Below are 288358 nucleotides of genomic sequence, written 5' to 3'. Positions count from 1 at the left end.
GCATGATCTGGTGGGCAGGAGCCCTGCCCATGACACTGGTTTTAAACTGGGTGGGCTTTAAGGTCCCCTCCAACCCAAACCATTCTGTGTTTCTATGATCTGTCTGTAAAAAGCTGCTGACAAGTTGAAGGTTTTTTCAGGTTACTTTAAGCTGACATAGTGCAGGGAAAAAAAAATGCTTTTTGCACCTATGGATATGCCAGAGATTCATTATATGTTAAATCATATTAAGTAAATAGTTGGGAGGTGAGAGCTGAAGCTGAAAGCTCACGCACTGAGGAAGGGATTGTGTAAGGTATTTTTCATTAACATTAATGGGGCAGCATGCTGGGTATTATCTGTGAATTTAATTCTATATTTATTCAAAATATTAAAGTCTAGTATATGATAATGCTGTCATTTTTTACTTTTTTTATCACTCCAAAACTATGATGCATACAATAGTAACACAGAAAGGATATTGCTCAAAAGTTTTGGCTTAGCTAAAAATGAAATATGTATGCAGGCTATGCATGCTGGGCTGGTAAGCCAAAATTATGTCTGGTGTAAGCTATTTCTGTACATTTAGCTTTAATGCTGATGCATATTTAATTGCTTGGCCTGCTTTCCCCACAGCAAGATGTGGCTGTCTTCCACTGAAGTCAGCGCCGGAGTTCTGCAGCGGCCCAGTTTGGTGCCTGTGCTTTGCTGCCGCAGACAGCAGCGCGATTCATTTGGAGAAAACCAGAAAACCCCTCTGCTTTTAGAGAGGTGTTCCTGTGCAGGGGTCCTCTGTGGGACTGTAAATGGGGGAATTTATAGTTTCAGTGGCTGTGGCTGTAATTTCTGTTCTGTGCTGGAAATGGGGTTATACTGTGTTTTTCTCTTGGGTATGTGGTCTTCAACACATTAGTTTTACATTGCTTATCTACTTAAACAAGCATAGAAGAGCATTTCCTTAGTGTATTAAATTGTTTCGTAGTTAATCACTTGATTTTTAGATTTGGATTTTTGGGCTTTTCTTTCAGCGTAAAGGTAAGAGCAAGCAGACATGCACTGATTCCCGCTGTTCTGTTTATACTGCCCTTTCAACTAAAGCAATATTTTGATGCTTTGACAGTTGGACTACATGATCTTCAAGGTCTTCTCCAACCTTGGTGATCCTATGATTTCATGCTTGAGATACCAGAAGATCTTACTATTCTATTGGACTTACATCTGGTTGTGGTAATTTGTATAATACTATAAGTTCTTATTGCTTTATCAAAGGATAGCAGATTGTTTTCGTTTTACATGAAGAAATCCCTTCAGATTAAACATTTTCTGCTCAGCTGCAGATTAACAGAGGGTTTTTTTCCAGTCACAATTGTAGGGTATATCGCCAGAAGACAATCTGTTCCCTGTATGTCTCAGTCATGCTTATTACCTTTATTTTATTATATACATTGAGCCTGTGAGATGATTTCTTAGCTGCACTTAGAGATAATTTGTGTAGCCAGCAAAATTACTGTTCCCGCCCTCAGGATCAATTCATAACTTCCTTTTATGTACATATTACGTGCCATACTTTGATATTGTTCACAGTCCAGAAGATATGTGCATTGATGAGACTTAAGAAGCATGATGGAAACATGGAGTATGGAATTTGAAGGAAAAGGTACTTCATTAGCCATGAGCTCATGCTGCTGTCCTTTCTTTGGCAAGATTGCCAATGCCTGAAAAGCTTATTTTTGTGAGAGGGAAATTCTGGTTTTAGTACAGACGTTTATGAAATGTGTTCTACTTTTCAGGGGAGAGAGCAGTCATAAAATAGGCATTTTGTAAACCTGGACTAGCAATTAAAAAAGCAAGAAACCAAAACCACTGATAAGAAAGACTCACAGGAGAGGGAATGAGAGAATAAGATGAGAAGCTGGAGATTTTGGTGCATATTCAGTGAAAGAGGCAAAGAAAGGGAAAACATACTGACGTGATCTTAAAGAAAGTAGGAGGAAAGAAGAAAGGAAGGAAGGAAAGGTCAGAATACAGAACAAAATGAATTGCTCTTTTCTTTTTCCTGTAACCTATGCCAGAGAACTAGTCTACTAGAATGAGATCATGAAAGAACTGAACGTTGCACCTCAGAGGTGTCTTAACATCTTTATGTCATCTGCTTATATACATTTAGTTGGATTACCAAGGAGATACTCACATGCACTTAGTTATTTCATTACTATCTTTCAGCTTTACACTGAGTAAAACTGTCATCAGAGCCTCAGCAGTGCAGTAATATAGAAGTGAGGAGAGGGGGTGTGCTGAGAGAAACCTGATGTCTGATAGCCCTGTTATTGGGTTGCCATGCACCATTCCTGCCTCACTTTTTCCTGTATCTTTTCGCTGTGCCTGCTGAGTGGGTGTCAGATTTTGAAGCATTGGCATATGGGAGCATCAGCCTTTACTACCTGAGCTAGGCAAACTTTTGTAGGTGCTGTAGCCAGAATCTAGAGGGATAAGCACAGCACTGCACACTGCCAAATAATGGTTCAAAATAAGATACAGTGGAAAATTTTAAGTATTCATGTGTTGCTCCAGGGGAGGTTCAGGTTGAATTTCTTCTCTGGCAGACTGGTGAGGAGTGGCACAGGCTGCCCAGGGGGGTGGTGAAGTCACCATCCCTGGAGGTGTTTCAGAACTGTGTGAATGTGGCTTTGGGGGACATGGTTGGTGAACGTGGTGGGAATGGGTTGGTGGTTAGACTAGATGGTCTTAGAGGTATTTTCCAACTGTAAAGAATCTACAATTCTGTGTGTTTTGTTTTTTTTGTTTTGTTTTGTTTTGTTTTTGTTATCATTAGCTTTCTTACGAATAAAAACGATTTTTCAGTATTGCATTTGAGAAATAAACAAGATCTCCAAGGCCTCATTTGTTAATAATAAAATTGCAGTATGTTTTTTTTATCCATGTGACTTTTCTTCCAGTTACTTTTAGATGCTATAGCACAGACTTCAAGACAGTCTCACCCAGTGCTCTAACAGATACAAGGGAGCCTTAAAGTCATTAAAAGTTCCACTCCTTAATGCCTGCTGGAATGATACGAAATCTGTGTTGTTCGGTACTGTTACTCCCACTAGCCTTATAAATATTTGTGGCTTTGATTTCTGTTTAATGTAAAGATTCCTTATACTTCTTGGCAGCATAAATGAGCCTTTAACTAGGTGCGATTGTAACTTGAACCTTGAAAGCATATAACAGAGGCCCTCGGGTAGGATCAGAGCTGCTGTGCAGATCTGGGTTGGGCAGCATTTTGTGGGCAGCTTGAGTGAGTTCTGGTCTGCATTGGCCCAGCCCAGATTCTTTTCTTCTTTCTGCTTCTTTTTGTTGGGCGTGAGGATCATGTTTGTTCAGATTCAGGAGGTGCTGTGTTTGGTTGGATCAGATGTGTCACCACATGCGGGAACCTTAAAAAAGCAGTGGCCAGTCCTGGGCACCTCTATACTCTCCATCTGCTGGGCTTCCCACTGCTGCCATGGGGTGAGCTCTGCTCCTCCTCAGCTCTCTGGGGTTCTCTGCTGTAAGACACAGACTATCTGTAGATATATTGCACCCATTATAATTGGTTTAATTCTTTGGATTTGAGATAACATCCTTTAGCCTGGTGATTACACTTTGAGATGCTTGGTATAACTTGCTTTTTAAATAATGCTCCCTTTTTGTTAACAGATATGTATATTTTGTTATGCTATCAGGTAGAACATGGTCTGTGTTATGAAGAGTAATTTGTTCAAATAGATGGAATTTTGCCTTCCAATGGACTGAAGACAAAAGGAAGGAGAACTCACAGATTTGAAACAAATCAGTGTTTCAGTCCCTTGAACAAAATCATGGAATCATAGGGGTTGGAAGGGGTTGATCTCTCTAAAGATCATCCATCCCAACCCCCAGCCACAGCAGGTTCCCTATAGCAGGTTGCACTGGGAGGCGTTCAGATGAGTCTTGAATATCTTCAGAGAAGGAAACTCCACCACCTGTCTGTGCAGCCTGTTTGAGTGCTCCATCATTGTGACAGTAAAAAAGTTCTTCCCTGTATTTGTACGGAGCTTTCTTTGTTCCACGTTCTCTTTGTTGACTCTTGTTATATTGCTGCTCACCATTAAAAAGGGTCTAAATGTACAGTCATAGTAGAGTGCTGATAGTTTCCCAGTAAACTAGCTTTCTCTGTGCTAAATACTGCACACTTGCTTCACAGTACATTTAGGACTGAGACTTGTTGCAGTTTATTAAAAATTGCTTCCACCCTTGGTACCTGTCCTGCAACGCACGTGGTTCACTGCTATTTAGTGTTCTACACGCTTCAAAACCTACATATTTGTTCTCATTATGGTAGTCTTCGGTGAATGTCTTGTTGACCCATCAGTCCCATTCAGAATATTCAGTGTATTTTTGTCTGAAATCTTTGAGATTAATATTTCATTTTAACTGTGAGTTTTCAAAGAACTTGAATCTTTGAGTTAGTACTTTGCTTTTAAAAACCAGTACAGGACGTTTGTAATGCATCCAGAAAGTGCTTTACTGGAACTTTCAGGCAATGAGCTATTGTAGCTCATTGAGTAAGACTTTTTTTTCTTCAAATTTGTGTTTTAAAATGAAGTCTTCTTCTAGGTTGGTCAAGATTTCTCTTTCCTGTAAAACTGCGTAGAGCCCAGTCCTCTTGCATGGGTACAGAGCCGTTCGCTCTCATTTCTTTCTCTGGAAAATGAGGACAAGAGCAACTAGAAGGATGGATGAACAGGAGGATGGGAAGCCAGGACAGAATAGGCAGGCAGAGTTGGTGCCCACTGGAGCCTATAATAGCTGTGTGCTCTGTGAGGAGGTCCACATACACAGTCTGCCTGGGACGCATCTCCTTCCCATCTGGTTATGGTCACTGACTGCAGTCACCTATCAGAAGATTCTGCATTGAAACTAAAGAATCAGCATAGCTACTGGCCAAGGTGATAGAATAGATTTGATAGAAATTCTGTTTGTCATTTAAAAAAATCAAGAAAATATATCAGAAAATAAAATACCAGAAGGGCACTGTCAGCTGAGATTATAAAGTTAAATGCTAAGAAATAAGAAAATACCAGATTTAAGATATCAGCAACTTGATACTGGTTGCAGCTGTAACAAGTAATAACTTGTTAAAATACCCAATGGACTGGATGCTTCACTGTAGTTCAGAATATTCAGAGTATTTTTGTCACTTCAGCTTCCCTAGCAGAACTCCACCTTGCTTATGCTCCTGTATTTCATCAGTGGAAAAGGCTTCAGCTGCTGGCAGCACGTGGACACTTAGCAGGTTTTGGTACCTGTAGGTGTGAAGTTAGGAACTGAATTGACAGACGTTCTGGTAACTAACAAATGCTCCTGAATGGGCACAAAGAAGGCACACAGACAGCCACACAGGGGCTTCTGCAGATCCCCCAGTTTTGGCGTGGGGAGAAATGCTATACTCTGCCATACCTGTCAGCTTTTTTTTTTTTTTTTTTGGCTTCTGTAATTAATTTATAATAACGTTAGCTTAATTTATAAGGATCCCGCCATGCTGAGCTTTAAAATAACTCTGGGGTTATCTTATTGGCAGGCTATTTTTGTAGATATAGATTCAGAAATACACTGCTTCTACCACACAGCAGAATTCCCATATGCAGAACTGTACCTAATTGGATACCATTCATATGTTTTTGTTGATTTTCTTTATTCTGGATAGATTTACAGATGCCATGCATAAGCACACCAAGCTGTAAGGTTTGGTATGGACTAAGGTGTGTGAAGAAGGTAAATTTTTTCAGAGGTTTGTTACAACCCAAATGCTGAATTTGCAAGGAAGACTACACAGCTGCAGGATCAGCCTTTACTGTTGTTAGTGCGTAAGTGAAGCACCAGACTGTAAAGTCTGCTTCTTGACTGAAGTCCCCCGGCATCTTGGTAATAACAATAAATAAATAATAACAGCTGTAGGGTGGTGTGGAGATGGGGGATCATGTGTGTGTTTGTGTATTTATGTGCATGATAAAATCTGTGTATTCAAAGATTGACTTGTCCGTTGAGGCTCTTTTTTTTTTTTTTTTTTTTTTTTTTTTTTTTTTTTTTTTTTGTCTGAAACAAGCCTTCGATTTCTTGTGGAAATCCAAAATTAATCCAGTGTTTCCTTTTCAACGTGAGGTGTGAGTTTAAAAGGTGATTACACATGTTGAAGTAAAATAATCCCACTTATGCACAGGAACCAAAAAAGCTGTTTTTTGAGCATTCCGAAATCCATTGGCCAATCTCTGTACCACAGACTTAGTTTGGTTTCCTTTAATAATGACATATTCCAGTTTCTTATAATATTTTATACCTAAACACAATTTGTGAAAACTGAATGCAATCACTCAGTAACAGTGTTAAATATCAAACAAATGTGAACAGTTTAATATATTTAAATATTAAATACCTCAGCCAGGGTGCAAACTTGCAGTGATGTGTACTTACTGCAGTAAATTGATCTATTTTGAATGGTTCTTGTTGTTCATCAGTGAACAGTGGAGGAAGTGTTGAGTGTTTATGTGAGGACTGGTTAAGCCATAGACATTTTAAAAGCAAGTATGTATTTAACTACTGGGTGAATGACATTTTTTGAAATAGCAAAACAGAGGCTGCCCAGTTTATAGGAATAGAAAGTCAATTTAACAAGGTCTGTGTGTCTTGCCTTTTCTTGTAAGAAATGTGAATTATGTTCTTGCGTATCTCATTTGTGACTCTGGTTTGATGAATGACCGTTGATGAATTAAAACCCGGGTGTATTTAGTTGTAAATCATCTTCTAGGGAGCCTTGACCAGCAGAGGGCTTCTGTCCCTGGGAAACGATCCCATCCGGGCAGCGCGAGTGCCGGCGCTCCGAGCGGTCACATGCAGTGCTGGGTTCTGTCCCGTGCTCCTGCACAATGTGTGGTTCTGTGCACCCTCCGGTGTACATATTGCATGGTGACCTTTGTGGGGCTGGGAAATGCAGTTTGTCTGCAGGGGCCCAGCTGTAGTGCTGCAGAGGTGTAAATGTGGGGGCAAGGCGGGAGGGAGAGATGCTTCTAGGATGTTTGGAGCCTATGCTGTGGGATAAATGGCAATATTGGAGCCTGTGCTGTGGGATAAATTGCAGTATTGAGGGGTGGTTACAAAGAAATCTCTCTGGTTTTATTCTGTTCTTCCTGCTGTGGCACAGAGCAGCATCTGATAAATTCTGGCTTAGTTATAATGTGGGTCTTCAGCCCTGTGGGAGGTTTGTGAACATGGTTGCGCTCGGGCACGTTTCTTTCATGACAGGAGAACTGATCTTATTTGCCTGTAGAAATGTATTTTGAATCCATCTTGCTGCCTCATTACAGAATATGCTTCCTGACACATTGTTTGGTGTTTTACCTGGCAGGCATTAGTTTTTTCTCTCGACTACGTTTTGCATTCCTTTTACCTGCTTTATCTAGACGATGCCACGAGGCATCAAGCAGCCCTAAGTCAAATATTGCCACGTCTCCCCCTCTCCTCCAAGCGCCGTTATCCCAGCTGGGCGCCGTGAGCCACCCGCTCAGAACCAGGCCTTTCTGCGGGGTGACTGGCAGCATATGGAAGGACAGCCCCTTTTGGACGCGTTTGGTTAAAAAGATAGTGTTTGTTCTGCGTTTCCATGTTCAGCAGTGCCTTTCATTTCCTCGGCAGAATTGGAAGATAATAGGATTTTAAAGGGTGAGTAATTGACTGACGACCACATCCAGCCGCAGCATTTTTCTTCATACTGTGTGGCCTCTGTGCTGAGGTGAGGCGCAGCCGCGCTTCTGATTTCCACAGCTCAGTGCTCCGAATCCCCCGGTGGTGCGGGGGGAACAGGGGTGCAAACATTTGGGTGGCTCTTCTTCTTTACCTGCACCCTATGTCAGAAGGATGGACTGTGCAGTCCGTCCTAAAGTTGCACAGAGTAAATGCAAATTTGTATTTGCTTCCAGCACTGACTTGGAATTTGTTGAGAATCCCAAATGTTTTCTTATTATCTCATTTTGGGTTTTTTTTTCCTTCTTTTTAATTTTTGCAGATACTGGCGTTAATTGCTGGTGACTGCACTGCAGGAGAATTAAGGCTGGAGGTTACAGAGGCTCAGGAGCACACGGCCGAATGTGGGCTTTTACTGCCAAGGAAGGCTTGGGGACTTGCAGGGAAGATGGCAGTAACAGTTTAAAGCTTTGGTCATCACAGGAGAGGGTTTGCAAGAAAGAGTCAAACGTTTTAATCACTCAGGAGGGAGCAGAAGAATACTAGTCTTCTCCGTTTTTTTTATGAGCATCTATTTTTTATTAGACAGTAGTGGCTGTTTTCCTGTTCTCATTTCATCCTTTTCACTTTCTAGCTTTTTCTCCCCCCCAAGCTTCCCTTTTTCTCTTCCTCCTCTCCATTGCTTCTCACTTGGGGCTCTCACAGACGGTGTCCGTTTGATGAGCCTTTCCTTACCACCGCCCTTCTGATTCACCAGGAGGGCTCTGGGGGCAGTGGTTCACCTCTTGTCTCCATGGGCTTTGGGATGCGCATGCCTGTAGTGGCTGTTGTGCAGCCTTGGACAAAGGGCTCATTTATGGAGAAACAGGAGAGCTGGGGACCCCAGCACCAAATGACCTTTGAGTGTGCAAAGGATGTGCAAATGTGTAGCAGTTCTGGTGCCTAAACTTTTTAGAAACTGTCCTCAGATCTAGGTTAGATATTGAGACGGAATTCTTTGCTCAGAGGACAGTGAGGCCCTGGCATTCAAGGCCAGGTTGGATGGGGCCCTGGGCCAAGGCCCAGATGGGTCCCACCTGGTGGGTGGCAGTCCTGCCCGCAGCGAGGATGGTGGGACTGGGTGGGCTTTAAGACCCCTTCCAACCCAAACCATTCTATGATTCCTCCTTAATCAGGTGTGGTTTTTAAAGATCGTAGTGGTGGTGTATGCATTAGTGTTACGTAATGCATTTGCATATTAAATACAATATGAATAGACTATGCCTCTTCGGAAGTAATATACAATAAACAAAAGCACTTGTGGCAAAATATTTTGGTGTTTTGGTAGAAAAGGACCTGAAAACACGTTTTTTGTAAAAATGCATGATAATGAATGAAGTTTGTTCTCTTTGCGTCCCTTACTTCGGTGAGTAACTTGCTTAGTTTAAAAGGTCAAATAAATTAAAGGACAAATTAATGTTAACATGTTGGTGAACTACTTACTGGCTTTAATTGTAACTGTAAAAGCAGACACCCAGAGGCAGATTGAAGCAGGAGCAACTAACATTGTTATGATAGCCTCAGGAAGCAAGTGTAACAGACAGGATGTTTTGTAATAAAACTGTAAAACAATTAAAATAGCTGCACAGAGCGTGCTGCTTTTTAGCTGTCCAAAGGAAAGGCTGTGAAGGGAGTGTCAGCCAGCCACAGCATCACAGTTGTTATAAATTGCCATCTACTTTTGGAAGGGGCAAAAGATGGATAACAAAGTCGACAAGTAAATACATGCTACATAAATATGCATAAATCCATTACCATCTGCCACATTGTCCAATTTGACTGGGTTGTCTTTCTGTGTCTACCACATAAATCAGTTTAAAGCAGTTTCCCTCAAGCAATATTTTCAGTAATGAATGGGTGAAAGATCTGCATTCTTGGGTAGTGACTGTAGTTCTGGTGTATAACATAGAAAATACCTTATTTACAATTTTCTCAAATAAAAAAAAAAAAAGCTGCAGTCAAAAGATTTATTTGGCAATGCAGCTACTAAACTTTGCATGAGCCTTTGGAAGCCAAGCCAGGACGTTAAATTTTCAGGCAGTTTGCTTGGCTAGGAATTTTTACTGTTTTGTTTTACGCAGTCACTACTGCAGACAGTAAGTAACGATTAGAAACGTCAGTCTCGAAAAGTACTGTTTTTGTGCCCTAGTATTATGAGCATTTAAAATAAGTTTTTTGTGAAGTTTCATTTCTTGCTAGGTAAGCAGACATAGCTCACAGCTAACTGTTTATTCTTTGTGTCACTGCTGTGATATGTCTCAGTTTAAGTCTGAAGTAATTTTATTTTTCTGCCCGGTCCATGTGTAGCACACTAGCATTTAATCTTAAATCCAGATGTGGCCTCTGTCTTTTTAGATACAACTTGTACAATTTTCCTACATCCTGTTCTGGATTTCTCCTAATAGCTATGCGTATAGCATCACTGTGCTCTGCTGCACATTCGTCTGGACTTCGTTTCTGCTGCACAGGGTCTGCCTTACACTGTTCTGGCAATGAAATGGGGCCTCGGTGAGAATGAGACTAAAGACTCAGCTGTCTTTCTTTTTATGACTTACCAAATAGATTGCATTCAGGATGGATTATTATTACTTTTTTTAATGTAAGAAATGTGCATTATAATTTGCTTGATTGTTCAGCTATTTATAGATTCAATCTCTACTTAAAAAAGAAGGGAATCTTTTAACATGTATTTACATACCTTTTGTTTTCTTTTTTTTTTTCTTTCCCCTGCAATTTAAAGATTTGTAATTGCTATTGGAAGGGATGCCTGATTAAGGATATATGTTAAGACTTTACATCAAGATAATCTTTCTGGTAAGAAGTTTTACTATTAAAGTGCTCATTCAGGATGGGAAAAAGACAAGATGGGTTTTCTTTAGCATTCTTAAAATCAGCTGGCACAAATTTAAATACGAAACAATCAGATAACCCATCTTCTCTCTGTGGGTATTTGCCTCCAGTAAGTCAAAGGTGAAAAATCTAAAACATGTGCTGGGTACTTCTGTGGAGCTTTGTACGTCCCTTCCATGTTTTTAAAACTATTTGGTTAGGAGTGCTTTAGTTGGTTAGAAATTTAACTGTGGACAGGTTTGCAGTTTCATTTTATTAGTGCATTGTTAGTGAAAGGAATGTGTAGGTAGTACTGAAGGAATTTTTCCTTATGGTAAAGATTTTTTAGCATTAGAAAAATGGTTCCTAACAAAACAAACAAACAAACAAACAAAAAAAAAAACCAGCTTTACCTCTGAATTCATCTCATGGAAGAAATTTAATGTTAAAGCTACAAGGAAATCCACTTGGAAAAGTGAGTGTGAGTTGAGCTTGCTTTACTTTGCATTAGCTTCTAAGCACTAGGCATCTCCCACAGGCTGGTTGCCCGGCCTTTAGCTTTGTCACTGAGGGAAAGGGCTCCCCAGGGAAGGAATCATTGCATCTCAAGAAAAGTGTCTGGGAAAAATTGGGATGCATTTCCCATTGGTGGCATCCTGGCTGGACTGGCTGCAGTGGGAACCAGCATTTTTGATTAACTTGTAGTTAGGTAGCATCAAATTGAATGAATCCTGTCCTGAACAGTAAGAGCCTCCATACCGGTGTTCCGCTTTTTTTTCTTTTCTGTGTGACCTTTGTGATCTGTGTGATGTTTGTGAGGCAGAGAGAACAGTGTGCTTATAATTTTTAAAATGTGCTTTTAGTACCGCTGGGTCTTCTGTTTTCCTTATCGAGCCACTGGTACATGAAATAATAGACACTAGCATAAAGGTTTACTTGAGGATGGCCCTTTCCTGGTCTAAGACTGCTCTTTCATCAGTATGTTAGCGGGCTTCCTTTAGCATGTCGTGTGCATTTGGAGGAGAGGAGATAGACTTGCATATCTGGGCAGGAAACCTTCATTCTATTTCCAGATCTGCAACAGGCTTCCTGTACAGCTGAGGAACTGATCCCACTGACCTGAGCTGAGTTGTTAGGTTTGGATTTTGTGGGTTGTTTTTGTTTTTTACAGTAAATTAAAAAAAAAAAAAAAAAAAAAAAAAAAGTAGTTTTCATGTGATGCAGTGCTTTTGTTACCAGTGTTCTTGTCCTAAAGATCAGTACTTACCTTTATAGCAAGGTCTTTAATGGGTTAAATTTTTGACTGGCTACAGGTATTCTCATGTAGGATGCTGTATGCATCTGGAAAATATTTCTTACCTGTTACTGCACTATTAATCCTGGAGCAAGACTTGAGGAAATTTGTTCAGGGTACCTGCCTCCAGACCTCTGAAGCTGTCATGCTCCCTGGCCTTGATAACGAAGTAAAGAGGTAAAACCCTCCCTAGAAATGAGGTGATTTGTTATTATTTTCCAGTGGCGGTGGCAGGAAATAGGAACAAAACGATCGCTCTGAAAACAATTTGAATGTTGCTCCAGACAAATAAAAGACTGAGGCAGTGGCTGACCTCTCCTGACAAACAACTGGAGCCAAAAATGGCCACCAAGTTGTCGCTTAAGGACTTAATGGAGGAGATCTTTCAAATCAGAGAAACAGTAAACAAGGTAGATGGAGCTTTTACAGAGGTTAAAATTGAGATAGCTCAAATGAAAGCCAGGCTAAATGAAATTAAAGAAAAGGTGAATCAACAGCTCCGCGTGTGTGAGGATGAATTGCTTACGTTAAAAGAGACTTCTAATCAAATCAAGTTTCTGGAATGATCTTGGAAGAATCAAGAGAATAAAAGGAGGAAAATCAAATTTGCGACTGGGTACCTAGAAAAGGCTTGAGGGACATCACCCAGAGGGGGGTTTTGAAAATATTGCACAGGAGCTGATAAAAGTGAGCGCTGAGAGGCCTTTGAAGTGGAAAGGTTACACCTGTGTTTCCTTGGATGTGTGCAGTAGATGTCAGCCTTTTATATTCAGAATGTTGCTCTCTTCTCATCTGCTGCAGATGATAGTGGTAAAGTTTCCTGCTGTTAGTTTTCAGATCATTCTCACTAGATCTTAGCTTGACGCAGGCTATCCGCAACTGACAGTTTTACAGCCTCCGTGAGTGCGGGACCTGATTTATAACGCCCTCATAAAATGGGGAGAGGTTATTGAATGACAATGCAGCAATAACAGGATGGGCCAGTCAGGCAGTACCATTTCCCTACCTACCAGACGTGAATGCAAAGGCGTTTTGTTTTGCAGAAGCACGCTGGCTTCTAAAACGCGGTGACCTACTTAGGAATTACTTGATCGATAGGCTAGATTATCTGTGTGCTATTTCAAGAAATACTGGGAAAAAGTATGCAGGAGGATATTCCTCTGGTAATTTTCCAGATTTGGTGCTGATTCTGCCAATGAGGTGAAATATGGACTAGGAGTTTGTTCTAGAATTGAGCCTGAAGTGCTTAGTTTGCAACTAAATAGGACAAATGCACCAATGACGAGAATGGGTATGAGCATTTTTTGCAATGCTGCAGAAATTCTGATGGTATTGAAGGCAAGAAAAAGGTGTGGTGAAAGTGTAAAATTAAGGTGAAATTAGCATCTGTGTTGTTAATTTGAATTCATCACCAGTTGCCATCCTGCTAAGGATACATAATTCGGGATAGAGGAGTTTAACATGAGTGTTTTGTGGTTTTGTTTTACTCCTTATAGATTTCTGAATGTATGCAAGATGCTGTTATTCCCCCATTTCTGATGTGTTTCCTTTTAAATATTCTCTTCAACCATTTTTGCTGGTATTTACAGCAGGAATTTTTTATTTTTTTTTACTTTTCTACCAGTTTGAACTGGAGTGGGTGAACTGGTTAAGAAAAAGCAAGTAGTGATTAAAACTTCTAGCAGTAGCAATCAAAATTATGAATATTTCATTATCGTGCTTTCAGTTCTTGTGTTCATCTTTCCTTCTCGTGGCTGAAGTCTGACAGTTCTTTAGAAAATCTATAATCATCTTACTTTTAGTGACTGCAGATTCCATCAGATTTTGAGTACTGAGGTAGATGAAATACTTGAATTTCTTGGTGCTGGCTAATCACTTGCAGCTAAATTGGGTTCTTGGTAGTATTTTAGCCATTGAGAAGAGAAAGTCCTCATGTGGCAAAGAATGCAAAAAGCAACAATCTGGGAGGAGCTGATACTTTCCCTGTTTCTCTTTTTACAGTCTTTATTGTGTCTGCTTACAAACTGCTAAGAGTAATGAGACCTTTTAGTGCCACTGCTGAACAGGAACCTACAGGGAAAGTTTTTCCCCACTGAATCTAATCGAGAGCATAGCTTGGGGATTAACAGTTGGGAGATCTGTTGTTGGTAAATGTGCCAATTTGAATGGCTAAGTGAGAGTTTACTCCTTCTTTACAGAACCCCAATCAATTAATTTGGTTAATATGAGGGTTGTAAATATTCTCTGGTGGAGATTCTGATGGGCTTTTGTGTTACGCAGCTGGAACCCTGAAGAAGTTGAGTGAGGCATCAGAATTTTCCTTTCAGCATCTTCTGATAAGAATGTACCTTTGAAGGTTAACTGCGGTGAAATTGAACTGTGAGACTGAAGAAAGTAGTCTTCAAATGTTTGTCTAGATTGGTTTGTTTCAGTGAACAGCTACAAAGTGTACTGTGTTTTTTGGGGAGTGCACTAAAATCTTATGTTTACAAAACCAAAGACTTCACAAACTTCACTCTTTTAAAAGGGTCACAGGAAAGATCAGTGCATTTCTAGGTCTGCTTTTGTAGGAATGGTCTTGTAATAGTTTTTCTGTTTGTATCCTTCCCTCTGCTCTTACTTGCAGAGCATGCAGTCTCTTGAGTGCCTTCAGAATCAGCTTCAATCAAAATGTTTTTCTTTGCAGTTAATTGACTTCCAGGTTAGTGTTCCATCTTAAGCCAGAAATAGATTTAGGAGTATCTCTTTGATTTACAGAGTTCTGGTTGTGTACCTTAGTTGAAATATTGCAAGACGGTTCAGTTTTCTGAAAATAAAATAATGGTGTAGGATTTCTTCACCTCAGTCTTGACTATAACAGATGAAACATGATTTCATGGTAGACAGAAATTTGCCATTCTGGTTCCACTCTAACTTTGCAGGCAAATTACCCTGCATCTACCTGTCTGTGAGGTATGTGAGAGAGTGCATACAAAGCCGGGCAAAATACATGTCTATGTTACATAGTCTTTATTAATGCTAGGATTATAGCTAAATTGTGGGAACTATTGTGGCCAAGAGTGTAAGAGGCTAGATGGTGGTGTTAGCCAGGTTTTGCTTCTCTTTTTACTAGCCATTGCCATGAAAACAGCAACTCTACAATATTCAGATCTTCATATCAATGAATTAAATGCAGTATTTTTAACTTGGATAAATTATATTCAGGCTACGTTACTGTACATACAGTAATTTCTGTTGGCTATATTCTAGAGCATTTGGGGAGGCACTGTTACAGTGGCTAGGTCAGTTTTTGAAATGAAATTCCTAGGTTTCATTCAGTGTCACAGTGGTTCCCATTTGGTGTAGTTATGCCCAGGAAAATAATGCATTCATGAGCAGTTGGTGTGGAAATGTTTTTCATTGTGTGGTTCGAGTTGCAAGGTGAGTTATATCAAAGGTGCCTTCTTTAGGAGTGTTGCAGCTGATGTTTGCCAATTCTATGCAGACGGTTGGAGCAATCTCCCATATTTTTCTAGTTCCTTGCTGTGAGCTGTGGTTAACCATAGCTCAGGAGGTAATCACAGGCTTCAGTGATTCAGCTGTGCACCGATAGTCCTGGAATAATGATGTGATGAGAAAAGATGGCTCTTCTTCACAGCCAAAAAAGAAGAGTTTTCTTCTAACACTCAAACACTGTAAGACCACGAGATAAAGCCTCAGATATGGTCTTGGCATTACCTTCATAAGGCACGTCTTAACAACAGGTCTCTCCATCACCGATGCTCTGGAGAAAATCCTGGGTGAACTGCACCCTTGGCACCAGCAGTTCGAATGCCTTCAGTCTAAGAGCCTCTGAAAGCCCCATCAGTTCTCGATGGAAAATGCAAGTGGAATCTGACAGCCACTTACGAACAGCGAGTGATTTCTTATTTTATGTCACTGACTTAATTTCTATCTGGTGTATGGGCAGAATGTTAGTGGAGGAACCATGCTGATGAAGGAACCATGCTGTTGAAAGTGCCGTGTGCCAGTTGTCCCACCTGTAGTGGTCATGAGGGCTCCTCAAATATGGATATACCCCAATAGATACAGTTTTTCCAAAGTAATTAACTAATTTTCACCCAGATATACCAACAAGAGCATCTACATGGACAGCAGATCTTAAGAAAACTGAATGTGTAGCTGTTTTTTTGTTGTGTTCTTTTCAGTGGTACAACTGACTCATTTTGTGGCCCAACCAATATGATGTACAGGAGACATTTTAAAATTATGTTTAATGTACTGTTCATGTGTAATGAGTGTGTAAACTTTAAAACAAAAAATATTTATTTTCTTCTTTAGAATGTTGCAAAATGACTGCTTGGAAAGTATTTCTTTTGTGGGGGGTGTATTAAGGGCTTTCAGGAAAAGACAATAACTGCTTGTGTTGGAGGACGTTGCTGCATTATGTCTTATGCCAAGATAAGGGGAATCATATTTAAGCATGGATACTGTAGAAGTAGAGGTTAAAAAAAATAGAGTTGAAAGCACACTGTCACGAGGGAACGACTGCTGTTACATTTTTTGATTTTGCTTCAGATAGATGGTCTAGTTTTGCACATATAGATGAAGTGCCAAATTCATTGAAGAAGAGATGAATTTAAAATATTTTTTAAAGTCTTCTATAATATTTTACAGTGTCGAACTGAATAGAGGAATCCTGTCAAAGCATACAGGAATGTGTTTCTGTGTTGTTTTTTTTTTTAAAGCAGACTTTATTTGTGTTTCAAATTCACACTGTAATTTTTTGTTTTTCGAGTCCTGCTTTTCAGTATGGCACCATTGCTAGGTACTTCACACTGTAGAGACAACAGCTGTGTTAATTAAGTAGATATGTCACAGCACTGAAGCCAGTGCCTGCTGCCATTGTGCATAGGCAGCCAAGAGCTACAGCAAATAGAGCTTCGCAGCAGGATCAGCAATGTAATACCAATTGTAGTAAAAACAAACAAAGAAGTTACGGTATAAAAAATAGGACAAAAGATTATGCTTTAAAGACATTAATTGCAAGTAAATGCAAAAGATGTGAATGGTGCATTCATGATACCACGAAGCAGTTATTACTGATTATGATAAATCAATAAACAGCATTGCAGGTAGATGTCAGCAGTCTCACTGCAGGATTTGTGGAAGATTTTCTTTCCTTGTTACTCTGTAGAGCTCCCTTCCCCCCCCCGTCTCCTTTTTTTTTTTTTTTTTTTTTAATCTGCTATTGAGATGTTCAGTATGTGATCAAAAAGATCCTTTATTATTTTCATAAGGCAACTTGTTAATCATCTCTAGTGTCTGGACCAAAGTTGGAGATACAGTCTTTGGGGCATCCTGTCTGTGGAAGGTTCCTAATGGATTGTACACAGCCCCTACTTCCTCCCCAAACTGCAGACAGAAGTTGCTGTGTGTGTCACATCTGCTGTGCTCTTCTCAAAACTGTGTATATTTCAGTGACTGGTGAAGTACTGCTTTTTCTTTTTTCTTTTTTCTTTTTTAATGTGGGACTTGCTTTTACAAGGTTCACGTTAGCTGTAACTACTGAGGGCAAAGTGTTCTTCTATGGCCTAGGTTCATTTCAGACCCAGCGATGCAGAAGTGCTGTAGCAGTGGAGGCGAGGTGATCTTTGTGAGTATAGTGGAAATTGTTGGTAGAATGCAGTTGTTTTTTCCCACAAAAGGATCAAAGCTTTGCCTACAGCTGCTGGGAGGGCTACTGAGGACAGCAGTAAAAACCAAACCTCTAGAAAGGATGGGAACGGAGTAAATCCCAACACAAGCTTCTCTGTGGTTATGAGGCTGACTGGCAGGTTTCCAGGTAGCAGATGGTGCCAGCAACATTTTGTTGTTTGTTTGTGAGCCACTTGCAGCATTGCAGAGGAAAGGCAGTGTGTGGCTGTTCAAAATGGCAGTGCCGCCGTGGCAGAAAATGGAAAGAGCTGTGGCTTCTCCACAGCAGTCACTGCGACATTACATCTTAAAAATAATTCTTGGCACTTACTGTTTGAACTAGCGTTAACCTGCTTGTCTTAGAAGGTAATGAAAAAGCTATATAAACATCATTAATTCTGTAATAAATTGTTCAGAGCTGTACAATAATATGGAGCTATTATTTTAAAATCAAACCCTACTGTGTGTGATGTGGGGATTCCTGAAGCATGTGGAGCTGTCAAACACCAAATCTCCAGATACTTTTAGAGAATCTCTGTATGGAAAGCCAAATTACAAATCTGATCGCTGAGTCTTCTTAGCTGCGGAGCTGTGTGGGTTGGCAAAAAACATTACGTTTGATTTTACAAAGTACCTGGAAGTCATGACTTTTTGGGATACTTTTCCTACAAAATGGGATGAAAAGCAGAGGGTGAGAGAGAAGAATTCTTTCACCAGGCTTCTGGGTGCAGAGCATTGTTCTTGTGCAAGGTCACTACATCTCTGATAATTGTAATAATAGTTCTCTGCTGACTCACTGTCTCATTTTCATTTATGTACCACGTCTTTGGTTTAGAGTGTGAAAAGCATAAAAGTGCAAAGAATGCTCTCTTTAATTAGCTGCAGAAACACATGCACTCACCTCTGTTTTGAGGTGCAGAATAATCTTGTTGCTGTCACTTTTGTGTTCTGCTTGGGGATTTCTTGTTTTTGCCGTAGTTCCTATCATACTTAAGCTGCAAGCTCTGCATAGGTGACTGTGTGTTATGCAAAAGAGCCTTTAAAGTTTCTTTCAGCTGCTAAGGCAGATTATGTGTTTTCTCTAGCAAAAAGAGCCATGTAAGGCAAGCCAGCCTTTAGCTGGTTCTCATGTCTTGCGGACACAATCCTGCTATGCTCTAATTCAATGTCATAATTAATTTTTAGCAGTTACCATTTATGATTACTTTTTCCAAGAACATAAGAGGTCTTTGCCTTTCTCTTACCTTTACAGCTGCTTTATTGGGAGATACTCTTGAATTTCTTTGACGTATAACACAGTTTGAGGTTATATGAAGTTGGATAGGGCGAGGAGAGAAAGAGAAGAGGCAGGTGTTCTGTATCTGTGAGAATTTCTATTTCTGGAGAACGGCAGCATTTTAAATTAAAATTTTCTAACATGGGCTTTAGTATTATTGCAGGCATTGTAGATTTCACTGAGCTTCAAGTTTATCTTTTTTTTTTCTCACCCTCAGTTCAGATCTATAGCAAACTTTAGTGTACTGTCCTACACGTTATACTGAGTTGTGCCTTTGGAGATGTGATACAGCTGGAGATTATTCAGTGTGACAACACTTAACCTAACATAATTCAGTTCAGTGCACTGAGAAGAAGAATGATGTATGTATTTTTTTTCCTAGAATGGGTACCCATCCATTGTCACTCTAGTTACTGTAGATTATCAGATAGAAACATGAGAATATAGAAGTTGCTGTGCCAGATCAAACCAGTGGTCTATCTAAGTTGTTGTGCTTTCTCTCCAGATGGACTGGAAGCTGGGCATTTCAGTCAAAAGTGTAGAGTCCTGCAATAAACTTTGAAGCATCTTTCACATTGCAGAATCTTCTCAATCCTGTTGATTAGACTTCGATCTGCACCATGAGGCAAGATGACTTAAATCCCTTCTGTTTTTTAAGTCCCCTCTGATATAGCACTTGATTTTCAAGTTATCTGCCTAAACCTTATCTGAATCCTGCTGTTCTTTTGATGTTAGTGTGGTGTGGTAGCAATGAATTCCACAAATTAATTATACGTTATAAATAGGAATGTTGAATGTATCTTGTCTTGTTTTGCAAACCTCAGACATGCCTTCTAGGAGGCATCTCATCTTCAAACTAAAAAGATTCCCATCAGCATCTCCAGTCTCTGCAGGACTCTTTCTGTTCCTCTGTTAAGTCCAGCAACTTTTCATCTATATATCTTGCTTTTGTCACAACAATAGATCGCAGTATTTCATATATAGTGTGTAAGATCATTTTGTATGAAAGCAATACTTTTTTAACACTTCAATGTTGATACGAGAAATTAAGGGAAAAAGAGAGGTGCTTACACTCCTAATTATCTTTTTAATGTGATAAAATTAATTTAATTTGATTTCAGATACCTGAAAAAGGAGCTAGAGTCATTACTGCAGTGAGGGATTGGTTCTTAAACGCATGTCAAGCCTACGCAGCATTACAGAGAGTCCCTTTCATTTTTGCCTTTTGAGTTAGGATTTCCATATTAGATTAATTTGTGCACTCCCTAAATTAAGACTTTTTCTTCCTGCTCTTAATCAACTCAGTGAAGTTCATACAGGATTGAAAACTGTACTTACTGTAAACCTGACTGAGTAGTTTGCTTCTTCAGCAAGCTCAGCGGGTATGCTTTTGTAAGAATTATGGGTCTGTGCTTTTGTCTCTTGAAGTTTCCTCCACCCAAAGGTTTTCAGCAAATAGTGCTCTGTAGATTTTTCTTCTACCCCTCTTTCGTTTGTCTCACGAGCCTGCATTTTCTAAAATTAATCAAGAACTGGTAGTCTGCTATTCATCTGCATGTATACTGAGATGCCATTCGTCAGAATGTCTGGAGATAGCAGGAACACCTTATGGTAAGGCTTCAATCTGGTAATTGATAGTAGCGCCCTTGAATGCAGCTACACCAGTGTGGGGAGCTCTTAAATTCACTGCGTGTGCTCAGCATTGTAGTGTAAGGCCTAAAGCAATCACATGAGTAACAGTATGCAGACTTTTAACAAAAGTATTCAGTTTATGATGAGCCACGATGAATTCATTTGTTGGCAGTAGATGGTTTATTTTGTAATGAAATGTTTGACCTGTAAATCTGGCTGCAACTTTGCCGTGTTCTTTCTCCACAAAAGCGGCAGCATCCACTGTCCACTTTCTTAGACTCTGAAATAAATAATGAAAACAACCATAAACACAGGATTTGATATTGATTTTCTGGAGTTTAAGATAATCTGAGGTCTTTGGAGATCAGTATCCTTTACTGTGTCATACACAAATGTATGCTGCTGCTATAAAAATAAATAACTGAAGCTCTTTAAGGTCTAGTTTGTGAAAAAGATGAAACATTTATTGGCCACTATATTTTGAACATTGTATTTCTGAAGCTGAATTTGATACTTTGCGTCCCATAAAATAAAAATGATGAGATTGAAGTCAGTAATCAAAAGAAAAGGGCTCTGTGTGCCAGTCTGTCGCTAGAATACATGAGGCTGGTTGAGCTGAGCTTTACTTCTAATATACTTTTATAAATTTTTAATGGTAGCTAATGAATCAAAAGTTGAGAGACCTTGGAGATGAGACATTTATCAGAGATTTTTTTTTTCCATTTTGGCGCGCATCTCCTGGATCCCTCTGCTCACAGCCCGCCTGTGAGATGTGGCATGGAGCTGCCTGTCCTCCGCACAGCATTTTTCAGTACACACTTGGGTAGGGTTCGGTGCTGCTCGTTCTGCACTTTTCACATCGCCAGATGTTACGAAGACACACGGGAACAAAACGCTGCTGCTTTTTGTTTTGTTAGGAGCAGCGGGGAGCTCCCAGCGAGGCAGAGCCTTGCAGCCCCGCTCGCTCAGCCCGGAGCCGTCCCACCAGGTGCCGCTGTAAGGCAGAGCTGTGGCGAGACAGACGTACAGAGGACACACGACTCCTGATTAATGCAAAGAAAAAGGCAAAGGAAATTGCAGCCTGCACCCTGTGACCTGACCGAGCCATTGTAAGTCATCGAGGAAGCCTTGATGAATCAGGAGCAATCTCCTAAATATCAGAGGGCGACGTGGCTTTGCAGAATATCATACGTAAACTGAGATACGGATTTCTGCAGTGTGGCTGTATTACAGCATCAATCTGAAAGGAGAGGGAAAGGGAACTTAGGAGTCAAACTGCAGAAATAAAAATGATTCAGAGGGAAGCGGCTGAACAGCTTACAGTTAGTTTTGCCTCTCCAAGTAGCTGGTGGATGCCAGCAGGCGTGTCTGCACGTAGGGTTCCTGCCTGCCCCGAGCACGGTGGTCCCCTTACACAACAGGCCCTGCTGGTGGCACCTTGGAGTGGCATTTTGGCAAGAAGGGAAATACGTAAGGGAAAATCATGATTTAAGTGGAAAGTGAGCTTTCTGTCAGCCACCCAAATGGAAGCAATTGGGCTATGAATTAGGTAACTCCTGCTGGTGGATCCTACAAGTCAGCAAGCTGTGTAGCAGAACAGAACAGGATTGTATGATGCTTCTTGGAACAGCATGCAGGTACAAAGTGTGAGAGGGAAATCTCCCAGTGCAAGATTTAAATGGCCACATATAAGAAAAAAAGAAGATAGCAAGTGTATTTTAAGAATTAGCTATTCTTCCATATTGCTTATGGATTGCCAGGTTGTTCCCACACCCTTTCAGTTGAATGGTGTCTAATGAAGTAACAAGAAGTAAGGCAACAGATATTAGTGGACCCCAACTCAGTACCAGGGCTCATATTTCCTTACACATAAATATTTCAGCTTCTATTCCTGGAGAATTTAGAAAGAATTAGATTCCTGTTGGTAAAGATAACATGTTTAGGGCAAAACCTCTCAATTTCCCCAACTTTCACCTCTGTATCCCACCTGAAGATGTAAAGATACAGTATTGTCTTTGACTCCTATGTAAGACTGATTTCATGACTGTGTCGAGCACTCTGCTTCTTCTTTTCAACATAGTTTATAACGACGTGGGGCTTATTGTGCACAGTAGAAGAACCAAAACTTAAGAGGGGATTATGTGAAAACTCACCTAGACTTGTCAGTTAGATCCATCAGCTATTCTTACGCTACAGTGTTCTGTTGTTGGGGTGTGTTTGTATAATTCTTCTCAAATCCTTGTTACAAGATACTGCTGTAGTTCTTTGAAGAATAGAAGGGCATGATTCAAGTGGTATGGAAACAGGATTTGAGAAAGATAATTGTTGAACTCATTCTTCATTGATGGATCTAAAAGGCAGAAAGTGCTTGAAAGATTGTGTTGGGATGGAAGAATCTGTAGGCAGAACAACTTTCTAATACTTGTTTTTTCAGGCTGCTTTTCTCTTCCCAGACAGAAATAGTAGAGCCACAATAATAGCAGTCTTGGAATATTGTTGCTGGGGATCTGTTAGAAAAAATATTTTTCAGATGTTACAGAAGACATTTTAGAGCCACCTCTTCCGTTCATTTATCTTATCTGACAAAGAAATAAAAGGTATTTGATTTCATCTTTCAAAATAAGTTATACAGACTAGCTAATAATAGCATCTTCACAAATCACTTGTATGCTAAATGAAACAAGAAAATCTACTCTTACTGCGTTTATTTATTCCAAATGGCTTCAAATGTTAGAGAGCACTATGTTGCAGGGGATAATACTCAGTCCCAGTATTGTTTTCTTTTATGTCTTTTAAACTGACATACACTACTAGCGCTGTATGCTAGCGTGGCCTGTGTGCACTGTATGTGCCAGACAATCGAGGCTGCAAGCCTACATGTTACATTTCTTCTGGCAATTATATTTGAAACATAGTATTTTGACAAAATTATTCATGATGTTCAACCCTATCAGTACATTCCTGGCTGCCTGGGTGTAAACAGTTTACATTCATGGAGTTGGAAGGTCTAACATAGTATAAGTAATTGGATTGTTGAATGGTTGAAATAGCTCTGACTGGGATTTTTGGGCCAGATCTTCTTTTGACTGACTTAGCACAATATTCAGATCATTGCATTTCAGTAGGCACACTGTGCATGAAAGTGTGCAGTATACATGAATGAGGGAAGTCTTGTGAGTAAACTTCATTAAACTTTATCCTGGAAAGTTGATGGTGAAAGCTGGCTGAAGTTAAAAGTGAGCTTTGTAGCCCAAAGCAAAACTACTTTGAGTCTAAATATATCTGATAGATTCTGATTAGCAGTTGAGATTTATAGGATATTTTAATCTACTAATTATAATTAAAGTGTTATTTTTTTTTTAACTTAACAACAACTGGAACAGCTTCTTTAGCATTTTCTACTCTTCTAGCAGTGGCAAAATACACTGAAATTGGGAATTCATGGCTGCGCCCAGACATCTGGAGCCAGAGGGTCAGCTGGCATGAGGTGAATCCAAACAGACTTCTTGAAGTCAGTGGAGTTACTCTGATTTACACCTTCTGAGGATCTTCCCTATGAGATCAGTGGCTCTTCAGACTTACGTATTCTGGGTCAAATTTACTGAACCTGGGAGAGTGAGAGGGCTTTAAAGGAAAGTATTGTTTCTTTTAAAGGTAGATCAGGCCTTACTCTATGTTGAGTGCTCCCCATAGTCTATTTAGTGGGGGGCATTCATTACATAGTTCTGGGATTAATTCAATTTTGCTTTCAACTCTGAGTTTTTTCTTCTAAGAAATCAGATGGCTTTATAGTAATTCCCTGCTGACCTCTAAATCCTTAAATCTCCTTCCTGTTTCTCACTTCTTTAAAGTATTAAATGTTACTCAATAAAGTAGAAGTTAGCATGTCTGGGTCTCTGTGTTTAATTTCACTGTGTTGAGCCTAAACAATTTTAAAATCTTTGTATTTCAAAACAGCTGTATTTTGCATAGTACACTACCAGACATAGTGGTAAGGTAGGTTGAGATTTGTTGGCTTCCAGCTACATCGAGTACTTGAAATATCATAACCCAAATGTAAAATTGCATCTTCCTGCAATACTGCAGAAGCACGGCCATGGAGAATCTCCACGCTAATGAACTTTGTCTGAGGATATTTGCTTTTCCAGCTGCTGAACGTGAAAATTGAAAGTGTGAGCTCCTAGTATATAGGTCCCTAACCCATAGTAAACCACCCTTATAATCCAGGCAGACAAAGGGAGAACACGGTAATGCCTGTAGCACATTGCTTGTACAGTATGTGTGCTGTACTTTGTGGGGCCATAGACTTGCTTAAGAGTCTCACATGAGATTAACTTGTGGTGCTGTGTTTTAGCACATGCAGCTGCATCCATTTAGGACTTACACAGCTGCAATATGGCCAAGTACCAGGCAAAAGTAAAAGTTCATGTGTCTGGGGCAGAGCCTCGCTTTATTACAGAGGATCTGTAGTGGACAAAGTCAGGAACTTTCTGCATCTTGTGTATTAAACTTGGTAGCCACTCACTGGTGTGCTTTTGGGAGAAGTTGAGAGAGTCATCATTGGATCCGTTGGTCTCAGATATACTGTCTGAGGTCATGGAAAGGATTATCTGCTCTGAACAGCATCTCTTATTTTTTCTACCAATTAACTTAGGCTGTGTGAAAAAGTGAGTTAAAGGCCCTTGCTTAGAACAAAAGGAGAAGAGCTTTGTTTTAAATGGGTATATTTTCTTAGAAACCTCATGGGAGTTTTAACATTGGCAAGGCTATTGAGCATACACATGAAATTGTTTTTTTTTTAAACACTTACATATGAAGCTGACAATGTCTCTGTCTTCTGAGCTCATGAGTCTGAACTATCTGTTATGTTATGGGATATGTCATACAGTTTAAACTAAGCAATCTAATAGGGTATTTACTGGGAAATGCGTGTTAGTGGGAACATTAATGTGCTCTTAATATTGAAACCAGGTTTGACAATGTTTATGTAGCCCATGGGCTGAACAATGGTGCTGGTATGAAAGAGGCAGATTGTTGAGCTGAAAGGATAGTTAGAGCTCATCAAGTTTGTACTGCTGACATTAATGTTTCATGTGCTCAGTGTTTCTAGGACTGCAGCTCGATGTAGGATTATGACCATTCTTGATCATTTGTATTTTTGCAAGAAAATAAAACTGCATAAAGTAGCTAAAATGCAAGGTAGCTCTTCATTGCATAGTGACCAATTAGAACGTAGTTTATTGCCCACCAGAGATTTGAAAAGACAAATGTTCCAATAAAAAGATTCTTGATCAACAAAATGTGAAAGCATTTCACAAAATTGTGAAAGCAATGTTAGTTCACTAGGATTTGGCTAATGTAACTGTCCTCATTTCAGAGCCAGGCGTAAATTCTTTACATCGAGGTACAGGCTTCAGTTTCTGTTGCACGAAGACATCTCGTTTGGGTGGGGAAGCAAAGCGTTGCCCTGCAAGAGGAGTGTGGATCTTCCTGTGCTCAGCTGTGCCTGCCTCTGGTGAGGGAGGAAGAGCACTCTGATGAGCCTGGAGGAAGGGCAGCAGCACAGATGCTTTGCAATTGCTTCACTCCCTTGATCATAAAACCATAGAGAGGAAAATAAGAGAAGTAAGGGAAGGTTTGGACACCGTAGTTACTACTGATTTGACTAACCGCCATGACTTGATTCCATTATCAGACTTTTGCACTGGTTTGTTTATTTGTTTCTTTTTCCCCAAGGCAGAAATGTCTTCTACTGAATTTATTTGCAACGTTTTGTTTTGAAACGGTAAAACTGATCTCATTTATGATTTTTATCTTGGCCACCAGTCATGTCAGAGCCCAGCCCAGCTCTTTAAAACAAATTCAGCATAGCTTGCTCTATTGATTGCTGTAAGAGTTTCATCCTTCTCTCGTTCGAGCATGTTTATTTTGCAATTTAAAGATGAAACTTGGGAGAACTAGGTTTACTTATTATAAAACAATAATTTTCCTGTGTTGTTTATTTTTTTACACGCTAAAAATTCTGAATGAATATTCTAAAATAACGTGCATGACAGTGATGAGAAATAGGAATCCAAGAGTCTGGGAGCTCCTTTTGTTTCCCACCCACTCCCCCAGCACCAGAGTGACACAAATTCATTTATGCACACACACATTTACACACAAATAAACGGATGAATAGATAGTGTAGATGGAATGAAAGAACCCTGCTATTTCAGATTGAAGTGCCTGCCACTGACATTAATTTAGATGTAGTATTAGGGAGCCTCTTAAAGGTCAGGTTTCCCCTGGAGCGTTAGTTTACCCTGGACGTTTTTACAGATGATGTGCTAAAGATGTAATGCATCTAATAACTACATCTTGGCTTCATCTACTTGATTCATCAAATACCTTCTTGTTCAATACTGAATTTTCAATGACATGTTATATATGAAATATTAGAAGACATGTTGATATTGTGTCAATTACAACAGAATATTTTGTTTGGAGGTATGTAAAAAGAGGAGGGGGAGAACACAGCTCATTTATTGCACGATGTTAGTGCTGAAAGTACGTTGTTTGATTAAGGGAAGATGGTTATGAATGGCAGCTGCCCTTTTCTGAGGAGGTGGCAAGATCGGATGCCTGCTGCTTAGTGCTTCTACTCTGAGAACAGCATAGTTGCTACCCATGGAGGTGGGTTTATCAAGTTGTCTGTAAAACCTGCTGTACACCCCCAGATAATATTTCCTGGATTCATGCAAAGCGGTAGTTAGGTAAATTGTTATCACAGAGTTGGAGCCTAATTTTTGAAGTTACATTGCAATCTCCTGATAATACACACATTTGATCCAATTTAAGGGTCTTTTAACTTGATTGAGAAGATAGTAGTTGACCAGAAGTGAAACTAGCCCTGAAGTTAATACCTTTGTCCTTCCTATTCAGTACATATATTTTTGCAGTGTAATGCTTGCATTGATATGTATGCCCTGCTCTTGTCATTTGGTACATTATACAAAGTTGAGAAGGGCAAAAGATGATTTTTAGAAACAAACTGCATTTGGAATTAGTGTATTAGAGTGGCATGTGCCAAAGGGCAGGGCAGTGGTGCAGTTGCGGAGTCATGCATTCACGTCTCTGTCACTGTGGTAAGTTGCCCGTCTCTATAATGGCTTTCTAGGGCAGCTTAGGTTTGACAACATACAAACAAACAAATGGAAAATGCGCCCACCCAGCTTTGAAATCTTTATATGAAAATGAAACGCAGGTGTGATATATTCCTGCTTCACCACAAGAAATTGTTTTTTCTGTGTAACAGTGCTATGCTGTGAGTTTCTGCGATGCTGGCCAGGGTGTGAGGCTGCCAAGGTGCTAGAGCAGCGCTGGGTGAGGAAGAGGATTGCATTTGGAGCTGTTGGTGAATGGGCTTTCTGTTCTTCTGAATTGTGGGTCTGTTACTCAGTTAGGAACCCTATCCCTTAACGGGGCTTGCTTTTTTGTACGAAGCTCCCACTAGCCATCTGATTTTCCTTGCACCCAGGAGCGGTGGCATAATGTGGAATTATGGTCTAGTGCTCAAAAAAGTACCCAAACCAGATACATTTACTTTAGTTTGAATTGAAGACTAGGCTGTGTGTTCTTTGTCCAAACTTTGTTCTTAAACTCAGAAGTAAAGCACAGCCTCGCCTTTGTGGCTTTTTTTTTTCTTTTTCCTAGAACTGCCTCTTGTATGTACTGGCAGAAAAATGGCATTGCTCTTAAGGATCTTAAAGTCAATTCTGCTTCTGCAGCTTGGGAGCTGCTGTTACATTAAAGAAAAAAAGCATTTAAATATTGAAACAGTTTCTAAAGTAAAGAGGTTTGAATTTATGATTGATTTCGAAGTGATCTGTGTTTAAACTTTGAATGGGAATAAAATAGTGTCTTGTTCAAATATTGAACTAGCTTTAAAGTTAAATGGCTCGAACACAGAACTCTCTCATGGGAAATGGTATTCTTGTTTCTGCCTCTAAGTTCTCTTGCACATTGTCCTATATCTCCCTGTACTCATACTTGAGCATTTGCCTGGGCTGCACTGAGAAGCGTTCTGGTATGACTTTATTAGTGGATTAAAAAAAAAGCTACCTGCAAAATACGCTGAACAAAATGAACAGCAGCAAATATTTTTTCAGAATGCTGGAAATTGAGCAGAGCAATGTAAGTGAAGACTTAGGATAGCTTTTTAAAGCAGAACAACAGAGAGAGAAAAGAATTAAAAGACATTGATGTAGAGATGTGGTCACTGAGGTATGGCATGATGAGAACTATGTAATTGGGGGAGATAGTCTCTGGAGCTTGGCTGATAAACAGATGAACAAACCATTAGCTATTATTGCTCACTGCTCTTAATTTTGGGGGGGACAGTTATTCCTTATTGACTAGCATGCTTCAGTAGTTATTATTTTGTGACTCATAGGAGAGGCCCATGGTCATATTTTATAGCACATGCTGTCATCTCCTTAATTTGGCTGTGTGTTTGGATGTATTTGGTTCTCTGGCTTGGCTTTCACATTTGGCCATATAATGCCTAATGAAAATCTTACATCAGGAGCACTGAGAGCTGCATTCAAGGACTAGATAAATCGTGGCATGAGTAATGTGTGTGCCGTTGTCTTACTGACCATAACGTTAGGGTTTGTTGTATATTTTATAGCTAAAATGGCGTTTCAGTTTTCTAACACTTGAGGGCATAATTACTTCAAGTGACTAATTGAGTTGATAGCCACTTTTGCCTATTCTCAGAGCACATTTTTCCTTATTGTGGGGTCACACAGTGGGTTGATGTATTGCTGGTACTGCTGTTAGCTTGACCCAGTCTGCTCGCAGTTTGTTGTCGTTTGAGGAGAAGCTGCAGATGAGCTGCCATTGCTGCTGTTTCCATTCCAGTAGAACCCATGGAGCAGGAACCTGATTTATGATATCTGGAGATTTCCTGTAGCTAGGAATTCTCAATGGCAAAACCAGTTCATTATGCATATGTATTCGTATGGTTGCAAATAGGGGAGGTTAAAGGTAAACCATGTGTGCAGGTAGTAGTGTGACAAATGACAAGTGTTTATCCAGGTTTCATGAACACACAGTGGAATGTGATTTTTTTCTTCTTTTTTTTTCTTTTTCTTAATTTTTTTAATGCTGTTGTGAAGTTAATCCCCTGACAGAAAACCTACATTTTTCAGTGAGTAAGATGTTCTTTTTTTATTTGGTTGGTTGGTTGATTGCTTGGTTTGTTTTTTTTTTGCGGAGGAAAAAGATGGACAGTGGTATTAGAGGAATAGCTCTTTCAATAATATCATTTCATAAATCAACCAACAAGTCTTAAGGACTTAGAACGATGCTTTTTTTTGAATATTACTGTTTTCACAAAACCACCAGAGAATCTGCAGAGGTTTTTCTGGAACTGAAATTGATGCAGATATAACTGAGGAATGATGATAAGTGTAGAAATAAGGATAACTGATATATTCCAACAGGTAAATGAATTACAGTTGGTGGAGACTATCTAATCAAACACTACTGTTTGGGAGCCCCTTACTCCCAAATTTTAGTGAACAAGAGATATGGATGCAAGATAGCAAGAGTCATGTGCTGCACAGTGATGTCAGTTTCTCCTCTTTATGAGTCAAGAGGCATTTCAACTTGGCTAGCTGGGGTTTTGGGGGCAGGATGGGAAGAAAAAGAGTTTGGCCCCATAGGATGGTTGGTAATTACTGCTACATGATAAATAGAAATTTTCTTCAGGCTTCAGTTTTCTGCATTAGAGCTACATTTTCTCATGCTGTTGGCATTGAATGGCACTTTTCTGAAGACAGTTTTCTGTATAGTCATTAAAGGAGAAAAGGAAAAAAAACAGTAGAAGACCAACAAATGGTTGGCTGGATAGCTAAATTCCTGTGTGAAAAAATACCACAAACGGTTAAGAAGCTTAAATCAGTTCTGAATTTTTGCATTTTCTTGCTCTGTTCGATAAGAACTTTAAAAAAGAGATTTTGGTAGAAGGCAAGGGAAGAGAGAGACCAAATTCTGTCTTTTTGCTTGTTCACCAATGAAGGCTTGTAGTAAAAGAGGGGCCTGTGATAACTGATAGACAATGTCAGGTGCAGAAATTTTGGATTTCTTCTTTGGTTTTTCAGATCCTGCTTTTCCTACTGCAGATAGCATTTCCTCTAGTTCTTTGGTGGTCAGGACCTTGCCCAGCTCTCATCTTGGGTGTGTGACTTTTATCTTCCCTTTGACTCCTTTTTGCATGAACTCTGGTGCACTCAGGGTAAGCTTAGCTGCAGCTCAAAAATGAGGATTATGGCTTCTCCTCCTGGCAGTTTTGTAAGATCAGCAAGGGAGGCTTTGCCAATGTAGGCTCTCTTGGGTAAGTGCCTCCACCTAGCTGTGAATGATGTGGAACGTCCTCACATGTAGGAAAATGCTGGTGTTTGGCTCCTAAACTCAGGAGCAGGACTGCATCCAGATGAGGTCAGAGATGAGTTGGCCTGCAAGGAACTTGGCACTGGCACTACAGTGTCTTGATTTTTCCAGTAGGTTTGCATCACACGAGTGCTTTTTCATTGGATTGGAGAATAGTAGTCACTGGAACAAAAAATGCTGTTCTTATTGTTATTTCATGTGCTTTTTTCTTTTTTTAATTGTGAAGGACCTTGGAAATATTCACCTTTATTATGTTCTGGAGACTCTGAAAGAGTCGCTGGGCCATAAACCATAGTTACTGTTCCTAGGTTTTGTTATCTGTTGTAGCTTCCATTGAATTCAGTGAAACTTATCCCTTGCAGAGTTGACTTGAGCGGTGTGTATGTTTGCACATCTGTATGTATATGCACATGTATGTGCGTGTAGCACGTGGGCACCAGATAGTGCGTGTGAACACACTCGTATGTATTTGGAAGTAGACATGTATTGAGAAAGACACGGTGTCTGGAAGACTCTTAAATATATGAAGAGTAACGTGAGACTCCCACAAGATTCCCACTGGGGAGATTCTACAAAAAAAGTCAGCGCAGCAGTTTTTGAAAGCAGATCGGCTATGCTGAGCATTCTCATGAAGCCCAGAGAGTGCTCCTGAGCCACGCACAGCCATGCCACATATGTCATTGGGTGTTTTTGGAGTCCTTTCCTGGCTGAGAATCAAATTTGGAAAAACAAATCCATTTGAGATAAAGATGGTGGAAAATTGCTTTAATGAAGTCTCAAAAAGGAAAGCAAAAACTTAGAAATATGATGACAAAAATGATGTATAGTTTATGCAACCTTAATTTCACCTTAGTTAAGCTTTTCTTTTTCTTTTTTTTTTTTTACGGGACGGGATATATAAAATAAAGTATTGTATGGATGAGTGTAATCCACTGAATGGTTTACGGACACACTCCTCCAGGGAGTGTTATAAGTTCACCACTGAGTGCTAGATTTTGCATTTGGGTCTCTGATTTAACTGCTAGAGGTGTAAAAACCGATGCATCAAGCCAACTCCCTACTGGTTACACATCTGAGACTCAAGTGCTTCATTTGTTACTTTTAAAGCTGTAGTAAATAATTTTAAACGCACAAGATCAGTTCATTGGGTTGTATTTTGTTTGTTTGTTTGTTTGTTTTTGTTGGGTTTTTGGGGGGGAATGATTATTGTTTTCAATAAATGATGACAAATCTAAACCAAATAAAACATTGTGATATCAGCAGAAATTATTATATTGGCTCCAAACCCATTTGTTTGGAACAGAAGCCGTAAGGGACTTGTGTATTTTGGTAACTTTACTGACTTTTGTTTTTCTGTTTTTTTGGGGGGGTCAGCCATCACAAATGCAGAAGCTATGCAGATCTGGAGATATGGTGCTTTTTGTTGGATGAGGAGGATGGGTTAAATTAATAACCTAATATGTGGGCTGTTGGCAGCACCTTTGGTGCTTCAGCAGAATCACAGTGCAGCTGCAAAAGCAGAACAGATTCTAGTGTTTGAGGCCAGTGATAGTGATTGGTGTTAGCTATCATTATTGACAAAAATATTTGGTTTTTTTTTTTGCTGCATCCTACAGCGTGGCTCATTCTTCACTAGAAGATCGTACATCCTAGACCTAGGAAGTGTGTAGTGTAAGTGACCAGCCTGATGCACAGGTGAGGGGAGAACATGGTGCCAGAGGAAGAGCTTTGATGGAGACAAGGTAGTAAGGAGTATATATGCAGAATAAACGTAGTTATTTACTTATTTATGTGTCTTAAAATAATGTTTTAGTTTAAGATGTTTGGGGGCAGGTGTGTGAGGAAGTGCAGTGCTGCAGGTTGGGTGTGTGGAGACCTCCTGAGTCTGAGAATATGTGATAACAAAGATTAAAGTGAAGTCAAATTTGTGGGGGAATAAGGCTTATGTTTACTGTCATCACCTGGGTGGAAGAAAATGCATGAACAGTGAAAAAAATCTCCCTCTTTGGCTGGAGATTGGATTAGAGATGCATGAAGGTAGGTCAGCACAGTGCTGGAAGCTTGTGCTTCACGGAGCATCCCTTCTCTTACAGGGCACTGAAATCTAATGAATTTCTCAGCACCCACTGTAGATCAGTTTTCCTCCTTCCAGTCCCATGGGATGGCTGCTGCAGCACTTCACCCTTTGGAATGTTAAAGATGTGCCTGTAAATTCTAGTCTAAATGGATTTGTGGCCAATTCTTAATCATCTGTTCTTATGCCAAAATTGTCTTTCAACTCAAATGACTTCTCTGCTTCTGCGTTGCTTATTTCCTCTCCAATCCCCTTACAATTACACAGAAATTACATTCCTTCAAAATAGGTTATAAAACCTTGCATAATATTTGGGCCAGACTGACAGCCTAGCAGCTCACTAGTAGGTTCCTCCCCCATTCTTAAATACAGTCATCACGTTAGCTGCTTCAGTAGTCATTCATGGAATCTGACTGAAGAGATTTATTAAAGCTAAGTTTCCAGTAAGTTGAAGTAAGAGTACAAATCTTGTTGCAGTCTCTCAGTTCTCATGCATATACAATTTGAATTTTAGATCACTATGTTTTGTTCAGTTTGCATCCTTTCTCTGGAAACACAGAGAAGATCTTAGAAAATCTGCATTCGGGGCCATTGTTTTTCTCAAGTTGTTTGGTGACAGCTGACATTCAGTGTTAAGGCTTAGCTTGAAAAGGAGGAGTGTTTCTCAGCTTCATGTGGGGATGCTCCTCTGAACTTTGGCGAAGGTAAGGAACTGAAGGAAGGCAGGGGAAATCTGTGGAGTAGAAAGCAAACATCAAGGGAAATAACACCAAGAAAGTTGAAGAAAACAATCATTACATATTATGATTTTCTGAAACATTTTTAATTCCCACAACTGCAAATAGTGATAAGAAAATTCCCTCTCGTCTTCTACTGAGAAAAAGCCAGAATTATAACTCTGAACATTTATACGTAAATTGAACTGCAGGTGCACTTTTGCACGGGGAAAAGAAAACAAACAGAAAATTCTGTGGAGACAACACAACACTGATATATTTTCCTGAAGTAGTGTGGGTTAACTCCTCAGGTCATCTTTTCATCTAAACGATAGTTATTCAGTTTTCCCAAGTGAAGAACACTTTGATTCTGCTGGCCATGTGTCGCATGCAAAACAATTGATTAGGATATAGTTTCCAATTTTTTTTTTTTTTTTTTTTTCTGCAGTGAGAGTATTTTTTTCCCAATGCCCTGGAAGATTACTGAATAGAGGTATTATTGCAGTCAGTGTGTCATTTTACTGTACTTCAGTTCATTTAGTCCCAGGTGTACTATGTGTGTGTTCAGTCCAAGGGAGGGCATGGGAGCCTTGCCAAGCCCTTCAGTTATTCTTGGCTCATAGCCTAAGCACTACATTTTTCTAACTTATGAAATGAATTTCAACTTGTAACCTGTGGCACTTTCAAGGTCATGATTGGAAGGTGTCAGGTGTGCTTTAAGAATAGCTCAGCAAGGAAAGGATCTATTTTAAAAGTTTCTTCTTTTCTTTTCTTTTTTTTTTTCTTAAATAATTGCTGGCTAACAAATAGCCCAGAAAGCAAACTAGCCTGAACTCTTCAACACCTCTCCAAATTCAACAAAACTGACATTTATAGCTTTATTGTAGCAGAGACATGGCATTTGGATTCAGATTGTTTGGACTGCAGAGTGTCAGTATAAATAGCTATGATTGACTTTTGTATGGAGCACATCTGGAAGCAATTTATGGCATTCCAGCTAGATTAAAGCATGTTTTAAAGGCATTTCACCAGTCTTTTTTCCCTTTTTTTTTTCTGGCTATGGTGAATAAAGTTTCAAAGACGATTTAGCTGCTGTTTCTGTTAATGTGGACCATAGTTGAAGTCAAGTTAAGGGCAACTGGCGAAAATGGCACTTTTGTTTGTTTTTGTTTGTTTTTCTTTGTTTCCCAGAATAGAAAAACACTGAAGTGAGTGTTACTGGAACTGCATTCTCCTCTGGAAGGTAAGATGAGGCATTTGACACCAGGCAGCTTGCACAATGAAAGTCAGTGAGTTCCAGTTAAGGCACTGGAAGTACTGACTTAGGAGAACAAATGTGAAAGGCTTAAATATTTGCTTATGGTGACTGAAGTGATGGGACACAAGAACCAGCTAGCTGTTTCTGACACATGTAGATGCCAAAAAAAGAGAAGAGAAAACCAATTTAGCATTGACCTATTGAGACAGAATTGGGATAATCTGAGCAAATTGAACATATGGAACACGAAGCTGGATGGGAAAAGTTCACCTAAAAAGGCTGTTGCACTGTGACACAGAGGTGAACCCAGTGCTAAGTGAGCTTGTGCTGCGAGGTGTGCCTTTGTTAGCTGCGTTTCTAACTGTCTCAGCAGTAGACCTGCTTGCTCACTAGAGCTTTCCTGGTTGCAGTCATGATGAATTGGGTTAAATATTGAAGTGTGGTGTCTCAGACCTCTGCTATTGCAGGGTTGGCCATTGTTTGGATGTATTGTTGGGAAAAGCAAATTGAGGAGCAGCAAAAGAATGAAAACTGCTACTGATGACTGCCACCACAGAGTATTGATCCCGGTTGGTGAAGTCGGCTTCTCGTGTCTTTATACTTTAGGAGTTCTCCCCTGTGCTTTAAGGGATGAGTGGATACTGTTCATTTGTTTTCATTTTGATTAACAGACTGAGATCAATTATTCCATTTCTTTAGTTGATGTTTTTAGTGTGGGTTTTTTTTTTTATTTTTTTATTTTTGTCTTTTTTTGGTATTTTTTTGGCAGAGCAGTACTAATATCAGATGTGTTGGCTGAATTTATACCTGTACTGTAGTCAGAGATGTGGCTTCAGCACAAGTACACAAAGCACGTGTAGCCTGTGTGTTCTAGCCTGAGATACCGCGAGACTGATTCTGCGAGAGTGGAATAGCATGGACTTGAGCATGGAATCACCTATCTGCAGGCAAACCAGTGTCTGTACTGCTCCATTGTCATTGCTGTCAGCACCTGAGCTTGCTCACCTAAACTTGATCTGGACGCGTGTCTCACCTCTGGTTGCTTTCCAGATATTCCATAAGTAATAACTCCTTAGACCACATTTCCTTGCTCTTGCAGGTGAAGGAGACAGTACACACTCTGAATCAATCCCTTGTATCTTTGACCACTGCTATGAAAGTAGGAACCGCTTTGAGACCAGCTTGAAAGAAGTATGTAGGATGATAAAAAGGGGAAACAAAAAAATTGGCTCTGAAGCCCCTGGTAGATTAAATATAGTTTTAGATGAATGTAGGGGAAGAGGAAGAGCATGAAGGTGCATGATGTGTTGGTAGGAGCTATCTGGTGTGAGGATAAATCAAGAAAAGAAAAGAATTGTAGAAGTCACAGAGGTGGGGTATTAGTTTGGCAGCAAACTCGGTGACAAAAGTGCTTGGTAGATAATTTTTTTTTAAATGCTGTAACTTAATTTTTTACTACACTTCTGGCCTGCCTTATGGCAAATACAGGGCAACATATATTATGACAAATTTTATTTTATTTTACTTTATTTCATTCTAGTCTTAATAAATCCCACTTCTAATTAGACCATATGAGTCTTGAACTGCCCTCTAGGAATTTTATGCAGACTACAGGGGAGAGGTTAAACAATACTCAGCCTTCAAGACGTGGCAATGAAAATGAGCTCCTGGAGCTTAACCCACTTGGATTATTTCCCAGTCAAGACAGGACACAGACAAAATGCAGGAAGGGATTCCCCTGCTGCAGGAGGGTTGGCGGTCTGGCAGGTGTGTGGTTCTGGTAGGACTGAGCCTAAGTTCACTGAAATATTGCATATATGTAAAGAGCATGAGTTCGTGTTTTTGGTATGTACATAGAAAAGCAGCCTTTAGAAAAGCAAAAGTATTTTGAAATACATCTTCTAAGAATCCATCTGTTTTTGAAGACACAAAGCAGGTGGACTTTCTTTCCGCTCTGGTTTTGCTGTTAAGCAAAGAGTATCTATGCCATTTTGAGCATTACTTTGGCTCGCATTTGTGTTTAGGAGCAGAAGCCCAAACTGCTTGAGATTTTGCATCTGAATAATTTGCTGTGAAGTTCTGTGCTGTGACAGTGTGCCTTGTGCTTCAGAATCTGAACTTTATTTGTTAAAGTGAATGTCTTTCTGGCTCACTTACTTGCAAAGACAAACACAATGCTTGAAGCCAGAGGTGCTAAACTAACGAGCCGCGTTCCTGGCTTTTCACACAGCCTGGAGCTCCTGGCTTCAGCTGCTCTGTCCCTGTTCACGTGGAAGCTCACGGTTGGTGATGCTGATGGTTGTGCTGCTTGTTGCATGTAGTCAGTGGAAACATCATCAGTATTGAGGGCTTTCCTCAGGCACATGAAATGGTGGCTTTTCAGGTGCTCCCCTTGGAGGTGTGTTGCAGAGGGAAAGTACACTGGTGTGTACCCAGACAAATACAGGGGAGAGTCACATCACCTTGCTGTAGCTTGTCATGTTGGTGCTGCTATGGTTGTAGCATTAGAAGAATACCTTTTTTCTTTTTTCCTCCCTCCCTCTCCTTGAGAGGAGATAAATACTTTTTGGACAAGGGCAGAACGTTCTTATAGAAAAAAAGAGATGTTAATTCATGAGAAATACTCATTATTTTTAGTCTGAGGGCATGCATATAACCTGGCATACTTCATGGCCCCAGTGTGCTAATGGTGGGGCTGGGGATTGGGCTAAAGCTGTGATTTCCTGGAGCTATGCACAAAACTAACTTTCTGTTGCTGGTCAAAGGAAGAAGACAGATGCATTGCAGCTGTATGGTGCCCAGTAGAGTGCAGGTGCCTGCAAAAAGTCCTGGCTCTCTGAGGTAAGCTGTTGCAATCAGCCTGATGTGCCTCCCGCACTGCCACATTTGATGTTTAGTTACTGGTAGTAACAACATAATCCTGCAGATACTTTGCTTGGTCACTCCTGACAGCTAGGAGGAGGCTGGCTGACTTGCAGACCTGTCCAGCTGCGTGAAGTTTTCACCACTGTATCTCCCAAAGTGCCTGCAAACCTTGGGTTTTATGTAGAGATGTTGGCATCTATCCTGCCTCAGTACACTGAAGCTTCTGCGAACCTGACTTCTTCCTTCTACTGACTTCAAGGTTTGAAGTGAAACAAGCTCTGCCCACCGTGGCAGTCTGTGCCGCTACAGGTCCTACAAATCCCATCACTGTGGTGGGAGACTAGTTAACAGAAAGCCACAAGCATTTAAAAAAGTGTTTTGCTCCTCTTCTCAGCCATGCTGCTTTCACCCACAGCCCTTCCAGGCAGCCTGCAGGGATGAGCTATGTGGCTAGAGCTGTATTTGGGCCCAGGCTCCGACAGAAAACACGCAGAAAATGACTGTAATTGGTTTATGCTGCTTGATTAATTTATTACTTATTTCCTGACAAGTTCATTGAAATGTAATTTTCTGAGTGGTGATAATATCCACAGAATAAAATATGGAGGATGAACAAGTTCAGAATACTAAATCACAAGCGGTATTGTTGCAGTGAGACTTTGTTAGGCTTTTCATTAGAGATTGCATTCTGTTATTATATGGCATCATTAGTTATGCTGATTGAGGCAGGGAAACTTTAATGACTGCTGCGTTAGGCCTTGGAAACATATTTTAACTTAGTGATGTAGAGTACAGAAAGTAATTGCTGGAGCTGTATTAGCAGGATTGATAGAGGCACCTTCGGCTCTATTGCTCCCGTATGTGGAGAGCCTGGAGATTGTTCTTATTATGGGCTGTAGTTGACTTTCCTGGTGTTTTTGTTTCTGAAGGTTTAGAGCATACACTTTTGATTCTTCCCGATAGCTTTCTTCTTTTACTGCTCAATTCACACGCTACCTGGCGAGCGCACTGTGTCATTACTAGCTGTCCTGGAACGTTCACAAGCTGTCATTGTGTAATGTAATTATTTAGCAGTCTCATAAAATGTGTATCTGGTCATCTCTTATCAGGCTCATTTAAACAAAGATATTTAAAATTGACATTCTTCCACAAGTGTCCAATTTACAAATAGCAATAAACAGCCCAGGCAGTGTGCCAGAGACACCTCGGAGGCTGTAACCTGACGCTGCGTGGAGCGGATGAGGACTGTGACAACTCCGTGCTTTTTTAATAATTAAAGCACTGCGCTGCCCTTGTTCCTGATCCAAACCAGTGTTGGTGGTGAGTAGGAGTTTTGTCACTGACTGATCTTTAAATCAGACTCTTCACAGCCGCAGAGCCAACTGAGACCTGGTGTCAGCGCACCAGCAGCATCCGAACCATTTCCTGCTTGTGTTTTCTTCATAGTAACTTTCTTTGGGATTGGAATTGATGTGCCCAATCTATGTTATTTTATACATGCCTGAGTCAACAGGAAGTATTATTTAGTGTGTATTACTGGAGCAGCAACATTTATAAATGTAAACTTTGTTTGTTCACCACTAAAAAGTGTAATGCAAATTAGAAGCAACATTTTATAAGGAAATAGTTGACAAGAGGTATGGAAATTCGCTTAATAACAGACAGATTGTGTTTTTTTTCAGTATTTCAAAGAGACTGTTTGTAATGTCAGCCAAAAAGTGGGAGGCAATAGACTTACAGCAGAGAGCAGTATGAATTACAGCGAGGATGATGATTACCCATTTCACTGACAGGCGTGGGTAATGTTTTATTTGTGTTTGAACTGAAGAAGTTTGATGGTGTATTTTAGAAATAGATAATGAAGAATTAATTGTTTCTTTATTAATATTAGTGACGTTTAATGGTAATATATCCTCTCGCTATTAGAATGGATGTGTGGGTGACATTGTTCAGAAGTGCTTTCCAATTATTTTAACAGAAACCATATGTACAGAGGGGAGGCGAAGTGCAGGATATCAAGTCTAGGTAATTGATGCTATGCAGACTTTATAGACTTTCTCATTTTGTTTTTAATTAAAGTTTCAGTGCAATAGAATCCTTTAAAGTAAATTAAAATTAATCATTGGTAGGTAAAGCTGCACAGTGGAGAGCATAAAGCCGCCGAAACTGTTTTTCATATTGTGCATATACTGATCGATCAGTCAATATTAATTGATTTCTGTGTAAGCCTGCCATGAGAACTATTTGTGAAACTTAAATGCTAGATGTGGATCCTATTAGGGCAACAGTTATTTTGTCATGGGTATCAATCAATAAATACTTAAGTGGATTACAGATTTAAGATTATTGTCCCAGTTCAACTCTGTGATTGCATTTCAAAAACGGTGTTGTTATCTTTAAAAAGAAATTTTATGCCCTTTACTTTTTGTTAATGTTTCACCATTCCTTTCTGCAGTCATGAACTCCGAGATCATATTAAATGCTACATGAAAATTAATCTTAAAAAATTCTTTTCATACACATGTATGAAATTTCGTGTCTAGTACGTATTTATTTGTTGTTAACAATCTTTATTTTCCTCTGGATGAGATTCCCTTTAAATGTAGTAGTGAAACAAGTTAATTTTTTGGTAATTTAGTGGTATGTGATAAAATATTGTGACATGCTATGAAAGAAGAGTCTCAGATTTTATTTAGATATAAATCCTAATGACATTAGAAGATGAAATCCTGATACTGTTGAAATCATTGTAAAATATCCTGTTGAGTTCAATGGCATTAGCAGTTTCACCTTAGGAGTTTTGTTGACAGTAAGGGTAACATGTTAGGAATTAAGATAAGGCAATCAGGGCATTAAACTTCCTTAGAACCTTTTGTAAATCCAAACCATATTTCTTCAGCTTCAGCTCTCTGGATGTAAAATGGGCATGATAATTTCTTACATCATAGGAGAAAAGTTACGAATGAAAAGCCAACAGCTTTTTTGGGGAGTCATGTGAGTTCAAAATCATGCAAGTATGTAGGTGGATTCAACAACTACCCTCTGTTTGATACCAAGATGTTGTAGAAATCGCACATGTCATCTGGATCACTGCGTAGTTGTTTGAAAACAAGAAGGGGAAAAAAAAAAGAATTAACTTCCTACCTAGGAAATTGTCATGATGTTCACTGAGTGACATAATTTAAGTATGTAGTGAGACATAGTAAATACTTGCTAGGTGACAGCACCTTCTGTGTATTTTTCACATTTGTTCTCTCTGCTGACAAGAAAGGTGAACAGCTGATGAGCTGGTTCAAGTATGTGCTAAACTTCAAGCCTGTACCTAAGCTGTGCATTTGATGGCATATTTGTCTGATCTGAGAGCCGGCAGCCATGGTCAGTGAGCAGGAACTAAAGAGAACCAAAACAAGAAGGCATAAGGACTTACCAGGCCACCCTTTTCCACAGAAGACCTAAGTTGTAAGGTAAAACAAAATTTCACTATGTGAGCCTATGGTTTTTCTTTGTCATATTTATAAAGATCTCCCCGGGAATAGTAAAATACCTCCTTTTTGTTCATGCACCTGTGAGAGTTTTAGCTCAGGATAGACAGCCTGAGAGCTGTGGGGGTTTCAGGTTTTGTGGTAATGAAAAACAGATAATCTGCCTAGTTTTGTACAAACATGAAGGGCACGCAGATGGCGTGTGAATGAGCAAGTTGGGCCGACGGTATTTTAAATGACACAAAAAGAATAAAATAATCTTTTACTTTCTCTTGTCAAGCGTTTATTGGGCACTAAGAACAATTAAATATGGGAAATAAAATCTATTGGCCTTTTAAGTAATCGATGTGAACTTCTGTACTAAATTAGCAAAGAATAAAAATATACTGTGTCATCAGTCTTTAAATACCTCCCTCATTAAAAGGTTGTGCACCAACCTCTGATCCCTTATCCTCTGGATTATTAGTATTACTTTCTTTTTTTTCTTTTCCATTTTTTATTGGACAGTGGAAGTCTGTTTCCACATCCATCAAATTAGTGCACGGTCTTAAGAAAACAAGCTAGATAACTCTCTTAGTTCAAAGCAAAAAGGAACATGATCCTTTCTTTCTACATTGACTCTGTGTCACATGCCTGGATGTTTAATATTTTAAGTGGTTTTATTTAAAGAGGAAGTTTTTCCACCCTGACTTTCTCAGTGTGTCAGATGCCCATCAGAACAAGGTTATGAATCCAGGTTTGACCCCATTCCCCTGTCTCCAGGAAGCTGGGAGCAGAGGAGTTGGTTGCTTCACTGGTCACAGAGGGGAGTTCGGGAACTGGAGCAGCCATCTCAGCAAGAGGTTTTCCATCCCATGTGCATCTGCTGCTGCGTGACCCAGCTACTTGGATCCTCAGTGAACTATGGGATGATGGGTCACAGCACTGCAAGGAGCAAATCTTCAGCCTGACTGAGATCTAGGTGACTTGCAAGTATGGTGCTGCTGGCTGGTTGAAATGATGTTTTTCAAGCCAACAGCTTGCTTCAAGTTGTTGTTGGTTGTTTTTTTTTGCACTGGCTGCAGCTGAGTGTTGCTTAAATACTATGTAGCTTTCCATGTCTGTTTCTATCCAGTTATCCTATTTCAGCAGTGATGTTAGCAGAGTGGGCTGATCAGTGCATGCCTCTTGCGCTGTGCCATGGCACGGAGCTGCTCTGCAGAGGGGTTTGGGAGAGATCACTGTCTCCTCAAAAAAACCCCTTTATTTGTGCAACCACCTAAGTGGCAAGGGGAGTCTTCTGTAGTACAGGAAACCGATTTTCACCGTAGTGAACAGTAGAGGAGAGCAGAGTGCACCTCTGGGATAGGCATGACAGAATGTAAATCCACTTGTATTTCTGGCTTCCAGAAAGGAAATGCTGGTGATGGCATTTTTAGAGACCTGTGTGCTGTCCATACCCATGTCAGCCTGTCTTTGGGCTATGTGTATAAGATTTGAGCTATAGCCCTAAGTTTGTCCTTGAGTTCATTTTTCTGGGGAGCTGGGATTCGTAACCCTTCTGCTGTCTGCCTTGGTCCCCAACCATTTTTGTGCCCATCACTTATGTCCCTTTTCACCAGTGAGCATTCTTCACTCCAATAGATATTGAGCTTGGCAGCCATGAACCAGGTCCTGCTATGTAAGTGTCTTTTTAGCAACTGCAGTGGGCTTTGTGATGGGCTGATGCTGAGATGCTCTGCAGTAATTGCTCAGAATTCGTCAATCCATCTGGTATTTATTGTGGTGCCTTCAACAATGCTGATCTCATGTCAGATTTACATGACTGTTCATACAAACTTCTCTATAGGCATTGCACTGTAATTTGTAATTGTTTAAAAGGAGCATTGCCCAAAAACTATTTTGCTCAGATGGAAATCTGGAATTGTCTTACCACTGTTTTAAGAATAGCAGGTTTGTCTGTCAGGAAGATTCTTCACTGAAGTACTGACCTTGATGTGAGAAGCAGATGTCCTAATTGGAAATCAGACTATGAAGGAAAAGAAGTTTGGTTGTGGCGTCTAAGAAGAGAAAAAGTAGGAGACAAACTATTTCAAAGGTTGTTTAAAGATGCTAGTGGAATAGTCATAAATCCATATAATTCATTTCTAAAAGATATCTCACTTACTTATCATCCAAGTTCTGAATTATAATGTAAGACATTCATTACCTTACTTTTCTACCTTCTGGTATTTCTGTAGGTCAGTGACTTGGTAAGTAATATTTCAGAAATTTTGCAGGCTAAGAGGCTAAGCAGTTGTAATGCCTGTCACAACTTCCCCTTCTATTTTACTTTCCTTTTAATGACAATAAATTGTTTCAATTTTGCTTATGAGAGATTTAAATGAAATATTCTAAGAATTCTCTAATAATACACACAGTAATGTTTTCATGTTATTTTCTAGACCATTTTTAAACACATGCGAGGCACTCTTGGAAATTCAAAACTGACCCTTTTCCTGTTGCTCGTGCTTTTAGCCATTTATATGGAAATTTGTAATTCACGTGTTACATTACCCAAGTATCATTCCTCTAAGTCTTTTGGGCTGTATATTGCTTATTTCACTTTTTCATTTAACTCACATTTGGGAACACAGTCTGTGGACAGTATGCACTGCCTGGGGAGAGCTTGGTGCTGGTATAACCAGAGAGAAAATCCCAGCTGACCTGAGCTGAATCAGGATGCTTCCGTCTCTCCTTGTCCCTCATACAGTGGAGTCTTAAATAGGGCCTGACACGAAGTCTCCTAAAGTCAATTCAGAGGCTAACATTGACTTGAGTATGCTTTCATCAGACCAATAATGGACTGTTTGTTTTAGGCTCTTTCTCCCCTTCATGCAAGCATCACTATAAATGGATTTTTTCTATAAATAGAAGTATTACCTGCCTGATATGCTTTTTCCTTGTAGTTTGACAGCCTTGTGTTATAGAACAACGCAGAGCCCAGTGGTTTCTATTGTGTGATGTCTATTTTTCTTCATTTTCCACTGTCTGAAGTGCTCCAGTGTCCTTTGTGTTATGTTGCTTGTGCTTTAATTTTCTCCAAAATAATTGTTATAGAAAACAAAAGGTGTGCTTTTAGAGGAGAGTTACTACAGATTTGGGTGTCTCTTCTCTGAAATTCTGTTCGGATCTTATTTGAAAGTCTCCCAGTGGCAAACATTTTTCTGCTTCGCTGTTGTTTTTTTGCGTGTCTGATTTCTGCCCATTGCCCCTTTGCTTGGGGATGCCTTTTTTCCCAGGGCTGTTCTGCACATGGAGACTTTCATCACTCCATGTTCCACTACAGAAGAATCTACCATCCATCACTGGTCTCCAGTAGGGTGACCCAGAGGTCCAGACTCGCATTGCGTGTGTGTTGTGCCCTCCCAGCCAAATCTTTTCTTTCTCTCTTGCTTGGTGATAAAGAAGAGAGGTAGTAAAATTGCAGTTGTGTGTTAAGATCTTGGTGTGCAGTATACCATCAGCTACATAAATCACATGTAGTTGATGGTAAATTTCTTTTTTCCTGAACTTTGAGATAGAGCACAGAGGCACAGGTATGTTTCAGACATAATTATACATAACACTGTTTGCTGTAGGTGGGCTTTAGGTGGACTGTTGTGCCACCTGAAAGCCTTGACTTCATCTCTGTCTCTAAGGACTTCCCATGCCATGGGCCTGAGCTGAAGTTGCTGTATGGTCTCTGTGAGCAGGTTTGCTTGCAAATCTGCAAGTACCTCGATTTCTTCTGGTCCAGTCACGCTGTAGTCAAGGGCTGTTACTGAAAATCACATCAGTTTTTCCCCAGGCAAGTTACTTAAGCTGCTTTTGGTGTGCAATTAAACACTGCTAAAATCAAGTGATGTGATATTTATATTATGCTGCTCTTGTGCTGCTACTAACTATAAATCATCTTAAACATGGTTTACATACGAAAATTATCTAAAAGAGCATTTCTAGAGCTGCTAAGTAATGCTAGAATTTGTGTTTGTAACGAAGATAAATAGCCCCGTGCTGATTAAAACACTGAATGTACGTGTTAGCAAGGGCTGAGACATTGCAGCTCGAGCCTCTCAATGGCACGATTCAGTACTTAGTATTCCCCCATGCATGTGGTGGGGTTGTGAAAGTCACTTTTCCCAAAAGCTCGACAAATACTTGTAGCCACCACTGTTGTTATTGGAGTTGACAGGAAGTAGAAACTTTTCAAATACTAAATATTTTAGGTGTTTTTAATTTGTCCCCATTTCTTAGAAAGGCTAGAGAAGCTGACAAATGATGCACGTGTTAACGCTTCATCCAGAGTCCAGGAGAAAACCAGTACAAGCTGTAGGCTGGCTTACATGTGCTCAGTTGCAGGAGAGGCTGTTCCCTGCATTAGCAGTCCTCAGCTCAACTCCCCTGGCTCCTGCCTCAGCAGTAAGTCATTGCTGTGATGATGTGCCTCAGTGATTTTACTGTCTATGAAATAGAGACCATCTTCATATGAACCTCTAGGGGTTCTTTGTAATAATATTGTATTTTTTAAAAATGGCAGTACCACTCTACATAATCTCCACTAATCGGTACATAAACCCTGTTTGGCAGTTTAAACTGTATGCACAAAATATGAGATTTGGCTCTGCTTATTCCAATAGTTAAAAGCTTTACTGTGGTGCAGAATGCTTACTTAATTGTTTTTAAGTGCAGCACATAGGCTTGCCTCTTTGTATGCCAGATACATGGTTTTGTGTCGTGGTGTCTCTGAGCAAGCAAAACCTTGGCTAAATGAAAGGATTACTTTCTGAAATAAAGCCTTGTTCCAGAGAGTTTGCATAAACTAATCTCCTCTGTCCTTTGGAGTTGATCGAATACAAATTCTGTATCCATTATTCTAGCATTTTCACCAAGTAATCTTGTGTCTGGAGCCAGTTTTCATCTATTATTAATATAGCCTTGATGGATGGGTTTATTTTCTACCGATGTATGTCAAAAATGTATTGTTTTAAGCAAGTTACCCTGCTCCTTCTTTCCCCATAAACAAAAGCACCTTCATTAATCTGCTTTGAGAAGCCTGAAATGAGAAGTTTCTCTTCCTGTGACCAAGTAATTATAGGTGGACTGTGGATTAAATAACCCACTGGAAAACTTCCTTTCCTCCATAGCATGTCTGAGAAGGACTGTGAGAATGAGTCTTGTGTATTCAAGTCTTTGTGCTATGGGAAAATGTAAAAAAGCCAGAGGGAGGTTGCAAAAAGAAGTTATTCTTCACTGCTTGGCCATTTTTGCTCTCTGTGTTGTCAATGGCATTCGTAGTGGAGGAGGGAGTTGCATGGTGCCACTGCTACGTACAGCAGTTCTTCTAGCTTCGGGATTTTAGTTCCATATTTCAAATATCTTTAAGTAAAATATAACATTAAAAGCACCAGCTTCTTTACTATGAGAGAGAAAAGTAGCCCTCCAAAGTTTCCACCATTCTCCTTCAGAAATGAGGATTACCAGAGGCTTTCTTTTTTAGAACATGTTTGTATTTTCTAGAAACTGATTTTACTACCTTTTCATCAGCTCTTTTTCACCTGACTTTTTTGACTGGAAGGTGTACAGAAGTTTTTCCTGGTGGTGGTTTTTTCCCCACGGAAGCAGGGTTACATAAAGGCAGCTGCCTCCCATCTCCTGAGAGGCCAGCTGCCCCCACTTACTGTACCTTACCCAGGCACTATTCATGTTATGAACACTCACTTTTATCAGTGTGCTCTCATCATGCTGCCCTGTCTGATGCATCTCAGGGCTTGCTCACTCCCAGGTGACCCCAATGGTGTCAGACCTGACGTGGCTGAAGGTGGAGCTGCGTTCCTTCTTGTTCAAGAAGTATCATTACAGTAAACATAAGTTGTTCATGGCGACTTTAATGTGGCCTTCAGGCTAATTTGATACAGAACCTCAGAATTTCTACCATAAAACCAGATCAGATGTTAGACTTGAACTTGTATTGAAGTAAACATGATTATGGTATTGTGAGTTCACAGCCCACCAATCTAACTCTATAGGAGAGCACCTGGATAACCACTACAGGGAATAATGGAGAAGGAAACCAGCCCCTTCAGTCATTGTGTTCCAGAATGAACCATTAGTTTTACTCCTGATTGAAGAAGATGCTGTTCCCACAAGGGAAACTAGCTTAAAATGTAAGACACGTGCCTGTGGCATGATGCTAGGATGTTCTGGGGAGAGATATGTGCCACCTCACGTAAAGATGTTAGCACTGACTCCTGAACTGATGAGGTTTCAGTCCACTTTCTTAAACAGCTGAGCCTGCAAGAGATAACTCAGAGCACCTGAAATGTAGGCAGTAGTGGGACTTTTTACCCGGAGTGCTCAGGACAGCTTTCTAAAAGCACACACACCTCTTTCCACCCACTAGGTAGAGAGGCAGTGTTCTTAACTGTGACACTGAAGTCATACAGATGTTATCATCACTTCCTAATGACTGCAGTGTGATACCTCTGTGCAGGGCTTGGTATCCCAGGTTTGATTCTGATGATTGACCAAGATGTGGTAAACAGTGCTTTGATATCACTGAGAGCAAATCTGCTTTTCCCTCTTTGGACCCTTTCCATGAATGGCTGCTTTCCTGATAATTACTGTGTGTTTTGCTCCTTGATTTGTGGTATGCTGTTAGTGTGCACAGCTGTAGCTTTTGTAGATGATCCTTTCTGTATCAAATCTTACAATTTTCCACAATGAAAATTCTGTTTTTATTGAAGATATTGTGCATTGACATGTGGTCTGGCTGGCAAATAGCAAACCTTCAGAGAGAAAACAAAAAATGTTTTGGTGTCCTTCCCTCATCTGCCCTGGATGAGCCAATGTCTTTGGATTAATTCCATATATATGCTGCACATCTGTGAATTACCAGACTCTTAACAGTTACCTGTCCAGTACTGTGTCATGCCAGTAATTCAGATGGAGTGAGCAAGTATGTGTAAAAATAATTAATTGCTCTGTTGATTCCTCTTCTGAGTGATGACACTACAGAATAAGGCTAAGTAGAACTTGCTTTTTGTCCTACCTCCTCAGATGATTTACGCTACAAGGCAATTCTCATTAAGGAAGTCAATCAAATAGCTCCGTTTATAGAAAGCTCACTCGCAGCTGGTAAGGATTATGCACAGAACAAAACCCAGTGGTTGTCTTCGTGTGTTTAGATCTCTAAAAGCCATTAAAATGACTTAAACTATGTTCTGGATGTTCTCCTTGTAGTTAATACATGATACAGATAGCAATAGAAATAAAGGACCGCTCATCTTGCTGTAACAACTGTTCATGGCAATGCGATCACCATGAAGCATTTCCAGTCTTATATGTAGAAACTGGGACTGGCCTTGCAGCACGCTTGAAGCACTCACAAGTGGTGAGCTGGATAGCCAAGGATCTGATGGATCCCTACATTGAGACTGGAAGGGAGAACATCCTGTCAGCAGCTCTATCTGCTTCACGCTGAGAGATTTCTGGCTCAGGACTGTTGACTGGTTGCGTGGAAGGGACTGAGGGTGAAAAGCAGCCAGAAGAGAAGGAAAGAGGAACAACAGTGCTACAGCTGCTCAGCAAAAGAGCATGATATTTTGTTTGAAAATTTCCTGGCAGCCAGCACAGGAGCAGCTTCAGTGCAGCTGGGGTTGCACCTGAAACACGGACACTGTGAGCAGCAGCCCTCTGCTCTTCTGTGCAGGTGTGTGGCAGCAAGTCTGGTGCTGGGTGGTGAGGAACAGCTGCAGTGAAGTTTGTATGGGAAAGAGAGCATTATGACACACCTGTGGAAAAAAAAGTTGGTTCTGATGGTTCTTGGGCATTGTGGAGCAGTGTCATCCCACCTTGTTTTGTAACTGTGTATGAAGTGACTACACAGTGGTTCTGAAGGTGTTTTCCCAACCCAAATCTTGGCGCTGTTTTGTTTAGTCCAAATCTGTCACCGCGGTCATCATCCACTCCTCAACTGTATGTGTTAGAAGTTTTACTGTGATTTTTTTTTTTCCTAATGGAAATACATTTTACAGAGATGCAGTTCAACATATAATGCCTCTTTAGCCAAGGGTTCAGCGATAGAAAAGAATCCTTTTTGGGTGAGTCCAAATGAGAATCCTTAGAGGTTGGATTATATTGAGTGGGAATTATTATGTAGAAGTGAGATCTACCTTTGGAGTATGCATTTCTCCTTGGAGGTATTAAACAAGCACGAGTATATTAGCGCTTATTTCAAATTCATGCAGGGAGGGAAGGAAGGGCTATAAATGACAATTAATAAAGTAGAGAGAAAACTATTTTTCCCACAAATATTATTAACTGATAATTAAAGTTCAAAGGTTTTGATTTACGGCACCTGGTGGCTAAGACACTTGTTTTTCTTTACTAAAGTATAAACTGCTTTCCTTGCTTGAGAAGCATCCTGTTTTCTTCAAGCTGAAGTATGTTTCGAACTTGTTTTCACCCTGAGGATTCACTCTGCCTTCATAAATCCTGTTCTGCACCAGCTGCAGGTGTTGAGGTTGGTGTCACAGCAGTGTCTCTTTGCCATTCAAGCTTCTATGTTTTATTTTTAAGCCCTTCCTTTTTTGTATTTTCTGCAGGGGAGAAATGACCACCTCCCTTGCAAAATTCTGTTTTCACACTGCTTTGTGAATCTGTGTTATTATTTTTTTATTGTACACTGTGAAAATACTGCAGACATTTTCTTACAGAAGATGACAAACTCCTATCCTAGATGACCTCTCTTCTTGTCCAACACAAGGCTACCTTGCTATGTGATTTTCTGTGGATGAGGAAGATGAATATCAATGAAATGAATATGAATGAAAACAATACAGGAGAGATCTTTTTGTCTAGCATTTTCATTTAACACCAGCTACTCTTTGGAACAGTGTACATGAGTGAAAATTAGGTTTCACTTTTTAACAGTATGTGGGGAGGGGCACAAAAACGAAATGATGCCAAAACCCATTTGGGGTCTGTCCTGTGCCTTGCAGGGCGGGTCGAGCTGGTTCGTGCAGAAGCTGACTACTTGCATCTGTAAATGCGGATGCCCAGGTATGCACCCATCGGGGATGGACTGGGCTTAAATCTTCATACCAGCAGACAAATAAATAAACCTGTGGTTGACAGCTAAATGTCTTAGATGTCTGTTAGCTAAGGCTGAAAACACAGGCTGGATTCCCTCTTTTGGAACGATGTTGGGAATGGTGCAATATGCCTGTACTTGAGCGTTCTGTTTGTGTGCTAAATACTACTCACATCTGTTGTGGCTGCAGTTACAGCAAGTTGTTAGATTGTTTAGAAAGCCTAAAAAAAGAGAGGATGTTGGTTTCCTTTGGATGATCTGCATTGAAAATAGTAGTGTCCCTACACTGATTCTGTTTTTAGTACAGAAATTCTTCTATTACAGAAGGGCCTTTTGTGCCAGGCAGTGTACAAACATCATAGCAAATAGCCTCTATGCTCAGAGATTCCATTCTCAATAGACAAGGCACGCTTTGGAAGAAGGAAGTCGCATGGAACAAATACGTGATGGCAACCTTACTGGGGCAGTTATTTTTTACTTAGGTTTTGAGGGTTTTTTGAGTTTGCAGTTATATTGCAACAAAGAGAAAAAAAAGTGAAATTTGGAGAAGCAACTGTGAAAGCATCACATCTTGACAGATGGAGAAAGTCCTGGGGCAGCGTGCTGGGAAGTTGGGAGAGGACAGAGAAGGGCAGGAGAAGAGAGAGCGAGCAAATTGATTAGGAAGGCAGCGGGCAGGGGGAAAGGGAGGGAGAGGGAAAGCAGAGGTGAACTTGTCTTGAACAGAAGAAGATCAAGAGTTTTATTTCATACTTTGCAGGATTCATATTCAGGGGGGTACTTTGCTGTATGCAAGGTACAACTTTTTTCGTTTAAATAATGATTTACTGATCACTAAAACTAATGCTTAAACAAAACTAATCCCAGTAAGTGAAATCCATTATTAGAGTACATCTACATTGATTGTCATGCTAGATCTTTATCCTCTCCCAAGTGTAGGATGGCACATTATCTCAGCCTTCTTCAGACTGATGGTTAATCCATAGTCTTTTGCTGCCTCAGCACACAGGTTGGTGATGAACTTGAGGTAGATGGGAATATTGAAGTTGAGTTCTCTATATAAAGAAGCTTATGTTGGTTAGCTCTGTGGAGGCTTTTAATTTTCTTAAGTGAAAATAGCTTGCCAAATGTTTGATAGAAATATTCCTGGCATCTATACTGCAAAAAGAAGCCCAAGCAGAGGCCAAAACACAACAGTGTGTATTAAGCAATAAAAAAGGAAGCATTATCACAGTTATCCCATTGGGCCTGCAATATTTCGTAATCCATCTCATTCTGTAAATAGATTTAGAAAAATAAAATGCTGACCACAAAGCATGCTACCAGGATTGTTGATCTGTGAGCAGATGGCTTGCATGACTTTCTTCAGACGTAGCTTTCCATAATTCATGTAGACTTCCAGTAGCTGCTAAAAAGTGTGTAGATGCATCTTCTTTTCTTGTCATATCACTTGTTCTGAACACCAAATATAACATTGTTCTGTAGATACTTTGAGCTAGCTTATATGGAAAGCCAAAAGTGATGTTTCCAGCATTTCAGCATCATGAAATTTGTCCAGTGAGATTTTTTTGATGTTTTCTTCCATTTACATTTAGTAATGCTAGCAATGCAGTTGAGAACGTACTGCCCAGGAAGAGGTATGCTGACAGTTGTATTTATTTGGCATTGTGGTCTTGTGGTGCTTCTGCTTTTAGTTTTCTCCAGAATCGGTCAGTAGTACAATCACAAATAGTCATCTGTGGAGGACTTTGTTCCAGTTGTTTGTTAGGAATTTAAGTAAGCAAAGAGCTAAATTTTCCTTTGAGGCAAGATGGGATTTCAGTGGACCATTACTGTAAGTAAGAGAAGAATTTGCCTGGATACACTCAGGGGAAGAGTTTGTTGTCAGTACCATTACTAAATCTGTAGAAAACAGTGTCAGCGTAGTGGCGGTCTACTAAATCTACTGAGTATTAAGTACGTGTAAATGTAACATCAGTAGTGGTAGGTGTGTATGCAGGAGTACCTTTGTTCCATAATTCTTGTAACTTTTCTCAAGGCCTTGTAGGAAGCTTTGAATCTGCAGACTCAAACAGTGTTGTTTGGTGTTTTGGTGTTTGCAAATAGAATTAAATTCTATTGTGCTGTTGAAGTAAATTCTCAAGGATGCTCTTGTAATTGTCTGTCTGAGACACTGTATACTGCACCTTAACAGCACTGTTCCTTTAAAAATATTTAGGGTAAGTTTCAGTGTGAAGGTAGTTTATAATATGAAGTTGGAAAAATGGTTACACTTCACATTTGATTTTTGCATGTTTTCCATCCTCAGATAATGAGGCGATGCTTCATTAAAATGAAGTCAGATTATCTAGACATTAGGTGTAAATGCTTGCAATATGTTTAAATAGCATTTTAGCTTAGAAGGATACAATATTTCAGCAGAAGACTGAGTTGCTGTCTCTGCTGTTATCAGTTATCTGTAAGTACATTTAGCCCTTATAAGACACTGTACTTGAATATAACTCACCCTTCTTTTAGTCAAATCAATGTGAAATAATGTGAAATAATCCATTTTCAGTGAACTAATGTAGAAAGAGAGCTTAGTGCTGACTGAGGATGAGAGTATTTGAGAAGGTTTAGAACATGTACGTGGGATAGCTTCACGCCTGCTCTTGATCTTGCTGGAGATCAGAGAATATAGAGTAGAAAACAAAAGGGATGGCCTAGACCAACCAAAATTATGGGTGCTGTTGTAAACAAATGTCACTGAAAATTGTGCCGCGGAAAATAATGGCAGCCCCTGTTTTCTCTGCTACTGGGAAAGAGCTTTGTTGTGATGGATGGGAATCTGATTCGGATGGATTATGCTGATGGTCTGGTCATCAACTTTTTTGTTGTTGTTGCTTGTAAAGTACAGATCAGCATTTTACTGTATAAGCTACTCAGAAACAGCTTGACACGCACTCATATTTAGTGCTATCAAAATGACACTTCGGCTTATGTAAACTTACATGCTTATTACTTATGTCTCCCAAGATAATTGTTCGCTAAACAAGGCAAATGTAAACAGGAGGCTATTTTTTCAGAAAGTTGCTCCTTCAGCTTCCTGTCCATCCCAAAGGTCAAATCCTTTTTTGTGAGACCAAAAACAGCTGCTGACGCAGTGGTGACAGTGAAGAACGACAATATTATGATCTATGACATGGTTAAGAACTTGAAGTTAAAGGTTGTAACAGAGAAACATCCTTTCAGCATGTTTCTGCAAACGTTAATAAGTAGCAAAAGAAAAGGCTTTTGGAATACACGCTCAGAAAGAGGTTTAGAATCCTTTTTTCTTTGTATTTTATTCTTCAATCGCTCTTTCCCATGGAGTTCTGTATGTGATAGCATTCAGTTGTATTGCTCACATTTTACAAAATGTCTGAAATATTTAATAAAGCTGTGCAGCCGCAGAATCTGAGCTGCTGAGCAGTGTTATCTTTAGTTCTGTTCATAACACCACTGTGGGGTGCAAAGAGCGATTAACATTTTGCAGCATGCAGAGGCATGCAAATGCTTGCTAGAGTGCTGATGGTGGCGGAGGGATTGAGCCCAGGTCTGAGCCTGTGATGATCCCACACCAGCTTCATCCTTCAGCTTTGCTGCTCGGAGAGATTCCCAGCTGTGGGAGGATCTGGGATGGAAGCCCGTGTTGATGGAAAGGTGGCCAAGGTGCAACTCTGTTTTTTGATCTAGTGGCAGGAGTATGGGGGAGGAGCAGAGGGGCAGCAGTGATCTCTGCTCTCTGGTGACAGTGACAGGACCCAAGGGAAAGGCATGGAGCTGTGTGAGGGGAGGGTGAGGTTGGGTGTTAGGAATAGGTTCTCCATGGAAGGAGGTCAGGCAGTGCGGCAGGCTCCCCAGAGCTGTCATGCTGCTGGAGTTCAAGGAGCATTTGGACAACACTGTCAAGTGTAGTGTTTGACTGTTACATGGTCCTGCATGGAGCCAGGACTTGATGATGCTTGTGGGTCCCTTCCAATTGGGATATTCTGTAATTCTATCAAAAGTCTTAGTAGCAACGTTGTGAGGAAGGCAGCTGAGGAAATAAAATCACACAGCAAGAGCTCTTCATTGATGAGGTCTGGCCAGAGATCTTCCAAACTGACTGTGGAGCAGATACTTGTGGTGCTCGAGCTTCAGTGTCTGCACTGTGGTCATCCCCAGCTCTCAAATTAATTTATCACTTGCATGGGAGAACTGTACCAATTTCTTGTGTTTACTCATAGCTGTCTGCTTGTTCTTTTGTTGTGGAGCTGAAGGAAGTTTGTTAAGCATCGGGATTATTTTTGTTTTTAACTACTGATGGCCTGGGTGCCACAATTGTAGACCATTCACTGGGCAGTTTGTGTTGGGTTTTAAAAATCCTTTAATTAATTCTCTCCAGCTTCCCTTCCATCTTGTCCCTTTTATTTCTTTTCATTTTTTGAATTTCAAAGATGTTTGTCTGATTTTACGATTCTGTGATTCTATGAACAGATCATTAATTAATTAATTAATTAGAACAAAAATAGCTTCTTCAGTGTGTTGATTTTTTTTGGTAAGAGATAAGACAAAGAGGGTGACCTGCCAGGCACTGGAAAGAGAGTCAGTTTTGCTAGAGGAAATCAGAAGCTGTTTTCATCTCATGGTAAAATCTTGTGTTGTTATACATAGCTCTAAGTGGAGAATGCTGAGCACTCCTGGCATTTTAGACAGGGAGGAAAGGGATGCTCGCAGGTAGCTGAGGGAAACAGGTAAATGGCTCTATTACAGTGCTCCTGTTCAAGGACAAGAGGGAGCCTTGCTAAAGGAGCAGTTTTTTTCCCCCGGACAAGAAATACGTTAGTTTTACTTAAAGAAGAAAGCAGATAAAAGAGAACAGGAACCTATGTAAGAAATAACTGTGTCGGAAAAGAAAAATATGAAGCTGTTGGGAGAACTTAGTTACAGAACTGTTACAGGAAGAAAGACAGCAAATTTGTAGATGATATTTCCTTTTACTTTTCCAAGTTATTTGTAAGTGTGCTCTTTTTGACAAAGTCAGCTGAATTTTCTGGTGCTAAACCAATATTTAAGACTCAAAGACTGACTACAGCCGAACCTTTTGAAGTAGGGAAGCAGCTAGTGATACAGCTGCCTCAGTGAGGTGTGCTGCTAAGGCTAGAGGAGCTCAAAAGAAAGAATCAGCTAATTCTCAGTAGAGGGTAGCAATGGCAGGTATAAACATTGTCAGTTAAAACATATTTTATCATGATTACCGCAGAACTCATTATTATGATTAAAGATGTTCTAGCCATGACATGCCAGCTCCATGCTGGTAGCAGAAAATACCTGCTGTTTGTAGGTTATTATCAACCTCCTTTGAAGAAAATCAGTCTTTACATTTGCAATGCAATGAAACCCCAGGCATTTCTTTCCATCTTTAATTTAAGCATGTTTTTCAAATGCAGATACCCAGCTGCAGTAAGCAGCATAATACTCGTCTCACCAGCACATGGGTAGGCGGGTTTACCGTGCTTTATGGCATCCTACAAAGCAAAAATGGAGTGTTTTGTTGTTGATGATGTGTTTTTTTTAAATGAATCTGCATGTGGGCATTTTGGGCTTTTTGTAATACCTGTTGAAACTCTAGTATTTTACAGACCAAGAAAAAAAAAAAAAGGAAGAAAAATTGATAATGGTGCTTCCCAGAATACTCCGTGATATTTTGAACCGTAATTGTAAATACCATTTCAAATGTTACATGGTACAATAAATAACATTAGGGGAAATCGTTACCCTGAAAAAAGTCAGCAACGTTGTTTCAAAGTCATTGGTTTTAAACTGCAGTTTACTTATTATGGAGTGTCATGGGCAAATGACAAAAATGCAAGTAAGATGCAGGTTCAGCTATAACTAGACCCATTCCAGAAAAAAAGTTTATTGTAAGTGTTTGAAGCAGTTATTTTCATGGAGAAATGTATGTTAAACACTAGCTTCAATAATCTCAAGTTACTTGCATAGATGGATACTGTGCAAATACTAAAATAACTGCTTTGTCAATGAACTAGTGGATATTTGTTCCCTCCTATCTTTATTATTTTTAAAATAACTCAGTACGTGTACAGTCTTAGCACTCTAGTGTGAGCACTCCCATGCTGAGGATGTTATTTTTCCTGAGAAGAAAACAAGCACTGTGATTCAGAGGGTGCTGATACCTCTGGCTTTATGGCCAAGTGTTGTCGTACTGCCATGAACACAACTCGGAACTTTGGTGGTACTGAGTCTAAATGTTACAGGTAAAGAGAGCTGGCAGCTGTATATTTATAAATGTGCTGGATGTGCTAACTGCAGAAACTCCAAGAGTTCGGCTTATGCCTATTGCTTAACATAGCACTGAATCACAATTTTATATTTCTATTTACAAAGTGGGTTAGTTGTTGGTTTTTGGTTTTTTTTTTAAAGAATTTGTTTCTTTTCGTATCTCCAAATTTCTCCTTACCAGCTGATGTAAATGCAGATTTCTTTCTCCGTCCTTTTCCTGTGCCTCTTGCTGTTGCAACTTACCTTGGATGGCAGGTTATTGGTTACTGCCTACGGGAGCCTTTTCCATGAGCTAATTTAGCTGTCAGTCTGAAATGGGTAAAAAGGATGAAAGATGGATCGTAGGCCTGGGGCATGCCTAGACCAATATCAAGCATATCTCTATCTGAAAGTACGCTTATTAAAACAGATTTGAGAAATATTTTTCCCAATCTTGCATTGCCATCATTTCATCCAGCTAAGAAAAACATTTTCACGGTGACACTGCTGATTCTTTGGCAGCTTTTTTTTTTTTTTTTTTTTTTTTTAAGGGGAGAAAACACTATTTAGATACAAGATCAATAGAAAAACAAATAGACTATTATATTCCCTGGAGAAACCCCTAGAGAGAAGACAGATGCACAGAAATTTAATATTCTTGTAGGCAAAAATCACAAACACAGGGGTTCTGTTCAGCTGAAATGAACTGTGCTAAATGTGTATGAAATAAACATTAAAAATGAGTAACAAAAAAACCCCAACCAACCCTGGAAAGCTTTTAGGCTAGCCTGTTTCAGTTGCTGTCTTGATGAGGTGCTGTGTTTGAATTTGTGGCCCCTTCAAAAAGTCATTTGGTAACTACAAAAAATGTTTATCTTAAAATTGTATCACTCAGGCATAACTTCATGTAGAGAGTGAAAAGAAGCTTTCTTTCCATCTGCTCTTTTCAGATGAACTCGTTCATTCAGTAAGTTCACACAAAGAACTATGTATTTAATACTGCCTCATTTTGGAATGATTATATTCTTCTGCATAGAGTCACAGAATGGTTTGGGTCAGAAGGGAAGATCACCTGGTTCCAACCCTCCTGCTACAGGTAGGCACCTCCCTCTAGACCAGGTTGCTCAAAGCCCCATCCAGCCTGGCCTTGAATGCGTCCACAACCTCGCTGGGCAATCTGTTTCAGCACCAGCCTCACAGTAAAGACTTTCTTCCTAAGGTCTTATCTAAATTCACCCTTGTTGTAGAAAGTAGTTCTAGTAGCATGTGTTTCTTTTCCACAGTAATTAATAAATAAAACAAGCAAACTATCTATATAATTTTCAGTGAAAAGTTAAATGCGCCTGTCCACATTCTGTTTTAAGTCATATCCTGTTGCTGTACCTGTCTGGTGAAAGGGTTTTATTGTTTGTTGACATTAGCCATTTGTATCACCTGTATCTGCAGGAGAGCAGGTGCATCTGTGCAGGAGGTGACCAGGAGTTCCCTGGTTTTCCAGGTACAGAGTTGTCATGCAGTTAAATGGTGGAAGCAGAATTTTTGAGGTTGAACTGTGTGTGATCCACCATTCACACAAGAAGTCAAGAAACAGGAATAGCATAGTGTTTAAATATTGTGTTTAAACTAAGCCTCTTCTTCTTCAGACTAAACAAGCCCAGTGAAGTTCCAGTTAAGTTCTTGTAATGCTCACAAGTCTACTTAAAAAACGCTACTGAAAGAAGGCTAAACCTCAGGCTTCTTCCTGGAGCTTTTGCATTAATGTTCTAACTATATCCACTGAGAAGTTTAAGGATATCCTCCTGTCTGAGGAGCTGCAGGATGAGCTCAGAGGGGCAGCACAATAAAATGAGTCACATTGTGCAGTGTCTGTTGGTGGGTGTTCTTGAAGAGGTTAAGGTGTGGATACCAAATGTTAGGTGATGTAAAAACTGGTCTGCACACCATCCACAAAGGGTGCACAGGGGAGCCCAAATAATACCCTGCCCCACCCAGTCCAGCCTAGGAGCCATTAAAGGCCAATCTACTCAAACTCAGAGGAGCTCTGGGGCATAAGGGTGGTGGGGAGTCCAAATTGTGGAATTTGAGGGTGGGGGGATGCCCTGCCAAGGCCCTTGCCAGGGAGGTCCCACCAGGAAAGCCTCAGCCCCAGGTCAAGCTGTGACACCTATCATGAAGGTGAGTCAATGCTGGAGCTCCTTTGGCTGCCCAGTGGTATGGGATGCTTTAGTGGGTACAGGGGAAAGGCATTTTGGAATTATACAGGAATTATTATGGAATATTTGGGGGAAACATGACAAATGCGACACGGGAAAGTCTACCAGTGTATTGTAGGTTGAAACTTCAGGCTCAGTCTTATCAGCGTAAACCCGCCAAAATTGCTAACCCAGCGAAATTTTCCTATGTTGTGAAATGAACTTTTTTTTTCAGTCAAATTTCACAGAGGGCAGCAGCTGTAGATTCTCCCTCTGTGTGTGATAACATGATCGGGCTTCTAGATTTGCATGTCTGAGGTCTGTGGATTTGTGAAGTCCATTGAGAACACTGTAAGATGTGTCATTCCTAAAGATATGAAACAAGTGGAAAATGGAAATACTGGCACACTGGATGTCTTGTATGTGCCACAGGAAATTGAAATCACAGTGCAATTTGGTGTGAGAATGTATTATTTATTATAAATATTAAAATTACTCAGAAGTGAAGGGTTCTTTTAAACTTAACTGAGAAAAGACATTATTTAATTTTAGTACCAGAAACTAAGACAGAATAATAGCCTTCCTATGTGTTTTTATCTATTTTGGCAAACATCTTTTTTAGTGTGTAAGTACACAGAAATAGAGGGCCACTAGTATGAGCATGTGTCACAAACATGTGGACACTAAATTTTGTTGTTATTTGAAGGCAGTCCTTTCAGGAAAAGTCATGGCAGTTCCCATTAGGATGGAATGTGTAAAACTAGGAGAGTACCTTTAAAAAACCTCTTGCATAAACATCTTTATTTCATTTTCTTCAGATTCAGAAATCTGGAATAAAGTTAGTGCTAAAAGGTGGAGTATTTATAAATATTAATCAATGCATACCTGCAAAGCGCCTTTGAAGTTAATGGAAAAATTATGATCAGTTAAGAAAACTGAGGTTTATCCAGAATAAACAAAACTAGGATATGCAAAAGAAAATACAAGTGTGTACTGATTTGTGCCGTATTTGGAGAAACAGATCATCAGCAGTTTCATTTGGCTGCAGGAGTATATAGGCTTTCGGTATTAGTGTTTTGAACTGGGTGGTATAGAGCTGGCAGCACAGTTGAGATTAGAGATCAAGACATTGTTACTTCTTTGTTTGCTAGTCATTTAGCTCTGCACAGAAGAAAAGGAGGAAAAAGCCTGTTCAGCCCAGAGCAGAGGAGCTGAGGGGAGGCCTGATGGCTGCTGCAGCTCCTCACAGGGAGCCGAGGGCAGCGCTGAGCTCTGCTGTGTGTGACAGCGACAGGGCCTGAGGGAACGGCATGGAGCTGTGGCAGGGGAGGGCAGCTGGGGGTCAGGGAAGGGGTCTGCACCAGAGGGTGGTGAGCATGGAACGGGCTGCCCAGGGCAGTGGGCACAGCACTGAGCTGCCAGAGTTCAAGGAGTGTTTGACTGTGGGGTGGTCCTGCATGGAGCCAGGACTCAATGATTCTTGTGGGTCTCTTCCAACTCGGGATATTCTGTGATTCTGTTCTGTGTTACAAACCTGCAAGGACGTGTAACTATTTCAGATTTTTCTGGCAATTGCTCAGTCCCTCTTGAGTGTGGTGGTCCACGTATACATTATTGCTGTTCAGTGCACTGTGCCTTCCAGTTGCTTCTGAGAGAGATACCAACATTACAAATTCTGTGTGGTGATGCAGCAAAGACAGAAATAAATTGAACCTAACAATGGAAAACAAGAAGTAATAATGATACAGAAAATAAAGGCTTCTGAAGGACATTAAGAGCTTCCCATCACTAGGAGTATTTAAAAACTTCTTAACATATGTCTATCAGGCCTGATGCTGCTATGTCACTCTCCTGGGATGAGATAACCCCTGGCAGTTCAGTCTCATCCTCAAGCACCATGTTATGTGTGAAGTTCCTGGTATGTTGCGTATTACCTCAGTATCATACCACAGCTGCCTCACATGAATCACCGGGCTTGGCCATCTCTTGAGAGGGCATGTAGAGTAAGGATTCCACCACTGTGCTTTTCTGGATTTTCAGGAATGATTCCTTGGAAAGCTTTTTTCCAATAAAGAAGGAGTGATTTGGCAGACAGACTCTGGCATTGCTTGCTGTCTCCTGGAGGTGGGGCCGATCATCCTTGGAGTCTTTGTCTCAGCAGCCCTTAAGAAGCCTTAAAAGCATACTTAGTGGTGATTTAGCTGAGAATGCATCAGGCTGGTTTCAAGAAGTATTTGAAGAAAAAACAGGAGCTTGTGTATACGTTAATGTAGGTCAGGACATATTTCTTACATGAAGTCTCTTCCTCAAGCTATCTGTGGAAAGAACAGCCATGTTGTATCAGGCCAGAGGTCTGTCTAGCCCAATATCCTGTTGCCAGCAGTGTCCAGAAATGAATTCCTGGGAAAGAATACAAAAGTGGAGCAAGTATATAGCAGTGTGTCCCTAACTCACTGCCGTTGCTTCCAATGTGGTGTGATTCTGTGCTTCTCCTGATCTTTTCCTCAGGAAGATGTCAAGGAGCCCTCCTGTCCAGGTAGGAAAGCAGCCTCTGTTGGCATACCATCCAGTACCTTCACTGCTGGGGGGATAGTAAATCTGTGTGTGGTAGTGATATGCTGCTATCTGCCTGAGCATCATGTTCTTACTTCTTTTAAGAGGGTCATTTTTAACCAGATAGCATACCCATAGGCCTAGACAACAGAAAGTTTTGCCTAACTATATTTTCACGTGAGAACATCCTTGGTATGAGGTGCAGTATCTGGCAGAGAAATTGTGCCACCTCTAGGTCTTGGTGCTCATGTTTTGCAAGCTGGGGCACTGTAGCACAGGGACAGATCAATGAAAATACAAGATTAAGGCTTCTCTCACAGGAAGGTGGGGTAGACCTGAAGGCGCTTGTCTGCAGCTGTGCTGCATTAGTTAAAATTGTCAGGAATTGGTGTTCCTCAGACATCCGAGGAGTTCACAGTCTGGCTGAAAATTACTAAAACATCTCTTCCTTCACTGAAAAACAGACTCTATGTTAAATGCATACTTTAGTCAGGACTAGATGCAGTAGCAAATGTCAGCTGATTTTTATTTTTATTTTATTTTATTTTATTTTTTTGGATAGTGCTTACTTGCGTTTTGACTGATATTATATTCCTTGGCTTTCCAAAAATTCCTTTATTCCAGAGTGGGTTTTTAAGTGCCTGCAAAAAAGGGGGACACAACCCCTTGCAGGTGATTCATGTTATCTGGAAGGGAAGAGATGCATGAAGAGAGATGCTAACATTCTTTTGTCTCTGCGTCCCCTACTGTTTTTTTCTACTATCTTGTTTGAAAGCAGATTGTGTGCGAAGGGTATTTAAAAATATCTAAACCGATCAAAATCATCTATGGCATAGAGGCAGAAATAGCCAGGAAAGCAAACAGACCGGAGATGAAATATGGATGAGGCAGACATACCAGCGTTTCAAGAAAGAGAGAGCTTAAGACTAAAAGCCAAGAAACACAAATACAGAGTTAAAGTGCAGATACTTTATGATTCACATTACTGTATTCAATTAAATATGATATAGAATTCCGTGATTTTTTCTTTAAAAAGAGAAATCCATCTCCTTGCTTATTTTTCCACTTGCCGCTTTCTGTTTAAGTTAATTCAGCAGTAATTGGATACACTGTGTCTAATTCCTAATAAATCAACAGAACTTTATAGTGATATTGACAGTGGCTTTGCTAACCCCATTGTTTCTATCAAGAGTTTTATTCTGCCTCAAAACAATTTGCTGTGAACGCCCTTGTTTGTTTGCCACACTAGTCTTTGTTCTGGCTGAAAACTTTGATTTATAACTGTATATAATTGATGGCTGTGGGGTAGGTGGACTATAGCTATTGCTCCTCCTCTTTTAATCTAGCTTTGCGTAGAAATCCATGTAGTGGAGCATTCTCAAGGGAACCAGGCTGGGAAATTTTCTGTATACCCAATGGGAGGCCATTAATCATAGTGAAGAGTCTCTTACTGGCTGCAAGCATGTTTGTGAAAGTAAGGAAAACAAAAGTGGACCACCTCAAAATGACTTATCAAGAGAATAGATGCTAAAGCCAATGTATTCATTGTGATGCATCAAAAAATAAATCGTTTGGGCATTGCTATTTACACTGAAGCATATTTATTCAGATACATCTGGCACTTTTAAAAAGATATTTTATACACTCATAAACCAGGATAATTGTTGATGTTGGAGATCGGACTCCTAGGAGGAAGGAATAAAAGACTTGATCACTGCTGTTGTTTTGTGAGACAAACTTTTAAGGCAACAGATAAAAATGCCAAAAAGCATTTACCGAACACGTGTCAGAGTCAGGCTGGTGAGAGAAACGTTCTGAAATTCTAAGCTCTGCAGTGAGATTTTGATGAATATTTAACACACACAACAAGAAAAAATCCTTAGGAGAGTTAGCAGATAGTTTTTCCCGGCAGCTTGATGGCACCCAGTGTTCTGGCTGCGACCTGGCAGCGCGTGCTTACCTTGCAGCCTGGGCAGCCACTGGAGGGGGGCACTCAGGTGCTGGGTGGGAGCCCCACAGACGAGCCATCGGGGTCCCGCTGTTGCTGCAAGTTGCTGCAAGTATTCCTGCAGGTTCTGCTGCCTTCTTGTGTTCTTTTAAAACTCTGCTTCTCAGCGGCAAATCTAATGGGTTCCAGTTGTGGCTGCTCGGAAGATATTTTTACAACAAAGTGATTGCATTAGGATTCAAGTATAACTGAGTTGGATTCCAGATGGACTTTGAAGAGGTATTTTTGTGATTAGAAATTTCTGCCCAGCAGGGAGAAATAAAGGAAGTAAAGAGGCGCTCATATGCAGTTCTTAAGCACTGACATTCTGGACCTTTTCCCATATAAATAACCATAAAGTATAGGAAAAGAGATATTGTAGTACAACATAACAACATTAACTTTATTTACTAGTTGTTTTTTATTTTTATTTTTACTTTAATGACTAAGTTTAATGTGGGCCAAGGTAATGCTGCGTTTTATTTTCTCATGAACCCAGGGTACAGCAGCATACTGAAATGAGTTATTTTACTTCACAAAAGTTCTTGAACTGGTGCTTCCTACTGAACGAGTCCAGTTTATGTACTTTTAAAGGGCTGCAAAAATTCATAAATAATTTCCATGCCTAAATACGAAAAATACTGGAAATAGTACTTTCATAAATCAAAATGTACTGTTTGGGGAATTCAATAATATAGGGTGGAATGGAAGTATTTTCTCCAATAATCAGAGCAGTAAAAACTGCAACTTGTGCTGGCAAGGTAGTTAAGATGTTAGATGTAGCGTTGCATGCATTAACTAAGATCTTAATGCAAAATACAGATGCAAGAACAGAGGCAGAAGAGCCAATGTTCATCCCAAAGTGTTAAGTACAACTTTTTCTGAACTTCAACTGAGCTTAAGGAAATGGGGTGTAAGGGATAAGATACTAACTTACTGTGGGTATTTTTTTAAGATAAAAAAAAAATATATATATCCTGTGAATAAAAGGGGGAAATAATCTTGGTCTTTTGTTTCCACTATTTATGAAAAGGGATTCATTCCTGCTGTACATTCTGCAATTTCCAGTCTTTTTATCCCATGTTTACTCAAAACTATTACAGATATGACTTCATTTTCCTCACATACTAAAATGGAATCAAAATACGGTGTATGTCCCAAAGACTTGTGTTCCAACTTGACATACAGCACATGGTAAGGTGCTGTTTTTTCAAGTTAAGCATATGCTTAAGTTGCTCTCAGCAGTGATGTTTCTCTGAGCTGTAACTTAGACCCCAGAGTACTTTCTTAAGTTACAGCCTCATCAAGCTGAATGCTATCTGCTATTTTTAATGGTGCTCCACATGTGGATATAATGCTGCCTGCAATCTTAAATCCCTTTTAATTACTGCTCCTTCACTTGTTTTCTTGTTTCCTGGCATGGTGGAAGTCCAAGTAAAATGAAGTCCAGGCAGGCTTAAGTGTTCATCTTAACTATTCATCTTAGCTTTCATTATTGTTATGTTTATGCAGAGTTTTATTAGACTCATGGGATCAAAATGTATTCCCTTAGTTTTACAAGAAATGAATAGCCTTTGTACGTCCTTCACATTTAAAGTAAACAGAGCAAGTTTTTTTAAGTGTTTTTTCAACAACTAAAACACAGTCTCATATTCCACATATAAATCATAATTTCATTATCAACAGAGTGAGGTCCAAAGCAATATATATGTATAGCTGAATGATGAGAGTGGCATTCGTGTGTAAAATGTATTCCCTTGGCCAAGCAAACACTTCATAACAACTTGTGTGAAAAGGTGTATTTAAAAAACGAAGACTTAAAGCATGTTACTTATAAATTACATGGAATGCAGTTTTTGTAAAATATGAAGCTTACTGGATACGATCCAGAGCAGCTGAACTATGTTAAAAGGCATAATAAACAGTCATAGCTTTGCATGCATGCAGTTATTTAATTGGCAAATAGATTTTTCTATCACTGTCACTGGCAATAGCAGCCATTTGATACCTGGGCTTGGATTAAATGTTTCATCAGTAGTGCCTATTTAAGGATCTTTATGGAACAACAAGTTAGTCCCCTGGGCAAGCCCATGTCAACTGCAATAAAGAGATCCACACAGTGAACGAGATGTATTTTTGCAGGATTTACAGAGAGGCTGAGATTCTCTTTTCTGTCTCGATGCTTTCAAGGGCTGCTTCCCATTTTGTTTAAGAATGGTGTCTGTTGGTGGCAAATTCTGAATACCGGGCATTGCATATCCAAAGGATTCTTGTATTTTCTTGTGCAAATGGATTTAGGAGCGATTATCGTCTTTCTGCAAATAGGTGAGTCTCTGATACAAACAGATGTTGCAGGATTTAAGTAGGTTTAATTTTCCAGCAAATATACTGCATCTAGACTAAAGCCACTATGATCCAAGAAACTGTTGTGTTTTTTCCCTCCCTCATTCTGAAAAAAATCCCCCAAAGCCCCCCAAATCATCCCCCCCTCACTCTTAATGCTGGGAAAATGTAACGTCTGTGGATTTCAGAATTGCTTTACTTTATTTAGTTCACAGTCTTTGCACCCGGGGTGCTCCTAAGATCTGTGCATGTAGTTAATCCTTTCTGCAGTATTTTGTAATTGGTGCATATAATATGTATGTTTGTCATTTTATTGCATGTTGGTTGAATTTAAAAGCATTTTTAAAGTTAATTTTGAATGTGTATCTGTGTTTGTCATGGAACCTGAATTTGTTCTTCTTAGCAGTTTAGAGATTAATTTTTCCCTGTTGATTTTGATTTCAGTGTTTTGTTTTAATACTTGTCTTGCAGAAATCCTTTTAAAAAAGTGAAAATATGTAGTATAGCTGAAACTGATTGCACCTATTATTTGTTTTCATGTCTGCGTAAGCATGCGAGGCGTGAATTTAAATCTCAGCTGCTCATTGGTATCTTTTTGGTCTGAACTGATGATACTGTGTCTAGCCTCCTTAGCTAGGTTACTGCTTTCTGAGGTTGAAACGTGGAGGGCGAATGCCTCCGAGGTTGAATTAAATGAGCCATTTGCAACAGATGCAAACTCCAGTGAATAAGCATCTCTCAGGCTCACTTGAAACGGTTCAAACTTTTGTTCACTCGCTGTTCTGCAGTGGGAAGCAAAATGTGAATACTACCATTATTTAAAGAATTGTTTCCAGGATTCTGGTGAGAATACGACTTGTACAAGTACACACATTTGGCAACTGGTGTTCTGAAGTAGTTTTATTATATATATAAATGTATATGCTCACACATACATATAATGTTTTTGTGTATATATTTATACACTTTGTATATTTTGATATGTATTTATGTATCAATTCGTGATTTTCTTGTTTTCTTTGTGTTTACTTAGCCTCACCACCAAAGTTCTTCTTTGTGTTTTTATCATACATAGGCAAAGCAAATCCCTCAGCTGAGTAACCTGTAAAGACAGAGTTTCAGAGTCAGATCCCTGTGTATGAGGTCTTCTGCACCCAGTGGTAGTGCAAAAATGCTTCTAAGTGGTCATGTTTTATTTTCCATCCCCTAGAAGCTATTTAGTCTTGTCGCTGCAAAAGATGTGCGCTTACAGTTGTTCCTGCAATTCTCTCTTTGCAAAGGGGAAGCAAGTGAGCAAGTGCATTGCTGTGCCAGCCCTTCTTCCCTCCCCTTTGCTATCTTGGTCCCCATCATTCCTTGCATCGTCCTGAAGAACAGAGAGACAGTATTAACTCAGATCATGCTTATAGGCTATATGGTCATGCATTTAGATGATTATTGTAGTGCTGTTCTGGCTTTCATGGCATACTTCATGTATGGTTCTCTTTGTGCTGTACTTTCCTGTAAATAATACGTGTTTTCATGATAGAAACATTGCCTGTAAAATGCATCTTTCTGTCCCACTTAGACTTTCTGTCTCCCACAAACTGGAGAGACCTCTAAAGAAGGTGTTAGTTTTTATGTAGGGCCTACAGGGGTGAAATCCTTTCATGTCTGTGGAATTGCCATTGTGACTGTAGTTGTGGAAGATGAACAACAGCTGGTGCAGCAGTTAAAAAGAACCAAACCGACTGTGTCTGGTTTGATCCCAAAGTGCAAACGCACCCGGTAAGACTCCGGAAAAAGCTGTTACTCTGTCCTTGAAATCAAGTGCTCAAGGCCCTGTCTTCCCAAAGGCATGGAAGCAATCATCAAACTCATCAGCTATTGGATAGACTGCGGGTAGAGGTCGCTTTGTTTATTGATAAATCATCAAAAATAATGTATGGAAAAAAGATGCTTGTGGCTAATCGATGTGTGTCTGTGTAGTTCAAACCTCAGAATTCTTTGCCCTTATGGTTTTGTGGTGATTGTTTCAAGTCGGAAGAGGTTTTGTTACAACAAGCACGTTTTTAGAGCCAAGTCATTTTAGGCTTTGATCATCTTGAAGACGTTTGCAATCACAGAAGATGTGTTACCAAGTCATTGTCATAATGACTAAAAAGATCTGTCCCGTCCGATGTTCCTTGCCAAGTGTGCACATCCGCCGTTGCTCTGTACGCTCCCCTGTAGATTGCTTGTGCCTTCCTGTGTGCCTGGAGGAGGCCTGAGCTGCATATCAATGTACGTGATAGTTCAGCCTTGTAACCTGGAGCGTGATGACTGCTAATGTGTTTGTTGGGGAGGTTTTTCTGCTTATACAGATTAATGACCCGATTCGGAAGCTGCTCTACATGCTGGACTCCTGCTGATTTCTGTTTGTGCAGAGCTGCTATGGAAGCTAACTTTGAGCATATATCCTGGCATAATTTATTCAGGGTCCAGCCCTGGTGCCCTGATGGATTTCAAATAATAAAGTGTCCCTTGCACAAAATCTCACTGTCTCTCTCTTCTTGAAGCAAAACATTTTCTTGCCTGCTAGGGGAGCTGTGTCTCGAGCTTTGGGAGCATCGATGGGCATCCCTGCAGAGGCATGATCCTGCCTCTGGAGCTTGTCACACTGACATGGAGGCAGGGGTTAAGCACTGGCTTCTCTTTTGGCTGTCGTGTTACAAGACAGAGTAGCTGTGGTACTTCTAGGAAAATTTCAGCATTTTCTCTGTAAACTTACTACACCTTTAATTTGAATAGGAATTCATGTCAGATATGACCTTGCTTGAATTTTTAATAAAATGGAGTTCAGCCTTGGCGAGACACAGAATAGCATGAATTTTTTTTTATAAATATCTAGACACAGTGAAGATGAATGGGCAGCGTGATGCTCTTTGCTGTGGAGCTGGCGATACTCATCACTCTGAGTTTCCTTGATATCCTGCAACTGAAGGGTCTATTCCCCATGTTGACGCCTCAATTTTCCACCCAGCTGGCTGTTGGCGAGCTGCCTTGTGTATCCCCTCGGCTTTCAGGGACCGTCATGTGACGGGTCACTTCTTGAGGAAGCAATAGTCCTACCTGTAATGAACATGAGTAGCTGCTGACTCTTCATCTGTGTCTGTAGGGCTTCTCTGTCCATCCCCATCCTCAGCTATATGTAGGTGTACGAGTGTCTGAGTTGTGTACCACTCTGTGACTTAACATACAATTTTTACTGTCAAAATTCCTGATTTTCTGTCTCCTAGAAGTCATAGTAATCCTGAAGATCCTTAGAAATCTAGTTTTCTAAGAATTTGAAGATCCTATTTCTAAGCAAGTTGAACTGCAATATATTTCAACTTAAATCTTTTCTGGCTTCTAGCCAGGACACTCTTGAGGAAGAATTCTTCCTCACAGAAGGTGGTTGTTTGAAGTGCCTGGGAGATTTGTAATGTTAGAAGTAGCCAAGGTGAGGATGGATTAGTAGGCAGAGTGCAGGTGTGTGTTAAATGCAATTTATCACATGGATACCACCCCAAGGTATGTGGGTGGATGGATGGGTTGAGAGATGCCTACCTAAAGCTTTAGCTTGCTCAGTCAACACTTAATTCAGTAGATTTTCACAGTTTTCACTGCTTCTAACAGCATTAGCGGGGTCATAGTTTCACACAGATTAGCTATTCTTGAACAGTTTTTCCATTGTGTTAGGTGCAGGCAAGTTTCTCTACAGGCTCACTCAAGCATGAATGCCTTTTCTTTCCTTCTGGTTTTTGCTAGTAACATACCTATTGTGAGCACTGAAAGGTTATCACTGTCTGGTAGTATTGTGATTTCTCATACGGGATTTCAGAAAAAGACACGGACAACTTTGTGCTCCATGCATACATTTGTGGAGAAAACTTATGCTGTGAAAATCCTAATATGTTTACATTACCATTTTCCAGCAGCACAATTAGGTTCTGATTTTGTGTGTTTATTAGTGTAACTGTTGAAGCTTCAGTAGGTGGATTGGTCATGAAGTCCTTAAGGCTGAGATATCTGATTTTGTGACTTTTGGCTTTGTACTGTCTCCCAACAAGATCTTTTGCTTTATCGGCAGACACTTCAAAGTCAGTGTCTTTTCAGATGTGAGAAGTAACAGCAGTAAACCATATTAGCACATTCTCTGACAAGCCTCTTCTGTTTCCTTAAACTTTATGCTTAATAGTTGCTAATAAATAACCACTTTTCATCAAAATAACTGGAAAAGATCAGCCATTTTAATGTTTTCTGTGTGTAAAACTGCATGGATCTGCTTGGTTAGCTGCATTATAGATACTGTTTGGCTGCAGTATGAGAGTAAACGAGTTTAAATATGAGTTGAAAATACAGAGAAAGTCTAGAGAAGATTGACTGTGATTTTGAAATGACTCTGTGTCCTGTTGGTCACTGATGGGTGAGACTGGACTCACTTAATGCCAGTAGCAAAGCTTCACTGGCTTTAGCTGGTCTGAGATTTTACTGTAATGGGTGTGGTTACAGTGATCTGATATTTTACTTTGATACCTGAAACCAAAGAAAAACTGTTTCTTTTTCAGTTGCCTTGTAGAACCTACCTCTGTTCTTTTCCAAAGTTCATTTCATCCCTCAGAGCAGAGCTGAAAAATCAAATACCAAATCTGATACGCTTGCATTCCATGTGGAAAAGAAAGCTTGGATCTGGAGTAGTTTCTCCCTCTGAATAAATAGAGCCTACTTTTCAAACAAACCCGTGCTGATTAATAATGCATTTCTATATTCTTCCAAAGTAAATTTTGCATAAGGCCTATGAGAAAACACATGAAACTTAGTAATCCAAAGAGAGTTTTAATTTTGGTTAATGTGAACTTAGAATGTAGGGAGTTGGTGCTGTACTAAAACAATAAAGAATCTGCATCTGCTGCTGCGTATGGGAACTGCTGCTTTTTGCACAACTTTTGTTTGGTTCATTTTTGCTCTTCCCAGAAAATAAATGACGCCCAAAACTTCAATTCTTCTTCTTTTCTTCTTTCATATGAAAAGGAAAAAGCAATTTTTATTTTTCCAAAGAATAAGCCATGAATGCATGTTGTTTAAGATACATTCTCAGAATGCCTTTCTCTTTGTACAAGCACACTTCTTGAGCCAGATGCAAAGCCGGTGCAAGGAAATGGGCTTGGGTTAGGGCTTGAGCATTGTGAGAATACTGAATTATGATGGTCTCCATTGGGAATTTACATGTCTGCTGTGAAATTCTGAACGTTGAGCACAGTGTTATCGTTGGCTTCTTAGAGTCCCGATTTTGTTTCTTAGGATGTAGGCGTGCATCCACTATGAGACTGCAGTGGAAAGAATAGTGAGTTCAGATGAGTGAGATAATGCGGTGACAACATGGGGGAAGTAGGAAGAAGAAGGAGTACTTTGAAGCAGATGTAAACAGTTAAAAATGAATGCAAATACAAATTGGCACGTTGTGATTTTTCACGGTCGGTCTGGTGATAAGAATGCTAGTGCAGTGCATGGTGGTCATTTCTTTTAATGCTGCCAGCACTGACCTTAGCAGAAGCAAGGGATTGTTTTGCAACTCTTCGTACAGCAGTTTGTCAAGCTTGACCATGCTTTGTATTCATCCAGGAATTATTGCAGTGTAACAAAAGGTGAAATTTTTGTTATGATGTGTAATCAGTTCATCTGGTGGCTCAAGCTATGCAGAGGCGCAGTTAAGACATTGCTTTCCTCGTGGCTGTTCCCATTAGTTTTACATCCAGCTGCTTTGCTTCAGCTAGTGCCCAGTTCTGCTGCGCGTGATCCAGTAAATCATGGCTAATACACAGCAATTTGTTAATGTGACGACGTACAGAAATATAACAGTATATATAGGGCTATGGTTTTTACATGGTAATGAGCTCTCCACTCTGTTCCTTATTGTATAATTCTTCCCTATTGCCTTTCTTTGATGGAAGTGCTCGGTTCGCAGCTTCTACTGTGTGGAAGGTCCCCATGGAGACCATGCGCTGCGTGCGCCTCCTGTTTTTTTTTAGCTAATAAGAGCCTAGATGTTTGTAGAGGCTTTTCTGAGATATGTTGTAAGATGCCACTGAAATGGATACTTGGCTAGATTAACTACTGCAAAAAAAAAAAAGTGGAAGAATGAGAAGAGAGACCTATTTATGATACTGTGAGATTTACCAGTGTACTTCAAAGAAATATCTTTTTGCCTGGTGAGGATGCCATCTGTCCTATTTACATTATTTTTCTTCCTGCTTAGGATTGCTTTCCTTTTTAAAGAAGGATGCTGTACCTACATTATTGACTGCTGAGGTATCCAAGTGCTAAGTTTGCAGTTTCTGTGAGAGCTGTTTGGTGCTGATTACATCCAGTTCAATCTGTTCTGTAACTTCGTCTCCTTTTCTATTTGTATGCCTTTATTTATAAATATCTTTTTTGTACTCTTTTTGTATGCCTGGCTCATAAAATCACAGCCAGAAGTACAAGCTTTATGACTATAAAACAAGTCATGCCTACCTTGTAGACTGTGTCATCTGCTGTGATGTTGTATTCTATGTATTATCAATTTTACTGTAAGAGGAAAATTAGAGCATGCATTTTCCACATGAAGAAATCAAATGTAATCTAAATGCAAACCACAGGTTTTATTGCACAGTAATATTTGATAGCACTGCTATTACTAATCCCAGCATGACAAGAAACACAGCATAGTTATGAAGTTCACAGCACTCATTTTTTAATAGTCTTCTTTGGGTTAGGAAAGCTGCAAAGGCAGGATGGGTTGTTCACTGGTTGTAGTCTCAGACTTGCAGAAATGTTATACTCTATGTTTTACAAACAATTTCAGGTATGACAGGAATAGGTATGCCTTACAATGTCCATGAAAACATTACGTAGTAAAATTACAATGAGATAAATATAGTAAATACTGTATTGTAAGTGCTTTTGCTTCTAATAGCATAGTCCATTGGAAATATCACTTTTCTTGTATTTAGGGTTTTAACAACTACAATCAAAAAAATAAAAGACAAGCTATTGCATTACATTTGGCTACACACACCTCCCAGGTGTGAAGCACCCTGACACTTGCCTGGTAGGTTATACAAAAAAATTAAGATGAAAGTGAATGGGCTTCTTTCAGTGCCCTTGCTGAACGTGTTACTTTATTGAAGCAGTGAATGTTTTTAGTCAGGTTGAGTAGAAGTGCCAGAGCTGAATATGTCATTCAGTGACCTAGGAGTATTAGTCAAGCATGTTGTTTGGGAGTATTGGGTACTGACTGGTGCAGTCCAGCTCAGAATATATTGTGCTTTCTTGAGATGTGTGAATTTTTCCATGACATCTACTGAACACTGAATATCTGGGAGTGCAGCCTGTAAAGGCTGAGTTAAGCACAGCTATGATTAGATCTGTTGCAATTAAAAGGGTGTTTAGTTCTTAAGTTTTCTTAAGTTTTCAGTTTCGTGCTCAGAAGAACACTTGCTTTGCATAGGTTTTCTCATAATGTATTGTCTTCTCATCGAGTCTGTCAGTACTTTCTGTAGTAATGTCTGAAGATCTCGGTGCATGGAGCAGTCAGCCTGATAACAATTGTTTCATCTGGAGTTCAGAATTTCTTCACCCATAGGTCGCCCTGCAGAGCAGGACATAATTTTCTAAGGAGAGAGTGAGCTGGAATGTAAAAACAGAAGCAAGCAGGGCATGCAGCTGCAACTGCAGGGGGGATTTGGGTACTGTTAGTGCCAGAAGGGAAATATGCTAAAGCCCTGGGGATGATAGCTATTTTCAGACAACAAATAGCACTGAGTATTAATCCTCTGTTTAGTGTCATGAAGGTTGGAAAAGGCCACTAGGATCATCTAGTCCAACCATCAAGTTGATAGGAACTCATGCTGTCCTGAAGTCAGGACCACTCTCGTGCCTGATAACTGTTTATATCAGTGATTATTTAGGGTGAAGGGTTCTGCCTATGACATCATTGATACCTCTGTTTCCTTTGGGTCTGCAAGAAGTTTTCACCTGTCTTTTTGAAGCAGTAATCCGTCCCCGCTGGGCATCAGACACTCTAGACCAGGAGAATGGCAGTAGTGTTGTACTGTTCCTACAGTGTGCCTGGTGTATCCGTGAGTGGGAGGTGAAAAGGAAACAGAGTTGGTGGGAGAAACGAGGAACCTGCCATCATCAGAACTCTTTAAATGTATTTATGTAGAAAACTGAATCAATGTAGATTTGGGGAAAAAATACACAAGCCATGTAAATAGTAGGCCAGACTAGATGATCATAGTAGCCTTTTGCTCAACTATATATAGGAAATGTTAGCTATCGCACAGTTACAGTGCCTTTCCATCTAGTTAGCGTTTTCTTGCCATTTCATTAATCTGTTTCTGTCTGGACATCCAGTCATGCTCTTGTTAAAGGGATATTAGCAAGATACCTGGAAGGAATTGGCTTACTTAAATGATATACACTGTAATTTAAGATAAAATAAATCAAATTCAGAAGTAATATCACTGGTACTTACGTACATGCTACTTTGTGTTTGATCGTATCTCCTTGGTTCAGTGTTATTTATTGTTGGTGATCATGTTTTGTCTGCTTTATCTCCTTTTCTCTGCCAGTAGTTTTGCCTCTGTCCATATTCAGTTGTCTCAATTAATAATGCTTTTAGTTCATTGATTTTATTTTCCAGGTGGCTGAACTTCAGCTGGTCAACTTACTTCATACAGTTTTTCTAAATTCTACTTGTAGGTATTCTTTTCTTCTTCTGAAAGGCAACTAAAAAACCTTAATTACCTCTGATAACAGCATCTCGTTAGAAGACAGAGAGATTTTTTGACAATTAAGTTCTATTCATTCCTTTAGAACTCTTTCTACTTCCAGCTCTTCATTTTTAAGTAAGCTGTGGTTGTGTCTTGCTCTTTTGGATACAGTTATAAAACTTGCATTTTGATTGTACTGATAAAGCTAAAATGATGAATTGCAGTCTTTTTGTCTCTTTATTTTTCTTTTTTGTTAGCTTGTATTATTAGCTTTCCAGATTAAACCAGAGAAAACTAAGACCATGTGTGCATGATTTGTGCGTCCTGTGTGATAAGTGTAAACTACACCAAGGATTTTAGGTCTTCCTTAGATGGCTTTTTTTGTTTGTTTCTGGAAAGTTGAGATTTCTAAGGTATTTCATAAGAGGCTACTGAAAATCTTGCTGTAGACATCATCAGGTAGAGCACTACCTCCAGTGATTCCCTGAGTTACTCTTTAGTCACAGCAACCTTTACTTCCCCTAAGTAAGCTTTCAGTTTGAAAAATCAGCTGACCATGCAGCTTGATTTGTATCCTTTTGTACTCGTTCTTATTGACATATCCTAAAATATATTACCCTCATATTGACCTTCTGGTGATAGGCAATTGTGGGAGCAGGTCCCTAGATCCTGAGAAAGTAAGGTAACATGCACACATTTACATTACTACACATTTACTGATTTTGAATGTGATTTATTTTATCCGAAGTTACAGTGAATGTTGTTCAATTAACTCAAGACACATTTTCAGAGCCATCATCTCTTTCACAAAGCATAGAAAGAACTACCTGTGCCTTAACTTTTCAATTGTCTTCTCCTGTTACCTCCAAAGATGATTTTACCTAATCTGGGCTCGTGTAGTCTTTTTTTCCTAGAATTCTTTGTATTCTGCATCTCCTGGGTGAAAGGGAGAAGAGTGAATGAACAGAGCATTTGGTAATGTCGTAATACCAATTTTTATTTTATTTCATGATTAACATTTTGAAGATAAGTTCAGCAGGCAGTGATTATAATCAACTGAGGATGTCCGGGATACATGAGAAAGCAGTGCTTGATTACAGCAGTTTACAGTTTTACAGTTAAAGATATGAAAAAACACAAATAGTACCTTTGGGAAATGAAATATAATGGAAGTGTGGTTATTAAAAACTAGATATAATGTACACTAGTTATTACCTATTACTGTAAATCACCATTAGATGCAAGAAACATATCAGATAGTAAAGTAGCTCTCTTGGAATATGTTGCCTTATTTTTCAGTGGATTTTTTTTTTCTTCCTAAGCATTGAATTGATTTGGGGTGTGGAATTCATTTAGGAGCAGGTATATTGCCCTTTTCTGAAAGGCTATTGAAATGAAGTTGTTATCTGTTCTAAACTGTAAGTCATGCTTCCCAATACCCCCAGGAAAACTGCTTAAAGAAGCAATTGTGTGGACCAAATACTAATAGATATTAGTTAATGATGTTGCTAGCTTTCACTTTTTCACTTATCTTCAAATGGAAGTGCATGTTGATCTCCATTTCACAAATGGAAAAATTGAGTCATGCAGAGTTCATATGACTTTCCTGAAGTCACCAGCAATTCACTGTCAGATCTGAAGATAGAACCCTCTCCCATATGCCTTATGTGTTTCTGTACAGTTTTGCAGTGTCTAACTAAGTCCTTTTGTTAATGCTTTTCAAAGAGCTAAATGACTTTAAAACTCTCTGGGTGACAGAAGTTTCTGTGATACCTGCTGGTGCCCTGTCCATCATCAAAAACCTTGATGTTACTACCACTCTGATGATTCGGGGGGCTTGATGTTCCAGTTTCTGTTGTGAGTGAAATTGGATGAGAACCAGGTCTGGTTCATGTTAAGCATAGGTATTAGATTCATGTCAGTGCCATCACTGTCTTTCATTTCCTAAGGATTACCCGAAGGAAGTCTTAGAGGCTACGACATGACATTTGTCCCATGGATTGGAGAGGACAAGGCTAGCCTAAGCAGAACAATTCGGAACAACTTCAGCCAGTGACTTTGCATAAATCTGTGGTGATTCCAGCTCTGTAGAGATGCTAACAGTCAGCTATTATGTCGAGAGTTTTCTTTGATCTGCTTAGTAAATACACATTAATTAGATTAATTAAACAAGATAATTAGAGACAAAGAAAGATCAAGAAAATGTTGGCAATCCTAGCAACAGCAGCAATATTTTTTGCAGTATTATTAGCTGGAAAAGGAAGATTTTGGGAACAAAGTTGCACAAAGCAGGACAAGTAAAATGCATCTGTGGTCGGTGAGCCTGGTCTAATAGCCAAATGCCCACCCAGCTGCTCACTCACTCACCTCTCCTGTTAGACAGGTAGAAAAAAGAAGGAAGGCGAGAAGACTCATGGATTGAGATTATTATAGCCATACATTTTTGAGTTTGAGGATGTCAGGTTAGTGGGACGCATAAACTGAGGACTGGATTTCTTCCAGATACTCTGAGTTTGCTCAAATAACCATAGGAAAATTCACACTCCAAGGACATGAAGTGTGTAAAACACAGCTATTTGCACACAGGTTTTCATGTCAGAGTCTTCTCTTTGTGTCCCAGATCTCAGATCACTATAGAGTAGATAAGAATGTAGGAAAGAAGCCATCAGGCCTGGGTTATCTTCTTGCTGAGAAAGAATGAATACAGATTTAGACTGGACCCTGTCCCTCACCAGTGAGTGAAAAGTCCCCTTACCTGTATTAACAGTAAGGTCATTTCTAGCATCGTTCTTAATAAAGTATGTTTCACTGAGCATGTTTTCTGCTTCAGACTTGAGTTTTCTGGGAGCAGGCTATCTGCTGGATTATGGGCTCTCCAAAGTCCCTTGGCTTTGGGCTCTCCAGTAATTTTACTGTTTGCTAACTTTTGTGCCTTTGATTCTAAACACCATAGTCTTTATGTCTGGCACGTATAATGTGCCTCCCAGAGACGTTGTGGAGTCTCCTCTGGAGACATTCAAAACCCACCTGGATGTTTTCCTCTGCAACCTGGGTAGCATTCTTTAGCAGGGGGCTTGGCCTAGATGATCTCCAGAGGTCCCTTCCAACCCATGTCTCTGTGACAAACAGCAGTCCACAGAGAGTAGCCATTCATGGCACAGAAATGAGGCAGAGAGCATGGGGTGAGTTGAACAAATTGCCCACAATGACTGGAACACACTCTAGAAGTCTCTGGGCGGTGAATAAGAAAATGGCAAGATCAGAATCTCTCCAAAATGTCATATGATGTAATAGTGAAATAATTGTGGGTGGCTGGAGAGAGACTAGGATTGGAGAGTACTGGATTTTATTGTCAAGTGAGGGAGTACTCATTTCTAAGAAGAAAAGCAAAGGTGAAATTGGTAGAGACATTTTAATTAGTTTATGTGCCAGTGGGGTTTTTGTTTGTTTTTAATGAATATCTTATTCATGACATGGTTATAGAAAGGCCAGTGTTTGGGCAGCTAGCAAGAAAAAGCAGTGGAAAAACCCTATTACTTATTTCAAGGCACTTACTTAATTAAAATACAAAACAGGCAATATGCTCTCTGGATTTATTTTTCCCATGTAGTCATATGTAAGCAATAAGCTGAAATTGCAGAACAGAGTAGTGCGCTTGTACCTTCTCACTGTGACCTTTGAGCTTCTTCCTTTTCTCTGAGATAGAAGTAATTCAGGCCCAATCGTATGATGCTGTGAGCCTTTTGTCTGCCTAACCACAGCTGGGAATAACCTCCTTGAGTAGTCCTTAGATCCCACTGGGAGTAATCAGTCTTGAAGTTCATTAGCTTGTCAGTGCCTCTTCACATCGTGTTGAGGTGAGATACTGGCATAGGTTTCTCTTTCCTCACTAACACCTATGAAAGTTAGAGCTGTTTGCTGTTTCTCTGAAATACAGTGATATACAGAGAGTATCTGCTCTGTAAGTCAGTTTTTCCTGCTGTACAACCCTATGAGCTCTCATTGTGTTTAGTTTGGTGTGTTTGGTTTCTCACCTGTACCTTTCTACTTGAGGATGCCTACTTCCTCCTGGTTGGACTCGATGATCTTTAAGGTCTTTTCCAACCTGAGTGATTCCACGATTCTATGATTCCAGCCTCCAGTAGTAGGTATGCTTCTGTTAGATGGCATTTTATAGAAGAAAGGAAGAAGCTGCCTAAGGAATTGTGTAGTCAGTAGCTGGGATTTCTCTCCCCTGAATCCTGGAAGCTATTAGGTGCAAGTGGAGCACAGACATCTGGTGAGAACTGGTCTGTAGAGGTGGACAACTTATGCTTGTGAATTGTTCATATATTTTTTTATTTCAGTTTTTCTTAAGATTCCTTTCTCGATCTCTCCTCATGGAAGCTGCAGTTATAGGGATTACTTCACTGGATGTTTGCAGCTCTGGTTCATACCAGCTGTTGATCCCAGAACAGGGTTACAGCACGAGCATGTGGATCAGCACTGGCCATTCCTCCCTGTCCTCCACTCCTGCCCTGCCTCCATGGCATGGCGTTCCAGACATGCTTACAGTGATAGTTGCTGCATTATGGCTCTAGGTGTTAATTCTGTAATTAACGGATCCAAAAAAGGTTATGTTAGTTGCTAGATTTAAAATAAATATTAAATCAACACTTAAATTTTAAAATAAATGACTTTTTTTTTTTTTTCCCTAACCCATAGTCCTGTTTGTCATGGTGAAATGTAAAATATTTCCATCCCGTAAACAAACCATAAAACATTCAGAATTTCTGCAATTATTTTGTGGCCTGTATTTATAATACAAAACGTGGGGCTTCTTTTAACGTCTGAGAAAAGGCTGGCTCTGGCTGAACGCTGCTGAAATGGATTTGTATGAAATCCATTTCTCCAAACACAATCAATTAAAACACAGTGCAACCAGTTTGTAAAGAAACTCTTGGGACACTTGGAAGCAAGTGGTTGTGATGTAAACTGAGGCTAAAATGGTGGATTCGCCACGTCTGAGGAACTAAACTCTTGTGCAACAGCAGCGTTCTAAGGATGTGGGCAAGTTCAGACACATCTTGGAGAACTGCATGGGGCCAGTGGCTGCAGGTGGGTTTTCAGAGGCCCGCCCGCACTCCCTGCAGCTGCTGCCCGCTCTGTGGAGCTGCGGAGCCCTGCAGGCGGGCACAGTTTGTCACTGCGTGGTGGAGGTCTGTCAGCAACAGATCACAGAATCGTAGCATGGCTTAGGTTGGAGGGGACATTAAAATCATCGATGGGTGGGCAGAGCCACCTCCCAGTAGATCAGGCTGCCCAGGGCCCCATGCAGCTGGCCCTGAGCGCCTCCAGGGATGGGGCACCACAGCTTCTTTGGGCAGCTCTGCCAGGGCCTCACCGTCCTCTGAGTAAGAGATTTCCCCCTACAGATTGGCTTTGGCTTCTCGGCGGATTTTCACCAAGCAGGTTGGTGCTCTGGGGAAGGGAGGGAGTGAAGGAGAGACATCATGGAGCTTTTCATCAGCCTTGTTCTACCAGCTGGATTCTGGAAGCTGCCTAAACTATGAGCAGAAGTGTGCTGAAGTAATGCCTTTCGTAAGGTTGCAGCTATGGTTGGTTGTCAGTCACTGCTGGGTTTCTTAATATCCCTATGTTAATTGCTGTAAAAAAACAACTGTTATTACAAGAGGAGATGGAGTCAAACAGTCATAGAAGCGTGAGTGTCCTCAAAAGCTGTGTGCTGGAAGTAGATGTATGGCTTCCAGAAGTTAGCCTTCCAGAACTGTTGCTCAGAGGAGTACATGTCACTGTCTCTCTGTAACACTTCACGTGGTTTTTTTTGGCACTGGTTTCCATTAATGGGCTTTTGTATTCTCTCTGCTAATTTAGGGTATGTTTTTCTCTATCCGTTTGATCCTGAATTGAAGCTTTTGAGGGGGGGGGGCTGGGGGGAGGATTAAGCTGGTTGGTTAGCTGCAGAAACCATACTGTTCAGAAAACCTGCAGGGTTTGGTGATTACTTTTGGTTTTGTGTTTTTTTTCTCTTTAATTTTTGGGTTTTTTTTTTTAGCTTTGTACTCTTCTCTGCTGTATTTTACTTCTTTATAAGAAAAATTATGGGAAAAGTTATTTTAATATTTGCTGAAAGACCTTATTCCTGCTTGTGTTGTAAGCTCTGACTCAGCACAGCCGCTATAGGTATGAGGTGGCTAATGTTTAATGAAGAGGCCCTTTGTTTAAAATGCTAATTGTCCTTTGAAATGCAATAGGCTTTAATCAACATAAAAATCTTCCCCAAATTCCAGATGAGCTTCCCCAAACCCAGCGTTCCCTGTCACCTCCTTCCATCTCCTTGTGCTCTGGTCCTTGGAACTACACAGCCTGTTCAATGCAGTGCCCAGCAGCACCCGAGGCACAAAATCCCCATCCCGTTTCCTTTGCAGATCAATACAAAAAGGCTGAGGTGTGTTCTGAAATCGAGACACTTTTCTACTGCTGTACTTTCTCTTTTTTTTCCTTCTTCTTCTTTTTTTTTTTTTTTTTCCATGAAGAAAGGAGGTCTATAAGAAGGCTTAACAATGCGCTTACTGTTCTGTCAGAGGCTGCCTGACTACATCTTGTTTTATTTGGCCATCGCTGAATGGCAGTTTCATTTATGTTTTGGATGTTTGGCAGATATTTTATCTTTGTCAAACTTCACTTTTAACATTTGTTTAGATTACGTGTCACAACACTTTTAATTTTTTCAGACTGAGGATTTCAGTTGGCTTGATGTTGCTCACAAGTGGATGGTGTTTCTGGCGTTTTGAATTTGCTTCTAACACGTCGTCCCTTCTTGAGTTGCCCCAGTGTAGTCTATTGATTCATACCCACTTTTTCACACTTTTTCCTTTGCTGGGAATGTAATATTACTATCCCTATACTAAGTCTCTGACTGTATTGATGGTGATGTAAATATCTCCTAAATCCTGTGAATAATAAAGAAAGAGATTAAGTGACACTTGTGAAAACTTGAATGCATCCATTTTGCTCCTTCTTGCTTCATGCGTAAGACATAATCATGCTACCTGTGCTTTGTGATTAGGAGCATCTTTCCTCACCATTCTGTCTGAAAGGTGATAGTGTTTACTTTTAGTATCTGTGAGGAAGTCCTTCAGATGTTCAGCAGCACTTATCTGAGCCATCATTCCCTGAGAACACCAGGAGCCTGGGCTATGAGTTCCTTACACAGTGTTTTGCCAGATGCTGTCAGCTCCATGGTATCTCTTTGATATTTGCGCGGGGCAGATCACATGAGAACATGAGCATGGGTGCAGACCGGATTCCACTTCTTCTCTGCCCGTGCAGTGTAACCTTTGTGTTGATTTGATTTGGAAGGAATTATGGAAGGAGAAGAAGGAAATACCACAAAGGCTTCCAGCTTTTTTATCGGTTATTTCTCCTTAGGTCCAATTCTCGAATACTGATCAGATTCTTAGAGTTTCTGCCATGCCTTTTGCTTTCTATAAATGAAACTGAATGGGAGAATTAAGTTTTAAAATGAGATTGGGAAACTTGAGGTGTGATATTCACACTGTCCTGATAAAAAAATAAAAAAAATATTTTCCCATGTAGCCATTCTTCAGGTGTTCTGCCACAACTGATTTCAAAGGGATAATTTGCTCACACTAGTCTTATTTGCAGTGATAACATTTGGAAGATTGCCATCATCCAACTGTATGAATTGGTGCACTTTTTCAAAAAGTTTTGAAATTCGGGAATTACATTTCTGAGTAGCAAATGCTTTGCTTCAACAAAAAGCAGTTTACCAAAAGTAATGGGATTGCTGAAATACTTAGACTAATCCTTGCCCAGGCTCCATTCATTTCCATGCTTGAACTGACTTGCACATCAAGACATGGACATAAAATGCGTGAATAAATTAACAAAAATGGCTGATGTTCAGCCTTCTCCAAAATCAGGGGGCAGCCTGCAGGCTTCAGGCAGCACGAATGAACCATAAGTGAACCTAAAGCCACCCAGAGGTCAGCCAGTGGGGCAGGCTCTCTGAGGGCTCCCCAGCCCTGCTGCCCTCAGCCGCCCCATTAGCTGCTTCCTGCAGACCAGTGGAGAGGATGGCAAGCAGACTGGTAATGGCTTGGTGTTTACAGAGCATAAGTGTTTAAGTGCAGAGATTGGGCAGCTCGGGTCCACACTGTTCCTCTTCTGCCTTCGTTTGTAAACTGGCACAGTGTTTGTCTGGGGAGCTAATGGAATTCTCTTAGTAGTGTTTGTCTGTCAGCTGCCATTATTAATTGATGCAATTGTTTCTTTGCTAACATTTACCTAGGATTTAGCATGGAAGTGACTATACAAATAATTCTATTGCAATCTTAGAAGGAAGTCAATGCCTTAATCAGAGAAAGGACTTGCTACTCTTGACTTGTTATTCAAGAATTGATTTTTTTTTTTCTGCCCTGAAAAGTGTTTACCCTGAAATCTAAGGAAGTTGTTAACTAGGTGGGTAACATTTGAAGAAATATTTACTAGCAATTAAGACGGACAAGTAAATTTGACAAAGAAACTAATATTTATCCTGAAGGAAACCTGACGCATTTGGGAGAGAGGGAGGAAGGGGTAATGTGGAGACACTTCTGCCTTCGCAGAGCCTCTCTCATGCTTCTGAAGAGCCACTGCAGTGTGCTCTGGTGAGGAGGAACTGAGAACCAGAGACGTTTGGAGAAAGTGAGTTATTTACACTTAACTTCTCTTTTACCGTGCTGCACTAGATCCTATAGCTACACAGCATCATTCAGGGAAAATAGGAATTATTTAAAAACAGCAGAATATTATTTTAAGCAGTCATTGGTGATTTTGGAAAGTCAGAGCCTCTGTATTTTTAAGGATTAAAAACATGTGGAATTCTGGAATACAGAAGATATCCACAATGCTTGAGTATTATTTAGCATTATTCATATTATTTGGTCTAGTAAAAACAAACAAAAAGACCAAGAGAAGATCTCTTGTTACAGAGTATAAGCCATCCAGTAGATGGGAGCTGGAAAGAAATTTTATGGGAAAGTTTTTCTGTAATTGCTCTCCTAGAGATTTCTTCATCCTTTCCCCAAAGCATTTGATACTGGCTGCTGTCAAATGAGAGGTTACTGAGCTAAATGGACTATTAATCTGACCCAGTACAGAAATTCCTGTGTTTACAAGCAGGCTTTGTCTGCTGAGGGTTGTCTCTCTGGAATAAACCATCCATTGGAGCCTAAGGAAAGGAAACTGTCCAGAAGCTTTCATGCTGTTGCTATGTAAATTTTGCATGTTGTTTTGAAAAATTCTTTGGAAATCCTTGATTTTTGTTAATTTTTTTTTCCTATGTATGCATATTTTAAATTAGAAAATTTAGTTTCCTCTCCAAAGGTTTTGCTGTTCAGTGATATTCAACATGGAGTAACGTAGTTATTTAGAATTGTGTACTTTTAAGAATTGAGGGAGAAAATAACTTTGGTGGGATGGTGTTGGCTGGTTGCCCTCATCACTAATTGCGAGATGTTCTAACAGCTTTTTTTCTTCACCAGCAGAGAGAGTATCTTAAAGGAAAGTGTGCTCTTGTTGGTAGTGGTGTTCAGTGTAGGCTGTGTTCCGGCGAATCCAACTTTCTACCCTCATGCACTCTTAATAGAGGGCTTTCTGCATTGCTTGACCCGAAGAGGTTCAGAGAGCGGCCTGCCTTTGCAGTGAGGTACGTCAAGTGCAGCTGTAATGCTGAGGAACGGTGTGTGTGGAGTCGCTGTGCAGATCTTATGTTGGATTTCCTTATTTTCTTAAGGCTTAGCAGTGTATGAAGCAGTCAAGCTGTTTAATTTGGATCTTTTTAGCACGTTAAACAATATTGCTTCGTGTAGATAACTCAGTTCTTTTTACTGCTTTAAGAGGTATATGAGAGACATAGGATACAAGTGTGCTTTGTTTCGCCCAGAGAAATGTGAACTTCATATGGAGGGAATGTGTTTCATTTCCTTACCACGTGTCAACAACTGAATTCTAAACCTATGTTTATCAGATGCAGAACTGTTTTTGAAGGATTATCACTAAATCAAATGCTGGACTGGAATTTCAGGTCTCACTGTAGCATTTCTCAAATTTTCTTATTATTCTTCTTATAAGCCATTTTGTCTTTGATGCTAAGATTTGGCATTCAGCGGATGTATTTTTGACTTCATCTTTGTGCAAGAAAATAAATATTTCTCCTTTGCAAAGCCCTTGTACTCTGATAGTGAAGACAATACACCCAATTCGTTGGGTTTTTTTTCTTTTTTTTAAGGCTCATCATTATTGTGCAAACGCATGCAGAAAAAGAAATTGTCTTAGCTCACACGTGGTAAAATCACAGTGTAGCCATATTACTGTAGCTATAAAATGTATTAAAAGAGGGAGATTCTATTGTTTCCTTTAACACATAGCCTCTCATTATTATTTTAGGAGCATATCTCTTCATCTGGTTAATATATGCTAAAAGTTAAGGCATGTGTCTTTGGCAAAAGAAGAGTCAGAGTGGTTACTTGAATATGAAACCCAGCCTGTGTCATAAATGTGACAATTCATACAGAGGGATGACTTAGAAGGTGTTTTTTCTCAAATTCCTAAATCTCTCTCATATCTCTCAGTACATTAGAACACTGCAACATTTTCCTTGGAACCTTCCTTTCATGTGTCACTCAGTCAGGTATGTTGCTTATAATACATCCTTGAATTTCTTAGTATTGCACAGTTTAGTTGCTTTTATTTTAAGTAAGTAATTTAACTAGACTGGGGTGTCTTTTCAGATTGTTGTTACTGTTCCTCTCTTATTGCACACATGAGCTTTGTATTCATGAATGAAGAGTCTTCACATCTGTCATCAAAGTGAGCCATAGGGACCATATCCTTCATGCTTGTTTTTCACAGGATCATAAAGTCATTAAGGTTGGAAAAGACCTCTAAGATGATCTAGTCCAACCATCCACCTACTCCCCATACTGCCCACTAACCCACGTTCCTGGGTGCCACATCTACATGTTCCTTGAACACTTCCAGGGATGGTGACTCTCCTTGCACTTTTGCTCTCTTTGCTGTCCCCTTGGTACATGGCACAGTGCAACTCCCATTCTCACCATGGCAGAGCACCCACAGGCATGGACACCAAGTTTGGAAACAGAAAACTTCTTCTTTGGATCCATATGGGCAAAATATCTACAAGAACCATTGCTTTTATAAAGCAAGTGGGAACCCTTACAGAACTTGCTTATCATGAAAGGTAATTTCCCTTAGTTGGCATCTTTATTGCATCTCTTGCTTATGCATCATTTTGAGGACACTTAAATTGCTTTTCTTCTGCTTACTTCTGATTTACTTTAGCATATGGTATTCTGCGAGACCACATACATAGAATGGATGGATAACTGCCTGAGACACAGTTGGCACAGATGATGCCAGCAGGGAAGAGGATGCAGTCAGAGTAACAGTAGGCATACTAAAGGATGTGGCCGAACCAACAGCCATCGCCTCTGACTGGACATAGTGTCTGGGGATTTGTTGGCCTAATTATAATCACAAGTGGATTTTGGGTGTCTTTTTCTTACTTGCAAAGATGTTTCTTTCTCTTTCTTTTCCTCTTCCTCTTTCTCTTTTTATATTTTTCTGGTAAGGGAGTAATGTATTTGCTCACTCAGTGAATGCAGCTTTTGAAGAAACTTCAGGTGCTGTTAGGAAGGTGCTCCCTGCTGTGACATGTCTGCTTTGACATTCCTAGTTCAAAGATACGCTCTACTTGGCCACTGGTATTTGCATGGTTAAGTCAGGTTGTCTTATCAGCCTTGGGCACCCAGCTGTGCTTCCCAGCTCCACAGCCTCTGCTTCGTCCTTTGCAGTACGCTAGGCTGCTAGAGCCTGGCTTGTGAGTGCTGCTGTCCTGAAAATCTTATGAGGAGAGCCTTGATAAGGTCACTCTGGCAGAGAGCTGCTGCAGGGGAGGGTGATGACCAGACAGGGCATAAGGTGGTATGGAAAGCATACCTGTCTGGATGCGGTACGGAGGATAGCCTGAGGTCTGCACAAGAGCAGTAGTCAGCATCATACAATACAGCAGCCTGGTGCTGCACCACGTGGTGAGCAGGAAGGAGAGATGCAGCAGGGATGGTGCTATCTGTACAAGCAGGTGGGTTTTGCTGTAGCTTATAGTCAGCAGCATGGTAGGCTTTACTTCTGGCATCTGGGAGGAAAGGACTGCTTTGAGACTATCATTTTTCTTCCTGGTTTGGAGACTGCAGACATGGGCATGTTGTTACGGAGGCTGGGAATCATTGCTGTGGTGCTGCTCAGGGTGGCTCAGTGTTGGAAGCACTGCTCTTGCTGCACCATGCCTTCCAGGAGGGCTCTTTAGGACAGCATTTGCCTGTCTCCTGGTCCAGCTTGGGCATGAGGACTACTACGTTTTAGCCATGTGTGGCTGCTCCTCTGTGGTTTCCAGTGCTGTTGAGAGCTTTACAGTCAACGCATTCATGGGTGGCACCAGATCATACACCTCTGTATGAGGAGCCAGGCACCAGGGATGCTCATATGGAGAGTGAAGTGGTTCAGTGTGTTCTTCGTCAGGGGGTGATGTTATCCAGCCCGAATGATGGTTGGAGCAGTAACACATCCGGAGTTCAGTTCTGACAGCAATTCAAGGTGTACAAATCCACACCATTTTACACCTGGTGAATATGATGGAGCAAATCCGTCATATGCAAAGGACTGAATGAGTAAAATTTTTTAAAGCTTCTCACTCTCAACAGATGCTGGATCTCTGTGCAGAAAATCTTGCCCACTAGCAGTACGTAACTGCTCTTATTTGCCAACCACTCCCCAGTGCTTGAGTTGCCACTGCTTCCCTTCACACAGCTCTCTTCATTCACACCAGCTGGTGCCAGCAGCGAATGGTCCTTACCAGCCTCCACCTGTGCCAGAAGTAGGCTGCTCCCTTCTTTCCTCAGGAGCATTACCTGGTTTTCCAAACGGAACAGAACAGAGTGGGGAAGCTGCCCGGCCATTTCCCATTTTACCCAGCGGTAGCTTTATTATTCCCAGGAGAATCCTTAGAACTGCACTCCATATTACCAGCAACGCAGTGTCATCCCTTGACAACAGTAGCCATGTTTTCACAGCTTGCCTGGAACAGTGTGGCCTTTTGATCCATGGCTGGGTCCCATGGTGACACTGCAGTAAGAGTCCTTGGAACTCATACGCTAAGGCACCACTGCACTGATTACAGGAGGAATAGATCCTGTTCCATCTTCAGTTGTGGGGACTGCCAGCTTTAGATCTCCTGCCACTCAGACCTAAAATCCAAGTTATGCATTGATGGAAATGCAGGAAAACTTGGGCCTAAGCTTTGTTTCAGCTGCAGTTCCTTGTGGCATAATTATTAAGTTGCCCACTGTTACCTTCTTGAATGCTTTCAGAATTAATGATTTTTAATACATTACTTAGCCAGTGAAGCTGAAAGATTAGTGATCCAGATGTATTGGGAGGCTAAATGCTGCCTTTTGAGTGATTTGGGCTAAGGTTAAACTGATTATGACTAAATGGCTTTAAAATGACAGTAGGCTTGGGCAGATCTGAATTCCATGTGGTGGCATATTGCATTGTCTACATGGAACTTCTTCCTCCGTAGTGAATATGAAGTAACTCAGTGGAAAGCTGCCTAGCAGGCAGCAGTGGAAAGATGCTTTCAGAAGTGGGTTCATTGAGAGCAATTGCTGTGCATTAATTCACACACTTTCTTATTCTGCAAGAATACCTTTGCACTGTGTTTGAAGTACTGCTTTACACTGGTAGTGACATGTATGGCAAAAGTCTTCTTGAATTTTTTTGGAGCTTAGACTCCTGCTAGGTTGCTTTGGAAAGTGAAAAGTAAGGTCATAGTTCACATTGGTCTTTCTGATAATGTTATCCATCTGTCCAGCACCTCTCTCAGAATAATTCTGGGGCATAGATCTTCTAAATGCGTTAGGATGTGGAAAAGATGTGCTGTTTTTGTGGCTACCATGATTGATTGTTGCACCTCTGTCCTTGTGACCTGACTGATAAGATTTTGCAACATTTTCAAATGATTCAAATGACAAATCCAAAAGTGCTAACATGAGCAATGTTATCTCAGCATATTAATAGCATTTTGCAGTTGCCTTATTGGCTCCCTGTTAAGCAAAATATTGACAATAAAAAAGCTATTTTTGCTTCGCAATCCACTCTATGGCTTTGTCCCCTTCTAGCTAATGGCTCTGCTTGTTCCTAATTTTGCTACCCTATTGTTCCTGTGACAGGAGCTACAGAGAATAGAAGCTTTAATATAAATGTTCATAATCTCCACCAGCCCTCTGGCATATTCTGCTGACCCTAAGGGAGTCTTACTGGGAATATATTGGAACTTGTGATATGTAGTAAGTGAAGGCTCAGGGGCCTGAAGTAGACAGCAGAAATGTCGTCTTCTGCGTAAAGTAGGACTGAAGACTCTAATAACTCAGAGGAATTACAGAACCTTTCAGCAGCCATGCTGTTAGGCTTGCAGTATATAACAGAAGATGATAAATTATGTGTGTGAGATTATTCTGTGTTAGCACAGTGTCTACACTTCTGTGCTACTAAGATGATAGATGGCCTTTGAGTCCAACAGACAAAGTTCACAACCAATGCTTGAACCAGTAATCCTCTGTTTTTCCCTCATTCCACCTTCCTCACTTGACAAAGGGGTACAGCAAGGATCTAAACTCCCCTCCATCTGAGGAAGTAGAAATTCCAGATTTGTAGTGCAAAAAAATTAGACTGCTGACAGATTGCACTTTCATCCTGAACACAGTGTCTTGCTCCCCCTAACTGGGGGATTGAGAGCCCTAGATTATCATTTCACAGTTTGGGCACATCCCTGTCGTAAACTTCCCTCAGGTTTCTCAGAGAGCCACCTGAATAAAACATATTCATCTTTTAAGTGAATCCACTTGCTTTACCTAACAATCAGTTAAATCGCTCAAAGTAGGAATTTTTCTTTGTGGTATGCACAGATTAGACTCTTGCAGGATCCTTTTCTGTGTGGCATATAAAGTCAAGTGTGCTGAACTGAAACAGTCCTCCACTACATATTTTGCAAATGAAGTGGTGTTTTATTTCTTTCTTTATCTCCTTTGACCACTGGGTTCCATTCTCTGTTCTATTATAAAGGGTCCATGCAGAAAATGGCTACTCGGCTGATCAGAAGAAAAGATTTCATGTGCTGTTTTGCGTTATTATGCTGATGCTGCTAAGACTAAGACTTCTCAGGACCTGGGAAGATACCTGTAAGAGTGAATGGACAGAATAGTCCATGTCGCAGTGTACATCGTGACCACAAAGCATTGGCCTCCCAAAGAGATCTGCTTCTTTGTCAAGGAGCTGCCCTCCAAAGTTGCTTTCCTCTTCAGCTTCTAAGCAGATGAAGTGCTCTCTTCTTTAATGATTCCCAGGCCCCCATCAGTTACTAGGGATCTTCATTCTGTCACCAAAACAATAACATCACTTGACCCCTCTTACTAATCTCAGAGGCCTCTTAAAGGTTGTAAACAGTCAGTAGAAGTCCTGTTTAGCAGTTGCAGTGATGGAAAGTGCTGTTTTTGCCATTGGTCATCATGATGTTGCCCGTTAGCTATCAGGTTGAGGATGGGAATTCCGAAAGTATGACTGGGAATCTTCAGATGCATTCTCTGTGTCCTTCTAGCCCTAACACTATTTGGGAGGTGACTTACATACTTGTAAGCCTCTCTGTGTCACACAGTATTGGATAATGTTACTGAACACAGTCAACAGGGTGAGGTTTTCCTTGCTTACTCAGTCTTTTGCATTTGCTCAGTCTACCTTTCCCTAGCTCTCATCTCTTTCCAAGAGCCCTTCTGACAGAACCTTACTTTGGCTGGAAATCAATATGTTACTGTCTTGAGGTTCCTTGTAACCTGAGTTAAAGAACCATTAGATGCCAGTTAAAGAGAAGACCTTTAATAGAAGATTTTTCTGTTGGGCAGGAAATGTGTCCTATTCTGAACTCAGTCGGAGGTCATGGACACTACCTTTCTTTTACAGATAGTGAAGAATAAAGTTGGCTTAAGATGCTACCTGTTGGCATATGGTTGCTCCCATGTCTTAGCTGTCTGTTTGCACATTGTGGCTCATCTTTTCTGTCTGTGGTTCTTTTTCTCTGCCTTCTCTGACTGATAGAGGGAATTCCAAGGATCTAGGTTACTTGGTCACAATAAAAGCAATAATTTTACTTTTCATGGATTACTACCTCACATAGAGGTAAATTGGATCACAGTAACGTGCTTGCACAGATCGGATGGTAAAGGATGGTTTGGACCAAAAAGCCCAGTCTGTTTTTTCTGAACTGTAGGGAAAAGGTGCAAAGGAAGCATGAAAATACGTGGTTAGAGAACAAGATTAAAAGTAGTAGGAAGAGCTGCTTGGATGAAAAACACTATACTGGACTTTCTAGTTACATATGACTTGAATGAGCAGCATGGGTACATGCTGCTTAAATTGTGGATCATCTGCATTATCTGCTTGGGGTTAAGTGATGTATTTTTTCCTTCAGTTTTTGGGATTAACAGAGAAAAAAGGTTCAGCCTAGAAAAACAAATGAGTTTTGTCTAGAAGGTCTCCAGTCTCCTAGAGCATTGTAACCCATGTAGTAACCTCTGATCTAGGATATTCTCAATGTGAAATGACTGTTTTACATCTTTAAAAACCACAGTAAAGACCAACAGAGGTGACAGTGTAAAAATAGAAATTCGGATTGCAGTGAATAAGCAATTCGGAACTGTAAGAAATAACTTCTAATATTGAGGAGGAAAAATGGGTATAAAAGTTCATTTTAACTTGAGGAGCAGTAAAAGTTCGGTTACCCTCCTTCTGGTTTCCATAAGTAAAAGAGAACAACTGATCTTGACAGTCAGTTGGGATTTTTGAACGTGGCAGAATAAGTAAGGAATGCATTTAGTTTCAAAGTGGAGCACCCTATATGCCAGCACAAAATGTATTCAGAGCTCCTTGAATTCTCTGTAGAGAACTGTAAGCGAGTCCCTTATAGAGATGATTGAAAGTCACTGTGCAGGAAATCAACTTCTCATCCTGTACATAAACATGAGCCAATTCTACCATATCTGGGTCTCAGGGCAGTACACACAGTAAATTGTTAACCCCACCACCTGACCTAACCATTTATCTTCTCAGCATAGTTTTGGCAACTGCTGAGTAATGAAAGAAACATGGAATGCAGATAGTTCTGAAAAAAAGAAGAAAAAAACCCCAGCCCTCTGTTACAAACAGCCCTTTAAACAGCAAGCAACAGGAGAGAACGAGAGAGAAATTGCATGATATGGCAGGCGGATCTTAAACGTGGTTAGTATAGAACAGAATTAACATCTCTGTAGAATAACAGACATGAGAAGCATGGATTTTCAATCCTTCACATGTCTTTGTTATGCTAGCATTGTGCTAGCAGTAATGAATTAATAAATCCCCTGGACTTTTGTGAGAAAAGATTTCTAAGTGTAAGCCATGTGTTTTTAACGCAGTATGCTACACATGAAGGTTGGCTGAAATAGGTTATTCTGCTTATAGAGTATTGTTCCCACATGAGGATTCAGGCTATGTACTCACAGCTGCTGCACTCCAACATGGACTCTCAGTTCCACTGAAATCAATAGCTGGCACAGCAGGGTACTGTTGTATGGTGTGTAAATAAATGGGTGTCATTGTGTCTCTTACTTTTTTTCCCCCCTTTTCAGATTTAGATTCCTTTTTTTTCAGGGATTCATCAGTGTGTGTTTGCAGTGCAGGCGATATGAAGCAGAGCTGCTTAGGGAAAAAGAAGCTTTTTCTTTCTTTTCTTTTTTTCCCCCCTTTTATACTTCCCCATAGGATTTTCAAATAAACAACAATTTCATTAATTATATTAATTATCTCCTAACAGTCTCAGTAAGGAAAAAACAAAACAGAAACCCATTTTGCATGTGTCAGTTTTATGACAAAAAGGAATTCACAGTTGCCCAGCAGACAGCGATCTCAGATACCAAGACGTAGAACTGTCGTAATCATAGCGTCTTCATTTATTACGATTTATCTTCCCTCCCCGATGGGGTCTTGCACCTATAGTGTAAAATATGTGGCAACTGGAAATGTAGAAGCTACGGCTCTGCTGTTCCATAAGCTGACTTTGAAGTTCTGTTTCATGCATTTTCTTTTTTATTCATGCATCTGGTCATATAGAGTGGTTTACTTTTTTTGGCTGCAGACTAGGCAGATACAAAATGCAGATGTTGTTCTTCTGACTTAAGCTGCTATTTTAAACTTTTTGGCCATCAGCTGAAAATTTTAGGGCTCAGTTGTTTATTTGCTTATCATCAAAGTGGTTTTTGTCATATAATTCATATGCAAGTATTAGCTTTCTATGTGTACTTTCAGAGTTTGAGATTAACAGTATGGTCTTTTTTTTCTTTTTCTTTTTCTTTTTTTTTTTTTTTTTTGAACTGGCATGCTCTTTTCATTAATAATATAGTAGAATATGTTATGCTTCAGAGATCTTTCCTTTTCCAAAAAGACAAAACCAAACCAAACTCCAAAACCCCACCACACTGTGCTGTAGTACTTTCCCTTTAAGAAAAGCATATCTCTCTCCAGATGCCTGCATCTCTTTGATACAGAAGGGTACACTAAGTTCCATCTATAAACAGAATCCACTAATTAAGAGTAATTGCTTAGGAGATTGGTACAGACTATTCAGAATCAGATGCATGTTCCTCTCAGATATCCATTAGCCCCTAATAAGATAATGCAGATGTGCCAGTCTGTTTCCTGTTTCCTTCTATTGTACCTTTATTGCCATATATGGACCAATGGGATGGGCTGAACAATAAGTGGATGTCCTTTTGCTCCCTGAACAGTTCTCAAAGGAATGTTTGTTATTAGATTGCTTTTTCTGTTTAGTTTCACATCACTATGCTAATAAAGGAAACATAACACTCCAAAGGCTTTTTTACTTCTGCCACTGTAACTAGTTTATTGTTTAATTAAATCTCTTTGTATAGGCAAGAAAACAAAATGCAACATCCCGCAGTTGACAGTGACTTGCGGAAAGCTTAATACACTCCTTTTCCTAGTAAATTTTCCATTCATTTTTAGTAATTTAGAACCAGCATGGTGATCATCTTACTGTATCCGACTGATTTACACTCAACTCCTGCTAAATTTGCTGAGTTATTCACTACTACTCAATGCAGTGTCATCAGCTAGCATAACAGAGAGCATACAAATAATCAGGGATTTCAATATAAACTACAAACTGTGCATTAAATGCAGTAAGTGTTCTTGGGACTATTGCATCTTCACTTGTTTTGGAAACAGCATTAAAATATGTCTCAGAATTGCCCAATAAATAAGGACTTGGTCAACTCTGTCCCTTGGGAAAATATGCAATATATTGTGGAGAGTTTTCATGCAGAATTTCTTTGGGACTGTTTTTCTTGCTGAGAGAGCAGCAACTCGCCTCTCCCAGCGCACTGGCCAGGCTGCCCTTGCAGTCAAGAGGTTCCTGTTGTAGGATTCAGCCAAAGATTTAAGAGAGGGAGAGATTTTGGCGTTGGCAAGAAAACGGGAAGTGAACTTAGAAGAAACTTCCTCCGTGACCCTGTAAACTTCAGGGATATCTACACACGGCTGGGCAGGCTCAGAGCAGCAAATTAGCCAGGGCTGAGCTCCGTGCTGTGGCAGGCGGGGCTGCCTGCAGCACCAAGCACAGTGTGCCCAAGTGTCCACGTGTCCCTTCTGTGTTTGGGGTTTCGTCCCTCTGTTGTAAAGGAAGAGCGGCACTGGTTGTGTGTGAGAAGAATGTCAGGATGGTGAATTTAGCTGAAGGATTGCTAAGAAGCTGGAGTCGTGGATATCTTAGAATGACTTGCAGATTTTCAAACGTTGCTGCAGGTGGAGCAAAACTCTCTGCTGATCATTCCAGAAAGGGAAGGAAGAAAAATAAAAAAGGCAAAAATCCTGCTTTACTTGTAATACAGCTTAATTCCCTGCTATGGACAGTGAGAGTAGAGGAGTAGGAATGTGGTTAGCCTTCGAAGAATCTTTCCTGCTTGATTTTCTTGGCTATAGCAGGGGATTTGTAACTAGATGATCTTAAAGATCCTTTCCAACCCAAACTATTCTATGATTCTTTTCCATGTACTGTTCGTATGATGGACCTGACTGTGTAGTTTTGTGCTCATGAGCAGTCGCTTAGGACAAGGCTAATGTGTACTGAGTAGATACTCTGTAGTGCCTTATTGACAGCCATTTTCTAAAAATCTTGCCAGATTTGTGTAGGGAAGAAATTGATGCTGTTGCCTTGTGTGAATGGGTGTTTGACCACCACCAAGATGACCCTGCTCTCAATTTTTCTTGTTCCTTATTTTCTTCAGGAGTTGCTTCTCAGCCATAGGAGTTGCTATCTCCTAGCATCCTTTTAGATACCCTTGTTAGCTCCCTCCTCAAGAGAATTGAAGGAGGCCAGAAGAGAGCATGTTCAAGGTCCATGTGGGGTGGGAAGGACAGAGTTGCTTCTGGGCAAATGTCACTCTGTCTGGAGAGCGTGCATCCCTTCAGCTGGGAGTATTCACCAAAGCAAGTGGCAGCAAGGGAAGGCCTTCCAAAGCTGGTGCTGATAGTGTTTTACAGTGCTCTGTGTTGTGGCTCATATTTAGCTGAGGAAAAGAAATGTTTTCACCCTGAATCTGTCTACAGCCCAGACAGATGGCTGGTGTCAAATGATAGGATCTTCATCAGTAAAACAAGAAGTGTGAGCATCTGAATCCAGTGACGTGAACAAAGGCTGTCTTTAGGATCTTCAGAGTTTTCTTTAGTGATGTAGAACTGGCATGAATGGGTACAGCTGTTTTCTGGGCTTCCTGTAGCAAGTTCCACTTTCTAGTGTGCACTGCTATGCAGCAATGAAGGTGATCAATCTGTAACCTCTTTTATCAGAGCCAGTAACTTGAAATCCCTTGGTAAGTCGAGAATAACATTTGCTTCTTTGTAGGAATTGTGTTACTAGAGTGTTGGCTTCTGTCCATGGTTTCTACATTGGCCATCTTATAGATGTTCAATCACACAAACATTTGTAACATCCTGCTGCTTGTAAGAAACACTATTCAGAGTCAAACGATGCACTGTTTAGAGTGTTGTGCCATTTACTGTCTTTGCTCTCTGCCTTGAGAGAAGAGCAAAGGAACAAGTCCTGTGGGTTGATGTCTCCTCCACACCAATCTGCAGGAAGTTTTGTGCCACAAAGGCTAAAATGAAGGTGACTTTTGAGTAAGGTATAAGCAGCTTGTTTTCTGGTAATGTGTAATTTCAGTATATATTTGCACCTCACATGAAATAATAAGTATGTTACATAAACCTGTAGCTAGATAAAACAGAAAGTTAACTGTTGTGATCCACCTCGTTTTGTGTTGTTAGCAAGTCATCATATGTTGGCTGTTGAGACTTCCTCACAAGCAGTTCCAGGTTTTACCCTCTTCCAGGAACAGGGTCCTGGAGATCAGGATGACAGGCACAGCTCCCAGGAACTGCTTGCTGACGTGGTGTGCACTGTTACAGCCACATCCTTTCACACGTCTGTCTCCATTAACATTAAAGGTATTTTGTGCATAATTTGCACAGTTATCAAATACTTAGAACTGCATTGCTGTTATCCCCAAGCAGTCTGTACTCAGCACAAATTGCTGTCTGAACACATGCACAGCTGGTAACCTTTCCTGGTATTCCTCACAGAGTAGAAACACTCCGCTGCTCTGTGACAAGCAAACATATGCATTCGTGGTTTTTTTCTCCTTTATTTTTCCTTGCTCATTTGAATTCTTACTGACAAATGGCAGACTGAGTAGCAGCAGTGATAGTAAGCACTGTGTTGTCACTGCTTCCCTCCCTTGGCATTGCTTTTGGTTGTGACCTTGACAAGTCGTTTCACCTCAGTGCCTTAATTTTTCCACTCCAAAATTGTCATGCCTTTTCTTTTAGGTTATGTTCTAAGAACTGTGAATAAAAATGCCATATAGGGGTTGAATGTTGCTGCCATTCACTTACCATAGCAGATGTAAGAGTGTAACGTGTTCTCCTGGAAGATCACCTTTTGGCAGTTCTGGACTGCCTTGGTTTGGGGTAGTTAGGTTTGCCTTGTGGCACTTGCTGCCATCCTCCAGCAGCATGTGCTGGGGCAGCCCGATGGCTCCTGTTGTAGCAAAAGTGCTCAGAGCCAACAGCTGTGCTCATTGACTTTTGGCTGGAACACTGCACAAAGAAGTAATGGAGCAATGGTCACATTATGGGTTGTTTACAGCATTTCCACTAGCTCCCAGACCACCAGCAGAACTTACTAGAGTTGCATCATCAGATTTTGTTACTGAAAAGAGCAGACGTCTGCTGTATGTGAAGCTGAACTGCTCTTGTTGGGAACAAGTTTCGCCATTTGATATAGTAGAGTCTGAGAAAATGAGGACCCTTCAGTAGGGGCCGCCGTTTGGATGAAACCTCAAGGAAGATGAGCATAGCTTTGGGAGAATTTGAAGGCGGTGCTCATGAGAACAGGAGAGATTCACAGGGGCAGTCTGTGGTCATCAGGTCCCTCACTCTGCCTATGAGATAACACATTTTGGATTCTTCTTGCAGAGCAGAATCAGGAAAAGCACAAACAAGAGCAAAACCACAACAGCCAGAATGTGCACTGGTGGATCTGTTTTGGCAGTTTTTGTCATGTGTACCTTATGTAGGTAGTTAACCCGCTTTCTAAAATTGTTTTCCCCGGTACCCTAAGTTGCGAGAAAAGAGGAGCAGTAGCCTGTGAAACACAGGGTTATTAATTTTGCCTTGTAAACATAACTGGTAGAAGAAAAACACTAAAATAAATTACCCATTAAATGGGAGGGTAGTGTAAATGTGGTGGCGCACCACCACTGATTAGATGATAGAGCTTATGAACAGTTGGTTCAGTCTTTGGAGGAAGTGGAGGACAGAAACCAGTGACACATGGAATGGGGAGGTAAGGCAGTGAAAGGGCTATGAAAAGCATTAGGAAGGGGAGACTGATGGAAAGTTCTATTTTATTTATTTATTTGGTAATAGAAGAAATCTACTTCCCTAAAATAAAAAACAAATGATCAGTGAGATCTCTTTACTGGTAATAAGACAAGCTAACTAGCTTTTGTGAGAACAACCATTGGTAAACTAATTACTGTTTTAACAACCTAATACCAAATCACCCTCAGAAACAGTTTCCTGTGCTAGAACTGAGACCTGATGAGATTGAAGCAGAGCACAGAGCTTCCTCAGTGTAATTCATTGTGTAAGAGGGAAACTGAAAGCTTCTGTGTACATGAGAAATTTTTCAGAAGCTGTTTTTCTCCTCTAGTATCAATATTTCAGGTATTTATTTGTGCATAAGTTTTAAAACTGGCTGCTTCCAAAAGAAGATTCTGTCTGTACAGAAATAGCTTCTGATGTAAAACATTGGATAGAGAAATCAAGTTAACGGATGTTCTGCTATTAGCTTCGATAAAATAAGAATTTTAGCCCCAGGTAACCATGAAGCTAATCTTACAGGACACTAACAAATAGATGATCAGTTACCTATTTGTAGTAGCAGAGTTGGAGGTTAGAGAGTTTTCTGCTCATAAATATTTAAAATACATGTTATCATCAATATATTGTTCTCTTCTTCCTACAGACTCTATCAATATGCATCTGTAGAGAGCAGCTATCCTCACGGAAAAACATTTGAATAAACAACTGAATTGTGGTCTGAAAAACGGACTAAGACAACTTTCTGTCCACAGTCTTCAGAGCAAGAATGTCTGGAAAAGAGAACAGTAGGAAGCAGCAATGAAATATAGGACGGGACTGATCTAGTGAATTACCTCTTCATCATCACACAGTCCAGCTCAAGCTGCACCTGCAGGCTTGACAGCCCTCTCCATTCACAAGTTCAAGTATCTGCTTGCTGGCCTGGAGTGATGCAACATATTATTTATACACTGTGAGCTATTAACATGACAACCAGCAGCCGCACATGTCCAGTGCCAGCAGTGAATGGACATATGACTCACTACCCAGCAGCTCCATACCCGTTACTTTTTCCTCCGGTCATCGGCGGGCTGTCGCTGCCTTCCCTTCATGGACTCCAGAGTCACCCACCAACGAGCGGATGCAGCACCCCATCACCTGCAAGTAAGACTTGGTATTATGGCTTTTACTGACCCCTTTTCCTTTAGCGAAGGCCAATTCATTCTGCCCACGTTTCATTTATTTTATTCGGGCAAAGAGGGTTCGTTTCTTCTGAAATATCTTCTTCACTTAATCTTGTTTTTGTAGAAATTAACATGCAACTGTATGACATACCAGAGCATTGGAAACCGAGGGTGATAAAACCTACTATGGATTTCGACATATCTTATATTACCACCTTAGCTGCAGAAACGCATGTTGTGTTTATGGAAACTCCACACAATTAGCCATTGCGTATTGATTAACAATGATTCTTCAGTACAGAATTCCCTTCAGTGTCACTATAATTACTGCTCCTTATGTTTTTCTTTAGTTAGTACCTACTTCCTTCCTGGACAGCTTGTAAAGATCTGTTCTTGTGAAACTTGTTCTGTGGCAGCCCAACAGACAGCCAGCATCTCTAGCCATGGCTGCAGAGTTAATGCTTCAGTCTGCAGTTGCATTTCAGTGCACCACTCTCAAATTTTCAGTGCTGCTGAGTGTGTTAGCTGGGCAAGTTTTTGGGTTTTTTTTATCACTTTGAGTAACTTTTTTCTTGCTTGGACTAAGTTTTATTTATCTTTAAGTGGTTCCAAACACAGTTGTCCCAATTATATAAACTCTTCAAGTAGCATCACATAGACAAGGTACTTTTCTAGAGATCTTTGTAGTGAATGACTAAATGGTGAGGAAATCTAAAGTGCATACAGCTTTGCAGGTCAGTTGTGAAGATGTTTGTCTAAATACATTACTGTGATTGCTCAGAAAGGTCTCGAACAGCAAATTTGCAGAACTGCACTTTCTGCTAAAGGTGAAAGAGACTTGAGCTGTAGTCCAAATACAGGAGAAAGCACACAAACGTAGAGCTCCAAACGTGAATAGATAAGCACAGTGAAGAAGAAGCTCCTGAAGAGTAAAGCAGTGGGGTTTTCTGCTGTCTGATATTAATTCTGGCTTTGCGACTCACATACACATAGCTGAAAACTGGGCAGTCTTGACTAAAGTCTTTTGTAGCTTTTTTTTCCAGCTGATGCAGGCAATTTTTGTGCATTCACATGTGTGAATAGGGGAAATCTGGTCTGGCCTTTATTTGCCCTGTTTTATTGTGCCGAGTATATTTTTTGTTGGAGGTGAAAAACAAAACATCTTCAGATACAAGATCTACAAATAACTGACTTTCCAATCCTTCCAGACATTATCTTAGTTACTTTTCAAAATATGATAATATGAATTTATCTCCTGCTATTACTAGAACTCACCTTTTTCAGAAATAACATTTGAAGTTAATGGAAACCTTTATTTGAGGTGTGTTTGTAAATGCCGAGTGTTTATAATCAAAAATGCTGGGTTTTCTTTTCCATCAGTTGTTTACGTGGAATTAAGACTGAGTGGCAGGTGAGTTACTAATGGGAAATAAAAGAATTAGTGTTCAGACTTTGAAAAAAGTCATATTAAGTAAGAATTTCTGTAGTTATGCAAAATGATAGGCTAATTCTAAAGTTTTTGGGCCTGTATCTTTGTCTCCCAGTTCTAGCATCTTCAGGGCAGTGCTTGTGTAGAGGTGCTTTGCAGCACTGGTTTGCATTGACTGAGCATGAAAGTCTGGCAGCTGGTGCGCATAATTTGAGGCAATATGTTTGTGTATGTGAACTAAAATTTCCTGACACTGGGAAGGGTGACTTGAATTAGAATTTCATCTCAGCCCTCTGCATGGTGACTTTTCTGCCGGTGTTACTCTATTTGCTTACCTTTGGGAATGACAATCTCTTTTGTTTCTAAACCTTTTGACTTCTGATTTTAAACTTTAGGGTTGCTACCACTAGAATTATAGAGACCAATTATGGGAACTTAGAAGCAAGAAAGTTGAACTTTGGATTACATTTTGGGCTTTTCTGTTGTTTTCATTGTGGACACGTTGAGGATGATTTTGTCATTTTACAATGAAGCTGCTTCATAGTCAGAAGTCAGTGTGATTGAACTTATACTGGATAGTGGGGAAATATAGCTTTTGCTTGAAAGGATAGAAAAAATCAAAATTTGGCCAAACATACACACTGTATATGCTTTAAGCTGTTGTACTTTTTGTTTTTCATACTCTTTCCATTCATGCTAAATCCAACAGAAATGATATTATGTACCAGGAATGCTATAAAGATCTTTCTAATATCTTTTAGAGCAGTGCAGCTTAACAGTTCTTTTAAGTTACAGCCATTTAAACCTTCATATTATTATTCTGTTCTATTTTAGTTTGTCTTTATTTCAGGCTTGGTTATATCAGATGACTTAATGCAAGGTTAGCTTAGTCTAGAGTTGGAGTAGCTGCCTCCAGTTTTACTGAGCAGAAAGCAACATTTTAGATGCGTTGATTTTGTGAGCACTCTTCCTCTTTAGAGGAATAGTTTGAGACAGTGATTTAGTTTCATTGATGTTAATAACGCTGTTGCTTCTGTGACCTATGACATGACTTCTGTTTTTATACTGAGATACATAGTGCAAAATACTTAATAATTAGAGGGTTGGTCACGGTGCTAAAGAGGTCATAAGATGAAAAAATGTCACTTTTATGCATACATGAACTGTGCATTAGCACTGAATGAGTAAAAGAGACCACGGTCAAGATCGTTACTTCTGTAAGTCTGATTGATTTACCTAGCACTGTACTTGCCCCATACAGCACAAAGCTGATGTTTTAACTATTGAGATCAGATGGCATGCAGGCTTCTGTAGTTGCAGTAATAATGAAGAATCTCTTCTGTATTTAAAAAAAAAAAAAATTGCAAAGATTGTTTTGGAAGATTATTGCTTAGCTTACATTTAGAAATGCTGTTTCCTGCTTCATCGAGTGGATTGTGTAATGCTTGGACCTGAATTCTTTAAAAACCCCTGTAGGTGTTGTCTGGGGATATTCTCTCTAGAGCTGGATCAAAGCCTGGCAAAAAGGAAAGATGAAGGTGAGACTTCCCTGTGCTTTCTGGATGATGCTACAGCCTGTCCTGTTTATATTGCTGCTGGATTCCAGGAACTGCACTCCATGGGCTTTGCATGCTTGCAACAGGAAAATGAGAAAACGTTAGTGAAATTCTTGGGGGAGGGGGAAATAGATAAATTTTGTCAAGGATTGTAGCACAATGTCTTATTAAAGTAAAAGCTGCTCCACTGAGGTTCAGGTGAGCGGAGGTCACGCGGAGGTTGACGCACACAGGCAGTTCTCTGTTGTTCCTGGAAGAAGTGCCCCCTCCTGTCATCATGAGACCGAGCACTGGTAATGCTGTTGCCAATATCAGCTTAGGAAGAGCTTACCTTCTTCATAAAACATACTGTGGGTGTAAGCACAACTTCTGATCTTCAGAAAAAAGACTAAGTATACAAAAACAAAATTAAAAAAAAAAAAGAAAAAAAAGAAATCCCTTAAAAAAGACTCCTTCACCAAGTGAAGGACCACCCACAATTTGAGAAGGAAGGTATGTAGAAGCTGTGCAGACAGGTGTGGTCTATCTCCTCATTTGAAAACCAAGGCAGAGAATACTGTCTTTATGTTATGGCTAATGGGGCTGCAGAGCATACAGCAGTGTTGAAATTTTACAGGTGAAATTGCAGCATAGAGAAGATGAAGCTTTTCTGTCCACTGGTACAGTGTCTTGTACGATCTGTGGCTGTAATGTTCCTTTGCCAAAATGGTCAGATTGTGCTGGTTTAACCCAGTTGAAGCCTAACACAGGCCAGAGCAGTCTGGGAGCTACAGGGAGGACTGGATTTGGGAGGAAATTAGTTGCTCACTCAGACACCTATCTGTCTCAGCGTGAGCTTGAGCATCAGCCTGCTTAAAGCCAATTGGTGTGAGTTGGAGGCCTTGGCATGGAGAGGAAAAAGATTAATCTGAGCTACTACTGTGATTTACATAATCCCCAAGAGTATCCTGAATGAAATTAAAGTAGAGCCTGGACAGCAAGCACTGGGGGAGCCACTAAATAATAAAACACTTTGGCTGGCAATGGTTCCCTTTCTGCTTGGATTGAGCATCCTGCTTCCTGCATTCCTATAAGGATCCTTGGGTGATGCTTATAGCCGGTGGCATTCAGTGGGAGCAAGCCTTGGTCCTTAGGCTGCTGGTGGGAGCCTTTGAGACCTCCATATTCTGCCACCATTTATTGCCAGGGAAAGATAGGAGTAGCTTGGAAGGGCAGTGAGCATGGTACAAGAATGTCCTGGAATTTATATAAACTGAGTAAGATTGCTTCATCCAGATAGCATTAAAAAATAATTTTAAAAAATCTGAATGTGTTATTTAGAGGGCTGCTGGGATGTCAAGAAAAAAAATCAGTACTAAGGTCACTTGTATTTTAAACAGGCTTTTCCGTACTTTACGGTCTAGGGTGCTTTAAAAGTGTATCGTAAAGAATAAAGGGCTTTTTGTTCTGTTTTATCTAAGATTTTTACGTATGTGTGTAGGTATGTGTGGAAAGTAAGGTCACCTGAGAATCTGGAAGAGGTAGACAAAGAACTAATAATGGTGTTACTCTTTGGATAATGCTATTTACATTTTTATATATATTTAATAGCCAGTATTTCATCTGAGGCATTTCAGACATACTCAGGCTAGATAGACTGTGGTTTTAACCATTGTTTTTCCTTCCATTACTGTTTGTTATTTACCATGTGAACTCCAACTTAAAGATTGCTTGTTGGTTTTTTTTATCTGGGAAATGGATTTTCCACTGGTATTATTAAAAGTACAGTTAAATCCAGTGTTGCTGGTGTAGTATTGCAGGATATTTTTGCCAGCCCCACCCATTGTAGGAATTCATTTGCTTTTCCAGTTCTGTTGTTAATCATTATATTGACACAGAAAGTCCTCCCAAAAGCACTCTTTGGCAGATTGCATTAAATATGAATAGCAGATATTCATTACGATGTGTTGCCCCCAAGAGAACTCTAAACTATCTGCACTACTCATGAACAGGCAAATACACTAATTCTCCAGCTATTCAAATTATTTTCAAATAGTTTACTGTCTCTCTAATAAAAACAAGAATGTCTCTGTTTCCCTTAATTGTTTAGAAGGTCAAGAACTCCCACATCTCACTTTACTTCAACAAATGGGGAACATTTCTGTTGGAGGTTGGAGTATGGTTAAGACTTGATGGATGTTCTTCATTTGGCAGTTATGGAGGCAAGTGCCATCTGCACTTTAAAAAAAGAAAAAATATTCTTTTGAACTCTAAAATAATAATGGTTGAATTAGAAAAAATACATGAACTAACTTTTTAAAGAACTTCTCTTGCTTGATTGCACTGCTGAGCTTTTTCAAGTCTTCTAAGTTTCATGCGGCCATTTCTTTTTTTCAATTCCCCTTCCCAGTCCTATCTCTGTATTGAGGCATGCACAGTTTACACATCTGCAATTAAGAGATTGACTTTAAAGGCTTCTTTACTTGTTCAGTACATGTGTTGCACATCTTTATTGAAAGGAGAAAACATGTGTTTGCATTCTGAGAGAGAGAGATACACAGAATATGAATATCAGATTTCTTAGCTACAGCCAGGGTTGCCTCATGCTGGCAAATCTGAGGAGAAATGTCTAGATGATCCCCTGCAGATATCATTCATGATCTTAGAAACGGTCATTGCTTTTCAGATCTTCAGTTTATTTTATTGCTGGCTTTTGTTTTCTTCTGGTTGGTAGCTTTCTGTAGCACTAAAGCATCCATACTGCTTTGATCAATAAAGCTATATTACATTGTCGTTTTCTGATTGCAGTTAATCTGAAGTTGTCAACAATTTAAATGTATTTGTCTTTTGTTAGGTTAGGTTTTGTTAGGTTTGTTAGAACTTCTTTCTGTAGTCCTGCCACTTTCAGAAGTGAATGGGAGCATCGCTGCATTCAGGCAGTGTGTAACATTCTGTAATGCTGCCCTGTCTAGGTGAATCCTGGGCACCGTGTGGATGCCCTCCTCTTTGGGTTTTAGTAGGCAGCGTGCACATCTGAAATAAATCATTTCTGGGTGTGTAAAGGCAGGAATTTGCTTCCTGAGAGGAAACTGAATTTCGAGGTTGTCTACCTCCCTGCACTCACACAGGGAGCGGATCATGTAACTCTGGCATGTGCTTCGTAATTGCTCTGTGCATCTCTTGTAGATTTGCTGCGGTCTGAAAGAGCCTAGCATTTGGAAGTTGAATAGGACCTGTCAGAGAAATGCTCCTTCCCTTATTATGGGCCCCGGAGCAAGGAAATTCCCCAACAAAATGCTGTCTTACCTAAGGTTGGAAATATGTTTCTGTGGAGTATTGCTAATGACCTTTTTCCTTTGCTGTTGCCCAACAAAAATAACACCCAGTCACTCCCAGGGCTGGGGAACTAGTGAGCAGCAGCAGAGGGCTCGTTCCAGTCCTCATGGCCTGGGCACGCTGGGGGACTTTGCATAGCAGGGCCTGCTCCCTCTCTCCCATGTCACATGGGATTTACACTCTCCATCCATGACTGCATGTTCATTATGGATCTGTACGTATGGAATACGTGATTGATCTCTCAGAAGGAGTGTAATGCCAAACTTTAGGTTTGGCAGTGTAAGAGCCGTAAGTTTGGAGCGTGCGTGTTGTATTTCCAGTCCAAATCGATAGGTGTAATCTTCTGAAATTGCTCATCATGTGATAGTTTGCCATGTTAACGGTGAATATAAGGTCACATTTTGCCAGGTTTCTGTTCGGAGGTGTATGTTTGGCAATGACAGTTTAAGAAAATTCAGTCATATTATTTTAATTACATGGAGGGCTTCCATTCAGTTATACTGCCGTGTCCAAAAGACATGTTGCTGTGGACTTCTTGTAAATCACTTTTTTTAGTGCTGGCCTTGATACAGATATTCCTCTTTTACTCATTTTTGGGTTGCTATTTCATGTTTGTTATGCTTTTAGCAACATGTGACATTTAATTTGAGAGATCTATTTAAGATTAGGGCAGTTTTCCATCAGGAGAGACGTTGTTTTCCACGTCTGGAGTTTTTTTCCTTCTTGCCTGTTTAGGGAATATTGGGAACAACTTGTTTTATGTAGATCTTTCAGATGTATCAATAACACCACGTTTCCCATTTAAAATGATAAATACCACCGTATCTGTTGAATCCTGAAAGGATAGGAATCCTTGTTCCCTTCCTTTGTCCTTCAGCACACTGTTTCCTTTCTTACTGCCCAGAATAGGCCTACATCAGTAATATTCATAAATGATTTACAAAAGTAATTCCTGTGTAATAGCTTGGGACGTCAAGATTTTATGATGCTGCCAGATGTGCTATCAAACAAAATTATCTGGTTCAAAAAACTTGTGATAAATCTAGTCAGAGCAAATTCCCCAAGGCAAACTCACCCTCTACAAAAGTAACTATGTCTCATAAAATTGTTAGGTTCTCCTTTACCACATGTTTGAAATCAGAGCAACAGTTTTAATCACGTGCAGACTTAGAATTGGGATAAACCAAGAAACAGGAAGGACTGGCCTTAACAGAAAAGTCCTTTCCTTTCAAAATACTGCATGTGTTCAGAGGAAATGTCAGAGTAAATGTGAGAAATATTCAGAAAACTCAAACGTGCGTTTCTTAAGATACTCATCTGTTTTGTCTAGGTAATGCATTTTTATAAAGTGACCATAGCCTGAGTATAACAGGCCAGATATTTTCAATGGCTAGCCTCCTGGTCAGTCCTCTGGGTTTGTAGTTGTGTGAGAGCACCTTGGTGTAGTACATTGAGCAACATACCTCATGTCTGACATTGTGTGTTCTTTGATATGCTCCTCTGGGGGAAATGTGCAGTCAACGGGGAACACATTTTTTTGGTGAGGAGTTTGTGTTTTGAAAGAGCAGGGTATGCTGGCTGCAGACCTGGCATTTGTGCTCTATAAGTATTTGTACTGCTGGAGAAAGCTTGCCAAAGAAACGTGCCTGTGGCTTTCATGGCCTCATTTGTAGTGGCGCTTGCTTCTCAGCAGAGCCTCTGAGGAAGTCCAGCCACGTGGGAGGAGAAACTGAAAGTCCTGGCTGGGAGTTCTTACAGGAGAAGAACTGAGTTCTTCAACTGAGGTGATGGAATTATGACTTGGAGGGAGGAAGAACTTCATTCAGTGCTGCAGGGAGAAGGTGATCTGGAGCACTTATTTTATTCCATGGCTTTGGGAAGTACACTCCAGCACCTGGAATTAGTTTGAGATGTTTATGGACTCCATGTGCAGCCTGCTGCTATACAACATGTTTACTTACAATTTAAATTTAGATAGAAAGCAATTAATGTATGCAAACAATAGGAGTGGACCTCCAGGTAGAACTTGTGTGCTCTTCTTCAATGCTGAAGGTCAGTCAGGTTTAGATTTGACCTCAGCATTAAACTCAGCATGAAACTTTCCTCAGTTTCTTGTGTTTAAATTTGTCCTAGAAGCAGTAATGCTTTTACTGACTTTTTTTTTAAAGAAGTCTAAACTGCAAGAAATACAGATACAACGTTTCAAACTACTGCGTCACATTTTCCACTGTGTATTTAGAAATAAGAGGAGGAATGTTCTGTAACAATCCTACACACTCCAGAAGAGGAAGGTGATATCCTGCCATCTGGTCTGCACAGCCCACAGGTGCTACCACAAGGTTCTACACAAGAATTGGCTCCACCTCCACAGCTGTATTTGAGGGAGAAAAGGCTTGGCTCTCTTTTGATTGAAGATTGAAAGTGCCAAAGCCAAAAGAATCACAGAATCTTTTGGAGTTGGAAGGGCATCTAGTAGAACTCACGTGCAATGAACATGGACGCTTACAGCTAGATCAGGTTGCTCAGAGCTTCATCCAGCCTGACCTTGAATGTCTTCAGCCAGGGAAGAGGCTTCCACCTCTTCTAGTGCCTAATCTCCTTATTTTTAAAAACTTCTTCCTTATATTGAATAGTTTGAAACTATTTTCCACTGTCCTATTGCAGCAGATCCTGCCAAAGAGCCTGTCCTCTTCTTTCTTATAGCCTCCCTTTAGATACTGAAAGGCTGGTTTCAGGTCTCCCTGGAGCTTTCTCTTGTCCAGACTGAACAGCCCCAGCTCCCTCAGCCTGTCCTCATAGGGAAGGTTTTCCATCTCCTGGATCATTTTTGTGGCTTTTTTCTGGAAGTGCTCCAAGAGGTCCACATCTCTACTGTACTGAGGACTCCATGTCTGGACACAGTACTCCAGGTGAAGCCTCACCTGTGCAGAGTAGAAGGGCAGAATTATCTCCCTTAACTTGCTGTCCATGCTTCTTTTGAAGCAGCCCAGGATACAGTTGGCTTTCTGGGCTGTGAGGGTACATTGCTGGCTCATGTCTAGCTTGCCATCCACCAGTACTCCCAACTTCTTTTCATCAGGGCTGTGCTCAATCCTTACACTCCCCAGCTTGTTCTGATAGTAGAAGTTGCCTTGACCTAGGTGCAGGACCTTGCACCTGGATTTGTTGAACCTCATGAGGTTCACCTGGGCCCACTTCTTCAACCTGTCTAGGTCAAGTACTGCCCTATCACAGTCAGTAGAAAATACTGTGCGGTTTTCTGTGTAGTGTAATTTCATTTGGGTACCACAAGCAGAGCTAGAGGGAATCTCTGCTGATTCTGTGCTTACTGCCTTTTTTAACCTTATTTCTTCCAACCAGTGAGCAGTACATGCTTGCTTGTAATTATCCTGCAGAGAGATGCACAGTTGTCTGCCGTCCTGGAACGAGGCCGTATTGTGAATCAGCTGTCTTTGGAAGAATTCACCTGCATACCAGCATTACCTATAAGCTAGTGGTGAAGACATTTGGTGGGAAATAGAACTGTATCATGTAAACAAACCTGTTTATTATATATTGTTTTCACATAGCAATTCAAGGATCAAGAGTTCTGTTATTCGAGAAATTAAATCCTGTGAGAATCATTACAAGTACAGAAATAGTGATGTCATTGCAAAATTAACTAGCTATAAACCCATGAGGTGACATATCAATTCATAAAGGGAACAGCAAAACATAATGCAGGGCACATCTGCTGCTCCGATTCATGCAGAACTATAAGCCTATTGGTATCTGCAGACCACTTGAAATTGAACATCTGTTAGAAGTACTTGAAAAAGCAGCATGAGAAGCTGTACACCTTGCAAAGCATTTTGCTGTTGGTAACATCATCATTTTGATTGCATATTCTTGCAGAAACTGTTTTAAGTCCCCTTCTAGATCTTCCTGGCATTGTTTCTTAAATAGCGACAGCATGAGTAATTGTAAAAATAACATGGACTTTTCTAAGGACTTTCCTAACATTTTTATTACTTTTTATTTATTATACTGCTGCAGTACACAAACTGCTAGAGAGTTTCCAAACAAAGAGGGAGATACGATCTCTGTTCCAAGTAGTTTGGAATAAAAAAATAGGACAGACGCATGAAGAGTAAGGAAAAAGGATGCGACTTCTGAGCCAAACGATTGAGGTGAAGGAAGGCCCACATCCTAGAGTGCAAATCTGGTCTTGGTGCTTTTTAAAGAAGTGATTGAATGCATAAAACCAGGGCAGACTGTGGAGGCTGGCGTGATTTTTGTAAAGAGCAGGAGTAAGATGCTGCAACTTGCTTCACAAAACCCACATGGGCAGTCAGTGATCGATTACATATTGTAATTGAACTGCAATTGAACTGTGTCCTCTTAACTCTTAACTAAGCCAGTCAGTTTGACAGTATGTTTCCCTAGCTGCACGGTCTAGCAGAGTCCACCTAATTGGCAATTTTCTTCTGTTTAACAAAAACAGAAATATAGCTAAACCACAAAGAAAAAGATTTCACTATTGATTAACAGTGGTTGGTTTTGCTAAGTAATCTGACAGACATTTGGAACACATCAACTGTCTCATACCGCTGTAGCCAAACATCTTGGAGCACAATTTGCTCTCCTCCACTTTTATTACTTGCAGAAGAAGCAAGCTCTGCCAGGATGTTATTTGAAGGGATGTCTGCCATTTTAATATGTAGTTACTTGGACAAAACCTGATGGAAACATACTGCAGTATCTTTGATTTTGCAAATAGGTAATCGTATTTGTTTACAGTAAAAAACGCGAATCATTGCTGTATTTGGGAAAGTAAATTAAAACGTATACCATAAGTCACAAAAATGTGCCATTTTGTTGAACTCCACAAGTACTGAAATATTCTATGGGAAATACCTCGATTTCACCTTTTTTTCAGTAACCAAATAATTCTTAACTTGCCATCCAATACATAGTTCTAGTGTTCTGTAGCAAAGGTAGAAGTCTAAATAGAGCAATCAATCAACAGTGCAAATATAGGAAAAGTCTCTCTTGATGGCAGTTTAAAAGGGGCTTCTGCCAAACTTCTGTCAAAATTGTGAAGCACTCTACAGATGTGTTGTTATGTTTCTAACAGTGATGAAAATGTACAGTGGACAACCCAAAATTTGCGGAGGTCGTCAGATGTACAGAGGAAGACTGTTTGCACTTAAAGTGTGAGATATGTGCATTTCTTTTCTCCCTAAGTTGTTGCTTACTACTCCACTTTTAGTCTCTTCTGGGCCGTGAAACTTCCTTCGATGCCCAGAAGTCTCCACTGTCTCCACAGAAGTCTCCAATATGAAAGCAAGGAAAAGATAAGAAATGCGTGTCCGTGCTAGGTAGACTCTTTCTTTTGGAACCGAATGTTTAAGAAGGTCTAAACAATGTTGTTAAAACTGTTCTCCTGATGTTCTGCTTCTGCAGTGACTCCCTGATATTAGTGTCTCTGGTATTAATGTCTGGTTAGATTCTGTGAACACATCTTGGGGTCTAGCAGGTTTCTTCTTTTGGAAAAAAAATGTACTTTGCAGACACATCTCTTGTTTGAGGTAGGCGAAGAGCTATACAATAATATACACACAAGGAATTCAGCATTCGAAGTCTGTTTTTTATACTGATAACTTCAGGTCTAAGTCCATCTGTCCCCCTTCTCTGTCTTTTTTAATTGATTTCTGTGGTGTTTCTCTGCTTTCCTTCAAAGCAAAAGCCTACGTACAACTGTATGTAAAATTGCAGAAGATATCTCTGCTCCCTGTTTCAGTACTAGAGGATTTGCTTCATGTTTATCTTCAATGTAGAAGGATAGCACCTTCAGTAAGGTGATATCTTTGATGAGATGGATGCAGAAGCCTTTTCTAGGAAGGTAAAGCTCATTCTTGATAGCCAGGAGGAGGGGAGGTCACGCAGGGAAGGAGACTGAGCCTTGATGATTACACAGGAAGTAGCTTTCGCCTTCGTGTAAAAGAGCTTGTAAACGTGTGTGCTGCTTACTGAATTAATCTCCTAAGTTATCTGAGGTGGCGCCAACTGAGGCCCTCCAAGGGCAGCAGGGAGCAAGACACAGCCAGTCTTGCTGAGTCACATCAAGTTTAACAAGTTTCTGATCAAAAGGCTGATGGTGAGCATGTGTGACTGTTTGAGAAAAATGCTGATCCTCGCCAATTGTCTGTTGGTCCAGGAAGTTGGGAACCACTGACCTACCATATATCTCTGAGGCCAGGGAGACTTGTGTCCAAGAATCTGTGCCTGGGATCAGACATTAGCCTGTTAGAAGAAGCATGAAGAATGGTTTCTGTCAGAACAAAGTGCCTTTTTTTTTTTAGGATGGACTACTTTTCCTTATCTTTTTCCCCAGAATGCTTATCTTACCTTACCTCATTTCAGAATATCTTGTATTGTACAAGGCACAATTATGATTTTGATCAAAACTGTGTATGATATTTATCTTCGGATGAACGTGGATTTCACAAGTTTAGAACTAAACAAAGGGCAAACTTCTTCCTGAGCCCATTGATCACTTTAAACAAAATTATTCCTCACATTGTTGGAAGCACATGGACACTTGTTGCAATGCATGCATGCACAGAGTGAATAAAACCCCACTGCTGTGCTAGATTGCTCTTCCCGTGGGCATCACTGACTGCAGAGCAGCTGGGGCTGCAGCAAATGAGGTCCATTCTGCGGATGTCCACCATGGGTCTCTTCAGAATGCCTTTGACTGGCTGCCTGTGCCATTTTGTTTGTGTGTGTGCATGTTCAAATGTGCTTTTAATAACTTATTTTCTAAAACATTGAGCTTGGTCAGCTGGTCAGAAGCATGCACTTTTTTTCCAATTTTCTTAGTCTGTTTTTTGTTGGAGCACAAGCACCAAGAGAGCAGGGGAGAGGGGTGAAGGAAAGCAGTCAGTGCCTCTAGGAGAATTGCTGGTATTTCTGAGGGACGGAGGGAGCAGGCTTCACCTGTGGCATAAATTTGTTATAGATTCCCTTTAAGATCAGGAAATGAGTACAGTCAGCGCTTCATAATTAACTGTGAGCGGAAAATCTCTGGAGATGGCTAAAACAGATTTGTCCACTTACAGAAGAAACGCCATGACTTAACAGGTGTATAGTGCCTGTAATATGCTACTTAGGAGTTCTTCAGGCTCTGCTGCAAACAAAATATTATCCGACTATAATAACATTGTGAACCCAAAGACCTTAACTGGTTTCATTATCAAGTGAGCGCCTTAGGGGAAATACACAGATGGAAGGACATTCCTTTCAGTTGGTATAATGCTCCTGTGCCAGAGAATTTATGACCAGAATGCGGTTGGCCCCTACATGGGCGCATTGTGGAGGAAATGCATGAATCCATTCTGGTCTTTTTTTTCTTTTCTATTTTTTTTCAGCTTCCTTAAGGGCTGAGTTTTCACTGTCAGCCCCAGGCTCTGGGACAGCATAGCTGTTTCCTTTGTGTGGGCTCTGCTATCCCCTTCTTGCTGTATTGGTCATGCAGAGCGTGCCGCCTTCTCATCCCTCTGCCCCAATGAATGGGCTCGTGCCACTCTCCAAGGCATTATGATGCTCATCTTGCATAATGTTGTTAATATAAATTCATTTATTCCAGTATGTGTTGGAGGCTAACCAAAGCTGGGAGGCTGATGAGAAATAGTCTTCTAAAACTGTGCTTTTCTTTGCTGGTGGAAATGCGGTACAGAATTGGGTGAAAGAAGAGAACTGAATAGATCAGATCTCCATTCTCAACCTGCTTGTTAACTGGCGGGAGATAGCAGCTACAAGGCAGAGCTCTGTAGCTCAGGCAATCTGAAAGGCTGCACATAAAGAAAAAGATCAAATATATTAACTCATCATTTAGATAGTTAGGATGGCTGTACTCACTCTGATTCATTAAATATCCTGTGGTTTCTCAATTACAGTTGTCAGGATAAAGTTATGAAAGCCAAGTTTTTTTTCTGAATTTGTGAGCAGAGAAGCTTATGTTCCCCAGAGAGTCTGGGCTGTTCATCGTAGATGGTTTTTACTGAGGAGAACCTGGGAGCCAAACCTGCAGAGCACATTCGGCAGTTGTCTAAAATACTGCTGTTTCTCGGAACTGAATAAATCCACAGATCTGGAAATTGCAGGCAGGATATCTGATATTTGTGTGTGCGTGTGCACGCACGTGCAAGGACCCTTGGTCAAGAAGGACCCCGAAGTTACTGAAATGAAAATTAAACAACAGTGAAATTGTGGTTCAGTTGAAGATATGAATGGTTTTGCAAGAGAATCAAGGAGGAATTCTTCTGTTAAGCAAGTGGGCTTGTTTGTTCCTTGTTTATATATCAGTTTACCCTCTCTTTGAACATCCTATATGGTTTTACAGTGAATGGTTCACAAATCTTAAAATGTTGCCGGCTTCTCAGTGATACTGATCACAGTGCAGAGATCTTTTCAAATTTCATACAGATCAGAGAACTCTGTTTTTCAAAAAAGGTCGGAAAAAAACTTGCTAGAATTTTTCCTTTGTGGCAAAACTACATGTTTTTTTTCTGGGTCTGTTTCATAGAAACAGCTGAATGAAACTGATTTCACTGAAGTTACTGACGAAAAGCAAAGGGCCAACCTCTTCCCCCAGCTTCACCCTCCTTGGAACAGACGTTTGGCTTGGAAAACTTAAGCCAAATATTTTTATCATAGCTGCAAGCTACAAAACAGCCTCCTAGGATGGCTGCTGCAGCAGGCAGAAAGATAAGTGACCTCAGCAGCCCTCCCTGCAGCAGCTCCTCCTAGTCTGAAGATATTTTGCACGGGTGTAAAAACGCAATGCCGAAGTGAATCTTGCTATTAGCATGGTGTACTGTACGTTGTATCCTGTAATTAACAGCACTCACCTGTGTGTTGGTGTTTCTCTGACCATGCTATCCTTTATGCTGCATGTATCTGAGGATCTAATCCATCTCAGCCTTGGACACCCCGAACTGCAAATGAAGTCAGAGAGCTGCAGGCGCACAGCTCCTGGCAGGATTATGCACCCAGTGAGCTATTGCTCTCATTATGTTGCACTGTAATATATCATCAGTGCAAAACATCATCCTAATGATGCATTAGTGTAATACATCATCAGGGGAGTCCCACTAGTAATGTATTACTCAAAGTATGGTGCTACTCAGTAAGAAAATCATCTGGCAGTCCTTGTGTTGTTTCAAAACAGCATCAGCAAAGACAAAACGTTGGTAAAGATGGATGTGGCTTCCTGGTTTCGTAACTATGTAACGGAGATACCTTCTGAACACTGACTTTGTGATTGTATTTTTAAAGATGTGTATTTGGCCTGTCTTGGTTGCATTACTGTTTGGAAGTAGCAGGAATTGATTCTTTAGATTGATGGTTGGGGGGCTTGAATAGAAGGTTGTAAATCTCACAGCCAGAGTGCCTGTCACATAATTCTTGGAGATGGTGGAAGGGATCTTATGAAAACATGATGCCAAAATTTGCAGTTTTAAGGATTTTTCTATTGTCATCTTGATGCACCTTCAGGTTTCAGTCACATGCACTGAGATAAATATGTTTAAAAAACACTCTTTCAAAAATTAAGCCCTTCCATTTTCTTTATCAACCCATTGATTTTATTTGGTCTGCAAGATCCTATGGCAAACAGTCCTTCTCCCAGTTGTTTCAAGTGCAGGATTTACTTTAGAGTGCAAGGGAATTGGATGAATTCGCTCATGCCTTTGAATCATGGTGGTGATACTGCAGGATACTCAGCACAGGTTGTGTCAGTTCCAGGAACTGCCACAGTGGGCCAGGGTATGTGGCACGAGGACCGTGCTGGACACTCAGTGAGACCACAGTAGGGTTGGAGAGAGTATTAGCTATGAAATAGAGATTTCCAAAGCAGGAGTTAGTATGTGGCTTGTGCTTTCTAGAGTAGTTTTAAGTGCATTCTTCTCACAGGTGCAAGACAAGTAGACTCTAAGGTTAGAGCCTGAGTGTCTCTGTGTTCACAAGTATGCATTGTTGGATAAGCGAATCCCTTTAGGGACCCTATTTTTATTGCTGCAAAGCTACACATGTACTGTTTTAAGCAGCAACAACAAAACCCAACAAAACCTCCCCAGTCACCGGGAAACCTCAGCAAAAGCAAAGAACATTTCTTGAGAAGGTCAAGTGAAATTTGGCCTCCTTTTGCTTTTTTTCTTGTTCTTTTGTATTTTTTTGTATCATGTAACTACTGGACTGAGCAGTATGATCGTAGCCCTCTCAGGATTTAGCCATCAACCTTTATTTTATTTTATTTTATTTTATTTTATTTTATTTTATTTTATTTTATTTTATTTTATTTTATTTTATTATTATTTTTTATTATTATTGTTTTCCCTCTATAAATCTCTTCTAAGGTCTTTACCAAATGTTCTGCTTCTGCTTGCATACCTATGTCAGTGATGTATGACTACAACACTGTATTCACATGAGCACCTAGTGAGGCTCTGTTATTGCAGTAAAATGGTGGGGTTTACTCCTATAGCTTGTTTCGTTCATTCATTATGTTTTTGCTGTAGTGATCCAAAGCATGCAAATGTTGGTATAACGCTAGGAGCATTTTGCTGGCGTCATTATTCTTTCACTGGTTAAGTGCTCTATGGGCTTATTTAGGCAGCAAAAGCAGTACCCCAAGCCAAAAGAATTCCAGTTGTAACTTTCTTGAAGCCTTATTTGGGCAAAATATGAATGGCTCTGAAAGACGGTAACTAATTTATTTCTTTAAGTGGTGTTAGGTTAAGATCATCATCACAAATCACACCGTCCTTAATGTTAGAGTCCCTGTTAGTGCTGTAACACAGATCTGCTCTTTATGAAGCTCTCTCTTGGAGCTCCCAGAGGTCCCAGCTCACTCTCCAGGAGAACAAGGTGCTTGTTGTCCCAGCATAGGCCACCATGCTAAAGAACAGGCAGCTGGAGAAGACTTTGCCTGTGTGTCTGTAGAAGCAAGAAGTCTGTTCGCTCTCTCCCTTGTGCCAGCAAGATGGCTGTGTGAAAATTTAGTTTTAAGTTAAAACAAAGACCAGACTTGCTGTGTGCAAGAAATAAGCAAAATCCAATAAAACCAATGGCCGTTCATCAAGAAAACAGGAGATAGAAGGCACTGTTGACTTAATGAGTTGATCATGCAGCTGTTCAGTGCTACTCTGAAATCAGGATCTCTCTCCCAACCTGCCTGCATTCAACCCCAATACATATTTTTCAGCAACAAAAATTACAGAGTTGATAATGTGATTTGGCTGCTGCTTTGTTTTCTACCTGAGAAGTAGCTGCTCAGCTCATGCGTTGGATCATTCTTATTGCAGAAACACTGCCCTTCCCTATGTGCACAGGTAGTGCAGTGAACCAGGCATTGCTGCAAGTACTGTTTGCAAAGTGAAGTCTTTCTGGCAAATCCTACCAGCTGATTGCATCGTTGTGTATGACAGGTTATTACGTTAATAGATTATTAAACTCTGCCTATGCACTTTAACCTTCTGTGAACTTTGTTCTTGTGTTTTGGAAGGAATTAGCTACATCCAAATTATTGCTGAGCAGTCAGTCAGCAGAGTGTTTTCCACCTTACCAGTGTGTCCTGCCGCACTGTGCTGGGCTTTGTTCTTTCACCAGGTTGCACTGTGACTCAGACACAGATGTGACGTGTCAGAAACAATGTGATGTGACATGTCCAACAAAAAATACCAGTTAAGAGTTGCGTGGATAGTTTCAGTGCACTCTGTTCATGGATTATTCGCTGCCCATTCATGTGTTGATAAAGGGTCCGATAGTTTTCAGCATGCTAGCTGGTAAATGAAGGGGAAAAAAAAAAGCCAAAAAGCAAAGCCAACAATAAGAAACACCCTCCTCCTCCAAACTAACTTCAGTGCCTTCAGCTCTCGAGCTGTACTCTGGTTCCAGCTGGTGGTATTTGGAACCTGTAAGTTAATTAGAAGGAGAAATTTCTGCAGCTAGCAATGTAGATATTCTGGGGAAAAAAAAACCATTGCCCCGGAGGAGGGATGATATTTGAGCAGATTTATAGTGCTCCGAGTGTGCATATGAATGAGATGATGGCCATCAGTGCAGCTCACTGCTGTGGGGAGCTGTCAGCTTTGCTCTGGTATAGGGAGATCCAGAGAATGAAGTGGTGGAATCGAAGGGAAAATAATGATACCATTGGCTTTAAAGTGTGTTTTAAAAAATCTTCAAGTACTTGAAAAAAGACTCTCTTTTCCTCTGGAGGGGAAGGGAAGGAAGGAATACAGTGTAGGCAAGCAACACTGATCAAAGTCTACTAACCTGGACGAGGCTCTCCATGCACATGGCAAAGGGAGCACCGAAGCCCCATCTCCCTCCTGGATTTCAGTAGAAGCCACTTAAACAGACTTAGAGCATCCTGGCTTGTTCTGCTCTGGGCAAAGCGTGTTTGCAAGTGTGGCTTGTTCTTACGCGTGTGGGAACATCAGCGTGGCATGGGGCAGCAGGAACGAGCCAGGCCAGAACTTGGGATGCATGCTTAGCTCATTCTGCTCAGCATGCTGCAGTAGGTTGCTGTCCCCTTAGCTGAAGTGTAGTTCCCTGCCATTTTTATGTTGTGCCCTGGGAAGCAGGCGTTTTCACAGGATGTGCCCCTGTGCCAGCTGCAGTCACACGTGGTGCCAGCAGCAGCAAACCTCCCCATGCAGCGTGGGAATGCACTGCTGATTTGCTTCCTGAGGGATGTACTTACAACATGTTTATTAATTACCTTCGGAAGGGCTGCATTTTCTTTGTAGACACTCCAGAGAATATAAAGTTTGTTGGCCTGCATTTTTGAAAATGCCTTTTGTATCTGTTCCTTTCATTCATCAGTCTTTCCTAGCTTGAAGAAGTCTCTATACCTTGCTAATTGTGACACGTTTTCTGTGTCACATGAATGGTAGGTAGCACATTTTTAACCTTGCCTTCCACAGATATTTGGTGTCATGTGATACACGTGTTGAGGAGCAGTTCTGTATTGCTAAACTCTGTCATTCAAAGGCCCTTCTGTTTTTTTAAATATTTGTCAGAGCAGCCTGCTGTCATTTACAGTGAGTCTTTATTGAGATCATTAAACAGAAAGTTTAAGATTAATTCCCTTTCAGGGCAAGAGGAGGAGGATAAATAGCTAGTCCTGCTTGGTGTTCATCCTTAATGGCTTCAGCACAGTGTGAAAGAGTAAACAGTTTTGACAAAAGATGTAATTGATTGTTTAGGTTTGACTGATCACTCAAAAATGCAGCGTATCCTCATTCAGAAGATGCTCTGTAAGGTAATGAATGTAGTACTGTTAGAAAACAGGGGCTGCCATAGCATCGTGGGCTGAGCAAAGATGGGGCTTGTGCTGAGGCTGTGCTGGTGAGCACGGTGGTGTAGAGAATTGGGACAGACTAACAGCAAATTTAAGCATTATGCTTATTTGTAGGCTTTCTGCATTTTGCAGCTGATACTTCTATCTCCTGCTTGCAACCTTGAATACCCCATGGGTATATTTGTTCTCTTCACAGGTATAACCTTGTATTTTTTCTTCTCTTTTCTTGTAGATTTTTTTTCTGAATGCTTCTCTTTTGTCCTATAAAATGCTGTTCTGCATGCTGATTTGCCATGATTTCCCTGTCAGAAACATGAGTGATGAGCAGTTCAGCAATGCTTTTAGAGGTGAGGTAGCTTGTTTGTCTTTGGAGGAGTGCTGCATATCCACAAAGAGAGTGTGCAGCAGTGAAGAAAAGAAAATGCAGAAGTGCACGAAAGGCTGATGAATGAAAAGGCCTGAGTGCAATTGTTAGTTGATTACGTTCATGGCATAGGAAGACATTGTGGGTGCACAGAGGTAGAACATAAGTTGTATGTAGTGTTTGTGGCTTTTGGGTCTTTTCAGGAATGTGGGACTGTTTGTAACAGAGACTAGTGCATTGCCATTTTGGTTTTATAATGCCAGTTGTGATTCTCTTGGGCTTAATTCATCCTTTCCTACCCTACCTCATGAAAGGAGGGGCCTCAAGAAAGGGCTTAAGAATTATCTGAACAATGGTATCCACTAAGTGTTTAGGTGATAGGCTGAAAAGTACACATGAGAATTCTCATGAAAAAATTAAAGCAATGTAGTTATTAAACGGTCTGTTATATTCTTATTGCTATATATTTTGTCCCACATCATATTTTTGAAGCAAAGGAGAATTGATACTACAGGAGTGGCTGAGGGTAGTAAAACGATCAGTCATTGATGTGGTGCAACGCAATAAAAGCTGGCCAGGATCAAGGCTTGTCATGGCTGAAGCAGGTGTCAAAAGCCCAATTTCCGGGGTGAGCAAAACCAGGCTTTGTGGCTGTGGATAGAGAGGAACTCCTCTCTGGACACTGTCTGTCTGGGGGTGCTGATGTCTGTGTTAGAAGACAAAATAAATTACAGAGTTTTCATGAAAGAGAATGCTCAATGGATCAAGTACGCTTTCTGGAAAAGAAAGTCCAGAGTACAAACTACTCTGAGCTTCCTCACCAGTCGGTGCACACACATACGTAGTGCTTGTCTTCATTATGGATAGAGACTAAATTCTGTGGCTAAGAGTATGTTGATGCCTTAGGCAAAGGATTGTCAAAGCAAGCTTCCATGTGCAGAGTGTTGGAGGGCCATTGTCAATTCCCTGCTGTTAGTAGTATCAGCACTTATGCCCGATTAGCTGCATCATCTTAGTGCATGTTGCGTTGTCCTTCCCAGTGCCTTCTCCTTCTGTTCATTCCTTCTGATCCTTAAAATCTGGACCATGAGAAGTGGTCAGATAAAGAGACTGGTATTAGAGGAGAAGGGTAAAAAGTGTTACTTATCTGTTTGTGTTTCCTTTTCCTTCATTGATGTGTTCATCCACTTCCACTCAAGCTTTCATTGCTGCACAGAGCTGGGATTCTTCCTACGGATTATATGAAGTGTTGCCAATCTCTTCAACAAAGTTGGACTTGCATTTATTGCTCTTTCAAAATACGACAGGGTACCCAGAGGTCATTTTTGCTCACTTCTATGTCATTTCCAACTGATCAAGTTTCTTTTTAAAAAGTGAGTTCCAGAAATCTCAGTATTGCTTCATTAACATTGTTTACAGCCCTGGTACTTTCTGCTGCAGTTTCCTGATGTGAAAGATGGTAGTCTCTGTGACTGGATTGCATGGTAATTATATGTTGGACTCATCAATCGTGATGATCACCGATTTGTTTCAGTCACAGCTTTCCAAGGCCATCCCATGCCTTTCTGACTGACATGGTTTTTATTTCTAGGTGTGTGAACTGGAAATGAGATGATTCTGGGGTGCTGCTTATTTGAAGTTTATCTTACTTTATCAATTATTGTGGTTTACGTCCTAGAACTGAGCTGGTATATTTTCTTACCCAGTGCCGTTCTTTCAGAAACTTTTATCAGTGACATTATTACTAACTTTATCCCCCGTTTACTGATAGAATTTGGGCATCATTGGATTGAGACCAAATCCATACAGAATTGCCTTAGAAATGTCTGTAATTACTGATAGTTCCCCATTTAAAATTACTTCCTGAGGTAGGTTGGCCAGCTTTTTTTCTCCATTGATTATGTCCACTGATAATTTTTAATTGGAATGTCATGTAAAACTAATTTAAATGCCTGATAGTAGTCCAAGTGTGTTATTGCTGTGGTAGTTTTGCCAACCATTCTTCTAATGATATCAAGTTTATGTGATAAGAGTTCTTTTCCATAATAGTGTGTTGATTTTCATTAGTTATTCTACTCTCCCATGATTCTTTACTAATTGCATTTTTTTAGCAGGTTTTCTATTATTTTTGCTTGAAATCAATGCCGAGCTAGCTGCTCTATAAATACCTCGCTCTTTCTGCTTGCCCTCTGAAAATATTGGCAGAAAATCAGCTTTTTCAGCTCTCTGGAATTTCCCCCCCTCACTCCTGGGAAACAGGACAGGATGACAGACAAACTGGAATTGCATCCTTCCGCACCCTCCAAGAGCTCTGTCCCCTCAGGAGGACCTTCCCCACAGAGGCATTTTCAGCTGGAAATACAGAAAGCAGCAGTTCAGCCATGGAAAGGGTCACCTGCAGAAAATCACTTTGCAGTGTTTTGACTGGCAATGTGTCTGCAAAGCAGTAGTAAAGGAATACATTATGATAATAATCCATACATTCATTAGTATTACAATGCTTTCAAACTTAAATACCTGGTAACTTCTTATAAAAGGCATACAAAGCATATAGGATATGAGAAAGGGTGGAGAATAATCATTGTAAAGTCACACAGCCTTGCCCACTGACATATGCAAGGCAGTACAGTAAAGAGCATGTTTTCATGTGGATAAGAGTGATTTCCATGATGGAAGAGGAAATGGGAGACTAGAAAATGTGTGGGCTTTGATGCCAATACATTTCTGTATTTGGCTTGAGGAAAACTTGTAGAATTTGACACATTCTTTTAAGTTGATTGGAAATTTGTCCTCCGCCTTATTTTGAGAGCAATTCTGTACTGGCCCATAATTGTCAAAGTGAAAAAAAGGAAATGCTATCATCTCTACTATTATGGCTTAAAGCACTTTTTCAATTAAATTATCATTAGGGTTACATCATGAAAGGTATCAACATAATCCATTTAAGTATATCTTATAAGACTCTTTACTACCAAGAAAAATCTCCTGTCTTTCAGGTACCAAAGTTACAGGAATTAATCAATCATGGACTCCAGGGGAAAATTCAGCCTTGATGTAACTCAGTAGTTGGCATTCATTTATATCATGGCTTGGTGTCTCTCTTTGCCTGTGTAAGGATTTTATATTTATATTATCACAGGGCTTTCGTGCAGCTCTTTCATCGGGCTATTACTATGAACACAGGAGGTACTTAATATATCAGTGTGCCCATGATTTTGGATTCTATTTGATTGAATGTTTTTACTTTACCTGGGAAGTAATTTTTGCCTGGAGGAAATAATTGGGAAAAGAGACATTTTGGAAAATCAGGATGTAAAGGAGTGATAGAAAAGCATTTCTGAGCACAGTGAATAATTAAGAATTAATTTACTCTGTTATGGATTAAGAACATATATTGTACATTATCAAATACTTTCTCTAATTTTCCTAAGATGTTTGTAGGACCGTCAATACTGATGTACACTGACTGGGAGCCACAAACACATACATTTTAGTTTTCAAAATACTTCAGTGCGATGAGGAGTATAATTGTCCCCATGTCTGGGGAATGAGGCACAGAGAGACTTACATAGTAAAAAAAAAACTGTTTTTAATGCTGCGTTTGAAAGGCATTCAAACTCACGTGGAGTTTCTCACTGGGAGGGAAGCTGGGAGCTTCACGAGGGCTCGACCAGCAGCACTGAGATTTCCAGTCCCGTGAAAGAATAGACTTTCTCTTTTCTCTCCCCACCTTTTATTTTTTCCCCCCTTTTCCTTCCCCTGCTCCCCATCAATAAGGTGGCACTCCTTCCATGGGGGAAATCATTGCCAAGCACTTCCCAATGACAGAAGGTGGTTCTCCAACAGCTGGCCCAGAATTTCCCAGTAGGGATATGTTGTCATCTGTTGCCTGTACTATCTTCATTATATGCTGTTCCAGATAGCATAAACCTGTCTACGTTTCAGGGATTTGAATGTGTGGATAGGATGCAGTTTCAAAGTGTAGGTATTTATGTATTTGTTCCAGCTGTGTAAGGTTATCCATCAAAAGTGGAGAGGTTTTTTTGATAGACCTTATCTTCATGTACAGCATACGTACAGTACGTTTTGGTTCTTCCTGTATCTTTTTTTAATAGAGGCAAGCTGCCAAATAAAAGCCAAAACAGATCAAAACCTCTATGATTTCCTGGTGCAAAATAACATTTCCAGTTTTAGAGAACAAATGTTTAATCAGTGTGCATCGTGCAGTCATGGAAGAGAAAAGCTAACATTCTTATCTTAGAAAATATGTATTACTGGTGGTGAGCTAGAGCTATGACAATATTCCTAGTACTACTGGGGAAAAAAGTTGTCAGAGCACAGCACCACTACACCTTGTGAGAGCAGGTTTGGCCTTAAAGCAGCCTGTCTTCTGAGGAGTGTAGAGTGTTTAAAGCTGCTGACTTGTGACTTTGTAGATTTAAGGTTAATGTCCAGCAAATGATGATGGGTAGACTATCTTTGGAAGTGGGAGATGCTCCTTAACAAAAGAACCTACTTCCCACAGGAGGTCAGAATTGCTACTGTGGCATGATCCACATTCAGACCAGACTGCAGCTCCCAGTTTTATGGAATCTCGTCATCACTCCTCCTTGTTTCAAAGTCCACAGCACGTTCTGTCCAGACACACAGGTGTTGCTCACCAATCTGATGATTTGAATGTGCATTTTCACCATTTCTGTAAATTATATTGAGATCCTTTTGGCTTGCCCTCTTTACCTGAAGGAATAAGAAGTGAGGGCATTGGGGTAGGTGTGGTCAGTGGGCACTGGTGATCAACCTGGTGTTGTGTGTGGAGCCCAGCAGTCCTCCTGAAAGTTGCCAGCTGAGTCTAGGAGGATTCCAGCAGCATTCAGCGCGCTCCTCGTTCCAACTTCATCTGTGTATTTATCTCTCAGCAACACCCCAGTCTTTTGCGAAACCGTGTAAGCTTAATTTTGAGTCTGTTGCTGATCATTCCTTCTGTTTGAAGTAAGCTAGTCTCTTAGGGTGGCCGGCATCCTGCAGTGAAGAGATGGAAGTGAGAGATCTGCTAAATCTGCTGCTGCTTAGAGTCTCTGTCTTTGATACTGTCTCTAGAGAATGCACTGATCTCTCCTTTTCAGTCAACAGTCTACATCCTCGCTGTGGTTTTGATAGGAGATTCCTTTAAGGCATTTTGTACTGACAAGGTTATTTTCTTCTGTGCATGTGCTGTAGAATTTCACAAAAACCTTCAAAGAAGAGCTTTTTTTTCACTCCACATTTGAGTTGAGTTCACAGTTGTTCAGCTTCTTTGTAAAACTACCAAGACAGAAATGATATGAGTGACTTAATTAACAGTAAGTTAAGATGAAAGATGCGTGTTGTTTTTCTGCTGCAGTTACACAATTTTTAAATAGATATCCATGTATGTTGCAAAGTGACAGCTAGTAGAGCTGTCTGTTTTTTGCTGAACACAACCCCTGGTGAGTGCTGGCATGCGGCGTTTGATTCGTATGTTAAAAGAAGAACCAGAGTGCTGCACAGAATTGCTGCCTTTGCAAACTTCTGCCTTTGTTTATGAATGAGATCATAGGTGTTGAAAACTCCAATAAACCACTTTTTTCAACAATTTTAAAATTCTACTTCATTGCCAAGTCTGGGAAAACACTCTCCCCTGTGCCTCTCGTCTTTTTGAAAGGTTTTCTTTCTCAAAAAAAGACAAGAAAAATCGAAGATGCAGAATTCTTTATTGACTGTTTTTCAACTAGAATCCCAATGAGAAGAGTTTATAGCGTCTTGGTCACAAGTAGGTAATTTGCTTGGCTTTAAAGAGAAATCTCATTTTTTTTGCCTGAAGTAAGACTCTGGTTTGAGGTTTTGCTGAAATTTCTTGAGATTTAGATCGGTGATGTGGTCACATTCTAGTTCTGTTTACAAAGACTTGTGTTAATTCACCAAATCTCTTTTGAAGTTGCTAGATTTCCTCCATTATGTGTAAGACCCAATAATGACTATTCCAATGTGCTAGTTAAATTAATGTATTGATCTACCTTTGAATTAGAGAAGAAAATCCAAACAAGGAGCTGTGGCACATATTGTGGAGGCATGTGTCAAAGCAAGCCCCTGCTTTGATACGTCAACAATAGAGGATAAGCTGCTCTGCGTGAGGTTTCATTTCATCGTAGCTCAGAGTGGTAATGCAGATGAGTACATTAATCTCCTTAACTATTCAGAAATGAAAGATCAGGTACAATAACTTATTATTTATTGCCTTTCCAACATGTCTGTTCCATAAGATTCGCCATTAAAATTAAAATATAGACACTTTAACAGCTAGTTTAAGAGAGTCTGTGACTTTGCTGTATGGTGCTGGAGCATTTGTCACTGTAGTTTCCAGCAAGTTTCCTGCCACCCTATGTCTCCTGCTGACTGAGCAGCACAAAATTTACACTGAAATGCAGCACCTGGTTATTTAAGAGCACCCAAGGGCAGGGTTCGGCAGCAGACAGGCAAGTGAGGCACAGGCAGCATCACCGAGCCGCTGACAGCAAGAAAAGGCAGCAGGCAAGATTCCGTTCATCCCTGCTGTGCAGTAGTTCCCCTGAACCAAATGGGAGCAGTTGTTTCAGTGCATAAATAAATTCCTGTGTTTCCCATTTCTTTTCTTCAGTAAACAACTGACGTTTATTTTTGTGGTCTTGCAGAGAGCTTCCCAAACCCACCGCTGTATTCAGCAGTGAAATCAGAATTAGGTGTGGAGGCAGTTTGATAGCTTCTCATGCCTCAAGGAGACTTTTGTGTGTAATACTTTTACTTGAGGGGGACAATAACTGCTATTCATTGTGCAGAACAGGTTTATACGCATAACTTCAATTTCATGTTTATTACAGATCTAGGCCTAATCTTTCATTACATATTTAAGTAAAAATTATCCTTAAGGTTCTTGGAAACAAATCGAGAAGCTAAAGGCAGACTGCAGCAGACTTTTCTGTCCACGGTGTGCTGGAACGTAGCTCTTCAGACTATTGATTGATTTATTTCACTGCACATGAATGTGCCAACTCGGATCAAGCCATACTGCTTTAAATACCATATGAACACACAACCTGGGCTTTGAGAGTTCAAACTTTAATCAGAGGAGACGGGCAGACGGGAAGAGTGGAGGTACTGGAGAGGGGAGGCATGGTGATCGAGTTCCCGTGCCCAAAGTAACGTGTGCAAGCTGTGTCAGGGCTGGAAGCCAAACCCAGGTGTCCGCAGCTCTGCTCCAGGGTGGGAGGATGGAGGCTTGCACAGCCTCCCTGCCCCACTGGCTTCCTTCCCTGTGCTCAGCCACAGCCTGTCCTATGCAGCGTCTCTCCTAACTCTGCAAAGAAATCTTGATAAAACACACACGGTATTTCCTAGGCCAGAACCAGACCTACCCTTCACCAGGTGTTTGGAAAACAAACCATAAAAATGGATTTGAGAGAGCTCTTATTTTCCAGGGAAACCTATTCCAAGTTCCCTCTTGGAAATGACAGCTGGAGGATGGATGCTACTTTTTCCTGCCAGGCCATTGTTATCTTACGCTTCCTCTGAAGTACCACTTCTTTCCCATATTTAAAAAAGGAAAAAAGTCAGTTTTCTGTAATGTGCTGTTCATCTGTTGGTGGTTATGTTATGCTGGCATTAAGCAAACTAGATACTGAAATAACTGATGTTTATATATAGGTCTGTTTTTATATATAGATCTCTGTATAGCTCTCCTTCTTGAGCTGCCCTTTTATTCCAAATGGCTTTGAAACTCAATTTATCTTTAATTAGAACATGTATAAATCCAAGATTAAGGGTGAGGAGTTCCACTGTTCACTTGATTTTTTTTTTTTTAATGGCATTTGTGGGTAGTCAGCACTATTCAGGATTTTGTTCCTGATGATTCCTTTCTTCCAGTGTATAATAACTTGTCTATCAGATAAAGGGGTTTTAATTTTTTTTTTTCTTTTCTTTTCTTTTAGCTGTCTGTTGAGGTATGTGCCCAGAGGGGCTGGGTTATGTGGAGGTTGCTGTCACCTCTCTCTCAGTGCAGTGAGGCTTTCCTCAGCCAGGAGGAAGCTCACTGCAAAGACAAGCTGGCATTTGACCCTTGGACCTCAAATCACAGAATCACAGAATCACAAGGAAGGGACTTCTGGAGATCATCCAGTCCAACCTCATGCTAAAGCAGGTTCCCTAGAGCAGTCCTGGCATCCGGACAACACAAACCCCAAGAGCTCGACCTTCCCTTCAGGTGCACGCTGCCAGGCCTGTCAGGTGGCCTTGGATGTGTTTCACCAGTGAAACCCTGGGCTGCTTAAATTTAGCTGTGAATAATCTGGCAAGGATATTCGGAAAAAAAAAAAAAAAAAAATACAGCTGACAACCTCTCTGTTATCTGAAATCTAATATTTCACCTCTCCATCACACTCCTGCTCCGGCAACAGGAGGTGATGATCTGCGAGCGTCTCTGAGAGCTGAGCCGCAGGAAGGGCCATGAGGTCAAGAAAGGGCCCCCAGGTCATGGGGACCTCCCAGACACTGCTGGGATCTGGAGTGGTCAATAGTAGCTGGAGTTGGGCTGTGTTGGTGTAAGATCCTGTGTGCAGGATGGACACGACTCAAGGTCTTGTTTTGGTGCACATTTGTGTCTCACAGCCTCTGGCCCAAGAACAAGTGTAGCTGGTGCTAGCTCAGGGTGTCAGTTGTGCAGAAAATGGCATGGGTCAGTACCGCGGGGGCTCATCTCCTCTTTTGCCCTGGACTTAAAACAGGGCCATCACACTCTATTTTTTCCCCTTTGTTTGCACGTCCCTGCTGCATTCCCCTGAGAAACACTGAGCTTGGCAGGTGATGAGTTGCATCCATACTTGGAATTTTGCTTCATGTTCCCTCGCCTTCTGTGAACTCCAAAGGATTAACTTCTCATGGGAGAGCTGTTGTTAAGCACCTGCCTACTTCAAAAAGCAGTCAACAAGCAACCTGATCATAGAGTGGGCACCGACAGTCTGCTAACGAAGTCAGCGCAGCAGCTGAGGCTGTGTGAGCCAGGCCTCTCTCCAAAGGGAGAGCGGGACTCTTCTCTGAACCCAGACCTCCTGCACTTGCCAGTGTTTATTTCCTTTCTGATTAGAGACACATTGACTAAACCAGATAATGTTCTGTTTGGTGTTTTCGCTGCCAGCCTGCCATTTGTTGATGCAGCATTGGCATGATGAGCAGCTGCAGGTCAGATTTGTTGCCCGGCTCCCTGAAGTCTGCAGCTGCTAAAAATAAACATTTTGCACAGGTGGAGGCTTTGGCTGGGATTGTGGTTTGGCTTAATTCACAAAGTTTGGGATCTTTTCTGAGGTATGTAAATCGCATTAGAAATATTTGGCAAGGCAAGTCAGTGCCTGAACATAAAGGAATTCCACCTGAGAAGCAGGAGCAGCTACGGTGGTTGTTTTGGCTGTTTAAACTCAACATTGTTTTCCATATTATTCTGGTTTCTCTGGTTTCGTCCAGTCGTCCTGATAAAACACTGTCTTTTTCTGAAAAAGGGGTTGTGCTCGGTCTTTCAGATTCACTGATTGGCTACTAGGCTATTCAGATGCTTATCCTGCACTCACCACCCTGCTATTTGAGCACCTAGCTGTACCGATGGTATCAGCACTAGAAATACTTGCCACAGCAAACGTATCAGGAAAAATTAGCAGTTGGAGGCAGAAGGTTGAGGTGGAGCTGCCATCCGGTCAGTGAAGAGAGAAGTATCACTGCAGATCTGGAGAGAATTCAAGGCAGCCACAAGGAAGGGATGGATGAGAGCCAGACCACCAAACTTTTACCTGGATTTTTAGGCACCAATGGTGCAGGCCTTGTAAAATAAGTGCTTGAGTTCTATGTGCTGGAAAGAAAAAGGAGCTTTTGAAAGACTGAAAATGAGATTGCCATTAGGCAGCTAACATTTAAGCTAGATTTAAAGGATAGTGCTTGTGTGTAATATTCCTGTGCAAGAGAGTCCATCTAAATTAAGTGAATTGGATCTCACTTTCTGTTATCTGATGGGGAGATGATCTATGAGCTTGTGGAGACCAGAAATAGATGGAAAATGATACATCTTGTTCCCCTTGCTCTCCACATCTGAGCCAATGACTCCTCATCCAGAGGCACCTTTGCATATTGCACTCCTGTGTCCCTAGAGTTGGTCAGGGCCTCCATTCTTACACTGCACTTTCATATACTATTTAAAGAGCATCAGAGCAGGCTCACGCCATTTCAATAAATGTGTGCTGTAGAATTCAACGGGTCGATATCCAAGATAAGCCTCTCACTTACAGTGACAGCCTGCAGTATAGATAAGGGGTGATTGAAAAAGTTCCTGAAATTTCTTACACTTTTAAATAAATAAATTGGAGCATGTGGAAACTTCAAGTTCCTTCCAGCACCAGGAATTCAACGTACTCAATTACAATTAAATAAAAATTCAAAGAAATCACATTTTATCTCATTACTACAAAATAGAATAAAGCCATTCACCTTTAAGAAGCAGGCCTCTCGGAACATGGATCTGATTAATTTGTGTTTGTGAAATGGCACCTTCAGTGTGAGATTTTATAGCCAGTTTAAGAAGAAAGAAAAAATACAGTTATAAATACTTTTTATTATATTTCCCTATGTTATGGCTTTGTTCCGGGAGCTTTCTCTCCTTGCTACCTGACTGCACACTGCATTTCATTGTTCAGTAATCCAGTCCAGCTGTTCCAGCTGTTAAATATTCAGGCAAATACTGAGTGTTTTTCTTAACAATTCATTTGTATTTGGTTACCTTATTCCAGTTCAGGTTAGCTACTGAATAACCGGGAGTTGGAATAAGAGCTTGTAATTTTAGATGCTTCCATATGTACTTGGCTTAACACATTATTCTTCCTCAAAGATTGTACTCATACGTATTTCATATGAATATTTTTCTAAAGTCTTAACTTCTGGATACTTTTTAGAGTTTAATACTCATCCGTACTTTCAGCTAGTACCTAATTGACACCACTTGCTCTCCGATATTCTATTGTTTGAACAGACTTCGCAAGAGCAGTATCACTTATTAATTTAGGGAACCATTGAAATACTGCTGGATTTAAATTTTGTGGGGGAAATCATGTGAATAGTGTGCTTTAAGCCTGAGGATTGAAATTGTTCTGGGATTGGCTTTTTTTTCTAGCTGTATTATATACTCTCCTGAAGTTGTAAAGGATTTAGTGTTTATTTGATTTTCTCTCTCATTAGTAGTAAAAAATGTTATTAAACAATTCTGGTTTCTTCTTCTACAGCTGCAAAGAGAGGTAATTCTCTACAGTGCAGCTGTGGCACGGCTGTGTTAGCATCTCCTCTCTGTGATATCTCTGTGTCCTGGAGCACTTACTGTGCTAGCTCTAGGTGCTGCTTCGCTTGCAGCCGGACGTGTCAGTCTGGAGAGCCTGGTGGGACCATGCCAATAGGATGCTTTGCTGTAAAGCTTGGTTCTACTGAATCTGACCAGGTTCTAACCGCTCTGTATTTGCTACTGTGTTGTCCAGTGTGTGTATTTATGTGTGCTAAACTGTTTTCCAGACAACATACTGTCATTAAGATGAAGGCAAATTGCTTAGGGTTTGTTTGTTGAAAAATTCAGTTTCAGTTGAAGCAAAAAAAAAAAAAAAATTAGCCGGTAATCTGGGTCGTATTTAAAGAATTCTTTCACTTGGGGGAAAGAAAAAGAGCTTGTACTCTCTGAGCTAGCAGACTTGTTCTCCTCTGAAGATTAAAACTGATCTTTAGGAGAGAAAGTGTTTTCTCTCTTAAAAGGAGGAGGAGGTGTTTTTCACAGGTTTACTGAAGGGTTCATGGGAGATGAGCCAAAGCTTGCTGTTCTCCTGTGTTCCCCATTACTCTGTGGTTGCAGTAGTAACCTGGCACGTCACAGACCTAAGTTTAAATTGGAGATTTTAGCAGATGTTTTCTGGCTGAGTGCTCTAAGCATGAGGTATTTTCATTTATGCCTAACTCCTCCTGAAGTTGTATTAAACTTTTAAATTCTTGTTGGCCAAAATAATGTAGGAATTAGTATAGAGCCTAAGAAGTGTGTGCTCCCTGACAGAGAAATGGGATATTTTGATTTATCCACAGAAGTTAAAAGACTTGATATTGTATTACAATTTTTCTGTTTTACACCTGTCTGCTGAAAGTAGTCCTTGCAGAAGGCCTTTCTTAGTACAACCTTCATATATGTTCATCTTTGTAGGTGAGCTACACTACAGTGTTTGAGATAAGACTTGCATATCCGGATGTAACGTTGCCTTTTCATGCTCTATAATTGTTCACATTCAAAACAGACTGTGCTGACTGCAGAAGGCACATACCTGCTGAGAAAAGGCTGATGCTGTCATCCCTAGGAGCATCCATTTTAATAGGTTGCATAGAAGCAAGGTCCTACAGCAACACGATGCAGATCAGCTCCAACAATACAAAGCATGAAAGGTGTCTCTGGTCGCTGTAAGAAACTGGTGTCACTGGTTCCTAAGAACGCCAGGTCAGAATTTGTGGCGCTGTCTAACGTGCCCTGCTCTTCCTCTGTCCTTGTCTCCAGCACTGGCTTCTCTTGCTGCTGGTGTGGCGGTGATGTGGTAGCTCTCCATGGCAGCATGTGAGTCATCACACTGATGCCCCCAGCACACCTACCCTTGCGACTGGGTACAAAGACTGAGGGCTGTCCACCTAGGGGCTTTGCCTGACAACAAAGCCTTGGTCTTTGTTCCTCAACCGAAGGGTTGCCTCTCCTTTACTTCATCAGTTGAGTGTTAGAGAAGAAAGAACTTAAAGACTGTGTCATCCATTTTAGGGCTGGTTTGGATTTGAGATCATGCAAATCTACAATGAGATTTACGTTACTTTTATACCAAGGCTGTAGAAATATCGTCAGTCCTATGCGTCGTCTCACGTCAATAGAGAGGAGAGGAAAACATTTACTTGGTACAGTTCCTAGCATAATTACCTCAATAATAGACTTCATACAGCCAGAAGAAAGAAAGAGCAAATACTTTCTGTATTGCTCGTGACAGCGTAGTGTGAGAAACATATTGCAATATGGCAGTGTAAGAATGGCTCTGCTGGTTCAGACCGAAGGTCCGTCTGGCCCAGCAACTTGTCTTCCACAGCAACCACAATTAGACACCTAAGAAAGAATAGGGAAAAGAGGAATCAATTTGTTTCTGATCTGAATTTAAGCCCTGGAGAATTGCCACTGCCATTGAATGTACGGGAGGATTTCAAATAGTCCCTGGGAAGAAGGGGATGTGGAGTGGGTGTCCTGTCTGCATTCATTCTCTTCAGCATCTTTCTTGAATAATTTGCTCATATGGTTACAATAGCATTTAATTTTTTTTATTTTTTATTTTTTTACCAGAAATCCCCACTGATGCTTAGCAAAATATTTTTGTTGCAGTGTTGACACAGTGGTGCTGGAAACGCTAATTGAAACTGCTCCCTGCTTTCAAAAGCCATTTTGTTCCCCACACTGATTGAATTTGCTTGAAGCAGGTTTAATTAAGGTGGTGTTGAAAACTGTCACCTGAACAGGGGCTCATGCATGCTGGTGTGCCTCTATGTTAATAGCACTGGTTCCTGGAATTAAAATGGAAGGGCTTTGCCTGGTTTCTTATTTGGTTCACTTGTTGAGGATTTCTAGGGCCTCAATATTTATGGGCCAATTTGTATTATTGGTGCCGACCGTGGCAGACTTCAAAGTGTTTTGATTTACTTTGTAACAGGAATGGCTTGCTCATTTACAGTAGGTATATAAATGGAGGGGAAGACCGCTGGATAAATAAAACAGCAAGAAAAGATTGCGTAGTAGCTTTTGTATCATAATAGACAAGAAAATATTAGACAAGTTTCCAGTGCAGATGAGCCATTTCCTGATGTGAATAAATGCCTTGTAGTGAAGTAGAACTGTGGGCTGACCCTTGGCTCTTGGAAGGGGCTGAATCAGCACCACAAGTCCCCAAAGCTTGGGCTTTCTGAACAGCTTCCAGCCCGGCAATACTACTGCGTTAGCTCCCACCTTCCCTTTTGCCCAGTTTAGTCTTTATGAATTACCTGAGAAATAGAATAATTTTAAATGCTGGAGTATTTTTTTTCAGGGTAAAACCTGCACTGTTAAATCCATTATGGTTGTTAGAGCTATGACAGCTGGAAAGTGGGATATAGCCCACAACTTTGTGTGTGCTCTCAAATGCCAAAGGCATTTGAAAATCTAGACATTTGATTTCCTCCGTACTTGAAGGTGTCAGTCAGCCATGTATTTTTTGAGTCAGACTTCCATGTGTAGGTACAGAGGAGCACTGTGGGAAGAAAGCACATCTTTGTTAAGGGGTTCTCGTTCAGTGGAGACCAGTTCCTCATTTCACTGAATGGATGAATGAGCCCAAAGATCAGGCCGAGACATGGTAAGCAGGACCTTGTATGATGCTACAGGGTAGAAACTGAGAAAAGCATCTCTGTTTCCCAAACTACACTCACAAAGTATATTTTTACGAAATATGTGATGTTCGTTACCAGCCTAATCAGTGCAGTTCATTGCAACTTCCTTGTGCAATTAGTTTGGTGGGAAAATTGTGTGTACCTAAGTGTGATCCTGGGTGACAGCCTTAGGTTCAGTTGTGATTCTGTGGAACTGTATCAGCTTTACAAGTAGTTGTTGGACAGACCTTGCTGATGGTAATAACGTGTGCATGTAGTTGCTAATTCAATTAGTATGTGCTGGGCTTTGAGCAGTTAGTGCTGAGCCAGTGCAGAAATGCAGAACAACAGAAGAATGCCAAGTTACTGGACAGTTACTATGCAAACAAAAATATGTTATGAAATATAAAGCTGACATCTTGCTGGAACAGAAGCAAGCTGTGCTAGCAGCATTACTGGAAGTTTGGAGACGTGTTTATGATTCCATGCCTGTATTGCATGGAAACTACCTGGAATCACAAACATTGCAAAAGTGACTGTGAAATGTTGACAAGCAGCAGCCCCCCAGTGCAAAAGGTTTAATGCCCAAGCAAGTGAAAATGGAAGAAGTTAAATCAGAAATCAGAACTGTAGCTCTTGACCTTAACAGATAACTTAAGCTGATGTTGGAAGTAAGTGCTCTCTTGTGGGTTCAGTGTCAGGTCTGGAAAGTAGGACTCCCATTCTGTTTTTAATGGGCTTTTTGTAGGATCTTCAGTCATCCAGCCTGGAATATAGATTATTCTTTCTCTGTATACCTGACTATCATTTAAAATGGCGATCTTAGATGATCTGCATGAGTCTAATGTAAGCATCCTGATTGAAATCAACTAACCCAAGGCAAAATAGAAGTGCAAAATGATACCATATTCTGTGTTACTGTCCTGTAATCTGATGCAAGCTAAATTCTGCCAGGAACAATAGATTTGTACTTGGTAATCTCTTTTTTTGACACTAATAAAACATTTCATTCTGAAAAGGCAAAGAGATCCAATTACTTCTGAGAGGTTCTGCCTCTCCAGCAAGCTGCATTTCCTTCTGTGTGAAATTCTGTTGTCTCCTCCTACCTCTTTTCTTTCTAATGCCCCCCTCTCCTTATCATTGTAAGGAAATGACCCTTTGTCTCATGCAGCTCGCATTCTTGAATTCACTCGCTGCCTGACTGATTAGCCAAGGACACACTCAGCCAAAGTACTGGTCGTGTAGGTCTTTTGCCAGACAGCTTGTTCAAAAACACTTCAGAAGAAAGAGGAGAGTGGGAAGAAACCCACTTGCCAGTTTAAGGACAGAGCTTGTTTGCTATTAAAACTTCTACAGTCAGCAAAAGCAAAAGCAATACTGACTGCAAAACTGCATTTGCATTTATAGTACAAATATGAAAAATGAACTCTAGCATGAACATGTCCTTAAAGAGATTATAAATCCACTCTCTTGACTTGAATGCAGCGCAGTGTTTTGATTGTTATATCTGGGTATGTTGCACTTGAAAGCGTAGTATATAGAGTAGTTGGAAGGTGCTGAAGTAAAGATTTTACAGTAAAAATTATTTTACAGTGGAAGACTCTGTAATGAGAGCAGCTCTGCTAGTATCTTAATGCTGTGTTGTTTTGTTAGATATCTGTAAAGTTTGGCATGCGGTGGGTTAATAATTAGATACTCTTTGTGTATAGTTCAAGTGAAGGCCACCAGCTATGACTTCACTTTGGCTGGGGTTTCCCTGTAATCCATTTAGCAAATTAAAGAGATTACTTTGATTGGTGCCATTATCTCCTATTCTCTTGCGGTTGAACCACTTAACCTGTGCTTAATTGAAAGAGATAGAGAGGGTACAGTAACAAATACAATCAAATGAAAGGGGCAATAGGATCTGTAGGCCAAACAAATGATCAGCACTAGGCTAACAATAGCAGATTAGAGGTGAGATCAATTAATTAGAAGCTATTGTAGGCGTTGGGTGGCTGCCAAGCTTTCTAATAGCCTAAGCCATCATGCCGTTCTGTTTAGGAGGATTTTAATGACTGGGAGTTGATGTGGTTATTTCAATAATTACCTATTTTAATAATTACTTCATTAGAATATGAAACATATTATTCTGCAGGCTTGGTGGGAAAGATAGTTTTATGAGCAGTACACCTGGAGCCAGGGACATGGCCATACTGGTGCAAGTTGTGCCCAGTCACCTCGACAGACTGGAGCTGCCAGCAGGAAGGTCACCGCTGTCCTTGGGGCACAGCAGGCACAGGCCACCAACCCCAGCAACATTTTTAGAAGTGCTGTCTGCGTGCACTCGGCTGAGGAGGGCCCAGATCTCTTCTAAAGCTCAGCAAGTGGTGACGTGGAGCAGCTGTAGCTTTTTTGGGAGATGGTTTCTTGAGAGCCTGCTGCCTGAGGACTGCCCCTCAGCATCCACAGCCTTGGGGGCAGCCTTGAGTGAGCGCAACAGAAGCAGGAGGGCAGAGGAGCTGTGGCCGACTGCATCCTTGCCCTCTTCAGCAAGAGCAGAAGTAGTGGCTGGAGGATCCAAGTGTGCAAAAACATCATCTGCTGTGAGACAAGATGTTTCCTCAGCTAACACAGGTGTGTCACCCCATTGCACTTCAGCTTGGTGAGAGTGGAATGCTCTTGGTCTTCCTTCAGCCTTTCAGGGCTATCCTGTGCATACACAGTGTTTGGAAGTGATGATGTCAACATCAACGTATTGAATGTTATTATTAGGATCATCCTGCATGCTGGAATAAGGCAGTTAGTGCACAACACGCTTTTTACGTGCAGCAGCACATCATTTTTGAAGTTAGTTTTTGGGAGACGCAGAGCTTTGTTTGAAAGGCTCTTTTTTTTTTTTTAAAGTTCTTGAGGGAGAAGGAAATTGTGATGAAATGAGTACCACTTACAACCATGTATGCTGTAAGTACAATGGCAGCTTTACACGTTGTTGTGTGCGGTACTTTATTTTTGTTTGTAATTAATTTTTTGCCACATACTGTAGAAGGCAAATTTGGACTCTCCTAAGACTGACATTTGCGTGTTTCAGAGTAGAATTTGGCTAAAAATTAATGTTTAGAATTCATCAGCTTTACACTAAATGTAATTTGTTTCATTTGTTTTTGGAAAATGGACGTGGGTAACATTTTCCAAGGCATTTAAGTGGCTTAGAAGCAAAATTTCAATGGATGCTTTTTTTGCAGAATTTTTGGGGCTGGTATAAGTGATAATTTTATCAGGATGGGAATTGTGCCAAGAGACGTAAATATGCATGGATTTTTTTTATACATATAGCTTTAATTTGTGTTGTTTATGTTTCTGCAAAATGGTAAATTGGGTTCTTGTTTTGCATGTGTGCATGAATAGCGTTTGATGTGAAGGGGGATGCCTGATTCCCCAGGGATTAGCATGTGAGAAAAGCCTGTAATAGAATAATAGCCAGTGCTGCTTGGAATTTGGACAACACTGAGTGGCAGATGCATACAGAGATAAAGAGGAGTGCATAGACTCCAGGAAATACAAATTCTGGTCATATCATTACCCAGTGGTAATGGAGTCATAATGAAGAAAATGAGCGACTGGCATTTTGGTAGTGACTGAGGAGGCTGCGCGCTTGAGGTTGTGAGTTAAGCACTCAAATGTCTGGGTGTTTTCCAAACTATACAACCCGTTTGGAATGCTCTGTCATTAATCTCCAGATGTGCGAGAGGATATCACAGAAATAGCCTTTCTGTGCCATTTTCCATCTCTGATCTTGATCAGAAACTAGTAAAATGCACATGCTTATGATAAAATGAAATCTTTTTTTTTAGTATAACTGAATTTATTGTAAAATCAGTTCAGATTGGTTTTGTCCAAGGAGTCACTGAAGTCACTCTCTTTTTTTTCCAATGTGAACTGCCTGCTCTTCCATGATCCTTTTAAGGAAGAAGTCTCGTCAGTAAAGAAATTAATATTTCTGTAAGGCCTTTGTTCCTTGGAGGTGCAAGATATGTCTGGACTGATACACAAGGTAAACTAGACAACTGAAAGTGATAAGCAATCAAACAGGTTCTTAAATCTTGTGATACTTATGTTTTCTTGTACATTTGGCACTCTGTCCTAATTTTTGCAGTACAAGACCACTTGTGTTTTGATATTGATATTTTTCATAACCAGCATCTATATTTCTAAGCAAATTTTCTAAACAAACACAAACACTGTATGAATGATTTATTTTGGAAAATAAGATCTAAGACTTATAACCTGGATGAAATGATTTCTTCTAAATGAGTTGTGTGCTGAACTGGCATCAGAGCTAAATATCCTCTTACTCCGAGAGATGCTAACCCCCTAGGGCAGCATTCAGGTCATTAGCAGGTCAGTTTAGGAAAGCATATACTATTGCTGCCTCCATCCGTCCTGGCCTGAAGATAAACATAAGACTCCAGTTTCCATTGTTACCAGACCAGGAACCTTCAGAGGCCATAAGAGCAGCTTAACAATTGTACAAGTACATTTGTGAGTTTAAAAGCCTAGAGGTTTTATCAGTGATGGAAAATATCATACTTTTGGTAGATTTACGAAGGAATGCATAAATCAAATCCTTTGTGTGCCATCAGAATTTTATATGCAAATATCTGCTTACATACTTTAAAAGAAGTATGTATGTATGAAGAACAAATAATCCACAGTGGAACAGTATGTTCAAGATTTATCAGCATGAAATTAAGAAGGCCTACAGTCTAAGGTTACTCACTAAAAGGACAAGTAATCTGGCCATACCAACTGTATGCCAATAAACTTGTTATATAACACTGTCTTCTATTCATTTATATGCCATATGGGTTATCGGAAAGGTATTTAAGAATATATTGGAGAGTTTTAAGTTTTATTGTATCTTATTTTTCATGGTCCTCCTCCTGCAAAGTGAGGGGGTATGCTTATTAAACAGCAACGCACCTTTAGAAATGGCCTAAGGACTTTCCTTTTGCAAGGGTTGATAGTAGAACTTGCAAGATTGAATTGGTGGACATGTTGGAACCTTGGTGCTTGCCTGTGGAATTGAAGTCAGTCGTTAAACTTGTAGGGCTGTGAAGAACGCAGATTTCCAAAGCTGGCCCTTTCTGCACAGAGCAGGGAGAAGATGTGCTCTTTCCATACCCTCGCTGCTTTTTATGGAATTTAGCACCCGCCTACTGAAAGGGCTCTAACTGCACTGAAAATGGGAAGGACTTGCCATTAACAGACAGAAGTTAGAGGATGTGTATAGTAAACTCATTTACTGTGTGACCTGGCAGCTTTCCTTCTGGGTATTAGCACTGTGCTGTGTCTGACTATACGTGTGTTAAAGGGCAATACATAACATGATGCATCCTATGGAATAGCAGAAGGTAGGTAGCGTATGTTGTTACTTAGTTAAGGGATTAAATGCTGTTTTCTGCACTATTTAGGATCTTTCTGCTTTTGGATACATCCTTGGGCATTTAGAGACTGCAGATCGAACATTGGTGTTAGGTTAGTACCAGGCTTTATGTGATGCCATTTGCTCTTACCTGCTCTTGCAGAAGATGTGGGTGTGCTCTTACATGCACAGATGCACAGTGATGTTGTCTACAATGTGTTTCTAATAGCAGCATTTCTGCCTCAAGTTTTTTCCTCCCAGACTGACATCACCAAGCAATAGGTGTGTATTTGAGAGAGAGAAATTGAAATGTTTTATTATTTTAAAAAAATCTGTTAGTAATCTGGGCTTAAATCCTACCCCGTGGACATCAGTGACGAAAAAACCTATTACTTCAGCAGAGGCAGGATCTCAGTATTTGTGCTTTTCGTGTTTATAAGATTCATGGAGAAGCCAAGTTCAACACTAAAAGCACATGCAAAATATAAAAACAAAATGCCGACGTACAGACTTTCAATAAAACAGGGTTTAATAAGTTACTGTCCGATCTGGATGACAGACTCTGTGTAATTCTACTTTAATGGTCAAATCTGCCATCATCATGATTTGGAGTTCAGGAAGGAGATGGTCAAAGTATTGCCGGTGATTTTAATGTAAAAAATAAATAACAGGAAGTAAAAGAAATGTGTCAAGAGCAGGCTGAGCCAGAGTTCAACAGCAGAGCGTAATGGATTTGATCGCTTCTGCTTTCTTTAGGAGGAGTCACTGTGTGTAAAGTATTTGGAGATAATCTGAGTAGAAGGGCCACAGCCAAAGTCCTGTATTTCTTTTTCCAAGTCTCTGATGCAGAACATTCTTCGTTCCTTCTCTGCCCCTTGAATTCAAATCCTGGCTTTGCTAGTCCAAATAAAATATAAATCCAGGATATATTTCAGTCCCATCTGTATGTGCTGGGTGATGTACAACAGGTGGAATCCATTTGCCATATAATTACTAGGATGCAAACAACCACGAGCTTTACAAGGAAGTCATCTCTCTTCATCACAGTTCTGGTGTTAGGGCTGTATTTGTTCCTAATAATCAGCAAACTTCCAAAAGACCCACAATGAAATAACTCGGAGCACTCTCCCCAAAAGCCATGTGTTTAAACAATGAAAGATTTGCTGTCCTTTCAGCAGAAATTAAAACAAATCCTTTGAAGATTACTGCAATTATCCCACTCTTTCCCCTCTTTCAAATGTAAGCAAATTTTTGCAGCTTTCTCTTTTGAGAGAGAGGTGAACTGACACCAGACCTTCTTGATGACAACTTCATGTCATTGAAGTCAAACGTTTAATTTTGTCTGGGTGTGCATGAGGAAGGTGATGCATTTGTGTAAGGCTTACCAGCCCTTCTGGTCTCTTCTCCCAGGAGGAGTTGGGAGTTGTTTGCAGAGAAGCTTGGCTGTGCCTGGGAGAGCCTGACAAGGCAAATGCATGGGGTGTGCTGCTCCCAGAGGGCTCTGTGTGGCACTGCCCCTTCCCAGGCCACCCCATTCCATGCCCTCTTATTTCTTCTCTAAAATTTGTGGAGACTGCATGCTTTAGTTTCTTGTTTTGTTTGGCCTCCGGTGTCTACTGATGTAAAATTTTTAATAGTGTGGTGCTAGGAATGTAGAAGATGTCAATAGCTCTGCATCAGTTCTATTTCGCTGTGCTCTGTCAAAATTTGTTACTTTAATCAAATCACTGGTTTATGAAATACAGATTCCTTTCTGATAAGGTATGCCAATGAAAATTTCTTGTTGAAATCCAGGAGACTCATAGGAATAATTGAATTTTTTCCACGTTAAATACAGTAAGAGTTATACTTCTGTTTCTGATTTTCTTCTTGTCTTCTTCTCCTCTGTATATTTGGTACTGTATCTGTAAATGCAAAGTACCAAGGAAAAGCTGGCATGCTAGATATTTTTGTTTGATTCTCTGGATTTGAAGCACAGTCTGCTTTGCAGATTAGACATTCTCCCCCAGGCTGCTGTTTGTAGAGCATCGCCTCAGCCTCTGATTGTGTTGCCTTCTCCTCTTCCAGGAGTCCATTTGCATACAGCTACTTTTCCATGCAGTTTAGGCAGAAGACTTGTGCTTACAGAGCAGCATTTCTCGGTCCAGGTCTTGTATCGCTGATGACCTACTGACACACACAAAGTTTTCCTTCTGACCCAGCATTACACGTTTTTTTCTCAGCTGCACACTCTCTAAGAGGTTTTGTTGCTCGTGGCAGAATGATTTTACAACAGCATTGTTGTGTTGAGAAACATTTTTCTTTGTGAATATGTTGTGTGCTTTTGAGGAAAAAAAGAAAAAAAAGGTGCCCCTGCAGTGCTGTGATGTGATGTACAGGAATCCTGCTAACCAGTAATTACCTGCAGAATAAGAAGTGTATCAGTGACAAAACATAACAGAGCTGAAGCAGCTCACTGTGATAAGATTTTTTCAGATTGTAAAATATTCAAAGCTGAAGATAGTGTAATAATTTCTACCATATTCACTACAGATTCTTGGAGAGCCCTAAATCTGGTCTGGAAGTTTGACAGATGCGGTACGTTTGCACGGCGGATTTTACCTACTGTGGCTCCCTGTCCTCTGAGTACAGATAAGAAAGACCTGTGAGATTGTTAAATGGGAGCTTCACCTGCCAGTCTGTACCGCGGGATCTCTATAGCAACCAAACATAAATCAAGAAAATGGCCCCTTTTGTAAGTTGGTTAATAGGCACAACATGCTTCTTTAGAAAATCCAACTATTCTTTCAATAGACTTTGATTGAAAGTCAGCCTTTTCTACAGACACATTCACATTCACATCTAGTAGCAGCTTGTATGGCTGTCCAAGGTCTAATTTATTACCCTTTAAAGATTGGGCAAAGAAAAAATGGTTCTCGGAACAATGTTTACATTCAGAGGCATAAGCACAGTGCCACAAAAGAGCATCCTTTTGTTCTGAACCCAGAATATTAATCTTTAACCTACTACTTATTTCAACTCCCCCTGCTTTTATTTGGTTAGCCGCATTCTTCCCTTGTAATTGAAATCTTAACGATTTAATACCTTATTTATTAGTGGTGGTGGGAGAACAGATCTCTGTGCTGTTGTTTTTCCCAAATGTTGATACGTATTGATACATTCCTCAGGCTCTTCTGCCAGCCCTGTAAGCCTCTGTTCCTGAAAAGGTTTCTGATAGCAGAGATAGGCTCTTTGACTGCTAGAATTTCTGACACAAAATTTTGTTATGTTAGCCAGAGCATTCCGGTGTAATCTTCCTACTTAATTTAGGGCAGTTGTGTGCTAGAAGTGTTTGTAAGAGGGTTTGCGCTCAGACCCTTATAAGTACCATGGGAAAACATGCAAATGCTATCCAGAATAGAAGAAATTAAATGTGGAGGTGTTTTTACGAGAGGACTGGAGTTCACTCAATAGCCAAAAGGTAGATTTTCCTTCATAGGACAAGGAAAACATTGCAATTCCCCTTTTCCACTCTGGCTGTGAAAATAAAACTACATCTGGTTCAAACCCATTGCAACAGGAATTAACCCCTTTCCTTTCAATTAAGACAACAGGCATGGAAGAAGCCACGAGTGGATTCCGTGCCTGCAGCTTGATGTGTGCAGGTGTAGCACTTTGGTCAGACAGCTTATGGGGAAGGGATGCTCTGGTAGGTTTCCATCGGCACCATTGTGTCCCTGGGCCCTGGGGTGCAGGGGCTTCCTCTGAGGACAGAGGCACAGAAGGGGAGTGGAGCCTTTCAGAACAAGAAGGGTCAGGCAACGCTGCCATCTTCTGAAAGCAAGCTGGAGAGTATTTGGGGAGCAAGGGGACAAGAATGCTTGAAGAGAGCAAACTGAAAGCTTTGTGCAGCAACAGTGCCCCTCCAGAGTCTCCTGAAAAAGACACTTTCAAGCATTCATTGCCACGGATGTGTATGCATATACACAGCACACGGCAAAGTTACTGCTGCCTACTTCAGGTAGAGGCCCAACAGAGACCTTGACTCCTCGGTCTGCCTTTCTTCTAAAGGTTTTTATGGAAAGTTGTGTGTGAAGCTATCAGCTTGTGGGTGCTATTTAGATGTGCCTGTCCCTTCTGGATATAGTGTGTGATGTTATCTGGGGCCTTCAAATAACACTGAGTGATGTAAGCAAGCACGTGCCTGTCACAACACCAGCAAGTGCCAGAATCATTTTCATCCCTCTTGTTACTTTTTTTGTGCAAAAACATGATGTGTGTTCACTTCATCATGTTAAAAAATTGGTACACCAGATGTGCCCTGGATGTCCTTACATTATTAATTTCATCAGTAATACCATAGCAGATGTTGTCACACGGTCCTCAGACAGTGGACAGTACAAAGCTGTAGCCTGCAGACCATTCTCCTCCAAAAGAACTGTAAGAAGAGAGCAACACCACTCACGTTGTGCCACGCGGAAAGTGGTAACATCTTTGGCTGCTTTAGAGTAATAGGCATGTGGGGGATATTTCCTGCCATATTGAGAGAGTTTTCATTTCAACTTTAGTGCACAGAGCCTACCTGGTATGCAGGGTGGCAGAAGCCTGCTTTTTGCTTTTATAAATCTTGTTTTTCAGAAGAGGCCACAATTCTGAGAGCCTGGTCAAGTGTGTCTCTCTGAAGCAGATCAGTGATCCCTTTCGGAAACCATTTGTTTTTGTATTTTACATATTAAAACCAACACCTTGCTATACGTAGGTGGCCTCCTGGGAGGATGGATAACGCAGACCCTCACACCTTAGGGCAAAAAGCTCCTGGCATGAAACTCCATTAAATCAGCAGTTGACACATTCTGCATTTCTTTCTGCATTTTGTTTTGCCCTGTGGAGAGTGTGTTACGGCAGTCTAATTCTGAGTTGACAAAAATGTGGATAAACTGTGACAAGGCTTGCATGGAAGGGAATAGGTCGTGCCCTTTTCACCAGTCTTGAGCAGAGGAAGTGCTCATGGGCATGACCGCTCTGTAGGTACCCAGGAGTCGTCTGCAACCTAATATACTGATTTTTAATCTCTTAGGAACTGACATCTTGTTTTATTAGTGGTAATGACATAATTTTCCCCAGCTTTTCCAACTGTTTTGTTTGTCTACACTGCGAAAATTATCTCAGTCTCATCTAGAGTCAGGGGCAGAGTCCCAAATTAAGAAGATGACGTGAAAAACGGGGTTTGAAAGTAAAGCACAACCATAAAGCATTTCTGATTCTTTTGTACTTCTGAAGCTTCCCAGTGAAAGTAATATTTTGTACCTAATTTTTTTTTAATGCTCCAGTCTAGTCCCACATGTGGGATTAATTAGACAAGACAAATGGCTACAAGGAAACTCATCTCTTTCTGGGAGGTTGTTTTCTGATGTTGTCATCCCATTATTTCCACTTTTCAGTTGCTTGTTTGAATGAGTGATGGACTCAGTCGCTTCTTATGTTTGATAGGCAAATACAGCACTCCACTTCGCTAGTGTGTGTATGTGCGTGCCTATGATAAACATTCATTTTTAATTTACTTTGTTTACCTTGAGAGCCTGCCAAGAAGTGATTCAGATATTCCAGTGCAAAGGGTTTTTCTATTGTGATGCAGGACAAAGGAGTGTTGAGCATATGCTCTTTCTTCAAAGAAAAAAGAATATTATTTATTTGTGCAGCTACAAGAGTGCTGGTATTCCTATGTAAACACTTGCTTGATTTTGTTTGTCACAGAGTCTACAAAATCTTTTGTGTTTGGAAAGAAAAGTTTTGCTGTACAATTGCAGGGCAATTCAGCGCAGCGTGCTAACACCGTTGCTCTCTGCATATTGCTGCGCGCCGAATATTACAGTTTTCATCCATCTCATGCTGACAGCAGTTTGCTTTGGGGTAAACACTTTCCTAAGGGACTAATTCATGAAAAAAAAGCCTTTTGCAACAACATTCAGTCCTGCAAACAGCTGCATGTCTTGCTGTTGCCTCAAAAGGCAATACTGAACTCCTTGAGGGCTGCCTTTTGTGTTTGAGTGAGAGTTTAGGAAAGGCTTTCTGCCCAGCTAGAGATGTGTCTTGACGTCACTGGGACATAGGAGGCAAATTGCACGGTTTGTATATGGGCATGCAGTGGGATTGAGAAAGTTGCAGATTTAGGAACATTTGCACAGCAAGTCAGCCTGAAGCCATCTCAATGGATGTCACCTCTCTTGGTGTTTGCAGTGCTTCTGTGCTATTGTAATGTGAAGCCTCCTCAGCATTGCAGACCCAAGTTCTTTCTGTCCAGAGTTTATTTTGAACATTTTTCTTGTAAAACATGTTTTGGACCGTATTTCTCCAAATATCTTTTTTTTCCTTTCTTTCTGTCTGTCTGTCTTCTTTCTGGAAATGAGAAGCAAATCCTTTCTTGTCTTGCATTCCAGCGTGTACCTGGGGAAGGAAAATCAGCCCTCCTCAGAGTCATTTAAAAGTTGATTTTAACGTGACCATTGAAAGTATCTTGTAGTAGTACAGCTTAGTCGCCTGCTATTGCCGAGAGAAGGAAGTAACCTTTGCTTTGAGAGCATGGAAATTGATATTGCTAATGTCTGATACCAATATTTATTTAGAAGACAAAGGTTGTCTGGGTGACATTAAATGTCCCAGTTGTATACCAGAGCGGCGCTGGCATTGCATTGCCTGGAAGCCAGTCAGGGTGCAGCAAAGCAACAATACTTTCTAATAAAATCCTAATAAAATCTTCAGACTATACTTTCCTGATATAAAGACTTACAAAATCACAGAAATGATGACAATAAAAATAATACTTGAATTGGAAAATAATTTTGGTGCCATAGCCAATCCCATCATCATTTTCTGTGATTATGGCATTCATGGACTTCAGTCAGAAGTTTGAATTTGGGCTAATGGTTGTTTCTTCTTGCCTGATGCAGGCCTGGCTTTACACTGCAGATTGCTTTTTTGGACTTTCTCTTGGCTTATCTACCCAGGAGATGATATGGCAGATTAGTAATGTTTAGTCAGACTGAAGAAAGGCTTCCTTAGTGTATAGGATAATAGCTTTTTCAAGAAAGATTAATTTCACCTTTATCTGGTTAAGTTCTATGACAACCTTTATTTGAATGGTGCGTAGAGTTTTTATGAACTGCCCCCAAGTGTCCATTAAAAAATGTCATTACGATTTGTTCAGCACAATTAAGGAGGAAAGTTTCTCTGAAAATTAAGAGAATGTACTGTTCAGTAACTGTAGGGCCACTGCAGTTACTTCAACATGCTACAAACAAACTGATGGATGGTGGGAGATGGTGATGTATCTTTTCATTTACACTGATTGGAGAGAATTGTTAGATAAAGTCTCCATTAAGATAGGCATTGGAGCAAGAGCTGCTGGAGAACTGAAGAATGCAGGTAATTTTTAGAGAAGATTTTAAAACATTTACCTGAAAATGTGAGAGTTGAGACTTAGACCAAGAGTGAGAGTCTGCAAAAATGCAGCAGTTCACTTTTGGTCTGTTCTTCTTGTACTCTGAGATTTTGTAAAGCTGCAGTATGCTACTGTGGCCAGCCACAGGCTGCAGTTTGGAATTTAGTAAATTTTCCTTGGAGCATTTGCTCAATAGCAATTATTGTTTAAGTAGGAGTGTGATATTGGAAAGATACAACAAGGTAAAATTTTGATATATTTTCTTCAGATAAACCAGAAGTATCTAAAACAAAAATCCACGACTAAGTTAACAATGAAGTGAAGAATTATGTACTTAGAGCATTTTGCTGGGAAGCCCTATGATTCCCATAGGTTATTCACTTAGCCAAATATCAGCAAATCCATAACATAAATCTCAAGTCTATTCTACACTGAAGAGGTGAGAGTAATTAATTGCCATTGCTGTTACGTTTTCTAGTTACTCATTTAATCACCTTTTCTTTCTTTCTTTCTTTCTTTCTTTCTTTCTTTCTTTCTTTCTTTCTTTCTTTCTTTCTTTCTTTCTTTCTTTCTTTCTTTCTTTCTTTCTTTCTTTCTTTCTTTCTTTCTTTCTTTCTTTCTTTCTTTCTTTCTTTCTTTCTTTCTAGTATAACAGATCACTGTAGTTACAAGTGAAATGAAAGCTTTTTTCTATAAATGGCCTATCTTAGTGTATACAATTGAGAATTATTTTTGAAGAGCCTGTATGCATCTTATACTTCCTGCTTTTTAAATGTACTTATAATATCAAAAATTATTTCTGCAATCTTAGTTACTGTAATACAGCTTTCATAAATATTTTTAGAGGTGGCATTGTTAGAGCCACGATCATCTAAGGAAAAAGTTAGGTCAAACTGCACAGTTTTTTGTTGTGTGATACCATTTGACTTCCAGTGGCATTAATGGTGGTGGATGCAGAAGAATTAAAGGTGAAGCTTGCTGCCATCAGTGTGGGAGACTGTTCTGAAAGTAGTGCATTCTGAGCTGCAGTTTGTCACATGTGCATCCTTGAACAACAGCAAATCCTCTGTTTGGAAGAATGGTCAAAGGTTTTCCTTGATTGTTTTGAGTTTGTGTAGGAGAGCATTTTCTGTTCCAGTTTTAGGAGACACCAAGTGCAAAGTCCTTCTTTTGCTGCATTGAAAAGTGAACTGGCATAACAGATAGCTTGGAATATTTTGCCATTTAGAAGTCTTGTGATAATAACTAGTCCACAGTGATAAGCGCAGTAGTCGCTATGTGGCTATCTCCAGTACTCCTGAAGCCACTTCTTCCATCTCTGTGAAGTCCGTGCTAGAAGAAGGTCTGGGCTTGGTACGCTGGGCAGAGGTGAGAGGAAGGCACCTCGTCCCTCCTGCTGTCAAAAGGTGCACCCACAGCTGATCCTGCAGCAAGGGATGCTGGTGCTGGTCAGAGGAGCCTGGCCGTGTGTGTGGCAGGGCCAGGTAAAAGTTGAATTTTGCTCTGGCTTTAAAATAATAAAAGTAATCAGAAAAATGTGCAGATAAATCGTGTCATTAGAAGTTAATTAGAGAAATGTGGGTAATATTACAGCCACAGCTCTGGATGCTGAGTGATACGACAGCAGATGTTTCACTCAGGGGACACATAGAGGAAGGCTAAAAACTGATTAGTTAAGGAGAAACCACAGTAAGTTTAGTATAAATCGCTACCAAAAATAAATTTGTTGCAAATGTTTATTTTGCTTGATTGTCTTTGATATGTGTGTGCTTGCTAGGGAAGGGAAAAGGAGTTGCCTGCAAGGAATTAGGAAAGTGACATGGTGGGGGAATTAGCCTGCTCAGATCCCCGTCCTAATGGCTCCAGCTCTCTTTCGGTGCAGCCCAGGCTGCACATCTGGCCGCCAACTTGGGCGGCTGCTTCTCATTAGCGCTCTGGCCCCATTGCTGGAGGGAGTGAGCGCCCAGCAAGTCCTCTGCCTGGCCTCTGGTCAGAGTGGGGCCGAGTCCAAAGGTGAAAAACACTTTGGACTGCCTGAAACTGCTTTTAAAAATTATTTTTAAGGCATCCTTCTTGCAAGAGGTGTGCAGAGAGGCAAACAAAAGGTGGATGATACGGTGCACGAGGTGCTGCAGCCCTTTTCCAGGCCGACCCGGTGAGGGACAGCTTTGTTGGCCGTGCAGCAGGGGAAGGAGCCGACAACAGATTTACGGTGGAGATGACTTAGCAGCCTCCTCGCAGCGTTATGAAAGGAGTTTAAAATGTTTACGTTGCCCCCTCCTCCGCGTACAATAAATTGTTACCCCAAACAATCGAGAATAAAGCTGGGAAAAGCCCTGGGTCCCTCTCAGGAAGCGTCAGGGCGGCCGCGGTGCGCAGGAGCAGGAGGGCTGGGCTGGCGGGGCCGGAGGGAGGCTGGCGGGCGGACTGCCCCGCAGGAAGGCCGTGCGTTCCTGTCCTCTCGGTGAACCTGCCCGAGAGGAGCGCGGGAGTTATTGGGTAATCAGGGCTTGTCAGCACCTTGGTTATGCAGCGCGGCGCGATCCGATAATGTGAATGGAACCTGTAATAGCGCTGATGAAAAGCACGCCGGTTTGAAAAGGGCCGTGAATGATTTTTTTGTTCATTTTCTGTTTACATGCGATGCGTTATTGATGTCGTTACCTGCTGATACGCTGGCTTGTTTCTTGGAAAAACTGGGGATTATTCATTATTTTAAAAAAGACGGGCAGAGAAAGGGAGGGAGGGAGGGAAAGAGTGAAAGAAAGAGCCCTGTTACGTGAAGAAAATTGCATTCGAATGCTGCAACTGAAACATATTGATTTTCTGGCGCAGACTTTTTAGATTAAAAATGCCAATACTAAATCCTTTCATGACCTATAGTTCATATGAAGTTCACGTGTCATTTACTATTATTCTGGAAAAAGCAGAATCTTTAATGAAAACACGATTTGAAGGAATGCTCTGCCATCCCATCATTTGCATGCGGTAGTAATAATACTTGATTAAGGGCTAAACATGCTACCAGGGCGGAGGTTTACATTTTTTTCTTTTTGGTAAATTGAAGTCCATTTATCTTTTTTAATTGCTTGCTTGTGTTTGCCCTCATCTGGAGCTTCATACTCCCTTTCTTTTTCTTTCTTTTTCTTTCTTTTATTCACTCTGTGTAACGATAGGCAATCAAAGAAACTCATTTTTCCCACTGCTAAGCACAAGGATCTCGCTTCAGATTTTATGGCATTCAGGGGATCAATGAGTCAAAATGCTATTTTGATCTGCAATACTGCAAACATTTCTAGTATAAATTCCCAGAGATGACCCTGACTCTTATGGCCATTTGTACCCTTTCCTAATAGAGACTTTAAAGGTACTGACGTTGTGCTAACGTCAGGTTGGAAAATTTAAGGCCAAATTCCTGGCTCAGGTGATTTCAAACCCTTGGCTATTTCCTGCTTCTAACATGTCTTTATTGCATTTCAGTGTCTTTAAAAGAGGACCTTCCCCTTGGGATGGGTGCTGGGAACAGGGACAGGGCTCCTGTGGCCCTGCTGCCTCCATCAGCGCTGGAGGACATGTCCATCTCTATGCATTGCTCCCTCACTTCAGTCTGTGTTGGGCTCATGCACACTTCTGAGTGAGAGCTTCTTCACACAGGAGCTCTTTCTTTTGTATTTCACCCCAAACTCCTGAAATTCCATATTGTGTATGGCTGTTGTCACTCAACCAGGCTCAGGATAGCGTATTTATCATCATTCGGTGCAGTATGGATCTTACTCAGGAAGGCTGTTGAGCACTTCCTTATTTAAAGAGGGGCAGAGGAAATCTGGGTGATAAACGTATTTACTTTTCCACAGGTTTGTTTGCCAGCCAGGCTTGCAGGAAGTTACTCTTTAAATTTGATCAATAGACTGTTTCTCTGGGAAGGCAGAGGAGAGGGACTGGGTGCAGCGAGCACCGGCGAGACTGGGGCCTCTTTGCCTTTCCCACCATTCTTCCATAGCTTGCGCACCGATTAAAGTCCCTGTGAATACTTTGGGAGAGTAAAAGGCTCATCTGAGGCACTGGAAGAGAGGAACGGAGTTGCTGGAGGACATGTCTATCTGTAAAAAGTCAGAATATGTTTTTTTTCACTGCATACTTTATGGAAAAAATCCCAGTGTTTGCCTTCTTTTGAGGATCTTGAGAATGCTTAGGCTTTGGGCTGGAGCTTGTATAGATCCTGAAGGTCCCTTTTCACTCTGAGGAATGTTTAATGCAGAAACCTTCTCCCACTGTAAGGAACTGGGAGCATTTCGGGTGTCTTGGCAGCTTTGCCTGGTAGATAAGGCTGCTCAAGCTTCTTGGCTTCCAGTCATGACTTTTGGGAGGACTTCCAACTGGAGGAGCTTACTTACATCTCTGTTTTAAAACTGTGCTAGTTTAAGCTGGGACAGAATTCATTTATTTTCTACATAGTGTCAGGTATGGTGCTGTGTTTTGGCTGCAAGAGGAAAGCAGCATTGGTAACACACCGATGTTTTAGTTGTTGCTCAGCAGAGCCAAGGCTGTTTCAGTTTCTCAGCTTCTCTGTCCTACCAGTGAGGGGGACTGAGGAGGTTTGAGGAGCTGGGAGGAGACAGAAGCTGGACAACTGACCTAAACTAGCCACAGGAATATTCCACACCATATGACATCATGCAAAGCCAACCAACCAACCAACCAACCAAAAAAAAACCACCTTGAAAGACTGTGGGGAGTTGACCTGGGAAGCAGACATTGCTTGGATACTGGCTGGGCATCGTTAGGTGGTGAGCAACTGCTTAGTGCATCGCTCCTTTTATATATATATGTGTACATATATACCTATGTTATTGTCATTACTAATATGTTTTCTTGTTTTTCTGTCTTAGTAAATAGTTTTTATCTCAATTCAAGAGTTCTACTTTGTTGGTCTTTTTCCCCAGTTTTCTCTCCCATCCTGCTGAAAGGGGGAGAAAGGTGAGCAAACAACTGTGTGATGCTTAGCTACCTGCCAAGTTAAAACACAGCAAAAATATACAGTGTATTGTACATAAATACGATCAGTACTTCTCACTAGTAAGCTCACTTGCTAAATGCTTGGTATTCTTGCATGCAGTTAATATTGTGGAGCCCTATTGTGGTACCTCAGGCTACATGTCTTCCTTCTCATACCTCGCTGTGGGCAGGCTTCTCTCCAGCCTGCAGCTTGACAATAGGCTTGAGTGGGGTGGCAGTGGCTGAGCAGGCATTTTCATGGCACGCGGCATGGCTAGCAGGATATGAGGCTCAGCAAGGCCAGGGGCCTGCCTGAGAGCCAGCATGGCAGCATGCTTGTCTTTCCTTGCCATGGTGGCAACCAGGCTTCCAAGTGGCCCATGCTTACTTAGTGTGGGCCCAAGGACAACACACACTTTGTCTGCCTTTGATCAAAGCATGTTATGCAGCCGGTTTTTGTTGCAATTGCTTTCATCTACCTCTTCCATTTGTTCTCCCAGAGAGGGATGAGAAAGAGGGAGAGCACCGCTCAATCAGCTTGCTCTCTGAGCGTACCCAGAACTGAACAATGTTTTTCTTGGCAGGACTCTGCAATGGCTGCCGTGACTCAGGAGTGATCAGAGGTCCTAACTGTGCACCGTTGTCTATTTTAATGCCAGCTCTCGGAAAAAAGAAAAAAAAAAAAGAAAAAAAAAAGCACTTTGTGGATGTCAGATACAGGTTACACTTAATTAGTTATTGTGTTCTCCTGCTTATGTTACTACATTGTTGTAATTTCTTGGACTCTGAAAACAGAAAAATGTTGCAATTAGCTACATTCAGACATTTCAGAAGTTACGTGGAGACACAGAGTAGCTTTTCTGCAACCTAAGATAGGGGTGTTAAGTCTCACTGCCTCCAGAGCTGGTCCAGAGCTGGGAAAAGTGGTTCTGTTGCAGCAGAAAGGGCAACTTCTGTCTCTCATTGAATTATGGAAAGATAGAGCCCTTGCCGCTCCTGAGCCTACCAGTGTAAGTGTGAGCATGACACTTGAGGGGAGCACATCACGCTCGGACTGCTTTCTGTGTGCTGGCAGCTCGCAGACGTGACTCGCTAGCTGCAGCCTTGACAGGGGGGCAGAGCGCAGCAGAGATGGGGAAGAAATTCAAGTTCATCTGCAGTTTGCCTCTGAGGCTCCTGTCCTACTTAAGACATAAATTTGCAGTGACTTCGTTAGATGCACACCTTTTGTTTCTCCTTTCTGCTCCTGTATCTCGCATGTGGCTGAGCACAAGAGGCATAGGGAGCAAGGCAAGAGCAAGCAAAGCAGAGCATCTCATGTCCTTTGCACTCTCGGCTGCTTGCCAGAGATCTCTGTCCAACCCCTGTGGTAAAAGGTTATTGCTGGGATTTGGATTCTTCTTTTAATATATACAGATTTTTGCTACGTGTTTATGAAGATGGGATTATTTGTTCAACAGTGAATGTTACACAAAATGTTTACCTTCTCTTTCAAAGCGCAATCGGTACATTGTTCTTTTCTTGGTGGCACCATCACAGCTTTTCTCAGTCAGAGGTTTCTAAATAAAAATAAATTGGCTAGGTGGAACATATCTGGTCTATTGGCAAGGAGGAAGACCATTTAAACTACAACTGAGATTTCTTGAATTCATCCTGCCCTTTAATGCTATGGCTTTTATGCTATAAAGTAAAATATGGAGACAACAATGGAAAGGAGGCTTCTGTCTTTACTCTATTCAGATGCCCATTATTTTTCTGAATGCATTTCATGCTTCTGAGGTAAAGCAAAATTTCATGTGGAAATTGTCACAGATAACCTGGATGTTTTCCTTTATTTCAGTAAAGTTTTGTGCAAGGCACTGGAATGACAGTGGGGACTGTGCCACTTTGCCTCTCAGCTTCCATCTAGGCCAGCAGGACGGCTTTCAGAAGCTGTGCAAATGACTAAATTCAGTGTCTAGCCTTGATATTCGGCCTCCATGGAAAAAGAAAAGTTAGGCACTGAGGAAGTAAAGAAAATGTTGTAAAAAGACCTCCGGATAAAGCTCACGTAACAGAATAATTGGAAAATGGAAGATCCAGTATAAGTATTTGCAGAGGCAGCTAATAAGCCCCCTAGGAAATTAATTAAGAAATGTAAGTTAATAGTAACTATTTTGGAAGCATCACAGAGAAACTGAGCATTACAGAGAATTAAAAGCAATAGGTAAGAGCAGCTACACCAGCGGCATCTAGTTCTGAGTGTAATTTATGTTACAGGCAGTAAAACCAGGAAAATACATGGAGAGTACTGGAATTTATGAAGTAAGCAGCATGGCTTTATGAATACAAAGATGCACTTGTGAAATTTGTGCATTGCATACCGCAGTGTTTCATGCAGATGATGTCTGATGGCCCCTTGTGCCCTGTTTCTTCTGTGTTGGACCAGTGACTGGCTCTGATCTGCAGAAGTCTTTGGTGCTGTGTCCTCCTGGTAAAAACAACCGTGTGCTTCAGCACTCTGTTACTCCTAATGCTTGGAGAGCATTGATTCTGAACAATGCTAAATTGTGGTTTCAAATCTTTGGGATTTTCTTTTTGGTTGGGAGTCAGGGAGTTGCCAGTGGAGACATTGTGCCTGGAGAACTAAGAGACAAAGAGACTTTTCCCATGGTCATTGGTGAGCCCAAAGCTGAAAAGGTGCTGGAAGGATTTGGATGCATTGTATAAACTTCACCAAAAATGTAGAAAAAGGCTGGAAGAATTCTGGAGAATATTTAAGGACCCCAAACTAGCTAACCAGCCAGCCAGCCGGACACGAAGAGCGCTATTTTAAAGTGTAAGTAGGATGTAAGCACCAGGAAAATACAGGAAATTTTCACATGATAGGAAGGTAATATTACCAGTAATTGTGGAATAATGTTTTAATGGTCACTGGCATATAAACGTAACACCCTCTCCCCCATAAGTAAGGCACATTAAGCTATCTGAAGATAGAGAGGAGCCTCTCATTTTCCTCTGTTGTTTGTTTATTCCAGGACAGTTATCATCCTCCCTAAATTTTATTTAAAGTTCACAGCAGTCTATTCAGCTAGTGCAGTTTTAGGTTAAGCATATTTTATCCATAATTGCTATATTTGGTTCTCAAGTTATTATTGCAGTTCCTTGGGGTACATTTAAATCCACCTTATTGTAATAGATTATGGAATATAGTGGCTAATGTGTCTAATGTAAAATAAATGACTGTAATGATTTATGATCCAGCACTTCAGTTTTATTGAACATAAGGATCATTGTACTAAAATGGATGGTGTATTGCTGGTTTAGCATAAAATACTGAATAACATATTCAAGAAAATGAATGGATTGGCCAGTTCATAATATTCTGCCCCTTCAGCTGAGAGGTCTTTAATAAGCAAGAGTGTCATTACACTTGAAAATGTATGTGTAGGTAATCCATTATGTAGAACAATGACAGTGATCGGATGAAGCTCATATTAGAGAAGGGCCTCCTTACACAGAAATACATGGCCCTGCCGTGTCTGCAAGAAGCTGATGAGGGGGCTGTTTCTGTTTTTTGTTGCAGCCTTATTTAGAATAGTTGAATTTATAAGTATGCGTATATTTGAAGATAAATCTGGAGGGGGTTATAGAGCGCTTTTAAAGGTGGGAAGGAATGTCACGAGGCTGTGATTTGCACAGGCTCATACTGAAGGGCATCTTTGCTGATCCTTATTACCATAAGCTGCATGTACTTGTAAGATAAATTTTTCAGCTTTTCATTTTTATCCCATTTGAAGGCCAATATAAATTATACTTTTGCATGCACCTTACTACTGTTTACATCCAGGTTGAGTAGTGTCATCTCCTACTAAATGTCAGGAAGACGGATTGATGTCGTAAGGGATGGCACCGCTGGGAATATTGCTGTAAGTGGGTGTTCTGCTTGCTTCGGTGTCACCAGAAGCACTCGCTTGTGGACACTCACAGCCAGCAGTGTCCTGACTTAAACTCTTGATTTCCTGGGATAAAGGAACGCTTCAACTCTCTGACCTCAGAAAGGAAGAAGGTTTTATTAGTGGAGAGAAGAAATTAATAGGAATTGTAACATGGACAGAATATTTGAATTTTTATCTGATTAAAGCACATCTCTAAAAGTGAAGAAACGAAGTGAAAAATATGAAGACAGATCTGCTGTTTTTAAAAACGTATTCCAAGGAAACTGTTAAAGGAACGTAAATGATTGTACATCTAAGTACTTTCACAGAGCTGACAACACCATTTCCTGCAGTCAAAATAAGACAGCAGATTATAAAAGACTAGCTTCCAGCAGTTTGCTTACAATATTTTTTTTTAGTAAAGATCACATTTTGTTATGCATTGGAGAATGAAAAAGAAATAATACATTTTGGGGATGTTATCCTTAAGTAACTCTGCATTCATTTTCTTAAAAGCACTTGGATAAAGCTGAAAGAAAGAAACTAAAGGCAAATATGCATTCGATATACCCATGGTAAAAGTGAATGAGGAGCTCCTGTTGATATATTTACAGCTTCAAGTATTTTAAAATAAGCATGATCAAAGTACAGGGTACTTTGGGCTTAGTGTAGTAGCAGACAAGTTATCTCTCCATTTAAACAAGATTTCACTGGCATTTTCAGTAGGAAGGAATTTGATACTGTTTTGCCATTTATTACTAGCTTTTTGTGTGAGTAAGCACATCCATTGGCAGTCACACAGGTAGACTTTGAAAAGACTTCAGAATTACTTTGGCAAAACTGAAACACCTATAGTTGCAAAGACACATACTGAAAATTTTTACGCACCCCAAACCATTCAGGCTGGTTTTGACATGTAATTGGATGCTGTTTTATAGCTGAGTTATTTATATCTTATATCTCAGTCAGTTTTATAAGTAGATGAGTTGCACCAGCACACACAGAATATCCCAATCCAGCTGTGGTTGCACTTTTGAGAGAAGTGCAAGTTGTGTCAGTAGCTGCAGAGGTGTTCTGCTGCCTCAGTGCAGTTTGGGGGACCTGGCTCCCTGCTGTATTTTAATTAATCCTATGATTTTGATGGTAACAAAGGTAGGGGTGTTTCTTTTTATTTAACCGTTGCCATTGAAGTTTCCTTTTCTTCTGAAAGTTGGTTAGACATTTGCATTGAGCAAGAAGAATCAGAGTAGCTGGAAAGCACGTTGAGAAAATTACCTCCTCATTGATTCTGAGCTTGAAGTCTTTTTAGTGCCAATGCAGCATAATAATATGTGTAGCTGTTTAGTGGACTAAATTGGCTTCAGTATAGGTAGTCCATAACTTTTAAAACTAAGCATCATCCCACTGGTTGCTCTCGCATAGTGACTCAGATCTGTGATGGTTTGACAAGGTACACTGCTCTCTGAACTGTTAGCTGCCTTTTACAGCTGCTGTACAGCTGTATTGCCCAACAAAATCCACAGTGTGACAAAGAAAGTCACCTCAGCTGAAACACGTGCAGGACTCTGGGAAGAGTCACAGAGCTCCTCCTACCACATGAACGAGGTGGCAGTGCTGGAACATGGCCGACAGCAGGGGCAGCTATCACCACTTTGCCTCACCCCCTTTCTCAACCTGCATTTGAGCACAGACCTGTTCTGTATGAAGAGCATGCCTGAGTTTTATTGCATTCTCACAACCTTGTAGAGCCTTGCCCATCGTCGGGACAGGAGTAGAATGGGTAGGAATAGCTCAAGCTCTGAAGCCAAGTTGTGACTCTCCATTCCTGAAAGCCCTTTGAATCCTTCCTCTGCCTTGGGCATCTGGTTTTCACATCGCAGTTACTTCAGCCCATAAGCATCCACAAGAATTTTAAATAAAATATCACTGCTAACCAGCTCCACAGGGGAAAACAGGCACTTTGCTCACAAATGGGCACATTGTTGAGGCCAAAGAAAAGGGGTTTCTTTCACATTGGGTTACATCGCTGAGCGTGAGCCAAATAGCTGAGAATGGCAAGAGCTGTTATAGGAACAAGTTTATGCACTGTAAATGCAGGAATCTGATGCGTATTCAGGCCTTAACTCTGGCATTTCAGGAGGAGGAATGGACCAAGAGATGCCTTGGGAGCTGCCAGTGTTGCGCTTCAGGAAGGCAGAGGTGACTCTCAGGCATGACTTGCAGAACTTGGTGGGTCAAAAGGAACCCTTCCTACACTTTTGAAAAGGCTTACATGGATGCTTGGATTTACCTCACCTAGTTTTAGACAGACGCTACTAAAAAGTATACACTGAGCACTTTGAGGGTGCTTGACCTGACTACCCTTAGGTGCCTGTCTAGACAGGATGATACGGTGAACCTGCTTGGTTTGTAAAGAACTTTGGTTGACCAGACATCCAAACTTCTGACCGCTCAGGTTAGGGTATATAATTTCTTTTTGCTCTCTTTGTGGTTATTGGTGTGTATCTAACAAATCCCGGTAAAAGCACATAGAATAAATTACAGTAAAGAGCATCTGCACATACTTACGATTTTGAAGTCTTAATGAGACCCTCACAAAGGCAAGTAGTGTCACCTGCTTAGTGAAGGTTGGTGACACATTCTGTGTATGTCTTATCTATCTATCCATATATCATGCTTTTGCATCTCCATAACAAAATTTCTCTGCTGGCATGATTTTCATTTTAATAAGCTCAATGTGTTCTAAGTTTAATATTCTGGATGAGTATAGAGAAAAAATGTTCTCTATATAGAGAAATAAAATAGATCTTTTTTGATGGAAATTTCAGAGCCCAAGATTCCTCAAAGGATGAGAAACATCCTTGTGTATCTCAGTATAGATACTGAGATACTTAGGCCAGGAGACAAAGACTTTCGTACTATGCAAAGTGAATGTAAAATAATAAAAATGAGTACAGTGTCATTTTGCTTGCAGTGGAATCATAGAATCCTTGTGCAGTATTTGTGCGTTGTCAGACTTTCAGAAATTGAGCAAGATTTTTCCACAGGTTTCCATGGTATTTATAAAAACTTTATTACAAAATGTACATTTGTGTGCCTTCACTGGTATAGAATATTCCAGCCAAATGTTCAGTTTTTCTTGACACTTACTGCTGCTGGAGCCTGCCCTGCTCTTCCCGTCCACCCCAATGCCAGTTGTGTTCTCCCAAGGGCCACCTTCCCTCTGCAGATTCTGTTGTCTGGATGACATCTGTCCTGGCTCCCTGTCCCAGCAGCACTCCAGCTCCAGGAAGGACAGACTGTGGGAAGCTGTGTCGCTGCCCTGCTGACCTGAGCTGAGCTTGCTGAAGGGAGGCAGCAGCTCTTCCACACCTCTATGCTTTCTGACACAATATCAACAAGATTTTATAAGGCAAACACTGAAATTTCCCAAATTCTCACACTCCACAATTGCTATACATTTTGCCTTCACAGTTGGATATGGTTCTGATCAGATCAGTGCATTTTCCATCACATGCAGCTGAGGAAAATAAAACCAGTGCAATGTAGTATGCATAGACAGGAATTGCTCACGGCTTCGTGGTGCAGATGAGAGCTTGGTAGTTCTGTGTTACTTCTCTGTGTGTCCTTATTTCAGGCTGGTTGGGTGCTCACCTCCAAGACCTGGCTGTGTCTTTTCTAGGACGCGGAGCGCCGTGCATACATGGAGTTAAACAGTTCCACATTCCTGAGTAGAACAAGAATGTTTTCACAGTGCAATCTGCTCTGTGTGAATTACACGAGTTTATTTTTTCAGGACGAACTCCATGGACAGTTTTTTTGTTTGCTTGTTTTTTAAAGAGGAGATGATATGCAGTGAAAATATCTACTGGAGTAACCAGCTATGTTGTTGTAAGAGCACGACTGAGAAAATTTAGGTTAAAAAGTCTGTTGACTATTGAGGAAGAACAGTCACAAAAGATTTGTGATGTTTTTTCCTTCTCATTCAGCAAGGAAGTGCAGCTGAGATAAATACACACAGGGGTGCCTGGTGCCAGTTGCCATTGGCATTTCCTGTTGCAGGCACAGTGAGAAGCGGGCATGCCATCCTTCATTTCAGGGGTGAGCAAGTCCATGTTTCACTTTGTGTGCTGCAGCTAGCAAGGGAGGTGGAGTAATTCCTACCTTGGTGAATGTTTTTTTCCTGTGCTGATATTGCTTTTGGGATCAGATGAAAGTGAATGCATATTAGGGACAAAGCCTACTAAGACTGCCCACCGGGATAGGAGCCCAGGGTACGTCTGCAACCACATGCTGTTGTTGCTGGGGCTCTGCCAGTGAAGGACTCTGTGTCACTCAGGTTCCTTAAATACTTTTTCCAAACAAAGTTTATTTGAGAGTTAAAAGCAAGAAAAAAGGTTTTACATTAAGCAAAATATTAGTTTTTGTGTTTTTCTGGCAATTAGACCAAGGAAAGTGAGCAGTTCTGGGGTCTCTTGCACAAGAAGGAAATGGACCTTTTAAAAGGGGTCCAGAGGAGAACATGAGGATAATCAGAGGGCAGAGCACTTCTTCTATGAAGACAGGCAGAGGGACCTGGGGTTGTGTGACACGGGGAAAAGGTGAATAGCTCAGGTATGAAACCCGTTGTGTTGAGGCATAGCTTGGATCCACCCATGCTCAGAGGCAGTGTGAATCTGACATGTACAGCTGATTTCAGAGAAATGGATGGTCGCTGGTGAAGACCTCAGGTCCCGTGGTGAGAGAAGCCAGCAATGTGTTTGTGCCAGCTCCAGGACAGATGGCTCTAATCTTACTATCTTCCTCCGGATTGGCTTCCCAGACGAACAGCAGGAGGCGAGGAGATGACAGAAAGAAATGGTAGCAATATGTGAGAGCCAGGGGCAGTTCAGAATCCATGTGGGAAATGGCATGCTATGGTATGTCCCATGGATGGCAAAAATGACAAAGGTCTGGGCCACAGAAACAATTTCCTTGTAGGTGTTTTTGTCTCCTTGTCTGCTAGGGGAGAAGTGTTGGAGAGTTGCATTGACCTTCTCTTGAAAAGGAGTGAGAGAAGGAAATAAGCTTAAATATACTTACATGGGAATGAAGGAGCTCTTTCTTTAGGGACTCTGACTTGTGTATCACATGTCAAATCCTCTGTATTCTGTTCCTGTTCTGCAGCTAAAGATTTTGTGTGCTGTCTCTTTAACCAGACCAGTTTACTGCAAGAATTGGCAGAAATAAAAGAGTTATATTCTGTATGATCATCTTTTCCACATTAAACTTAATATGCATTTTTGAGGCAATGGCAGAAAATGTGGAGAATCTACATTCTGTAACTTCTATTCATTTAAAAAAAAAAAACTTCCAAAAAAACAAAAAAACCTTTGTAATTCCAGGCAGTAACATGGACAATCTAGATACGTAGAAATAAAAATAATTAATCGCACAAGATGTGTTAGATGAGCTTTGGTATACAGAGGCAACATAATGTGAACATTTGATTTTGCTGTATAATGCAGCAAAACACACTGTCTTAAGCAGATACTTACATAAAAAAAAACTTGTGGTGAATATTAGTTTCTATTCCAGAATAGCAAATGCTTTACATTTCACTGTAGAAGCAAATGGTCTATAGCATCACTTAGGTCTGTATAGTGAATCTTCACTAGGTTAGGTTGTTTTAAATGTATAACTTGGTAGACTTTTGCAAATGCATGACCTAGTGGCAGTAAGTCATTTATTTATTTATCTTTAAAACAAAAGTGAGAAGTTATGAGTGCTCAGCACTTTCCACACACTAAAACTGGAACAATCTAAATTTTATGCAGTACAAGACTGCAAATCTGTTGTGCAATAGGAGAAGGGGTGTCAGCTAGAAGCAGACATTGAGAGGGGAAGACTGAAAGAGCTTGACTTGTTTAGTCTAGCAAAATGACTGCTGAGCAGCAATTCAGCATGCACTAAGTACACCAGAGGGGAAGGCTGCTGGATGCAGAAGGAATTAGGTAAACCCAGAGGACAGTGTTTGTACAAGAGCAACTGGGTATGCACAGGTCAAAAAATAAGGAGTTTATAAATGAAAGGAGGGCTTTCCTGGCCAGCAGAGGAATGAGGTTACAGTGTAGCCTCCTGGAGTCAGCTGCAGGGGTATAGCTTCTTGTGTTTTTGAGAATGGGCATTAATAGCACAATTTCCTTGCAAAGATGGCAATTGGAGTCTATAATCTAGCATCTCCTATATGGTCCCATAAATCTGTAAATCGATGAGTGCTTTGTTGCATGTGTTGGGTTATGGCACGCAAAAATACGTGGAATCCTAGAACCATGGGATCATTAAGGTTGGAAAAGACCTCTAAGATGATCTATTCCCATTGTCCACCTGCCACCAATGTTGCCCACTAAACCATGTTCTTTAGTACCACATCTGCATATTTCTTGAATAGGTACGGCATATTTCTAGGTACGGTAACTCAACCACCTCCCTGGGCAGCCTGTTCCTGCTTGACCACTCTTTTGAAGAATAAATTTTTCCTAATATCCAATCTGAACCTCCCCTGGTGCAACTTGCAGCCATTCCCCCTCGTCCTATTAGTATTACCTGGGAGAAGAGGCCAACCCCCTACCTCAACACAGCCTCCTTTCAGTGGGTTATAGAGAGCAGTAAGATCTTCCTCGAGCCTTCTCTTCTCCAGACTAAGCAATCCTAGTTTCCTTAGCTACTCCCCATAAGACTTGTGCTCCTGTCTTCTCACCAATTTTGTTGCCCTTCTCTGGATACACCGCAGGGTCTCAGTATCTTTGCTGGAGTGAGGGGCCCAAAACTGAGTGCAGTACTTGAGGTGTGGCCTCACCAGAGCTGAGTGCAGGGGATCAATCAGCTCCCCTCTCCTGCTGCCTTCACTGTTTGTGATACAAATCAGGATATCGTTGGCCTTCTTGGCCACCTGGGCACACTGCTGGCTCATGTTCAGCCGAGTGTCCCATGTTCAGCCAATACCCCCAGATCCTTTTCCTCTGCACAGTCTTCCAGCCACTCTGCCCCAAGCCTGTTGTGTGTGAGGTCGTTGTGACCAAAGTGCAGGGCCCAATGTCTGGTCTTGTTGAATTTCATCCGACTGGTCTTAGTCCAAAGATTCAGCCTGTCCAGATCAATTGTAGGTTGTCTTCTCTTAAAACTGAAGGTTCAAGGAAAGGAGCAAGTCCTTGGAATGTACTATTTTTTTATTTTTGAGGAGTAGGCTATTTTTTCCTCCAGAGGTAGCTTTAACCTGTTGGGAGGAGGAAATTGCAGATGGGAGGGAGAGATGTCCTCTGCTCATGATACAGATGAGGGTGTGTGTGTTGTGTGTGGGTTCATGTGGAGGTGAAAAAAATTTTTACTGTGAGATTGTGCCCCTCCGTAGCTTTGGACTGCTTTGTTCTCCAGTGTCTTACATACAGTGCAGAAACACCAGCAGCGCTGCTGAGGGTGGAGGATGTTCCCAACCATTCAAATGGTACAACGTGAGCGCCAGAGGCTGGCTGTTGATGAAGACATGACTGGTCCATGGCATATGTTTGTTTCACAGTGATGTGTGGATTAATCCAGAGATGCACCTTAGCACCTCCTCTTCTTGTTTCCATGCAACTGTTACGAGCTGAATGGTACCAATTACCTAAATTATGGTACCAGTTACCTAAAGGTTGATGCTAGTGCTGTAATGGTGGAACTATTCGGGTTTCCCCACCTCCACCCCTTCTATATACCTAGTCAGGGAGAGAGAAAAACCATTCCAGACTAATTAAATCACTCATGGACAGGGTGTCAACCAGTGTATGCCTCCCATACATCCACAGTGCTCTTGGTGCTACAGGTAGGAGAAAGCACCATAAAGTACCATCCAAATGGTCCGACTCATACTGTAAATGCAATCACATATGCAAAATGGAAGACACATTTTGATAAGGCTCGTAGCACCAGGAGTCCTCAGTTTTCAGATATAGAAATCTGTATTTAAGAAATACGAAGTATTCTAAAGAGCATCATTAATGGAGCCATGCTGCACTTGAACACAGAAATACAGTTTTTGCTTTTACTAAAGAAGACGTCAAGGATATTTCTGTGTTGCACGATGGTGTAATGTTTAGACTATCTTGTAAATTCAACTTGTGATACGTGGTTGTCACCAGAAGGTACTGCAGAACATTTGACTTTGCCACCAGTGTCCCATTCTCTTTACCAAGAGAATTACACTTAAGTTTTTAGGGGAAACTGGAGCTATTTCTTTCAAAGGTGGAGTGAACGTGTGGAGATGGACTGCGGAGAACAAAGGCAGAAAGGAAGGATGTGTGAAGTCCTGCAGAATGAATGCAGAAGGGTTGCAGCATGTCAGGTACCACTGCTTGCTGTATGATGCTTTACTGGGGCATCTGGTATTACTGGCTACATGATGAGCATACATGTACCCATTCTGTTTTTGTTTTTTATTTTTGTTACATGTGCCGTAAATACTAGATGAAAAATTCAAACTGTTGCATTTCTACCAAAATTTGTTTCCTGTGTTCCAAGTATTTGTATCATTTTTATAAAATATAATAAAAGGTAATAGTTTTTTTAAAATGTGCAGTAACACAGACAATCTGAATGACATAGAAATAATAAGGAAAGACTTGTGGAGGTAAGACACTAACCATATTTTTTCTGAGCCATATCAGTGGAGAGTCAATGGCAATTTTCGAAGCAGTCAGAGAGCTACCAACATTTTTCTTTAAAAGGGCAGAATTTGACTTTTACCCTTTATGAGGGCATTTATGTCGCCTGTCTGAGGAATCTTCATTTTGTATGGAATTGGAAGGGGCACTGTGCGGACTAATGTTGATGTCATTTCTTGGTTGAAACTTGTTCTGTCTAAAATACCAGAGTCCAGACATCTTTACAGCAGCAAAACCAGTGAAAATGCCTAGTTTTATTTACAACTGCTCTGTTGTATTCACTCTGTCAGTTTTTACAAATAATTTCCAGATACTACAACAAAAACATACTCTGCAAAGGTCAAACTCTGAATGATGCTTGCTTGGTATCATATGCATGATTCTGTACATTTACATATACAGTGACCCAAATTTAACGTTGGAAAAGATAGTAAAGTATTGTGATAGGCACTGTTTGCACAAGGATTGCATTTGACATGGTATTTCATAGATCACTGCAAACTGTGGGAGCTGCTAATTTTCTGTGAATATCTAGAAAGATAATGACTGTAACTTCCCTATCACCCCAGGCGGTCTGGTTGCAGTTGCAGCTGGTTAGTATGGGATGCCAGTATTATACAACATGGGTAAACTTTACAGTGACAAATGACTTAGAGCCATTTTCAAGGTGACATTTTGATCAGGGAGCTTGTGCCAAGTGTTTTCTATTAAGCATTTCATTTCACTGCATGGTTAATCAGCAAAAGATTCTTCCAAAAATCCATTATGTCATATGCAATATGTCAGGACCGTTTTTCCTTGTTTAAAATGGAGAAGGACCCACAAATGCTTGAAAATGAACAGATCTTATTTCTGCTAAAGATTTAAAAGTAGAAAATAAGATAAAACAAACATATAGCTTTGCTTTTGACCTTGTTTAAAAATTGTTTTGATGAGAAACCAAAAATGTAAAGGTTTACACTGCTTGACATCTTATTCATTAAGCAAATACTTTCAAAAGCAATGCTAGCCTTTGTATTATTAGGATATTTGATAAAATCAGTATTAACTGTGTGTGTCTTTTGAAGCTGTAATAAGTCTGGGTCATTTATATGACTGCAAAAACCTTTTGGAATATAGACCAAATCCTCAGCATGTTTTTCTTTCTTATGCAAACCGTTTTCTATATTTAGAAGGCTCAAGTACTAAGAAGACCTGCAAGCTCATATCAGAATTGGTTTTTCTTTTCCCTTATTGTGGAAATTATATTTCCCTTATTATGAAATAAATGAATTTTGTTCATGGTCACTAAAAAAGCACTTCTCTTTCAACTCAGTGCCTTTGTGCTTGAGACTTTCTTGACTAGTTGTTTCTGACAGCACTACACATGCATCTTGTTTGCTTAAGGCAGGAGGTAGGCTGAAACTTTGGTTTCCTCTTTCTGACTGTGTCAGTAAGGATATCTTATGATTTCCAACTTGATAGCTTTTCACTTGGGCTAAATTTCTTTGAAATCTTCAAGAACTGTACAGTCCTTGAATTTGTTTATAACCCTCTGTTCTCCTATTTTGAATGCTGTTAACTGTTCGAGTAACAAGCAGCTGGATAGACCAACAAAGTGCCTTTGTGAAATGGGGATACAAAATACTCAGTCTTCAAATCCATCCCACTGTGTACTATTTGCTGTGGATGGCAAAAGGAGCTTCCACCTCAGGAAATTCCACACACCTGGTAGATGGTCTGGTGTCTTCTGAGACCTGGACGGAACATGGTGCTTCCCAACAGTAAGTTAGCCTCACTGCTGAAAGTACATTGTGCTTCAAAACCATTGCTGTAAGACATCTGCTCTCCTTTGTCTTTCCCAAATGTCATCTTTTTCCCTGTCTCATGGCATCTGTTCTCTCTGAGATCTTTGAATGACATAACCAAGATACCTGAGCTCCCACACGGAGCAATCTTGAGTGCTGACATGGCCCCATCAACTGGGTAACTTAGGAGTCACTCGTACTTAGTTGATGCTGCTATGGTTTTGTTTTCAAGGATGGCTTTGAAAGTTTTGCTGACCTGGTGTTGCTGCTGGGGCGGTCTCTTGTGGGGTGGGGATGAGTCCTGGGGGCTGCCGTGGACTTTCCTCTTCAGGGGATGCTGGGGCCGCAGAGGCAAGCGGTTCCTGCCCTGGGCAGAGGGGCCTGCTGCTTCCACCTGCCCCAGCTCCTCATGCGACTGCTCCTCTGAGGACACAGTGGTAGTGGTGGTGTGCCCAGGGCCCCCATGCTCAGTGCTCCTCAGTGCCAGGGCCTGCAGGGTTGATGGAGTGGCCTGGGCCAGAGGCAGGAGGCTTCCTGTTGGGAAGTGACAGGGCTGGGGGTGGCTGTGGGGCTATCATGCCCTCCCTTAGCATGGGTGTCCTGATGGTCCTGCTGCTGGCGGATCTCTGGGCCGTGCAGGGCTGTGGTGATGATGATGAGCCTCCTACAAAGAGCACCGTGAGGCCTCTGAGACTCAGCTGCAGCTCCCACTGGAAGGTTGCCTCGTTGAGTCCATATTTGCACAGGAAGCCCGGACCGATGCTCTGCTTTGCATGCACTACCCACCACCCATTGACGGACATCCTCCTGATTTCTTGTTGGAGCCACTGGAGCAGGGGCCTGAGGTCTCGTGGGTGTTCTTGGAAATAAGCAGCCCAGACCTCAGGTGGGAAGCTGTGCTCAGGAGGCAGGAGGATCGGCTCTGCAGGCCATAACCTGAGTGCCCTTCATAACACAACAGGTTGTTTGCTCGCTCTCTTCTCTGCAGCCTGCGCTATGGGAGCTGCTTCAGCAGGGGGTTGGACTAGATCTCCAGAGATCCCTTCCGACCCACGTGATTCTCTAACATAGGAAAGTTTATCAGTGAAGTGCCAAATTAAAAAAAGGGAAGGAGAACAGTGACTAGGAGGAGAGGAAATCCAGGGATACATTTTTTTTTCCCTCGCTTGTGGCTAACAATTTTTCACCTTCCAGCAAAAGTGCCTACAGCACATATCCTCTTGTTTTGCAGATGATGGAAAAGGACATGTTCATACACTTCTCATTCACTTCATCCTTATAAATCAATGTTTTCATTTCTTGATAAAAGCATTACTGTACATCTTCTCAAATACCGTTAATGAGGTACCTTAATTGATGCAGGTGATAATTCTGTCTGAGCCTGGTAGGGTGAATGAGAAATCTTACTGCAGTCTGCAAAGGTAAGTAGCAGTTCACCCTCTTCCCTTCTGAGCAGTAAGTAGGAGAACATACACTCGCATCCACCAAAACGTTGTTTCCATAATAACCCTGTCTTTGTTCCCAAGGATAAGATTTGTTTGTTTCTGGGGATACCAGAAAAACGTTGGCCATATAGTTGTATTTGAAGGTGAGGATTCCATTTCTGTAAGAGAAATGAGAGAGATTTCACTAAGAAGGAAAGTGAGTAGGTACTGCAAAAATAAAATAAAATGGGGAATTAAAGAGCTGCTTTGGGTATATGATTGATTATTGCTAATTTTTGTAACTGTGAGCAAGAGACCTTTCTTCTGAGGCTGGGAGAGAACAGGGATTGAGCAATTCAACAGGACACTGAAATCACCCTATAATAGACAATAGGTTTTCAGCCTCTTTACCGGGGAAGGATAAAATATACGCACATGATGGCTAGATAAAAATCTTTTACCAGATCAGATGTTAATGAATTTCTATTTCTGTATTTAAATAATCAAAAGCATAAAGACATTTTCTTGTGCTGACCAATGTATCTTGTAAAATATATGGAGGGAGAGGCATGTGAAGAGTGTGCCAGTAGGATGAGATTGTGGGTGTGAAGAGCACAGATGGATAATCAGCCTTGATGTTTATCTTTAAGGGAAAATATGATGTACTCATTAACTTATTGTTATCCCTATTTCTTAATTACATTGTACACATTATAGAGGCTTTTATTACTGACAACTTACAGGACAAGAATATATTTGAAACAGTTTCAACCTTTTAGACATGTAAACTTTAAATTGTTGTATTTGTTTTTTTTTTTAATAAATCTATATTCTAGGCTTTAAATAGTACTCGGATTGCTGAAAACATCTTTTATGGTTCGTGTGATTTTTTGCCTTTTACTTCATTGTTGTTTTTTCTTTCTCTAGGAAAAGTAAAACTTGTGTTTCTGTTCTTGTTATATAGATGGTTGATTCTTTTCCACATGTCTGGAACTGATTTTGTTCGCTGTGTTTTTAATGGAGCTGAAGTGAATGCAGCTCTTTGTTTAACTTTCTTTTTGTGCCACAATATCTGTAGGTGACAGAAAAATGTAGAGCTTCTGTGGCACTTCACAAACATTAACTCACTGACCATGACTAGCTTTGGAGTAATGTTAGTGTTGTTTTTTGCCTTCATTTGGCACTTAACTCATGCTTAGTCCAGATGTGTTTTGGGACTGTTTGATATCTGATAGAACTGTAGCCCTGCTGTATAAGCCTACATAACCAATATTTTCACTAACATCATCACCCACGATTTTGGTGTCTGCTCTGTATCTCTTGCTTTCCCAGTACTGATTTCCCATTAGCTTCTTCTTTGCAAGCAATACTCAAAGGACCTCCATTCCCACCCTCTGCCTCTCCACCCTTCCACCCCACAGCGTACCTCTTGGATGACACAATTTCTAAAAATCACATTTAAAAATAGCACTGTGTTAATAAATATATTTTATTGGGAGAACACATTCAAGCATGTGGAATTTGAAGCCTCAGTGCTTGCCAAACAACTGTTTTGCACTCATCTCCTTGGCACCAAAATGCTGAGACAAAGGCTGCCTTCTGCAGGTTGCTGGATGGTGTGCAGAGGGGATGCTAGAAGGAGGCCAGTGTTGCTGTTTGTGTAGTATTTGCTATGAGAACTGTGTTCTGTGGCATTCCTCAGTGGCATGAGCTACACCTTCTTTCCGTGTCATCCTCTTCATCCACCTCTCCTTCTGTTCTTCTCTCTCCTGCCTTCCCCTATTCCTCTGTGCTTCTTCGCTCTGTTCCTGTTCCTATTCAGGCCTTTCTGGCTTGATCTTTCATCTGGCTCTACCTTCAGTTGCCTTACTCTCTTTCTTCCGGGACCTCTGACTTCCAGTGGCAGCTCTCCTGGCACTACGGGTTTAGTCTGTATGCCCTAGTAGGGAAAAAAAAAAAAAAAAAAAAGCACTTCAATTTCTGTTCTGAGAGCTCATTTGCAGGGGACAAGTGGTGTCTTGTAATGCTCTACTTCTTTGTAGTACTGCTAGGGGCTGCACAGACAACAGTATGAGAATTTCTGACCTGTCTGGTTGCCTCTCTGAAATAACCCCCTTTAGAAACCTCACTGGTTGTTATCCCAAGGGCTGTAGGCCTGTCAGTCCTAGCATGAGATGGCACATGGTATCTGAGGATGCTCTGTGATTCTTCCAGTCTCAATCACTGCGCAGTTCCTCAGAATGCTGAAAGGTGCACAGTGGTTTTCCTTCTCTGTTAGCTGAAGGTGGTTGTGATTCTTTGCTTCTTCTGCTATCCCTTCCACCTGGCTGTCCTTTTATACAAAGGCTCTCCTGAGCATTTGTCAACTGCAGACAAAAACAGCAAATTTTCTTAACAGGTTCATTTGCCTGTGGCTGATGGAGTGATAGATGCTCTTCATTTTTGCTGAATTTCGTAGAATCACAGAATGGCTTGAGTTGGAAGGACCCCAAGAATTATCAAGTTCCAACCTGCCTGCCACGGGCAGAGTTGACAACCACTAGATCAAGTACTAGAGCAGATTGCCCAGGGCACCATCAAACCTGCCCTTAAACACCTCCAGGGACGGAGCATCCACAAGCTCTCTGGGCAACCTGTTCCAGCACCTCACCACTCATTCCTTATGTACTGGAGTTTGGGGCTGGGAGCTGCTTGTGTTACTTGATCCAAATTCCTCCTCGTTGCAGTCCCAAGCAATCTCAGATCACCACACTGTGCTGGCACACAGCGCTCTGACGCAGCCCCAGCATCCTCCGTGTAGTTGCCCAGGATCAGTGTCTGTGCTCTGCCGTGCTTCATTTTTTCACTCTCTTCCATGTGTATATATTCTAGAATTTCCTTAATGGACCGTTTCCCCACAAACACTTGAGAAGATGGGCGGTTGAAGGACTGTTTGGACTTTTTGAGTAATGTTGTTATGAGCTTGGCTATACTCTCCCATAGTAAAAACTGCTGTCCACTGTGTTTAAAGGCTTAGGCCTGCTGGGGAACATCTGATTTATTAATGGCCTCTTTTCAGTTTCCTCCTCATCTTAAGAAGATATAAGCAGGTAATTAGCTAGTTGCCAAGAAGATGGTGGAAATAAACTTTAAAATTCCTTCTTGTAAAATGATTTATTTAACAGTTTTATTCTGACATGTGTATTTTATTCTTTCATCATCTGTTCATGGCTGTGAAACAGGCCAGGTCTGTTCAACTTTCCCTGTTAAATTTTAGAGCGACAGTCTTGTGTGTTTTTGTTTTCTTTTTTGTTGCCACATGTGAGTGTTTATTTTGGCTTTCTGGTAGGCTCTTAATTAGATTGTAACTGATTTTACACTAAACATGAATGTTCAGTTCTCTTTTGGTTCTATCTGGATTGTTCTGGTTTCTGGAAGGAATCAATATTCAGAAATGTATTGAACCCTTTTGCTGCAGTTTCCTTCAGGGATATTATTTATATTTGATCGTTAGTGTCCATTGCACGGGGTGATAGAAGCATTCAAGTGCAATAGTCCTGTTCTTTGTATGGATGTTCTGGGGGACTGGGATTTTGATATCTGTAGAAATCTCCATCTGAATGGTGATTTTAAAAAAACAAAAAAAAAATTGTTTGTCAGGACTCTTCCAAATTCCTTTCATTCCCTTTCATCCTTCCTGACAGTTTTCTTTGATGGTAATTCTATTTTTCCAGTTCCCAAAGCTTAGAATCTCAAAGTCTTCTTTTAGTCTGAGCCTTCTTCGAAAGCTCGTGTTAATCAGATTATTTGTGAAACAGCCTTAGTATCGCCTCCAGTAATCTTTATAGGTACTAAATGACCTATCCTTTTTGTCAGAAACTTATGCTAGGTGTATGGCTCTCTTGAATCAGCATTCATCATCTACAGGCTCCCTTATTTCTGCTTCATTTGAGCATTTTCAGTTTGTATCGGTTTCATTTGTCTTTCAGATCATCAGGATCTCTAAACATCTTTCTCCTCTGCTGAAACAGACACAGTGGTGTTTGAAGGGAAAGATTAATGTATGTAACTCATCACTTTCCACTTTCATTCACTGTTACAGCGAGACCATGACACAAGTTCACCAAAAGAAAAATCTCTTCCTTAAAACTGGAGCCTGGAAAGCCCTGCATTTGAAGGTCCAAAGCCTCACATCTTCAATTACAGAGAAAGCCAGAGGGATTTACAGTAAATATCTGGTTTTGCATGCAGAACTGCTGACAAACAGGCCTCCTTTTGATAGATGGATTCATTATCACTTTCTAATTACAAACAGATTTCCAGGTGCGTTCAGCATGTTATAAATGAAACCTGTCTATTGTTATACAGTGATGGCCTCTGGGTCAGCTATAAGGAATCTATAGCTCCTCTTCTGTCTTTGGACCAAATTAATCAGATGTATTTTTAACTGATAACCTTTGCAAAAGTGACTGATTAATCACTTGGTAATGCTGACTGCTATCAAGTTCATCATCTCCAAATAAAGGAAGGAACCCAGCAAGCCTACAATATGTCAAAGGCATCAGTCTCAGCGTGTTAAAATACTTTCAGGGCCAGATGCTACTCTTCTGAAGGAAATCTGCCTGCATCTGTGGGTCAGATTCTGTGCCTCAGTGAAGGCTTTCAGGCTACATAGGATCGTGGTCAAACACATCTTCATGTGTCTACATCTGAGGACAGAATTTGATCACTACAAAGTAATACAGTTTCCACCAGATTCTGTCATTTGATTTTTCAAACGATTATTTATTTTTTAGAACTGTGATTTTAGGAGGGTATTGAAAGCTGAACACATCAGTCAAACACAGCCAGTCGCTATCTAGTCCTGCATCCAAGGATAGATTTAAGTGTGATTTGCTGTGTCCCAGTCACTTCTTTTGAAGATGAAACAGCCTGTCTTTTAATTTTGTACTGAAGAATATGCTTGACATCTTTCATGCTGAGATTAAGTTAGCCAAGGCATACTCTCTCTTACGCTGGAAAATGAAACAAGTTCCTAATTGTCGAAAGATTAATCTTTGGCAGTCATCCAGGGCAATATTTGCTGTAGCAACTTGGTATCTATCACAGTTAGGGACCAAAGGTCTTGTCATATATGTATTCCTTACAGCAGTGCCGGCGCAGGGCAGCACAGCCTGGCTACGCTGGGCTGTTACTCTCTCAGAAACCCTATCCATTCCTCAGTTAGTGCCCTCGCAGAGGTCACGGTGTCTGATGACTGGGCTGCCTCTACAGATTGAAATACAAAGCTCAGGAATTAAAAAAAAAAAGAAAAAACAAAGATATTTTGTGCACAGTGGTGTTTCTTGAAGTAGGTTTTACTGTCTAGTAGAAGTTTCGTCCATCAATACAAATACCAATAATATTAGTGAAATGTGAAAGCTTTTTTTTCCCCCTCTGATAATCACTGTTTTATGTAGGTATGCTGCCCCCCGGATCCCTCTTTGTGTGTAGGCAACCTCTGTTGCACTTTGAGTGATAGCTTACATGCAGCTGTAGGAAATTCTTTGAAATAGTGATTCAGAACACTGTCTTGTTCAATTCAATATTCGCCGTCACTGATGCTGTGTACCCTTTGACTTTCCAGATTGCTAGCTGTCAGGAAATTGCATATGGTTTTCAATTTGCATGGCAGAAAATAATGGAGAAAAGCTGAGGCTGCCGCAGGCTGGAAAAGGATGTGGGGGGGAGAAGGTTTAAAAAATGGGGTGCAGCTTTGTTTTCATTGGCTCCCATTCTGCATTGCCACGGCGAATGGGAGTGTGGGGTGCACGTGAGAACAGGACTTGACCCGTCACTGGTGAGCCTCTGTCCATTTTGTGCTTTATGGGCCCAGGGGCACATTGCCACAGTGTTCTGGCGTGCTTGAGCCTATATTTGGATCTCTGATTTAAAGCTGACAGATGTATAAAATCATACGTAGCCAGGAAACTCCCCAGCGAGGACACAGCTGCATATATCGATGAGTCAAAGTTATTCCAGTTAAGGTTGGCATTAATTTATATGTTGTAAATTCCCTCCAGATCGACGTTCCTGGTAGTGTAATATCACTGAGTGTAGTTTTGGGTTCATTCCACCCGCTCTGGACCAAACCATGTGCTGTTTGGAAGTGAATGAAGATGATTTGTAAACCTGAAGAGCTGTTTTTCTCAGGGACTGGGACAATGCCATCATGCTCTCATTTAGAAGTGGCAGCTGTTGACAGTTACTTAATCTTATAAATAAAATGAAGCCAAATTTCCACCAACTGAATCTGCCTCTATCACACGGCCTCCTGCAATGCAGTAAATGAATGGCATATTTTTGTTTCTCAGGAATCTCCCTTTATAACCCACTATACTGCTTGATTATTTCCTCTGTGTTGTACAGGAAACTGTGAGTAAGTGATTAATAACCTGCCTCAGTTTTACTTTCCCCTCTTGCTGCAGCCTTGTCATGAAATAATGTGACCCACAGATGTCTGAGCGAAGCAATGCATTGTGTTAATGACAGATGCTGTTGGGGCTTGCTCAGTGAAAGCGAGCTATCAGCAGTAGTAGAAGCTCAGGTATTCCTGCTACTTTGATCATCTTTTTTCTCTTGCATAAATTTTAAGCATGCTGAAGTCTCTAACAAAGCACAACATACATAACCCATCGAGAAAACACAGCAACGGCCCCCGAGGCTTGGGAAGGAGCTAGGAAGAAGTTTTGCTGAAGAAATAGGTAGAGCTAGCACTAACTATTAGCATTTGCTAGCTGTAGGGATAACAGAAGGTGCACCATGTAATTAAGCACTTGCCTTCTTTTCTACTGAAGACAAAGGAAAATAAGGCCTTTGCACTTAAACAAATGAGAACTATGAGTCATATTTAATTGTATAAAGCATATCACCCTTCACAATGTTTAATGTTGTCTTGAGTAGTGAGTGATGGAAATTAAAATCTCAGAGCCAGTTTTATTAGGATTTAGTTAGGAGGCTGGTGCATGGGGATAGCTGATGAGCACATTTCCCAGCAGTGACACTCACGGAGTAGAGGATATCCAGACTGTCAGTCATTTTCACAAAGAATGAGAGGAGACTGAAGCAAATTGCAAGCTGATCGAATCTTTTAAGAATTGCTAATTGTTTCTCCAGTCAGTCTATAATACACTCTTCAAGCACAAGTTTACCAGGCATCCACCCGTCTTGTTGCTGGAGAGAGGCAGCCCTGGCGTGCTGCACTGAGAGTGGGCTCATATCCTGCTGCCTGGTTGAGGATAGCACCCAAGCTTGCTGTGAGATCTTTGGTTTCCCAAGTGGTTTTTATGAAAAGCAGTGTCACTTCTGAATATTGGGGAAGAGAGAAGTAGCAGCAGAAGCATGACATTTAATCGTATTTCTTCGTGTAGTAAAATGTTGGTTTTGGTGACTCTTTGGTATAGTAACTCGGTAAAGGAGCCAGAACCCCCACACACATATTGCTTATGCTAGCTGTTTTGTCCCAAGGTTGGAAATCCTACATTTAACTTCACTGGCTGGGGAGGGAGGTTGTTCTTGATCACAGATACAAACTAGAAAAACCTAGAGTGTGGTCTGTAGGCTCAGTAATTTATCTGTTTAGAAAAGAGTTAAACAGGGACCTAGCAGGGATTTCTGCTGTTTGTACTGACACATGCACACAGATCTTGTACGCTGTTACTGTTTTTGAGTCTTTCTGCTGCCATTCACAATGTGAGTGCACATCAGCATGTCATTCCTAATCACGTTGTTTCAACTTTTTAAAATAATAAAACATTTTTAACTATGATGAGGAAAACTGAAGTTAAGATGTAGTTCTGCAGTGGAAGGAGTTACAGTGCTTTGCAACCCTACAGTTGCCTGCTACAGTTCATACAATCCAGTTCTTATAGAAGTAGCCAAGGTCTCACTCTTTTTTGTTTCCAAAATACTGAGGGTTTTTTTCAGAGTGCTTAGCTGGGGGGAATGGAAGATGACCTGCATCTGTGTTCCCTCCTCTCACCCTTATCTTAAAGCATGCCATTTTCTTGCAGTAATGAAACCAGAAAACAATGATAAAGAGTTAACATCAAGGACTTCAGCAAAACCACCAACAAAATACCCCACAATCCAGTTCTAAAGAGGTTTCTATAGAACATCTGATTTAGGCATGGCAATTACAAAGAAGCTCAAGTGGTCTCCGCTTGAAATTGCAAATGTACCACATTGCATTCTCACAAGAATTCGCATGCAAGAACGGTTTGCAGATGGTTTGCATTGGCATACTTTATGTAAACGCTCTAGGGAACAGATGGCATCATGGGTTCTTGTGGCAAATGTGAATTTATAGCACTCACAATACGCTAAAGTCTTTTGCTTGTAGCTGAAAAGCAACAAAAATGAAGTGGAAGTTCAGATTTGTAAATCAGCTTGCCAGTGCCTTTGCCACTGTAGCTGTGGATAACATTCAGTTTAGTCTTTATTGCAAAATTTGGGTTCTTTGATTTGCATTCTATTTGCAGTTGGGTGCGAGTGCATGCAGCATGTGCATATGTTTATTTGAGTACACATATGCAGCTTTTAAATTATTGGACTGACATCATGTAATGATCAGGAAGTTGAGGTCTCAACTATCATTTAATCCAAACTTTTGATCTTTTTTATCTGAAATTGAATGCATGTAATTCCAACTTTCTGTGCATTCATAGGTTGTACTGGATAAATTGATTGATTTTAAAACGACAGCTTTGGCAAATATTGTTAGAAGGGGTAAAAGTAACAGTCTGTGTTAGAAGTGTGAATTGCTGATCTGTTGGTCATTTTGTAGGTGAGTATGCAGAGGGAAGAGCGTTGGGGTTTGTTAGCATTAAAAGTAACAAGTCCTCCTAATTTGGACACGTCTGAATCAGCATTTTCTATAAAAGTGAAGTTCTGTCTAAGAAGATCAAGCTGTGGAAAAGAGCCTGAAGTGGGTAAACAAGCAAAGGATTCACTGAATTCCTTTGGAGCTATGACATTGAACTCAGAAAACAATTATTATTGTGGTATATTCCCTAATTATTAAGATGCTTGTAAAAATTGATTTTATGTAAACACAGCTCGTTCTGAAACAGCCAGGTCTTTGCAGTGAACATAAGTTGTTTAAAATTTATTGACCTGTCGTTCACATGTGTTACTTTACTAGCACTTAATGGTCTGTTTAGATAGTCTTGGTGTGTATGAACTCCCAGTGCGCTACTCCAAGCACCACACGTTGACAGGTAGCTGCCATGTAGATAAAATAAGGGGCCCTACTCCAAAGCGTACAGGGACACACAATCATTAGTTATTTTCTAATCTAAAGCAGGGGGTTCCTCAGCAGCCAGAGGAAAAGAAGTGCTCTGTCTTTGCATTATCTCTGCAGCCAAGATCAGCCCTGAGTCCTGAACCAATATGCGAAGAGGCCATAAGCAAACAAACAGGAAATCCAGCCCTGCCCTGAATGCAATTGATTTAAGCAGCCACAGCTCTTCAGGTTTCTTTTTGAATGTGTCACACAGACGATATCCAAGATTAGAAACTTAACTCGGTCTTAAAAACTTTCCTGAAAGATTAAAGACTGATAATGCAAAGGTAAATTGCTTTTGTAATAGATAGGAATCACTTACAAACAAACAAACAAACAAAAAACCCCAACCAGCCAACCAAAAAAAAATCAACAAAACCCACCAAACATGTTAACCCCTTCTGCTCTGTTTTCTACCTTACTTATAAACAAAACAAACTAAAAAGGAAAATGACAACAAAAAAAAAAGCATGGCTTCTTATGGTATCCTTCTTCATTGACTCAAATGTGATTGCTGTGTTTTTTTGTGTTTTTTTTTGTGTTGGTTTTTTTTTTTTTAGGGCTCTCATTCTGTGAGTTAAGATGGCTTTTTACTTTTTAGTTTTTAGGTCTCATGAGAAAGTGATATGCATGATGTTTTGTAGATCTTTGTAGCCCAAATTAGCCAAGCTTTGTTAATGTGTTTTCATGTTTATGAAGTATCTCCAGAGACCCAGTTTTTCTGGTAGTTTCTTTTCATTGTGGACCACCAACACTGTTCTCTAATTTGACACAGACAGAAGTTGCATCCCTAAAAGTCACTACTAGAGTGTCATCTATCCTGCCCCCCCATTAGTGGTTATCAATACATATATGCAGTATGGACGCTGAGCACCTGAAAAGGTATTTATTTTAACTTTAAATGCCTGGTTTGAAAATGGTGGTCAAAATTCATACTAATACTACATTTTACCATCTAAAAGCCTACTCTCAAAATGTTTGCAACGTAGACAATTAAGCAGCAAATTTTTCATAGGCTACTTAAGAAATGTATATGTAATGTCATTATCTTAATCCATATATGCAGTTGCATAGTCATTTTCCTGACTTTGTGTCAGGCCAAATTCTGCTATATTTGACTAGCAGTAATTCAGAACAACTGTTATTTCCAGTGGGTTTACATCTATGTAACTTGATACGACATCTGCAATATGAATAAGAAAAATCAGTATCGAGTTTCATTTGCTGTGACAATAAAGATGTTTATCCATCCACTTTTCAAACTCTAGACTTCCCTATAGGCTGATCACTTTCCCCATTCCCAACTCATAAAAACAACAACAACAACACAGCTCATAAATCTTCTGCTCCTGTAGAATGCACTTGGCTTTGAAAATTCAAAACACAGATATTGATGAAAAATGATTTAAAAAATGAAGAAGTCCCACACATATAGTTCTGGTTTTATTTATTTCTGTCAGTACCACAGAATTGCAGATTTTCTTACTAATCATACACTAAAATTGACCATTAAGACTTTAAAGACACAGGCTATCCTCAACCTGGGATATCTGAACATAATGTATCAACAATGGAAATGTCATGTAGGCTCAAGAGATTCTGTATTTGGAAATCAGAATCCACTTCACAAAAGTGATTAAAAACCTTTACTTGAAGAAAGTTCTGCTAGATTACTCCATTGCACTTCTCTGAAAATTCTGACATTTTTGTTTTTAACTTTCATGGTTTTTTTTAATAGTTTTTGCTCTAGGAGCAGCATGGTTAGCTCAGGAGAGTGTTTAGGCCAGGGTTATCAACCTCCAGAGCTGCCTTAGTTTGAATGCTTGTATTTAGTGATAAAGTATTTGCCATCAATCTTGTTCACCTGCATTAAAGGTCTCACTTTAATGTACTGAACATGAGAAATTCCGAGAAAGATAAGGAAACTACAACAGCGCTCTGACAGCTTTAGGTGTAGAGATTTTACTCTTAGAATTCTCCTTCGCTAAAGGCGCTCAGCTGTTACTGATTACAGTAGCTTTTTCCTCTTTGAATATCAGGTAAAGTTGATTCTTAAAGGTTCCTACTCTGGGATGAGACCATTAAAGAGATTTCCTTCTCTTGGATGTAGTTCTCAGCTCTACACCCTCATGCTGTGCTGTATTCCATGTTGTCCCAGGGAATAAAAAGGTAAGCCCAAGGACTGCCTGGCCTTGGGTCTCTTTGTTGATGCTGGGAGGTAGGCCTTTACACTACCTGCGAGGGAGCATACCTCTTCCTTTCTGGCATTTTCAGAACAAAGAATGAGGAAACTTGTCTAGAGGTATGGTTCCAGAAGTACTTAAGCGGATGTGTGTGTTTTGGCTGGATTATCAACTTCTTTGTCTTCATTAAATTCTCCTATCCGTATTAACAGAGGACATCCCAGGCAGGGTAAGGAGTGTATACCAGGCATGTGAAAAAAGTTGCCATTCTGGCTAAATTTCTTCCTTTAGCTAGAAAAGGGCAAAGTTAACGATAACTGTGATGACTAATGATTAGATGGAATTGGGAGCCAGCTGATGAGGGAAGATGGGCTAGGACCTTCCCAGAAAACAGGGTGTTACTGGTGTGATAACCATGGGCATTTTGGTTATCTCAGTGTCACACTTAGTTGTAGGAGAAATCTAGCATTATTTTAATTTCCAGAATGTCATTCTCCTTGATGAGAAATAAGCAAAAGTTTCACTTTACTCAAAATACTATTGTGCCCTTTTTAATGAAGTTGGTAAAACATGACGAGTAAGCTCCGCTCCAGTTCAATGTGCCAATGGGGACATGAAGAGACATCCTCTGATTCCAGTTAAACTCCAGATAGGTGCCTATCTGAATAGTCAGAATTCCCATGTTGTAAACTGTCTTATTAATGTGCTATAAGGATATTTTCTAAATCTTTGTGAGAACAGCCATTTAATCACTGCTACTTAAGCTGAGGGCGTTTGGAAAGTATAGATGGTAAATAACAAGAAGATCCTTTCCCCCTTTTGTCAGTTCTGAGTTGGTAGCTGAGCACAGGAAGGGGATGTTGCCACTTAGGGCACTGACATCTTGCAAATATACATAAATATTACGCAATGCAAAGCACCATAAGAAGAATGGATTGGAAGCTTTCAGAAATTCTTGGATAGGTCCTCAGAATTCTTAATCAGATTCCTTGGGTGGGTCAAATGAAAAGATGAAAGTACTGCATGTCGTTAATCAAAGAGCCGTTTCTTCAAACTGAATGGTTCCAGAGACAGCAAAGAGCACTCATCAGAACTCTAGCCCTTTACTAGCAGTGTTACCTGGAAAGATGGTGCTTGTCACAGTTACTGCTTTCAGCACTTCTTATGTGGTATAAATGTGGGCTTGAAGTCTCACATCTAGTCACACAGACTCTTTCTCCACTAAAACGTGGTGAGAGTTGTCTGAGAATGACCTTAAAGGTTACTGTCCATGTTGCTTGTTAGAGCCTGGGTGATGGAAGGGATTCAAAGTCAATCAGAACAGCAGGCACGGTCAGGACGTGGACAAAAATGCTGTCCTGTGAGTCGTCCACACAGATAGCTAGCATAGGGGGTACACTGTCCACAGTGATGCCAGGTCTGCTCTGGGACAGATGTGTAAGGAATCATCCCCACATGTATCCACAAGCCAATGTGGTTGTGTAATGGCAGATCCTTTGAATACAAGTTGTGCATCTGGGCGTGAATGTATTTATGAATACACGTAGAGTCAATAGGGAGAGCTGGTTTTGTGCACAGACCTTCCAAAATTCACGTGGAAGAGTTTGAGCTAGGATGCAGGTTCCAAAAATGATATGAAGATTAGCCATGTTGTAAAGTGGTAGCTGTATTTTGGCTAATGCCTGGGCTGATAGACAAGGCAGGTGATCTTTGGTAAAATACCAACATCTATCTACATGTATTTTCTTGCAAAGTGTGGCTGTGGCAGTGTGGAATAGTGAACAGAAAATAAATATATATATATTTTTTGCCTATTCTGAAGTAACTATTGCCATATGGTCACTCATAGTTTAAAGCTAGGTCTAGTGTATTCACATAAGCTTTGAGCACGCTGTCATAGTCGTGACTTCAGTTCTTGAGGGGGAGGATGTGTGGCGTGGATATATCACCTTTAATAATATTCATGTTTTCTTATGTATTTAGAGGTACTTACGTCTGTTATTAGAGTCAAATCCCATATCTATAAGCTTTTTATTAATTTTTTACTGGAAAAATTTTCTTCCCACACTGAAGGCCTTTTTTACTATGAAGAAATGTTTCTGGTTCCATTGACAGGACCTTATTAGCAGCATTCAGGAAGCCTCCCAACAGGAAAATCATGAGCCCTGAAGCTGTACTTTAGGTATATAGTCATTCCTTGCTCCCCCTCCATCATTTTCAGGCCTATAAGATCTTCCCCTGTGCTGTTTTTAGGATTATGTTTGTTAAGGGTAGTAAACTGAGGGATAAATCAAAGGGATTTTGTGATCACCAAGATTTACAATCATCACTATATTACATACTTGAGTAGGGTTAAAATAACAATTCAGTTTTAATTTAAAGAGAGATGGGGGAGAGTATAAGGAATACTATTTTCATGTAGTTATCTAGTAAAATCACAGTGTGCAGGGTGGAACAGAATGGGCAGTAATTAGTAAGGCAGACAGACTTTCTTGTATCAGGGCATTTGCAGTACATTTTTGACACCTCTTTTGCAGGTTCTGAATTCACTCTTGTATTTATGACTTCCCAAAAGGTAAAATAAATCATAACACTGGCATACAAATTAAAGTACTTAATTATAGTAATTTAGAGAATTTCTTCCTTGTCCTTTACTTTCTTGGTCTTTCAGCATGCCAGTCTGGTCACGTCTAAGGCAATCCTTTTTAATCCTGATAAATGAATTCTTCTTAACTGCAAACTAAGATCCTCACTTGACTGCTGAAAATTATGTAAAGAGAAGTTTTTTTAAGTCTCACCATGAAGTTGTGAACAATTTCAAAAGAACAACCCCAAAAGAACAATTTGGGAAAACTATTTAAGATTATTCACATATTTTAAAGTCTTTTTTTAAGGGAGTGTGAGGGTGTAAAAGGCAGAGCTTTAACGAAAACCTTTTATTTAAAATCACTGCAACATCCACTGTAAATCAGCTTTGCAACAGCCTCACATATCCTCTTCTTTGCCATGATGTCCCATGGCAGGAACTCCTGTGAAGCTGAAGACCTTGCCCCATCCTATAACAACTGCCCTCTTGATATTTGTAAGCATTGATAGGATCCATTCTCAGTCTTCTCTTCTTGAGACTGAACAGTCCCGAGTCTCTCAGCCTTTTCTCATAAAGGAGATATTCAGGCTCCTAATCATCTTGCAGATCCTCTGCTGGTCTCTCTCTAGAAGTTCTCTGTCTTTCCTGAACTGGGGAGCCCTGAATTGGATGCAGTACTTTAGGTGTGGCCTCACCAGGGCAAAGCAGAGGGGGGAGGATCACCTCCTACAACCTGCTGGTCACGCTTTTTTTAGTGCACCCCAGGACACCACTGACCCTCTTGGTGTTCATCTACCAAAAATACCCTCTGTATTAAGGCAAGATCACATCAGCTTGTACTGGCATTTCTCTGCACCCCCTTTGTCATGGTGCTGTAAGTATCCTTTCTCCCTCTGACAATGGGTTTTAATGTGTAAGGTCCAGCACTGTCACAGTTTGGGTACTGCCCACCCAATGGCATTTGGTACTACAAGTGTGCAGTTCTTGAGGTCATTCAAATATTACTTAAGCAGGACTAATTATTAGAAATATCTTATTTCCTGAGGCACATAAATGACTCTACAGCTCTGCAAATTGCTGAATATAAACACAAGTAGCAGGCACGTATGAGATATACAAGACCATATTAGGATGAGGTGGGAGTTTGTGCATTCAAAGGCAATTTGAAAAAAAAAAAGAGCTTCCTTTGGATTCTAAAGCAAGACGTTAAATCAGAAGTAGTAACATTAAACCAGTGGCTGATGAGAAGGTGAGAAGGTTTTGAAGCTTTTTTTTTTCCTTCGGTCTTGTATAATGGAACTGATACATTTTTTGGAAAAAAAAGGAATCAAAGAACAAATCAGTGTGGTTCACTTTAGGACTGTCTGTATATTCCGTAAGTATTACAAACATTCCCAAGTGTAGGCTTTATCTCTCTTCTCAATGTCTGAAGCACCCAAGCCACAAGACTTCATGAAGTCTGAAGAGTAAGATGTTTGGATCCAGGTCTAGACAGACTGGTAGAGAGCTTACACACACATTTGGGTCCCAGTTCTGAAGTATTCCATGCGTTGTTGGGTCTTGATCTAGAGCTTTGAAAAAAGTGAGGCACTCTCTGAGTATCTGAAAATAATTTGAAGTCACACACTGGCTTTGCCTTTCTGTGAAGGACATCACAGAATATTTAGTTCTACATCCCGCACAGTCGTTAGTAAAGCCCCTTGCTTCCAATGTCTTAATGTTCTAAAGAGGCGTATTAATTACCTCAGAAGCTCTGCTTTGTCAGTTGACTCTCTGCAGTTCGCATGGTCAATCTACTGGCTGTTTTCCTACTTGTCATCTTTTCTTCCTCTTTTAGTTAGGCATGTGTTTGAAGTTAGTTTTAAAGGAATAAAGTTACACCCCTTTATTTACATAACAGCTGTCAAAGCATGATATTCTGTTCTCCAAAAGTAAGTGAAAAAAAAGTTCATCCCCTTGTTTGCTATCTTGAAATTGCAGGGACTTGGGTTCTGTAAACCCTCTTTTTTACGAGTAGTGATTAAATGGAAAAAAATTCTGCCAGGAGCACAAAACCTCAAAGTTACTGTCACAATTGTGTTGCTTACTAAAGCCGTGTAATAGGTTTGTGAGAGAGACCTTCAGAAGAGAGAAATGTGTCTGTATCTTTCAGTGGGAAATCGGACTAAGAAAGCCGTGCCTTAAATCCTTATGGTCTTTACTTGGCATCAGCCCTATCTCCCAGCTCCTATTCAGGCTCACACAAAAGGTTGTTTTGTTTTGTTTTTGCAAAGAGTGAAATAAAATCTTAACTGTGTTTTTCTTTTTAATACTGGGAGCATAATGAGGTTGCTGAAGTGTAGGAAAGCTAACCAGTAAGCCTGGGATGTCTCTCATTTCTTTAACAGCCACATAGTGTGTGCAGCTGAGAGCTGCCAGTTGGATCTTAGCAGAGGAGAAACCACTTTAGTTTATTTGGTTTGTATATGGAATAACATTTTTCTTGCCTTGGAATACTTGTTTGTCATCACTCGCCCTTTGTGTTTATGTTCCGCTTAGAAATAGTCTCTGTGCTGTATATGCATTTGCCAGGATGTGCACATAAACAATGTTCCATTATGGCGTGTTCTGCATACTTCTTATTTACACCATATATGTCCAGCAGTAAACACATTGGAGAATGACAGAGAGCAAACTCTTCTAGGCCCCTTTTTTCAGTTTGTCCAGACTTTCTGCCATATGCTTGCTGAGGTCCCACTTCTATTCATGTTTTTATTAGGTAGAAAAAAAAGTGTCCAGACTTCCAACAAAGCAGCTTTTGTGTTCTCTGTCAAAAAAAATCTTCTCCTATGAAATGTTGATAGAAGTACCCAGAGCCCTTGGGGGTGGGGGGCAGGTCTGAATAGCCCCATGGTTTACACACAGGAGGGGAAAGCAGGAGAGCTGGGGTGCGATTTTAGGTTCTTGCATGCTGTTAATGAATATCGCTTAACACTCTCTTTCTTTAGTTTTCCATTTGGCAACCAGAGGTCATAGCCCTCTTCCTGGAGCTTGTTACGAAGACTAACTTTTAAAGTGTAAAACGCTTTTGGAGTTTTAGCTGGAAGACACAAAAGAAGCAAAATACTGTTCAGTGTAGCATAAAATGGAAGTTTGACTTAGAATATGTGCTGTTAGTAAAGCTACGGGAGCATGGTAAAAAGTTTTACAGTGGCATAAATCATTTTTAGTGACTCTGCACTTGAAAATGGTCGGATTAGATCTTTTTCTCATTGATTTTGTATTTGGTTAATGATTCCAGTCCTGAGATCTTAAAGCCGTGTAAGATGTAAAAGATACGGGAAAATATCTTTAACCTCTAGATTTAAACTATGTGTTTCTTTTGACATTGAAATACTGCAATGACCTGGTAATGTTTTCCAATGTTTTAATTTTTGCTGATGTACAAAAATATCACAGAAGAGCTGATTTGTAATTATTACACATGGTATTGCATAAATTTCTTCCTAATTAAAAAGCTTCTAAATTCTGAATAATCAATTTATGAAGGCATATGGTTTTGACAAATTATACATTTAATTTCTAAGGATTTATTAGACATTTGACCTGTAGATAGTTAATTATGGGTATAGGACTGATGCAGTAATACTGGAGATTGATATAGTGATATAGTTGCAAATTTATTTTGGTATCTCTTACCTCAGTAGTGAGACATTGGAATACACCTATGTTTTCTACTGTCTTGTTCATTATGCAGGAAAGCATTAATTTAATGAAGGATACAAATATTTAGGAGGTGCCAGGTAGCATTTGTATGAGAAGATATTTTTGACAGAGTATAACCATACTGAAGCTAGTCCTTCAGTCAAACCTTTCCGATTTAGAGGCCAGTAGTTTCCAATAGTGCCAGTGGTAGTTTTAACTGCATAAAGATAGCAAAGTGTAGACCGTTTCCCTAATCCACAGTACGAAATGAAATTGATTCTTACTGATTAATTTTTAACCAGAAAATATTTCTGAGCACCTGTTTTTGAACTAACCTCTCTTACACTATGTTGACAACCTGAGTTTTATGAAGAGAGCAACTAAGGTGTTCAAGAGGAGCTTTCAAATTACCCACACGTGAAACCAAATCAAATAGTGAATAAACTTAAGATGCTGTCTCTCCGTTCTATCTGTATTTATAAGCAGTCTGTGAGGACCGTACAGAGAAAATACAGGTGAATTTTTAGTGATTGAAATGGTTAGAAAAGGAAGGCATGTCTTAAACATGTGTTAGTTCTTTTGCTAATATGCTATGGTTATGTACTATTTCAAAGCAATTAGGACAAAAAGAAACTTTAAGATTATTTTCTTTGTATTTTTGGACCAAATTGATTTCTGGATTCTTCTTACCAATCCTGGCCGAGTGGGATCAGGAGCTGCTACTTAGCAGGGAACAACTTTGTTAAGAGATGAAGGTGGGATGTGTGCATTACAGCATCTGCTGTACCAATGCATCTGTGTTCAGGAATAGTGGGTAATGAAAGAGGAGTGCGGGAAGGCTTGGTTCAAGGCTTCTCCTCTGAACCATCAGCTGAGAATGTCCCTGAGAATGTCTTCCAGAGAAAGGAAAGTTTGAGTCCTAGTTTGTTTGAAATGGGGCCATGCCAGTGGTGCCTTTCCTTCCTAGACTTGATTAGTGCCCCTAGCACTGTGAGTCCCATTTTGGAATGTGAAAAGAAGAGATACAGAGTTTGTACCTATTGTGACCAGAAGAAAGTCAGAAATAATCGTTTATCGGTCTGATCATTTATTTTCTCCACTGGAAGCCTAATGAATCCTTTTCCTAATGGTATACAGCTGTGGCTCACAGTGGAGAAGTGTAATCGCACAACGTACGCCTTGAGTGAGGATGTTTGCCTTTCCAGGTCCCCCTGTCAATCCCATTCTCTCAAAAGGGGTAGGAAGCCAACAGGGTTGAACTGCAAGATTTAAAAAGAGAGAGCCTTAGGAGTCTGTTGTCTGAGCTTTCAACATTTTTAGAATCAAACTCTTATCCCTGATAACCAGGACAGTGGCAATATCATCATGTTAGTTTTTATGTCCTACTTCTATGTTTATATTTAATACATGTATGCTTATATTTACACTTAGATTTAATGCAATTACACATAAATGTAATGCATTTGCTGTAATGAGATAAACTGAGAATCTGATGTAATTACTTGGTGGCAGTAAGTAGAAAGGATTACTAAACAACTAATATCATGAAATTTGCAGTTTTTTAATAGTTCACAGTGATCATTGTACAGTTTGGAATGAAAGCAATACACTCTGTGATGGTCAAAAATTCTCATATAGCTTATTTAAGTATTACCTGCATCAGCTCAGGATTTTTTAATGCCTCAGTAATTATCCATACAGAAGTTGATGAGCAGGCAGAATTTAGGTGAAACTATTGGTGCTTGGTAAATGCAGCCCATATAGGATCCCCACAGAGTAAGCCTGAACAATTTTATGAAAAGTATGTTCTGTGTTTCTATACATCACAACATCCAGTTGTATTAAATATAATTCAAACTGATCTAAACTCCCTTCGTTGTCTGTTTGTTGTGCCATGGGTATCCTATGGTGAGTTAGATAGTTTTGCTTTTACTCTAGTAGTGTTAAACTCATTTTTTCCAAATATTTTTGGCAGGCCTTCGGGATTGTTTTGAAACAGAAGGAGGGAAAGATGTTTTGAATCATGTCAAATACATTTACTGGGAAAGGGTTAATCTGCCCTCAGGAGTTGCTATGTAACTGAGTCCTGCTGGGAGAGTCAGGATTCCAGCCAATGAGGCTCGGATCGACAATACAAAGCATCTATCTTCTGTTTCTTACGCGTTGTCAGTTATTGGACATTTTCTGAACTAGAATTACACTTTAGCTCCTTTCATACTCTCCTGCAGAGTCTTAAATAATTGTATTCGGCACCAAAATCAGAAAATAACAGTACAATGGCATGTATTGTCCCGAAAATGTTACTTTTAGGCAACTTTGAGTAGTGTGTAGAAAGATCTGCCTTGCATCATAACTTGAAGACTTATAAAAAATGGTATTTCCAAAAGAACTTTGCTTTTGATTTTGAGGAAAACCTTCTCCTACCTTTATGTTCTCACCTGTGTACACAGCCTTCAGTGTATTTTTTGGGCAGAAAGAGTGACTAAACATCTGAACCTTAAGCTGTTCCTTCCTGCCTAAGATATTTGAAGAAGCCAGTTTTCATTTTCACATGTTCTGATTAGACACTCTCTTTAGCTGTTCTTCTTCTTAAGGCTGCTCAGGGCTTAATGGCTGAATCATGAACTCTTCTTTTTCTCCTTTAGAAGAGCCAGTTGTGTTTTCTTAAAGTCTTGCAGCTCAAGGAAAGCCTCTGTGATTGCACCAGCATATTTGTATGGAAGAGGTGGCACGTCTGAGTTTTTTGTTGTTTTTTCTTTTTTCCTGGAGGAGATCCGCCTAAAATCTCTTTGAAGGCTACTGATAAGATGACGGGGAGACTAAGCCTGGCCTGTAAAAACACTACTTAGAAATCTTTGCTTCACTGCTGGGCTCTGATAGAAGGAAAGAGAGTGGAGTGGTATTTGTCAACATGTCATTGAATTCTCAATATGTTTTACACTTCACTTGGATCTTTGTGCCTCATTTTTTCCAGAGAGGTTCTGCCTGATAACTTCTGTTGGCAAAGCTCATGGCCTTTCTTACATGCTTACGCATTTCTATCTCCAACTGACATAATGTTCCAGTATTGTTCAGCTAGCAGAATAGGCTCAAGGATCAGCAGTGAGCATTTGTACTCCTAGCAAGTCTGGTTATATTAAAAACAAATACATTAATGAGACAATTAGACAAATTAATTAATTAATTAATTAAATAAAATAATTTAATAAATAATAATTTATATATATAATATTATATTATATATATTTTTATATATTTAATTATTAATAAATAATTATTAATAATTATTATTATTAATATTTATTTAATATTTTTATATATTATATATAAATAATATTTAATAAAATAAAATAATTTAATAAAATAAATTAATTAATGAGACAAATTTAGGGATCCAGCAAGTGCGTCTTTAACTTTCTGAAGTCTTCATGTGACACATATTCACTAATTGTTATTTAGGATCTTGGTGAAAATAACATGATATATAACTTGATAATATATAACATGAACATAAGGAGAATTCTAACACATTTGTCAGAATTGGGAGCATTCACATGCCTCTTTTGTGTAACTAAACCTTCTGTGGATTGTGGCTTGTTTCCTTGTCCATTCATTTAGACAGCTGCTTGAAAAAGTTGGGCCACAGCTCTGTCTCTTGGCATGTCCTTTAGAATACTTAATGCTGTATATGGATGCAATAAGGGCTAGACTTGGGAGCCATCTTGGGGAGGGAATGGGATTCCTTCCATACATTTGTCTTTGTATGGCTCCATTTAAAGGCAGGCAAAGTCTGTTCTTCTATAGCCTGCAGCTGATAAGAGTACATGAAAGATGAATGTATCATGAATGAGAGGGCTGTTCTTCAGGAGGTTTGTCCAAAACTATAGATGGATTAATAGGAATGAGTTTGGGTTTTTTCCAATGCTGTGGCAAGGTATAAGGAAGTCTATTTAGTCAGAAGGCTTGAGTTATCAAAATGAAGTATTTTGGTCTGTCTTAAGCAAAACAGATCTGATGGCTTTATATACCTGTCAAGCTTCACGTGTATTATGTTCTTAAAAACCACCTTGAATATTTTCCACTGCATATGGTGCCAGAAGTGAAAAAAAAAAAAAAAAAATGATACTGCACAATGACTGGAGCAATGTGCTGTTGACTATCAGTCTTCAACTGCACCCCAGCTCTGTTTATTAAAAAAAACCACACATATATATATATTGTATATATTTATATATATATATATATATATATATATGTCAGTCATGATTTCCTGAGCATGTCCATAATCTACATATTCAATCTCTTCTATACCTCACTGTGGGCATCTTGCAAAAGATGTGTATTCATAAAATCTCTTTAGCCAGTATGGGACTAGCTTAATTGATCAGGTTGAGACCATGCAGATTTTTTGTGAATAGTGAATTGGAATTGCAGAGGTCAAGTAGAATTTGAGGAATGCACCAAAGTACAACTTGATTGCTGTATTCTGACGTAGTCTGAAACTCAGAAAATATCTTTGCGATGTTTTAGGCTTGATATCGTTTATGCTGCCCTTGCTTGAACGTAATGCAAGCCCAGCCTCATTCTTGCTGTCTATTGAGATCCTAACGCTGATAAAACAAGGGAGGGTAAGGAAATGGTCTTTCCTGATCTGAAAGAGTTGTACCTGCAACAACCTAATTATGGACACAGTTGGTGTACCATAATAGACATACACAGAGTCCCTAACCTACTCAGTAGTATTACTCTCTGATAGCCTGTATGCTTGTAAAACTGGCCCAGCTAGAAAAGTTTACTTATCAGACTGCCTCAGTGTAGTTAAGATGATAAAAATGTTCCTGAGAGGATGTGTGTCCTCAGTTAATTCACACAGTATTGATGGCGTATACCCTACAAAGGGAAATAAAACCCAGTTTTCCAAACAGTGACCGCTTCTTCTGGGTGATTCTACATCATTTACAGAAAAAAAATCATATATCTGTTCCTCAGTCTGTTGCCACTGCAGATAGAAAGTACACCTTCACAATAAAACAAACATGTAATTGTGGCAGTACCTTACAGCAGTAGGCAGGCTAGGGATGTATGCTTGACCATCATTGCTAGGGCCTTTCAGACTGTCTCACCACATTGTCATTGCTGTCCTTATCCATGCTAGCTAGATAGGTAGGTACACCAACACATTTCCCTGTTATTTCCTCCTTAGTTTTGCTGCTTGAGACATCCCCAGATAGGATATTGGACTGTTCTTTCAGTATTTGAAGTGGGCTTGATGGGGAGCTAGCTGTGCAGACGTTGAATTGCAATGAATTGTCCCTGTTCTTTGCAGGGGAGTTGGACTAGATGACCTTTAAAGGTCTCTTCCAATTCTTATGGATTCTGTGATTCTATGAATATGTGTGTTAGACTGCCAAGCTGTGGTTCTATTCTGTTTTACACTAGCAACAAAATCCAGTCCATCTATGTTGAGGTTTTATGTAACCAGAGCTCTGTGCAAGTACACTTCTGCCATTTGTGGGCATCTGGAATCACGCTGTATAGGTTGAGTCTGCAGCAGTGCGTGAGCACAAGCCCCAAATGCTGCTTAAGCCTCCTTAGATTTTTGAAATAGGGCTTAAGTAAAGCTTAGTCTTTGTTAGGATATAGGCGTGCACTGATCTGTTGTTCTGGGTTTTGCTCAAGTAACTTTGGTCATTTGTTGGAAGAAAGTGATTAGGGCTAACTTTTAAGATATCTCTTCTGATCCTGGCTCCAGCTGGCCTTGTAAGTTGTCTATATTAGGAACTCTATTTATTTTGCATTTTCTAACACTATTTATATACGCACCGTGAGATGCCATTCAGGATATCAGGAGATATTATACTTCTGTCAGGTCACTTTTCATTTTTTCCTCTTTTAAAAGGTCAGATACAAAATAAATGCTCAAATAAATTTTGGGAATCTTTTAATACGTTTAAATGAGCTTTGTGCTCTTTTGCAGTCTGCCGACCACGCACACAATCAGTGTACAGGAAACTTTATTGTTAGAAGCATTAACATTTAATATTTCAACTTATTCTTCTGCTTCTTACCTCTTGCTTCTACTTTGAGTTTATAGATCTCCCAGCCCTCGTTCTCCCTGGATTATATAATGCAGCGTGTCAGTGCCATGCATGGCACTGTAGTTACCTCAGCGTTTCCATTTTAACTTTCTGTTTTGAGGGATTTATAAGCTAGCAGTAAAAATGTCTTTCTTGGCAAAACCTTGAAACAACAGTTTCTGGTCATTTAAAAAGAAAGCAAAATGAAACCATCCTTTTTTCCTTCTTTTCCTGGCAACCATTTAGCATGGTGTTTGCAGGATCTCCCGAACAGCAAATGTGAAGGCGGCTATTCAGTATGCAGCCAATTTTAAATGTAATAATACTTTCTCTTTTTATATTTTTCAAAAATGCATGTCATCCAGCCTTTGGGCTGATGATGTCATTGCCTGTTTGCCAGCCTTTCTGGAACCGTCAGCAGTCGGCCTTTGGGGCCTCAGGGAGGTACGGCTTGGGCTGTGTTTTCCTTTCCTTGCAACATGGATAAGTTCTGCAGTGTTCTAAAATAAGTATTTACCCCTCTTTCTCTTGGTTCACCCAAGTCTAATAACTTACCATCTCCTTTTGTGTCACAAAGCTACAGATATATCACAGTCTTAAAAAACAAAAACAACACGTTGGATATATATGTATATCTAGAATATTATTAACAAAAACAAATTTGAAAAGGATAATAAATCTCGTGTTATAATGGGTAAGTGATTTGCTGTTAGAGAAGAGGCTGGGTGGGGACCTGTGGGTGGGTTACGCTTTGCCAATCACTAGGGATTCCCGTGTTTTCCTTAGGAAGATCTAGTAGTAGTCACTCGCAGAAATGCGCTGCCGAACCAGATACATTTCCAGTTCTATCATCCAGGGCAGTTCTCTTTCCCTGGCTTTGGGCCAAAGGAATGTAAAATGCAGAGTGGATTCTGAGAAACATGGTAGCCTGCTCCAGTTTGTGAGATGAATTACTTTTACTGCCTTTAAGTTAAGCAGTCGGCTTTAAAGTCATCTTTGCAAACACATACCCACAGGTGAACGCAGAGAAAAAGCCTTTATCCCTAGTAGGCGACGAGCAGGCTGGCTGTATGTCCCAGTTCTGGATTCGGAGCTGACCAACTCCGCTTTTCCCATCTGAAATCAAATATTGTTCTGCACAGAATACTCTTTAGCCAATTGCTGCTAGATTTCAGGCCTGAAGTAATTCTTCCTGCAAATTCCTGTCTCAGTTATTGTGCACAGTAGCATACAGCAGTGACAAGAAACTCCTTTTTGATTTAATTTCATTGTACTTCGTGGTTGTCCATGCCATTTGTGTCATTTTGTGCCAGTAATTTTACTGTTTTAATTTTCATTTTGGGCCTTTCTTGCTCAGGATGTATCTCTGTTCTCTCAGAACTACCTTGGAGTTTAAAATAGTCATCCATTATCCTGTGTCCCAGCCATTTTTTTCCTTACAATCTTTTAACATCATTCTTGTGCTTGAGATGGAAGGAAAACATCCTACAACACTTAAAAAAAAAAAAAAAAAAAAAAAAAAAAGCATGTAGTGTTAGGGGGATTCTGATTTTCAGGTTTGAAACTCTGTATCACCAGTTGGAGAGGGAAGAAAAGGAAAAAAAAAAAAAAAAAAGCCAAAGCAGACAAGTACTGTTTCATATTAACATCTATTCTCAATGAAGAGGTAAAAATCAAAGCCCCTGTGTGTGAGGCAGGGTTAGTGAACTGCCAGTGATTCTCCCAGCAACTGACACAAAGGAATCTGTGAGTATCAAAGCTGAGGCAGCAAGCTTAGTGTCAGCTCTTGCCTAGGGAGTAGAAGAAAACATCACTTTGTCTCTGCTTTCACTGCTTAAACACACACATCATTCACTAGTAACCATTTACTCTGCTGTCAAAACTGTTTCAAGAGAGTGCTACATTTGATTAATAGTAAAATGCATGCATGCAAAAAAAAAGTATGCCTCCCCTGAGGTACTCATTTTAGAGAATTTTTGCATGTACTTTTTAATTTTTCCATGCTATAAATATGCCTATAATATTCCAAGAGTGCTGCATTGCTTGTGGTAAAGTCCTTTTTATTTAGAAAGCCTAGTGCACTAACCCTAATTCTAGTTAATGCCTTTTCTCATTGAGGCATGTCACAACATCCTCAGACTCTTGTGCTAAAGAAAAAGTGACCAGCACAAACGTGTGTAGCACATGATTCATAGTGCTTCTCTCTGAATTGTCCAGTGGGTAATTGCAGTACAAAAACCAGAGAAACAGATGTAGACCCTAAACCTTGGCTGTAAATTTTTGTTTTATGATTATGGGTTTCAAATGTGCTATGTCACACTGACAAATATACAGTAACACCAAAGGAAATAGATTTCTGACTTGAACTTTTGCTTTTTATTTCGCTTATGGCTAAGAATATGTTTATTGTAAAGTTTCTGCCATTGCAGTCTGAGAGAAAACAGATCAAGGCGGTGATGTGAAATCACGATTTCTTTGCATGGATAAAGGGGAAGAAATCAGAGCGAAGTTTCCTGCTTGCTGCACCTCCATATGAGCTGGGTAGACATTTAAAATATGTGGCATTACTTAAAGTTTCATTACATTTGAATTAGAGGGCTATTAGTTATCACAATAATTGTGGTTAGTCCTGATCTCAATTAGAAAATACCCACTGCTTTATGAGTGTAGCTTTTCCTGATACTCCGTTTAAAAAACCGCAAGTATCGTGCTATTTCAAAGTGAAATATGAGATACATAAATTACTGTATCGTAGAAATAGTATATGAGCGAATGATTAGACTATTTGAAGAATTCATTAATTACATGGGGTTTTTGTAATAAGTATAAGCATTAGCACAACTATTATTCATAGTAAAACATGATGAGCTACCTGGCTCATTTAAATACAGTGTGAAAAAGCAATCTTTTTCAATTCGTATGCAGCTATGCATGACTTCCTGACGCTTACTTTCAGAAGTTGCCAGTCTACATTTTGCAGCAAAACGGGCAGGTTTTATTTATAAATTCAGTTTTAGAAGACTGGTAATGGAATAAACAGAAGTGAATTTCTGTTTGTATGATTTTATTTATTTTAACTCACACGGGCAATATGTTTTTCTTGGCTCCAGCTTAAACTGTTCCAAGAGCCCTGGTCTGCACAAAATGCTATTTTCTCTCTAAATCAGAGACTGACAAAACATACTGTGTTTTGTATGATCCCTTCAAGTTATTTTTGTGATGACGCATTGCATATTCCAAACTTCTCGTGCATGCTGTATCATTTGGTTAGAAAATGCTGCCTTCTAATTTAGCTCTGTTACTCAAAACAAACCAAATTCCAGCAATATGGACAGCTGAGCTTGTAACAGAAATTTAACCACTTTTTCACTTGCCATTTTGCTACAGAGAATTCTGCTTACTGGCCTGAAATTGTTTAAACAAGCTTTCCCTAAAAGATGACTTTTTGGATAAACATGTGCTGTACGTAATTTTCAGGTTACAGAGTGTCAGGGACTTCATTGGCTTGAGGACTTTCCACCATGGGGGAGAACATCCTGGCAAACTTACAAAGTCCTTAAAAACACAGTGTTAAAAGCCAGCTTTGTCACTCTTCTACCTAGAGGGAAGATGGAAAGAGATGCTGCCTGCTGCAGGGACAGCTAGAGTTCTGCTATCCGAGGGGAAAAAAATGTTAAGAAAGCTTTTGTTTTTATCTCTTCCAGATTACAACAGGTCTTTTTCTGGCTGCTTGTTTGCAATATGGATGTATCAGTTTCAAGGGAGCAAGTGTGTGGGGGTCTTCTTTGTTTTTTATTTAAATTCCTGAACCTTTGTGAGAAGTTTTGTTAATACAATCTACAGGCATTGTCACAGAGCTCTCAGTTCATCAAAGGACTTTTTGTAGAGAGGACATCACATCCATTAAACTGGTTGCACAGGTCCCAGAGTGAATCTCTCTCCAGTATTTCTTTACAATCCTCAATTGTGCCTTTGCCCTGCACGTTGTCCCTTGCTCTGCCAGGCTCTGATTTTGGGATTTGAGAAAACATGCAGTAATGGAGTGTTTCATTTTCCAGTTTTCCAACCTGAGCTAGCTTTTGATTTTCACAAAATGCTGAGAAGCCACACAACTGTCTGGAGGGCAGAAGGGAGGAACGGCTGAAAGGCAGAGAAAGGAATCTTGCCTCTCCTGGAACCAGGCTCCTTTGTGCCTCTGGAAATCACGCCCTGGGCTCCTCAGGGCTGTGCACGCTCACTCTGCCAGATCCTTGGTGCATTTGCTGAAAGTAAAAGCATGCATGTGGTGATTTAGCTTATGCCCTTTCCAATGGGGCAGAGGGAGCATTTCCAGGCCCCTCAATGTTATTTTCCACTTTTAAAGTGTCTGCAGGAATAAGGTGTCGGTGAACTGTCTTTGGAAGCAAGACTTTGCAGAGGATGATTATTTATAGAAGGTGGCTTTGCACTGGCTTGGTGCAAAGGGTAGGCCAGCAGAGAGCCATGCACATGGTGCTGGCACATGGGCAGCCCTGGCAGGGCCATGCAACCACAAGGGAGAGATGCCAGAAATGCTGCTGCATGGGCATTGGGGTGGGTCTCCAGCCTTGAAGTGAAGGCAGGGATAACCCAGTACCTTCAAAATGTTGGTGAGGGAAGACATGGCAGCCTCTGCAGTACATGGATGTAAGGGACAGCTGGATGCTCTGCCTGGGGGCATCTGTGGCCTCCTCTCACCAATAACTGTGGAGAGCAGGATAAGCACCAGGTAGGTCTGGACCCCACAAAGAAGCCCATTGCCTTTTTCCCCTCTCACCCTCCTGGTAGCTGGGGCTCATTAGCTGTGTGAAAGCTGATACAATCCCTCCAGGGCCACGCGAGCCAGCCCTGCCCCTCTCAGCTAATCAGAGACAGGCAAGACCTGGGATGGTAGCGGCCAGGATGGGAGATGAGGGAGTTACCTCCTACCCCCAGCTGGGCTGTGGTCTCACCGTTCTGGGCCTGCATGGGCATGCTGCAGGGACACATCCCAGACCAGTGGGCAAGCCTGGGAGCATTGAGCAGTGTGGCCCGAGTCCTTTGCAGTTGTCACACACAGCTGCCTGTTTCAGGAGTGAGAAAAGGGCTAGTGAGGAGAGATGGGCACCTGCAGACCCCCCAACCGCAGGGATAGGCACACGAGGAGCAGGGCTGTGCCAGCCATCCCTTTGTGGGTGGCACCGAGCAGCGGTGCCTTTTCGGGGTGAGTCTGCTCCGCGCTGCCCCTAAGCTGGGGTGATGCCTGTGGCTGTGGCTCCGGTGCAGCAGTGGACGCCTGGGCGTCGCTCATGGCCTCTCCAGGGGAGCAAAAGAATGTGGCGGGGGGAGAAGGGAGCGGGGCGGGGGCACAGAAGTTTCAGCACATTGAGCTGAGATGCGCAAACCCCCCGCTCGCAGCAACCACCTAAAGCAGCGCTGTGCAAACAGCTTCCCGGCCGACGCAGGGCCTGTTTCTATTCCCGGCATGATTCTCCTCCTCCTGATTTTTTTTTTTAATTTTTTTTTTTTTAATTTAAATTTTATTTTTTCTTCACCTCCCTGCTTGCTATTGCTGGTCCCGACGAAGCGGGGTGACCCAGGGAGGGCCACGCTCTCCCTCACCGCCCGCTGCCTGCTCGCTGCCGGGCTGCTGGGAGTTTTTAAGCCGTGTGAGAATCCTGGGAGCTGGTGATGTCAGACGCCTGGGTCATTTGAAGGTTAGCAGCCTGGGAAGGGTTCACAGAAAGTTCACTCGCATATATTAGGCAATTCAATCTTTCATTCTGTGTGACACAAGTAGTAGGAAGTGAGCTGTTCAGAGGCAGAAGGATCTATTCATGGCTGAGGGGGATCCAGAGGTCCTACCGGAGCTGTTTCGACCCCGGGACTCGGCCGTCGGCACGGCGCGAGGAGCTGCAGGCAGCCGGCAAGCGCCTGAGGAGCGGGACTGGTTCTAGAGAGATTTTGGGGGAGATTGAACGGAGCTAAAACTTGGAATGCGGCTTGCTTCCCCCCATCTTGCTGGATTGGCTGGGCAGCCTGGAAAATGGTAAATGATCATTTGGATCAATTACAGGCTTTTAGCTGTGTTGTCTGTCATAATTCATGATTCTGGTCTGGGAAAAAGACCAACAGCCTACGTGCCAAAAAAGGGGCAGAGTTTGATGGAGTTGGGTGTACTTTTATGTGCCATTTTCCTCCACACCTAGAGGAAAGCACTTTTGCAGGCATTCTGTACAGGGGGAATCATGTTTGACTGTATGGATGTTCTAGCAGTGAGCCCTGCTCAGATGCTGGATTTCTACACTGCGAGTCCGTCTTCCTGCATGCTCCAGGAGAAGGCTCTCAAAGCATGCTTCAGTGGATTGGCACAAACAGAGTGGCAACACCGGCACAGTGCTCAATGTAGGTCCCAACTGTTCTTTTTCCACTTTAAAGCAATTATTATTATTTGCATGTATGTAAAAAAATACTTTTAATTAAGTGCAGGGGTGATGAGGGGCGGGGGGAATTTTTGTGCAGAATGTGCTTTGCAAGCCTTTTTTTTCCTTTAGCCAGGAGGGAAAAAGAAAAGAAAGCGCTGAGCTGTTTTCTGTTTATCCCTTCTTATGTAGTATATTGATCCTTACAACAGTTCTGAAGCCAAGAAGGAACACATAAAATTGTAATACTATACAACATTTGTAAAACTCCAACCAGTGAAGGACGAATTTACATAGCATCTCTGTAGTAGTTGTTTTTTTTTTTCTTTGCTTCCTTAATCTAATTTTGCACCACATTTGATAATCTGGATGCTTGTTGTCTTGAAGTGCATTTCTGCAGAGCAGCCAAGCAATTAAAATGCTGCTCTGTGCAGTTTTTACAAAGCCATTGAATTGTACTGGGTAGGTGCCATTCCAAAAATCAGACAGTAGTTTTAAGTTTCTGAAGAAAAGGCAATATTTCTTTGTACTGACCTTGCTGCCACCTTTCTTCTTCACTTTGTTGCTCTAAGAAGTTGCTGTTTTGCTATAAAACTACTCACTGTGAGCACCCTTTGAGTTTAAACATCAATTATTTCTATACCTTGAGATTCAGGCAGTGTTACACTGGTAATGGAGGAAGAAGAGTTAGTGGTGGGACACTTAAGAAAACATGTTATTATGTTAGAGAGTCTTGATCTTGTACTGAAATACATAGGTAGTAAACTGATAGTATTTCAACTCCACAATTTCAAGTTTGAGAAAGAAGTGCCAGAAAGCATCCCCTTATACTCTGTATAAAAGCTTGCAGGATGCTTCACTGCTCTGACGGTGATTTAGATAAATGACTTGGCTATCTATCAAAATGTTTTTAGCACGCTCTCAGGCACTCCAGTACACCATTAACTGTCTGATTGTTTGAAATTTTTGTTTTGCAGTGTGTTAAAAAGTTGCCTGGAATTAGAATAGTTCTCCCTTCAATACAGTTAATCTCAAGGCGGGGGGGGGGGGTGGATTAAAAAATAAATTTAACAAATGGTCGATGAAGTAATGCGTTCTTCACTCTTCTCAAAAGTTTTCAGTCAGCAAATGACATTTGTGTGGGTTGAGTAAGGAAAACAGAACTGCAGAAATCAATGACTACCAGCCTACGACACTGCAAATATTTTGATGTCTCTACAATTAAAATTAGACTGTGAAGTTCAGCATGGGATGTTTATTTTCTCCACGCTGTTCTCAAAATGCTTCAAACAAGATATGAAACAAAGCTCTTTCTTCAAAATACTGTTACTAGCTCTGGGCAAGCTTCAGTTAGAGGCGAAAAAAACCCAAACAGATGTTTCACTAAAAATGTGATTTTTTTTTCTGCTGTGGAAGGAACTTTCCTATAACTTCGGCAGCGATATCGTGGAAACTCAGAATTAAACTTTCCTCAAGTAGGAGGAATAAGCTATCATAAAACACCTTCATTTGCAAAATATTCTTAAATACCTTCTGGCTTAAAAATCTCCTGTTTTTTTGTTTTTTTTTTTTTTTTTTTTTTTTTAATAACCAGAGGCACGATTCTTAAGAACAAAATATATGATGTTTGTTCTTGGACAAGTTAAACACGGGATTACCCTTATCGGAATGGAATGAGTGGTAAATATGTCATTTGCTTAGGGCCTGCGATAAGAGACAAGTGTTGATAACGGCAAAGTTTAGCTACTCAGAGAAACTAATATTTACAGGAGTAAATAGAAAAATACAGGGCAAATGCATTCAGGAATCCAGACTCCTAACTTTGTGAGGAATGGGATTAATCTTCACTGCACGGGAATCTAAAGTCAGGATGAAACCTGAATTATAATCTGGTATATATCGCTGTAATTTGAACTGTGAAATTTAATGGTATGTATATATGGAAAAGCAATTCAGTGAGAGTCTAAATGAAGAATTCTGTTTGATTTCTAGAGCAAGTGGTGATTTTAGTTTTGGAAAAATAGTAAGCACTTTATGCTTGTGGATAAATATATGTACGCGGATGATAAAATAGTAAAATTCTGTCAGCATTTAATATTTGATTTTGTATCTCCTGAAAATAATGTCAAAAACCAGAATTTTTGCGGCAGAGAAAACTTTCAGTGGTTTAAAGGTTGCTCCAGTGATTACGAATACAAAGATAACAATGGTTAATTTGAACTGAAGTGTTTCCTGATTCTTCCTTTTTATGAAGACCTCGGTGATTTAATGAAATGTAATCGTAGCCAAATTTTGAAATTATTAGACATGTAATAGCTTGGGGTTTTTCTTGTCTAGTTTGTTGTTTTATTTTTGGCTCTCCCATAAAAGCAGTACACCTGCAGCCGTAGCTTTAGGCCTGAGAAATATTGCTTTGATAGAGATGTGATTGCAGAGTAAAAGGTAAATGGTTGTTAAGGGAATAATACCTGAACAGTGCAGCCTCAGAACAGCCCAGCAACAGTCCTAGCATCAAGGTTTCAGCTGAAATATTCGCAAAATTGGCTACTGCAGAGGTTAAGGCAGATCGCTGCGGGTTTCCAACTTCAGCACATCTTCAGGATGTTAATCCCGTTACAATTCACTAAGCCAACGCACTCCTGCAACATCACAAATTTTGTAGTCCATGAGGGTCTGCAAAGTGAAGCAGAGGGTAAGATGCAACCCAAACATGACCTTAACTTGTGTGGCATTTTTTTCCTCCCCCCGTGGGAGGAAAAGCATGCTATGGGTCTGCAACCCCAACGCTAGCCACTGTGTACTGTAAGATGTGCTACACACAAACTGTATACATTTGTGTACTCACACGTGTTTATATTTTATCTGATGCTTCTTACCTCGTTATAGGCTTAAAGAGAAGTTATTTATTTACAAAGGAAATTGTGGACTCAAGGATGACACTAGAACTGACTGCGGTTTTAATCATGAGTAATTCTCCTTTTCTCCTAAGATAAAAATCAGGTTGAGATAATCAAATTAGAGGAGAATAGTTCTTGAGAGGACAAAAATGACTGAAGTTAAGATAGCAGGAATGATTAATTTATACTTCAAGACAGATGGAATTTTTTGCTCCCTTACTGTGTAGTGGCAACAATTACCGAGAGAAAGCAACTAACTTTTGGTGAAATGAGAGCTAACTCACTAGTGCGGAAGTGGGAACGGGACAAGCCCTGAGAGGGAATGAGCTGCAAAGCAGAGTGATTTTCCTTTGGCCTTGGAAAAGCATTAAAAAAAGTCTTCATTAGTCTTCATTAATTAAAGAAGTGAAAAACAAATGAGAAGGCCCAAAGCCAGAATAAGTTTGCTTGGTAGTATGTAGTATTTTAGCTGATAATATCATGAAATACTACTACCTGCTGTGTTCTGCTATGTTCAGAAGAGTACAGAGTATGAGGAAGGCAAAAGTTAAGCACATGGCAACAGAGTGCGGCATGACGTGGGCACTCCTGTAACATGCAGTTGTTGTTTGGGTCCTCTAGGAAGTGTTCATCTGGAGAGGTCTAGAAGGTATTCACTTCCAGAAAGTTTGTGAAGATGGAAATCCACAAGGCATACATTTTACTTCTGAATTCCGTTTGGGCCGGGTTCTTGTTACCTGCAAATACTGGGAGCACTGGAAACATCTGCGCTCAACAGAAAAAAAGAAAAGAAAAAAAAAACTTTTTCTTTTATCTTTCTGAATTTAAAAACAAACATTTTGAAGTAAGGACTTGTAATCTGCATTCCCAGGTATCAAATTGCTGCAGGTGTGTTTGCTAGTGCCCAAAAGGCAAGATCTGTTTGAACCAGGTTATTTTCTTTAAAGTTCATGTAAAAACTTTACATTGTAATCATTAGAACTGATATGCTTAGGAATAGAGTATGTATTTCATTTTTTGTACTTGTGGCTTAATGCCCTGAAATATGTGATGAGAAGTATTTGTTTCTGATCCTCTTCAATACGCAGATTTTCTCACTCAAAACATCACAGGGGGATATTTTTCTTCCAAATGAATTGAGATGAGAGCAACCAGTCCTCTACGTAGGCTCTCATCTAGGTCGCCCGATTCATCCGTTGGCGCAGGAAAACTCTAATGGACGTGCACTGCTGTCAAAAACTCCCGCAGATAAAAATGATGAGAGGCATTCGCTGGTGAAGCCGGGGTGGGATAAGCTTGGAGGAAAAGCAATGTATCTTTGGGTGACTCCCCGCTTGCCTAATGCGTCTGTGCAGTGAAGGTGTAACTTGTCAGAACAAAGCTAGCCTGCTGCAGCGCTGCCTCGCAGAGGTTACGCTGAAGTTAAGGAGTTGAAAGGGAGAGATAATGTTTCAGACAGCCAAGTTAGTCATCCTCACATCCAGCTAAATCCCCACTTACTGCTGAGAGCGCTTCCCAGAGCTGCATTCGCTAAGCGTGCCAACGTCGTGCCTGCACGGCTGCCAGGGCCGCAGCTTTGCCTGGTGTGTGGGGAGCCGGGCAGCCCGCTGGGCAGGTTGGGCCCACATGGCCCCCTGTGCTCCGATCTAATTCACGCACCGCCCCGCACACAGCTGAAGCTCTGTGACTGTGCTGCGCAACCGGCGTTTGGGTTTGGGAGCCTGTTTGTGAAAGAGGCCGTGCTCGAAAGGGCTGTGGCCGTCCGCCCGTCCCACTGAAACCTTAAAAGCGAGTGGAGCTGCGATGAGTTCTCAGGTCCGCCCAGCCACGGGGGCCAGCGCTGGTGTGTGTGTGAGCGGGGGGGCCGTCCCTAGCCCCTTCCCCACTGTCTGCCCTGGCAGGGAGTCCCACAGTGGGTGGCTCCCACCCCGGTGAGGCAGCGGTGCGCAGCCCCACGAGGAAGGATATCGGTGGATGTATAAAATGGCCAAGGAACTTCAGTAAATAGACTTTACCCTTCAGGATCCACGGATCCTGGCAGCGGCTGCGAGGGAGGGTGGGGTTGTACTTTTCCCCTTCCTGTACTTGGACACTTTTGATTATCCAGACTTTCTGGGACTGAGCAGGGCTGCCTAATAACAAAGCCTGCATAACATAATTACCTAAATAGGCCTATTGTCCTTTTCAAATTACTGCGCTGTGAAAACCTTAAACTTTTTTACTGGAAATGTTACATGTAGCAGTTAGATAGCTGAATGGCTGTTGCAAGAAGATCCCGTTTCCTCGTTTCTCACTGCTGTGTGGCTGAGAAGCTGATTATCCGCCTGCCGCCTATTGATGTTTACTCCTTTTGGGAAGCAAATATTTTAGCCCCTTCTGGCAGGGTAAACTGCCAAAAGTAATAGGGCTGGAAATACAAAGCTATGATTGATTTTGACCTTTGCTCACGTGCACGAAGTCTGTCCCCATGCAGTGTGACCCATGCCACTTCGTGCTGAAATCCAAGCCCTTTCAAACCAAATGGAACCACAAAAATAGAAGCCATGAAATGCTCCAAACTCTTCTAAAATAACAGAATAATCATCTCTTCTGTACTGCAAGAAAAAGTATAGCAGGAGGGCAGCAAAACTGGGTTTAGTAGCAGGCGAGCCAAGAGTAATGTCTTCCGTCTGCTGCTGCCTTTTTATGAGAACCATATTCTAGGTACAAAATAAACAAACTGATACAATGTGGGAATGAATCTTCTGTGTATTCTTTCAGTCACCATAATCTCAGCTATTCCTCCCAATCATAGTCAGTAAACAACTTTCATCCAGAAATCTGGATTTGAAATTATCTTTTTAAAAATAATCTCGTGTTTGGGATTTTATTAATCCATCGCTGCATGAGCAAATGTGTTTCAAAAGTTAAGAATGTCAGAAACAGTAGCCTAAAGTTAGCATCCTAAATCCACATTTCATGGCTTCATTTCCAAAAATGCGGAGAATCTAAGAGCTCCCTCGGCACTTTTAAAAACAGGCCACATATTGAAATGACCAGATATTATCTAGAACTTTTATTTAATATTAAAAATTTTAGAGGATTTTTCCACTTCACCTCAGCTACATGAAAAAGCAATTAAATTCCAGAGTTCACAACACTGAGTGGAAATAGAGACACTTACAGGACAAAGCAGGACTTGTTTTAAACAGCATATTAAGCAGGACTTGTCTTAAACAGCATATTACTCTTTTTCTGTAAATTTACAAGTGGAGTTTTCAGAACTGAACATTGAAAGTACAAGCCTCCTTGTATTTTGCCTGTCTTGCTTATTTCTCTGATTCTCTGCTTCCTTGCTTATGAGTGGACTTTTTCTCAGTCAGTTTCAGACTTTTCCTCCTGGATTTGGTTTTAATAGTTAGACGATCTTCATATTCTCACCTCTCATTTGCAACTGCTCTGTGTTGTCTTCCCAGTGACAGTGAATTTGTGTGGTTGTGTTCACTGCAGATTTTGCTTTTTCTGGGAAGGGTGAGGAATCTAGCTTCTTTCAGCTCGTTTTAGTGATCCGAATGGGAGCAGAGAGCTTGCATCATGTGATGGGGCAGCTCACAGCAGATCACCAGCATGGGGTCTGTGTGTGAGAACTTCTGTTGTACATGACAATCTGATAAGGATATCGTGTGGTTTAGGAACACATTCCCTCAATGTTAACTTCTTTGTCCCTTTTATTCGGGAGTGGGTAAGGAAAAACGTAACAAACTGATGCCAGCTCTTATATAACTGACCCCACTTTCTTTTAGCATTCTGTTTGAGTTTTACAGCTTCGTCAAATACTTTTGTTGAGAGATGGAAATACAATCCAGCAAGTCTGTGTAAAGAACCCTGGACACAGAGTATATAATATACCTTCTGTTCCCCTTGGACAAGGTGATTTTTCTTTCCCCTGCTTATACCGTATATAAATGGAATATTATAAAACTATGTAAGTCAAATATATACACGCAAGTGACACTTGTATAGGTTTAATAGGTTAAAGCGTGAGTGAGTATTTATAAATTCTCAAAGTGCTCTGGATCTTCACTGCTAAGGACATGGTGCTAAAGTCCATCCATGGTTTGGAGGGATTTCCGTTTCGTGCACTTTCAGTGACTTAGACTTTACCTCTTAAGTGCATCCCCTAAGATAAAGAGCGGAGAAGTGTCTCACAACAAAGACTTTTTTTAGCACCGGTTTGTTTCATTTAATGATTAGGAGGATGTCTTTCCACTGAACCATAATACTTTTCTCTCGGCTCACATTGTATTTTTAGCAAGGATCTTTGAACAATAACAAGACAAATTAAGTGTATCTTTTAGAGCCTTATCTTGTGAGGCCCTTCAATGCACTCAGCGCTCCACCCTTGGATTTAATAGGAGTTTCAGACAGAGTGCTTCAATGACTGAGCCTTTAGCATGTTTATGTACCACTGCTTTACTGAAATACTAGTAAATGCTGATGCCATTGCACTGGATATTCAGAAGGAACAGCCGAAACTGCTTTTCTTCTTAGGAGGGAAGAAGAAAAAAAAAAAAAAAGAAAAAAAAAGAATTATTCTCCTTTCGAGCTCCATGGAAAGAGATGTGGAGCAGCTGACTGAATTGCCCAGTGCTGCACCACCCAGAGACAAATGCTGCCATTAGATTAAACTTAGGTTTACTTTAGTGGGTGCTTCAATGCTGGAAAGCTATTTGTGTCCATGATAGACTCAGAGTGGAAGAAGTGATTCAGTCAGGAAAAAACAACAACAGTGAAGCAAAAAATCTCTTTAATCCTGTCATTTCTTCTGAACACAGCTTGTGGTGAAACACACACCACTGCAGTGATGTTCACAGCATTTTGTTACTACTCTGCTGGCATGTTGGCAGCACACAGCCCATCACACAGAGGTGTATCCCTCTACCTATATGACAGCACTGGTCTTCCAGTCTTGCACCAAAGTCTCTCCTCTAGCAGCTGGAGATCAGTGTTAGGAAGTTTTGCAGGCTCCTGTGTGATAAGCAGACGTAACAGGGGCTGAGATGATTTAAAGAGGTGCCAGTCCCACTCAGGACCAGCAGACTTCCTCCCAGCCCTGCTCCTCTGCTCCTCACCTCGCACCAGAAAAGCCACCAGGAAGGCCAACATTGTCTGTCTTTCCAAGACTGAACATTCACTCGAACAGGAAGGAAGAGGACTTGCAAAACTGTGTAACAGTGCCATCTGGCGATACCTGCCCAAACCTTGCTGCTCCCAGGCACTGCCTGTGGTCAGGAGGCTGGGGCTTTTCCCCAGACGCAGGGAAACGCCTGTGAGCCCCGCAGTTTGTCTGTGTTTTCTGCACAACTCTTAACAACTGTTAACCTAGTCAGAGGTACTATCTTCTCAACAAACCTTCCATTCCTCGCAGAAAACACTAATCTGTCAACCTGCATTTTTGGCTTGGGGCGTGAATCAAAGGCCTGGCTCATAGTCCTGCAGATGTTTGCTCCTTACTGTTAGGATCAGGTCCTTGTTTGTTTGCTTTTAAACAGTGCTTCATACTTCTGTCTCTCAACCTTTGATTTGAGGGGACTTTTCTTCTTCCATCACTCTATCTTTCAGACTGTTCCTTTGCATTGCTTTGTTGTTCGGTTTGCTTCTTTCATTCTTTTGTGGGGAAAAAGTGATGAGTTCCTGGATTGATGTATGTCAGATCCTCCTTCGGGGCTGGCTGGGAACCCTTGGAGACCTGCCTTTTCTACAAACACTCCCATTTTCACTTCACGCTTTGAACACCAAGCCTTAAGATGTGGAATAAATGTTGGCAAATCAGCTATGTCTCTCAGGTGTTTGTGCAAAGTATCTTTGATGAGGGGGTTGATAGGAGGATGTACTTTTCTCAAATCCTCATCTGGCAGTGAACCTCAGCCTTCCTTTCTCCATTTCGAGAGCACATTCCAGCTGTGTGTTTCTAGTTGCACGTACTGTCACAGGTTGTGTGGGTTAGGTATGTGAGCTGTTTGCCTTTCTACATTTTGCATGCATTGCCACATTCGTTTCTTTGAGACCATGGCAGAAGGGAGCCATTATCTGAAGTTTTGCAATGAAGCTGTCAGCTGACTGCAAAAAGTCTGAGCTGACTCACATCTTCCCTGTTTTTTTCCTTATCCGAATCCTTTTATTTTCCTGTGTTTTGGACAGATCCTTCAGAACTTCATGGGTGAAATATGAGCTACTTGTTGGGAGGGTCTGTATGTCTGGGTGCTGTTTGAGAAAATAGCTCTACCTCAGTCTGTGAAATGGAGCCCCGAATGAAAGGTGCAGCTGCTCAAAGTTGCTGTTTTCACGTTTACTAAAATGTCAAAGCATAGCTTAGTTATAGAATTTTACATCGACACTGCCCAGTAATAGCATGTTTGTTAAGCTTCTGCTACACTTAGTTTCTGTACAGAGAAAGAAAAGGCTTTGACCAAAAGAGGTGAGGAAGGAGTGACGTAATTAGATAAGATTAAATCAGAATATCAGTTTCCCTGAAACAGATATTTGGCTTTTTACCAACAGTATTTTACCCCATTTTTCAAATAAATACGTATTTTCACGGGATAACTCTATCTGAAATATTAATGCTTCCAGGGCTGCATTACCTTTGTTTGTTCATCAAAGTCCATTACTATGAGAAGGCTGCTGTTCCTTAGGCTGTTTCAGCTTCAAAAGAATTTTAGGGCCTGGTCTATTGGAAAGCTTGGGGGTATAATTAGTGAAAATGGAAATAGATGCAAGAGAAATTTAGTTCCTGATGTTTTAATTTAGTGTAGTACTGCCATGTGTTGTTGAAGAGGATTCTTAAAGGCAAACATAATTATTTCATTATGGTCTTCAGAACGCTTTCATTGGTCTTAATGACAAAAAGCTGCATAAGGAGTCATACATTTTAATTAGACCTTCTTATATTTACATCAGATAAATAACAAATAATTGATGAAAAACAAGTCTTCTGAATGGATGACTTCACACAGAGCTCTGGTTACAGTTTAATGATAAAACATTTCTCTTATTGCTTTGCATTTTAATTATCTAGAATTATTGCTCTAGCAGAAATCTCAAAATACTGTTATTTCCATGCATTTCATTAGGTTCACAACAAATTTCTATGAATCTAAAGCTAAGAGAAAGGGTGTTTTCATATGTAAGCCACTTACAATCCATTTCCAGCTTTTGTTGTTGTTGTTGTTGTGGACTACTCAGGAAAAGCTAGTAGGAGGATGAATCAGACTACTTCATTCATCTTCAGTTCCCTACACAGGAGCAAGCCCTGCCATTATTAGTGACCAAGAACTCCTTTTGAGGTCAAGAGACCGTGGACTTTTCTAAGGAAAAATGTGTTGCCTTTTCCTAATCAGCTTAGCTGAAAGTGGTATGCCTAAATAGTTTACTTTTTTTTTAAAAGTCTTCCCATTGTCCCTTTATGATGTGTGTATGCTTATAGGTACATTGAAATTACTCATATATTTTTAAATTTTCTTTACCCCCTGTGTTGGGAACTTTATAATACAAGGAGAAATGTTGTTTAGAGTTTTGCTACTTGCAAGAGTTTTGTGTTTTATACGCTCTCCAACGTTTCATTTTTGTAACAAAACATATTTGACATGATTCATTCCTGAGAGTATACAGAACACTAATTGTTGTTATTGATTTTAAATTTTGCAACCATTACAAGTAAGCCAGATGAGTGGCAGATAAAGAGTAATAATCCATGGAGTTCTGGAAGTGTTTCATGTTTGTCTGTAGTACTTTACATGATCAATAGTAAGTGCCCCATTGAAACTAACTGCTGTATCAAATAACAGTAAATCAAATGAATGTGCTTACAGATTATTTATTGAAAGCTTTAATTGTTCACTGGGGCCCTGCTTATCTGAGGAAACAATAGAACGTAGTGATCAGACAAACTGGTTTGCAAACGCTGGGGACGCCATCAAACAGCGGGGCATCGCCTCTGCCTGGGAGGTGTGGGAGTTTTCCTAAATGTGCCCCTGTCCCACCAGCACTTCCTGTATGCTGGGACCGCCCATACTGGGTGATCCCAGAGTAAATTAGCCAGAGAGAAGCTTTCTCAAAGAGGGTATCTTGCTTTCACAGGCTACTCTTCTTAAATCTCTTCGGATAACGTACGTGCATGGGTTAACGTGTGGAAAAAGCACTAGATTTCCCCAAATTTCTGAAGGGACGTGTATGTAGAGACAGACTATACAAGATCTGATCTAAGAAGGGAAAGTGGAGAGAAATCATAATAAACTTACTGTGTGAAAAGCTTAAGTAGGTATGAAGTATAGTTTTTGGCAATACATGCTGCTGCACAGTTAGTTGTCAGACGCTTACAAATACAATGAAATTAAAAAAACTGTTTCTAACTAACAGCTCTGCACTGTAGCAGTGTTGTACTTATTCCTTAAAATGACTGTTCTGTCTTGTCCCATGCACTGTGAATTACTAGTGCCACAGGTTAGAAGTTTTCTGGACCTTAGGGTGAAAGAGGTAGTCCTACAGACAGTTTCACCATACTATCCTCATTTTTTTGTGTAGCCTCAGTGTGTTGTCAATTACGCTTTGCTGTGGCTTCAGAATCCTTTCAGTGTCAGCTGAGACACTAACACTGTCCTTCTGCAAACTTAGGAAGATGGTACTGAAAGAGTTTACATTAAATGGCATATCTTTCCAACCGTGACAACTGGAAAAGCATTTGTACAAATAAGCTTAATTTCTACAGAAAACGATGGCCCAAATCTCTCAAATATGGCAAGAAAAGTGTTTTCCTTGAGAGTGCTTATTCTGTGAAACATACTTATATGCATATGTATCATGCTGGATAATCATGTTATGGACATTAAAAAATGATTAAAGCAAAATAATCAAAGGTCTTCTAGAACTGAGCCTCTCTTGGAAAAAGTAATTACCCATTTTCAAAATGTAAGTTTTGCCTTAAGTTTCTTGAGACATCAAGTGTTGAATTTGCTTCTAGGTCAGGATTGAAGTTGCCTGTCCCACTCCAAATTTAGAGTTTTTCCTATTATGAAATATTTCTTTTATGTCATATACTGTTTAAAGTGCATCTTCCCTATTTGTAAGTATGGAATAATGCAGTAAATCATGAGCAGAGTAGCTGGGCAAAAAAACCCAAACTTGGGGCTGGAGGTGGGTATTGAACAGGAAACACCAAGCAACTGGGAAACGCTACTAGCAGAAGTCTGTTTGTCAGCATTACAGTGTCTGCATATTTTTTTCTCTTCTGAGTGAGAATGATATCACAGATGAAAGGGATAAAATTATGAGCATTCCTCACTCTAAGGGATTAATAGGAAAATCCACCACAGGTAGAGAGTAAGAGAAAAGAGTATTGGAAAATGCGCTCTTCAGTCACAGTTCTCATCTAGGCTCCGGTCTCTTGTGAATATCTTATTTTATTGATCTTTTATCTTCTAGGCAGAGTAGAGAGATCTGCTCTCAGTGTTGCTACCTTTTTGCTCTGAGGCACCAAGCTCCTGCCCAGCTTTTGGCTTCTGTGGCACCAACTGCCATGGGGACATGGTGATGCTTGCCTGGTTAGCTGCACCAAGGGAAAGAAAATCCCACCCATAAACAAAGAAAGCCAGTGCTGTTTTAGATTTTCATGGTATCTTCCCCGCTATGTTACCATCTTTTGTCTAGCAGACACGCAGTTGAGAAATACTGCAATTCTGCTCAGGCGAGCATTATAGCTTGATAAAGTGTGTATTTCAGTTTCTTCCCTCAACAGATATTGGTGATACTCAGTTCTTAATATTCCATGAACTTGAATTTCTCATGTGAGCATCGGAAGTGTTGAGGTGTGCTGCTTTTAGTAAAGCACTGACCTGATCTGGCTTGCTGAGGAGACAGTTTGCCCCTGTCACAGTGTGCGTATGTGCATTGGAAGATGTCAGTAAGGTTAAAATTTTGTCTGACTACCCTTCTTGTTGCAGATAAGATGAAGCAATGAAAGCCATTTTTTACTGTTATATGTCATGTCTAAGTGGAAATAATGTATTGTTTTAATTAAACCCCCACAGCTGTAGCAGTGTAGCAATGTGGGTGCAATTAGGCTAGTGTTAAAAATAGTCTTATGGAGTCTTAACAGTAACTAGGGAGGAAAACTAGATGTATGTAATAGACCTGTACAAGCACAGATACCCCAGAGACTCACAGCAATAATGCCAGGAGCAGAGGAGATGTTTCCTGGGACACCTCCTTGCTTTAGGGAACTACCTTTCAAAGACGTTGCCTCTCAGTTTTCTCTGCCTTGTCCTCTGCAGAAGGCTGCTGCTCCACAGGCAAGAGGAAATGCTTGACTCCATTTCATAGCTCCAAGCCTCACCATCCTCAGCAAATGGCCCTGCTTTTGCAGGGGCATTGCAGGGAAGCTGGACACATGCTCTTCCTTCTGCTCTGCTGGAGGGCTGGGAAGCTGCAGCCCTGCTAAGGAGCTGTGGGTGGCTGCTTCTTGGGTTTTGCTGGTTCAGCAGATTCATTACTTGAAGAAGAAACATACCTCTGAGCGGCATCGTGCCAAAAAATCCGCAGCGAGAGTCCAAGAGTGAGATCTCAAGCAGTGAGATAAGCTTAATAATTGTCTGATGCTTTATAAAAAGAGGCAAGGGACTGTGTGATGACACTGTCGAAGAAAATAAAGAGTAGGCCTCCTTTTCCGAGGATATCAAAACTCAGAATTAGCAGAGCAATAAAAGCCTTCTAAAGTGAAAGCTGGAAACAATACATTTTTAATAAAATGGGCAGTTACTCTAATTGCTGAACCCCTACTGTTCAATTTCTTTTAGTGCCCTTATTCATTAAATTCAGCATACTTATACTTATTATTTACAGATGTATGCGTTTTAACTTGTTTATAGAAACCATGCTTTGCAGAGAGCAGTGGCTGGTATAATGCTAATTTGTAAGTGTTTATTACTGCCTATAATATGCCATTTTTAAAACAATTAAAAATACTGTTTGAGCTCATCATTGCAGTCAACCCCAAAATGCCCATGAAAATTGAAATATTAGTGCCATGTTCTGCCTCAAAGGTTATAGGCTGTTTGTAGCAGATTGATAGTGAGCCCATTAAAGAATTCACCTGTTCTTAAAGACTTCAAGCTCAGCAGTCCAGCTTCCAGATATTATCCTAATATAACCCATTTAAACATATGTGATAGAGTTCATAATTGCCCTTGTAAATGGGAATGGAAAGGAGGGTACATAAATCAATTAGTGATATCCAGCAGTGTGGCTGCAATACAAATTAATTGGGATGGTAAGCACTTTAACTGGTCTGTACTTACTTGAAGTAGTTTTGATCAATGAATTGGCTCTTGCTGAGTCACTCTATTTATTTTAAGATCTACAAATTCCTAAGGATCAAAATGGCCTAAGTTGATAGTCCTAGAGTTTGAGAAATAAAATTACATGTAAAATACTGCATGGCAAGTCAGTTTTAGGGCATCAGCAAATAGAGCACAGCAGTCTCATTTTGTCCATGTGATACTGAACAACTGTGTAATAGTAGTACGTGATTAAAGATATGAAAACTCTCATTTTCTTGCTGGATTCAAGCCACGGCAAAAAAATCATGATAAATAGTGTCATAAGAACACACTGAATATATAGAAAATAAATTTATTTGGCAGACACAGTAATACTGAAAACTAATACCAACTTGGATGGGAGGCCAGCTTTCTGGAATGAAATCATTCCTTCATTCCTGTAGCATAATGCTCTGGATTATTCTGTTTGGATGCTTGAAAAGATCTGAAGATAAAAGAAAAGTGCTCAAAGTACTGTAAAGCATTTAATAGCTATAAATGGGGACTTTATGACTTAGTAAAATATCTGGATGTATATAAGATTACAGTAACGATTTCATTATCCTTGCAATTTTTATTTCTTATTGAAGAGACTGGATTTGAGCTTTTTTCATTTTATATGTTTACAAATCAAGGGTACTTCTTGGAATTGGTGTGTTTATGACACTGTAAAACTGGTCTGAAAAAAAGAATTGCACCTCTGCTATTTTTAAGTGCTTTGTCCCTCACAGTGTGAATTTTCCTTATTATTGATCCTGCAGGGAAAATATGCCAAATTTGTGACACAGTTTTATCAATAGGTCACAGAAAGAGGCTCTGTTTTCATAAATAAAGAGGCCCAAGTCCTCATCCTTTCTAAGCCAGTGTAGCTGCTTTGCTTGTGCTGCTTTGCTCCAGATGAGGATCTGACATTGGGAATTCATTGGGAAAGCAAGGAGAGCCCCGCTTGTAAGAAAAGCTCATTTTCAAAGGAAAATGGAACTTTGCACAAATGGGAGCATGATTTTCTTTGGTAAAGAAGATCCTATTTTTCAGTTTTGCAGTGATATGAGAAATTCACTCTAGATTGATGGAATTCTGCATGGTAGTGACCAGGCGGAAAATCACCGACCCGAAAAAACCACGGTGCTAGCATCTTTCGGATGTTTTTCTTCAGTTTTCCATACGATTTGTTTTTCTCCCTGTAACATGTTTTCTTTTTCATTCTGAAAGTAGGGTCTTAATGCAAACTGATGAGCTGCTGCCCTGTAAGCTCCGCCGTGCCTGCAGCCCCTCTGGCCATCCTGTCTGCACGCTCACTTTCACCCCAGCTCTCACAGAAACACCTCCTGGTGTCTGTTCAACCATTTATTTAGTGAAAGACACTCCTGTTCTCAGTTCCCAGAGCATCATTAAGTCTGTCCTGGGAGGAGTACCGGTGTAACCAGATGTAGTTCTTGCCTCTAATATGATTAATCATGGCAAGATTCCACCTACAATTGTCAAGTGTAAACGTGTCTCCTCTGTAGCTACCCATATGGATAAACCCAAATGTACAACTGCTGTGCTGACACAAATGTTAAAAAATACAGACCCCAAAACAATGTAATTTTCTTTGAAGAGGTCAGGTGAACATAAATCTCCTGTATTAGATAGAACTGATTCCCCATATTTTTCGTGGAGCCAGGACTTGAGAAGCAGGCATTGCAAAGCTGGCAGTTCTGGAGTAGATGTTGCTCTTGTTTGAAAAGACCCTGCTGAGCAAACCCTACAGAGCATGAATGTGCTCTTACAGCATAGCTGCAGCCTCCTCACTATCCTGTACACTGTAGTTAATGTGTGTGTAAAGTAATTTGTAGTTGCCAGAAGTCCTGACTTTCCTGGGAGATACACTGGAAGTACTTGCAGTTCCAGCTTGCCTCCAGAATATTTTCAGGGCACAACATGCAGCAATTTCAGGAAAACGTTTTTATTCAGAATATATGGTTGGGCATATTGGTAATTTCCAGACCAGATGAGCTCAGTATGTAGCACAGACGCTTTTCTTCTAACCTCTTAGATTTAGATTTATGTCTTGGTGGTTGTTGAGGTGGTGGCTTGGACAGTAGAGCCATGCATACAGATTTTTGTAGCAGCTTCTAGTGTTGCTTCTGCCTGTGTGGGGACATAGCATCCAAGCATGGGTGCTACTGAGCAACAACCGTGTGTGGGGACAGGAATCAGGAGATGAAGGGCACAAACAAATGCAACAGGCACCATCTGAACATAAAGAAACACCTCTTGGTGAGGGATGACTGAGCTCTGGCAGAGGCTGTCAAGAGTTTGTGGTTTGCCCCTTGGAGGTAATCAGAAGCTGCTTGGACATGGTCCTGGGCAGTCTGCTCTGAGTGTCCCTGCTTGAGCAGGGGTTGGGCCAGGTGGACCCAGAAATCTCTTCCCACCTCAGCCAGTCTGTGATTCTCAGGACAGACTTCTTGCTGCTGGGACTTTCCTGTGTAGTTGAATATACGGTGCGGTTGTTTTGCTGAAAGTTGATTGTCACTTGTCTGTGGAAATCACCAAGTGTAGATGAGCCTTTCACCAGCCCCCCTGAGCTCCTGCCAGCAGTGCTGGTGGCACTTGCAGGCCCAGGGCCCCTAATCTCACATCTGGCTGCAGAGCTGGATGCATGCTCAGACTTCGGAACTGGGCGGTACCTCAGAGGTGTCCCCTGTTAGAGCTGCTGAGCCGTGATTTAATTAAGCTCCCTGCTCTGTGTTGTATGCCATCTGTAACTTGGGGCAAGATATGTAAGGCTGCATTTGGAAGGCAATGTGAGAGCTACAGTTAGTTGGGCTCTCAGTTGCTGTTGAAAATCGCATTTGGGTGCTGCTTGCATTTTTCCAGGAATTTAAGACCTAGGCAAATGAAGCTGTTAGGCTGTCAGTGCTTCTGTTTCTCATCTCTGAAGTAAAAAAGAATAGCCCTTTCCTTATCCCACTTGGGTGTTACAAAGATAACCATATGAGTGCTCGTGGGATATTCAAGTACTGGAGCATCGGAGACCATGGCTGTAGATTAGATAGGTAGTGCGGAGCAGGGTCTCATGCCGCTAAATATGGCAGGGTTAGGAGAACTGCGGGCCTTGCTACGTGCCAGGAGGTGAGTGGCAGGGGCAGGTCTGTGCAGCAGTGCCACTTGGGAAGGCCGCTGGCAGATGGGGCCCCTGGAGGGTAGATGGCACTGTGAAGTCAGGTAATTCAATTTCAAATGGATTAATTAAGAGACCAGACTATTTGTGGTGGAACAGAAAAGGGTATTGCCAAAACATACCCATCTTTCACTGGGCAACCAAGAAAAGATGTTTGTGGGAATACTGAATCTGTGCAGCAAATGAAAAAAGGAATACGCTGTTGAAGAACAGAAATTGTATTGGACTGGAAAAAATGGATAAGCAACTGGTAGACACTGTTGCTTTCTGATTTACTACAAACATATCTGGATAGCTCTGCTGTGCTGGTAGTAAGAAGTTGAATTTTATGTTCTGGCCCTGATCACCTGATACAAATAAAGATGTCAGTCACCTATCCTGCTGTCATACAGCTGAGACCAGTATCACCAACTCCATTGAATTAAGTTACTTTACTTTGCTGGCCCACATTACACATCTGCAATTGAAACCTTGCAATTTTGTTGATGAAGGCCAACCAGTGGCCTGACTCGGTGCAGCCTAAAGTCTGAACACTTGAGAATGCAAAAGGATGGGGGGAAGCAAATACTGTCTTGATTGTGTGCTTGTCTTCAGTGGAGTGCGGCCAAATTTGTAGCTGGAACTTCATTAGGGTAAGAATATCAAAGCATGTGCTTAGCTACTCCTTGTACTTGCGAAGCTGGGGACAGAGTTCAGCGGGACCACTCTTCTCCCAGCTGTGGCTGGACAGGAGCCAGCTGTCCTATCACTGCTTTACTGACAAAAGTCCTAACAGCAAAAGCACTTCAGCTTTAGAGACTTCTGCCAAGTGGGCTGCCTCTATCAGGGCTTGCACCTTGTCTGAGATAGCTGTTGGCAGCAGGAGCTGTGCCATAGGCATGGCTCTGAAAATGACCTCGGCTGAGGCACCTTCTAGGTGACCTTGTGGCAGTTTGTCTATTAGTTAGAACTTGCAACTTGGACTTTTGCTCTCCGCAACCTCTACTTCTTACAAGCTTGGTTGTTTTTTGAATTGTACTGTAGGATTCCCAAACTGTACACAGTACTCTTAGCTTTTCAAATAACGAAGAGATCGTTTGGGATTGGGCACCCTCAAGTAAAAGCCAAATCATATAGTATGGACTTTTGATGTCCCAGTTGAAAAATACCCTTTTTCATAGTAAAACCAAACCTGAAGACTTGGATGTTTTTTTGTCTTTCAAGGCCAAAACGTGCCTTTTTTCTTTTAAGACGTAGGCTGTCCCGTAGAGTTGAGCTATGGCTTGATTAAAATTTAAGCTGGAAAAATTGTAATGAGGAATTAAGTAAAATAACTTACATTTAACATCATGGCTTTAAGACAGATGTGCACAGCTAGCAAGACACAAGTAATGAAAAAGAAACCCTAAAATGTGAAAGATGTTTTCTTAAGTACTTCTGAAAACTCTGATAGTAATATCTCAATCTGGAGTTATCGTGACAGCCTATGTTTTATAATCCAGGTGTGTTGTGTTCACTCTAGTAAAAAACATTCCTTCCAGAACTTCAGTGCATACCCAGCCATACGAGGGAAGATTTTTGATTGTGTTTTGGATGTGACAGTTTGGTAATTCAGTGCAAGTTGAACAACATTTGGCAGATTTTCAGGGGAAACGTTGTTTCCCCTGAGTCTTTTCCTCTTTCTTCCTGCCCTCAGCCCACTCGACTTCCCTGCAGTAAATTCTCATGTAGAACAGCGATCGAGTGTAGAGATGTCAATAAAGTGAAATAGTACCCCGACTTCTTTGCTTTTGCTGCTTGCTTTGAAAGAGAGAAAATCAGGGTCTTCACGCAAAGCGAAGACTTTGTTTTTCGTCTTTCCTTTGTCTCTGATCTGCACCTGTTGTATATATGGTAAAAATATCTGGGACTTATAACCCAGCAACAGTCCGCAGCCAGAGTCATGTGTGACCGGGTCAAACACACACTCGCTGGAAGGTCATGGCCAGGTTACTAAGTCAAGGCTGGCAAGTCTCCACCATAATGTTTTCTTTCTCTCGCACTTTTTTTTTCCCCCCTCTTGTCTGTCTTCCAAACAACAGGTTTTTTTTGTTGTTTTTTTTGTTGTTTTTTTTTTAAAAAAAAAAACCCTCATAGCAATGCAAACTATTTAAGCATGACAAATTCAAAGAGGTTTTTTATTAAAAAGAAAAAATTTGGGCAGGAGGTTGAGTCAATGATATTTTGGATTTAATTTTATAGTATAGTTTTATGTGGCACATGAAAGAGAGAAATTTGTATTGAAACAATTGAGACCCACTTTCCCAGTTCCTGGCTCTTTCCTGGAAGATGATTAAAAGCAGACTTTTTTTTTTTCCAGACTAGACATAAAAATTAAATGATCTACAGTATATAGTTATTTTTTCAAATGTTTGGAGGCTTATAAATAACTTCTACAATCAAATGCACACATACAAGCAGCAGAGAATCTGGTTCTAATTACTTGTACTTTAGTTGAACTTTGGCGTTTCCTTTGACTTTCTGCCTAATGTATGTGAGCTGTGTGCCTTGCACTCCTGCAGAGAATTCATAAAAAAAAAAAAAAAAAAGTCAAAAAATCCAGACTCTTGTTGGTGCCAACAAAAATGAGGGTTAACAGAATGTTTTGACCAAATGCAACACTTTGCTATTCACCCTAATTAGCTGAAATTGCTGCTTCCCACCAGGGACCCTGAGCTCAGTACTCACAATTCCCTTGAGGCTATCCAGGAAATGCCATTTGCTTTACAACTTCTTATTCTTTTAAGACTCAACTGTCCAAAGTGTGCGTTAACATACTAGCTTAATAATCGAGGTTCCTGGTGAAACGAAAGGCATTTCATAATGCCTGCTTCTACTTGGTCACAAAGTGAAATACCTCTGTCTGTCAACATGGTTTAGCTGGCAGTAAATTAGCTCTCACAAAGCACGCTGTGCTTTTCAAGATCTTATCTGCTACTTTATCTAACCTTTAGAAATATTTCAGACATCTTAGGAATGGTGAAGTGACCTATTGTTTGCCAGACCCTGTGAGCTCTGGCAGCATTCAGGTGTTCTGTGCTGTGCCTGGCCTCTGTTTTCTCAGGTGAGCAGTGTCACAGCCTACAGGATGAGGCTGCAGGGCATCAGAAGAAGTTACTTGGACTAAATTGTTCCTAAAATTCTAAGACTTCTTGACAAATTTCCAAACTTTGACTTTTTGGAAATGTCATCAGTGTCCCCCTCTCTGCCTCTTTTTTTGATGTGTTTTTTAGCTTCCATGTGCAGGCATGAATAGATGGAAACGAGTTCCACTGTTTTTCCAGTAGCCATCCATGTGACACAAAACTAGTGCTCAAAACCCAGTGAGCTTCAGTCACTACAGGCTTCTGCACCTGATTTTTGCATTTCCACACTGGCAGTACATATATTTTCAAATACAGAGTTTAAAAGGCTAAATCCAAGGAAGAACAGTGAGTCAGAAGCCAACTAGGAGTAGAGTTTCTGCTCCTGAAACCTCATACATCTTGCCTAGGACCAAACGTTCCCAAACTCTCTAGGCAGTTGTTCGTCTGACACAAGCACTGTGTTGAGCAGATTCAGCTTTTCCAGTAGCATATATATCTGACTGTTTTGAGGTGCATCTTCTGGGGTTTTATTCTGGGTTTTTCACTCTCATATATCTTTTCAAGTTTTCCAGAAAAAAAGTAAATCTGCAATGGCATCTTCACATAGTCAGCTGTTGACCACTTTTTCTTTCTTCCTTTATGAACTGAGCTGGTTGCTTAATCTCTTCTGAGCAACCCAGGTTGCTGGTGCTTGGCCAGTGCCAGACCGACCTGCGTTGTACATATGGCTCACTCCGTGAATGTTACTATTAGATTGTGGGGCTTGTTTACAATGAGATTGTTGAAGAAACAGAAGTGTATCGGCATTATTCCTCGTAGACTGCTTTTCACTAACCAACATCGCAGAAGGATTGTGGGAGTGTGGTTGTTTTATTGAATGACACAACCTTGTTTTCCCAAGAGAAGCCTAAAAACCGCCTTTCAGACTGACTGGGAGAATTGAATGAGCTAATACGAAACACATTGTCTGCTGATATTAGAGTTTTAAACTAAAATTTTATCATTCTGAGACTGATTGGAAACCACTATAATACTTGTGCTAGCGTGAAATAAGACGCAGAACGTTTGAGGACTCTCAAGGGCATTTGATGAATCTGACTTTAATTTAGAAGTACTAATAGATTATTGATTTAAGCAGGATGACTGTGCAGAAATCAATAACGGAGCGCTCCGTGTCTCTCTTAAATACCAAAAATTACTATTGAGAAGAAATGATTGTTCTCGCTTCTTTTTTCATTAACAAAAAAGCTCATTAAAGTTTTCTTGGGCCAGTAGGAAGCTGTAGATATTTGATTTGTTTGATATTGTTTGATATTTGTTGAAGATCAGCATGTTGAATGCTGAAACAGTTAACTATGGTTCTGGACATTGTTTAAATATCAAGATTTATTGAGCCACATGTTATTTTACTTTTCTGTTTTTCCACACAAACCTTCCTATTGTTACATATATGAATAAATTGATCCTGTTGAGAAGATATTTCTGTGCTTAAAATCAGTGCCCTTAACACTCCACTGCAGCATTTACTTTCTTCCAAAAAATGCGTCCTTGAAGTTGATGGTAGTTTAATCCAAGTAAAAATGGCAGAAATTGTCCCTTACCTAACGAGTAATCGGAAGTCGTATCATGTGCTGCAATCCTCTCTGCGAATTTTGAAGAACTCGAGTTGACAATGAATCATGGGTTTAATACAAATGTATCATCTCAGTAATCTGAAAAATACCATGTACAGTAAATCTTGTCTCGGATTTTCCATTGAGTAATATTCTTTAGGGCCTGCTGGTAGTGCTCTGGAGATTTAGCTGTGCAGATAGTGCCTAATATTTCTGGATAGATCTGAGTTCACAGATTCTGTCATTTCTGTGTATCTGTTGAAAAGTTGGAGGGATTTATCTGAGGAGCAGCAGAACAGCTAGGTGAAACATGGAAATGTATTGCACATCTACAATAAATGTGAGGAATGATGACAGCATATCACAGAAAACTAATGCAGATGTTCTGAAAAGATCTAGTTCACGTGTCTTATCTCACATCACAGAGCTTTCATGTCCTCTCACTGAAAAGGATGACTGGCTTTCTAGCAAGTTCAAAACAAATGGCCATCCAGAAATATTAAGGCAATAAAGGACATGGGGTCATAATATCTAATAGCTTTTTCTCAGAGAGGTTTCCTGATGTACAAATCGTAGAGTTGATAAGGAAGTGTTACTGGATTGTGCTGGTTTTACTGATGAACAACAACATAAATGACTTATTCCATTAATTTTCACTTCGGGTCTTATTCACTTGCCTCTTCTTGTATGTCCTGATCCATTTTCATATCTTTTTGTGGTGGAATTGCACATGGAAAATTGTAGGCAATGGCAAAAGATGTAAGAGCTCTTCCAAAAGCAAAGTGGTAGATTGGAAACATGCATGCCTCGGTTTTCCATTTAATGTTGATATCCAGTGCACACACATGGATCCCATGTAATTTCAGTAAGGTAAAAACAGAACGTGAGCCCAAGGCTTTCCATTTCTGGGGCCTTTGAAAATAATTAAGCTGTGTATATGAAGTGAGATGAAGCTTTTTTGGTGTTTAGTAGCTGGATCATGACACTTTACATACCAGATAGTTTAAAATACACTGTTGAGTGTACAGCCTGTAGTTCTGTCACTAGTTGTCTTTTTTTGTTTCTAATTTTTTATTCAACAAAGACAGGAAGGGCCAGTTTGATCATTGTAATACAGTAAGTGACTGATTATTTGAAATTCATTCATGAGTCATCCATTTATATTCCTTTTTTCTTTTTAGCAGTTGAAACTCAGAGCACCAGTTCTGAGGAACTTGTTCCAAGCCCTCCTTCACCACTTCCACCCCCGCGTGTTTACAAGCCCTGTTTTGTCTGTCAAGACAAATCATCTGGATATCACTATGGTGTCAGTGCTTGTGAGGGATGTAAGGTGAGTGCCACTGTCTCCCTTTCTTTTTATAGTAATGCGTTTTGGTTTTGGGAGGGACTAGGCAATGAAGTTGCTTGTGTGAATTAATTCTGATACGTGAGTAAAGCCAAATAAATGACCGTCATTCCTGGAATTCCTTTCCTCCGTAACTCCTGCCAAAGTATGTCTTTCAGGGACTTCCATAAGCATTGACTAACATCAGAATGTGGTTGCAGATGCAGAGCTAATCGAATAAAAAGTGATAATGCTTTAAGACTCTTCATTATCCATTTATAAGTGTACCTTAAGAACTCATATGGTTGTTGTCTGCTCTAAGCCTTGCTATTTCTGTGGGAGAAGGACCTATTATGTGGAAATTTTTTGCATAGTCTAAGTAATTTCAAATCAAATTGGGAGTTTGAAGATTAGCAGAATGGCATTCCCAAAATGTAATCTGGCAGTGCTGGCACATCTGCTGACTACTTTCTACTGCCACAATTGTCAGAGTATGAATGAATGTTCTGTAGGATGCAGTAATATGATATGCAATTCCAAAGCAGAGGATGTATTTAAAGATGAGATACATATCAGAGAAGCATTATGAACTAAACTATGTGTATATGTCAGTAATTAGAAGTGAATACACAGTGAACAGCACGTGTGCAAGGAAAAATGTAGTGCGAAAAGTGATAAAGAAAAGATATGTCCCAAATGGTCTCATGGTTTTCTTTGTACCCTGATATGATGTTCTTTTCTAACAACTAGACACAATATCTGTACTTCTAATCCTTCAGATTAGAATAGTTGTCTAGTGTTTAGTGCAGTGAAGATCCTGAGACCTGATGAAAATATGACAGCTGCCATGTATGAATTAATAAAGTTACTAGAATAAATAATAAAAGATATTTTGCTGGTTTATTTGCAGCAAGAAGAATAGTAACATCTTTCAGATACTGTGCAGTTAGGCATTTTTACTTCATTCTTTCATCCTACAACGTCTTCCACACCACTGGCCTTTTGTAGTGACATTAAACATATCATAGTTCTGGATTTGTGTCTTTAGGCAGAAAACTGTTGGATGAGAATCTGGTTTTCCCACTGTTTTATAACCTCAGATACTGAGATAGTGAAAGTAACCACTGAAACTCATCTCTGCTTTAGAATCACTTTTTATATTGAGGTTTTCCTTGGATATTGTCTGTATCTTTTGCATGCCACAGAACTACTGAATCTGAAGTGTCTGTTAAGAAAAGCTATGGTAAGAATATGCTCCAGCTGATTTCATTTAATAGGAAGTCTCATCACACACAGATGCTAACACACAAATGGTGGTGTCATTTGCTCACCTACAGACTTATCTAAGCACAGATGTAATTGCAGACTGTGGCAGAAAGGTCACATGTTCCTAAGACTTCATTATTTTTGAAAAATACGCTAGAATATACGGAGGGGCTTCTATTGGCATACTGCAAAGCATTTTTGTAAGTAATTAAGACCACACCTGTCAAAATAAGTGAAGAAATCCATCTTGTAAGGTAGTAGCTGTTATTCACTGCCATTTAGCAACAAAATTGTGTTCATTTATTTGTTAATTTGTGGAATGGGATAATTCAACAGTTAGCAGTAGCTGCTGGTTTTTTCAGTGTTTTGTTTGTTTGTTTTTTTAAGAGATGAATTGCATATGAAACCTGTAAGCGTATGAGAAACAAAAAGGATTCCAAATCAATGATATGAATGCCTAAGACTGGTAATAGTTGGATTAGCTGACACTAGCTCTTCATGTTCGATTAAGAGTTAAAAAGCTTATGCTACTGATTGAATCACCATCCTTAGTGAGGGCCAGGGGATGGCAAATAACACAATGAGCCAGCCAATGGGCAGTAAGGTGCTGTGTTTGCTGGTCAAAATTGTTTGAGCTTTTACATCAACAGAAGGGATGTGCTGGATAACAGCAGACAATGATATGTGATCAAAACACCAAAAAACAGCTGCAGAAACCTTTACACAGACAATTTCTACTTTTTCTCCAAAGAACATTGCCCTTCTTGAGTCCTTTTAGACCACTTAGTTTGTTTTCCTTTATCTTTCCTCCATGTTTGCTCCTGTACCTTTGAGAAGCTGCCACCTTGCAGCTTCCTAACCACCTAGATTCCCACCTGTACCTAAGTTTGCCTTTACCCTACATTCCAACTATCAGTTCTGTCTTCATGCTTCTCTCTGTCCTTGTGCAAAAATTTATCCAGTTCCTTTGTGAGTTTAAATAAACCCTCATAATTGTCCATCGCTATTGGGGAACTCTCATTTTCTGTGGATCTCTGTTTTCCAGTTGGTTAACCCTGGTTTTTGGAAAGTACAATTTTCACTGATGGCTTTGGCTCAGCACAGTGTTGTAGTTTCATGCTGCTTCTCTGATACGTCAGAAAACGATAATAAGAATTCATGTTATACCTTTCTTCTCATTATCAAATACATATATTTATTTTTTCTTTGCTTGAACACATATTTCCATGCAATTTCAAAAGAACTTTATTTTCTTGCAAATATTTACAATATTTGCCATTTCACTGCACTTGACTAACATTTCAAAGTATGTTGGGATATGGAGATGTAACCTCACTTACTGATCTCTGGATTGCATTTCTTTCTACACCTGATTTACTAGACCTTCCCTTTATTCGTTTTTTCCTCTGGCATTGGACTTTCCTCTTCTCTGAGAGCCTTTTCTCGAGCCCTTTCCCTTTTCCTTTCTGACTCGTTTACCTTTCCTTTCAAATTCCTGGCAGTCTTATTTCTCATGGGAAATACAAAAAGAAAACTCCCCTCATACCATATTTCTCTCTCTAATTAGAGCCCTGTTCCTTTTGTTTTTCTGTGATAGCTCTCCCTTAGTTTTCTTCTGGTTTTCTGTTTGCTCCTCCTTTGCCTTCCTGTTCTGAGTTGCTGGTGAAGCTGCCATGAAGGTAATTATTAGCATCTCCTTCTAGTACAAATGGACAGCTTTCTGTCCTTGAGATTTTGGGTTCATTATCGCCTCTGGTTTGGCAGCCTTGCATTTTCTTGGTTTTCAGGGCTCTTTACAGTCTCCTCTTACTTAGTTTACTGTTTATTTAACACCCCCCTAAATGACTTTTTTATCCATTTGCTGATATTGTTCCCTGAGGTTCAATTCCTTAGTTTTCTGTCCCAAAAGCATCAGCTACTGAACTGTTTTACAGTAGTCCAATGCCCTGTGAGCCAAAAGCAATATTCTGCTAATGAAGGGCATGTACTTAATGGAGACCCTTCTAGCCATGAGCCTTTGGAGAGCTGTGACTGGCCATTATGACATTGAGATGCTCCATTGGGAAACCAGGGAAATACTGCAGTGGAAACTTTTAATTACTGTCAGCTGTCACCTGCCCATGGTTGATTTCCAAAGCTACCCCCCACTCTAACTTCATCCCCTCCTATCTGTACCTGGTGTGCCTCTTGCTTGGCTGACTGCTGCTGTGGATGCAGATTTCCTGAAGACAGAGCTTTCCATCTCACTCTGTGTTTTTTAACATCATGCCATGACATCATTGCTGATCTCCTCTGTAACTCACACATCACATTGTCCTGTTGGTCCCAGGATCTACACTCAGCTGCCTTCATTGTCAGACTCCAGCTGTGGTCTTTTTGTGTGGTTTTTAGATTTCAGCTTGGTCTCTTCTCTACTCCTTTCTTGCCCTTTTCCTCCACACTGTCGTCTTTGGACCTTATTGTTTTAGGAACCCAGGAGCAGTCTCCCATTCTCCTTTGCCAAATGCTTTCTCTTTTTACGTATTTTAAACCCTGCTTTTTAAAATGATCCTTCTGTCTTACTCATGACCAATGTCTGCAGTGCTGCCCCTCGCTAGAAATAATGTTCTACAGCTTATTTCAATATCATATTCTTCTGAGGTTTTTTGAGGCTCGTGTTTTTCATAGTATGCACTTATGAACCACAGTGGACGTTTAGGAGCTGTCTAAATAATGTTAAGAGATTTTGTTTTCTAATTTGAATATGTTCGTGCTGAAAATTTAGTGATCATAGGTTTAGAGTACCTGACTTCTTGCCTTCCAAATTTGAAAATGGGACACTTGAGCAAATTTGGTATCTGAGTTTTTTTAATTTGATCAGTCATATTCAACAGTCAGGGTTTATTTTTTTATTATTTATTATCATTTTTATTTTAAACCAATTGAATAGTAAGAGTCTTGGCTTTGTTTTTTTCTGAGTGTGATAATGCAAAAGGCTGATGTGCACTGTAGTCTGTTAGTGGCTTTGTATATATTAAAATCTCCAAATTGAGCCAATCTTCACAGTGCTCTTGTGTTCTGTAGAAATTTCAGAGCCAACCCATCTTTTTCAGTGTAAAATACAACACATTTACAATGTTAAACTTATTTACAGCTTTTCCATTTTGTAAACTGTGTGGCATTTCAGAGGAGGGTTTTGGAATTTGTTTTATGACCTCAGTTGAAGACTTCTAAAAACTTTCTTTTTTCTTGGTCTCTGGGTGTTGCTAGATAGCATGCTAACAAATTCCACACAAAATGAGCAGCTTGGATTTATCCAGCTGGTACAAGTGGTTATAGGGCTGCCACTGAATGCGCAACTCTTTGGGCCTGACTTTACTCGTCATTGTAGCTGCCTTTGCAAAAAGAGAGATTGAGTGTGGTGGGCTGGTTTCTCAAACAATGCCATCATTGTGTGGGCAATGAGGAGAAGCTGATGTTCTGGCAAATTCAGCTGTCTCCTAAAGCCTTGTCCCTTGTTCTGAGCACTTAAAAGACAGCATTCCTCTGCTGGCAGCCCTGCCTGGATTCCTGGTTTGAATTCAGTGGGCAGCAAAGATACCCAGAGGAGTTCTGAAGAGAAAAGAATGCAACATACAAGAGAGGAGGTTTACGGTCCAATGGTTTTGCCTGAATGATCAAGGTGCCTCTCTGCCCATTGCTGGTGCCAGTGGACAAAAATGTAGAAAAATCTAATTCTGTTCTGAGTGATCACAGATTATCTTTTATTGTAAAAGAATAACATCAGAGTTTTCTTAAGAAAATGCACCTAATGTAGGATCATTAAATTAAAAGGATAGCCACCGTATTTTCAGGGGTCTTCTAGCTATGACTCCTGTCTGACTCAAATGCTTATTTTTTTAATTGCAAAGATTTTAAGCAGTTTGGAGAATAGCCATTGATGTAAACCTTGAAATTTAGGTCAATAATTCTGTAGGACTAACTCAAAAAAAGATACACATAGTATGAGGGAGGGGAAGGGAGGGGAAAGGAAGGGAGGGGAAGGGAAGGGAAGGGAAGGGAAGGGAAGGGAAGGGAAGGGAAGGGAAGGGAAGGGAAGGGAAGGGAAGGGAAGGGAAGGGAAGGGAAGGGAAGGGAAGGGAAGGGAAGGGAAGGGAAGGGAAGGGAAGGGAAGGGAAGGGAAGGGAAGGGAAGGGAAGGGAAGAAAATCAAACAGTTTTTGCTTTATCCAAATTTGCTGATCCGTGTGGATGATGAGAGAAGAGCTCAAGCTGCTAGTCCTTCCTTGCTTGCATACCAGTGCACTGGGAGGTAGCTCTGTCACTCAGCTGGGGGACCAAAATCAGTTACCTAACTTGGAAAGGCTTAGCTCTGAACCTCTCCAGTCAGTGGAGAGACAGAACTTCCTCTGCTAAGTCATTCAAAGAATCTAAATTAGATCTGCACCAGGGCAGCCTGTCCCCATGAGCTGTTTGGTTAGGTACCCAAATAATAAGCTTTGTTAGTAATCCCCAGGGTGGCCTCCATGATTTTGTCCCTCTGAACTCTCAGATTGTTGAGGTTTCCCTGCTGCAGTCCATGAATCCATGGTCACTGCAGGTCAACAAATGATTTACAAAATTCTACAGACTGAAAGTGGAAAAGGTTTTGATTTGATTTATTTAGAGTTCAGTGGCAAGGATATGCTTTAGTCTGCAGGAAATGTTGATGAGTAGCCTAAAATATTTTAGGGACTGTTGTATCAGTGTTGTTTATGGAACAGTATCCTTCAGGACAGATGCCTTTTTCTTTTAGTAATGCCTATTACATCGTATGAGGACAGATGTGCATTTTTTTAGGCAGTTCTGGAACTGTAGAGGGATCTTAAGCAGCATTTCTTTTTGGTATCCACACTTTTGCTCATGTTAGCTTCCAGCTATAATGTAATTATATTTATGTTTGTATTTATGCCCCTTTACTGGAAATTAAGGATCCAGACATCGAATTTTCTGAGTTACCTAGCACTAAAAATAAAAACAAACATCTTAAAATGAGTTTGCCAATGTTCTGTGATTTGCTTGTTTTCTTTCTCCTGCCATGTTCTAATCAACTACAAATGAAAGAAAAAGTAAGAACTGTAAAGTTGAAAGTGCTTTTTTTCTAAGCCTTAAATATTTGATTACAGAAAGCATATGATTTGTATCAGGGAAAGAAATAATATTGTTTGCAATAATGCCATTGTAAAAGCTTCCATCAGTTCAAAGAAAAATACAGATCAGCTTGAATGATCAAGCTGTATTCGTCTCCATTTAAGCTGCATTAGTAAGTGACAGTGCAGGCAGTAGAGATGCATGCTGTCACTCATGCACAGCTATGAAAAATTCCTCAAATCATGGAAAATTGCTCCTAGTTTTAGCTATATCAACTATCATTTTTCAGAAGATGAAAAATGTATTTTGAGTTATATTACTGCACACTGTTAATAACAACTGATCTTAAACTCTGAGCACTTTGCAGCATAGCAATGTACAAAGCTATTTGTTTGCAGAAAGCAGTGCCACTTGCAAGAAGCAGGACCATGTACAGGAAGATGTGGAAGGAGTTGCAAGTGATATAAATGCAGCGCTACAAACCTGGAGTTTTTATATATTTCATATGATCAGAGGAGGCCTAATTGTTTCAAATGCTGTAACTGCTTAAGATTTAAGTTTTTAAAAATGTTAAAAAAATTAAAAAAAAAAAAGAAGAAAAAAAAAAAAGGAAAAGACAGATATCCTTTGAAAACCATAGAATGGAACCATAGAATCACTAAGGGTGGAAAAGACCACTAAGACCATGTAGTCCAACTATCAACCCAATACCACCACGCCTACTGAACCACGTCCCTAAGTACAGAAAAGCAGATATCTGATTTTCAGTAAGTTCTAGTTTAATTTTTCTCTTTGTTTGGAATACAAAACTTTCACCGAATCCTAAATTTATTTCATATTTTTTAATGATGGGGAAAACATATTTACTGGAAGTCCACTGAGAGCTAGTAGACATAAAAATGGCAGGATCAGGTACAAATGTTTCATGATACCATAGATTTTAAAATCCCTTTCTGGTTTGTGTGAATGACACAGAGGGAAGAAAAAAATTAATTGCCAACCATGACAGGTGAGAAAATTAAAAATAGGGTTGAGTATTTGAATGTCATATTTGATTTCCAGTGCTTTGGGCTCTAGTCATGGATTATACCTCTGCCACTCTGCTGCACTGGGTACCAGTTATCCTCAGTCACAGACCAGGGGCTCATGTTAAGCTGTGAGAATATAGTTGTTTTTACTAATTATTTTAATTTGTTTCTGGCAGTGATGCTGATGCTATAAAAGTGCAGAGATTATCCCAAATTAGTTTATAACTGTGTTAACCATGCTGTTCCAGTTATTTGCAAGCATGAAGGCTAATGTCCTGTGGAAACAGGAATTGGAAGCTACTGTCTTATTTTGCATAAGCTGTCACATAGCGACATGCAATCGTTTGGACTATATTTGCACTTTTTTTCCATACAAAATTCCTGTCCTAGTCGATGAAGTCAATAAAAGGAGAACAGCATCTGACTCTTCGAACTGAGGTAAATTAAATGGCTCCAGACAGAGTCTGGGGCATTGCTTTGCATTCTGCATACCCCAAAGGACTTTGGCTGTGCCAGCCAGCACTCCAGCTGGTTACAACTTGGCAAGCCGTCCTGTGGTCACCTCCAGTAACAGGCCTGGATAGTTTTAGAAGCCAAAATGGTTAGCTGATTTGGGTGAGGTCTGTTCTATCATACATCCATGGCTGTCCCCAGGAGTATTCGTTAATAGAGATGTAGCCTTAACACCTGCTGACCTGCTTGGCACATCTTTTTGTAGGGCCTTTGTCCAGTCTAGAACAGCTACAAATTGTCATTGTTATTAAACCCGAGCAGTCAAGGCTTGCTCTTCTATCAGTGTCTCTTCCGTTCTATAACCAAGAATCCATACCATAAAAAGAAGAAATTTCAAATTTGTATGCATATGTGCCTTTTATTGACTCATAGTTTCTTCTTGCACTGAGGTAGGTACTGAAACCCCATGCGTGTGTTTGTCATGTTTCTAGCCATCTTTCACTGCCAGTGGCTCTTTGGCTTACTAGGATATGGCTGGGAGCTGAGGTTCACTCGTAGCCCATGCATGGCTTCCAAGAACTACAATGCAATTAAGTGAATTAGATGTAGGATTAAAAGCACTGTCTATGCAAATCACATCACAACATATTGACAGGAGGTGTCAGCAGCAGGTGGGCTGTGATTTGGTCTGGTATGACTTCTTTCTGAGAAGTCCAGCAATTTTTATGCAACCAGGGTGTGTTTTTCTGTAAGTAGAGCCTAATTTTACTTTTACATTTTTCTTCACAAGAAAGGGGGGGAAAATGTGTTTGTTCTCACCATCTTAATCTATTTCCTATCTTTCCTTTAATTTAAGAACAACATGTGGCGTTTAATTATAGATGTGGAGTACAGGGTGTCCTGTGCACACCCAGAAATTTGTTACAGCATGGAAAAAACCAGTTTTTTACCATATGTAATACAACATTTTATACTATTCTCTTTAAAAGTGTTATTTGCAGAGGTAATGCATTTGAAGGAAATATGTGTATCTGAGCAAGCGTCCCAAAAATGAAATATTTTGAGATTTTCTATTAGCAGTAACAACCTTTTGGTTTTTACAGTATGCCACATTATTTATTTATGCTTACTGAGCAGCAGGCACAGACTTGTAAAATTACTGTGAACTAGATTTCACTTTTTAATTTGGAACTTTCAAAAATGAAACTGCATAATGAGACACTGATAGAGAAGGATATACAAGCAATCAATCTGTTGAATTTAGTTTTGGTAGCTTGCTGGATCCCACAGTAAAGTGCATTGCTTTTCAGTGTTTTCTCTGGAATAAGTGGGGAGATTAGAATAGTTTGCTGAGTTTGGCTCTGGCTGAATGTTGACCAGCACTGGTGAGGTGGTTGGGGTCACTGTTCTGCTTGCTTTAAGCAACTTTTTAAACTGCTGTTTACATTTTTCTTACCAAGTATACTTAAAGATTTTCTGATTGGCGTGTCTTAAAAAGAGAATTAAATCCAAAATGAATGGGTTTCGTAAGTGTACCGAATGGGATTATTTGTTATCTAATTCTGTTTACTTACGTGTTAAATATACATCCAGATGCTCTTAGTTTGCTCCTTACTAGGTTTATTTTGAAAGATATGCCTATCTGTATTTTCTGGTTATTGTAAACCATCATCCTGTCTGTAAGTGGTCAGGTTCCCAATTTGCAGCAGTGCTCTGACTGGCCTCAGAAAGTGACCTTCCATTGCTCTCTGCGCTTAGTGACTGACCCACTAATGGAAACAGAGGGCCTTTCTAATCCCGAATGAAGTGTTTCTTTGAGGAAATTTCCTAAAGGGGTATTTTCTTTAGCTTCTACTGGGATTGGAGTGCAGTTGAATTTTCAGCATGGATCCCAGAGCTGCTCAGCTTTGCAGAGCTTCGTGAAATGGCAGTCTTGTTCCATCCCAGGAAAGCCAACAGGATGTGGTTTCCCAAGATTTGGTGTTTACAGTAAAGGAAGCTTTATGAGTCCTTTAAGTTGTCTATTGCATACATTTTACTTTTTCACCCCCCAGAAAAGCAAATTGAATCCATTACTGAAAAAACTGTTCAAACTTCAAAGCCGCTGAAGTTTAAGATTACGCCCATGTGGCTTTCTTTCCTTCTCTGGATCTGCATTTTGCAACAGTCTTTAAGTACGGATGCTTTGTTTCTTGAGTTCAGTATAAACTACATACACAGACGTTATGTCCTTCACATTTTATGTTATTCTGGTCATTTCGTGTGGACTTTCCATGCGCAGGACTCACTTGTCAGTGCGACATCTGAGATGCAGCTCAGTATACCACAGAAGAAAACTTGTAGTATTAAAGAGGTCGCACATCCAATTCTGTAACTGGGTATATTGATATAGTAAAATGTTTAATTTGTATATTACTGCAACTGCTCTGCCAAATATTCATGATCCCTATTCATAAACCCTTCTTTCCTTCAATAATACATAGCAGTTGCAGTTTTGACAGTTCAGTAGACAGCTGAGAAGTAGGAACAGGTTTTTGCCTATAAAGTCCCTTATGATTTCACATGACCTTGCTTAAAATTTCTGATTTAATATATTTTAGTGGGAAAAGTTACGATGCAATAAAAACTCTATCATAATACATATGTTTAAAGGGGAAAAGGTATATTGACTCTGGATCCCATGTCTAGAATAACGGATACATAAATTGCTAGGTGAGATGGCAGGCTAGAATAGTGCCAAAAGCCACAGGTTTGAGGGGCTGTAACTACAGCCAACCCTTGGGACTACAGCTCCCTTCCAGCCCCAGGGACAGGTTGGGCCCAGCAGGCTGCCTGCCATGGGCTGCAGCAGGGCTGGTGGAGTGCTTATGGAGGAAATTTGCTCCTGCTTCAGATTTCCTTTAAAAGTGATGATTGGTTGGGACCCATTATTTTCAGATGCCACCAGTTCCTTGTCCCTCAATCCAGGTGCTTGCCACGTAAAGTGGAGGTTTGTAACTCTGGTATAACACTGTGCTGTTTGCTGCGACTGCCCTGGCTGATTGCTCTTGGGAAGAGTCTTCCCAGTAAAAGAGAGGGTTCTCCCATCTCCAGGGTGCTTGGCTTTATGTGGATCTCTGTGCATGTATGATAAATGTGTGCAAATGGTGAGGATCTGTCTTCAGAGCGTTCTGTGACCATTGTGTGCTTTCTGCTGATAGTAAAGTGTGGTTGTGTTCCACATTTAGGAACTTTGAACCAGAAGATTTCAGGGTATACTTTGCAGCCCAGCAGTTATGGTCTTACAACTTATCCTTGGTGATGCACAGCAACTGTGACATGTACTTTCAGAAAAAAAAAAAACCAAAAACCAAAAACTGATTATTATTTTTATGGCAAGAGAGAGAGCATTAGGTGAGCGAGAGAGATGCAAGCATAGCACCCAGGAGCCACATGGATGAGCTAACTAAAAAGACTTTTTATCTTGCTCGATTCCACGTGATTTTTGTAAATTGAAAGAATGATCGTCTTGTGATTATAGAAGCTCTCTGTTTGAGTCTGGCAGGGAAGGGAGAAAACAGGAAAAGATCTTGCTAAGATTTTCCTGTGTTAGATTAATCAGGCGCAGTCTATTTGCTCTCCTCCAAAAGGTCGTGTTTTCTCATTGTCAGAGCACTTCGAGCTGCCCTGTTCCAGCTGGGGTTCACTCTCACTTCCCTGTGTCCCTGGACAAACAGCGGTGCCCAATTTGGGCACAGTGGAAGTGGTGTGGGCTCTTCTTTGCCAGCATCTCAGTATTGTTTCTGCCATATTTTGTACAACATGAGGCCTGTCTGTGGTTAGCGTGTGAATCCTCATCCCCACAGTGTGGATGAGATAGCCATTTGTTTCCTCTGCCCCACACTCGTAGAGTGGAGTTCATCCACCTTTCTCTGCCATCTTTTCCATTTTGTCAGCACTACCTTAATGCTGCTGTCCAGCACCAGCAGTGCAGGTTCTGCCAGTCACCGCCTGACTCCATTTTCTGCTCAATGTAATAAAGAAATAGGTGGCAGCCACACTGTGGAGTGTGCACATACTCTGAGCACATCAGAAGCAGCAGAGGCATGTGCCCCCTGTGTTGCCCTTAGACCTGGTGACTTTGCCAGGCTGTTCCAGCTCCAAGTCATCTCTCTGCTGTCACCTTCAGTAATGAGTTTCAGCTGTCATGTGGAAAGGTAATTTTCCTTCACTACTGCCAGTACTGGAGAGCCAGACTTAAATATTTCTGGGTGTTTACTTGAACTCTACATTCTAGTCTCCAGGCAGCTGAGTTTTGCTAAACTATGCATTTTACAAAGTTTTAGAGGGTCATTCTGCATTAGCAGGGCTTGTTGCCAAATGTGGGTGAAGCAGCAAGTACAAGATACTGCCTGCCAGGTTTCAGAGGATTTCATGCAGTGTATTTATTTAGGGATCAGTTGTCAGAGCTGCTTGCAAAAGAAATAGTGGGGATATAATGACTGTGTGCTGATGAGCCATTCAGATGGATGCATGGAAAACTTACCAAGAAGCATAATGTTCAAGACATCTGCTTTATTTTGGCATATTTACATCTGTGTCATTTCTTCTGGATGTTTTTGGTTTGTTTTCATATATCACTCCATCCTTCCTTGGAAACTCATTAAAACTCCTCTCAGAACAAAGCCAATAGAAAGCTGCTGGGTATGAAGCGTAGGGGCAAGCTGCATGGTGCGTTCAGTGGGCAGCCTGCAGCAGGTGCACCCGGGGAGGTGCAGCTGGCCCAGGGGCCAAAAATCAGGCTGGGGCATTACATTCAGCTGGGTTATCATGCTTGCAGCCTGGAAGGCCGATAGTATCCTGGGCTGCATTAGAAGAGGGGTGGCTGGTAGGGAGAGGGAGGTGATTGTCCGTCTCTGCTCTGGCCCATCTGGAGTACTGTATTCAGGTCTGGGACCCCATGCACAAGAATGATGTGGAGCTGTTGGAGCAAGTCCAGGGAAGGGCAATTAAGTTGATCAGAGGGCTGGAGAACGTCTCTTAACAAAGAAAGGCTGAGGAGTGTGATTTTGTTCAGTCTAGAGAAGACATCAAGAAGAGTCCTTGCAATACTCAGAGAAAAGTTAGAAGCGGTATGGAAAGTGACTTTTTACGTCATTTGATAGTGATAGGACAAGGGGCAATGGTTTCAAACTAAAAGGTTTAGGTTAGATGTTAGGGGAAATTTTCTTTCTGAATGGTAATTAGTGAAAGTCCCTATGTCTATAAATAACTGTAGTGCCAAGTATGGGTGGGGATGCTGCGATCCTTCTTGGTTAAGTCTGGAAGGGGAGGAGGAGGCGGCAAGAGCCCACCCATGCGGGGAATTTCCTTGGAACATGCACATACCTCTTTTCTCCCATGCAGGTTTTTGTCTGAGCTTGCCCTTTCTTCTTCACATATTTCCATCTCTGCCAGCAGGTAAATGGAGTGCTTGATTTGCGAAACACTTAGAAGTAACTGCAGCATAGTAATTGCACAGCTGACATGAGCCTTTTCCTCGTCCTGTGTACTGCAGGACTCTGCATGTCACTGCATGAGTAAAGCTTGGTGGGGATTTTTTTGTTTGTTTTTACCAACCGGTCTGATATTTTCTCAGCCTGGCTGCTGCTTAGTGTCTTCCCTTTGTATTCTGTTCCAAAAATCCCTTGTACATCTAGGAAAAACGTGACCTTGTTCTTGAAAGATGGTTTCTCCTGCTCCCACTACCCCTAAACCATACACAGATAATTCAGGTCTCTGTTTAAAGAGAATAAACCAGTATCTGTCATACATTTGTGGGCTTGGAAAGTCTTTCCTGTTACTGTGCTTCCATGCAAGGGAGCTACAAGGTTTTGGAAAAGTGTCATTCTTTACTAAGAAATACTGCACTTAATCAATTCTTGTTCCTACGAGGTCAACCTAGGGCACTCATTATTGTCTTAATTGGTGGTATAAATCCTGAGGCACTGGAGGGGAAGAGGGGGGAAAAAAAAAACAAAAAAAGATGAGCACTTAACAACATATATATCGTTTTGGATAAGTGCTAGCCAGTTGTACAACCATCCGAGTGATATTTTATGGTTCTACTGGGTTAGGGGTCTGGTCCTCCACAAATTAGGTTAAGGGAAATTGATTTGCATAAACAAAAATACAAGAAAGTAGCAAAGTGCTATAATTAATTCCTGAGTTCTGCACTGAACCGTGTGAAGTAACTCAGCGCTCTGCCACTCAGAAAAATGTTTCTTTGATCTTCTCTTACTCATATCAAATTATATTCATTACACTTCCCATCTGGAGTTTCCTAGCAGGCCAAAAATCATCCCACAGACATTACTGAAAGGAAGTTAACTGTAACTTTTTAATTGTATACTTTTCATCTCCTTTAAATAAAAAAAAAAAAAAAAAACAACCACATTTGAAGAAAGCAGATGGAAGTGCATACCAGCTCTTTCCTCTCTTTCAGTTGCTGAAGTGGAATAGCAGAAAACCTAAGCGGTTCTTTCCCCTTACTTATTGTTTCAAGGTGATGACTGTTCTGTCTGGAGACTTTGACATGTTTGCTAAAAAGGTCAGGAGTTCAGTGAAAATCGAAGTTGTGGAAAAATCCGTGGGTAGGCTTATGGATACCATTGTACCCTTGCTGGCTGCAGCTGAATGAATGAGCGGCGCACGCTTCATGGCAGATCGCTCTCCTTTACACTCCTTCCCCGGGTTGGAGGTCACCCTGTCAGGAGCTGCTTTCTGCTACTGGAAGTGTTTTGGACTCACTGAACAAAATGGACATTTTGACTGTTTGACAAGGAGCTTGTTTTCAGTGCTGGGCCAAGCTTTGTGGAATCAGAAAATATGCTGGCATGTAAGACATGAAAAATGGGTTTCATTTCTAGCCTTACCAGGTTAAAGGCTAATGGGCCTCTTGAATAGCTTCCTTTAAACTTTGTTGTTGAAATTGTTTTTTTCTTTATCCTCTGTTGCCCACAAGACTTTTTTTTTCTCCTTAAAAGCTAGGAGTTTCTATCAAGTTGGCCTGGCCCTGTCCTTTCTGGAGCATTCCCACTTGGGTTGCACATCTCTCATCTGCCTGTCCCTGTCCACCAGAGCCTTTTCTCTTTCTAAGAAATCAGGGACCCCTAAAACCTTATGAACTTTTCAGTTTGCATAAACATAATGAAAAAAAGAGCAACCATTTTTTCCCCTTTGGTATTTGCTCATAGACCCACAAGTCTGTATTCCTGCATGCTAGTACCTCAAGTTTTGTAAGTTAAAAAAAAGCCCTACTTTAAGTAGCAAATTTTGCTTTTTCCTTTGGCTGCAGAGGCGATGGCTGCTCCTCATCTGTAGAATAAGTGGCTAGATGAGGACATACATGAATTCCTGCTGAAAAAAACAACCGTGACCAGAAAACACAGAGCGCTCCCACTGTGGGATGGCATGTAGCCTGTGTCCAGCCCCTTTTCTACCAGGCAGCTACATTTGCTAGGTGTTCTCTACGAGCTATGGACATGGAACAGTGTTTATTCATGTTTTCGCAGAGATCTGGCTGTCCTGCCCTGACATACATAATCAGCACAATTTCTGGGCTTCCTGGCAGCAAACCTTCCTCTACTTATTGTTGTAGCTGCTTCCATTTTGTGCAGGCACTGGTTTCCAGCCACATATCAGACAATTAATTTGTTTATTCTAAAAGCCGTGACTTCCAAAGCATGATAGACAGTGCAGACATCCCGGAAAAGTGCTGTGCAGTTAAGAATTTGCACATTTTAGCTTCCTTTTAGATAGCTGCTTTTGCAGCTTTCGTTACTTGAGGGGTCTCGTGTTCTGGTTGCAGCCATCTTACAGCTTCTTATACTGTACAGAATCACTTACCAGCATATGCTATGTTTTTTAGATCTTTTATAAGTCTTCCTATGCAGCTCTAGTAATGGGACTGCATGCTATCAAGACCTTTCAGAGCAATTAGTGCTGATTAACAACTAAAAAATTGTGTTTTCTCTGCCCTAAGCTGCCCACTGATCCTACAAGAAGGGTGATTTTTGTTCCTTGGCTGCTGCCTCTTGTAATAAAAATACTCAAATCATATTCAGTTCCTGAATATACCTGTGCAATTCCCTGAACGCAGAGCAAAGTGCTTTTGTGCAGATCTCATCACTGAGAGCTTAACTGTCTTTGCTGATGCTTCAGAGGCAGCAGGAACTTTTTCCTTCTTGTCTATTTTTCATTCATCCACTTCTTACTTACCCGTTTTTTACCTGTTTTACAGGGCTGGCAAGGATAGAGGGTTACTTGAATGACTAGAATAAATAGATTGAAAAGAAGCTGTGTATGACAAACAAGTTTGCTCTGTGGAAAGGTCATATTTACATGTTCCCAGTGTCACTGTTAAGCTGATAGCTGAAGTTTCAGGTATGTTCTGAGTGGGGTTTTCTTTTCAGTTGTTCTGTTTTGTATATTTCCCTTCAAAGCTCAGGCAGTCTGAGTTTATGAATGACTGATACTACAGAAGAGCCTTTCCTATTCCTTTGTTTCTTTTACGGTAAAGTAGCAATGTGCTTCATTCAGAAGTTTGTTTTGCAAATTTACCAAAGAATAGCCTCTAAATCTGCAGGAATCCTAGCGGGCTGGCTGTATTTGGGGGTAATCAAAGCTGAACCAGATGAACTGAGCAGGCTGTTTAACAGATTGAGCTAGAAATAGCCCTCCTCTGCTGATGACTCTGTCGCTTGCTTGCAGTGCAGTTTTTCAACTTGTAAGCTTGCTGCATCTGTGAATAAGAGTTGGCATGCTCTCTGCTGCCAAAATATTTTTAAGAAGCTGTTGAGACCAAATGATCCATTCACATGATATGCTTTAATTCAGCTTTCAGTCACGTGACTTGCTGAAATCAACCAGACAGTGAAGGACAGAAGTTGGTGTAGATTCCCTATCAGATAGGTAAGGGTAGCAATTCGTGCTAAACAATTCTGTAAGGCTTTATCTGCTTGAATATTTAACATCATTTTAAGGGCTTATCCTTAAGCCCTCCTTTGTATTCAGATAACCAGTGTCATGATGGCATTCCAAACAGTATCAAAATAGTTAATGTTCTCTGCAGGCAGTGCTGCTCTGTATGGGGCTCTTTAATTTTTGACACACTAACAGATAACTACAGAAATATGTGGTGAATGGGCTAGAGGGGATTTTTTGGCATTGTTTTGAAGTTGCATTGGCTAAATCTGTTATCTAGTTTTAAGCAGTAGACCTAGTAAATGGGGTTTATTTGCTGCTTGGTACATATAGTTTCACGTATCCCTCTCTGCTTTCAGTGCGGCAGATAAGATATCAACACAATTAAAAGTGAAAAATAATCTGTCTGCTCTGCCAGTGCTGAATGCTCAGAGAACACACGCTGATACAATAGATTTCTGAATAATTTATACTCAGCATTTTTTCCTTGCGCTGGGTAAATGAGGACGCCTAATGTGGCATGGTCAGAGTGATACTCTATCTGTCATCCATTAAGATAACAAGATTGGTGGGCCTGGGAGGAACACGGCATGGTGTGCAGAAAAGATGAGATTAAAAATTGAAATGTCTATCCAAAATGCTTTGTGTAAGGGCTGCCAGTAACTGCAGCTCACAAGAACAGAATTAATTCAAAAGTGTGATTTCTCTGAAGCTTTGTTTGTCTCTGTGAAAATAAAAACATGAGTTCTATGCTCCTTTCAAAAGTTGCAGATAAAAGGAATATTGGAGCAAATCAGTGTTCCTGATAGGTCTTGGTATGTTTCTGTATTTGAAATTCAAGCACTTTGTAGGTGCTATCAAAACCAATTATGTATCACAGTAACATTTTATGTCTTACAGAAAGCTTTTGTCTTTATATTCATAGCATATTTTAAATTACAAAGAATCATCTGTGCTTGTCTTTGGCACAGGAGTGTCTCATCTCCAGAGTGTTAACTTGTGAGAGTTGCTCAAATATTTGCCTAAGAAATTGTTCACGTAAATATTGAGCAGAACAAATTCCTTTTGAGGTGAATGTATTTGTTTTCCAAAAACCCAGAAGCACTTGAAGTCCATTAATATACAGATAGTGATTGCACGGTTTGCTGTCTCCAAAATTTCTGACATCTTAAGGTTAGGTTGCATTCAGACTTTCTTTTGTGTTTTTTAAGGAACCTGTTGCAGTCGTGAGCTCAGATTAAAGTCACTTGAAAAAGTAGACTCATTTCTCACTTCACTATTTTGGGGTGGTGAGGCACTGGCACAGGCTGCTGAGAGGAGCTGTGGATGCCCCATCTCTGAAGACATTCAAGGCTAGGCTGGATGGGGCCCAGGCAGCATGATGCAGTGGATGGCAGCCCTGCTCACAGCAGGGCATTGGAACTAGCTGATCTTTAAGGTCCCTTCCAACCCAAGACATTCTGTGGTTCTAAGATTGTTAGTGAACATAGGGCAAACAGACTGGATATGAACAGTACTGGGTGGTGTTAGCCTCCCACCCCAATGTGAGAGTGAGGAAGAAGTGTGGACACTGGTGTGCAGTTCTCCGCTATTTGGAAGGCAGCCATGGCGTGGTTTATTTGGGCTTCTCTGCACTGCAGGGCAGCAGGTTCCCAGCCGGCCCATTAATGTGACCCACAGAGCAGTCCCTGGCTGCAGAGCCAAAGCAGGTGATGTGCAGGTACCTGCGCTGGGACAAAGGCAGACTCCTGTCCTGTCTCATTCCCGCTCTTGCTGCAATCTGTGAAACGAGATCAGCAGGAAGCCACACTGCCACGGGCAGTTCGTCACATCCTCAGCAGGGCAGTGAGTCAAATACTTTGGGGATGAGGAGGAGCCACAGTCAAGTGCAAGCCTGTCACATACCTGCGGGGGGATATGCTCAAAGTGCTTGTACTTAGGTTTTGTTGTAGCGCAGTGCGAGCGGGCGCAGAAACTAAAGTGGTGCAGGCTGCTGGCCCTTCAGTTTTGGAGACGAGCAGCCATTTTTCATAGTTGCTGGCAGACTGCCTTCCTGTTGTGGCCAGGCCCTGTGTGCAAATCAGTGTCTTCTGTGCTCATCCCTTAGGCTGGCCCCATGTGTGACGTGGCACTGAGCCAGGCCTGTGCATGATCTCGGGTGCCTGGAGTGTGTCTGCTCGTGTTTATGGCCCACACTATAAACCTGACGCTTGAGGTGAGACAAACTGGACAGAGAAAAAAGATCCCCAAAGTTCTGAACAGGTTTCTGGGATTGAGGTTTTTCCTTGTGAGCAAATACTTTTGTCAGCTTACCCTCAGATCTGGGAAACCATCTGGGCATGACCCTGCTGGCCGTGCCACCCTGCACTTGCTCCCTCACAGTGCAAGGCTTGTGGAGGCGGCTCTCAAAACCGAGCTGCAGAACTACATAAAAACTGCTTGCCATTTTGTTCTTGCAGAATGGCCTATTGCTCCCTGTTTGATGGTTTTGTTTTGGCTTTTGTATGCAAAGAAACTAAATAGTATTTATAATTTGCGCTTTTTTCTTAGTGCCTGGCCAGAGACAGATCAAGTCTTTTTAGTGGCAGACTTTTGAGGTTTTAAGATGAGCTTACCACAAATATAAGTAGAAGTAGTGTCTCACTATTGTCTTGCAGAAAAGTACTTAAGGATTATGTCCCTGGGAAACAGGTCCTTAGTTTTGAGCAGAACCACATTACAGCTTTTTTAAAATTAAAGATTTTACGTTATCAAATTCACTTTTCTTTCTGTTTCGTGAGTAAGCTCAGAAAGAACATCAAATGCAGGTGAAAAAGAAAGAGTTTGTAAAACAACAATCTCAGCTTCCACAATGCTTTCTTCTGTATATTTCATTTTATGTAGAATATTTCCTGGAGAACTTAGGCTGTTGTAGGAACTCTTAGTTTCAACCTGGATATCTGCTTTTTCTATGTTTGTTCTCTTAAGCCTTTGATATTAGCAATGAGTTCATGAATACTTTGTGCTTGTCATCTGCGGAAGTCAGATCACCTTCTTCTGTTTGGCTGTGGTCAACTTTGTGTGCTAAGGGCTGAAGTAGCCTTCTCTACTTTCCGTTGTGATGTGTTGTAATTAGACCCTAGGTTAAAAGAGGCTGTGTCTAAATATGAGAACAAATGATCATTCAGTGGATCACATTAACCTCTGCCTACATTGGGTGTAGTACAGTTACATTTGGGGGAACTTGTTCACCCTTTTTTGTATGGGTATTGGGTGACACTTTTGACTTTCGTATTTTGGGTAGTTCCTCTTTCAGTAAATCTGAAGTTGCTTGAGCATGGGTGACTGACAGCTGATGCCCAAAGGAACATGCATGCAACAGGGAGGCTCTAAGAGCTGCTTATATTAAATTACTCCAGTTGTTCAGTGTGGTGAGACAGTTGTTGCACGACTGTTATATTTGTTTTTTCCAAGCCATTCTGCATCCTGCCATGTCCAGCTGATGTTAGGAATTTTATTCCGTCAGCAGCATTTAGGAATGGATTAAATCAGAATGACTTCAGGGCAAGCTACCAGTCTTGGCTTACCCTGCCTCCTGCCACCTAAGATTTGGTGGCCAAGTAAGCCTTATGGAGACCCTCAAACCAGGATAGTTCACAGCTTCTCTCTGTTGAACTCAACAAAAGCAGACGTCAGGGACTTCTCACAGTTTTAGTTAGCATCATCAACAATTACTAGAGAGTCAGGTATTGCAATTAGGGGACTATCAAAGCAAGAAACTAGTATGTAGATATTAGCATAAATTTTCTTCTCTGCAATAAACAAATGTACTCTCTTACTTATTTTCCCTTGCAAACATTAAAGCAATGTTAATGAGCCAAGTAGGGAATATAAGGTAGCAGTGTTATCGATAACTTTTAAAAGTTTTATTTATCTAAACAAATGGCTTTAAATACTTCTGCTGTATCCTGTAGCGTAAGAAATAAGCGAAGTGTTTTTTGTTAGTTCTTTGATGATTCTATTAACTATCTTCTAAATCAGAGAAGTTAACTTCAGGATGAGGCTTGCCTGTGCAAGAACAGCAGAAAACTCTTGCCAGAGGTTGCATGATTAAGAGGCATTTTTCAGTTCTGAGTGATTCTGAGGTATTTTCATAACATTAGTATCTATAGCATGTTGGGTGTGCAAGGAATTTATGACTATCCCTTGCTGACTGTGCCTGCCCTACCACTCCCTGATTGTATGGCCAGAAACTTTCTAAGTTAACTCTGAATGACAGAGTTTGGGGCTTTTGAACTGCTTGAATCTCTGCGATTCCTTTTAGAAGAGCCAATTTTATAGCTTACTATGATTACATCTTCAGACATATGCATTGTGGGTACAGAGCTATCGTCTGTGGCATCGCATTTACCACTTCCCTGTGGGGTATAAACATGTGACTGGTTGAAGAGCCTTAACCTCTCAAGCCCTCCAACAAATATTAAATTGCTAACTCTTCTTCCATAATGCTATGATGTTGACTGAAATGTGACCCTGGCACTTGATGAAATGATTTTCAAAATCTGAGTGAGAAGGTTAAATGGTACTGTCAAATGTCCAGATGTCTGTTACAGAAATACTTTCACTGAATATCTGGGGATAGATCTCTAAAATGCTTAAAGTAATCCTCTTTTTTCTTCTTCATTATTATATGATATTATCTGCAGCTTGTTTTTTAGTTCAGATAAAGAAATTAACTCAGTTTTGCCTTTTTTTCTGTGCCAGCTAGCCTTGCCATTTATGACTGTTTTTTACTTGCCAAAGGAGGAATCCAGGCAATTGTATGTTCCCTGAGTATAAACCAGACCTCTAGTTCTCCTTAATTTCTGTTCAAGATCATTATAATTACAGGATTATTTTCACAGCTGTATCTAAATAAGAAAAATGCTGTGATTGGTGACTTTTACAAGTTTACAACTCAATAACCTGATGCTGGAACTCTTCTACCTGCAGAAGCCTAATTAATTGCTGTAGGAGTTCAGACACCTAAAAGACCTGGGTTTCAAATGATTTCACTTGTTAACATGCAGCATTCAAACTACCAAATGTATGTGGATATTAAAAAAAAAAAAAAAACAACAAAAAAAGGAATCTTTAGGCTGAGAGAGACCCTTGGTTGCTGGATGAGTATTAGACTTCCAAGTGGATCAATTAAGAAAGCATAGTTTACCCAGCTCAGTTTTTATTTGAACCTTCTTATAAAAATGTAGGGCTCTATTTCCTGAGTGGTGTTAGTAGTTTTAGTTTCATTTATTTTGGCTTTTGGTTGCATTATTTAATTAATTTTTACTTGAGAGATGAGCCTTTATACTGCAAAAAAACAGTATTTAATTATAATAAGAGTGAGTCTTTAAAGATACCATACTCCTATATGTCATACTATAACTTTGAATTTATTTTGTTATTTTAAATCAATGTTAGTGCCTGTCTCTAAGACTTACGGGAAGCTCAAAGGTTTATTTGATTTCTTTTTTTCTTGATTTCAGGGCTTCTTCCGCAGGAGTATCCAGAAGAATATGGTTTACACATGTCATAGAGATAAGAACTGTGTTATCAATAAAGTTACCAGAAATCGTTGCCAGTACTGCAGACTACAGAAGTGCTTTGAAGTGGGAATGTCCAAAGAATGTAAGTTGTCTTCAGAAACAATATATTGTTTGTCATACCCTAAGTATACGTGCATATATGTGTTGTCATGCCCTAAGTATATGTGTGACAGTCCCAAGGCAAGAAAAATTCTTTACAATTACACAATTGAAGCCAATGTCTACATTCATATGCACGGAAAGGAGTTTGAACTTTGCACACAACGTACTTTACTAACTTCTGAGCTCTCAACTTTGCAGCCTAAGTGCTGTCACTTTAGAACTAATAGAGCATCATGCTGCTTTTGCAACGTGACTAAACTGTGTGGATGTGAAAACTTTCTCAGTGGGTCATTTCACTTAGTAAAGCAAAAAAAAACACCACAGATGCTTGCTTTAAGTTTGGATTATCTATTTCTATTCTAGAAATCACTCCTTGGAGCATAGGGGAAATAGTGCTGGCTTCTTCAGCTCTGTTTCAGTCTTTCCTCAGCCGTAGTTACCATCTCGTGGCTTTGCTGCCTGGCGCGTCTGGGGGTCATCTCAGGGTATCTTTCCACAAGGACCTCCTGATGGCCTCTGTGAGGCGCGTAACAGCCATCTTCAGCCTTGCACATTCTCCCTTGACCCAGTGTAGATGCTTCTGCAAAGAGACTCTTCTTCTGATGTTAACACCAGTTCACGCCGGTGGTACAGTGTAAGCTGATGATGCAGTGGCTTTGAGTCTTCTGTTCTTACTTGTTGGAGCCCTTTTGAAAGGTGAAACAAGCTGATTAATCTTCTTCTAAACCCACACTTTTTAAAAGTGGGTTTTTTAGAAGGCAGTAAACTTGACTACAAACAAGTACTGTCAAGTACACACCACAAAAAATGACTTCTCCATGCCTTCTTTTCTAGAAATCTCAGTTTTGCTTTTCAAATTAGCATTTTAAAATATACAGATAGAAATTTGTGATTTTTCCCTTTTTCCATGCTGTTGATATCTCTGTCAATCAGGAAAATCTAGCTAAAAAAAAAAAAAACTAATCTCAAGTTTCTAAGGAATAATACTTAGAAGATTCTCATTTTTGAGACAACAGTGAGAAATGTAGTGATGGCAGTAAGAAAAAAATCTTTGGCATAGTGACTTTCTTAAATATTGAACGTTTTTACCTCTGTCACAGGGATGTTTCTGATTTCAATATATTAGTTCAAATAATAAAGTAGTGTAGAATAAAATAGTGTTGAATAAATGTAGAAATGTGGAATTTGAGAAAAGAGAAGAAAAAAACTTCCTGAGAACACTTCCTTACTTTCCTTCACTCAGTCTCTCCTTAGCAAGACTTCAAGGTTGGACAAAAAAATGAACATGAAACATTTATGATGGAATTGTGACTTAAATACATTCTCATCTTCAGCATTTTTCCTTCCTAAGTTGCATTACACTTCTCAGTAGTTCTGTTCTGCATCCTTGGGTAGGAACAGGAACAGAAACAGGTCCCAGTGCCACATTGATCTGTCCTGGTTTTATTCTACTTTTTTCTCTTCCACTCTCTCCTCCTCCAGAAGGGGCCAGAGAATGGGCCAGATACTTGCTTAGGATCACTAAAAATGTTTCCACTTCCTTCCCTCAAAATCTGAGGACTGTGGTTGCTGAAAATGCCCAGCATCAAGTCTCAAGGAAATGGAATAGCAAAGAGGTCTTAGGTTTTCCATGACTTCACTGTCCTTGTTGTTGGGGTTTCTAGTTTTCTTGTATAGTTGAAATGCAACTTTATTAGAGTTCAGGTCTAGGAGGGAGAACATAGACCACTGAGAGTAGTCATGCAGAAGATGTCTTGTGTTCAAAAATTTGTGTAACCTGCTATGGGCACAGTGGCTACAGCACATATCTGCATGTCAGATACCTTAGGGTGAGAAATGGAGTGTGACAATACCATGGATTGTCACAAGAGTCATCTTAGTGCTATTATTTATAGTAAATGAAATGTCCAGATAATCCTAGGAGGCAGCCTGTGATAAGAGCAGTAGTCCTGCCCAGAATTCCCTACCTTTTTGCAAAAAGAGTAGTTGATAGCAAGCATTGTGCATAGGTTTACTGAATGGAGATCACAGTGAGAGTAAAGGAGGAGGTAGGCATCAGTAGGCTAAGTACAAAGATGCACAGAAATGCAAGATGAAATGAGAAGGATCTTGTTCTTAGCTATATGACTGCATATATATCTGTACATATGAAACTTCTTTGTTGATAAAAACGAGATAGTTTGGGGGCAAAGAAAGATTTCTTCAACTCAGGGTTTGCTGGCCTTGGATTTTGAAGGATTTTATTGCTGACGTGAAATAGTAATCTTATTAAACACTGTAACGTCACATCAGAGTAGGCTTTGGAAATACCAGCAATGTTGCTAACATGTTAAGTAAAATTACTTAGGATAACTGTAAAGTGCCTATTAGATAATAGATGGTTTTCTCTCGTGGGATAATTGAAGTTTTACAAGCAAGAATTAAGGTTTGGTCTGCCTGTTTCCTAGGGTTGACAGACTGAAATTGTCATTTGGCAGTTGCCTTATCTAAACCACTACAAGCTCTGAAAGAGGGGATACCAGACTGGAGGGGGAGCTCAGAGGATCCTGTGGGGGAAGTCTGGGATGTCCTCCAGCTGTGTTTCTGTAGAAAGTATATGCAAAGGGGTAGAGAATTATTTTAAATGTCATCAATTTGAAGAGCATCTTGTCTTCTTGGTTTAGAAACTAAGACTGAAGTGATTCTGTGTTATCCCTTCATAAGCAGAAGCTTTTCAGCTCTTAAGAGATTTGATAAACTATTTTCTTATCTGATCTTCTTTCCTAAGTGTCTCCAGGTTTCAACTCTTATTTCTTTTATTTCTTTAGAAGTTTATGTAAACGAAGGAGGAGTTGTCAGAGGGCTTCCCTCCCCTTTTTTTTTTTCTTTTTTGTAGGAGGTAGTTATCTCCCCAAATAACTTACTGGCATTTTGCTATTTTGCTTTTTCTTTCTTCTCACAGTTCTCTTACCTTGTAATATGAAAGCTATGAACAAAGGATAGAAATAAGTTTCAGAGAAGTCTCATAGGGAAACAAGCCTACAGTGTTCAAACCAGTCCCAAGCAGGGAAGGTAATCACAGTGGGCAGCTGCAAATAGGAACCACAAGGGTCAGTTCCCAGGAGCTGAGGAGGAGTAAATGCAGAATTTCAATATACAGAGTAATCCATGCTTAAATGCTACGGTCATGTTCTTATTTGTTCTGCCTTTAAAAGGCATGCTAAAGTACTTGCATATGCAGCACCTTTTGAGTTTAATGAGTGTTGCACACAAACATCAGAGATCAGAACTTACTGCCTAGCCAGTGTTATAAGTAAGATTTAAGGATGAAGATACGGTGTGTTGGAAGAGAAGAGACACTGAGCATTTCTTGTATGCTTTTATCTTGTTTTGGAGAATGAAGTGAGACGAAGGAATGCACCAAATTTGCATTTCTTTATGGGTTGTTTTGTTCGTAGAGGGAAAAAAGCTATCTTCGACCCCATTTTAGTCCCCAGATCTGATCAAGAGAGGTCAATAACAAGCCTGCCTCCAGGGCACCAATGGAGCTATTTGTATTGTGATAATATCTGCAGGACCCAGCTGGAACTGGATCCCACTAGCACAGGGACTGTCTTTCATTGTGTAGTTGCTGTTGCAAAAAGTTTGTGCTCCAAACAGACAAGACAAAAGGTGTGAGGGGAAACGACTCAGTGATGGCAGGCTTATCATCCTGTAACCGGGCAAAACAGACTTTGAAACAAAACCCTGCTGTCTTTTCTCAGATCCCTGGCTTCAAAAGCTCCTGAGCTTGTGTTCCTGCAACCTGAGTTGCACCTCTAAGTAGAACAGCCCAGAGCCAAACCTTCCACTGGCAGTGTGTCACGTTCAGGTCTTGTAAATTCATTTGTGAGTGCTCAGATGCTCATTCAGGAGTGTGTAGGTGCAGCTGAAGCTCTGAGCCCCACTCCAAAAGATCTCTCTCCTTTATATCCTTGCAGCCTGTTAATTTTTTCTTAATTGACCTGTAGACACAAATTGTGATCACGTAGGATTTTTTTTTTGCTGTCACCGAAGTGACAAGGCAGTAAGGCTGACACTGCCTTATTATGTGATTGAGAGCCTTAGGAAACTAACCTTTGCCCTTTGATTACGTGATCTCTAAGCTAATGTTGAAGCACCATCCTTGGCCTGACCCCAGGTGTCAGCAAGAAGCACTCTGTTGTCTGAATGCATGGACCTCAGTCCTCAGGAGTTAACGAGAGGTCACACGAACACTGCTGCCTTGCACAATTAAGGGAGCACGCGGGAAGCTGGGCAGAAGTCTACATGATAAAATAGACTCTTTCAATCAGGATGCTGGAATGTATAGTTTGTAAGGTGAAACCTACCCTAAAGGAAAACCTAAACTGGATTTATTCCAGGGTACAGGGGAAGGAAAGCGAAGCTTCCTTCTGCTGCAACTGCTCAGCTTAGCCTAGCAACTCTTCCACTTCCATCCTTCCTCTTTTACAAAATGTAGCCTGCAAGCATTTTCACTGTGCTTGGTGAACCATTGGGTCCATCTCAGACAAACTCCCAGACCGTGTACAGACCGTGTAGTGCAGAACAGCCCTCTGTGCTGGCATCAGCCTCATCTGCAGTGAGCTCTAATAGAGCAAAATTATGTTTAAAAAGGCACAGAGTTATTGTTCCAGATTGCTTCAATGCACTGAAGCAATGTTCAGATTAGTAAATCTGCTTACAATTAACCTCCCTGGAGGGAGAGAAAGGAGGAAGGCAGGGAATGCTGGGGAATTACCATGAAGTGGAAAGAATCCAGGTTTTGTGTTCTGAATTTGTTTCTTTTTTTTTTAAGCTTGCTCAGAAATGTGTGTTGCTTTTTGTCACAGACTTCAAAGTCTTATGATATTTAAATGGCCATGATTCTCAGAACATATGATTACATTCTGCTACTGAACAATAGATTTAATTGATTTACTTACTTTAATTCTGGTTTAAATCAGCAACCAGGAAACATCAACTTGAAGAACTGTCATGTTTATATTTTCTACTTTGTACTCCTGTTTCATTTTCTTCCAACTCCTTACTGAAGTGCAGTACCATCTCCCATGAGTTGCTGAGTAGAGGGCTAGTCTGTGTAGCTGCATTTCAGAAGCTGGTGCTGATGATCTAATGTAATTTTAACATGTATTAATTAGAGTGCATGGAATCTTCATTTAAATGCTTTAATTCAGAACCAAAGTGGGTTTTTTGATTATTTTTTTTTTCCCAGCAGTAAGTACTAGATGTAAGAGTTGCTTTGCTATAGGCTAGATTTTTAACTAGATGCCTAAATACCATACAGTGGCTGGGGGCTTTTTCAAACATTCCAGAGTAGTTACCTCACCTACTGACTCACATTGGTTCCTCAAGAGGCACAATTGAAAGATCAGAGTAGAAATCAGAAAACCCTGAATTCTGTTCTGGGACTTCTCTCCAAATGTTACAAGCTCATTAGACTCATTTTTCTATCTTCTATCTCTTTCTAGAAGAAAATTTACTGACCTTGTATTATAAGGTGAAATATATGAAGTGTGAAAATGCAAAAAAAAAAAAAAAAAAAAAAAAAAAAAAAAAAAAAAATTTAAGAATTTGAGTATGCAGATATTGGAGAAACAGTAATCAAGCTGTACAGATCCCTGGTTTTTTCAGTTTGTTCATTAAGGCTGCATGTTTCTTTTTCAGTTTCTGATCAGATAAGAATATTTGTATTTATTCTTTCAGTCTGAGGAACTGGAGCCTTTTAAAAGTTACCCACAAATGCTCAGTGTCACTGATGGGGATAACTGTAAAATCAGAGCAAAACTACATAAAAGGCCTTCCTGCTACAAAATACGGTTTTCTTTTGTTATTCTGTCCTCTGTTAGAGATAAAGCACACTTTGCTGTGCTTGATAGCTGAAAATGATTTATATGCAATTAGTATTCCGCCATAAAGAATGATTTCTACTTTTTTGCATGTTGTTTCCCATCATTAAAGGCGCATCTTTTGCTTACATCGATTTCATGTCTTAAAAGAAGCATTTATGCTTTTCCGTTTTTCTCTTCAGAATGATCTCTCTTCTCCTGTGCCTTAGCCTTTCCTCCTGATTTTGCATGGCTTTCACTTGCCAGCTTTAATGTTTGAAGGAGCAACTTAGGTTGAATGTTATTATTCATAATTTACTCTATGTTCTGTGAAGATGGTTATGTAATAGCAGTAATTGCATCAACTCACCTAATGAGCTTTCCCTCCAGTGCCATGTACAGCAGATTAATAGCCCATGAATTCATTTGCAGCTCGTTGTGTTTCAGAAAAGTATTTCAGGCAGCAATTAATAAACTGCTAAAGAAAATAACGTAAAAAATGATTTTTTTTATTATGTTAACTCTCCAGCTGAACAATTTATTGGCACCTTTCATGGTGCGGCTAAGTAAATTCTCTCCTAATTTCTCAAGCAGAGCGTGATTAGTGAACCCTGCTCAAGTCAAGACTCTTTGGTAATTAGTCTGATCTTTATATCCTAAAATGTTAAGAAGTACAAATAGAGTCCTGAAGTTCTTTTTTTCTCTTCTGCTCATTGCCTTTCAGGCATTGCACAAATGGCTGCAACTTTAAATCATAGCATGCTAGATCTGCAACATTTATTTTTTTTCTTCCTCACATAGAAAATTGTGTAAGCTAAGAATTGAAGACCCCAGCCAATAAACAACTCTTGGCACTGGTTCTGTTTCTTTTTGGCAGCTCCAAGCCTCCCAAGTGTTGGAACTGAGCCCGGAGGCAGGAGCAGGGACCTGGAGAGGGGCAGAGGTGCTGCTGTCCCCAGGGAAATTACCCAGGGGTCAGATGCCACTGGGGAGGGACATGTCGGGAGAAAGGCATGGAGAGAGGAGGAAAAACAGGGCACCTCCTGCATTTGACAATGTCAGAGGGAGGGAGTGAGGCAGTCAGAGTGGGATGGGAGAAGTGCAGCAGCGAGATTTTGGGCCCTGGGGCTGCCTCTGTGGGGGATTCTCTGGAGTGAGGGAAGACAGCATTGCACATGGCCAGCCTGGCTGCCCTAGAATTACTCTTTCCATCCTTTTTTTTTTTTTTTTAATCATTAAATTGACTGTCTTTGTCAAGATTTTGATGTTTCGCATAATTTCTTGTTCAAAGGAAAGAGTTATCTTTTTTATTCTCCTCCCTTTAATCCAAAGGAAGCTCTGGGCCTTGCCTTGTCTTTAAAAGTAATAAAATATATATATCTTAAAACCTTTTCCCTCATTTCGGCCTCTTGAGGACTGAGTAAGCATAAAGGGAATCCCTTCAATAAGCTCACACAGAGATTGATTGCATGTCCTCAGCTGGAAGTTGCATTAAGACTCACTCACTGAGGTATGGCTGCCTCAGTGAACTTGCGGCTGCTCCCGGCGGTCTCTATGACAACGTGGACCCTTGCAGAAGTTACCAGATGCTCTCCTCAGCCTTTGTCTGTGCCTGTAAATTCTAATCCTGCAGGACTGTGAGTGTGCACCCTTCTTACCTCCTGCTTAACAAGGTGTTTTATTAAAGTTGTGGCAGTTCTGGAGGTACTATGCTAACTGCTCGCACTGCAGGACCCAGTAATGCTCTGAAACAGATGCCCCTTAAGAAAAGAAAAGGCGTCAGTTAGATGTCAGGAACTTTTGGACTTCCTGAATGCCTCCTGATCTTCTCCTATGGAGGAAGTTCAGCTGAATGACATGGAGACCTTGTATGCATAACTTGTCTGTCGGTATAACAACTGTATAACTTGGAAATAATTACAGCCAGAGAAAAGCACAAAGCACATGCAGTCTAATTTCTTCAAAGCAGCCAGGGCCTACATCTGCTGCACACTCAAGTGAAGTACGTGTTACTATTCAGCAGCTTTATTAAAGCCCTCTGACCTGATTGAACCCTTTCTTACTTTAAAGAGAGCACAACCTCATAGACCGGTCATGTCTCTGTTGATATTCAGTTTCTGTGGCAGCCCCATGGCACTTCCTTCAGAGGTCTGCCTCTATTGTGGGAGCGGTTAGCGGCACTGAAACTTCAGAGTTTTCATTTCACACCTTTGTGTATTTTCACTTCACATGAGTCTGATTACTTCTGTGGTCTTTTTCTGTTATTTCTTGTCCCCCACTTTGGTTTTGGCGTGTGTGTATGGGGGGCAGGGGGTTATTGTAACGCCCTGACTCTGTGCGTCCATTGTAGACAGCCTTTATCACCACTTGAGTTTAGTATCCAAACTGCTGTCATGCAGAAAAAAAAAAACAACTGTGTTATCCTCTCTGCCCTGTGCCAGGCAGTGTTGCTATAAGAGCAGATGGGAAATCTGGAGGTAGTCTGTCCCTGCCTGGCTCATGTGCTCGAAAATGCAGGGCTGAGGCTACGCTTGCTTGGTCATGCAGACATAACGGCTGAGACCCCAATCCCATGACCTCAAAAGCTTTGTTTCAGAGCTTCCATTCTTTCTTTATGCACTCAGTTCACTGCTTCCTATTCCTTATTCAGATCATTTTCTTGTTTGGGGGCATGGGGCATCTTTGATGCATCTCTTTTTCCTAATTGCCATTGTGCCATGCGACTGTGCTTTCTACTGGCACCTTGTGGTTTCTCTGCTGACTGTAGCTGTGCATTTTTTTTTCTCCCTTTGAATGCTTTTCTTATTTTTGGTTATTGAATCTGACCGATGGACAAATGTTGATGAGATAGATATCAGTATGGGAACGAGCAAATTGCCAGTGTCCTGGGCCTTGAAGCTAAACATGGCTTATTTGGTTGTCAGGCCAACCTGAAAATGTTATCTGCAGTAGTCAAGGTTCATGAGAAGTGCCGTAAATTGTTCCCAAGAGTTCTGGAATGATTGAACTGCAGCAACCTAAAAGTGTCTGGCAGACTCAGTATGAGAGGAGACACGTGTTTGGTCCTTACACATAGGAGAACATATGAGAATGCACACATCCTCCTGATGATTTGTATCTGTAAACTTATTCCACCATTTTCCTGGTGATGCTTTCTCTGGAGATGTTCTTATAGTTTTTTTCCGCAGAATGCAAAGAAGCAAAGACTGTGCTGACCTCCCAGTGGGAGTGACTCCCGTACTGATAGCGTGGAAGATAAAAAGAAGCCACTTGGAAATGAGTAGGCTCTCAAAGACTCGTTAAGAAGATCTCTACATAAGTAGATGAGGCCATGGATTTCCCTCTGCTGCTGTCAGACTCTTACAGTTTGCTTTCATCCACTGTATGAATTGTTATAGCAGACAGAATTTTCCATTGCCATGCCTGTGATAAGCCAGCTGACACATTGCAACTCCTGCTACAGGGATGCTAGCCCTAGGACTGTGCTATAAAAATAGCCCTGATTTGTTTTCAGTTTGACTTGGTATCACATGCTCAATTTAAAATACATTGGAACAGTTAATCTCCTGTTTCTTAGTGCTCACATGGAAAGTGTACGGGATTTTTTAAAGCTAGATGGCATACATGCTGGAGAAATAACGCCCTCTTTATTCTAGCTAAAACATCATTCTGTTGTTAATTCTAGCAAAAGAAAGATCACAAGGCATTGGGATTTTCAGATTTCTTTGGCCCTGTAAAATTTAACAGGAACAGTTTTGCCCCATCCCACCTTTATTCTGGCAGTTGTTCGCATGTCAACACATTTATGAAAACTCTGAATGTTTAAGTCTTAAAAATTTAAGTCTGAAGTCAAATGTCTGTCAATCATACTGAGGCAGTTCTGAGACTGACTTACTTAAAAAAATGGTAGCGTATAGCCTTGCAGGCAGTGCCTAAGGCCAGTGAGCATGTAGTCGTCTATGGGATTGTTCTCAGTGTCATTAATCCATAACCATTATTCATCATCGATACAAATTGATTTGGTAGGTAAATGTGAGGAAATTATCTGACCTCTTGAGACGTTTATCCGAATTTCAGAGTTAGAGCTGAGTGGAATTCTTCCGTTCCCCTGGCAAAAAGTGCAACAAAAAGCAAACATGCTTTTAGTTGGATTACAGGCTTGGTTAGTCATCTGACAGACAGTTTTAATGGAGTCAAAAATACATGCTGGGGAAACATGCTGACCTACTTTTCTTTCTTGCTTTCTTTTTTAAAACTTTTAAGCAAGTGAAATGTTAATGTAAAAACTCCTCATAAAATTGAATTTTGCTGACTGAGCTCACTTGGTAATTAATTTATTTACACTTCTGCTTTGGGTACGATACGTGCTTTTAGTAACTGGATTTCATCAGGTTGTTTTTGTTTCTGTTAGGGAATTGGGTTACATTAGAGAAATCCATGTTCTTGTCCCTTTCCAGGACAAAGCCATCAGACTCAAGTTAATGAATGATTTAAGTCAAATCCTTTGAGGGAGGACTTTACGAGCCATTTAAAATGACAGACTAACAAAGCGTGGTACATTTGTATCGTTTTCAGTGCATTATATTTTTAAACATTTTTAGTCTTCAGACTTGTGGGAAGAAGAATCACTGGCATAGTGCTGTGCATTTTGCATTTGGGACTGCTTTGTATTGCTGTAAGTCAACTGATAACTCTACCTTCGGTGTTTTCCTGGAGTCAGAGCTTAGTGAATTTAAACCGTAGAAATTCTTCCCATAAGACATGAAAGTCAGAAAAGAAAGCATTAAATCAAATCGGAAAACTTAGTAGTGAGGACAATTTATAACACTGCAGATAGACATTGAGGGATGTTGGAAGATGAGCTTTTTAAGAATGCCTCAAGCATGATCGCATCTCTTCTTTAGAAATGAGCACACCTGAAATTCATCAAATGATGTGGGGTGCCATGTTATTTCTATGGCAAAGAGACGTGCTTCATTCACTTAGCAACAGCGGGTGGTTTTGATGAAGAGATCACAGTGCAGCTGAAAGAATGAGAGAGAACACAGTGCTTTGGTTTTCTGGTCAGTCTGGAGATGCTGTTCTCATTTGTTACCTCTCCATCTGTTTTAGTCATTAGCAGCTTTACCAGTGTCAACACTGGTACAGGGAGAGCTGCTGCAAATCTACAGCTTCTCATCTGTTCTGAACAAAGTTCTTCTCTTCTCTTCTCTTCTCTTCTCTTCTCTTCTCTTCTCTTCTCTTCTCTTCTCTTCTCTTCTCTTCTCTTCTCTTCTCTTCTCTTCTCTTCTCTTCTCTTCTCTTCTCTTCTCTTCTCTTCTCTTCTCTTCTCTTCTTCTTTGCACTTTTCGTGTGTAATGGAGTTAGTAACACAATAGAAGAGATGTGAAAAAATGGAAATTGGCAAGAATTGTATGGGTTTGTGGAAGTACCATTATGTTTCATAAGAATCCATGAATTACATATTTTCTGGTAGAGTACAGTATTTTTAGTCATTTTCATATGTTGTGTACATTTAGAGTCCCAGTGACACAGTAAATACAGAAAATTATTTTTCAGAGTTTTAAATATTATATGGTTATTTGTAGGAGAGATTTCTCTACATATCAAAAAGACTAAAGCTGGTATTGCATAGGTTTTAGCCATTTTGTGGCACAGATTAATCAATAGAGGAGGCCTCAAAACATGAATCAGTGAGCATCCTTTGTGACGTGTCACTTTACATGGGCTCACTGTGTGAGCTATTCTTTCCATAAAACGATTACCTTACCCCTGTTTTGCTTGCCATAACACTGCTTCAGGGTGATCAATGTTATTTTGATTTTAGAGAGACACTGGGGAAGAGCTACTCAAAAAAAGTGTGACTAATGAAATTTCATTAAAAAGAAGTTTGTTCTGATACAGAGAAATTGTTGATACTGGAAGATGGAATATTAAGAGTTAAGTGAATTTTGCATCATTCTCTGATGATGCCAATCTACCTTCACTGGGTAGGGAGCAAGCACGTGAGCTTCAAATTAGAAATCTCAAAGATGAGTGCAGAAGACAAGAGCTCAGAGCTTTTGGTCTTGTAGTCCATGTTGTGCAGTGTTGCGCTCTCTGATCAACCCATTGACAGCTCAGGGATCAAATTCATGCGCTCCAGATGCCCGTTACAAGTGGCATAGAGAACTGTTAATTTGATAGAACCTTTTGACAGCTTCCTTCTACAAGGAGGATACTCAGTTTGCCTCTTTATGTAATTTGAAAGAAAAACTGAATATGTAAGTACTTCTTTTTTTCTCTTTGAATGCCTCTTCACTTTAACACTGATATTAAGTTGAAACATCAGAAAATAATTCTAAATTGAGAAGAGATGCAAATAATAATAAAAAAGAAAACAAATAGAGGCAGGAAGATAGCTGCTTTACGGAGGTAAAGCAACTCCATTATGCTCAACTCTCTCCCATAATAAAGTGAAAAGTACACAGGGAGAGAAGGGAATAAGCAGAAATATTTTACTTGTTTGAATCTACTGAGGATTGTACGAGAGAGTCAGAACTTTGGCAACTTTTCCTGCTGTTTTCTAAGTCAGTTATAACTATTTCATTTGTTTATTAGGAACATTTTTCCTACTAGTATTTTTGCATGGCAAAGCGTGAATACATTTAAAAGCATATAGATACACTAGCTGCCTCCCCCGAGGTTTGTAGGATTAATCCCTATGAGTTTTGGGGTCTTTTTTCTTGGCTGGGGATATAAGGTGGGGGGATGACCCTGTGGTTGATGAGCCTTGCAATAATGGATGAAGAACTTTAAAAATGCTCCCTAGGAACCAGGAAATGTAGAAAGAATGACAATTAAGGGGAATCATTAAATATCCTGGTCTTAACAGTTCATTATATATTTTTTTTTAACGAGTGTTTAATCTAATGCTGTGCGATGGATTAGAAAAGAGGGGGAATCTGGCCTCTTTCTGTTCATAAGTTTAGCTTTTCCCTCCATTGAACATTCACTCAGGGCAAATTGTTTAACTTGAGCTGGTTGGAGGCATTCCAGCACAACAGCGTTTTGCTGAAAAATAACACTGTCTTGAATTCCAAAATGCATAGTTGTTAACATCGTGGTTTGTTCAGATTTGCAAAACCTTGGGATGAGTTACAAGGGGCCAGGATGGATCCTTGTTGGTTCCTGTCCTCCAAGCTGTGCCTTCTGGGCCCATCTGTGACATGTGTGCCGTGCAGCCCTCGGCTCTGGGGGTCCCACAGCTCTTCATCGGCTCCTTCATGAAATGAAGAAAGCTACACTTTTGAAAATCCCAACTTTCAGCCCATGCTAACCATAAGTGATTTCCCAGAAGCAATATCCTGAGGACTTCTCCTAAAAAGGCTGTTTAGAAGTCCATCCTTACTAGAAGGAGGGAAGGGAAGGAGGTGCCCAACCGGTGTGTGATGAGTCCCATGCTGTTGAAGGCCAGGAAGACAAGGTGTGAGAAGAAATTGCCGGTAACACCAATTAATACTGTGCCGCCGTCTTGTGATGCAAGTTTCTGTCTACTGGGGACCACCACCCTCATTTAATTAAGGGCTGGCTATGCAGTCCAAGCTCCTTACCCAGCCCTTGGCTTCCACTTCATCTCGTGTCCAAGTTGCATCCTTTGTTTTCATAGAGAAGTCTGGGAAAACTAGGTCAGTTTATCCAAGTAGAAATTATTATTTTATTGAGTTAACTCTGTGATGACCTGCCGCCTGTTTGCCTTCTGAAAACAAACTCCCTTGTGTGTAGTAAGGGCTTGCAGTGGAAATTGCAGAGGCCACAGTAATCACTTTGATTTCAAATCAACAATCTTCTTTTTTTAGTATGTTGCTGTTTCCTGGAAACAAGTGTCTGTCTGCCTTGCTCCTTCTATGATCGCTAGGTCTGGCTGGTCTGGTGTGCTGTGAAAGCACTTAATGTGGGAAGGTTGTGTGTTGGCATTACTGGAGATATTTTAAAAAATCTTACAGAGAAATCAGGATTTGATGTTACTTGACCTTGTCTGGCAGAATTAAGCTCCTTAAGCCAGTAGTTGCTACCATGCCTTCTTTTTTAAGTAATCCAGTCCACTTATTATTACTATTTCAGAACTTAACTCCCAGACAAAAAAAAACATTTGTGTTTTTTAAATGCAAGAACAGTTGGAACGTATTTTAAAGAACTTCTTTGTCATTGTACATAAAAAATAGAATATATCAAAATAGTCAGTCTGATAATTAGGTGCAGGCATGTGGAGTGATTCATGTCCTAACAGGAGTGTCAAAGCAGCTGGGGTTTCTGCAGGTGTGTTGAGGGAATTAGACCCCGTGCTGCCACAATGCTCCTGCCACTACATAAAGCACGAGTGCAGATGTCTGGAAGAGCTGCGTTCATACATGAAAAGCAGCATTTCTGCATGTGAATTATGGATAGAACAATATTTGTTAAACGCACAAGCAGCAACCTTTGCCTACTGCACGTTTCTTTGAAGAGTCGCAGTAAACCTGGTGCTATCCCAAACTCAGAGACCCCAGGCACGATGTGTGGCTGAGAGGCAGGAACATTTTTAGAGCCTCAACTCACCTGCGCGGCGTCTCAGAGCGGGCAGCAAGATGTCAAAGTTGAATTAATTTGTTTACCTGTGTCAGCCGCCAGCTTCAGCCCTGCATTTACGGGAAGCTGGTGACATGGCCAGCCAAGTGCTCTGAGCCCAGCACAGCCGCCATGTGTTATTCCCATTGACCAGGGAGCATGCTGCAGCTCAGGTTAGCCTTCTACAGAGAGCTGAAGATCCTGTGGCAGGGAATAAAAGGTGACCCCCTGAGCTCAGCCTTAGTTTAAGGTTTGTGAAAAAGGACAATGTGATTTAAAAAAAAAAAAAAAAAAAAGTCCTTCTTTAAACTAGTTTACAGCTTTTTTTTTTATTCCCATTGCTCAGCTATTGGGAAGAAAATTCAAAATGCAGTTTTTGAGCTTGTCATTCTGTCATTTTACCATTTGATAAAACATACTTTTGGTATTATAACTACAACATTTTAATGGCAAGCATTATTAATTAAGAAATGAGGCCCAGTTTCAGAACAATCTCCACAGGCAGATGCTGGCACATGCCCACCAGCTGTGCAGGGCTGCACGTACATGTGAAGTCTCAACAATATATTTGTTAATTGCTCTTCTGGTGCTCTTAGGTCCACCTGATTAAGTAATGCAGTGTTTCCCTCCTGTCTTATGATCTCATGCTGCTGGGCTGCCTCCTGGTACAGCAGGTCATCTGGTAGCAGCGGCCCTGGCAGGGAGGTTGAGTACTGCCTTCTCCCACTTCAGAGCCACACCACCTTCCTCAAAGCGTCAAGAGATGGAAATAACCTCCCAATCTTCCTTTTTTTTTTCACTTGTTTTTCTTTTTTTTTTTTAAGTATCAACAATCATATGTCCTTAGGAAAAAATTCTGTGCGGGTTTTCTACATTACCTTCAGAGGAATAGGTAAATAGTAGCTGAGCTCTTTGTTTGATTTTATTATCCCTGGCTTAGTGGGAGGCCAGGGCTGCAAGCTGCCTAGGCTGTAACACAGGCTAGCGCTGTGGTTCAGGACTATAGCTCCCTTTCTCAAAACACATCTGGAACAACTGTTCCTCTGCTTTCATGAGCTCAATTTACGATTGCACAAGGCAATGTATTCTTTGTGCTTGATGAAATACACAGTGCACGCAAGCCTCTTCAGATGTGTTGTCAGTTGGCAGCTCTCTCGCTAGATGCACCTTTACACAATTGCACAAGACACCAGGAGGTACGAATGTGAAATTTAGCCTTGAGGGCTAAACAAAGAAATGAAACTTAGCTATGAATGCGGTATTATCCATCTGCAGAAACAGATATTAGATCTGATCTCTCACTACGTTACTGTAGTTTTACACTAATAGGACTCTGCTGAGATCGCTGGAGTAGTACCACTGCACGACTAAAGTGGTAGTGGTGATAGGTTGGGGCTGTTATTTTTAATACTGGTGAATAACATAGGAGTGAACGCTTTTTGGGTTCAAATTGTATTCACTGCATGAAACCAGCCTTAATGAAAGGTAAAAATGCGGGTGGCACACAGTTTTGGTGTTGCTGCTGAACTTCTGCTCATCCTTTTCAGGAGGCATTACTTTGTGTGCTGAGTGGTAATGTATGAGCACAGGGAAGGGGTGCTTCCAGCTCACCTCCTTTTTTAACCTCCAACAGAACTGTAGCCTTTTTGTTTACTATCTGTCCGATTTGTTTTATCATGTGTAATCAGAAAGCATAAATGATACAAAGCTGGGAGGAGTGGCTGACACACCAGAAGGCTGTGCTACCATTCAGCAAGACCTGGACAGATTGGAGAATTGGGCAGGGAGGAACCAGATGAGGTTTAACAAGTGTAGAGTCTTGCACCTGGGGAAGAATAACCACATATGTCAGTATATGTTAGGGGGAGATGACTCACTGGAGTGGAGTGTGCCCTTGTGGTCAAGAAGGCCAGAGGTATCTTGGGGTGCCTTAAAAAGAGACTGGCCAGCAGGTCGAGGGGGTGATCCTTCCCCTCTATTCTGCCCTGGTGAGGCCATATTTAGAATACTGTGTCCAGTTCTGGGATCCCCAGTTAAAAAAAGATGGGGATCTCCCAGGAGTCCAAGGAAGGACCACAAATTTAATGAAGAGCCTGGAGCATTTCCTGTATGAGGGAAGGCTGTATAAGCTGGGAAGTTCAGTCTGGGGAAAAGAGGACTGAGGGAGAACCTGACTAAACTTTTTAAATATCTAAAGGAAGGTGGGAGGCAAATGGACAAGACTAGGCTCTTTTCAATGGAGTGCAGTGATAGGACAAGAAGCAATGGCCCAGAACTGAACATAGGAAGTTCCATACAAACATGCAGAGGAATTTATTACAGTAATGGTGACAGAGCACTGGAACAGGCTGCCCAGAGAGGTAGTGAGGTCTCCCTCTATGGAGATGTTCAAGACCTGTCTGGATGCCCATCTGTGCTATGTACTGTAGGGAACCTGCTTTAGCAGGGAGGTTGGACTCGATCTCTTGAGGTCTTTTCCAACATCTGCAGTCCTGTGATTATGTATGATTTGTATGATAGCTGAATCTCGTTCATTATTTTGAATGTGCTTATTATGGAAAGCCATTTTGTTAAAAATGTTGGTGGTGTCAGGAAAGAAGTTGCAATTTGTCACGATAGGTAGCTTTCCAGTTAAGCTGCAAGCAAATCAAGTACTTTTTGCTTCTGCCTGTTAGGATGAGAAATAAAATAGCTGCAGCACATACTATGAAGTGTTATAGTCAGGCCAGATAGTGGGCAGAAACAGTGCAGTGTCTGGTTTTAGTTTACAGCAGTGCACTTTCCTTGCCATCAGCAATTCTGGGTAATTCTGTCCAACAAATTGAATTGATGTCATTGTATAACCCAAAGTTCTCCCAGTTGCGAGCCATCCTACTACCATGACTGTCTCATAAGAGAAATTAATGTAATATTTGTAGATGAGTAGACTGGTTTACCTTCTGGTGGCCCTGAAGAAAAAAGGTCAAGTTTGGGATATTTTTACCTGTAATCGGTTATCCATAAAGGGTTAGTGTAGCAGACTTCAAGACTGTAGTCAAAAGGGCAGTTGCTTTGTGAAGGTAGCTCAAAAGGGCACTTGCACAGCTAAAATCAGATGAGACAGATTTAATGGCCACATAGCGACTTCTGACTGAAAGTTCAGATTTCGAAATGAAATTGGGGAGTTTTGCTTTACCCAGCCTGTGAATAGCAACTCTACTTTTTTTTTTTTTTTCTTTTTTTTTTTCTTTTTTTTTTTTAATCATGGCTTAATATAAATTTAATGTCAAACTTACTATTTAGAAGTGTTTTTCAATCGCTCTGTATGCATTTAGTCACTTGAGCTGTAAGGAAGAGCAAGAATGATCACACTGCATTTGTGATTGTGTATGTGTTCAGCAAATGTGTTTGGACACCACTATTCCATAAAAGGTGCCCTGTTCCCCATACTATTTCAGTTTAACTAGCTGCATACAGAATTTTATCTAGATAGCTGAAAAAGTTTCTAGTAAATCCATTAGGATTTTGGCAGATGAAACAGTAGACAGTAACCACAGTGATACTTCATTTCCTTGCGTAAGCCCTGCGAGTTTGGGAAAGCTCTCAGGATGGAATGATTGATTCCCAAAACTCCTTCCAATTTCAGCGCTGACCCAGGGAACAGGATGACTGGCAACATCCAGCAGATGATGCTGTTACTCTGCAAAGCCTGTTACAAGTGGCATGGCAGATCTTAGTAATTACTTTTACAATTAGAGAAGGAAGTGAACGATTTTGTGCAGAATATTGGGAGATGCTTGGGGCAGGACATGAATGAGATGGGAATGATACTTGTGTAGATTCATTGTAATGAATCACTATCTGAATGGATACATTGTGGGACCTGCCCTAGGGAGAAGATAGGAAATTCTGGTGGTGTTGTGTAACTTGTAGGTTATGTGAAATACACGTAGAAATGAAGGCGACTGATGTCACAGTGGGTATGACTAGGTTATTTCCATTGCAGACATGTTGCTGGGCCTTCATGGGAAATACTTGTGATTTATTTTGCCTGAAATTGTTAATGCTAGCCTTCGGTTGTTCTTTAATCCTCAGCTTCTAGAAGTTTCTGGATTATCATATTTCATGGCGGCAATTAGCTGATGCCTTTAAAGCACCCTGAGAACGGAAATCTCAGGGAAAATGCTGTCTAAACAGTTTATTGTTAAATTTGGATTCCTGTTTCTCCATCTAGTTTGACTGCAACATGCAGGGAAACCATAAGGGAGGTGAAGGAGTCTGTTTTTGGTTCAGCCCATGTTACGCATTTTGCACTCTATATCCTGGCTCTGACTTAAGCTGTTCCACTTACTGTCTCATCTGCCTACCACACCTGCATGCTTCAAAACGCTGTTTCTGCTGGTTTTATATACAATCTACAAAGGTAGACTTTATCAGTATATTCATGGCCCTGGAAGCAGTTTACAAGCTTCGGTGTTTTTGTTTTGTTTTGTTTTGTTGTCCGAGCTGAAGTATTTTAAGGAACCTTCTCTAGGTTTCCTTCAACATTGAAGCCAAATCAGCATTTAGAACCAGCTGGTTTTTTTCTTTTGGTTTCAGGCCTTGCAGTGTCAATTCTAGATATGCAAAGCATGACTTATTTTCTTCTCATATGTCTTAAAAGCAGGAAGAAAGTTGTTTAAGAAGCAAGCACATACATATATGTATATATTCCATGCCATTAATTATTCATCTTGAAAATGATAGCAAAGTAAAATTGAAGAAAAAGAACACCAAAGTCATACCTGTCTGCTGTCTTCAGTGGGTTTTTCTCTCAGCTTATTGTTCTGCACTGTCTTGGTTATTTTGATACTACGTCTAAGTTAAATTAGTATTATTTTTCTTCAAGAGAGTAGAAACTCTTTTTTTGCTCGTTCCATCTACCAGTTTTTCAGGGCTGTGACAATAGCAGGTGCCGAATTTCGTGTCAAAAATAAAATTTTCAGGCTGATGGAATCCTTGAAACCACAGATCAAGTTTCAGGCCGTTTAAATAACGCTGTAGAGCATCCATTTGTATCATTCATTCATATAATGAAACCTGTTCTTTTAACTCAGTTCTTGATATATTAACCCTGCAGTTATCCTCATACATAAATGGGAGATGTGTTGCTTTCGTCGGTTATAATAGGATATAACCATATAAATCCCCTGTGCATGAATGGAAAAATAGAGCCCCCTAGGCTATAGGTATCAAAGGTCTACCCTATACTTACAATAGCCTAATAAGGTTATTTTGGAGGCATAGGTAATTACTCACGGACTCCCTATAGCTAGTGATTCATTGTTCACTGCTGAAACATTTCTACATGAATTATGTTTTAAACAAGCAAATCCTTGGCCTTCTGTTTCACGGGGGAAAAAAAAAGGGAATTTAAGGGACAAAAAATCACACCATTTTCCATGTTAAAATACATTGTTTGCTAGTTAAAAGCAAACTGTTATTTGAACCAATTTAGATCCTGTGTCTTACTGTTTTGAGTACATGTGTGTGTGTTTCTGAAATTCACATTTTGATGAAAATATTATTGTTGTGACTAATTTGATATTTAGAAAAGAATGTGAATATGGGATCTCTGTGCTTTGAATAAAACAGTTGGAGTGAACTGTCCCTGGGGAGAGAATCAATCACTGTTGTAGAAGAGGGTGACATTTAAAAAAGAAACTCAGAAGAAAATGTCATGCTTAAAAAATTAGATTTAAACGCACTAGCTCCTGATTGATTTTTATTGCACTCAGATGGATACACTGATTGATTATCAGTCTTACAAATGTTTAGTACCTTTCTCACTTCTCTAATAATCAGAATAATCTAATTTTCAATGTCATTTAAGTTACAGTATTCAAGGTTATAATAGATCATATTTCTAATAAAACATAGCAATTATGTAATGAATAATACAAAGCTGCGAGGCAGAGTTCAAATTCACCTTCTTCAGGAAAAAAACCTGCCAACAGTGACTGGAAGAGCCTGCATAGGTGAAGGCATCGTGCAGGATGATGTCCTTTGGGCTCGTGGTGCCGTCTCGTGTTGTGGAGCTGCAGGGCCTAATGTCAGAGGTTCCTGGGGTGTGCTCAGGGCACGCCTGCCATAGCTGAGCAGTATTTCTCAACAGGAAACCAGGGGCAGGTTTGAAGGCTTTAATAGATGTCCTCGTTCTGTGCCTGGGGGAAAATGGTAGCATGCCAGGTTCTCATGAAATTTCCTTCATGGTTGTTTCTCTGCACTCCCTTGCTAATTTCGATACGTGTCTGTAGAGAGATACTATCTCACTTAACTCTAGATGCTGTCTTGTGACAGTTGCACCAGACAGCTAACCTTATTGGTTTCTCTGAATCAGCTACAAAATATGCAATTTTCAATGTAGTTTGTTTTTGTACTTGAAGCTCCTAGCAAGACTGTGTACTTTTAACTGGCTTTGTCTATTAGGAAGAAGAGTTTTTAATGTGAAACGTGCATTGCCTCCCATCATTCTCCATATGTCAAGTCTCAACTGTGGCATAAGAATTTGTTTTAAGATAGTTTCCTTTTGTTTTTAAAGACTGAGCATTTTTGCCTGAAAGAAAACATTATTTCATCTGGAAATCATGACCTAGGAAGGCCAATCCATTTATAACTACCTAGTGCTCTGCATATTTTAATGCTATGTTTGGCTTGCAATTGTATTGCTGTGAACACATGAATAGGATTCTTATCATTCTGAATTGATGGCATCTCTGTTTGTCAGGCGTGATTGTGTTGTTTTCAAGATGTTTTTTCTGTTCTTTTTCTTACGATGGGGATGGCTTGGACTTTATACAAGATGGTTGTTAATTCTCATCCTGTGTTGATCCCCTCGTGACAGGAGAAGGCTGCGTAATGTTCCCTATGAAAGGGGAAAAACAACCTCCTAGATCACCACATGTTAGCAGGTCCCCCATTTCTGTGCCTGCAGCAATCAGCTCTGGTACTTGGGAGCCTTCTGTGATGTGCAGCGAGGTGCTGGCTTCATCTGTGGGGCCAGAGAAGCTGGTTCTTTGTCCTGTTCTGGAGTGCTAGGTCTTTGGAAGTTTGCTAAGGTGGCTGTTGGGAGAGATGTTCTTGCATTATGCCATTAGTTACAGGGAGCACAGTTTATAGAAGGGCAACAGGGGAGAAAGGAGATGCGAGGTGTTTGGAGGAAGTCAGGCCTTTATCCTGATGAATCAAGGTTGGCAACAACAGCAGTTGTTTTGCGTATTTGACTGGAATTGTCCACAACTGCTAACCTTCGAGAATTAGAAATTTTTAGTAGCTGGAATTTGGATGTCAGGATTTGGGTATCAGGATGCAAGCCGTGCATGTTTGCACTCTGGAAGCCATGGCCGCAAGGCTGAGCATCAATCTCATCACGCATACATGGCACCATTTGCCTGCCATTTCCACCAGGCAGGGCTGCTGGCTTTCTGCAGTGAATCGACCGATGGCTTCCCAAAGTGCCATGGAGCCAGTGGGACAGCAGCCCCGATGGTGGCAGTGGCAGGCAAATGGTGCCACCTGTGAGTGGTGAGGCTGATGCTCCGCCTTTGCAGCTGAGTGTTGTGCAATTGCTGACTTGCTCCCTGTGCTTTGTGGTGCTTCTGAGATTTGTTAGCTTAACAAATAACTTTGAAATGTTTAAGAACAAGAGTGGTGCGGTTTTGCAGGAATGCAAACTAACTGGAAGCACTAGTAGTTGTCAGCACAGGAACAAAAACAGTTAACTGGTACACAAAGCTGTAACAGGTCACGGGGATCTCTAAGAGGCAAAACAGCAAAGGTAACATTTTGAGTCATGAATCTGTTGCTGATTAATCATTATAATCCATGAAAAGTACTGTCAAGCTATCTTCTGGGCATCTGGGGAAGCAAAGGTTATGCAAGCAATTGGAAAAAATGGTGTTGTGAGCGGCAGGATCTTTTCCATTGCATACATTTCTGTCGCCTTTGACAAATGGTAGCACGAGAACTCAGCATGCCATAATTTTACCTGATGATCCAGAAATTGCCTGAATCTTTTGGGCTAGATCCCAGACTCATCTGGCCAAGCGGAGACTGGATGTGGTGGACATGAAGGCACTGTGTTTGACACTAGACAATATCAAGCGTTATGGCATGCTTGAAAAAAGCCTGATCAAGCACAGGAATTGCTGGATGGTTGCTAAATGAGAGAGCTGGGGTGCTCTGAGAGAAGCTGTTCATGCCTTTCCTTTCCTTAGTTTCACCTACAGCAAACCCTACTTTTCTTAAAAGCATCCTACAGCATCCATTCCACGCCCTTTGCTTCAAGCAGAGGAGAGAAAAGGCAGTGGGAGACGTAGGATAAGGGGAGCAGACTATCAGGGGCAGAGAAGGGGCAGCCTCTGATGTTCAACCCCTTCTTCCATCAGGCATTGAGGGAGCATCGGAGGGTAGGGGCTGGCAAACCCTGCCAAGGTTCCCTGTAGTTTTTCTGGGTGTGGAAATGCCTGTAACAGCATGCATGGAGGTGACATGGAAGCTGTCATGGGAAGACAGATGGGAGAGGACATGCTCAGGCTTGGGCGTGTGTCTCTCAGCTGTCCAAGCAGTGTTGAGATGCATGCCGACGTGGCTTACCCACACACACAGGTACACCTTACTCATTCTCTTTCCCCTCACGCACCTTATTTTTGTTTGGATTTTGTAACTTCCAGTATTTCTCACAGGGTAAGTGAACTTCCATACTGTCCCCTGTTGGGAGCTCTTAAATAATGCAGCCGTGGAATCAGAATTTAGTGCCCAAGTAATGAAATTCATAACCTGAGTTTTCCACAACAGCATTAACTGTGACATAGATTCATCTCTTGCATATCATCATTAAAAGGCAATGGAATTGCTTTGAGGATTGATGTGATCATATGCATGTAAAGACCAAGATACAAAAAGGTGTGATTTATGTAATATAAGCATCAGCTGTAATCCAAACCTATTCCAGCATGCAGTGTGACAGTTCCTGTTCCCCAGGCAGTGATGGCTTTGGAATTTACTGTGTAAATATGTGTGTTTATGTGTTTTTATTTAACTCCTCTAAGATTAGTGTTATCTTAATCTTTTTCTCTCCCTTTTTTTTTTTTTTTTTTTTTTTTTTTTTTTGAGTTGAATTATCGATATAGTTGAATCTGCTTAATAGTTCAACATAGTCAAAATTCTTTATACTTTTGGAGCCTGGGTGTTACATGTCAGATGCACTTTATTGTGTTGTCTTACAGGGAATATAGAAATACCACTAGGTCTGATGCAGCCTTAGACAAATCTAGAAAATAGGAGAAGTACACATAAAGCAAGAAGATAAATGTTATATGGGTTATAATGTTATTGCAAAGACCATCAGAATAAGAGAAAAAGTGAGCAAGAGTGTTCTTAGTTCTCAGGACTTGTTAATTCTCCCCTTCTGCCCTTCCTACCCTTCAGTGATTTGTGTCTGCAAAGGACAGACCTGGGCCAGTCTGGTATGGATTGACCAGCAGCTGTCTCTCTATGGATTTGGGATGGGAAGGACCTGAGGTCTAACTGAAGGAAGAGCTGTGAGGTGTAGCACAGGAGCAGTGGCTGGAACACTGCATGAGTTATCTCCTTGTATCTGGGAGCTCTTGGCAGCAGTTCTGAGGACTGGCCTAAATAACGTGTTTGTCTTCCACGAGGAGTTCAAAGCTATTGAGATAAGTAGTTGCTGAGGCTGCCTGTTAAGCAAATTTGTCAATCGTAGAGCTATAAGTAAATGGGCCTTTATTACAAAAGCTTATTGCTTTTTGTGGTTGTGTAGGAGTTTACATAATTTTCTAAGGAGCTCTTTTATCTCCTAAGTACGGCAGTGATTAGGATTTACTTCTGGAGTGCAGTGGCAGTTAGGAGCACTCAGGATGTACATGTCAGTCCTGGATGTTTTTTTCAGCGTGTAGGTCTGCATTTGTGCTCTGCCTTGGGATCCAATGAGCAAGTCGGGCAGGACATTGGCTTTAGGAAAATACTTGTAAAATGGCTGGGGGGATGCAACTCCCCAACAGCTGACTACACTGCTAGCACAGAACCTTCACAACCGCCTGAAAGGATGCTGTGGCAAGGTGGGGGTCAGCCTCTTCTCCCAGGTAACAGCGGTAGGACAAGAGGCTATGGCCTTAAGTTGTGCCAGGGGAGATTCTGGTTGGATATTAGGAAAAGTTTCTTCTCAGAAGGGGCGATAAGGCACTGTAACAGGCTGCCCAGGGACTTACCGTCCCTGGAGGTGTTCAACAACTGTGTAGGTGTGGCACTGAGGGACATGGATTAGAGGATATGCTGGTGATGGGCTGGCAGCTGGACTAGATGATCTTAGAGGTCTTTTCCAACCCTAAGTATTCTATGATTTGCAATAAGGTACACCTTTGCCTTTTCTGTCCACTTTTCTTGGCATCTTTAGAGTCCGTAACTGCAGACATGCAAACTGATGGCATTTGAGGTTAGGCTTTAATCCATGGAGATGCTCAGCATCCCAGCCCTGATCCAGCAAAACACATAATTGACTTCAGTGTAGGGCTGTTCACACAAATGAAGTCAAGTACATCCTTAAAATATTTAGCAGAGCAGGGTCAGAATTCTCTCAGTTGGAAAGTCAAACCTTCAGTAAGGAAACCAAAGCCATTTGTGCATGAGGTATGTACCTCATCCACTCACAAAAAACATTCTGTGTCCTATCCTTTGTTTTCTGGTGCATGCCTTACATTATTTCTGTAGACACCCCTGACTCTGCTGCTTTTCCACTTTGCTATTTTCCCATTTTGCACTTAATTTTCTCTCAGAAACAGCACCCAGAGGAACATGAATCTAGCTGTGTGTCATTCAGCCTTTAATAAATGCTGTAGGTGACACTGAATTCAAACCTTCTCTTGTTCCTGCAGCGTCCAGTGTTTGCCTACATTTTTGCCACCTTGTAGTTATAGACACAGAGCAAGTGCCCACAGAAGATGGGATACTGTGGAGATGGACCTGTGGAACCCACTGAGAAAAGAGCCAGCTGTGGGCTTCTGCTGGTATGAGTAAGAACTGGCAAGTGGAGGCAGACCATCTTCATGTGTGCCATTCTCCAATCACAACCCCAGAATTTGGGGCTCTGGTCTAAATATTGGGGTTTTGAGCCCCAGTGTATGTTAATGCTGTTTTGTTTGTCCAGCAGTGGTTAGTCTTTGGAGTGTTTAAGATCAATACTGAGTCTCTGGGGAGAGGGACTGATTTTGTTTGGCTTTGTTGTAAAGCCTGGTGGGTTCCTTGTGCATCTGGTTACACTTAAAATGTTAGCTTTAACTAACAACAAGCCTCTTGATAAAATTCACAACTATTGGCAATGCTGCAGACATAGATTTATCTCCTGGGCACATTTTGTAAAATTAAGCTGTTTTCATTAAAAGAACAGAGAGTAGCATGGTGATAGAGCAGCTGTCATATTTTATTACAAAACACAAATATGTGGGAAATCAATTACAGAACGAATGCAGCACAATGCATATTTCCAGTAATCCCCCACAGCCCGGGGAAGGTAGAAGGCTGATCCGAGGGCAGGAGCAGATGGCAAGCGACTTTAAGATAGCTTCACTGCAGTTTTTCCTCTTTCAAGTGTTTGTGCTTCTCCTTTGATCTTCAGATCTTGAGTACAATGCATTTCATCTTCTTTCATTGGCTGTTTTTGAATTTAACTGTCCCCTTAAATAATTTTTGCTCGGTAGAGTTTGTATTAAATGTGGGGTTTGTTATATTCCATATTATGAAATCTAAAAAGAGAAACCATTACTGTCTTTGTTTAGTACAGTTCACATCCAATAAAATACCAGCTACGTCACTGCAGAGAATTTCTCCATTCACCATGCACAACTGTAATGCTACAATGAAAAAAATCACACCTTGCAGAGTTAAAGAGAGACTTAGAATGCATGTGGAGTTGTGGTCGACTCTCTTGGAGGACAGGTACTGTGGGAGTATGATAGCACACCCACAGCTAGAACCTATGGAAGCTTGGTTTCATCATTATTCCATTGAATTCAGTTTTTATGGATAAATAATTAAGCTTGCGTGTGTATTCTCTGTGAATATAATGTTTTATCTCCACTTATAATAATTTATGCTTAAAATAAAACAAAATACTTTGTGATGTTTTGGAACAGAGCAACAAGCACAACATGGGGTGATCTGAATCATCTGTGCCTGTTCTTTTTCTACAGCTGTCAGAAATGATAGGAACAAAAAAAAGAAGGAACCTACAAAGCAGGAGTCCACAGAAAACTATGAAATGACAGCAGAGCTGGATGACCTCACTGAGAAGATCCGAAAAGCTCACCAGGAAACCTTCCCCTCACTCTGCCAGCTGGGAAAATACACTACAGTAAGTATGATTTGGGGAAATATATTCTGGATACTGGTGGATGATGTGAATTTTGTATTGGAGCCTTTAGATGTTTGAAATAGATGCAGAAGTCTATTGGCTCCTTGAGTCTCCTTAGCCAGGAAGAAACTGCATATATGCATGGAAATATGTGCACTTAACTGTAAAGCATTACTTAGCAATGTTACAAGAGACTGCAAGACTAATCCAGCAGAGAAAAGTGTGGTGTCCATGAGTGAATTACATTTCAGCATTCATTAGAAATGTATTGCTTTCCAAAAACATGCTCTCTGCTTTTGTGTCAGCAGTTTACAGCGATGCAGGTGTGGAGTTCTTAAATGCTACTAGTGACTGTCCCAGAACTACTATGGTCAAAGAAAATAGAAAATATTGAAATAAGCCAGTTTTCAAATTGCACATTTTATGTTTCATTCCTCTTCCAGTCTACAAAAATACTACAAAGCAGCAAATGCTTCTGCTGCTTTTTTAGAAGTGAAAAATCAGCCTCAGGTCAAGAAGTACGAACTTCTCTAGAGCACAGTTCTGGGAAATACATTTTTTTATACATATACGAGGGAAAATCCAATGTCAAATTTGCCAATGCACTAATGAAAGAGACACTGAAAACTAAATGTTAGCTATCAGCTGATGAATGACTTTGTTGGGTTTGGACTGGCTGTCAGTTGAGCAGTACTGGCTGATGCAAAGAGATGCGTGAAACATCCCCCTGTAAAGAGGCTGGGAGTGGCGTGGCTGGGCCGAGGAGCTGCCTTCCTCCGTGGTCCTCTGCCCCACTTGGGCACCTGCAACAGAGATCTGGCATCCTGGTACAATTTGTCACTGGATTGCTCTCTGTTTTGAGTATGTGCTCTACTCCTGAAACAAACATTAAGTTTCTCAAATTGTAATTTAGGCAAATCCATGTGTGGCATGAATGTTCAGTGAGTAGGGTACTGCTTTGTGGCATACACCTGTATGCTATTTGCAGTGTTCAAAAATCTCCGATCTAGGTATGTTCTGGCATTTAAGTGCCAGAAAAGCAAGCCTTTGTGTTGTGCTGTTAGAAAAGCACATATTTTCCATGTCACTGAAAATATTTTCACAAGTATTTTTCACATTTAATTTCGAGACCTGCATAAAATTGTTAGTGCTGGGGAAGTCGTCTGTCCTCTGCATGCTTCTCTGGTGTTTTCTCTGCTTGCGTTAGACGTAGTCAAAACAATCCATGTAGGCATGCTGGTAAATACTACTGCAGTAGGCAAGCACAGCCAGCCCCCTGGGGATGAGTGCAGCATGCGAGGCTGGAAGCTCGAAAACAACCAGCTGGTGATATAACTAAAGGCAGGGCTGGAGGCTGTGGGATTCATGGTGTGTCTTTTCAGGGAAATTCCTGGGTTAATGTCTTCCACCCCTTCTCACAGTACGTGTGCTTGTGTCCCCAACTTGAAGGGAATAAAATCTTCCAGGCAGGCTCTCGCACTTCTGCTAATGCAGGAGCACTTCTGAACAAGCGTGAGAGATCTTTACAGTTCAAAGACAGTGAGTTTATGCCTTGCAGAAGAGGTGATCAGATATCCGTAGCTGGGACACGTAGCCAGACTGGAATGCATGCCAGAGCTTATTGCTCACCGGCTGCGTTGCAAATGACTTGGCTATCCCAGAATAATGTATCCATATACCTCCAAATGTGAACGTTTTGTTACAAACCTTTGTGCTACCTCTGCATTAGAAAAGTGCGCTGCAGCTGGTGTGCCAATACTTAGTACTGGTAATTGTCCAAGTTCCCAAAGGCTGAAAGATAAACCTGGGCACCTATGTGCTTGCATGGATCAGAGGCTTAAGTTTCATTAATATTTTAGATGTTGAAATGATACAGATGGAAACTGGAAAGGGTCTTGCTGGATATCATACTGCCAATGCCTTTGTTCTTGGGTTCCTGCTGAACCTCATGGTGTGCTGATGTCCTCAAAAAAAGTGTCAGAGCTTGTTCTGAGAGCACCTGGATTTTAGAAATGGACAAATCTGAGTCACTGAGGGGCCCTGAGTTGCCTCAAACTGACTGTGCTGACTCTGAGGCTGAATAGAGACTGAAGTCCCTGCTACTTTGTCATGACTTGGAACAATTCAAGTCCCAGTACCAAAATTATACTGAAAGAGTTATTTTTAGCTTACCTGGAATCTTGAGAGCTCTACGTCTTCCTTCAACATCTGCATCAAAGCAGAGAGGGGTGGTGCCTAAATATTAACTGTCCTCTGGCTTCATTCTCATAATCTCTGTGTGAAATGCATAGTACTTAAACCTCTCATCTAACTAAGGTCTGGTGACCACTCCAGCATTTTAGATAGGAATTCAGTGTAATGTCTTGTTTGTGAGAGGTGTCTTTGCCTGGCTTTGAAAGGGACAGTACAGCTCTCCATTGTATGCTTGCACCCAAGAAAAAAGCCTTGGGAAATGAAATATTCCTAAATATCCCTGTGGCTGGAGTAAAGGGCCTTCATCTCCAACAGACTGCCAAGCAATGGGGTGGAGGAGAAACCAGACTGCAGAGATCTGTGATGTTCTCAGGCTGCAATGAGGTGTTTTTGTACTGGGTTGAGGGACACGGCTTCGGTCCTTGGACAACAGCATGGCAGGGTTCAGGTGGTAGTTGTTCCTTTTAACACACTTGAAATAGAGATCAGAACTCAAAAATAGAAGAGCACAACCCTTTTGCTAAATGCTGAGCTAGAACCATATGAAGCTTTAGTTTTCCTGATAGCAATAGGCTGATACAGGTAGAATATTAAAGTCATGTTTTCTGTCTGCTCCTGCTGGCTAACATTCATGAAACATGGTGCTCTCGTGCTGCAAACCATACGGATTGCTTTTGTAACCTTATAAATTTTGACTTAATTTTTTAACTGAGAGGTGAGAAACGAGCATACTGAATTTCACGCGCTTAGCACTTGCATAGTGATAGGAAGTGCGGACGGAAGAGTCTGTTCCATGCGTGCGATTCCTGTGCGCCCTTGGTTATGTGATCTTTTGGACTAATTTAAAGCAGGGTTTTGTTTGTTGCTAAAATGAGCAAAGAATGTCAGTGTAAGAGAGTGGAGGAAAAAAGAGCTTGCCAGAGATACGGTCATAAAAAAAACCACCTGTGCAGACATTTGGCTTGCATATCTGAGTCCTCTTCTTGAAGACTGCAGCCTGCATTTCCTGCAGGAAAGGTTATGCGCTTATTTTTTTCCCATTGTGTATTTTTACCCGGTCAAAAATATTGGTTTTGGAAAAGCATTTCAATTGCATTTTTTATATCCATCTGCTCTTTAAAAAGAAAAAGTGTCCCTATCTACAATAATTGCTGTACTTTGCATAGTTAATAAAAGTCTACTTAAAATAATGAGGGAATAGCGCTTGTATTAAATTCCCTGAGTCATTTGCCTTAACGGTTGCATTTGGTAGGCAGGGGCAAGTACAGTTCTGTCGATGATGAGAATCAGCAAGCTCTTTAAACATAATGGATTTCAAAAGTCCATCATAAATAGATCTGTTTTATTACTGTCATCCAGGTAAGAGAAAGTGCCGTAGTAATTTCTCTAGAGATGTCATACTTTATAGTATAATTGAGTGTAACTATACTGCTCGTCCCTTGAGACTGGTACTATTTGTAAGTCTGCAGCTGTGTTACATCCAACCTCGTGATAAAGGGAGGATAAAAGGGAAAAAAAAATTTACTCTGTTGGACCTTTGCTTCAGTTTCTCCCTGGTTGCTCTTTGCTGGCTGCAAGTAGAGAGGTTTTGCCCCTCAGCGGCGTTTTGCTCTTTGTAAGTCCTTGGCTTAGAAGTGACACGGCTGTTGTTCAGTGCCAGTGTAGAGGAAATATATGTCTTGATGCTGGGATTGAGCAAAGAAGTGGGTTGTGGTCCTCAGTGAGCCTGCAGGAGCTGGAGTGCATTACTGCTTTTACTAAAGAGGTATTGCAAGTGTTCCTGATTAGGGCATAGTGCCCCTGTGAGCCTTGTTTCATTTGTAAAGTGGATTTTAAAGACAGTGGGGATTCTGCTACTGTGTCTGTTTCTGGGAGTAACTCATCCTATATTGTTAATGTGGAGATAGAGCAGCCTGCGATGAAGAACAAAAATGATGGAAAAAATGGGATCCATTTATGTGGCAAAAATGGCTGTTTAATTGGATTTCATAGCAAGGTTGGGCTTTTCCACTGATAAAGATGTCACCAGGGTGTATTACAGTATTGTTCCACCATATGTGCGCTGGTGCAAAGGCCTGAAAAACATGCAAGGCTGATCCTGGAAAAGACACCCAAAAACCTCCTGCTTCAGTACAGTGTTCAGGAAAAGGCGCCATGTCTGCGTGTTCTTCACAGCGCCGTTACAGGAGATCCTCAGGCAAATTTAATCAGAGTTTCTAACAGGCATTTTATTAACCCCGTGCTTTATTGTTCAACCTATACATCGATACCGGCTCCGTTTTGTTTTTACCTATTGAGAAATGCTGCTCAAAATCTAGCTGTTTCGACCATGTTTTTGACTAACATTCATTACCAGATAAAATGCTGAAAGTCTTCCCATTTGTGGCGTCTCAGAGACAATGTGTAAACCCCATTAGATCCAACACTGAGGAATCTGGCAACCCGCTCAGTAAAACACCAGGTTATTTTGTATTTTATTAACTGCCCCTTCCTTTCAGTTTGCATAATGGTGAGTTAGATTTACATTTGTTAAGACGGCTGTGCATTACTCTTAATAGAAGACATGTCAAACTTCCCGTTGCCAGTACTGCAGCATGATAAAGTAACCTCATATGATACTGATGAAGATTTCGTTCACACTTGCTGGTTTCATGCAACGTCTTTTTTTCCAGATGGATACCCTATTGTAAAATGATTTCCTGCTTTAGGCTCTGCTTTGTGTAGCTCTACGCTATGCCATCTTTCTATGAACTGGATAAACTGCCTATTAAATTTAATTACAGCCTGAATGACTGCACATCTTGATCTTATTTTTCCTCCAATGTACTGTATTTCACCAAGGTCCTTGAGGATGAAATAAAATAAATCTGAAGGATGCATACTCCAGTAGCCGAAAGAAATGTTTCAAAGGGCATTACAATGACTGTTAACCCATTAGTTTTGGACCATTTTGAAGGCAATTCTTTAGGCTTAGCATTATAAAGACATTTTCTCCTATTTTTAAATCTGTCATTAAAAAAAAAAAAAAGAGTTTTTCCCAGAATAAAAATTCAAATAGAAGTAGTGAAGTTAATTTCTTATCCCTTAAGAAGAAAAGCAAAGAAGGACGTATATCATGCATTTAAACACTTTTTAGCATTTATTCTGTGTAATAGTGGCCTAATATAAATATTACCGGCTTGAATCTCTACTCTGTTGCAAGTGAAGGTGAGTGCCAGCTGGTGGCTCCCCTGGGGCTGCCGTGACCTTCCCTTTTATGACTGACAATGGTGATGGCACATGGCAATGCAGCACTGGGACAGGGCGAGGGCTGCAGGAACCTGGGCCTGCTGACAGCATCCATGGCCCTGCTGAGCTCATCCCATTCCCTACATCCCCATTCTACCTGTTCAGTCTGTCCTTCCTGTGAACAAAAGAAAGGCAGTGGCACCAAGGTGACAAATGCCTGGGTACAGCTTTTGCTATGTGTCCTAGAAAAGTGTGGGCTTTTGGAGTAAGATATGTGAGCGCTCACTGAGAGATGCAACCTGAATGTCTTGGTGGCTCTTTGAACAGGAGGATGTATATTGGATGCCCAATCCTATGAGCAGGCAGCATTCATCATTGCACATGGTGTTTCTTGTAACGTTGTGTAAAAAAGTGCTATTTAATTAATGTGAAACTGTAGCTTGAGAAAGCTGTAAAACTCTTGCAGAGCCACAGAGCAGATAAATTAAGTAGAACTAATTTGCTAAGATCTTAAGTATGTGACACTATGTTCCAGATATTGTGCTGCTTTTTCCAGATGAAGACCCAATATTCTTGTTCAACTGTTCATTTTATTTTCTGGGGTACAACTGCAAATTGTCTCTCTCAATGCACTTATTATACAATGGCAAGGAAGAATAATGATAGTGGCATTTGGAAATGTTTAAGTTCATTTGTATTCCTTGTACAGATGGCCTCTGCAATCGTAAGTAACAGAGAAATATCCAAGGAATTTTCAGGCGATTAATCCAAGTTTAAAAACAGCATCATCTCAACAGCAAACTGCAGAAATTGCCTGGAATGTTAATAGAGGGCACTTCTGGAAGGAATACTTTGGTTGTTGATTCTTTCCCTTGAAAACCACTTACTGAAAGGGATGTTACTGATTTATGGTGCCTTCTGCCTTTCTTTCCAGAACTCTAGTGCAGACCATCGGGTTCGACTGGATCTTGGGCTATGGGACAAATTCAGTGAACTTGCAACAAAGTGCATTATTAAAATAGTGGAATTTGCAAAACGATTGCCAGGCTTTACAAGCTTGACCATTGCAGACCAGATAACTCTACTTAAAGCAGCCTGCCTGGACATACTGGTACGTATCTTTATATTATTTCCTTAGTAGTGATTTATTTTCTATTACACTCTGTTACTGTAATTGACAAAAGGTCAAATGCTGCCCCAGCTTTATGGTTGCATAATTAAACTCACCAGCACATTCACAAGTGGATTCTAGCATGTCTACTAATACTTATTATTTAGGATGACTGTGCTTTTGAAAATACATAGTAAGACTTTACACTTCATGGATTTCAGTATAGCTGCAAGACAGGCATGTTTTGAAATAATAAAAAAGAAGTATATGCATGTCTGGAAAAGTTTCCCCACCTTTAGCACTGAAGAGTGGTCTGATTTTCTTTCCTCCTCCTCTTCTTCCTCCTCCCGCAAATCAGTGCAGCCAGGGCTCTGCATGGAGGATTTCCAGAAGGAAGTCTGCTGCGTGGAGTTTTAGGGGTGTGCTGTACAGCTGGTCATGAGATGATTTGAGGATCCAGATCCAAATATTTGGAGTGAGCATTTTGCAGGTCGCAGTGATGCACTTAGAGCCCAGCAGGCGCAGAGCCTTTGATACACAGGATTACCTGCTTTTAGGAATGCTGTAGGTGCCTACGAAGGTGGACTCCTGTTTGTGGACTTCGTACACATTTGAGGAAAAAATGCAATTCAATTTTAAATAGAGAAGTATAAAATCTACAGAAGAGAACTCTGCAGATAAGCTTGAAATTTTCCTCTATACCATGCCACTGAGTGGCAAGCTCTTCTCTCTCTCTTTGTCTCTGGTGGTTTGTCATGCTGACCTTCAGAGGAGCCCTCTGGGATCTCATCATTTCTTTATACAGACCTTAGATGTCTTCAGGCTTTTAAAGGCAAATATGCTCTGTATTATTGACTATTGCAGTGACTTTTAGTGAAACAGTTAATGCTTTAAATGTGTTTTAAATAATTCAAACATGATTTATACATCCTCTAAATGTTTTCTTCTGAGCATCAGCCTTCTGGTCCTTACTGAACCAGGTGAATTTTCAGTGTGACGAGGAAGCCCATTGTAGGGTGGCTACTGTAGATATATTTCTCAGCCTAACGTGGGAGTTTAAACTAGAGAATTTCAAGTTAAAGTGATTAACCTTGGAATTTCTAAAAGTGCTTTACTTCCAACAGGAGCCTATTGAGGAAGATGTTAACTGCTGTGACCTTTTCCTCTTGTGTTGTCAAAAGCTGTTTTGAAGAATTGTGTCTAGAGGACACTGATGTAGGAGGAAAAGGGGGTGGAGGAGGAGAAGGGATATTATTCTTTGGCCTATAAAAAAAGGAAAGCTGAGATTGCCATGCGGTCTTCGAGAGTCACTTCTCATTATCACTTTCTTCCAGTCCCATTCAGACCAGGCCATCTCAGCATTATCACATGTGATCCCTCCGTAAGACAGGGCCATTTATTACTGATTGTGTGCCTGTGGTCGTTAGCTCTGCCATGAGAAGGTGCAATTACATTCCTCTTACACCAGGAGGCATACAGGCATACAGTTGGACATTTCTTCAAAAGTATTCAGCTAGAAGTATGGGAAGAGAATTGCTTTCTGTTTGCAAAGCCTACAGGAACTATTCGAAAATGGTGGTAGGGAGAAAGGTTGGGATATAGCAAAAACCTGTTCATCCAAACACTTTAACCCTAAAACTTCATGCTTTAAACTGCATTCCCTTCTTGGAGCTGCCATTTTCTGGCTCTGTAGCTACTGGGGAAAAAAGCTGTACCCTGATTCTGTAATTGTTAAGGATCCTGTGGGTTCCTGGAGTTCACAGAATATCCAGAGCTGGAAGGAACCTGCAAGGATCATCAAGTCCAACTCCTGATTGCACATAGGACTAATAAAGATCTAGATAAAGGTACAGGGCTGAATAGAGGCACTTCACAGCCTTTCATCAAGGTGGCTAAACAAAAACTTGGTCCTTAGAATATTAATAACAAGGCTGGTAGTAAATGGTAACTATATTTCACCTAATTCATGGACAGAAAAGGTTGATTCTTATTTTAAAGCCAATTCACCACTTCTGTTCCTGGGGAGTACGGTAATATCCAAGCTGTACTTACAACCTTTACTGAGCTCTATCATTCCTGTCCACCTGCTTGTTGTCTTCTTTATATTTCACAAAACTGGAGAAGGTGACACATCTGTGCAGGTAGACATACAAGCACCATAGCTGCCTGCAGTAGCAAGAGATGAGGATTCTTCAGACTCAGGATGGATAAGATGAGCTTGCTGTGAGAGTCCTAAGTTTCCAGTGTGACATGTAGACAAGCTTTATGTGACTACTTTATGTGCTGCTTAAAAAGAAAAAGGGATAATTACCACCACCACAGTTATGTGTGGCATGCACACGGTCTGTGAAATGCCCATATCCATTAAACCCACATCACCTGCACGTAGTCTGATTGGAGTGCAGCTCTGTATCTTTATTTAAGCTAAATAACAGCACTTTTAGCAATGTTTTCGTAGAGCCTGCTTTTCCCCTTAGTTCTCCTAGCCAGGCACAGCGTGTGCCTGCCTGCAGCTGGCCGTGTGCCTGCATTGCTGGGCAGTGCTGCCCTGCACCCAGGGACCTGCTGAGGATTCGTGCTGAGGGAACACTAGTCAGGGCAGAGCTCTGAGCAGGTGCCAATCTGCACGACCACAGTAGAGATTTCTGCAGATCCCAAATGTCTTCATTTCTTTGGCTTTTGGAGCTAACACCTCTGTATTGCCAGTCTGTGCTTGCAGACCTTGTTCATGTTTGCCCTCCTGACAAGGGGCAGCATCTTGGTGGGGCTGCTGGAGCCCTGTGCTTTAGGCATGAGCATGAGCACTCTGTGTCCAGCCCTGGTTCAATGGACCCGGTTTTACCTCCTGGGCAAGGGTGAGTCCGAAGCACTTACAAGCACCATTGAGGGCTCAGCTTAGCTGGATCTTGCAGCCGTAGATGCCTTAATCCCCTGACACCCTGAGAAAGGAGATACTGCCAGGAACTTAATAAACTCCATTGGATGCGGGTCAAATAATTGTTTTATATACAAACAAACACAAATTCTATAAGGGAAATAACATCAAGTCTTGCAAAATAGTTAAAGGCACCAACTGAGGCTGGTGGAATTTGTATTTGCTCTGGAGCCAAGGGTTCCAGGGATAAATGTTACTAAAATTCAGTAACCCTCATAAAAGTGACTGCTTCTGTCTGCCGGTCCACTGGCCCCATGGCAGGAGAGCATCGGATGTGGAGGGACTCCATAGTTCAGTCTTACTCGAATCCAATGGGAAAACCCTGAAGTTCTCAGCTCTAATAATGCCATTGTTAGTTTTTGCTGTAAAATCCCAATGAGCACCAAGCAGGCGCTTGTGAGCACAGGGCAGCTCGTTCCAGAGAGCATGGCAGTGCTGGGAGGTTTGTTGATCTGCTGATGCCCTTGCAGAGGTTGAGTTCCTCTCCTTGGGAAACTGTCCTGGCTGGGGCAGTGAGCGTGTGGCACAAGGAGTTCTTACTTTAACAAATCTGTGTAAAGCAGGTAAGAGTATAACAGCAGCAGCAATACATGCAACATTCTGGATGTTTGGGTTTTGTGTGAACTGGACGGTGGATTTTTTTCTAGCTGTTTGTAACTGAGTTGTAGACACTTCAAGATGTATTCTTTAAAACAAAGGGTCCTTTAATCATTGGCAAGAACCTTATTTATGGCTGCAAGTGGCATTTAAGAGCAGAGTGACAACTAAAATACTTGGCTTAGTTACAAAATCTAAACAGTACTGAGGACATTAGGAGGATGTCTTCTAGACAGTTTAAAATGGAGAAAGATACAATGATTTCTTATTTTGAAGTGCTGACATTTCCCATATGTTCTTCAGTGACTATGAGCTTGAAATTGACTTTACTTTGACACTGGAAGTTTGCCCAAGAAAGGTTTAGCAGCAACTCAGCAATATCCATAGCATTTCACAGATCTTGATGAAGGGCATAAATTAAAAAAAAAAAGAAAGAAAAACACAAAAACATTTTAAATGTTCTGTCTCAGAGTTTAATAACAGTGTGTTGTGGGATAATGTAGAAGGAATGTAGGAGAAACCTGAGACCTGATTGCTCCAGTCAAGTTAAGTGCATTGCAGAAAACACATACTTGAGCTTCAGCTGTGCCAGTTGCCCCGTCTGAGCCACTGCAGGCTCATCCAATTAAAGGCTCAGGCGGCATTTAGGCACAAAAGCCTGCAGTCTGCCTTTTGTGAAAAACCTTCCCAGTTGCCGGCTGTGCCTGGAAGTAACTACATTCCGTGGGACCCGAAGGTTTTAATCGCGAATTGTGCAAGGCTCCCTGTGCCTGCTCACTGGCTCTCTGGTTCCCTCCCCAAGCCCCCGGCTCACTCCTGCTGCGGGTGCAGCCTGGTTGACCTCCTCCATGTCGGCCCTGTGGCAGCTTCAGGCTGCTCCGTGCATCTGCAGCAGAGCAAGGCCGGCCCACAGGGAGTGCTGGGGAGCCCGCAGCCTGCATACAGCAGGAGGCAGGTTGCTCGGGGGACAACCCAAAGCGTAGTTTCTGTTCTTCTGGGTGGGCTCTGAAGAGGTGTTTGTTGTTCCGCCAGCTCCCTCCGCGCTCCTACGCGGAGAACTACGGTTCTTTTTAAAGACCGTAGAATTCTAGAATGCCCCAAGTTGGAAGGGGGAGGATCATGGAGCCCAGCTCCTGGGTGTAAAAGGATAAGAAACAGCGTGAGGGGCGAGAACCTCCAGCGGTTCCTGGCGGCGTAGGGCATGGTCACCGTGCCGTCTGCTACTGACAAGGCACCGTGCTTTGTAGCATTTCCTTCCAGTCACAGCCCTCAGGTGCGCGTTGGCCATCGCACGAAAGCCCCGCGTTCCTCACGGCCAGCTTGGAGGTGTGACCGCACGCCTTCCCCGCAACGCGCTGCTGTCTGCGCTCGGGGCGGCCGGCTGACCTCACACAGGCGGACCTGCCGGAGCCAGCGCAGCGCCTTCCTGCGCCGCTCGGCCGGGAGGCGCCGGCTCGGGGGAGGCCGCCCGGGCGGGTGCGGTGCGCGGCACGCGGCTGTGGCTGAGGGGAGAAGAGGAGAAGCTGGGCGAGCTGCTGAGGCTGCCGCGTGCTGCCGCGTGAGGGCTCAGAGCCGCTAATCGGCTCAGAGGGAGCGCGCGGTTGGCGGGACAAGGAGCGCTTTGTGAGCTGCCGGTGGGGACGAGTCAGGGCCCGAGCTCGGCGCTGAGGCCCGGTGCGGCCCTGAGTCAGCGCACCTTGCTGAGCGGTGCGGGGGAAATGAGCGAAGTAAGAGCATGTGCGGGGACCGCCTTAACCGTCATCTGCACCACAGCTCCTCTCAGGTGTTCCCTAGGGCGGGAGTGCGGCGAGCAGTGGCCTGCTGCTCCTTCCCTGTTGGGCCGCCTTTCCATTTTGTCTTTCTCCCAACCGAGCGTTTGTTCACTTGCTGGTTGAGTTCTGCAGCAGAACTTTCCGTTTATTTGCCGTCACAGAAGAAATGAAGGAGCCCCAGAGCTCAGGCTGTGTTCTGCCTCCTTCACCGGCTGGGAGCTGCCTGCGCTCACGCAGAAGGCGCAGATGCCTTGTCCTAGCAGAGCCACGGCTCAGAGCAGCACAGTCACACAGACGCGCGCCCCAAACCAATGCGATATGGGGGCGCTCGGGGAGCTCAGGTATCTGCACGATCTTGCTGGGATCGGTGTGGCAGTGCAGTAACGTTTTGTAGTTCGATGTGTAGAGCATACTAATTACAGAGCGATTGATGGGATTATTATGGTAATGTTGATGAGTGAAGGCATGGGAATGGCACAGAATTTTTGAGTATTTCATAACTAGAGGGAAAACATTGAAGTGACCAATTTCTACGGTAAAAATAATCGTAGACAATTGTTTATGTGGTACTGGAGAGCTTCGGGGCTACTGGAACTGAACGTACCGGAGTTTGATTTCATATTGTTTTGACATGAGCACATACTTCAGTCCACGGGTAATTTGCTGCATTTGGAGAATGCAGCAAACCTCTCAAGCACGGAATTCTTCAGGTTTCATTTCTATCCCTCTACAGATCCTCAGAATTTGCACAAGATACACACCAGAACAAGACACCATGACATTTTCAGATGGCCTTACCCTGAACCGAACTCAGATGCACAACGCTGGATTTGGCCCCCTGACCGACCTCGTGTTCACCTTTGCTAACCAGCTCCTGCCTTTGGAAATGGATGACACAGAAACCGGTCTCCTTAGTGCCATCTGCTTGATCTGTGGAGGTACCGTACAGTGGGGAGTCAGATGCCTTTGGAACAACAGACGCATTAAGATCTTCATTTATGTTTTGCTTGTTCTGCTTTCCTGTACTCAAATGTATAGATATATATAGAATATGTATATGTAGTGTTATTATGTATTATATATATGCCATCTAAACCAGCTGCACTAAAGGCTTGCTTTCCACTGATGATGGTTATTGTTTTCGTTACTGGTATGGTTTAAAATGAACTGGATCAGTTCCAGTTCATCTTCATCTTATTATTTGCTTCGTAAAGTACTACTGTAGGATATATCCCACTGCTTCTTCCTGAGCAGCGTTTGGGTACCTTCATGACTGAGCTCCGTTAGGGCAAGAGATGGTTGTGCAGCATGTACTCGTAAATACAATTGCATGCATATGCGTAGGGTTACATTTGTACAGAAGTCATTGGGAATAACCAAGAAAATGCAGGCTGTGCTTCAAATTTGGCAGAATAGCACTGGTAACATGACTGGGGGGAAGGGGTGGGGAGGAGCCAATTCCAAGGGGCACTGCCAGGAAAAATCAGGTAAAGCTACATTTCTTCAATGCAAAAAAGAAAGCTTTGCCGTGCTTAAATTACTATTAGAGAGTAACTGTTTTGAAAACAAAAGTCAGTCTTTATTGAAGGTGGCCCTTTAGTACAAAATGATTCCACTTTTATGTCTCTAACCATAACCCATCAGAGGCAATGATGGGTTCTGAGACACCTCTAATGTATCACTGGTGCATTGCCTTTTATGGCTGGCGTTTGTTGTCACTTAAGCTAGCACTGCCATCTGCTGATATATGGTGGTAACTCACTTCGGTTTAGTGTCGATGCAAAGGCCAAATCGGCTGTAATCAGTTTGTAAACCTGGATGAATACGAAATTAATTCTCAAATACTGTTTGCAAGAAGGTATTTTCTCCCTAGATAGGGAGCTTGACCTAGTTCCGAAGCACTGAAATGACAAACCTGTTCAGTAATCAATGAAAAATGAAGCTAAGTTTTGGAAAGCTATGGTTTGTCATCTTCCTAATGGAATAAATGCTACAGAGTGTATTTCTCCGTATAAATGGAGAAAGTGATGAAACTCATGGAGGTTTAATCAAAAACATGGAAAAGCTTCTATGATTTCTTTCTGTGATGAAGAAAATAAGAACGTTTAAGATCATAGAGTGACATGATGCTTCCTGCAGATCGCCAGGACCTTGAAGAACCAATGAAAGTGGATAAGCTTCAGGAACCGTTGCTTGAAGCACTGAAAATTTATATCCGAAAGAGACGACCCAACAAGCCTCACATGTTTCCAAAGATCTTAATGAAAATCACAGATCTTCGTAGCATCAGTGCAAAAGGTACAGTTCTCAGCGTGTTCTCAGCGTGTTCTCGGAGGACATTGGCCCGAGGACCTGGGTGGTTGGTCCTGTGGTTGTTTTTAACTGAGAGGTCCTGCTGACCTTTCTTTTCATCTTGTTCATGTAACTGCCTGTTGGAAATGGTTCTACTTCCAACGTACACAATGCCACATTTTCCATACCATTCTCTATGAAGTCATTAATTGCTTTCCAGTTGTAGTGCTTGCTCCTTTGTTCCTGACAGTTTAAGTTAGTTATGAATCTGCTCCATCAGCATTCACCTGGAAAGTTATTCATTGCCTTTGTAATGGTTTCTGAAACTTCTCAGCTCAGGCATGAATATAAACTCTCCCTTCTTATCTGGAGTTATGCAGTGACTGAGAGCTCTCTGCAGCACTGGCATTGTGGCAGCATAGAAAAGCAAAGAATGTCAACAGATTCCATTCTCTGGAATCTTTCCCCAATAATCAGACTGTTTTTTCTTTAGTGTTGTTGACTTTTCTTGCCTTCTTTCGCTTTTAAAAAGGGGATTCATACTCCACTAGACTAATTGTAAGTTGATGATCAGGAGTCTTATGTATTGTACCATGTATTTGAACTCTGAGGTTTATGGCTATAAATTGTGTATAAGTAAGTTGTTCTGTTTGATAGACAAAATCTTCTTCCCAACAGAAACAAACTGTGTAAAGGACATCCATTCTTCACTGTGGAACAGAATCTTTATATCCTCACTGTTTGACATTTAATTCCAGATGTAGTGGAAGTATTGAGTCACAGCTTGAACCAGTAATTGAGCACCTGGTAGGAAGGCAGGGCCAATCCAGGGGAGCACAGGTGTACTGCGTGCACCTGAGAGAAGTAAGGGGTAGAGCCAGGACCCACCCCTTCCCAGACCTCATTTAAGGGTTGGCAGTAGAGGTAAGGGTATCTTGCTGGAGATCCCTGCGTACCTGAGGCCTTCCAAGGGTGAGCAGATTCTTTTCTTCATTTCTGTGTCCACAGCTGCTGCGTTTAAGCATATCCTCTACCTGCTGTAGCCTAGGGCTTTGCTACAATGTTGTCATTGCTATGCTTTTCATTGTATAGTGGCTTTACACCAGAATATTTCTGTCTCTTCATGGTCCTCGCCACTTTCCCTAGAATCATAGAATGGCTTGAGTTGGAAGGGACCTTGGAGATCATCTCACTCCAACTCCCCTGCTGTGGGCAGGGCTGCCACCCACCACATCAGGTTGTCCAGGGCCCCATCCAGTCTGACCTTGAATGCCTCCAGGGGTGGGGCACCACAGCCTCTCTGGGTGGCTGTGCCAGGGCCTCACCACTTTCTGAGTAAAAACAAATGTTTTCCTAACATCTAACCTAAATCTCCCCTCTTGTATTTTAAAATTATTCCCCCTTATCCTGTCCCTATTAGTACAGTTTCAGAACTTTTTACGTGATCTGTTTCTGTACTGAAAAGTTGTACTGAGGTCTCTCCAGAGCCTTCTCTTCTCTGAGCTAATAAAGCTCAGCCCCCTTAACCTTTCTTCATTGGAGAGGTGCTCCAGCCCTCTGATCATCCTTGCAGCTCTCCTCTAGACCTGCTCCAACAGCTCTGCATCCTTCGTATGCTTGGGGACCTCAGGCTTGGAGAGAGTGCTCCAGATGGGGCCTTACAAGGGCAGAGCAGAGGGGGACAATCACCTCCCTCACCCTGCTGGCTGCTTGTCTTTTGATGCAGCCCAGAATAGTGTTGGCCTTCTGGGCTGCGAGCGCTTACAGCTGGCTCATGCCAAGCTTTTTTGCCCGCTGGCCCAAGTCCTTCTCTGTAGGGCTGCTCTCCAGTTCTCCCAGTGTGTTCTCATATCTGGGATTTTCCCAACCCAAGTGCAGCATCTTGGCCTTGTTTAATCTCATTAGGTACAGATGTGCCTACTTTTTGAGCCTGTCCCGGTCCCTCTGGATGACATCCCTTCCGTTTTGTCAGTAGCTTGGTGTCATCTGCAAACTTGCTGAGAGTATTTTCAATCCTACTGTTCATGTCATTGATGAAGACGTTGAAGGGCACTGGTGCCAAGACTGACCCCTGGGGAACGCCACTTATGACTGGACTCCACCTGGACATGGCACCTTTGACAACAACTCTGGCTGTGACCATCCAACTGCTTCTTTATCCGCCTAATGGTCCAGGCCTCACATCCATCTCTCTCCAGTTTAGAGTTAAGAAATGCTTGACGTTATCCCAAAGGCCATCTTAGGAGCTGCAAGCTGTATTCTGTGGCTCTTTCTCTCCCTAACTAGTATTATTGGCTTGTAGTCTGGGTAGTCCAGATTAATTCTGTCGTTTTGCTTAATCCTGCACACAACAGCCTGCAAAGCCATCTCTATGTGAAAACGCCTGTAGTTGTTGCACTTGGGACGCACTGAGCAGTTGGTTAGCTTCAGTTACGTCAGATGTAAGCAGAGCTGCTGTGTACTTTTGTGAGTCATTAGCCCAAAGCACCTGCAACCCACAGAAAGCAGCTTCACCAAAGTATCCCTTTGGCTGAGTTTGTTTTATAAAACAAGGGTTTGTTAGATTCTGATTCTTACTTCACAGTTTGCTGTGAGGCAATATTTACTTCTGACATTGCACCACACCTGTTTAGCACAGAGCCCCCAGCATTTTGTCCTCCTTCAGGCTTTGCAGATCCCGTCCAGCTTAGAAACTGTGAAGTGCATTCCAATTTATAAAGCCTTCCAAATGGTAGCAGTTGCCTTTAATTTCTCAACATCGTTTAGTACCGTTTTGGTTCCTTCTGTGTAAAGATGCGGTTCATCTAATTTACTGTACTGTACTGTTGGCTGCTGTGATCACCATTTTAAATCAATTTGTTAAGGAGAGCTCATCTCGCTCCATTTTGCTGCAATGAATTACATAGTACGTAATTTTGTATGCAGAACTATAGAGGGAGACATCAAAGCCGTTAAAATAACGTACCCTGAAATTAGTACTGATGGTGCTACGGAAAAAGGAATTGCACATCTCGTCCTAATGGAAAGGATTTCTTTCTGTTTTCCTCCTAAAGGTGCGGAACGCGTCATTACATTGAAAATGGAAATTCCTGGATCCATGCCGCCTCTTATTCAAGAAATGTTGGAGAACTCTGAAGGACACGAACCACTGACACCAACCTCAAATGGAAATACTGCAGAACACAGCCCGAGTATCTCACCTAGCTCAGTGGATAACAGCAGTGTCAGCCAATCCCCTATGGTGCAATAAGACATTTTCCAGCTACTTCAGACATTCCTAACACCTTATGTACAGGGATGAAAAGCAAGAAAAACATTTTTACTGCTGCTTACTTTCTGGACTTAATATGTATCTATATATGTATATATATATAGATAAAAACTCAACAAGGACCAAGAAATTTTCATATGTATCGATATATACTCCTTGCTGTTTAAACTCTTAAAATAGAAAATGCAAACTTTTGAAACTCTAAATCAGCCATTTCATGCAAAAAAAAAAAAAAAAAAGTTAAGCTTCTGTTTTCTCTTCTGAACATTCAAGACTGCATGGTGACAAGACAGATCTCAAACTTTAAATTCTGGTTGCATTTCTGATGACTTTGTACATACAGATGTATGGCTGTACTTTCTGTACTGGATGTTTGGTGCTTTCCTTTTGTCTCTCATACCTAAAACGATCAAGACACCAACCAGATGCAATGGACTACTGTACACATCCAGAAAAGGAAATTTCAAGGACTGTCTGATTAGTTAATACGAAAGCTACTCTTTGATGCCCTCAGTTTGCATCTCCTTCCTTGTAAAAAGTATACAAAATCCCTGCACTCGCAGAAAAGACATCGGTGTCAGCATTAACTGCCAGATCAGTTATTCAGATGTCATTTGTTCCACTGTTAACGTCACTTTAAAATTTAAAAAGTGGTTTATTAGCTGGCTGGTGACCTAGCTACACCGGTAACTACTACATTTCTACAGTAATGATAGCCTCCAAGGCAGAAACACTTCTCAGTGTTACCGTGTTTTTGTTTACTTATTCACAAGCCATTAGGGAAACTTCATGGGATGATAACCAGCAGACTCATTTACAGCTTTCAAATGGGTGAGTCCAGGGTATTTCCTTCAGAGTCAACCGCCAGGAATGAGCTGAACTATGCGGCCTTCCAGGTGCTAGGGAAGTACAGACAGGACTTCCAGAAACACAAGGAGAGAATCTGCCTTCTTGGCCTTGTTAAATCACCATGAAGCAGAGTGAAAACTGTGGTAGAATGGTTAACAGATTTAAAGTGTCAGTTTCTTAGGTTTCATTTAAAGCACTAGTG

At 40.8% G+C, this 288358-nt stretch overlaps 1 protein-coding gene across 1 annotated transcript; it reads left to right on the top strand.

Moving 5' to 3' along the window:
- Positions 1–98614: 98614 nt before the first annotated feature.
- RARB (retinoic acid receptor beta) lies at positions 98615–287286 on the top strand (the record flags this gene model as incomplete). Its single annotated transcript, XM_079538079.1, is given in 10 exon segments — positions 98615–98792; positions 194594–194631; positions 194636–194678; positions 220485–220633; positions 242930–243071; positions 269748–269908; positions 276264–276440; positions 282478–282682; positions 283884–284042; positions 287090–287286. Coding segments are annotated over 10 exon segments (1449 nt in total).
- Between the last annotated feature and the right edge of the window lie 1072 nt (positions 287287–288358).

Source organism: Tetrao urogallus, assembly GCF_951394365.1.
Source record: "Tetrao urogallus genome assembly, chromosome: 7".
Lineage (NCBI taxonomy): Eukaryota > Metazoa > Chordata > Aves > Galliformes > Phasianidae > Tetrao > Tetrao urogallus.
The sequence above is the reverse complement of the archived record's forward strand: the minus strand, read 5'-3'. Positions and strand labels throughout refer to the sequence as shown.